Genomic DNA, 268958 nt, shown 5'->3' on the forward strand with positions numbered 1-268958 from the left:
CCGGTAAGCCCCTAGATTACCGCTTAGTTATCGATATAATAGGTGATCTCTCCTATTCCGGGGAGGCGGACCGCCGCGGCTAGTCCTCTAGCTACCCCGGTTACCTCTCCGTTAAAAACTACTATATTACGAATATATCCGCGACTAAAGGTGATTTCTTTTCCGCCACGCTATATCGAAAAGGCCTAGGTTATATTTTAGCCTCTTTATAACCCGTCTAAGAATACCAGGGTATACTCCGGGTCTAGCTTATCGACCCACCTATTAAAGGTCTCCGTGGCTTTCTCCTTAGTCCTATTATTAAACAGGATCTTATCCTAGTAGCTCCGTCCTATAAAACGGGGTCTTATTAGTTAGTGTTATAGCGGTCTTATATATACTAGTTCTTTTATCCGTAGTACTCTTAAGCGCCGCGTCGGGGCCTTAGTCCGTCTCGTATCCCCTTAAGTGATCGAGGAGATAGCTTATACCACCGGGTAGTCCTTCTTAAGTCCTATAATCCGGGTTACGTACCTTTACCGTAGGTACTCCGCGTAGTCTTTTACCGTAGGGATTCCTGATTCCCGGTATAAGGCTAGCACCGGGACCGTCTTCTAGGCTAGGAGCACGGTTCTGATTATAGTTATCTATACTCGGGTTATTACCTTAGTTTTAGGTAGGTATCCGGATAGCGACCGGCACTACTTCTTATAGATAATATCATAGCGGCCCTAGGCTAGAGCCCGGGGTCCCTCTTACTAGATCTTCGCCGTATAGTGGGTAATAGTTAGGATATATACTAGTATAGCTTATCGTAGTAGAGCTAGGTTTAGGCCGGGGGTGGCTCCGGCGAGGCCCCGTATATAGTTAGCGACCTTAAGTCCCTTCCTCGCCTATATTTCTATATAGTCTTAGAAGTTAAGGCGTCTATCTATATATATACCGAGCTATCTAATCGGGGCTAGTAGCTTCTATCCCTATAGGTTAATAGTGTAAGCGACCGTGACCTTATAGTTAAATAGGGGTAGTTTTATTATAAGGAACTAGGGGATCCTTTAGCGGGAGAAGAGTTAGGCTTCGGCTTTATTATAGTCTAGCTTAACCCCGTTATCTCTATACTATTAGAGTTACTATTATAGTATCTCTTTAATTATCGTTACCGTTATCTTAGTATCGGTATACGCTACGACGATATATATATTATTAGCGTATCCGAATCGGTTCTCCTTATTAAGTAAACGGTGTATTTCTACGATACTAAGTATATATCCGATCGGTAAGGCCGGGGAGCCTTATAGGAGGCCTACTAGGTTTAGTAGGGTATATTCTTCGGGGTAGGAGGCACCGAAGATTACTTTAGCACTTTATACTAAGGCGAAGCTCTCCTACTATTATATAGTCGGTATATCCTAGCCTTATTTATATAGCCTATAGATAAACTAACTATATAGTATAGTATCGAATACCCCTTTTATATCGTTAGTTACTACGATAACCTGCTTCCCTTATATAAGCCATAACTTAACCTTATATATTAGGATCGCTACTAGGTCGATTATAAACCGCCCTAGTAATACCCCGATATACTAAGGGTTTAGGATTCTAGCGTCTATCGCCCTATAGGCCATCCTTTTTACTATAATATGTTCTAGGCCTTTACCTAGTACGCTAAGTAGCTAGATCGGTCTATAACCGGCGATAAAGCTAGTATCCTTCCCTGGTTTATCGATTATTACCACGTCTTCTTTTTAGAAGGGTCGGGGGTAGTAGCTAGTCAGCCTGCACGCTTTAAAGAGTTCCGTGACCTCCTCCTCGATTTCGGGCTAAATTAATTAGAGTAGGGGGACGCTAGCGTTATTACTACCTAGGGTAGTGGTGTTAACCTTTACCGTATACCGTCTTACCTTATCCCTAAGGATAGGGCCGTCCTCCGGAATAGCCCTGACCGGTCCCTCTAAAGGGCGGTCCTATAGGTCTTCCAGGTCCGGGATATCTAGCCGACTAGCTAGTTTTATCTTACGGAGGAGTTCCCCCTTCTTAGTATCCTTAAAGTAGCCTAGACCGTCGTAAAAGATTAGGGGGGCGGCTATACCGTCTCCTATTTTATACTAGCCAACGATCTTATATAGTTTATTAGCGTTCTTAACGCCCCTAATCCTCTTATTCTAGTATTCCCTATTAACCCGTTTTATGGTTTTCTAAAAGGTATCCTATACTTCGGTATCGTCGGGGTCGTAACGTCTACGGTTAATCGCTGCCTTATAGGCTACTCTATATTCGTTATTCTACCACGGTTTCCTATTACTAGCTAGTCCGCGGTATTTCTTACCGAGCCATTAAAACGGGCTTACGATAATATCGACTAGGTGTTTAGCCTACCTATTAATCGATTCTAGGGTCCTTACCTAAGGGCGGTTAACTAGTTATAGGCTATCTACGACCTCCCTCCGGATCGCGGCTCGCTTATCTACTTCTTCGGGCAGTTTATAGCGGTCCGGTCTAATAACGGCGTTCTCCGGTATAATATATATAGTACCGATTTATCCTATTAGTGGGTAATAGCACGCCGGGGGGCCGGCCTCTACCTTTACTTTAATATCTATAAGTGGTGCCGTCGAAAATACTAGATCTATAAGGGTATATATGCCCCCCCGGCTATAGGTTACCTCTCCGGGGGTATTATATAGGCTTAGCCCGTGCTATTTTATCTACTTAGCGATCTTATTACCTTTACCGGTAACCTAGGAGACTCCCGGTTCCTAGTTATAGTGTCTTATATTAAAGTCCCCCCTAATCGTTATATTAGTAGGGGGCGTTTATCCGGAGGCTTTAAAGTCTTCCTATATATCGGCACTACCTATTATACCTTAGTAGATATTTAAGAAGCTTATACTATTTACCTTAACTAGGAGCAGGTCCCTAGATCCGGGTAATAGTGACTTTAGTTACTATAAGTGTAGGCTTGCCTTTATATATATAGTAACCCTGGGTTCCTCCCCGGGGTCGGGCTATATACGTATCGGTAAGTATTTTTTATAGCTAGGAAGGTTAGGCAGCGTCCTATTCCTAATATCTCCTTTTAGGGGTTCCTAGTATATTAGTATATTAAGGCGGGCCTTTTACGCTATCGCTAGTGCTACCCTAAGCAGCGCTCGGTTCTTATCTATATTCTATTAAACGTATATTAAAGCCGACCGGGTTATTCTGGCCCCCTGGTAGCCGTGCTAGCGTCTAGGCCGAGGATTTATCCTCCGGGGTTTTAGTCGTTACGGCTCCGGTAATAGGGTCTCCGGCCTCTTCGGCCAGGGCCTTCCGTAGCCACGCCTATATTAGCGTTAGTTTCTTATTCTACGCCGGAGTTAGGGTCTTATCGTCTTTTTTTACGGACTTCCTTTTAGGAGTTTATAGGGGGTATTAGGCCGGGTCCTTTTCGGGGGTCTCTAGGTCGTTAACGTTTATCTCGACGCTATTCTAGGTCTCCCCGCTATCGCTAGCGTTAGCGTTATTATCCCCTTTATTATTATTAACGTTAGCTTCGCTAGCGTCGGAGACGGCTTCCCCCTAGGCAGTATCGCTATCTCTAGGGGTATCGGCCTTATCCATAGAGGTTTAGGGTGATACATTAAGCTTCGCTTAGAGGGCGTTACCCTTTATGCGAATCTTACTAAGCTCCGCCTTAAAGGGGGAGGTGACTTCCCCGTTTACTCTCCTTAGTCGGGCCGGGTAATTTAGATTATTCGCTAAGTAGGGTCCGAAGCAGTTAATATATCGGATCTTATAGGTATAGTCTTTAGTAGTAAAGCTATACTCCCTATATTAGGCCTTCCTATTATAAGCGTGCCGGGAGTAAAAACCCTAGCACTTATCGTATTATACGATAAGGCGCTTATTATCCCGGGGCTTCGCGGTTATAGACGTCTTAAATAAGCGGAACCGATATTTCGGTTACGTTTAGAATAAGATAAACCAGTTTATAAGTCCGCTATAGTTTAGTTAGTTTTATCTCTAAACCCGTACCGGCTTAAGCCCGGTCCTCTATAAGGCTTTATCTTTTACTATATCCTCCGTAACCTTAAGGTTACCGATCTAGTCGATTACCTTATAGATTATATAAGTATACTAGACTTCCGCCCCTTATATACCTAGGGCGTTAGTTACGGTAATAATATTATCCCCTGCCTCTAGAATCTTCTATTTGGCTTAGGAGTTCCTTAGGTATAAGGCGACTCCGGTGCGGGTATAGTCGATCCGGATTATATCCTAGTCGTCCACCTTCCGGGTCTCTATAATAGTCCGCCTAATAATTATAAGTACTTTACGGCGTTCTAGTTCCGGGATAATCTAGGATAGGAACCGGAGAAAGACCCTAAGGTCTGCCTTCGGTTTTCCTCCTTATAGCTATTTCTCCGGGGGCTTCGTGGTGCCCCTTAGGGTTATATTCTTTTTACCTTTCTTAGCGACTATAGTCTATATCTAGGGGTTATCTTACTAGCTTAGTTCCGTTAGGGTACTAGGGGGTATACTAACGGACGTTAAGCTAGGGTTAGTCTAGCCGGCCGGCTTTATACTAGTTAGTAGTTTAGCGGGGGGGGCCGGGGCACCCTCCTTTATCCTTATATCGGCCAGGGTTCCTATAAGCAGGGTCGGGCCTTTAGTTCTAATTAGATCGATAAATTTATTACCGAGTCGGGTAGCTAGCGTTACGTCGGCTTCCTCGGATACCTTCGCTCTTTCGATTCCTCCCTTAACCGCCTAGATAAGGATATTAATAGTATATCCTTAACGCTATAGTATCTTTAGGGCTTCGTTTATAGTCTATTAGCACTATTTTCGGGCTTTATTCGCGAAAGTCTTATCTTATACCGTTATACCCTATAGGGGGGGTTAAATAGTTATAGTGGTGGTTAGTTACGTCCCGCTATTAGCTAGCGGCTTAGGCGCTTAGGCCTTCTTCTGTCTAGCTATTATAGGTCCGTAGGAAGATTTTTCGGTCTTTTCCTAGGGGGGGTAGCACCGTAGCGTCCTTCTAAGGCGTTTATAGTACGGCGTAGGTGTCGTAGAGTGGCGCGCGTGGTACCACTAAGAAGCGTGAATTAAGGGCTCTTAGCAGATACCCTTTTTCCCCCGTTTCTAGCGACTCCCCTAAACCTAAAGTCCAGGGTGATGCCTAGGAGTAGGGTGGCTATTAAGGATTTGGCTAGGGAATCACCTCCCGCACTAATAAAAGTGGGGGTGGTGGGCGGTAGATATAGGAAGGATGTTAGAAACCTGGTTATATGCCTGAGTATTAATATAAGGAGGGAGGTTATTATTATTTTTAGGCATATAGTTATTATTATAGTTATCTAAAGAAGAGTAAAGAAACTGATTCTCTAAGATATAAACGTCTCGAAACCAACCAGTCTTTTTAGTTACTGGGTTATAAACCTTATAGTTATAGTTATTAAAACCTATTAAAGCACCTCGAAGTGCTTTTGTATATAGTTTCTTTATATTCGGGTCGTTGTTTTTATAATAAATAATAGAACCCTAGACCCGTATATTATTAACATTAGGTTTCTGACCTTATAAAAGCTTAAAGGGACTCTTATATTTAAGAGCTGAATTAGGTGATCTGTTATATATATAAATAGCTAAGAGAACAGCTTCACCCCAAAGATAACGAGGCAGCCCTGAGTAGAAAAGAAAAGCTCGAACCTTTTTTATTATAGTTCTTATAACTCGTTTAACAGAGCCTTGAGCTTTATGAGTGTACGGTGGCTTTATATTATGCTTTACACCTACAAAGAGGCGTTAAAAAGAGGCGTTATTGAATTCTTTTCCACCGTCAGTATCTACTTCTTTAATAAAGAGGTGATATTTATTATTATTATTATTATTTTCCACCTGAGCTTTCCACTCTTTTATAGCTGTAACTACCGTCGTTTTAGACTTGTCTAAGAGCAGTTATGCCTACAGGAACCGGGTGGAACGGTCTAGTATAAACAAAATCCAACGCTTTTTATTATAAGAAAGAGGTTCGATCGGTCCGTAAAGATCTATATAAACCTTTTCTAAATAGGAAAAGTCTTTATATTTATTAACTGAATCTTTATTCGTAAGTGTAATTTATATTATTTCTTTATTAAGGTTTAACCAACCCCTTTCTTTATTTATTTAATTTCTTTAAAGCTTATTCTTTAAACCTCTAAAACCACTTTATTCTAGTTAAGTCTTAAGACTGTTCTTTAGGTAAAATACCTCTTTATAACAGTTTCTTTATGTTTTTTCTAGTATTTATTATATTTATTTTCTAAGACTTAACTCCCCTATACGATAATACCCGTGCTATAGCCTAGTATAGCCCGTTATAAAGCAGAGCCGTTATATAAAGAAAGAGGGGCTCTTTATTATTAAATAATAAGAGCCTTTTGTTTCTAGTAAGACCGCGAGCTTCACTATTAAGACAAGAGAGACTAATAATATTCGTGCCTATTTCCGGTATATAAAGGCACTCTTTTAAAAGCAGAAGCTTTCTAGTATCCCTGAATTTTATAACGCAGTCTCCTTCACCTTATATCTTTATTTCCTTTACCTGACCCCAACGAACAGTTCTCTCTTTAGAATTATAAGTAAAAAAGAGTCTTTTATTTATAATAATATCCGCCGTAGCCCCGCTATCTACACAGAAATTCTGATCTAATTTAATACTGTTTTCTGCTTATATTTTATGAATCTTTTCCACTAACTAATCTATATTAAGGTTAGTATTATTTATATCTTTATTCTTAGAAGAGATAATAAATACCTGATCCATATCCATTAAATCCTGTGTAAAAGGATTAGGACGGTCTGGAAGAGGAAACGGAGGAGGGAGGACGTCTTTAAAAATAACGCCGGCCTCTTCGTTTTTATTATCGTCTTCCTGTTCTTTTTCCTTTTCTTTTTCCTATAACTAATCTTATAGTTAATCCTGCGGTTAATTCTGTTAATCTATAATTATATTAACCGTAGCAGACTCGTCGTTCTCCTCCTCTAAAGACGTATCTAAGGCGTGCTATTCCTTTACCTTTAGTATAAGGTTTATTATACGTTTCTCTTTTCGAGAGAGACGCGTATTTCTACCTCCTTTCTTTTCCTTATCCTTTTAAGAGGACTAGGATTTATTTACCCTATTCTGGATATTTTTCCTTAATCCTAAATTATCCTTTATTACCTAGTTCTTAAGTGCCTTTTTAGGATAGAGAAAATAGCAGTTAGTCAGCGTATAGCCAGGCTTCTTATAGTTCTTATAGAATAAACTCTTAGTCTTCTTCCAGGGCTTCTTATTCTTCTATAACTTCGAACCTTATATAAGGAGGGTATTCGACGGCTAATCGACCTTTCTTAAAGTATCTATTAATTCCGCTATTAATTTATCTAGTATATAACTAGTAATATCGTGACGGAGAGCTTAAGTTATTTACCCTACTATAGATTCGTACCTCTTATCGAGACTATTAAGAATCCAGGTAAAGATCACCTTATTAGAAAAGGATATACCTCTTTAATTCAAGGTAAGTAGTCTCTTTTATATTTTATATAAATACGCCTCGAGATTAGGGAATTTAGAAGGCGAGAGGTTAAAGAAAGAAGTCAGGATGATATAGTCGGCCTGGAATCCCTTTACTTTATATAAATCCTTTAGTTTTTCCTATACTTTTAAAGCTTCGTTTATTCCTTAAACCTAGGTTAAGGGACCGTCTAAAAGAGCAGAGAGTATATCTACAGCTACCTTTAGAGACTCCTCCTTCTGCTTTATAGAAGGATTTACTAGAAGGGGCTTTATAACGTCTTCAATATATTTTCCTTTATAAGCGAAGTAAGCATGTATTCCTATAGTCTAGTTTTAATAGTCTATGCTGCCCTGGAGCTTCCGGACTGAAATTTCTTTGCCAGTCTCTTATTAAGCCATTTTTAAGCAGCAGAACGATATTTTTTTATTATTTATTTAGGTTAAAATTAACTAAGTTATTTAACGATTTATTTTTATTATTTTTATTTGTTTTCCTTTATTCCTTTTTCTTTATTATATTATCGATAAAGGATAGAAACAAAGAATACTAAGCCGAAGGTCTGATTCTGATTAGCCTAGCTTCGAAAAGTAGGTCTAAAAGTGGGTCTAAACGGTAAAGCTACTTATAGATCTCGCGGCGCGAAGAAAAGCGATACTCGTATAAAGCGAATAATAGGATTTCCACGGGCGGACTTTTTACTAAAAGCTTATATACCACGTTACGATATCCTGTTATTATAGGCAACGCGGTAGGTTAAGTGGCTTAACTATTATAGCTATTATTCGTGGAGCAGTTATAAGAGCTTTAAAGAGCTACTACGTTTAATCCACGTATTCGTTATTTTTCTTCTTTTTCAAAAAGTCCCTTTATAGATAAAGGAACAGTATATCCGATCGTGACAGAGAGTCTTATTCCGATCGTGTGGTTCTTCCAGAACAGGAATAAAGAGCTGGCCTCTTAGCACGACTCTTAGCGACCGTATTAGGAAGAATAAAGAGCTTTGAACCGTGGTATCGGAACGAACGGTTCAAATCGATTAGCTGTCTTCGGGAGATAAAGGGATTTTGTATAGTCGGAGATAAGGATCTGCGACCGGGGGAGGATAAAGGAATGGCCTGAAAAGGCAGGTGGCCTGAAAAGGCAGGGAGTCTTTTTGGTATTTCGAGTAGAATAATAGGGTAGAAAAGAGTAGATTTCCTTCTTTGCTAACCCGGGCTTATAACCTTTTAATAAATTAGGCTACGAGTAGTAGGCTGTACGCGCGGAAGAGAGGAATATTAAGCAAAAGCTGTTGAATTCGTAGACCCGTAGGATTACTGCTTATTTCACTTATATATAAAAACGTGTGTGTAAAGAACTGACTTTTTGGGATTTCTTCCTGGATCCGGGGCTGGCAAAAGACCCTAAAAGATTGGGTGGCGACTGTTACGTTAACAGCCTACGCGACGGTTATCACGCCACGTTATTTGCTTAAGTAATAACTAAGATATCGTATTTATGATACCTAGTATATTTATATTATTATTACTTATTATAAGTATAATATTAATAGATACTATAGCGTTAGACGTTTTCGAAGTAAAATACGGCCTAGCCGATATAAATAACGGGCCTTTATAAGACTATATTACGAGGAATACGCGAAGATAAGGAGACCCTGATATAAGGGGAGTATAACCTATAGTTATAAGTTAATTAAAGGGGGGGAATTTACTAGCCCCCTTACCGGTTTCTAAGGAGATAGATAGTGCCTCCGTAAAGGACTTTAATTAGCGGTATTACCGCCCAGACCCTCCTAGCTATTATTATTACTGCTACTAGTAGCAGGACCGCTACCTCCCTAGAGGGCGGCGAGGATACCCTCTAAGAGGCGCGTTATCGCTATACCCTATAAGTAAACCTCGCGGCGGAGGGCTATTACCTCGCGGCGGAGACCCTTACCGTTATTAATAGAGGCGGGAGCGGGGTTAGCGGCGGGGGCGGAGGCTGCCTCGGATAAAGAGGCGTAGTAGTCGTTATAAGCTAGTTTATAGGCCTCGCGGAGCTAGGCCCGAGTTAGTAGCGACCTAGAAAAGGATATAAAGGAAGAGAAGAAGACACTTATATCGTCGTTATCGGGGTTATCGCGTATAGCATAACCCGTATCGGCTAAGGGCTTAATAAAAGGTATAGCGGCGGCGGGGAGCTATAAAGGTTAGTTATAACGACCTCGCCTATAACTCGTAAGAAACTTATAGGGCGGCACGGGTAAGATCCTATAGTGTATTTATAGTATTTAGGCTTATTATAGGCCGCGCTAGGCCTGGATTAATTATAGTATATTTAGTTAAATCTTTAATTAATACTAGCTATACGGTCGGTATAAGGATAATAGAAAGCGTCGCGGAGGCGACCAGGGGGATAAGCTAGGCCACGTTAACGCTTAGAAGGCGTCACGGACTACCGGAGAGTTAGTAGGATCCTCGCGGCGAAGTACTAGGCCGTATCACGAACCTCCTTTTTAGCTAGACGCTTACCGGTATTTATTATAGTGGCGAGGGCCTCCTTAGCCACGCTCTTAACCGATTAACCACGTTTTTCGCTATTAAAGGCGGGGGGGGGGGGGGGGGGGCGCGATATCGTTAATGGCCGGCTGCTTTTTAACGGTGCCCTTTATAGGCGTGGCGGGCGCTATAGCAGAGAGGGGATATCTATACGCACTTTATTAGCTGCTATTTAGCCGGCTTAACGCGAGGGCTTATTAAGGGACTTATAATAGTTAGAGAGAAAAACGAAGATACGGATTACGAGATTAATAAAGTGACTATAAGTGCGGAACGACTACGCTAAGAGTTAGCAGAGAATAACACGGCCCTAGGCATAGAATAAGCGACGGAGCTTACTACTAAAATAAGGTTATAGGCTTATAAAGGAAGAATTAACTATAAATAAAAAACCGGGTAAAGCTACGCTTATACTATAATATCGAACTACGGAATATAATAAAAGCCTATAAAGCTATTTATTATAATAGTTTACGAATAAAGAAGAAGGAGTAACTAGGCGTTTTTAGATATAAAGGGTAAGCGCTCGGCGTAACGCGGAACGCTAGCGACTTAGGAGCGAATTCGCCGCGAACGCCGTGTAACACGAATATATCCGATATAAGGGAGGATACACGCCTCCCTCGCGACGCGTTCAGGAAATAACAGGTTCGGCGCTTAGTTATCCCGGCCCCGGGGGAGGGGCGGGAGGGGGGTAATATTACAGGTTAACCCCTTAAAAGTATAGTTCCGGTATAAGACCGGAACCGCTAATCAGCACGCAGAACAGACGCTTAGACCTCGCGCTGCCCTCACCGCGGATTCGTATAAACCTAGTAAATCCTACGCTCTTTATAGACCTTTTTCCTTTCCTTTCCTTAATTCTAGCTAATACAATTATTCGGCCTTACTTAGTGCGACTAACCTGTGACTAGCCGCTTATATCCTTTGCTCGCTTTTTTTCCTATTTCTTTCCTGTTTACCCTTTATTACCCTAATCACCCTATTCCACGCCCTTCCACTTATTATTTTATTTATTAGTTCCTTTTATTTATATTTTACTATTACTATTTTCTATTTATACACACTAACTAAGTAGATACAGTAAAGATATATCCACTAAATATATTTATTATTTATCTACCTCTCCTTTACCCGTTTACGCCGCGTACTAAAATAAAATATCCTAATTATACTAAGGTTACCCTAATTATAGTAATCACTACCCGAATCACCTATCTACATCTTACTCTGGCTCGCTCTTATAGTCACTATTACTAGGGCTATATACTTCCGACTTATACCGCTAAACCTAAGCCCTAAAGATAAAGGGGATATAATACCACTCTACTATCTCTTTTTAATCCCTCTTTATCGGGTTATTCTAAATAGTATAATACAACTTCTTAAGGTTGTCCTTATATTTATACGCTAATATAGGGACCTATACTATTATATAGTCCCACGGTTTAAGACCCCTTCCTTTATAAATATCGCGTATCTGCTAAGCACTTTTACGGTATAGAGTAACGGTGCTTACTATAAAGACGCCGTACTAAGGCGAAAGCCATAGACGTATCTTATCGTTATATACGGACTATAATAGTATTAGTAAGTCTTTAATATATAGATTAGAGTAACTAATACCTATATAGTCACTATCTAGCTATAAGACCTCCTGATTAGACTAATAGAACTGCTTCTAGAGTCCCTTATCGCGATACGTGTAAGCGGTCTTATAAAAATAATAGTTAGCGTAGTCCGGAAATTAATTATTACGTTAAAGCGATATGTACTTAAAGAAAGGATAAGTGATCTTATTATTAACCCGATTATTTATAGCCGACCACTATTCCTTATAGCACTAGCATAGCACCTTATTAATAACCCCGAACCCTTAGATAATCAAGGCTCTAACCGTATAAGCCCGGGTCACCGTCTTTATAATATACTCCCTCTAGGGACTAGTAAGGTCCTTAGCCACGAATATATAACGACGAAATAAAGATAAACTATTACTAGACCTTACCTTCTTAAATAGCTCCTATTCTATGTCTTTATTAGTAAGATTTAGTAGGCTATCCTATACCCGGCCTATAATAATAGCCTGAGAGTCACCTTAGATAACTTAGCCCACGAAATCCAGTTTAATATATAAAGCGCTACCCTTACTAGCCACTTCGTACTAAATAAAGTACGAGTTTACTTATATCTATAATATTAGCTTACCCTAATCAGGGTAATATAATAAAAAGCGTAAAAAGAACTTACTACTATATCTTAGACTATCGTAAAAACATTATACTTATTAACCATACCCGCGATAAGTCGTGTCTTATACCAGAAACACGGTATAGGATAGACTAACTCCTAATAAGCCACGGCTTTCTTACGCTTATAAAAGCTAAGGTTATTAAGCCCCGTGATTAGAGCTTTAGCGGATATATTAATAATCTTATTATTATTATTAATAATAAGAAGTTTATAGGAAAACACGATATTAAGTCGTAAGATAAGGTAAAGACGTAGAGCCTAAAAGATACGCCTCTGGCCGGCAGCCCCCTGCCTTATATCCCTTAATAATAGGTAATATAGCCTAGCGATTTATAGTTTTAGTAACTTAAGGAGGCGTAGTTAAATAAATACCCTATTTTAAGTTACTAAAAAGATTAGGCTTTAAGTATAATTTATAATCACCTTCCTTATATCGCTTTATTATATAATCGCGACTATAGGTATAATAGGAAAGGTATTATCTAATCTTTTTATCTAATTAGATCGGTTACACGGTAAGCCGACTTCCGTATTTAGATCCCGCGCCTAATTCACTAAGTTACCTTTATCCGAAAACCATAAATAGCATCAGGATTACTATTTCTTTAATAATCACGACCCTATTTAACTAGTAGCCGTAATAGAAACTCTGGTTAAAGCCAGACTCGTAAGGGAGGCACTGCCTAGAAATATTAGACGTTAATAGAGGATATATATCCCCTATCACTAGCTCTAGTTAACCCGTTTTCCCACTTTTCCTCTTTTTCCTTATATTATTAAGTTTATTTTCCTAACTTACCCCCGCTATCTATTTCTTTATTATCTACTGCCTCGCCGCCCTTATATATTTTCCTTATATCCGCTACCTGCACGTTACTATAATCAGGCTAATAGAGATATTCAGAATATCCGTATCCCCTACCTTTAACTATTAGGAGCCGGCTCCCGCCGGTCCTATCCTTACCGCTAATATCGTACCCGCTACTCGTGTCACTATTAATAAGACCACTCGCCCCCGTCGTATTAGTAACCCTAATAATAGCCGATAGGTGTTCCCCTAGTAAGGTCTACCGTATCGTTTATTTAATATCCCTGATAACGCTGCCCCCTTTATAGGTTTTCCTTAGTAGCCGGAAGATAATATACACGTAGTCTAACGCCTCCTTAAGAATACTATAAATAGCGAACTCGACGCTGCCACGATTAATATAATACTCCCTTATATCTCCATAATAAGTATATTCAGCGAGAGGTCCTAGGATACTTATCCTATAGTTTAGTTATTATTCAGGACGTATTACGGCCTAATAAATATAAGGTGGCTAAAGAAGGGCAGTCTAGAAGATATAATACGTGTAATATTTAAGCGTAAATAAGGGGATATCCGTCCTATAGCTTAGATTAATATTACACCTTACTAGGAGTTAAATAGCCGAACACCGATCTACTCTCCTTAACCGCTTAAGGCTATTAACCGTATTAAAAGAAGTCGCCTTATGCCTATTATTTATTACTTTAATAACCACTTTATTAGCCTAATTATAGATAAAGAGATATAGTGTATATATAGGTATAATAGAATTTAAAATACTAGTAATACTAAAGACCGCCTTTACGGTTATTTAAGTACGCTATAGGATAGTTATATAGTATTAATACACCTAATAAGGCCGTTTTTAGCCTTACCCGCCGTTTCTATATTATTCCCGGTCCTTATTAAACGGATAATTACTTATACGGCCTCTTTATCGTCGAGTAGATATAAACTATTATCTAAGAGGGCTACTTATTCCCTTAAAGCTCTAAGATTTATAGGTTCGTATAAGGACGCTATTACGGGAATAATAGTATAGCTTATACTTATTATATTAAGGAAGAGTGGCTATCTTATATTAGAGTAATCCTCGGTTTTGGTTATTAAAAGATACTGGCGGTCCTAGTGGTTCCTTAGTCCCCTCTACTACCTCCTCCTAAAAGCATAGGTTTTACTCCTATTAATAAGCCTATTATTAAGTCTAAGCCTGCTACCCCTGGTTCCTTTAACTAGGTTAAGAAGAAGACTTAAGCGCTAATTAGGAGCACTCCTAAGAAAGATACAGGTCTCCCGGTGCGTCCTAAGACGCCTAAGAATATCTCTAAGAAGCTATCGGCACCGATTACGCCTAAACAGGTCACGAAGAGTCCTAAGAAGACTCCTAAGTCCTCTAAGCCTTCTAAGTTCGCTAGCATTAACTTAAATAGTTATAAGATTATTTAGGCATCGCTAAAAAAAGTCTTAGTGTAGCCTAGGAAGATTAATATCTCTAAGGTAAATAGACTAAGGATATAAAGGAGTAAGATAAAGGTATTAAGATATCTTATAGTCACCTATTCTATAGACTATATAACCCTCGGCCTATAGACTCTTATATTAGCCCGATTAGACCTAGCTTATTCTCTTAAGATAACTAAGTCTATTTATATAATAGTGTCTACTACGCGACGCTTTACGACGCCGCTATTAATAGCTCCTTATATATACTACCTTTATAGGCGATCCCCTAGGAAGGATAGCTACGATATAATACTAGAATTAAGTAGGATAAGGATATAGTTACGGCTATTATAAAAAGAGCCTATACCGAGAAGGAGGACTATATAGTTAGCGGATAGACTCTCCGTAAGCGTAAATAAGTTTTAGAATAGTTCTACTAGATTATACTTAGCTTAATCAGGGTAACCTAATTATATTTAGAGTTATTATAGCTATAAGGATATAAGTAAGATAACTAGGGCCGATTATAAAGGGGTGGATCAGAGACTTAGTGCTATATTATTAGGATATCACGTAACGTTATAGGACGCGCGTATCTTTTTTTTATTTATCTTATATATTATATATATATAGCGACGCCACCTAGATATAGAGGATACTTATTATCCTATATAATTATTATCCTTTTAACCCTAAGTTTTACCACGTTTATTATATTCACTTCGTTTAAGCTACGTTACCCTGATTAGAGCAGTACGCACCTCTAGGAACCTTTTCTAAAGGTCTCCTTATTATATATGTTATTTTGGTTATATACACTTCGTGGTCTTAAGCACTCCTATCATTAAAGACTTATCCGAGATTATACTACCTAAGCTATTCTGTATAATAACGGCTTTGCCTTTCTTTAATACTAGCGGAACTAATTAATAAATATTATATATATATTCTAGTAACGACTATAGTATAGCGGGGACTAGATCGGGACGATATAGTAATAGATTAAGGATACACTGAGTGCCTTAAAAGGATTTTTTATTTTATTTTTATTCTTTTTTTTAAAAAAAAGAAATTAGTTAGCGGTAAGGCTAGCGAGGCTTAGCTATAGGTTATCGTCGAGTCCCTGTATAGAGGTATAGGCGGTAGGAGGAGGAGGAGGAGGAGGAGTCGGTATAGTAGGCGAGGGGGTATCTTTACTCTTATTTTTATTATTATTATTAGTTATAGTATTATCCTTAACTAGAATAAGGGTAACCTTTTTCTTAGCCTTACCCTTCTTCTAGGTAAATAACGGTCCCGGGGTAGGCGTGCTATAGACGCTATTACCGGCGCCTAGGTTAAGGAGTATTACCCTAGTATTACTATTTATAATAGGACCGGTAACCGATCCTATAACGGTAATACCGCCCTAAACCCCTAGGACCTTTTTTAGTAGATCCAGGATCTTTTTCTAGGCCTTTAAGGAGGCTAATATTTCCTTTAATAAGGCCGCGACCCGCTTTAGGGTATCTTATTTAGCGGCGGTAATCTCTTTATCGTCGCGCTACTCGGCCCGCGCGCCCTTACCGGAACCACGGGTAGTCTCGGCCTTATACTTACCGAGGCTAACCTTTAAGATTTACTAAGCTTAGAGCGTAGCTTCCTGCTATAGCTATTAGTATATAATTAGGCCCGGGATAAGATATACTTATAACATAGGCTTTATTAAACCTGCTAGGCTATACCTTAGCGGCCTCTAGGATATCCTATAAGACTTTAGCGGTAGCCTTACCTATTATTAGTAACTAGAAGATAGTTAGTATAAAACGGACCACGGAGCAGTTTATAGCGGAGGGAGTATAAGCCTATAGTAAGTTATAAACGATTACCGTTAACCTAGTAATAATAGTATTTAACTGATTTCTTTATAAGGTAAGTAAGTAAGGAGTTAAATAAAGGCTAATAATAGAATACGTATTAGTATTATAATGGTATAACTTATATAAGATAGTGCCTATATCCTTTAAATCTAAGTTAGCTAGGTAGCTAGTATATCGTAAGTATAGGGTATAAAGGCCCTCTCCTTTACCCGTGTCGATAAGCTTAGCTATACTAGGGGTGGCGGCGTTAGCGGCCAGGGCGTTAGCGGCGGCGGATTTCTTTTAACGCTTACTAGGAGTCCTAGCTATACTATTGCCGCTAGTAGCAGCGCGCTTTTTACTACTCTTAGGAGCTATAGTGAACGGATAACGCTATAATAGTGGTTAGCCTATACTCTAACTATACGTTAAACGATACAGGAAGAACTTATAATAAGGCGAAAATAATAAGGGCTATAATAAGAGAATAAGGCTAGAACGAAAAAGGATTAGAGTTAGTAAGGAGACGCGATATAGATTAATAAAGAGAATAAATTTATATTAAGCTATTATTAGTTAGTCTTAATTCTATCGCGGAGTAGCGGGTGATTATTTATAAAACTAATTATCTAATCTAATAAAGTGAATTAGAATAGGGTAAAAAAAGGAAAATAATAAAAATAGGATTATAGGAAAGTTAGAATAGGATATTAATAAGGTTAGGTAAGACTAATCTCCTGTTTCACTTATATAAAAGGAATAATAAAGGTAATACTATAACTAAAAAGAATAATTACCCTAGTATTATAATAAAGGCGGGCTAACCTTATTAAAGGTATTTAGGATAATAAAGTAATCGGTAAAGGATTATATTATAACTAGAATAGGGTTATTATAAAGGATAGTTTTCCGGAAAAGGTAATTAGAAGGAGGAATATAATAGGCAGATTAGGCTAGAGTTATAATAAAGTTATTAGGCGGATCGAGGGTAAGGAGGATATAAAGGCTTATTAGGTCGGAGGAAGACACGGGTATATTAGATTAGTATTAAGGTTTCCGGGACAGAAACTATAAAGACGGGGCGCCCTATTAGGTGCCGGACCTCCGGTACCTAAGTACCGGATAATAACGAGTCACGATAGGGTTCTAGACCGGGGCGGATTACGGATAACTCCGGAGTATCCTATCTAGGACCTAACTTAACGCTAGCTATAATATAATCGGTACCGGGGTATAAGTCGAGTTATCGCTATAAGCTAATAGATAGTAATTAATCGGGCAGAATAGACTTTAATCGGGCAGAATAGACTCTTATACTAGACTAAAGCTAGCTAGTATATATATAAAAAAGGATAGATAGCCGCCCTTAGGATAAGAAGGCTAGCGATTAATTTAACTCTTTAGCACCACCTACGTTTTAACTTAAGTATAATCACGTCCTAACCACTAAGTGCCTTATCATGATTATCTCTTTACTCTTCGCAATCACCTACTTAATATTAGCCGCGCGAGGTTATTCGTTAATATCTTTATATATACGGTTAAGGTAATTAAGGGAGTCTTCGGGGTTATATTAACTATCGGTTCCGCCTATAGCCTAGAAGGAGGCGATAATACGGCGGGGAGCTTTATCTAAGCAAGCGTTAATAAAATACTATTTCTTATAAGGGCTTTAGAAGAGATATTAATTAAGTAGAAGCTTTTCGCGAATCTTAGACGATTAGCTCGCGTACTCTAAGCGTTTACTATTAAACTTCTATAGTAGTAGAAGTGCTTTAGTTCTAAGGTTCAGGGTAGGTATTATATCAGGCGTGGGCGTTAGGGCGGGCGGCTAGGAGCTCTGTATAGTCTCCTTTAACGGTATAGCGAGGCGAGGCGTAGCTATACGTTATTAGTTTTATATTACTTATAGTAGCTAATTAATAGTATTCTGTTATTCTTAGATCTGGGTGGTTAGGGTTATAACCTAAGTCTATAAAGGGTTAATAATCTCCCTCCTCTACTCTATAGCCTTAGGCGACTCGCCCGCTAGGCGTGACGGAGCGCTAGGAGGTGGATCGAAGTAATAGTCTATCTCTATTAGCATAGTGTATGGGTTTCGCTAAGCTTTAGATATATAAGTGGCTGATTATAAGTTATTTATAAAGTAAGGCCGAATAATTAAATTATCTAAAGCTAAGGAGAAAAGAAGGAAAGGGGAAAACTCTATAGGTGCTTACGACCTAAATATAATATCACGGCGACCCGCTAGGAACGCGCTATGATTAGTCGGAAGATCCGGTGCTTTACCAGATTATCTCCACGGGGTTAACCCGTAATAGTAGCAGAGGGCGTTAGTATTAGTATTAGCGTTAGCGTTAGGGCAGGGCCCGGACTCGATATAGCGGCCTGACTGCTTACTGCTACTAGACGTTAGTCTACCTATAAATATAGTATAATTATCGTAGTAATTTACTTCTAAAGGAGTATTTTGCCCCTTGGCTATTATAGAAATAGTTAGCGTAAGCGCCTTATATAGTCTTTGAAAGGTCTTTAGGCGGCACGATATATCTAACCTAAAGGCCAAATTTCTTTATATAACGCTAGCAGCCGCTAGGGACCTTATTACTAATAAGCTGGACTAGGGTAGCAGGTATATTAGTTGTCTTTTTAGTATTAAAGACCCCTTTAGTCGCTTTATTAGCGATAAGATCCCGATATACTACTAGGTTAGCGAGACTTACGGTAGCGCTAGCGGTAGGGTAGGAGTAACCAGGCACTAGGTATTCCTTTACCCACTTAATAGCCACTACCTAATATTATTAGTATCTATTATATAATTATATAGTAATTATAGTTACTATATACGTTATTACTGCTATTGCTTAGGCTCTGGCTTAGGCTCTGGCTTAGGCTCTGGCTTAGGTTCGGGTTCGGGTTCGGGTTCGGGGTGCTTAAGGCAGCGTCGTTTATTACGATAATCTATTAAAATAATAGGCTCTAGCTGATATAAATATAAGCTAATTATAACATATAAGGCAGGGAGGCAATTTCATCGTCAGTATCCGATGGTAAGTCGTACGCGTCCACTATAATAAAGATAATAATAGTGATAATGATATTATTAATAGTAACGCTGCCTTCTTATTATGTATTACTTAGATAGGAATAGATTAGGCAGCCCGAAAATAATAATACCTAACCTCTGCCACTACCCTTATAAGTATAATCATAAGTCAGTTAGTATTACTTACGTCTGCCTACTCGTTAATATCTATATCCATATAAGACTCCTCCTAACTCTAATTAACCCGACCGTAAATAGTATTATCGTTATAGGTAATAAAGAGAGGCGAAGCCGTTACTATACAGAACGGCTTAGGCAGTGTGATCTCGGATAAGTCTTCGATAACAGGAATACTCAAGACCACGAAGTGTATATAACCAAAACAACACATATAATAAGGAGACCTTTAGAAAAGGTTCCTAGAGGTGCGCACTGCTCTGATCAGGGTAACGTAGCTTAAACGAAGTGAATATAATAAACGTGGTAAAACTTAGGGTTAAAAGGATAATAATTATATAGGATAATAGGCGTCCTCTGTGTCTAGGTGGCGTCGCCACGTATATATATAATATATAAGATAAATAAAAAAGCGCGCGTCTTATAACGTTACGTAACGTCCTAACGATATAGCACTAGGTCTCCGATCCACCCCTTTATAATCGGCCCTAGTTATCTTACTCACGTCCTCGTGGTTATAATAACTCTAAATATAATCAGGTTACCCTAATTAAGCTAAGTATAATCTAGTAAAACTATCCTAAAACTCACTTACGCTTACGGAGAGTCCGTCCGCCGACTATATAATCCTCCTTCTTAGTATATACTTACTCTGTAGTGGCTATAACTATATCCTCGTCCCACTTAATCCTAGCGTTATACCGTAACTATCCTTCCTAGGGAATCGCGTATAAAGGCGGTATATATAAAGAACTATTAACGGCGGTATCGTGAAGTATCGCCCGGTAGACACTATTATATAAATAAACCTAATTATCTTAAGAGAATAAGCTGGGTCTAATCGGACTAACACGAGAGTCTATAGGGCGAGGATTATATAGTCTATAGAATAGATAACTACGAGATATCTCGACGCCCTTATCCTGCTCCTCTATATCCTTAACCTATTTACCTTAGATATTAATCTTCCTAGGCTATACTAAGACCTTCTTTAGCGATATCTAAATAATCTCGTAGCTATTTAAGTTAATACCAGCGAACTTAGAAGGCTTAGAGGACTTAGGAGTCTTTTTAGGACTCTTCGTGACCTTAGTGACCTTCTTAGGCGTGGCCGGTGCCGAAGGCTTTTTAGAGATATTTTTAGGCGTCTTAGGATATACCGGGATACTAGTATCTTTCTTAGGAGTGCTCCTAATTAGCGCCTAAGTCTTTTTCTTAACCTAATTAGAGGAACCAGGGGTAGCAGGCTTAGACTTAATAACAGGCTTATTAATAGGAGTAAAACCTATGCTTTTAGGAGGTGGTGGTAGAGGGGACTAAGGGACTACTAGGACCGCTAGTGTCTTCTAATAGCTAAAACCGAGAATTACTCTAACACAGGATAGCTATTCTTCCTTAATATAATAAGCGTAAGCTGCACCGTTATTCGAGTAGCAGCGTCCTTATATAAACCGGTGAATCTTCGAGCTTTAAGGGAATAAGTAGCCCTCCTGGATAATAGCTCGTATCTACTTGATAAAAAAGAGGCCGTATAAGTAATTATCCGTTTAACGAGGACCGGGAATAATATAGAAACGGCGAGTAAGGCTAGAGACGGCCTTATTAGGTGTATTAATACTACGCAGCTAACCTATAGCGTACTTAAATAACCGTAAAAGGCGATCCTTAGTATTACTAGTATTCTAAATACTATTATACCCGTATATACACTATATCTCTTAATCTATAATTAGACTAATAAAATGGTTATCGAAATAGTAAATAATAGGGATAAAGCGATTTCTTTTAATATAGTTAATCGCCTTAAGCGGCTAAGATAAGTAGACCGCCGTGCGGCTATTTAAGTCCTAGTAAGGCGTAACGCTAATCTATGCTAAGGGACGGGTATCCCCTTATCTACGCTTAAACATAGCACGTATTATATCCTCTAAACTGCCCCTTTCTAGCCATCTCTTATTTATCAGGTTATAGTATATCCTAAAGGACGATTATATTACCGGGTAAGTATCTCGTGGTCTTTTAGCGAACGTGCTTATTATAGGAATATAAGGTAGTATTATATTAACCGTGATAGCGTTAAGCTCGCTGTCTATAGTATTCTTAAGAAGACGTTAGACTGCGCGTATATTATCTTTAGGCTATTAGGGGAAATCTATAAAGGGGGCGGCGTTATCGGGAACGTTAAATAAACGATACGGCAGTCCTTATATAGGGAATACCTATCGGCTATTATTAGGGTCGCTAATACGACGGGGGCGTATAGTCTTATTAATAGTAACACGAGTAGCGGGAACGATATTAACGGTAAGGATAGGACCGGCGGGAGCCGGCTCCTAGTAGTTAAAGGTAGGGGAAGCAGATATTCTAAATATCTCTATTAGCATAATCACGGTAATATATAGGCGGAGGATATAGGGGAAAATATATAAGGGTAGCGGGGCGATAAATAGTAAAGAAATAGATAGCGGGGGTAAATTAAAAAAACGAACTTAACGATATAGGAAAAGAGAGGAAGAGAGGGGAAACGGGTTGATTAGAGCTAGTAATAGGGGATATATATCCTTTATCGACGTCTAATATTTCTAGGTAGTGCCTCCCTTACGAGACTGGCTTTAACCGGAGTTTCTATTATAGCTACTAGTTAAATAGGGTCGTGATTATTAAAGAAAGGGTAATCCTAATACTATTTATGGGTTTCGGATAAAAGTAACTTAGTAAATCAGGTATAGGATCTAAATACGGAAGTCGGCTTACTATGTAACCGATCTAATTAGATAAAAAGATCAGATAGTACCTTTTCTATTATACCTATAATCGCGACTATATAATAAAGCGATATAAGGAAGGTAATCGTGAATCACGCTTAAAGCCTAATCTTTTTAGTAACTTAAAATAGGCTATTTATTTAACTACGCCTCCTTAAGTCACTAAAACTATAAATCGCTAGGCCACGTTACCTATCGTCGAAGGATATAAGGCGGAGGGCTGCTAGCCAGAGGCGTATCTTTCGGGCTCTGCGTCTTTATATTATCTTACGACTTAACGTTATGTTTTCCTATAAACTTCCCTTTATTAATAACGATAATAAGATTATCGATATATCCGCCAAAGCTCTAATCACGGGGCTTAATAACCTTAACTCTTATAAGCGTAAGAAAGCTATAGCTTATTAAGAGTTAGTTCGTCCTATACCGTGTTTCTAGTCTAAGACACGACTTATCGTAAGTGCGGTTAATAAGTATAATGTTTTTATAACGGTCTAAGATATAGTAATAAGTTCTCTTTACGCTTCTTATCGTATTACCCTGATTAGGGTAAGCTAATATTATAAATATAGATAAACTTATATTTTATTTAGTATAAAATAGCTAGTAAAGGTGGTGTATCGTATATTAAGCTAGACTTCGTGGGCTAGGTTATCTAAGGTGACTCTAAGGCTGCTATTATAGGCCGGGTATAGGATAGCCTACTAAATCTTACTAATAGAGACGTGGAATAGGAACTATTTAAGAAAGTAAGGTCTAGTAATAGCTATTCTTTATTTTATCGCCGTGTATTTATAGCTAAGGACCTTACTGGTTTATAAAGGGAGTATATTATAAAGACGGTAACCCGGGCTTATATAGTTAGAGCCCTGATTATCTAAGGGTTCGGGGTTATTAATAAGGTGCCGTGCTAGTGCTATAAGGAACGGTGGTCGGCTATAAGCGATCGGGTTAATAATAAGATCACTTATCCTTTCTTCGAGTATATATCGCTTTAACGTAATAATCGATTTCCGGACTACGCTAACTACTATTTTCACGAGATAGCTTATACGTATCGCGATAACGGGCTTCGGAAGCAGTTCTATTAGTCTAATTAGGAGGTCTTATAGCCGGATAATAACTATACAGGTATTAGTCATTCTAATCTATATACTAAAGACTTACTAGTACTGCCGTAGTCCGTATATAACGATAAGATACGTCCACGGCTATCGCCTTAATACGGCGTCTTCGTAGTAAGCACTATTACTCTATACCGTGAAAGTGCTTAGTAGATACGCGACGTTTATAGAGGAAGGGGTCTTAAACCGTGGGACTATATAATAGCATAGGTCCCTATATTAGCGTATAAATATAAGGACGATCTCGAGAAGTTCTGTTATACTATTTAGAATAACCCGATAAAGAGGGATCGAGAAGAGACGGTAGAGTAGTATTATATCCCCTTTATCTTTAGGGCTTAGGTTTAGCGGTATAAGTCGGAAGTGTATAGCCCTAGTAATAGTGACTATAAGAGTAAGCCGGAGTAAGATACGGATAGGTGGTTCGGTAGTAATTACTATAATTAGGGTAACCTTAATATAATTAGGATATTTTATTTCGGTACGCAGCGTAAACGGGTAAAGGAAAGGTAAATAAATAATAAATATATTTAGTGGATATATCTTTACGGTATCCACTTAGTTAGTACATATAAACAGAAAATAGTGATAATAAAATATAAATAAAAGGAACTTAATAAATAAAGTGATAAATAGAAGGGCGTGGAATAGGGTGATTAGGGCAATAAAGGGTAAATAGGAGAAAAATAGGTAAAAGAGCGAGTTAAGGAGTCCTGAAAGTGGTGTTTTTATTTTAGGGGGTAATAGTTGGTTTTCGATAATAAGTAGATAGCGGTGCCTTATATATCCTTAGCCCTAATACTATATATAAGACTCTTATTAAGTATAGTATTACTATAATTAGGTTAACTAGGTAGGAAGTAATAATAAGGAATAAAGTATAAGGTTTTAGTATAGTTCTTATACTTACTTAGGTTAAAGTCAGGATCTCTAGGGATATAGACTTCGACTCTTCTTAATTATATCGCTTTCCGGAGCTCCGCTTCTAACCTTTTATAATATTCGCCTAGTATATCCCGAAGTCTCGCTAACTATTATAGGAGTACGTTAACGGTCTAATTAGGGGAATTAGCGTTATCTTAACGCTTATTATCCTCGGCCCTAGTATCTTTATTAATAGATTCACCTAGGAGGAGGGGTGCTTTAACTAGCTCTTTATCGATAAGGACGCCGCGGGCAGGGTACGTAATTATTAGTTCTTTAGCATAGTCCCTTTCTAGTATCGTCTAGTCCTCCGGCTCCTAGTATCCGTCTTTATCCTAGATGAATTTCTTAAGGCGGTTAGCGGTAAAAGTGACGCCCTAGAGCTCTTCCCCTAATAAAGTCGATAACCTAAAGGTCTTATTATCCTGATTAGACGATATAATACGAAATAGGCTATTCTAGCGGTAGTCCAGCTTCTTATCGCGGCTTATATTAATAGCTAGCTTAGTGTCGTGTATAAGGACGAGGTCGCTAACTCGGAGTCTTTACTTACGCAGGGTCCTAACTCTTAAACGGTTAATAGAGTCCGTCTTCTACTACTATTACTTATTAATTATATTAGTAGTAGTCCTCCGGTCGGCTTCTAACTAAGCGAAGGCCCTTAGGCGTAGTAATATCTCTTCCTTAGGGGTCTTAACGCGGCCCTAGTCGAGCACTCTCTAAGTAAGGCAGGTCGTCTTTATAGGCGTGATAGCCTCGTAGCTATAAAGGAGGTAAAAGGGGGTCCTCCTAGTAGATACTCGGATAGTTATATAGTCCGCGAAAAGGACTATAGGCAGGATCTTATATAATATACCGCGGTAAATCTTCTACTAGATAGCTAGCGTATAGGCGATAGGCTTATATCCTACCTTATTTAGACTATTAGCGCGGGGGTAGTAGGCAGAGATAACCTTCCGCTTTATTAGGTACGCCCGATTTAGCTCGATTATACTACCCTTATTCTTAGGACCTCCGTCTACGATAATATACTAGTATAGCCCGTGCCGGCAGATAACGTCTTCCTATAAGAATATCGCGACGGCTCGCGATATATTCTTCTATAGTAAACAGGCTTTAACCTATCCCGTAATTATATATTAAGCTTTTACTAAATAGTACCTGTTAAGATACTAGATATTAAGACTTACCTATATAAAGGGGAGGGCTTATTAAGGTAGTTAAGTAGCGATTAGGGGATCCTTATATGCTTTGCCTTAGCGGCTCTAATACTCGGCGTATACTTTAATAACCTCCTTAGTCTACTTATAGATCCTATCCTAAGTATATAAGGGGGCGAGCTTTTAGTACGTCCTATCCCTTATATAATAGCCTAACTCGTTATAGGCCTTCCTAATTAGAGTAACCTAAGTCTCTTTATTATTAATCCACCTCTTAGGAGTCGAATCTTTCTTAGTGACTCTTATCTATAATAGACCGTCCTTTATAAAAACACGGGTTAATCGATCTCTAACGCGGCGGGCGTCACGGGGGTCTATTCTAGAGGGTATCCGTAGGCTTGTTAAATATAAGGCCACTTATTAAGAGAACTGGCTCTAGGTAACGTCCGGGTCTAAAATATCCTCGGCTAGGGTAGGGTTATTAAACCTCTTATCCGTATCTACGAGGAAGATTCGGCTATTAATAAAGTCGTTAATATCTCCCTTTATAGCGTTATTAGCCTAATTAGACGGAGTAGCAGGTATCCTCGAAAGTCTATTAACCGTAGTATTCTTAGTTCCCTTAATATACTTAACCTTAAAGTCAAAGAGTCGGATCCAGGTAATCCACTAAGTAATAAGTGCGCCGGGCAGGTCTATAGCAGAACCACTAAGCTAGGATACTAAGGCTTAAGTATCTATTTTTAGTATAAAACGGACTCTATAAAGATAGTTACGGAGTCGGCGAAGCACCTTTAATACTCCCCTTAGCTTTAGCTTACCGGTATTATAGACCTTCTTTACCGGGTTTTATCTACCGCTTTCATACTAGGCGATAGCTCTCTTCTTATCGATATACTAGCCTAAGATTCCGCCCTAGCCCTTAATATATATATTAATAATAATATAGATAATACTAGCCCCTTTATTATACTTAATAGTAATTAGAACTAATATAGAGGTTAGGGTAACCTTAAGAGTATCTATTATGTATTACTAAGGCTCGCTTTATAAGAAGACGGAAGTCTTTGTTAGTAGGTCTATTAGCGGCCCCGCGATAATAGCGAAGCAGTAGATCTAGATATAGTAAAAGGTGGTAAGACTAAGAAAAGAACGGACTTCGGAAATAGTCCGGTATTTCTGCTACTTAGTTAACTTAGCCACCTTAGCCTGCTTAGGGGAACGGCTATCGGTTCCGTATATATAGCCTATAATAGTAGCTGCTTTCTAATATTATTAGCTTTTAACGCTAGCTATAATACCTCTAGTAAGCTCTATATTAAAAAGGACTCTATCGATATTACTAATATACTCGGCTATATAGCGGCGAATTCCAGGCCTAATTAGGGTATTATTATAGGTGGTGGTCGGCCCTTTAACCGCGATATCGTTAATAAAGGGTTAATAGTATTAGGGAATAAGGTCGTAGAGGATACGGGTTATAGTATATATAAACTAGGCCACTAAGTTAGTCGCCCCTTATAGAAGGGTATATATCCTAAAGAGTCCTAAAACCGTGGCGAAGGTCGTTAAGTCCCTCGATTCCTTATTAAGGGTAACCTAGTCGTAGCCGGAGAAGAAATCCAGGAGGGAAACTATCTTATATATACCAAAGTCCTTAGAAAACTTATCGGCCCTAGGCGGGATAAAGGCATCGCGTAGGGTAATAGCATTAATCTTAGTAGTAGAGTTAATAAGGCGTATATTACCGTCTTTCTTCTTTATAAGGAACCAGGGGTTTCGGTAGGCCGCGTGGCTTTCCTTAATAACCCCCTTATCCTTCCTATCCTTAATTATCTTAACGATAATAGACTCTAGGGCTCTAGGGATTAGGATCCCTTTCGCCTACTATGCCTTATACGGAACCACCTTAATCTTCTATAGCGGGGCGACTCTAGGGTCGAGTCTCCTATACTTTTACTAATCCTACGCGAGGGCAGCTTCGCGGTTTAGAAGGGTCTTCGTTAAGAGCTCCTTTTCTATAGGTAATAGATAGTCGGTAGAGTCTAAGATATCTTTAAGTCGCTTTTCCGTGAGTCTCGAGTAAGGGGTAATCTTAGAGAACTTTAGGGTAATTAGGCTAATAAAACGGTTATCTTCCTTTTCCTATATATCCTCGGGGATTTTCGCTAAGATCTTCTGCTTTTAAAGGGGATCGCCTTCGGGGACGGATTTATTAGATAGCGTATCGTTTATAGGGTGAATCTTAAGGGCTTTCGGCTTATATATAGTATAGATAGCCTAATTAGGCTTATAGTATACTTCCTTAATTAGGTCTTAGTGCTTTCTCCTTTTCGCGGTCTATAGCTTCTTTATAGCTATTATAGCGGCGCTAGTAATACGCGTATCTTCGGCCTTTAAAGCCGATAACGGTAATAACTAGTAAGACTTCCACGCTTCCGACTTAAGATTAGTATAAGTGATTTAGTACGAATTAGGCTAATTAAGGTAACTATAATAAGGATTTATAAAAAAATATAGTAGCGGAGGGAGAAAACGGTGTTTATAGTGTTATTAGGCTTCCTTATCGTATTTCCTATACCCTTAGCCCTAATTCCGTGGTATCGCCCTTAAGGCTATATATACCCTTAGTAAAAGTGGCTTAATCTCCTTAGAGAATACGAAGGCTACTAAAAACGCTGCGTCGGTATCCCTGATTATATATTAGATTTTATTACCCTCCTCTAGAATATCTAAAGAGTAATAGTTAGCCTTTTCCTTAACGGATAGCGAGGTAGCGGCCCTAGGCTAATAGGTAGGGTCGCTATCCTAGAGCTAATATTAATTAGCCTGATTAGACTGATCTTTATTAATCCGATGCCTTTTATTAGCCTCGTAGTTTGGCTAGCTTTAGTTCCTTAGTATCTCCTTAATCTACTCGCGATAGGCGATAGGCATAAGAATACGGGCGTTACTAAGCGTAAAGTCGGTATCGATCTAACTATCCCGGAAAGAAAAGGACGCTTTTATCTCCTGGATCTATAGTATACTAAGTAGTATATCGGGCCCTAGACCGGGGAGGACTTAGAAGTTAAAAACGCTACTCTGCTCGCTAACCTATAAACGCTCCTTAAGGTACCCTGTATACGGTTATCCTTCTCGGTTATTAATACCCTTAATCCGGATCTCGGTCTAGCTAATACGATATTCTAAACCGAAGCGTTTTACGGTATCTATAAAGATAGTATTAAAGGTAGCCCCTATATCGATAATAGCCTTAATAAAAACGTTAGGGTTATATATTAGGGTACCCTTATAAGTAAGCCTATACTTTAAGACTATATATTAGGTAATAACTAAAGGGTTATCGGTTTTAGGGATGGCTTCCCTTTCGATGATAATAAGGGTATTCGAGTTAGCGTCGTTAGGTCGGGTAAATAAGACGGTGTACCCCTTAGACGAAGGCGGGGGAGGAGGTATACTAGGGGGACCTTATTTATTAAGGAAGAAGGCTTTATTAGCGGTTAGGCGAACGATCTCACGCTAAGGCTAACCAGTCTTAGCGGCGCGTATCCTCTTATTATTTCTTAGTCTTATATCTAGGTCGTTAATAAGGTGATACTATAAGGGAACTTTAATCCGGAGATCCCTGATTTACCTATCTAGGTCTTTCCGTGCTTACTTTAGGTCGTAAGGGTTATCCGCGGAGGCGCTGGCCTTATATTTACCTTTATCGATAGCCTTAGGTTATTATTAGCCGGGCTATATCGGCGCTTTATCTATCTCCACTTCTTTATTAATAACCTCGGTTATAATTAGGGTCAGGACCCGGTAGCTAGGACCAGGGTTTAACGTCTTTAGGCGCTATTTAATAACCTGATTAGGGAAACGGACGACCTTAGGAGTAGGTTTAACGATCCTCTTACTCCTAGTCGTGTATAGAGGCTAAAAGGGGGGCTATTCTTTCTAAGTGTCCTTTAACGCGGTATAAATATCCGCCTACTAATAATCGGATATAATAGACACAAAATTAACGCTAGTGCTTATTACGGGAGCCTTAGCCTTCGCTTCTTCCTCCTTTAGCCTAGTATAATATTCTAACGTTACTTATATAACGTCTTTTATCTTAACAGGGAGGCTTCCGGAGTTAGTGCTAATATAGTGGGCTTTAGCTAGGTCTTTATACTTCCCTTAAAGGCGCGTGCTAAGCTAGTAGAGGACGGACCGCCGGTGCGGCTAGTCTTACTGCTTAAGGTATATATCCTAGGGGCAGGGCTACTACTCGTTATTCTAGTCTAAGGCGAGGTAGTCGGGATAGCAGAACCGGACCAGGTACTAAGTCTTATTTAGCTATAGTATCGCGTACTGCTTATAGCGGTAACGCTCCTATCTATAATAAGAGTAACGGGGGGGTTAGTTATTAATAGGGTAGTATTATAACGGGCCGCCGGAACGGGGGTAAGAGTTCCTATTCCTATACCGCGGTGGCCCTTGCCCGTACTATATATCGTCCTTATATATACCGATATTAGTCTGATTAGGGGTAATATAATAAGCTACCGGAGCGGTATCCTGCCTCTCTAAAGTAGACTGCTTTAGGGCGGCGTAGAACGGGGTCTTTAGGTAGGGGTCGGCAGCCAGGATCGTATTAACCTTATCGGCTCCTACTCGGCGCGAGAGGGCTATAACTTAGGGGACCGTGTTTTTAATAACGCCCGCACTATTATAGACTATAGAGATAGCGCACTTCTCTAAAAGCTCCGTTAACTTATCTATATTACTCCTTATCTATACGGCCGGTTTAGGCACTATAATAGGCCTCCGTAAGATAGTTAGCGTATATATTATCGGGTTAGCCTAATTAGGCTAAGGCGTAACTATTAGTATTGGTTTAGCGGTTAGCGTAGGAGTAGGAGTATCTATAATACTCGTTACTTCGTTAATAGGCCGCCCGTCGGCTACCTAAACGTCTTCTGCCTACTCCTTTAATATATCTAATAGGTTATAATACCTGCGTAGTCGGTTCTTTAGGTTAATAAACTTATACTTTATCCGGTTAGTAAGCTATATATTAATATCCCTATATAAGATAGCGAGGAAGATATTATAAAGCTCGTGGTCTTCGATAAAGGTGCCGCCGACCCTATCTACTCTCGACTTTTAAACTATAACGCTTATTAATAGCTACTTAACTTACTAGACTATCTTAACTTTCTTATACTTATAAGTAAGTTATAACTAGTATACTTAGTCGGATAGGTCGAGCTACTAGTCGGGATCTAGGTAAGAGTATTTGTTAGTAAGCCGCTACTTTAAATACTTTTATTAGCCGCCGGATACTTTAACTAATCGGATTATTTTATTAACCGTAGGACGGATACTAGGCTCCGTGAATAGGCTAACGTAAAAGATCTTATCGGCCTCGCTAAGGCGGTTAAGCTTAGCATAGTCTTTATAGTCCCTAAGGAAGTTAGATAGGGCCCTTTTATTAAAATAAGGGGCTCCCGCGGCGAAGGGGTTTAGGGGCGCGCGAGACGTGATAGTAGCTTAAGTCTTCTTATTATTATATAGGCTAATATACTAGTGGATAGCTATAAGTATCTCTAAGGTAAGGCTTGCCTTAAAGTTCTTAAGGACGTTATCGGAAGACGCGATATCCGGGGTAGGTGTATGAGCCTACTAAGGAGCGCTCGGCCTAGGGGAAACAGGGGGAATAAGGGAAATAGGGGGAGCGGGGGGAGCTAGCCCGCCGCTAGGGTTCGGGTTACCCTACCTAGGCGAAAGGGAAGCCGATACGGCTTTATAGCCGGATACCGGGACGCCCTAACTATAAGAGATAGTCGTTAATAGGCCGATACCGGGGTCTACGTCCCCTTACCTAAGTAAGGCGGTTATAAAAGGAGGGTTAGCCGTAAAAGCGGCGTTACCCTAATTAGGCATAACCGTGGTCGCTAGAGTCAGGATAGCCGCGTATATACTATTATCGTTAGGCTTAAAGTCGCTATAGACTATAACCGTAGGGGGAGGGTCGTGATAGTTAGTCTATTACGAAGCCGTTATATTATTAAAAGGGGGGGGTTAATCTATTATAATAATAGGTTAAGGCAGATTAGGGGAATCAGGGTCTTTAAGAAAGAAAGGGTTAAGAAATAAGAAGTAGTCGTGTATTAAGTCTATAAGTCTAAGGATAATTCCACTTAGCGATAAGGGGTAGGAGGAGCCCTTTTCTTAGGGGCCCTAAAGGATATAATATAAGTATTCTCCGCTAAGGCTTAGGAGGGAACCTACCGTGGTTAGACTAACGGAGATACTTATAAGGAATAGGATAAGGTATCGCTAGCCGTTATAGGAGATTAGTTTAAGTTATATCCGGGATCTATTAATAGGTTTACCTAACCGCCGGGTCTATAAGGGCGCGGTATCTCGGGGCTCCTTAATAGGTTCTTCTAACCGTTAGGGCCTTATATAACTAGATTTTCTTAAAATTCTCGGGGCTAGGGACTTACCGCTATTCGTATAGGCCGTCGTTACCCTGATTATAATAAGGTTAACCCTACGCCTTTATTATTTCCTATTTAGAGGGTTATAGTAAAAGATTTTTTTATATCTAGGCTCTACGGCCCCTAATAGTCTATATCCGTAACTTTTCCTATTCCGGTAAAGGAGCGTGCCCTCCGTCTCTATATCTATACTATATCCGGAATCTATCTTATAGTTAATCTATTCTTTATTCTACTTATTATACCTTTTTCTTAACGGTTTTTCGCTTTTCTTCCTACCTTTACCTTATCGGCGGTAGGGGCCTGTCTCTCTGTCTATAGCTCTTATCTTATTTTTAGTAGGGAGGATCCGTCCCTATTTTCTAGTTATTAGGTTTTATTAAGGCTATATAGGGGGCAGGCTTCCTAGGCTATTATAATAATCTTAATACTAATTTTAAATATTAATACTTTATTTTAATCTTAGCCCCTTAGCCGTATACTTCCCTTCCTACTTCCGTAATTAACGTGCAGTTCGTTTAGGTAGGCCGGAACTCCCCTCGAGTACTTTCGGTTACCCTGATTAGACGATTAGGACTTCCTAGGCACCGAATAGATACGCCTCCGAGCACTAATTAAAGAGAGGCAAAGCCGTTACTATATAGAACGGCTTAGGTAGTATGATCTCGGATAAGTCTTCGATAACAGGAATACTTAAGACCACGAAGTGTATATAACCAAAATAACATATATAATAAGGAGACCTTTAGAAAAGGTTCCTAGAGGTGCGCACTGCTCTGATTAGGGTAACATAGCTTAAATAAAGTGAATATAATAAACGTGGCAAAACTTAGGGTTAAAAGGATAATGATTATATAGGATAATAGGCGTCCTCTGTGTCTGGGTGGCGTCGCCACGTATATATATAATATATAAGATAAATAAAAAAGCGCGCGTCTTATAACGTCACGTAACGTCCTAACGATATAGCACTGGGTCTCCGATCCACCCCTCTATAGTAAATAAATCATCATCTATATTAGACCAGTTTATATCTCTATCTTCGTTACCCGTCTTATTAGCTATAATACTAGGAAGGCCGTGTTACTTAGTTATATTAATAGGCTACGAAATACTATTATTAAAGCTAGCGAGCTTTTAAAGAAGAATCTCTTGCCTATACTCGGTGATATTAGGGGCATCCTAGCCTACACGACCTAGTATTAGTATAGTTATACTATTATTATATAACTTAATTATGTAGCTAACGATATAAATAGCGGCAGAGCCAGTTATATAAGTTCCTTTTAGCTTCGACTATAGGAGTCCTTTAACTGCCTTCCGAATCGTGGCGATATAATTACCGTTTAATGCTAGTCTCTTAAAGATAGCGCTAATATTATGGGTGCTATTCTTATAGTGCTTAATATCTAACGTATACGTGGCGTTAATATGCTTAAGGAGCAGATCGATGCTCTTATACTAGCTACTAGCCGTGATATAGCGGATTATACCGCCCTTTATACTGCGTTGCGGGTATAGTTATCGGTAACCTAAAGAAGCTATATAAAATAAAGTATCTTAGGCCTATAGTTACCGGATTTCCCGCCCTAGACTATAACTAGTAACTATAGAATAATATCCCTAAGAAGGCCGTAGTTACCGTTACGAATAGCCTCGTGTAGTAATAAGAGTAGTTTAATACTCTATATTAGCCGATAGTAACTCCTATACTCGACGTTAATAGATCCGTTAGGGCACTAAGCACTCTCGCTAGTTCACCTATCGATAATAAAGACCTTCTGCTATATACGATCCAGGATATTATTAAGCTTATTAGGAGTTTCTATTATAAGTCGTATTATTACTTCTCGGATAGTATCGATATACTACGGGCCGGTGGAAGGAATAAGGCTAATATTATATAAGTCTACGATAATATATGCTAGGACCCGGGCTATAAACCCGTGTAGAAGAGCTGGTAGAGCTTAATAGTATGTTATATCCTTTTTAATAATAGATTTAGACCTTTTAAAGAACTGGATGTCGGTAGATATAGTGGCGTTGGATTATATACGATAATCGCCGGTATCCTAGAATATCCTGAAAAGTATCTGGATATAGTTTAGTTCGATATAGAAGAATACTGGAATAGAAAGTATCCAGTCCTTCTTCTCCTATAGATCTAATGCCTTGATTTAAGACTATTTGATACGGCGAACAAATAAGGTGGTCTTCTAGTCACTATATAGAAGGACTATACGCTCTCCGGGTTCGAACTATAGCCTCTTCGTAAAGAGCTCTTTATATAAGTTATACGTGCCTTTAATAGTACCCTTATTCTCGAAGATAATACTAAGCTAGAGGTATAGACTATTTATATAGTCCACTGTAGTAACTACGAGATATATCGGTGGCTGTATATAAGTAAATTGCTTTAAGAGAGCTAGAGAGATAAAGTATCGAGACGCCCTATTAAGCGATAGCTTCCTACGGAGGAGTTTAAGCGCTATAGTCTTCGTGAAACGGCGTTAGAGGTTAAATTAGCGCTATATAATCGGCCCGTTTAGGCTCGGATAGCTTACTAAGAGCGAGGTGGTTAGGTTAACGAAGTGATCCTGCTTACCACCGGCAAGGTCTCTAACGCGGTTTATAAAGTTAAAGTTATTGTACACGATAATAGAGTTAGGGTTATAAGCTACACGCTTAATATCTTCCTATAAGATAAGACACGAACTATTAGTCTTTTACTATTAAGATATACCTAGGTAGACTTATATTATACCTTAGCCTACTAAGATATTATATTTAGTTTCTTATTTAGATAGGTATACGATATAAAGACTCCTAGTCTCGCTATAGAGTCGATAACACGTCGGGGAGTACCGTTAAATAGTATATATAAGCTAAGCACCTACCGTAGAAGTCGGTATGTTCTGCCCGTATATCCACGTAATAAGATACTAATAATAAGATAGATTAAAGCTCTGTCTATATCCCTCGAGGTATTATAAGTCCGCCGAATATCCTCCCTATTATCGTGTTAATTTAGGAGTAGCTAGGAGAGGTATCGAACTAAACGAGGAGCTGACGTAGTGAGTAACGGCTTAGCCTATTAGAGACGAGTATTAAGCCAGGAAGTATCGTAAACGGCACTAATAGTGGTCGCGTTATCGTCCTGATCGGTAAGAGGATTAAAGTTAGTAAAGGAGTTATTAGTTATTAGAGTATCCAGCTCTTTTCGTATAATCGTGGTATTATAGTAAGAATAAGCCTCTCCCTTATTATAGTTAACTTCCTGGAAGATAATAGATACTCTAGCTCGCTATAGGGTCTAATAGAAGGCCGCTATATTATTATCTCCGAGAGTATTTATAAGCTAACGAGCTTACCTTTAATCTTAAACCTAAGCCTTTAATAAGGTCTTAATAGAATATAAGCCGCCTATATAACTACGGCGATTTTATATAGAGTGCTAGGCGGCTCTAGTATCGGCGACTATTCCTTCCGGTATATTACTAGAGTTATTAATAATAGTATCGTCGCCGGAGGAATATTAATAGGAATTATCTTCCTGCACGTGGTCTTTTAGCGGCAGCTTACTAAACTAACTGGATCTAAGCTTACTAAGATCGCTAGAGAAAGAACTTAATATCGCGATAGAAATATATAGGTACTAAAAGATAGCTTAAATCGTTAATAGTCGATTACTGTAATTATAGGCAGATTGCTTATATTAAGGGCGAATTATTAGCGTTATCGTAAAAAGCTGCCTAGATATCTTGTATGAGTCACGGTTCCGTTTACGTTTAGCTCTTAGACCTCCTTATAGCTAGGTTTAGAATATAGTGATTATAGTGATATAATTAGCTAAAGCTCGTTAAACCTAGATTAAGTGGATCTATCTATATATAATTACACTATAAATATACCTTTATCGTGTAGTTATATAGATTTTTAGCTAATATCCCGCAGCCCTATAAGGAGGTCTGAGCTCGCTAAGATAAATACGGCTAAGATCTTGCTTATGCACGCGGTCGCGTATTCTTCCAAAAATGGATTGAGTGGACAGCAAATACCGAACAGGGGGCGTATAAATACCGGTACTCGCTTGAGGTAGACATGTCACATGACCGAACGTGTGACTTTGGGCGATGAAAGTAGTGAGTGTGGATTCTCGCAAATTTAGTATGCACACTGTATACTTAGGTAAAGCCAGATTGTACAGGTCCCACCTCGGCCGCCACTGCCCCGCCATCCCACCTTTAGTGTAGACTCGTGCCTTACGTTCAGTTCAGTTCAGTCTCTGTTCCCTCAACCGTCAACCCTCGAGAAAAAAAAAACGTTAAACCATCCAAGACCCGAGTCTGCAAGTTAGTCCTGCTTCATTCCCACCTTTGCAACGGCAGATAAACCGGGCTTGATTGGCGTTATATCTTCCCGCCCATCCAACTCCTCCCCATCCTCTCGGTTGTCCGCCGCATACCACCATGGCCGCCCCTACAGCTCCAGAGGCAGTCCCCTCGTCTGCCACGACCATCCGCATAGGCACGCGCAAGTCGAACCTCGCCATGAAGCAGACCCACATCGTCGTCGAGGGCCTGAAGCGCCTCCGTCCGGACTACAACTACGAGGTCCACAGCATGGCCACCCTCGGCGATAGGGACCAGAAGACGGCCCTCTACAAGTTTGGCGGCAAGGGCCTCTGGACCAACGAGCTCGAGGCCAAGCTCACAAACGGCGAGATCGATATCATCGTGCACTCCCTCAAGGACATGCCCACCGTCCTACCCGACGGCTGCGTCCTGGGCGCCGTCACCAACCGGGAAGACCCCCGCGACGTCATCGTCTTCAAGGCCGGCACCGAGGACAAGTACAAGACCATCGCCGACCTACCCGACGGCAGCGTCATCGGCACCAGCAGCGTCCGGCGCATGGCCCAGCTCAAGAGGAAGTACCCGGGCCTCAAGTACGAGGATACCCGGGGCAACCTCGAGACCCGCCTGCGCAAACTCGACGACCCGGACGGCCCTTACGACGCCATCATCCTCGCCGCCGCGGGGCTGCTGCGCATGGGCTACGACGCGCGTATAGGCCAGTACCTCGCCTCGGATAACGGAGGCATCCTGCACGCCGTGGGCCAGGGCGCCCTGGGCATCGAGGCTCGCGCGGGCGAGGAGCGCGTCCTGTCTCTGCTGGCAGGCCTGGAGGACCGCGCCACCCGGTTGGCCATCGAGGCCGAGCGGAGCCTCATGCGGACGCTGGAAGGCGGCTGTAGCGTGCCCATTGGCGTGGAGACCAGCTGGAACGAGGACGGCACCAAGCTGAAGTTCAAGGCGACTGTGGCGCACCCGAACGGGGTCGTGGCCGTGGACGGTGAGAGGTTGGAGGCGGTTGATACCCCCGAGGCGGCCATAGAACTGGGAAAGGAGTTGGCGCGGGAACTGGTCGAGAAGGGTGCGCAGCCCATCTTGGATGAGATTAATAAGGCCCGCGAGGAAAACCAGCCAGCTGCGCCTGAGGCTTCTTCCTGAGACCCTTCCGTCTCGACCTAGTTGTCGATGCCGGGGTCGGGTTTAGAATGGTGGACAACGGAATAGACGGCGATAAAATACCACGGCCTTGGGTTTGGCCTGCGATTTTCGAGAAAAGCATATGGCTCTGGGAAAATGGCTCGGAATTGCTTTGCATTGTTCCTATGTTTTACCTTTTTTTTTTTCTTATTATCTTCTTCCCTTTCCCCTTCTCCCCTCTTGTATTGTACATAGCCTGCCGTTGAAAGCCGAAACCCAGTGCAAACCCCGACGCCAACTCGTGCGGCTCTGGTTGAGATAGTCCGCTACATGTCCCTTGGCATGCGAGGCCCGAGGGCTATGAATAAGGAACCAGGTTGAACTCGTCACTTCATCCCACCATGCGCTCCCCGCTCTTCCACCGAGGAGAAGAACCTCGAAAAGAGAGAACACCATCGTTTCCATCGACCTGATATGTATGACCGACTTGAAGACCATGGCCACTTCACATCTAATCGTGCAGGGTAGCGGTAAACTCCTTGTACGCCTCGAGGTCAAGCAGCTCCTCAAACTCCTTGAGACCCTCCTCCTCAATCTCGACACGGGCAAGCCAGCCACCGCCAGCGGCATCGTCCTCGGGGACGCGGTTGATCTTGGCCGGCTTCTCCTCGAGCTCAATGTTGGTCTGGACGATGCGCAGGCTGACGGGGGCGTTGATGTCGGAGGCGCTCTTGACCGACTCGACGGCGCCGATCGAGTCGCCCTTGGCCACGCTGGCGCCTTCCTCGGGCAGCTCGACGTAGACGACGTCGCCCAGCGCCTCGGCCGCGTACTCGGAGATGCCAATCACGGCCGTCTTGTTGTCGGCGTGGAGGTCGATCCACTCGTGGTCCTTGGTGTATTTCCGAACCTCGGCTGAGATGCACGGTTAGCAAGAGGAAGAGGATTGGCGAATTGGCAAGGGGACTTGGGAGCCATTGGGAGGTAAAGGCATGGTGACGTACTGATGGGCGTCGCGGAGAAGCGTCGGTGCACGGGACGGTAGAAGACTGGCCGGGAGGTCGCCGCAACGGGCTTGGACAGGGTGGACAGGACAGAGGGGCGGGCAGCCCTGACACAACGAGCGATGGAAGCCATGGTAGAACTGGAAGAGGATAGAAATGAAAACGACCGGTTTCAATAAAAGGTGGACGGCTTGGACAGGGCTGTAAGTTCAATCGTGGTGTTGTGAGAGGGGAAGTTGTCGGAGCAAGATACGGGTACCAGAGGAATTGATGATGTTATCGGCCCATGTTCGCTGAGGCCATTGGCCAGACACCTAAAAGTGCCTGTGCCTTTGACATCTGATCCATTCGGAGGAATATATACCCGGAGGGTGGGTCCAAGCAGACGGCTTACCTTATAAAGACAGCCAAGAAGTAGACGGTCCTCATGTACAACGTATTGTGTATTGCGTGATGGGACTGGTTGGAACTAAACAATTCGTCGTTTGTCTTAGGAGAGTGATTTGAGCTGAAGGTTAGATAGAACACTTTGGTTCAGGCATATCTAACAGGAACATATCGATACTGCGATAGTTTAATCAAAGCCTGGGGAACGGCTCTTGGCTCCTTTACGATATGGATGACCTCATCGGGAAAACGAATGGAAAGGTCACAAGGCACAGGAAAGTCGCGTTATGATGAGGTGGTTAGCAGGACATGTACTTCGTATTCCTGTTAGCTGAATAATTCGCATCATTTGTGCGTCTACTAGGTACCTAGGTACTGTACGGACCGCCTCGCTGCACGCGGCCCCCTGCAGCAGGCGCTGTTTCTGGTTGCTTCAGGCGTCCAGTGCCTCGCTAAGCGCCTGATCTTCAGGGAACGATCCCCTGACTACCCACCCAGACTCACTAACGTCCTATCCTCATAACGCCATTCGACCAATCAACTCGGATTATTTGGCAATCCCCCTTTCCCGATGGCCCACAACCCACCACCCACTACCAACTTCACCCATCCGAATATCGCCGTCCACTTTCCCGTAATTGCATCCGACTGCTTGGTCACCACCGTCCATTCTCGTCGAGGCACTGGTTCGTGGTCCCCGCTCTTTTGCTCACCACATTCTCTTTTGAATCTCCATCCGCATCGTTCTTCCTCTCCGATACCCTGGACAACGCATCAGCTATTCGGTGTCCGACTCTCGACTCTCGACTCCCACGTCCTCCAGCGATTTCCGAATAGTAGACATTATCATCCTCCTTCGTCTGTCTTTTCCGTCTACACTTCCACGGCATCACTGGCAGGTTTCTTTGTGGAACCTTGCCCGCCAGACTCGGTCCACGTCACGAGTTGAGCTCGAGCTTTCCCGAGTCCCCAACCTACCTTCGATCATAGGCTACGAACCGGTAAGACATGCTCTTCCCATGCCCCATGGCCCATGGGTTGCCAGAATTCCCCTGGTATAGTTTTCCGAGACATCTATTTGCGCTGGATCTTCCCAGTGCCGGTGCTGGCTCCGAACACTGCCACTGCCACTGCACTGTCCGCCCTTACTCCCTGTCTGCACGCACACCCACATACTGCCTCCATACTTAGCACACCTCCACACTATCCTCACCAGGTATCGAGCGTTTACGCTTCCCAGCTGAACAACTCACCAGGCCCAGCAGAACGTTCCATCTTGCGCCGTACCCTCAATACGCTCCATGAACAACCATCGAGTCCACGAGCCTAGTAACCGAAACGCACACCGTGCCCCTGCCCTCGCTTTCTGACGCCGCTCTTTCGGTCATTCTCTCCTTTTTCTTTTGCCCTAGGGCCTTTCGACCTGTCGACCACCAACTGGTTCAAGCCGAATTCAACTTCCCTTTCCCAAGACACCACTGAAGCCAACCAAACCCGATACCCGTCACTTCGACATTCCATTATCCCGTCTTCGACCGATTGCCATCTTGCAAACCGCTCGACCTTGATATTCGTCCAACTTCACTGGTAGGGTCACCGGCCCGGTTTTACGACCAAGATGGAGAACGACCAAGTGCCACCGCAAGACGTCCATGACGACACCCTCGGCGGGATCGAGGGATCCCCTCACGTCGACTCCGGGTCACCCCCACACAACAACGGTTACCCTCACCATGAGAGGTATCACGGCCAAAGCCGGTCCCTCGACCAAGGCCTCGCCAACCAACCTAGACCAGAGGACGATGGCAATCCTGCGCCTCCTCCCGCCGATGAACAACGCTATGCCGACACTCCGCCCCTCGCGCACGCCGCACCCCCGACATCCGTCTCCCGGCCCCCTTCCGCTTTATCGGGCTCCGCGCAGCAGGCCTATAGCAGCGATCACGGCTCACGCAGCGCAGAGCCTTCCAACACCAGCACGAACACGAACACGAACAATAACGCTGGAGCCGCCGCAGCCCCGAACGGCCGCAACCACGTCGTGATCAAGGTCGGCATGGTGGGCGATGCGCAGATTGGCAAGACGAGTCTGATGGTCAAGTACGTCGAGGGCAGCTGGGACGAGGACTACATCCAGACCTTGGGAGTCAATTTCATGGAGAAGACAATCTCCATCCGCAACACGGAAATCACCTTTTCCATCTGGGACCTGGGTGGCCAGCGCGAGTTTGTCAACATGCTGCCGCTCGTCTGCAACGACGCCGTCGCCATCCTCTTCATGTTCGACCTCACGCGCAAGAGCACGCTCAACAGCATCAAGGAGTGGTACCGCCAGGGCCGCGGCTTCAACAAGACGGCCATCCCCATCCTCGTCGGCACAAAGTACGACCACTTTGTCAATTTTCCCAGGGAAGACCAAGAGGAGATTTCAAGTCAGGTATTTTACATTGTTTTCTTATGTCTTTCCAGTGGCTCGGGAGGAATACCATGCTGACACGCCAGGTCTCAGGCTCGCCGCTTCGCCAAAGCCATGCGGGCTGCCCTCATCTTTAGTAGCACAAGTCACAGCATCAACGTGCAAAAGGTTGCCCAGCCTCCCTGTCGTTTCTCTCGCTGTACCCTGCCATGCTAACGAGTTTCGTCTAGATCTTCAAGATTGTCCTCTCCAAAGCTTTCGATCTCAAGTGCACCATTCCGGAAATCGAGAATGTCGGCGAACCCCTCCTCCTTTACCAGTCATGCTGAAGAGTACTTGGACGACCACCCGTCTTGTTCACTACACATCGCATTCCCCATGCCACCCATCGTTACACCACACTTTAATGGATCACGACTCATCACGGCTTGACGATACCAACTTGGAAGATCTGTCATGGACCAAGTTGCCAGTTTCTTTGCCCCGACTCTCCCCATATGGTGATGTTCTGCCAACATGCAAAGGCATGATAGCACAGGGGGATGTTGAGACAAGGGGGCGCTACATCTCCGTACCAACCTGCACACCGTCGTGTTTATCCACGCTACCTAGATCATAGCCTCAAGGCTCTCGAGAAAGTTTGCCCCGAACATTCCCGCTGCGTCGCCTTTTTTTACCCTCCCATTTTCCCTTTTCTTTTCTTTTTCATTTGTCGACGACACAGCCACCCAACCAACCCCCGCGACTCCTCAGCTACACTACACCGGTATCATCAGTATGTGTCTTAACACCATTCACACTTGCCCTGCCAGCGGTCAACTACAGACCAGCTGCGTTTTTTACACCAAAGTCGTAAAAAAAGAAGAAAAAGAGAAAAAAAAACGAAAGAAATCCCACTTCCCCTTTCATATCTGTTTGTCCGAGTACCGGGTCCAATTAGGGACCTGTTCGGTGGAGGAGGCGAAAAGAGAGAACAAGACATGTCACGTCATATTGTGCCATGTCAAAACTGTTGACGGCTAGGATGCGATGGAGACCAAATGCCGTGGACCGTGAATGGATGGATGGAATGCTTTTACACGGCGGATATGGCGTTTTCGAGAATCAGACCAGATATACAGTGAAGGGGGGAAGGAAGCCCGTGGAACGGGCGACGGTAGTGTAATCTTGTCTATTTTGTTTCTTACCCGCGAGGTTTACGTGAGTAGGATGGAGAGAAGATGTAAGATGACGGGGCCGTAGCATGGCGCCCAGATATGAATTTGCCTGGGAGGCAGGTCAGGAGGAATGGGAACTATGAAATACTCTCAAAGCTACTCAATACAAACTAGTACTAATGGCAGCAGAATCCGACCCGACCCGACCACGGGAATCTGTACCGAGTCAACGATGGCATCCAGCGAACCATGACCCCGTCCGTATGCCTAGGCAGCCGCTCGAATCCCATTCATCGTCGGTACTTTCCACCTTTAGTCGACGATGCGCATCCTTATCCCCTATCGAGGTCTTGCTCAATGCCGGCGCTTCGCGCTTCACGTCGCTTTCTTGCTCACAAGACGACTCTGCTGTCTGCGAGGTTTCCTGGGAAGCCGGCAAGACTCTGGAGTATGGAGAACTTGCCGACGCCGGGAGTCATAAGGTATGAGCACGGGCAGGGATGGACGGGGTGGTGTTGTAGTTTGGCTGTTGCAGCTCCTCATGGGGTTCGGTGCTGGCTTCGGCATCCGGGTGGGTAGTCTCAGCAGGGGTCGAGATGGTCGTCTTAGGAGTTGTGCCGGGTGGGAGGTTTCGGTCGACGGTAGTGTTCACCGCTTCAGAGTGTCCGGCGCCGTCACAGACTTGTCGGTTCCCAGCCTCGTCCCCTTCCTTGCTCGATTCTGCATCTTTGTTCTCTTTTTTTGGCATTGTCGATTCGTCACTAAGTTTTCTCTGTACAGTCGACGGCGCTATGCTGTCTGTGCTCGGGTGTGGGGTCACAGGTCGCTCCTCCGGGACATGAGGCATGGTCTCCGACAAATACATCGCCTGGCCCAGGTATGGATGCGCGTCGGTATAATCAAACCCGTGCGCGATGGGTGTGCCTGGGCTTAAAACGGTCTCTCTGCGCAGGACCGCCGGAACGGTCATTGGAGGCTGCGGCACATATTGCCTGGGACGCTTCCTGGCCGCTTCTGCCCTTTCTACACGCCGTCTCTTGGTCTCACGGAGGAGGATGTACCTTTCGTTGTCATGGATGGCAGCACAAGGTACCAGACAGGCATTGAGCCAGTCGCATGAGGTCACTCTCAGGCCGTATCGAGCGGCGATTCTGCGTCGCTGGTTGTAGATGGGAAATGCACACAGACAGAGAGCTGAGGATTTCTGTCAGTCACATTCTGTCAACTCTCTTAGCCCGACAGGCCACGTACGCAGGGACGAAAAGCAGAGGAAGCAGCTGGAGCTACACGCCTCGGTGTGCAAGTCGAGGGCAGACTGTCCCTGCTCTAGCCGATTCAGGCGCTGCGCGGTATAGCCATGCACGACACAAGGGCAGAAAATGGCGTGTATGTTCAGTACATCGTGGCGGGCACCGCGAGAAATCCTCGGTCGAGTCGCGACTTGCGGAGGCCTAGGAGCCTGCGCCTTGCTGGTCTCGGCTTGGGATTCGTGGCGCTCCTCGATATGCCCCAACTGCTTGACATGCTCGGCTCTAGTTTGCGGATGATGTTTGCCAGTACGTCTTTGACTTGGGTGGCTAAAACTGAAGCTCCAGGATTCGCTCGGCGTGATAGAACGGTCGGTGCTGCTGGAGGCCGTACGTGCCGGGGGGATGACGAAGGGTTCATAGGCGTGGCCGGGAGGCTGGGGAGGGATGTAAAGACTGGGGTCCGGGGAGGGGTGGAGGGTCATATTGGGTTAATTGGCGATGCTCGATGAAATACGTAGGAAGAATGCTTATAATAAGAGGGATATAGCTGGCGCAGGCTGAGCCACAGCACAATGGTGATGATTAACTGGATATAAACGACTGACATTCGCTGCAGAACGTGTGAGCGAGTATGGGACAGGAAGTGAGTGCAGACTTGAAGGGGAGCCAGTCCTATGAGGCGGATATGCCCGGTAGGTATGTGGGATTGAAGACGTCGGGGAAGCCATGAAGGACGGCAAGAGAAGAAGGGGCGACCAGGTAGAAGAAGCCTAGATGACACCAAGACACCAGGCACGAGTCTGGGTCGTAGAGGTTCGAAACTGAATCGGTGGAATGTGATTGCCTACAGGCAGAACTGGGAAGGCTCTGGTCGCCATGTTCTCCAGATATCAGTCAGATTCCAAGGTCAGAGAATCGCTTTATAGACCAGTTGATAAAACGGATTATACACAGGATTCTCTTATTCGTGTGAGCTGTGAGGTTGTCACGAAGTAATCTCGTCCGTAGGTTTTTAGGAGCAGGATAAAGTACGAAGTACAGTACCTTGGTTACTAATCACAGCTCCTTATCGGATCGGAGCAGTACGAAGTACGAAGTATGAGGTACCTTCGTATTTGGACATCGTTGATGACGTCGCACGGACCATCTCTCGTCAGCCTTCCAGCGACTGCAGGCAGGCAGGTACGAATACGGTCCATCGGACCTACCCCACCACGTCTCAATGGTCGTCGTTGCTCTGGGCGCCCTCAACAAACGCACCTGGCTTCCCTCTCTCTCTCTTTCTCTCTTTTCCCCCATCTCATTTAAAGAGATCCAGTGCCGGAAAACCCGGTCAGTACGCCACATCTCTTCTCGGATCATCAATCATCTAAACCATCATCTCTCGTCCGACACAGAAACGAAGACCTTCCGCTACATGGTCTCGTCTGCTTAACCCGTCCCAGTATCTAATTCTCTTATTGCCCCGCGCCTCCTGATTCGACTCGTCTTTCTATTTCCCCTGCTTCAGGGCTTCATCCGTCTATTCCTACAAGGCTGATCGTCGACATGGCGTCGTCCACAGCCAACCCGACGCCGGGGTCGGTGATGCCGCTTCTCAGCAAGCTGTCCGAACCCGACCCTGACTACCGCTTCATGGCCCTTAATGACCTCATCGTCATCTTCGAGAGAGCCAAACCCGACTTTCTACATCACGATTATAATGTCGCCGCCCGCACCGTTGATAGCATCATCAAGACCCTGGACGACCAGAATGGGGAGGTTCAAAATCTCGCCGTCAAGTGGTTCGTCTTCTCTCTCTCTTCCCCCAGACACAAACGGAAGCCTGCTGACCATTCCATCTACACTCCAGTCTCGGACCCTTCGTTGCCAAGCTCCCTTCGGTCGTCATAGCCCCCATGTTAGATAAGCTTTCGTCGATGAAGCTTCGGAATTCCGTCGATGGCGCCGTCCCGTCCTTGGCCCTGCGCACTGCCATCATGTCCCTAGCCCGCCCGGTCCCCGGCGTCCCGCCTTCTCGCGATACCCAAGAGGCATATGCCGCCATCAGTCGCGTACTGATCCCACGACTACTCGGCCCCGGCGACAAGATACAACCCCCGCAGACCAAGGCCGCCCAGCCGCCCACAACCCAAGGTCTGCTGCAGAATGACAAGGACCTGAGCCCCGAGGCCGTCGACGTCCTCATCGAGGTCGTCAGGTCCTTCGGCACCATGCTCTCACCGCTCGAGGTCGAGGCCATGATGGACTCTGTCATGGACATTCTCGAGAGAGACCGCGGCTCGTCCGCCGTCAAGAAGCGCGCCGTCGTCGCCGTCTCCATCCTCGCCCCCCACTTATCCGACAATCTCCTCTCCCAGCTCACACAGGGCATGGTGAATGGCCTCTCCCGACCGGACATTCGTCCCGTGCCCCGCCGCCTCTACATCTCCATCATGGGGTCCGTCGCCAGGTCCATTCCTCACCGCTTCGGTCCGCACCTGCCCGCCCTGGTGCCGTTTATTTTCCAGGCCCTGGGCGAGGAAGAGCTGGCCAGGCATCTCGAAGATGTCAGCGGCGGGGAAGATATGGGCCTCGACTACAACGACGTGAGGGAAGCCTCTCTCATTGCCCTGGAAGCCTTCCTCTCCTCGTGCCCCACGGAAATGGAACCCTTTACCGACGACACCATCCAAGCCTGTCTCCGCTTCCTCAAGTACGACCCCAATCTGGCCACCAACGACGACGAGGAGGACGAGGACATGGAAGATGACGACGAAGTCGACTTTGGCGACGACGATGACGATATGGACTTTGCCGGCGATTTCGTCGACGACGACGACGACGCCAGCTGGAAGGTGCGCCGCTGTGCCGCCAAGGCACTCCAGACCCTGATCTCGACCAGAGCGCACGGCGAACTCCTGGATAGCGGCATTCTCTACGCCCGGACCGGCCCGGCCCTGGTCAAGAAGTTCGACGAGCGGGAAGAGAATGTGCGCCTCGAGGTCATCAGCTGCCTGTCCCTGCTCGTGCGCAAAACGGGCCAAGATCTCTACCCCAGTTCCTCCGATTGGGATCTCGAAGGCCAGGACGACGACGTGTCGTCGAACAAGTTGCCCGTCAGCCGAAAGCGCCGACGCCAGAGCAGCGTCGCCGAGCCGGGCGCCGTCTCCCCGACGCTGGAGAAGGCCCCGGCCACCGGTCCTCGCGCCGACCTGACCCGCCTGACCCCGAGCATCATCAAGGCGTCGCTGAAGCACCTGAAGGCCAAGGCCATCTCGACCAGACAGGCCATCTTCCACCTCCTCGACGACATTGTCAAGGTGCAACGCGGTGGCTTGGCCGACTATCTCAACGACCTCGTAGGCCCCATCATCGAGTCTGTCAAGTCGGCCGACGCGTCCGGGTTCGCAGCGTCCGTAGCCGCCAGCGGAGGTAACGCATCCGCCACGCCGAGCACCCTGCGCATGACGGCGCTGCGTCTCGTCAGCAGCATCGCCAAGACCCACCCGTGTAATATCCTGCAGCCTCACCTCCCCCAGATTGTGACGGCCGTGACGGCCGCTGTGAATGACCGGTATTACAAAATTTCGTGCGAGGCCATCAGGACCGTGGAGGAGATTGTGAAAAACATCACGCCGCCGCGGTCGCGGCTCGGCACGCAGAAGTTTAAGAGCGAACTGCAGAAGCTTTTCGACACGGTCGTCGAGAGGACCACCCAACCCCAGGCGGACACCGAAGTCCGCCAGCGGTCCATCTACGCACTCGGCGTCCTCGTGGCCCGGACCACCGCCGGCACCGAGGGTGGCGGCGAGTTGATATCGACGGAGAAGCGGAAGGCCGCCCTGGACCTCCTGCTCGACCGAATCAAGAACGAAACCACCCGACTCGCCGCCGTACGCGCGGTCGACAACGTGGCCCTGTTCTGCACGAGCGCCGACCACCTGGAGAGCGGGTGGATCCGGCAGGTCGCGCTGGAGCTCTCGACGCAGCTTAGAAAGTTCGACAGGCGAATCCGGACCTCGAGCGTCCAGGCGCTGAAACACCTACTGGCGTCCCCCGCGGCCAAGGGCAAAATCGATCCGGATACGATCCGGGCCGTCGTCGTCGCCGCCGATACGCTCATCAGCAGCCAGGACACCCACTCGCTGGCGCCGGCTCTGCTTATCCTAGCGCATCTGGTGGAGGAGAAGGCCGACCTCGTGGTGACGCCCAAGATGACCGAGGCGGTATGCGACCTCTTGAAGTCGCCGTTTGCCGGCATTGCTCTCGACCCGCTACTCACGCTCGTGACCAAAGTCGGCGAGAGCGGCGCCGGCCAGCCGTTGATGACGGCGCTCTTGCAGTCGGTGAGTGTCGAGGGGGACCCCGCCGTGGTCGGCAAGGTCATTGGCGCGCTCCTCGTGAGCAGCAGCGGATCGGCCGGCGTCACCCTGGACAGCTTCGTCACGGAGCTGCGAAACAGCGCCCAGAAGAAGGACGATGCCCGCGCCAGCCTGGCGCTGGCCGTGCTGGGAGAGGCCGGGCTGCGGCTGGGCGAGTCGTCGCCGCTCGAGCCCGACCTCTTCCTGGGCCAGTTCCACGACGAGCTGGACAAGGTCTCCATCGCGGCGGCGGTGGCCCTCGGGCGGGCCGGATTGGGCAACGCGTCCCGGTACCTGCCGGTGATTCTCGAGACGATGAACAAGGGGGGCAACACGCAGTACTTGCTCATCCAGTCCCTCAAGGAGATGCTGCAGCATGTTTCGACGCATTCGATCGACCTGTCGCAGTTTGCGGAGCCTCTCTGGTCAGAACTCCTGGTGGCGTCCAAAGACCCGGAAAACACGGTGGCGTGTGCCGAGTGCGTGGGACGGCTTGTCATTGTCGACCCCAAGACGTACATGCCCGAGTTGAAGGTCTGTCTTTCTCTTCTTTTCGTCCCTTCTTTTGTCCTTTGACTGACTTGTCAGCGCAGTTCCTTCTGAAGCACGGTGATGCTGCCATCCGCGGCATGGCGGTGCAGGCGGTCCGATACACGCTCCCCGACAGCGACGACGGGTTCGACGCGATGCTCAAGGATACGCTCCTCGAGATGCTTTTGACCATGCTGACCGATTCGGAGATGGACAACCGACGGCTGGCCATGTCGACGCTCAACTCGGCTGCACACAACAAGCCGGACCTGATCCTGCCCCACCTCAGCCAGCTCATGCCCATCGTCCTGGCCGAGTCTAAGATTAAGCCGGAGCTGGTCCGCGAGGTGCAGATGGGGCCTTTTAAGCACAAGGTGGACGATGGCGTGGAGGTCCGCAAGGTGAGTTTCTTTTTTTTTTTTTTTTTCTTCTTTTGCCCGTTGAAAATATGTATGCTGACTCGAGCAGAGCGCATACGACATGCTGTACGCTCTCATGGACACGGCGTACTCGCGCATCAACAAAATGGAGCTATTCGACCGTGTAATCGCCGGACTTAAGGATGACAACGATATCAGGTCGCTGTGCAACCTGATGCTGTCGAAACTGGTGGTGATCGACCCGGACGAAACGACGCGGCGGCTCAACGCCATCGCCGAGGCGTACCGGGCGGTTTTGTCGACCAAGCTTAAGGAAGGGTCAGTCAAACAGGAAGTGCAGAAGCAGGAAGAGGCGAACCGGAGCGTGCTGCGGGTCTCGCTGAGGCTGGCGGACAGGCTGGTCAACAGCAGGTCGGGCAGCGGGACCCAGGCCGGCCACGCGAACCAGGGGCTGCAAGAGTGGAACGCGTACTGGGAGTGGGTGGTCAAGGATTACCAGCCGATGCTCAAGAAGCTCCGGGAAGAGAACGAGGTGAACCGGAAAGAGCGCCGTTAGGGAGAGTTGGACGATTCGGAAAATGAACCTTGGGCTGTGGGTGGCCCCGGAAAGAGACGGAGAGTTGGGGATTTTCGTATGGCGCCGAGGTGATAAGCAGGAGAATAGCGGGTTATTTTAGGCATCCTTAGGCTACGGCGAGAATGAATACGGCTGGCGTACGTTGTAGATATGGTGTAGTGGTCGGCGTGATGGTCGGGGTGGTGGTCGGCGTGGTAGATGGGCGACGCTCCTCATGGTATCACAGCATAAGCGGGCCGGCTTTGTAGGAGGCACTCCGGCTTGCTACTCGCCTCGTGTACATGACCATTGATAATATCGACAGGTACCTTAACGCGTATAGACGTGATAGTAAGTATAAGTAGGAGGTCAAGAATCCGCTCCTTGCTTATTATAAGTGACTGGTACTTCTGTCTTATCCGACGTACTTAGGTACGTACTACTAAGCTATCGTTATTAGTCAGCACCCGCAAGTCGGGACAGGGTCCGGGCTCTATTTCCATATCCTGTCACCGACATAACGGCTGCCTAATTAACGTCTGAGGAGTAGACGTTCACTCCTCCATCTGGAATTCGGTTGACCTCCTTTCTTTCTTTACCATCTCATCTCTATAAGACTGGTCCATTTTCTTAAAACAAATAAATTGCCTTTACTCTCCGACTATCGTCCCCTTGTCGCCACCGGAGACGACAATAGGATCCTTGAGATGTCAGCCCCCTTCAGTCCCGAGGGTTCACACCCGAAACCCAAAGCAAAGGAGGGCGCTCAAGATGCCACTCCCACATCCGGCCCTGCGACCCCGTCACCAGGTCTCCGTCTAGACGAGACACCAGACGCATTGTCCCTCCACAGCACCGGACTCCCTCCTCGCTACCCAGACGGCTTCTACGACGACCCCGGACGTGAAACAGATGACCTCCCGCCACTCTACACAGACGACCCGGACGCTTCCCCGGCGCCGGCCCCCCTCCTCCCGCCGGGTGCTGGGTCCCCCCTGGGCCCACATGCCGGGTACCTAGTGGGGCTTCACCGGCGCGACAAGTCCACGGGCCATGAATACTACATGGACCGACGCCTCGACACGGACCCCGCCTTTCTGCAGAAACACATTGAAATGTGCGCGCTGACGCCGCCGCGGCCGTTTGTACAGGTGCGGGGCACGCACAGCGAGACGGTGCGCAAGGGCGACAAGACGGAGAAGCGCGAGCACGTCGACTTTGACGTCCGTGTGGAGATGACGCCGTTTCTGTACTCGGATATCAATGCGCGGAAGTCGTGGAGGGAGGTTCGCGTGGCGGGGCAGCTGGAGAAGGTTCGCCGCGGTACCGTTTTCCCTGCGCGGGCGCCTGGGTTCGGCGGCGCGAGTGGACCGACGGTTGGGGCTGAGGAGGGAGCGCAGGGGTTGGCGGAGTGGTGTCATCGCTACTGCGCGAGCCACGCGGCGCTGAAGACGTTTCTCCTGCGGCGGGCGGTGGTGGGGTTCGATGAGGAGGCTGTGGCGGCCAAGCTGGAGGCGCTGATACGCAACACGGGGTATAGAGGCCACACGACGATTCGGTTCCCGGTCGAGGATGCGGCTGTCGAGGTGTACAACGAGTGTCGCACGAACCGGTGGCGTTTCGTGGCGTGGGTGCAGTGGCTGTGCTACCTGACGCTGCTATTCGTGTTTACCTGGCCGTGGCTCTTTTTCCGGACGAAGCGGTTCGAGGTGGTTGTGGCCGAGTGGCACTTTTCCCGGGTCGGAGGGGGCGGGCGGCGCGAGTTTGTCAGTGTTAGCGAGGATCAGTGGTATAACATGTGGGCAAGGGCTATTCGGAGCGCGGTGCTGGGGAGGAGGCAGGGTACGCTGGATCAGCAGGATTTGATTGCTGCCGAGGGGCGGCAGGGTCCGACTTTTGATGAGGCGGGTTCTGGGACGTTGGAGGGGGCGGGTGGTCTTGTGAGGGCTGGAGTGCATGCTATGAATGCTGTGAACCAGCATTTCGGGTGGGGAGGCGATAGCTGAGGTGGTGTGGTGTGTACTTGGTGCGTCTGCTTGCGACGGGATGCGACTGATTTGGTGTTCCTGGTTCTATCCGACTGGCATTATCCGTATGATTGTCTTGTTGATACCGACGAATGCGATGTACTTTGTATTCCTGGCGTTCACCTCGGTGAGGTTGCGCGAGGGTCCACTTCTCCACTCCCCCACTTTCCCCCACGTCAATGTACCCCATTTGTTGTACCTACCCCGCCACACCCCACCCCAACTGGGACCCTTTTCCCACATTTCCATCTCACTTCAGCCTCACTCTCTCACCTTACCCACCTCTCACTTCAATCATCGCCATACCACCACAAACACCAATTCTATAACAATGGAGGTCTCTAATCCCAAGAGAATCCTAGTCGTATCCGCGGAAGGTCAAGTCGAGCATCTAAGCCGGGTGATCAAAGGTTAGTTACTACTCGAAGCTCAGCACAACACATCCCCTTTCTCCATTTCATCTCATGCCCCCGTCAGCCTGCTAACAGCCTCACTACCCCAGACCTCACCGGCTCCCACCCAGAACCAACATCCTCCACCTCCGCCGGTCCCACCCTAGCCGGAACGACCCATCCCCTCCTCCTCAAGACGGCCTATTATACCGCCACCGTCCCCATCTGGCTCGACCTCATCCCCGACAATGACCCCGCAGACTGGGCCTCCGCCTTTCTCACCCCGGAAGCACGGGAGGTCCTCGGCGTGCTAGGCGGCGTGGCCGTCGTTTTCCCCGTCTCCACTCCAGCAACGACGGACGCCGCGGATCCGAGCCGTGAAGACCAGAACGACGGGAAAGACGGCAGCAGTGCCCGCCATCTCATCCGCGAAGTGGGACGCGTCGTCCGCGAAGGCCTGGGCGGCTGGGAGTGGGACGGTGTAGGGCTGGCCATTGGTGTCGGCGGGGGGGCCGACGTGGATCACGAGAAGATTGCCGATGCGTGGGAGGACGTATGTGGCGAGGCTGGGTTGGAGTTTGTCCTCGTGCGAGGTCAGGAGAGGGACCAAGGGCGGAATGAGTTTGGAGGTGAGTGTCTCTTTCCTTTTCTCTTTTCTTCCGTTTCTCTCGTCTTTCGGTTTCTCTCTTTTTCCCTGGCCAGACTAACCCAGACCTTAGAAAAGATGGGCATCCCCCGCGTCCTCGAGGCACTAGAGTCAAACGACTGGGCCCACGACCCATCAACGGCAGACATGGAAGACGACCCACACGAGGACCCCGAGGAGGCAAAGACAAAACCAAGACACGCGGCCGACGACGACGACGACGAATTCAACCTCGAAAACCTCGACTTTGCCTTTGACGCGGCCGATTTCGAAGGCCTGAAAAAAGCCATCTGGGGCCTGGACTCGGAAACCGACGGCAACGATTCACCCGGTGGTAGCGGCGCTCCTACCGCCGGAAAGGGGGATGCCTCCGCTTCCAGTCCAAGAAACGGAAAGGACAAGGAAACGGGGCCACAAAAGGCAAAGGGTGACGAAGGAGAGGAGGAAATTTTCAACGAAGAACTCGAGGTGGAAAAGATCGAGGCCATGATGCGCAAGTTGCAGGCCGTCAGGGACATGAGCGCCGGTTTGCCCGAGGACCAGAAGAGGCGGATGGCTGCCAAGGCCGTGGCCGAGGTGATGAAGGATTTGTGATACCTGTCGTCGCGCTACACTTGCACTGTTTTGATGCGAGCAGGGAAACTGTCCTGGTATATTCTCTGCGAGTCAAGATCTACAAGTTTAGAGCGAGGGAGTTGGGACTTGGTCCACACCAACTGTTATATCTAACCCGGAGCTTGAGCGAACAATGCCATTACACACTTGCCAGCCGTTCAACGGAGAACACCTCATCCTCAGTTTGTTTGACCATCGCCGCGCCGAGAACATCCCACGCCAACCAATGACGACCTGTCATGGACAAGACACATGGCAACGTCAGCTTGAAACAACAAATTTCTTTATAGTAATCAGTTATCCTCGCCTCTAGCTGGCCGAGATCAAATGGCACTACTAGTATCTAAACAACCACCAAACACCAAACACCAAATGCCAACATTTACCTCCTACATCGCCAGCCCTACCCGGCCGTCACCCGTCGGCTTCGTCAACTCAATAAGACTCTCGTCCGTCGCATCCGTGCTGGGCGCCGCCCGCCGCGTCGTCACATGCGGAGACCCCTGCCGCATCCTCGACTTGTGCGCCTTGCCGAACCCCGCCTCGAACGGGTCGCTCCCGTCCTCCGGCACGACTTCCGGTACGACCTCGGGAAAGTCGAGCGACCGCCGCAGGCGCTGCTGCGACGTTCGCACAAGCGGCACGTCTTTATCCGCCGCCGCCGCCGCCGCCGTCCCACCGGGTCCTGTGATTTCGAAAACGACGCCAGCTTCCGCCACGGCGTCGTCCCCGTGGAAATCCCCCGACTCCGCACCCTTCCCGCCGGCTGCCCTTCGCTTGGCCGCCTTCCGCTCCTCCCTCTCTATGCGCTGCATCAGATCCACGTCGTTCGGCCAGTAGATACGACGGGCTGCGTTGACAAAGAGCTCCAGCACCAAGACGGCGCCGAGGGCCACAAGGCAGACGGTCCAAAAGTTGAGGGTGGCGCCAAAGTTGTCCATGAACGCGCGGCGAATCTGGTAAATCCGCAGCTCGTTCTCGAAGAGCCCAGAGATGGCGAGGTTCCACAGAAACCATCCCGTGATTGACAGGAATGCGCCCAAAAAGGCAATAATCGTCTTGTCGTGCATTTCGAGCATCCTGCAGAAGTCAGGGTCAGATACGGTGACATCGCCGGAAAAGGGTAGTAAAGACATACAAGAGCTTAACGTTGATGAAAATGACGCAGACGTTAAACGGCACCGTCCCCATGGCGTAGAGCGACGTGTCCTGGTCAAAGGGCAGCTTGTCGTACACACCCCAGGTGAGGTAGTAGATGATGAAGGACTCCGCGACGCCGAGCAGCGTCCAGCCGACGTACAGACGCACGTTGATGGCTCCGTTGCTGTGGCCGTACCTGTACAGCTCCGGGTTCTCGAGGAGCGTCTTGGGGCTGAGATCCTTCTCGAACCCACCGAGGAAGATGACGGGCAGCGACGTGAAGAGGGTGTTGAAGACGGTCAAGCTCCAATTCTCGTACAGCGACGTGCCCGAGTAGGCGTTGAACCGCTGGAAGTGCGCCTGCGGCAGGAAGAAGACCACCTCCTTCCAAAACGTCGCCAGGATGTACTTGCCCGTGCGGATGTAGTTGTAGCGGCCGTGGACAAAGAGCAGGCGCTGCAGGAAGCGGAACTGCGCGATCGAGTAATCCGAGATGCGGGCGGCCTGGAGACCCTCGCGCCCGGAGATGCCGACGCCCACGTGCGACGCCTGGATCATGCCAATGTCGTTGGCCCCGTCGCCGATGGCGAGGGTCAGCGAGTTGCGCACCTGGCGGCGGATGCGCTTCACCAGGTTGGCCTTTTGTGCCGGGGACGCACGGCAGCAGATGAGCGAGTCGACGCGGCTGGCAAGGTCGTAGAAGCGGCAGCTCAGGTGCTCGTCGCGGTCGATGATGCCGAGCGTGTGGCCGTCGACCACCACCACCATGTGAGGAAGCATGCCGCGGCCGACCTCGGAGAGGGTCGATGTGATGGTCTCCTCCAGGCGACCGGTGATGGAGTCCAGAATAACAATCTCCGAAAAGGGCTGGCACAGGCGGGCCGAGTGGGCAATGTTAATGGCCGTCTCGCGCTTGTCGCCGGTGAGCATCCAGACCTTGATCCCGGCGCGGCGCAGCTTGTCGATGGTGTCGGGCACGCCCTCTTGCAGCTTATCCTCGATGGCCGTGGCGCCCGCCAGGTCAAATTTCTCCTCGATGAGGTCGCCGGCCGCCTCCATCTTATCCTGACGGTTCTCGAGGCTCATGGATGCGTCCGAGTAGATCTTCCTCCACCGGGCGTACTCGTCCTCCTCCAGGTACCGGTAGCCGTACAAGAGCGTGCGTAAGCCGTCGCTGGCAAATTCGTCAATGTGCTGGAAACAGCGCTCGAACATGGCCCCTTCGTTCATGGCGGCCGCTTCGTCGACCAGACCATCCAACACGTCTTCGTGCGTTGACAGGGCCATGCTGACTCGGGGTGACGCGGCGTACGATGCGCGCGGGCTCTGCAGCGGGGACGGGGCGGTCAGGAGCCGCTCCGACTCCTTCCGCGCTTCGATCACCTCCTCCGGCCGGCTGGCCTGGCCCACATCGTCCAGCGCCGCCCAGGCTTTCCATGTTTCGGCGCCGGTGCCCCCGATGGTGGACATTCGTTTCTGGCCGTCCATGGACATGCGAAAGGCAGCGTCTTTGGCGCCGAACTGGCTGTGTCGTTTGGACATGGACGAGCGACCCATGGCCATGCTGCTCCGCGGGGTGCTCATACTTATGCGCTGCCTTTCCTGCTCGACGCTCCGGCGCTTGAGGGCCATGGCTTCGACGGCCGTGGCCTTTTGCATGGCGAGATGGGAGAGCTTGAGGCGCGGCAGGATGAAGCTGTCGGCGCCCTTGCAGAAGACGCAGATGCGGCCGTCGGGCATGCGGATGATGATGGACATGCGCTTCCTCTTGCTCGTAAACTCGATGACGTCCAGGACCTGATACGTCTCGCGGGTGGTGGAGCCATCCGAGTTGGGAAGTTGGAGGATGATCTGCTGGTTGGGCCGGTCGACGAGAACATAGCCGAGGTCCTTGGCTGCTTCGACCAGGGCCAGTTCGTCCGGGGAGGCGGCCTGGTATTCGATTTCACCCTTGGCACCTTCTTCGGGCAAGCATGTGTGGCACAGGGCGATGGAGAGGAGGAAGAACTTGGCCTTACGGGCGAAGGTGGTGTTGGGCCTCCGGCGCAGGTAGTCGAGGAGATCCTCCGTTTTGAGCTCGGGGTCACGTTCGGCTCGTCCGTTTTCGCTGGCGCCGCCAGCGTCCCATTGTGCGAGCGGCGACACGGGAGGTGCGGCCACGTTGTCATCGGGGGTGCCATTGTTCCTGCCCTTGTCCTTGTCCTTGTCCTTGCTCTTGCCCTTGTCTTTGCCCTTGCCCTTGCGCTTCTTGCGGGCCATGGCGATGAGCTTCTGCTTGGCCTCTTCGTCCCGCTCGACGTCCATGTCGTGCAGCCAGGCGGTGCCGGCGACGCTCATCTTGCGGAAGCGCATGACGTTCTCGGTCAGGGTGCCGGTCTTGTCGGAGAAGACGTAGTTGACCTGGCCGAGGTCCTCGAGGATGGTGGTGGTGTTGGCCACCATGGGGGTGTTGGTGACGGGGTCGTACATCTCTACGTCGCCCATGAGGTAGAACTGTATGACCTTGATAATCTCCAAGCTGATGTAGAGGGAGAGCGGGATGAGGGTGTTGAACATGATGATGTAGGCGATGAAGACCTCGCGGAAGGTGAGGGAGGTGCCGCCGAGGAACCACGACCCCTGCTCGACGGCGTCGCGGTGTAGGAAGTAGCCGCCGGTCAAGCCGCCGCTGATGCCGAGGAGGACGAAGACGAGCCAGACGATGCAGCCGTTGACGACGTATTGCATGGCGGGGGCCTTTGTGGTGACGTGCTTGTGGGCGTTCATGCGGATCTTGCATTCTTCGCCCGTGTTGACGACCAGGCCGATGGTCTCGGCGGTGTTGCGGACGGTGGAGCCGCGGTAGACGACGTTGGTGAGGGACAGCGGGACGGTCTCCCCCCCGGCGGTGAGGCGGGCGTCGTAGCGGTACAGGTCGACGTTGGGGTCCTCGGACACGACGACGGCGTCGGAGGCCTTGAGTCCGGCGGTGGTGCTGCACTGGGCGGCCAAGATGGGGGGCGCGCGCTTGGCTTTGAGGTTGGTCTCGCCGTCGAGGGCCATGGTTTCGATGTAGGCGACAGAGTTGGGGTTGGAGGCGTGCAGGACGACAATGTCGGCGGGGACGTTCTCGTCGCGGCGCAGGCGGACAATGTCGCCGACCTTGACGTCCTGCCACAGGATGGTGGACCATTCGCCATCGGCTCCGTCGCCGAGGTCATCCATGGCCAGTTCGGAGCCCTCGTTGGCGCCCTTGGGGCGCTTCTTCTTCTTGGCGCGGCGAAGGGCGTTCAGGTCCTCACCCAGGACCTGGACCTCGCTGCGGTTATCGGCCTTGTCGAGACGGTATCGGCGGTAATCGTCGTAGCCTTCCTTGGCCATGGACAGGGCGACGAAGGCCATGAGCGGGGCAAAGGTGGTCCATGTGCCGGTGGTGCTGAGCCCCGGGGTGAGCTGCATGATGGAGATGGCCAGGAAGTAGGCATTGCCGAGCTTGCTGAACTGGAAGAAGAGCTGTTTGGGTAAGAAGTCCCAGAGGGTGTAGCGACTGGAGCGGATGAGGTTGTCGACGTAAGGCTTGCGGGTGCGTTCGTCGATGAGAAGGTCGGAGCGCTTCCGGTTGGCGGATAGCGGTATGTGGCGACCGTCGGGGGACGGGGGTAAGGGTTTCTGGCGCAAGATGCCCTCGACAACCACCTTGCGGTACAAGTCGGCGACGCGGCCGAGAGCTTCGTCCCGGGCATCGAGCCATTGTATACGTCTGTTCTTCTTGGGGCCTCTCTCCTGTATGGAAGACTCTGCTTTGAGGTCGTCAAAGTCGACGGTGGTGGCGTTGGATATGGGAACGGGGGGGACGGTGCTTTGACTCGCGCGCTGCGTTTTGGATGTCGAGGCTATGTGATCGAGAGGGTAGGTTGGACGGGGCCCTGAATGGGTGGGCGAATGTTCATCTTCGGTCGAAGCCGTCGTTGGCTTCCTGGGTGACGGACGAGTCATGGTACATCCGGCCAAAGAAGGACAGGATGGTCGTGTTTAAGGGTTTGGGACAGCCCTGGGGCCGAACGGCAAAAAGAAGGAAGAATCCTTGTCCAGAGAATGCTTCTCCGTCTGATTGTTTTTTTGGTCCCTTGTTTTCTGTTGCTCGTCTAGTGTCTCGCTTCTTCACTCAACCTATGGCGTATGGGTTTCGGGTTCGATGATACGCGATAAAGCTATGCGAAGAGACGGGCGAGTTGACGTGGCTCTTCGTCTCCTTTGTTGGTATCAGCAAGTCGTAGCTGCCATTCTCTTGAGGTCGCAAGCGTCTTCCAGACGGTCGTCAGTGGTCGGAGGTCGATTGGCAAACGCGTCTCGCGTCACCGAGCAAGGAATTCGAGCGATTCGAGGACGTGTCGTCGTTAGACCGTACCAGTGTAATGGATGGGATAAATTAGGATCTCTGGCGGCGATGACCTATGTCGACGACAGACAGCGGAAAGCAAACGGCGGCGTGATCGACTGCCAGACTAATCGGTATCCTCGGTCCGCTTCGTTGCGTTGGCAGGGATGAAGAAGAGGCGAGGGAAAAAAAAGCAAGCAAGGGAGAGAGAGCGAGAAGAACGCCAAGTCGGACGGATTTGCTGCAACGGTTCCTTAAGCGAAAAGGACAAGTTTCAGTCGACAAAAACACGGTACGTAATCGAGCGAATGGAATATAAATCTAAAAGAAAGAATAATCGCAAGTGGTTTGAAGCTAGACAATGGCGAAAAGTAACGGAGAAGGGAAAAAAAGGAAACGAGGGAACGAGGACAAGGACGAGGGCGAGGGCGAGGGGACGGAGGGGGAGAAGACGAAGAGGCGGGCTTGCGTGTTTCCAAGACTCGGGTTAGGGACCAGGGTAGGGGCAAGTGCGACGGGCGACGCCTCCTGCCTCGAACCCCAAAACACTCAAACTGACAGCTGCGCCGTCGGTTGGTCCTGCCTTGTTTCTTCGGCGCCTTCTATGCGGGGGCACCAGCCCCATGGGCCATGGCGCGTACTTCGTACCTACGATATACGATCTGCTCGGTGTAGGTATTCCGAAGTACGATGTACCGAGTACTTCTGTCACGTCCAGTGTTCCCCAACCTACCTACCCCACGTATTTCCTAATACATAGCGGACAGTCAATACCTGGTGTACGTACTCAATGACGTTTGTATTTCTTCGTTTCTTCCTCCATTCTACGCTACGTGGTAGGTAGATATGCACTAGGATTCCTCTCGGGCGTCTAGGTAGTCTAGGTAATTATGTTTTTTTTTGTATATCCTTTTTCATTCACACCGAGACCTGAAAAAGTACGTAAATAGGCACGAATGAAAACCCGCCATCCTGCGCTAGTCCAAACTCCAAACAGCACAGCCACGATCTCTCCACACCCACACACCACCTCTGCTTTTAGCCATGTACAGAGTTCCAATGGATGTCTTGCAATGTACATAATCTACGCCATCGCCGTTACACCGCCAACGAATCAAAAATGACTGGAAATAATAAGTCCGTACGCAAATCAGCACCGCCCAAACCCCCGCCACCGACCCCCACGCAATCGCCCCGTACCTCAGCACCACCACCGCCCCGTCCATATCCTCCGTCATGTCGGTGAGGAAGAACGCGACCAGCACCGGCCAGCCACGGACCAGCAGCCGGCGCAGGTGTATAGCCAGCTGGCTGCGCGTCGCGGCCCAAAACGACCCGCCCCGCGCGACTTGACCGCGGCCATCGCGCGCTTGACCGCCGGCGCCATCTTGTACGCCGCGAACACCGACGTACATAGTCGTACAAGATCAGACCCATCTCGCGGAGCCGCATCGTATGCAACAGCGCCATGTTCGCTTTGGTCTGACATTCCATCACGTCCTCGCCGTGGTCTCCGGTGTCGGGTTTATCCATCCACGCCGTGGTCACGGCGAATTGCCGCTCCGTCCTGGTCCACGTTTCCGTCACGGCGCGCACGAGGTCTTTTGCCTTGTCGAATCGGCACCTCCCTCTTTCGCTTCTCGTGCCATTGCCGGCAATATCAATCACGCTGTATCTTCCGCCGGCTGTCCAGGAAGATAGATATATCGCTTTCTCCACGTCGTGAATGACGGGGACGCGTCAGGTCCCGTCGTCTCCTAGTCAGGCAGGTGTTTTCCCGCTTCCGCTTATGTAGTATTTCCCAATACATTGAACATAAATTCGTGCCGAGGGAGGCCCTTTCGTTCATCCTGGGGTATACCAAAGTCGAACCCTATCGGCTCCAGTGGGTCTCGACCGCCGGCGACCGCTCGTAGGATTCTTCTTGGACGGCTGATGATTCTGTCATCGTCTTGGTCAAGGGGTTGAGGGTATGTTCTAGAGCCAGAGACGCAAAGGTTTCAGCTCAGCTCATCGTCCCGTTGTATAGCTGGGCCTCTTTGGCATTCATATCCAAGGAGAGGAAGAGAGGCGACGGAATTTTCGAGCCAAATAAAGCGGCATGGCATGCATAATAGCGCTCGGAATCTTGTCGAGAAAGAAGTTTTGATAGGCCCGCTGTCATTGTGCCCATTTGGCTCGACGACAGACAGGCGACAGTCATGTCCAACATTACAGCGCACGTGTTTACGTTGTAAACCAACGGTCGTAGTCATCAATCTGAGGGTCAACTATAGACCCGCTGCTGCTGCCGCGTCTGTCCTAGGACTACCGGTCTTTCTACACTCGTTTCTACGCCCCTGCTCAGTCCTTGCTGTCCACTCACACCCTTTAGAAAAGTTACGCGTGGTCATGTATAATCCATCGCTGTATCGTCGACAATCACTCATCGCCACGAAGGTATACAATGGGAATACAATAACATTGAGTGAGAACCTAGGCCCCAGCGCCTCCTCTGTATACGGACAGAACACGAGGTCAGGTCGGGTCGAATAGTGCCTCTCGTATAAGCCGTTCGGCTCCCTCTTCACCGGCGCCTCCACCGGCGCCTCCTCTCCAGCGAGGCGCAAAGCCCTCGGCGTCCCAACCAGCTTGCCCGCTCCCTACTTGGTATTTCTCCTCTCACGCACCCATCTGTCCAACAAAAGGGAAATTCCAGACCAACGCCAAGGAAGATGTCCATAAGTTACCATGAAGATCTCCAACTTCAATATCGGAAAATCCACCAAGTCCCAAGCCACCCGGGCGAGGACCTTTTCTTCCCCCGTTATTTTGAATCTAACCCCTCCACGTATTTCAACTCTTGCTTTCTCCTCGTCTCCCAATTAAAAGCTAATCCCAGAACGCTGCCGAAAAAAAAGAAAAAAAAAGTCATCTATGGCTCATCAGCGGCGCAGCCAAGCACAAAGGAGAAGAGAGGGAAAAAAAAAAAAAAAAAAAAAAAAAAAGAGTCAAAAAGAAACGTCACACCCTGGGCGGCCACGCCAAACCACGACCCCTGAGCGGAAAACAAGAAAAAAAGAAAACAAAATAACCCGAACCAAAACATGTGCTGAGATGAATTGGTCGAGAAATATATTAGGCGTGGCGTAGGATCCGACGTAGAAACTCCCCCTATTCCATACTGACCGAGACAGGAAGTGATACACCTCTTGTCAGCCAGAATAGGCCGCGGAATGCATATAAACTATAAAAAGAGATATGTGGAATAAATGGCAAGCGAAAAAGAAATATGTCAGTATGCGGGAAAAGGGAATCGTGGAAGAAAAAAAACATATACGATCGCTTGTGCCAGACACGCATGATCGAAATCCGAAAAAGAGGTATCGTCATGCAGATTTCGTCGTGCCCACGGCAAGGGAAATAAAAAAAAGGCCGGGAAAGAGCTGGTGAAGGAGCTCTCGTCCAATAGTAGCCAACGCTCACTTTTATAAGGTGGCATGGTAAAGTGGCATGTCAGAGCTTCGACGCACAGGTAACGCCAGCTTCTGAGCACATGCGCGGCCTTTCATGAGTGTGCTGAGCCCTCTCCAAGCTCTTGTCTTTTTGGAGGGCTCTCTCGAATCCGTTTCGTCGCAATCAGTACAGGCTCGAGATAGTAGACACCGACTTTCGCTGCCACATGCACTACATCACTGTGCAGGATGCTGCTGCGCCATCTGGCTCAGCGGCTCGGGGGACAAGGAGGCGGCTTCGGCCTGATCAAACTGCACGAGTTGATTCATGTCCAATTCGGCCTGAGAGGTTTCGTGGTGGGAAGGCGAACCCGTGTGCATCGGGAGATTGATGCGGTGCTTCGAGTACATCTCGTTCAGGCTACCGCCGTCGTCCGACACGGCGCACGAGGTATCTCCGTGATGGCGGTACATGTCGGCCGAGGCCGGGCGTCCCATCATGGCGAGCGGCGGGGATTGATCAACAATCGAGGGTTCGCCGTGGGTCGCAAACGGGGAGACCGAGGGGACGGCCAGGTTGGCCGTATGGGGCATCGGTGAGGTGAAAGTGCCGCCGTAGGGCGTGTTGTAGCTGGACGCTGTCGGCAACGGGCTCGCTTCAGGGCCGTGGGGGAAGTAGCTGGGGCTGGCCGGAAACTCGGATGGAGACGCCGTCGTCGCCGACATGGGATACTGCCGCATGTCCAATCCGAACCCAGCTTGCGTATCTATTCTCAGGTTGGGCCCCAGGCCGCCGTTGGGCTGCTGCGGGATGGGGGCGTGGATGTTGGGATAGATGTTCGGGTGGTGGGGTTGCGGTGCCACATCGCCCGGCTGCTGGATATAGAAGGACGGCATCGGGGTCTGCAGCAGCGAAAAGTCGACGGCCATGGGCACGGATCGGCTGCGCTGCCTCTTGTGGCCAGGACCACGCATCCCCGGCTGCACGTTCCCAATGCCCCACGACTCCTGGAACATACCCACGTGCGGGTGGGCGAAATTGGGTTGCGACGAGGGCCGCGCCATGGGTGACACGGGAGCGGACACGGATAACGCGGCTTGCTGGTCGAAGTACGGATTCGGGTTGTTGCGGTTCATGAAGGCGTCGAGCGACACGAGCTTGGCGAGCTGACCGCTCAGGACCTTGGGGTTGCCGCCGAGGTGGTGGACCAGGCATCGGCTCGCCTGCTTGTCCTCGGTAAAATCGTCCACCTCGAAGAAGCCGCTGGCGGTCGGGGTCGAATCCATGAAAAAGTGCGGCGGGCGGTTCAGCTCAATGACGATGCCGCTCGGCTTGTTGGGATCCCCTTCCTGGTTCTCGAGGTAGATGTTCCTGATATAGGCGAACGGATACTCGATTTTGTAGCCAGCCTGTTCATTGTGGATGTAATAGGTCATGGTGCACTTGTCGGGAGAATAAAAGATGATCAGGTCCATGGTGCTCTGGGCCACGCGAGTCCATTTACCAATGTTGAGTGACCTGCTGCTCAAGTGGTGGATCACTATTCGTAGTCCCCATTAGCACCTCCGAACAACGCGGAGGGTTACGTGAAGACGTGAAGACTCACAAACTTTGCTGCTATTTTGCTCAACGCCAAGAAGCATATTGCTGGAGCCATAGGGGAAATGACCGTTGCGGCCGAGGAAATGGCTGCCAATACCCTTGCCAGACTCCATGGCTTTGATGGCGAGGTAATGCCGCATGGATTCCGGAATGCAGTCAAAGTCCTCGCCGGTTTCGAGGCTCTTCTTGGCCATGAGCTTGATCTTGGCGCGCCTGGCGGCTTGTCAGCAAGATCGGTTCGCGTGGTCACCAGGGCCGAACGAAAAAAAAAATGGAAAAAATGGATGGGAGGCGCACCTGTTTTGGAACCAAATCTGGACAGACCTCTCGGTCATGTCAATCTCCTCGGCGATGCGTTCCCGCACCTGGGCCGTGGGGGTGGGATTTTTATTAAACTCCAACTCCAACACGGTGAGCTGGTCCTGGGTCGCTCGTTGCCTCTTCTGGTTCTTCTGCTGCTGCGTGAGGGTGCTCTTCCGGGTCAGCCGCTTCGCTTGCATGGCGGAATTGTTGAAGCTGATGCTGCTGGTCGAGGAAGGGGAAGGCGTTTGGCTCATCTTGGTAGGTGCCAATGATTGCGGAGTCGGAACCGCGTCGATGGGATTGGAATTGGGAGTGAGAGCACCAGCAGCTGCCGGCGACTCGGCCGTGGCCTGCTCCATCTTCACTTTGGTATCTACTTCCGTAGCCGCCATGGTAGTCGTCGGGTACCGTAGAAGTAAGGTGAAGATTGGCTGGGCGGTGGATGTCGTGTCGTGTCGAGGTGTGTTGCGGAGTGCCTGCTCGAGGGTTCAATTCGATCAAAATCGAGTTCGCAAATACGCCGAGATGAGCACAGTGATGTATCGAACGAGTAACGTAAACGACCCGGAGGTCTATTACGGGCTGTTCAGGTTCCGTCCTTGTTGTCCTTTCGGGTCCTAATCAACCTCGTTCGCGTGCCTCCGACTCGTGGGCCCTTTGCTCCGGGGGGGAAGGCGATGGCGGAAAGAATTAGTGGGCTCGAGAGCGGACGAAGGCGATATACGGCTGAAAAGAGAATGATATTCGGATGCTTTACGCTAGGGAACGTCAGGAAAAAAGGGTATATTGGGTAAGGAGCGTGGTCCTGAATCCGTGTTGGATTAGGAGTTGTTGAGTCCAGGATATGGACGAGATGGATCGTGTCGTGGTTGACGAATGTGAACCAAGTCGAGTCGTGGATACTGGACTAGTGAAAAGGAATGGAATGGATACCCGAAAAGGAGTGACGGGCCCTAAAGATTGACAGAAGGATCAAGAGAAGGACTAGCAATAAAAGAATAATAACAATAAGGCAAAAGAAATGAGTGACTAGGAGAGAAGAGAGAGTGAGGAGTTTGTCGAGAACGACCCAAAGAGGGAGAATGGAACGGGAGACTCAAAATCCAGAGGAAGAGAAACGGAAGAGAACAAGAGGGAGAGAAAAGGGAGGGGAAAAAAAGAGGAAAGGGACCAGACAAGACGAGACTTCCAGCTGGGGGCGGGCTGGACAAACCGGGAAGGCAGGCATTGGTGGGAACCGCCTGCCATACCAAGTCAAGGTACCCCCTCCCGTCTGGGCCACTGAAAAGGACTGAAAAAGTACTTCCATGCGGCTAAAGCGAGGTACCTCAGGACTTGGAGGGTTCTGGTGGTCCAACGGTCCCCGATCCAGACACGAGGGACACCCACCCCGCAGCTTCTCAACTTTTAGCGGTGGCCTGACTGTACGGAGGAGTACTTCGTACGTACGTTATGCAGAGAGAGAGAGTCCAATGGAAAATGCAGCTTGACAGAACAATGCCCCACATTCATTTTTTTCATTGGACAGTTCACGCGGGTACCTTACAGCGGGCCTCCCCATCCCACGCCGTCTCGAAGTAGCGCCAGGGGAAAAAGAGTGAAGCGCATGTCCACAGAGCGTGTTTATACCAAGCATTCTCAAAATTCTGTCCTGCGCTCACCTGTGACCCGTACCACTGCGTTACCGTACTGCGTCATTTGGTATTCGAGAATCCGGCACTACACGGAAGACCGACCCTCGAAACGGTCAACTTGGACAAGCAGGTGGGGGCCAGAACGGGAGAAACCGACTCAAGCCAAAGAAAAAAGTGAAGCCATGCCTACATGCCATCAGGACGAATATGTAGGTACGGAGTCGGAAGACATTGGTGCGTTTTGAGAATTCGGCTGCAGGAACAATGGAGCCACGGAGGCCAGAATGCGGTGCCAATGGACCATTGGCACACACCTCTCGTACGACAGCAGTGTTGGCCTATGGGACGTATGGGATGGACGCCATTTCTGGACCCCTCGTCCCGTCTTTGTCTCTCCCGTCAACTGTCAACTTTTCTCGCGTGACGATGGGATCGACCTGGTATTTTTTCCCTATTAAGACCGCCATATCTGCATCTCACGCCAACTGCGATCAGTTTATCAGTTTCACCCATCGATTCTACTCCTTATTCAGCATTGAAAGAAGGAGATCCCAGGTGCATAGGGGCGGCAATCATCACCCCTTTTTCCGTCGCTTTTTTTTCTCCATTCTCCCAAGACCTCCACGTCCCGTGGAATTTTTGCTTCGGGCCAAAAATGTTCAATTGAATATTACAGAATGGAGCCCTAACTGCCGACAACGAAGACGGCAACGGTGGGCGTCTCACCGTTTTGGCCGCCAAGGCCCGTTGTATCACAGCTGACGCATAAACGGAAGTACAGCACACGTACCGTACCGTATGTACAATGTACAACGTACAGCGAGCGAGTACATACATACATATTACGGCATGCAGCACAATTCTCAGCTTCAATATGGATACCGTACTTTTGGTGCGACACCGGGACAGGGGTCGTCTGACAATGCGTTCAGCCCGACACCTAGCAGACCCATGACCTCCTTCGCATCCTTCTGGATGACCCAGGTCAAAGGCGTCGAGAGATATAAGGTCTTCCTCACCGTGCGGCACAGTCCGCTAGGTATTCTTCTGGTAAGTATTTACAGTACGTTGTATTTGGATGTTACAACGTATTCGTACCTACAGGTCACGTCATAACGCCATCCACCACCCCGTTCGCCTTCTCTTTTCTTCTTCTTCCCTCTTGGTACCTTTTAGCCCCAAGTCCGTCTTTCCCTTTTCCTCTGCCCGCTGTGGGACGCACAGTCCAGGTCCTACACGGCCCCTGGACCAATGGCGATCCCGTGAACCAACAATCCCTGTCTCCGCCGATTTGCATTTTTTTCCCCTTTATTTTGGGGGCATGCCACGAGGAAGACGCGTCTGTGGAGGACACGGAAACCCCTCTCGACCCCTCTCGACCGGCGCACCGAACCGATCCGGCCGCCGGGACACATCAAGCTGCTTACTTTTGGCTGGTCTACCCTACACTACAACGTACACACTTTTCTCCTTCACTCTTGCGTTCTCTAACTTTCACGGACGTGTCGAATTAAAGATATATACTCTGTCGGACAGATAATTCGCAATTTGCATGTCCAGTCCCGCTACCCCTGCAGCGACTTGCGATGATCCGGCAAGGAGGGTAAAGTGAAGAACGGGGAGGGTAAAAAAGAAGGAATGGCAAAGACAGGCCGTGTAGGCCAACAGTTGGATGGAATCTTTGCGAAGAGGTGGGTGGTGTCTAAAAACGGACTTGTCGGACACCTGATGGTAACAAGTCAACCATGGTTGCAGGAGGATTATCATGCGCCCGCTGGCGGCACTGTTCATCCGACGGGGTCTTTGCTAACCATTCTCCCCAATTGGCCAGCCAGTGACCCAGATATCCTCGTAGGGCGTTTCACCCCTTGCCCTTTTTTAGCCCCATGGGCCACGATGATCACGAGCCAAGCACCGCTTCCACCGGGGGCCGGAATCATGGATGGATTGAATTCTGTGTGCCACACTGGGCTCAATGTTCGACGATAGCGATAATTATTACTACCTTGGCGCCATGCCATGCCATGCCTTTGAGCCGCTCCACGGCCCGACGGACGTTGACCGCCAAACCATGGGAGGACTTCTCGGCTTTCTGTTGTTCGCGAGTACATACAGTACGTTGTAGGTACGTCAAAAGCCACTTCCACAGTAGTCCTTATTGGAAGGGCTGTCCACCATCCAGACGGAATGGAAGGACGATGGTGTAGTACGAATAGATCCCGACAGGACAGGCGTCCAGGCTTCTCTGATACCCTCGACATCTGTCTACGAGGTTCATTCATACTCAAAGTGACTTTCGTTCTGTCCTGGCGCAGAAGCGCATGCCGCGGCGTCCCAACACGAGAAAACGGCGCGCAAGCCGGCGCTAAAACCTACACCGACGAGACATGGCTTGTACAGGTACCCACATGTCTGTCTAGCGGTGCAGAGCCTCCGTCGGATTCTGGATCTCGCCGAGTTGTAACAGACCGCGAGACGCGATATATGGCAGTTGTCTTGGAGTATAGGATGAGGCATCAAGCTGCATTATAGAAAGGATGACAGGTCGAGGGTATAAGGCGCAGAATCCTCAATAAGCGCATTTCGTCCGTCTTGAGCGATGCCAAAGCTACGACTGCTTAGTACGTACGTACGTTGTACCTACAAAGTACGCCGAAATCGGTCAAATGGTCTTTTTCTTCTTGTTTCTTTTCCTTGGCACTTATGCGAAGCAGATAAATCTAGGCTATACCTAAAATGGCCCAGTCGCATTTTGGTAGCCCTCTTCTGGGTGGATTTCTCCACTTCCCCTGAACGGGTCTCGGACGAATGACGTAAACTCATCCGGCTTGGTGGGGTTCTTGCTACCGCTTCCCCCACGACCCAAGACACCGAAACCCTGATGTACATTCACCTCGGTATGCATACCTATGGATCCGGCCCCGAGGACCTTTATCGCCGCACTCCACCCCCTATTAGCAAGGCGTCTTGTGTGTCTAACACTCTTATAGTAGGATAGGAAGATGGCGTCTTTATCCGATTTCAAGGCTAACTATTGTGTCGTCTTACCCAAGCATTAACAAGTCGCACAACCCCAGCGATATCCCCGTCGAACAGTGTCGAAGAACTTCCGGCATCTGACCTGAAGCTCGTGGCTTGGGAAGAGCTGTAGACTTGTTTATGTGGCTCTGGAGACCGGCATGCTTTGGACCTCTGCATGAAGCATCCCAGTATCACCTTGGGCAAAACTGGGAAAGCTGATAATAGCGTAGCAACCAATAAAGCCAGAGAGTTTGTGTTGTCTTTTCCATAATCGATAGTATTCTCGCTCCTTCGACTTGCGGACTGTACGGCTGAGTTGACCTATCACTGTCTGGAATCCATAAAGGAGTAGACGAAACGATAGTTTCTTACTGCCTTAATGCTAGAATAAACAAAACGAATTGCAGTAAACTACGATTAAGCATTCGTACTATATATAGTCTCTACTACTCTATGACTGAGAGCCCTGTGAAAGTCTTGCAGTCTCTCGACTTATTGTCCTAGCCGGGCTAACTGGGCTTTTGATTAGTAGCCACTGGAACTCAACTTCTTTATATCCTGAACCTAATTAGAAGTAATTCGTATAAAGAAAATCATAGTTATAGAACAGAAATTCAATACAACTTGGACAAGGGAATCAATCTACTAAATAGTATTTCTTTGCGACGAAGTGAATATGTTTCTTATCCTTTAAGCTGCCCATAGGCCCTTAAGCTCTTAGCTAGTGTCTATAGTCGTCTAGCTTACAAAATAATCCAGTTTACGAAGTGAGCAATCCCTTCAGGTTCTTCTATCTTATGTACCTTAGCATTTGAAATACCGAATCCTGAAACAGTGGGAAGCTCTGAAAATCCGCGTCTACATCGATATCGTATTTACTTTCTCATGTCTTCGGTCTGTTAACAGCACTTACCGGCCCGACTCATCATAAGACTTACTAATATCAACCAAGTAATTCCAGATCTATCAAGGTAATACCTAGTTGGACTGTTATTATAGAAATGCTCGTTCAAGATACAGTCATGTTTCTACTATCAAACGTCCTCGGTGTGATTCTTAACCCTTGATTTGGGCTGCAATTTCCATCGACCATTAAAACGATACTATGGCTAAGACAACCTGAGACCACAGAGGACTATATAGCAACTCCAATACAATCATATAGCTTGGTGCAATCCAACTGAAACCCCAAGCTTCAAACTCAACGGCAAAGTCCCTCCTGAATTACCAGTTAAGCCTAAGATTACCTGTCAACTCATTACAATGACTTCGCATAGATAACACCGCGGCGACGAGACGTAAATACAATAGATCGTCCGTGGGCTGTAAAGTTGTAAGAACGCGCGCACATGGGAGGAAAGGCTGGACCACGGTTCGATAAAGACAGTACCAAGACGAAAGAGGACTCGGTGAAGAGCAAATCTACAAGTCACAGTCAGTCCGTCTCTGCTTCCGATCTACCCGGCCTCAGCCTCCAAGTCATAGGCAATGTCACGTCACCCCGTTCGTCTTCAGCCACGTCGAATCAATTGACTTTTAAAACACTAAACCAGCGTCCTTGTTGCGCCGTACCATGCATCTACCCTACCCAATCCCAAGGCAGCTGCGAGAAACGGCATGGTATAAACATAATGAAACCCCCAGTGTAAACACAGAAACAAGAGAAAAACAGCCATAGACTCCGTTTTCTCTGAGTTCGATACAATACTACTACAAAGCCGACTTTCCTTTGGCCCGCACGGGCTCACCCGGCTGCTGCGACGTCCGCCTTCCCTACTCGTCATCCACATCCACCAGCCGTCCCGCATCCCACTTCTGCTTCGCCGCCTTGGCGAGCGCGTCATAGTCACCGCTCGACTCGCACATGCCGCGGAAGTGGCCCTCCTCGTTGCGCATCAGTTCGTAGGGGTGTCCGTACTCCACCATGACGCCCTTGTCCAGCACCAGGACCTTGTCGTAATCGACAATGGTCTGCAGCCGGTGCGCGATGGTGATGATGGTGCTCGTCTGCTCGCGGATCGTCTCCTGGATCTTCGAATCCGTCGCGTGGTCGATCGACGCCGTCGCCTCGTCCATGACCAGGACAGACGGGTTCTTGAGGATGGCCCGCGCCAGGCACATGAGCTGTCGCTGGCCCTGCGAGAGGTTCGAGCCGGACTCGCTCACGGGCGTCGAGAGGTCAAGGAAGACGTTCCTGTTCGTTGCCGCGCCAGACCCCGTCGGGCTGGGAGCCCGATCCCCCTCATCTTCCAGCGTGCCGATCGCCGGGGGAGACGGCAGCATAGACGAAGCGGGCGTCTGCGGCCGAGTGGCCGACTCGTCGGGCCCGATCAGCTGGACCTTGCGCAGGGCTTCGAAGATCTGCTCGTCCGTGTACACGTGGAACGGATCGAGGTTGCTGCGGATCGTGCCCATGAACAGCGTAGGGTCCTGTGGCACGATGGTGACGGCCTCGCGGAGGTCCCGGAGGCCGATCAAGCCAATATCCACGTCGTCAATCAGAATCTTGCCCTCGACAGCCTCCAGGGCACGGAAGATGGCCAGTGTGAGAGAGCTCTTGCCCGCGCCGGTTCGACCCACGATACCCACCTTTTCCCTCGGGTTGATCTTGAAGCTCAGGTTACGGAGCACGGGCTCCAGCTCCTTCCGGTACGAGGTCGAGTAGTTGATGAACTCGATGGAGCCCTGCGCCGGCCAGTTCGCCGGTGGGCGGTTCTTCTCAACCACGGGCGCAGCCTCCTGCTCCACGTCGAGGTACTCCTTCACCCGCTCGACCGAGTTCATGTTCTGTTCGTTCAACGCGTACAGGCGGACCAGCCAGAGCACGTTGTCGGTGAAACCAATGGCGTAGCTCAGCGAGATACCGGCGGCGCCGGCATCGATCTTGCCCAGGCCCAGGATGACAAAGACACCAGCAAAAAACGACACCAGGTCGCCCAGCAGGTCGGTGCGGAACGACAGCCATCGGTTGCAGGCCCACAGGTAGATGAAGGGCCGGGCTTGCGTGTTGATCTTGGCCAGGTTCTCACGGATGAAGCGCCGTTCGGCACCGTAGGCCCGGATGGTGGTCATGCCCGACAGGGTCTCGCCGAACTGCTGGAACAGCGGGCTGCGTTGCACCGACTCGAGGCGCTTCAGGTCGCGCGAGGCCCGGATATAGAAGCTACCCACCAACCAGTAGGCCACCGTGATGAACACGCCGGCGATGAGGAACCCCGGCGTGATGATGGCAATCAGCACAACGGTGACGACGATGCCCAGAGCGCAGCTAATGACTCCGATGGCGATGGGCGCCACCTCCTGATCCACCGCCTCCAGGTCCTTGCTGAATCGGTTCATGATTTGGCCCAGGGGCGTGACGTCGAAGAACTTGAACTTGGCCCGAGATACAGACTCCATGAGGCGAGTGTGGATCTTTTTGGACGCAGTCAGAGAGCCGAAGAAGATCCAGAGATCGCGAATGAAAGCAGTGAGCGCTCCCGCCAGGCCAATAAAGGCAAGGCCGGTGAGGTAATAGGCGACGTTGACCTCGTTGACAGCTTGGATGCCAAAGCCGGTCGCGTTCCCGAGGAACCCGTAGTGGGCGAAATGGGCAAAGTACGTCGGCGTGATGGACTGGGTGCTGTAGCTGTGGGACGACGAGGTGAATTCGATGTGGTCGACTTCCTCGGTGACGTATTCGTTCGCCCACTGGCGGACCCAGACGTTGGTGGCCACGCCGGAGAGCTGCTGCAGGGTGAACACGATGGCGGCGACGATCCAGAACCACCACGGTCCCATGGCGCCAATGTACATCCTCATGATGGGCCACTTGACGGCACCCTCGGCCTTGTGCTCTACCACGGCATCGGTCGGTTGCTTCTTCTTCTTCTTCTTCGCTTCCTCGGCCGCAGCGCCGTTGGCGTGGTGTCCGTTTTCGTCACCCGGATTCACAATTGTCTCGGAGCCGTTTTCGCCGACGCTAGAGGGGACACGGGACGGCATACGAGAGCCGACGGCGGTGCTGGGGCGCGACCGCTGCAAGTCCTCGCCGAGCTTGCCCGAGGCGATGACGTCGGCGGTGGGGCCCTGCACCGAAACGCGGCCGTTGTCCATGACGACGACGTAGTGAGACGAGGGGACGGCGAGCTGGATGTTGTGCGTCACCAGGATGCAGGTCCTGCCAATCATGAGGGGACCCCGGATGGCATTGTGGAAGATCCAGTGGGCCGTGTGCGAGTCGACGGCGCTCAGGCAGTCGTCGAGGAGGAGATGCTGCGAGTTGGAGTAGAGGGCGCGGGCCAGGGAGATGCGCTGCTTCTGACCTCCCGAGAGGGTGATTCCCTTCTCGCCGACGAGGGTCTCGTCGCCGTGGTCGAGGATCTCGAAATCGCGCTCCAAGGCACAGGCCACAATGACGTTCTTATACCTGTCCTCATCCATCTCGGCGGAGAAGAGAATGTTTTCCTTGATGGTGGCGTTCACCAGCCAAGCGGACTGGGCCACGTAGGCGATGGTGTTGGCCAGGCCCGTCTCGGGATCCGGGCGCACGTCTTCGCGGCTGCGACCGCCGGGACAGTATACCCTGCCTTCCAGGCGGGTCATTTCGCCGAGGAGCGCCATGAGCATCGAGGTCTTGCCAGAGCCGGTGGGGCCGGAGATGACGTTGAGATGGCCAATCTTGAAGTCGACGTTGATGTCGAGCAGCCGGAAGGCCAACGAGCCGTCGTCGGCGACAGTATCCCTACCGCCCCAGATGAAGGTGGCATCCCGGAGGCCGATGACGTGGTTCCCGTTCTCGTCAATGTTGTCGAGGCCCAGCTGCTCGTACTTTTCCGTCTCGTCCTCCATGAAGAACTCCTCGACACGGTCGAGGGACACCTTGGTCTCCTGCACGCGGGCGAACATGTCGCCGAACTGGTCCAGGGGGATGCGAAGGAGCATGAAGAGCGAAATGGCGGTAAAGGCGACGGACGGGTACAGGGGCTTTTTCTGGATGACGGTGTAGACGAAGAAGGAGAAGAAGGTGATGACGACGGGCACCGAGTTCCAGACGGCGACGGCGCAGGACCAGACCAGGAAGCGGGAGCGCAGGGCGCGCAGCTCGACGAGGCGCTTGTCGTCGACGATGCGGCCGAACCTCTCCTCCCAGGCGAAGTACTTGATGATGCGGATGTTGTTGAGGATCTCGTTGGTCACGTTGATGCGCTTGTCGGTAGCGGCCAAGATCTTCTTGGAGGTGATGGTGAAGCCGCGGGCGAAACCGTAGTTGATGGGCAGGAGGAAGGCCATGACGATGAGACCGGGAATGGCGCTGACGCCCATGACGCGCCATAGCAGAACGACGCAGAGGATGAGCTGGGTGGGTGCGCAGGCGAACAGGAAGTGGAGGTAGGAGGTACTTTCGGCGATCTTGAAGCTGTCGACGGACATGAGATTGATGATGGTACCGAGGTTGACCTGCTCGTCGTTCTTCTCGGGAACGAGGGCGGTGGAGGACTCGGCGGTGGTCGCGGCGGCGGCGGCGTCGGCGTCGGCGTCGGGGGAGCCGGTGGATTGGTCATCGTCTTGCTTTAGGCCTAGCTTTTGCTTGATCGAGTCGACAATGCCGCCTCCCTTTCCGTCGCCGTCCTTCTTCTTATTCTTCTTGGCCGAACTGTCGGCGCCGAGCACGGTGTCCTTTCCGGCGGCGGCCTTGCGGCGAAGCGCTTTGGCGTAAATCTCGCCGACAATGATGGCGCGGATGCGGATACAAATCTTGCGGCCGATCCAGAGAGACATGCCGTCTCCAAAGGAGCGGACGAGGTCGAGGATGGGAAGCAGAATGACGTACAGCCAGATGACGTTGATGGGGGCATTGTCGGGCTGCTCGACGTACTCGAGAATGGCCTTGAGCAGCAGGGTCGGGGCGAAAGCGAAGACGGCACCAATGATGGCCAGGGCGCACTGCAGGATCAGGTCCTTCTTGAAGTACTTGAGCAGGTGAATGGCGAGGGAGGTGGTGCGCTTGAGGGTCCGGTAGTCGGCGAGCACGGCGGCGGCCTTGTCCTTGGGGAGGAGGTTCCAGACGGCCTTCATTTCAAAGGTCTCCTTGTAGCCCCGCCAGACGATGGGGTCAACCCAAGAGAAGGTGGCCAGGGAGAGCAGCGAGGCGAGGGGTTCGCGCGAGGGCTCGATGCCGTCCTCCCACTCCAGCAGGACGGTCTTGTTGCCCTTGCGGGTGGTGATGGCCATGCCGAAGAGCAGGGAGATGAGGGCGAACTCGACGATGACCAGGACCTGGGCGGTGCGGGAGCTCGGGTGGATGATGACGGAGCGGAAGATGGCGACGGTGTAGAGCCACTGGCAGCCGTAGATGGTGGCGGTATGGAACCAGAGACGGGGGAGGCGCCACTTTGTGTTTCCCAGGACAAGACGAAGGGTGGCTAGGGCAGCGACGTAGAGCCAAACGACCAGGCCCGCGATGGCGGGCAGCTCGCCGCGTTGGCCATAGCCGTCGGTAAGCAGAGCAATGATGTGGACGGCAACCAGACCGGCAATGGCGAGCTTTTCAACGACCATGGACAAGCTCTGGCCCTGGGGGCTATCGGCCTGGACGACGGATACGACGGAGCCACGAGTGGTTGTCTTGACGAGGGACAGGCGGCCGGCACCGCCGGGGTTCATGGTTAGGGGCTCATCGTCGTCGTCTAGTAGTTCCTCTTGTTCCTCGGGAGGAACATCGGTGTGTGCGGCAGCGGTATTCTCCTGGGCATGTAGGTGATCGGGGTCGGTGGGTATTGATTGGTAGCCGTCCTTGCGGCGGAGTCGGGCGGCGGCGCGGGGTGCGTTGTGGAAGACGAGGACGAGGAGCGATATGGCGATGGTGATGAGGGGAAATAGAACCTGGAGGTAGCTAAGGAAGGGAATGCCAATGTCAGCAGCAGCGTATTGAATGGGCAGACCAGGTGGATCAACAACGGACAATTTTACAAGGGAATAATTGAAGGGGCATCACGTACTCTTGCTGAAAGCAGCGGGACAAGTCATCGACCCGCCATATCGGCCCCTCGCAACGGGCGAAGCCCATGTTAAGGCGAGATTGAAACCTTCCGGAGTCGGGGAGTTGGGAATACCGAGGCCTTGTTATGTGCCCAGTGCTTGATCCGAACGAGCTGGCAGTCTGCGGTCAAGAGAGCGTAGCGTATCGAGCTTGGTCGATGCAATTGAGAGGTGTCTAGAGATGGACTTGCTCCGAAGTGCAGCTAGACTAGGTGCCTGGGACGAGTGAGGCCGGCCTCGAGATGTCTAAGATTCCAATAAAAGAGAAACACAATAGACGAGGCGGTTCACGGCGCGTGGGCAAAAAGAGGGCAAAAAGAGAAGCCAAAGTTGAGGATACACGTCGCGGTCCTCACGTATTCGCGATGGTGCTAAACCACGCTGGAGGCGAGGGAGAGACGGATAGAATGGCCGGAGGGGAGGAGCTGAGTAGCTCTAGAATCCATGGAGGTTTACGCCTTCGACATGAAGTGAATTGGGATAATATGATGGGATAGAGACGAAGAGAAGGTGAGGGGAGGGATGAAGTGATGGGAGGAGAGAAGAGGAAAAGAAAAAAAAAAAAAGCAGGAACTTCCCAGACTCGAGGCTACTCGTGGTAAAATGAAAATACATTACGGTATCCGTACATGTACATTTTAGTCACCACGTACCCCACTTGTAGCCCATCATACTGGGCACTGGGTGGATTGAATTGCCGGGCAGGTGGCTTGGCATGAAGTACATTGGAGTACTTTGGGGAGGGTTTTCCCGCTGCAGAACCCAAAGAACGAGCAGACGACTGTAATCAGATTGGCATGCTGACGCCATTTCGGCCGGTTTGCCCACAGCAGCACAGTGCGTGGAGAATCCCCGACTATTAGCCCCAATTTGCCCCACCAAAGAGTCACGAACATGTTGGTCTGTGCGGCTGTTCTTTCCCCGAGTGGAGTACATGCCTCTGCGCGTAGTATGCAGTCGACAACCGCGTCGGCAAGCCCAGGTACGGTCCTCATGTATTCGTAGTGTACATACGTTGTACTTCGTACTGCTACCAGTGATGGAAGACGAGATACTTACAACGTAGGTAGGTAGGTACTCCTCCACCACTTTCTGTCGTGATCTGATTAACAACTGCTGTTTATCAAATGCTATTCCAAGGATGCGGTAGGTAGATCGGCACGAGGTTGGTATGAACATCATGGAAAAGACAATAGCAATCCAAGCGTGTCTCTTCAACTCCACTGGACACACCTCGTCCCACTCGTCGCGCGTCCCATTTCCATTCCTCAAGCTCCCTCCCTTGATACAATCTTTCCTACCTGTCCTCGAGTTGTACGTGTACCGCGTCAGATTTACTCCGTCCATCTCATGCGGCTCGTGTCCATCATTGAGGACCCCTTGCATCTTCTCAATACATTGTGTTTGACGGCTCATGACTGCGGCTTCTACCTGCAGGTCGGTTCTTCTCCGTCCATCCTGCTTATACGAAGTCCGCTTACATGCTTACCCGCCTTTCCTTATTTTCTCCTTTACTGCCGAGTTGAATACAGACAAACACCAGAAACCTGTTGCTATTTTAATCATGGGCTGCCCAACTCTGGCAAGTTGAGCACACGACCAGTCGTCCGGACGTATATCCTCGCTGTACGTTATGTAGGGCCTATCGATTCCCCTGTCGATGATACCTGATCCTACTCGGCTCCGACCGATTCGTTGCCTTGACCCAACCGGAGCCTTGGGTTATTATGACGAGCCGGTTTCCGTTGATTATTTACCCCACGCCCTATTCTGTGACCGCTGTCCTCCCAGTGATCCTCCCTCCACTCCGCTTCTTCGCCATCTTCCAGATCTAATACTCCTCCAACAAGGGAACATGACCGTAAGTTATTCAACTATCATAGCCATATGCTTCTCGAGTTATCCCTCTTCTCCCTTTGCTTGCTGCATTGGGAAATCTGCTCTTAACGAACTTACCAACTGTGCCCATGACGATGGATCTATGTCTCACCTCAAAGACATCCTTTCCATCCCAGACCAGGGTCTCGAGGAGCAGAACCGTTCTTTATAGACCTGAGGTCCCAACTGACTGACTTGAATAGCCCACGTTTGATCCCTGGAATGCCACTTCAACTCTCAACTCTTCATTCCTGCTTATCCGAGCTAGTGGCCTATGTACTCTGTTTCACTCCCACTTCGCCATGCTTCCAAAGCCACCGTGTTCTCTAAGCCTGCGGTTTACCTCTCCTACATGCCGCGCTGTCTCCCTCGTTTGTCACGGCCCAGGTCCCATTCTACAGACCAGGATTCCATGTCCCTTTCTAACTCATCTCGTACACAATGGGGAAGTAAAATGGGATAAAACTGTGTTTGTTTACAGATTTACATACGCATCACGACCGCAGTCCACAGTGGGACGATGGATGGCGTCTTCCCCTACCAGATTCAGACTCGTCTGCTCGTAGCACCACACCTATATCGTCCCCACCCGGAGGCTTGATCTCGCGCACCGCATGGCGCAAAAGAGTAGTTCGCCTACACTATGACCCCGACGCCCCGCTCCAACTCGCTCATTTCTCCACACGAGAAACGAGCTGAACAAAAAAAAAAGGAATAACGAGATCTTGATCTTGCATAATCGGGTACTTTTCTCTTTCCTACATGATACACGAGGGGAGGCTGCTGGCAGGAGTAGAAAAATAAAACTCGGCAGCGGCCAGAGGTTCGCGATGGACAAACAGAGAAGACTCCTCATAAAAGCTGAGAAGTTGGGTCGTATCGGAAACGCCGGGTTATCTCAAGACAATCTTTTAACCCATGACCATACCCTTCATGCTGGCCATATCGCCCTCCTTGGCTGCAATCTCAAAGTAACCGTAGATGATGCTAAAGTAGCGTGTTAGCAAGGGAGCGGTGGACAGGTTGAACTGTTTTCTTGTTGTCTTGGCTTTGGGATCAAGAGAACTTACGTAACGGCAAGCAGGGTACCGGTGCCAGAGCCCAGAGCACCCATCAGGTCGCTGGCGACAGAGAGGGCGCCAATGCAGGCACCGCCAAAGGCGGCAGCCGTGGGGATGACGCGCTTGAGCTCCTTGTACATGCTCTGGTCACGGTGTCCGGCCATAACGAGACCCTGGTCCTTGAGCTGCTTGGCGACATCGCGGGGGCTGGAGCCCGAGACCTCGATCCACGTCTTGGAGAAGATGGCACAGGCAGTCAGCATGTAGGTGATGTACACGACGGTGTGGATGGGGTCGATCAGCGCGTCCTTCATGTTCAGAGGCGGGGACATGTAGTAGGCGAGACCCGAAACGGCGGCCAGCTGCGAGGTGCCCTCCTTGGCCTCCCAGACACCAAAGAGGCGCACCAGGAGGTTGTCGGAGAAGCGAGAGTACAGCATCTGGCTGATGAGGAAGACGTTGGACGACAGGGCCGACTGCAGCATGATGGGCATGTTGGAGGTGTAGAACAGGCGGACCGGGTACGAGCCGCGAGCACCGCGCTGGCGGGACGACTTGACGGGGATCTCGACGCGGAAGCCCTGGAGGTAGATGACGGCGGCGAAGATGGTGATGGTGGCGAGCAGGTTCATAATGTTGGGGAGGTTCTGTCGGTAAAAGGCCTCCTGGAGCGCGCGCTGCTTGTTGTTCCAGGTGAGGAGCAGGTGGAAGAGCGCAATGACGGCACCCTCAAACTCGGGCCCGCGGCCGGTGTTGATGGTGGTCGGGGAAAAGGCCTTCCACATGATCGACTCGCAAATGTTGGTGGCGATGAAGAGCGAGATGCCCGACCCGAGGCCGTAGCCCTTCTGAAGGAGCTCGTCGAGGAGAATGACAATCATGCCGGCCACGACGAGCTGGAGGATCAGGAGGAAGACGATGCCGGCGCCGAGGTCCGAGGGGGGACCGTATTGACCGGAGAAGACGTAGACGGTGGCAGTGCCGGCCGAGAGGACAAAGGCCAGGAGCTTCTGGGCCGTCTGGTAGAGCTCACGGTCGGACTTGAGGTCGAGGTTCACGTCGATGACGTGGGTGCCGGCGAGGAGCTGGAAGACCATGCCGGACGAGATGATGGGTGTGATGCCGAGCTCCATGAGCGTGCCGCGGTTACTGGCCATGACCATGCGCAGCCAGAAGAGCGGATCCGAGTTGTCGGAAGAAACGATGCCGTAGAGGGGCATCTGGCTCATGACGAGGAACACGAGCAGCGTCAAGGCCGTCCACATCAACTTTTGGTTGAAGGGGATCTTGGTTTCCGGCTGCTGAACCTCGGGGAGGAACGGCACGAACGGCTTGACGAGGTCAAGGAAGCGTACTGGTGGGAGACGCGTTAGCTGACTTGCGACTGGAGGCATCGCATCATGTACGCCCATCTGCGCCAATCCGCGTCTGCAAGCATGCAGGAGCTTTGGAATGACAACAGAGCGTAGCACACGACGATGGGACACAGGCCGCGGTGGGCAGGAGTAGAAGCAAACTCACGGGAGCTCATGGTGGCGGTTGTGTGATGACGAGATTAAAAACAACGGTCCAAGGTGCTCAGAGAGCCGAGGAAAAGAAAGAAAAGAAGACGAATGCTCTGAGCAACAATGGCCCAGGCTATTCAGACGTAACTTGAATGGGTGAAAAGAAGGGGGAAAGGAGGGGATATTAAGAGGAGGGAGACGAGGGAGAGAGCTTGGAGAAAGGAGGTCGAGGAGCGAAGGCTGCGATCTGGCTTCAAAATCCCCAAATTGTCAATGTGTCCAGAGGTCGGGGTGGAGCAGCAGCACGTGACTAGCCTAACTCCCAGGCCAATTACTTATCTCATTGGTTTGTCTGTTGAGGTGGAATCTTTGAGAAGCATTAGGTAATATAGACGCCCCACATCACTCCGCATTGTTCTGCGATGCGCTGTTTAAGTACTTCCGTAGATAAGGTACGTAGGTACTCAACGAAAACCTCATGAATCGGCCGGCCGCTCGTCATCTTCTGCATCGCGAGTTGACATACATCTCACAGGTCTCGAGGAATGCCTCCATGGTCTAATCTTCGGCGTAGATCCTTTCATCACAATGCACCTGCAGCTAGCATTATCCGAACAATGGCGACCAAGAACCCTCCTCCCCGAGAGCCCCTAGTCTTCGTCCTCGGCTCGACGGGCACGGGCAAGTCCGAGGTGCGTCTCCCTCCACCCCGTCACACCGAAATCCGCCCCCTATGCGGCGTCGCTCTGCAGACAGCTAGCTGAAGAGTCGTTTCCCAGCTCGCCGTAGAGCTAGCGACCAGGTTCAACGGCGAGGTAATCAACTCGGACGCCATGCAGCTCTACAAAGGTCTCCCCATCATCACCAACAAGATCACCCCCGCCGAACGCCGCGGCGTACCGCACCACCTCTTGGACCACATAGGCCTCGACGATCCCCCCTGGGTGGTCGACGACTTCAAGCGCGCAGCTACCCAAGTCATCCGCGACATACGCTCCCGCGGCCGCCTCCCCATCCTCGTCGGCGGGACACACTACTACACCAACGCCCTCCTATTCGACCAAGTCCTCGTGGAGGGCGAAAAGGAGGAACCCTCCTCGTCCTTCCCCATCCTCTCCGAACCCACCGACGTCATCCTCGCCAAGCTTCGCCAAGTCGACCCCGTCATGGCCGCCCGCTGGCACCCCAACGACCGCCGCAAGATCTCCCGCTCCCTCGAAATCTTCCTCAAATACGGCCGTCCCGCCTCGGAGATTTACGCCGAGCAGAAGCGCCGCAGGGAAACAGAAGACGGCGGGGACGTCTCGCCCTGGCAGAACCTACTGTTCTGGGTCCACACCGAGCCCGAAACCCTGAAACCCCGCCTCGACGGCCGCGTCGACAAGATGCTCGCCGCCGGCCTCCTCGACGAGACGCGCCAAATGTTCGAGCACGTCCGTCGCAACGAAGCCGCGGGGCAACCCGTCGATTTCACCCGGGGGATATGGCAATCCATCGGCTTCAAGGAACTCGAACCCTACCTCCGCGCTTCCTCCTCCTCCTCTCCTCCCGCCGACCCCACCGCCCTCGCATCTCTCCAGTCCTCCGGCCTCGAAGCCGTCAAGGTCTCCACGCGACAGTACGCGAAATACCAAACCCGCTGGATCCGCACCAAGGTGGTCCCCCTCCTGCAGGACCACCCGGGCGCCATGTCCCGCCTCTTCGTCCTCGACACCACCGACACATCGCGCTGGGCCGAACAGGTCGCCGACCCGGCCGCATCCATCACGCGGAGCTTCCTAGCCGGCGACCCCCTGCCGGAACCCGCGTCGGTTTCCCCCGCCGCGCGGTCCGTGCTCGAGGCCGTGGTGGCCGCCGCGTCGCCCGCGCAGCAAAACGCGCCGTGCCAGCGCACGTGCGAGCTGTGCGGCGTTACGTGCGTCACGGAGGATTCGTGGGAGAAGCACCTGAAGAGTCGGCGGCATGGCGTCATTGCGCGGCGGGTGAGGAGGAGGGCGCTCGTGCCGGTGGAGACGTCCGGTGAACAAGGGGGCGAGGAGAAGACGGAGGTTTCGGAACGGCGAAAAGCGCAGAGAAATGGGGATAGATCGCCAACCCCGGACATGGATCTGGGTTCAATAGATTTCACGTCGCCTGGCTGAATCAAGCATGAACCAATCCTCATGAGACCCGGTTGTTGAGTGAGCGGTTTCCTTCCATCTCGCTTTCAAGGTCAGGTGGGAGCTGGAGCGAGAGAATTCTTGACTTTTTGTCAACCCATAATATGCCAAAGTATTGTACATCGGGGAAATCAGGCAGCCCCTTTTCCAGACCCCCATCTATCGTGAAACCGAGCAGCGTATTGTGGATGTTTTCTTGGGAGGCCAAACGATGAAATCCGCCTGTGCAGCTGGGAGAGGACGTCCCGGTCTATACCCAGCCGAGCGCCTGAACAAAACCTCATTCTATCCTCCATGTTTTGATAGTCCCTCCAAACGACCGACGAAGATCCAACAACCCATTTTTGCACCCATACGCCGACGTATCGTCAAATTCCGAGAACACTCACTCCGTACGCATGTGCCGTTCTACTCCGCGAATCACCTGATTTACTCCTTTACCGTGCCCCTCGTCTGTCGTTATATACCCGCCCTCACCACGTCGAATGGGATGTCGGCGCTCCAAAGTTCCCCAACCCGCCAAACGCCAAGAACCCCGACGTCGCTTGCTGGTTGGCAGTCTGTCCCGATACCTGGTCCAGCGCGGAGCTCATGTCCGGCCACAGATCCCAGTCCGCGGGCGACGGGTCGAAGAAGCCGTTCAGGAAATCCATCTGCGTGTCTGGCGGGGGCGCACCGCCGCCGTTATGCGTGGGGACCACGTTCTCCGGCTGCGCCGTGCCAGTCCGACTGCTGAGAGTCGCCGCCAGCTCGGGCGGCAGGTGCGGCAGGACCTGCTGCAGCTTGGTGACGCACTGGGGTGTTTCGCACGGGCCGCCCATTTGGGCGAGGGCCTGCTCGCGGGCGGGCCAGGTCTTGAGGATGAGGGCGGCGAGCTGGAGGTGGGGTTTCTGGGTCATGGTGAGCAGTTCCTCGTGGTACTCGTAGGTCTTGTCGAAGAGGCGCCAGGCGCGGTCGGCCAAGCCGCCGGTCGGGGGCCGCTTGTGGAGCATGGTTGCGAGGTAGATGATGATGTCGAGCTGGCTGTGCATGGCGAAGAACCAGCGGTAGTTGCGGTCGTTGACCATGTCTGCGTAGGCCAGGTTGCTCTCCTCGCTGCAGAGGAAGATGCGGAAGATGTTGTCGTGGATGTTCTTGACTTCGGTGCCCCATTCGGGAATCTGGCGCATGGGGGTGATCATGCTGCGGAGCTTGGCGATGATGCCCGGACGGATGCAACTGGCAGCGACGTGAATGGGGCCTGCCGATGTGTCGAGGTACCGTTTCTCAATGTCGATGAGTCGAGCCTCGAGCGTATCTATCACGGCGTTCTGCGCTGTGAGGATTTCGATGGCGGCAGCGTATTCCGGGCTATTGGGGTCGGCGCCTTGGGTGTGGAAGATGGCCTCTTCCGTGTCGAACATGCGGTTGCGAGATATGAAGCGACCAATCTCGCAGAAAATGATGCAGAAGATCATTTCGGTCGGGCCCTCGCGGGGCTGGATCGGCTCGGTCGACCCGCGGAAAAGGTTCGAGTCGTCAATGTTGGTGGGGATTTCCGTGTCCCAACCCCACGGCAACAGCGTGTCTGCGAAGCCCGAAGTGACGGCGTGTTTGCAGTCCAGCATGATAATCTGCCACCAGACTCTCCTCCTCATCTCCGTTTCGAAGGGTGGCAGATTTAATCTTTTGCCGTCGCGGTGAAGTCCCATTTTGTAGGCGATACGGATCAAGACTCCGCTCAGCACCCACGCTGCATGGCGATCGTAGCGTCCTTGAAGCGAGAGCTGCATGAGCTGTTAGCAGTCGGCCAGAGAGGTAAAAAGAAAAGGAAGAGAAGAACGAAAAAAGAGGAAAAGAAAAAAAGAGGAAAAGAAAAAAAGAGGAAAAGAAAAGAAAAAAAAAACAGCGACGTGGATTCTCAACATACTAGGTAGAGCACTAAAGCCTGCAAGGTCACCATGTCATAGTGCTTCATGAAATTCACCCGGGTCAGGGCAGACTTGAGACCGGCGGTGAAGGTCTTGAGGGCTTCTTCCTTGGGCGTATCGAGCATCTGCCTGCACTCGGCATCGGATAGCGACACGGTACAGATGAGGTATATGGCGAATAGTAGGCATTGGGTGTTATTGGGGACGTTGCGATGGTTGGCGGCGGCTTCGATGACGAGAGGCTGAAGGGACGGAACGTGGACCAGCTTGGTGAGGGGGTTGATCCTCTCGAGGAAGACCTGCCACAGGCGGAAGACCTGAACGGGGGAGGGAGCGACGTCTTCGAGTTCGATGGCGGAGAAATCGTTGAGGAGGAGATCGACATTGTCATCCGGGGTGACGGCACTGGAGCTCAGGGGGCTCTGTTCCTCGACGGCCTCGGCGTCCACTATGGCACGCATGGCTTGGAGCTGCGAGAAGCATTTGTTAGAAACAAACAACCGAACGAGGGGGGAAGGGAGATGATTTACATTCTCGTGAATGGTACGCCACACGATGCTGTCGACAAAGGTAACACTCCCGTCCTGGACTACGAGCTTGCCGGGACGTTTCAGGCTCCCCGAGGGGTCTTCGTCGTGGTGGGATGCCGAGGGAGTTTGCATGCCGGTGCAAGCGGAGGAGTGCGGGGTGGGCACATTAGAGGATAGGGTGGTCTGGGGATTTTGGGGGCTGGGAGCAACGGGGTGAAGGCCGGGTAGATTGGCGAGAGGAACGGAGGCGGACGATGACGGGAGGGTGTAGGCGGCGGGAGCGGCGGTCGAAGCGACGGTCGAGGCGACGGAGGGGGCGTTAGGTGAATCGGCGTGGTTGCTCGGAAGAGGAGGGAGCGGGCCGGCCGAGGCATACTGTTTCAACAGGGCTTCGCAGCGGGCGAGCCTCTCCTGGAGGTCCTGGTTCGGGCGCCTTCTCTTTCGAACGGGGGCCGGGGTTGATGGCGTACAAGGGACGTTGGCCTGGGACGAGAGGGGGCCGGTTAGCGATGTGGCGTCGCAGGGCGGGCGGCGGCAACGCCACCACATTTGACTGTGCTAGGCAACTCACCTTGATACAGTTGGAGCAGGGCATGTTCCTGTCGCATTTGATCTTTCGATGCTGGCAGAGGACGCATGCCAATATCCTGGGGGGTTTGACATGTGGCTGTTGTTGCGTTTGTTGCGGTTGCTGTGGCTGCTGCGGCTGTCGCTGCGGTATTTGCTGGCCGGGCAATTGGCCAACGGCTGAAGGTTTAGGGCTCATGATTGGGAGCGTGGCGACGGTGGCGGGGACATCGCCAGAACGTCAAGCGGCGGGTTTACGATTGCTGGCCGGGGCGAAGGATGCGACGGCGGGTTGGTCAGCCGGCAGTCGGATGGACGAGCTCGATCTCCAATGTTTCTTTAATCGACTTGTAGAGTATTCGGCGATGAACTGGAATAGGAAAGAGAAGGGAGAAGCAAAAAGTGCTGCCGAGTCGAGGATGATGTGGGAGGGCAAGAGAATGCGAAGCGGCGTGGAATTGTGGCGAACCGAAAATACCGGGAGAGGTCCAGTCCGGTGAGATGTTAGACCCGTCTCGTGAGAATTACTGACTAATGTGTCCCCTGTTAGTCTCTTGCCAATTACGTTGAATTGGTTCTGGGTTTCTGTGTTTCTGGGTTTCTAGGGTTTCAACAAAGAGAAGCACAACGATTCACTATATGTGGGACAATTGGCTGCTGCCTGGACGATGACAGCAAGGAAATGAGGGACACGTAAGATGGCGGACTTCTGAGGTGTGAAAGAAAGGAAGGAAGAAAAAGACAGGACAGGGCCGGGAGACGAATACCGAATTGGATATCCCGGGCAATCAATCACCTACCTATCGCGATCAATAATGCCACCCAACAATGTGGCTATGCAAATCGAAGTCGACTATTGAACAATGCGAGGGCGCATCCAACAGGCGAAGCAAGACGATCCGAATCCTCCCGCGGAGAGCCCAAGTTGCGAGATAGGCAACAGGGCACAGGGGTGGGGGAAGAAACCCCAGCGATAATCAATCAGGCCGGCGGAGGCGGAGGTAACAAAGGCCGACGGGCGCCAATTCGAGCTCGCCTCTAAGTTACTCGCTGTAGCAAAAGTCGAGCGGCTTCTTGGCAGCAGGTCGTCGGTTCCTTGGGGATGTACGAATGGTGAAGGTGCGTGAGTTGGGAGAATAGTAGGACCAGAGGATGCCGTATAACGGTACCCTGCCAAGCCTTACTAATCAGAAAGCGGTGTCCGTCTCCACTTATACATACAACGTAGATCGGAGAAATATACGATGCAGGCCTGGCTGACGATACCCATCTTGATACTGATAAGGGCCTGTTCGTACTTATTTGTAGTTGGTATTTACGAGGCATGCATGAGTTGTTCAGAGGGAATACGACTTGTTTTCATGACTTGAAACGGACAACTTGGTATCCGCAGGCGGTCAAAGTGCAAAGGAACGCATGTGGTAGGTGTACGTTGTATGTGTTGTACTTCGTACGTTGTACAACGTACTCAGTAATCCATACCTAGATTCACTTCCACCAATCATAACATTGTATGCATCGTACCTTCGTACTCGTATATATTCGCATTCGGCTTGAGACCGAGTCGGAGCACGCAATTGTCTGCCTCCGGGTCGGTCATTCGGGCCACAGATGCCGATCCTGGTGACCCGGGAGAATTTCACCATCTTCTTTGCAAGAGGGAGTCCATTCGTTTTGTATGAATAATTTAATTCAACAGAGAAAAGAACAACACATTCAGTCTGAGCATCTTTACATGTAAACACGACACCGCTTTCTCTAGACGGTCGTCGTAGCCTTGATGACCGTTGGAATGCCTCTACAAGCCATTATCCGTTCGTCATGTCTTCATCGCCTGTCAACCTCCAGCCAGCTGAAGCCTTGCTGTTTTTCGAACCAAACGACCAACCGGATCTCCCTCCAGCTGGAGAACATGACGGCACCCTTCCTCTGCCACGAGCATCGCGTCCGCCGTTCTCTCTTCGAACCGGCTTCCTTTCTTCTGGCCTATTCTCTGCCGTCCCGGCTTAGAGCAAACGCCGTCTGCGGCCCATTCCCGCCATAATTCTCCGTCAGTATACCTCCACTGCCGTGACCGCTCCGCCGCAAACTCCGCAAAATCTCCGCAGACCTCGACGACAACTTCGTCCAGCGGTGCTCCCTCGGCCTAACCACGTAAGAAGGTCGGGGTCGGTGACCACCGCTGACCACCCACCCACTGACTACATGCGTGTCCCACGACAGCTCGCGCTCGAGTCACACGTCCGTGGACCGTCGGTGCCGACAAGAATAATTGATATTTCCGGCCATCTACACCTCGCTTACCTTGGATGGCTTTGACAGTGAGCTCAACTGTCGGTAGGTATACAGGTAACAGGGCAGCAGAGTCGGGGCACGGGGCTGATAACTGCCTCAATGAGAACTTGGAAGCATTCCGTAGTGGATTCTTGCCTTGACCGACCTTTGTTTTACCATCTTGACCACGAAGTCGATTTCAGTACCGGCGTTGTGTTAGGTATGCATTATAAAGTGAAAGACTTTGGTTCTGTAGGTTTATACCATAGCTGCAACTCGATGTCTCTCCAAGAACTCACCTGAGAAGGGCAGCCACATCATCAACGCATATATCACATTTCTCAGCACCAAATGATAGTCCGTGTCGATAAACCTGGATTTCCATTCCAATCTACCACCTCTCAAGTCTGTCCTATCACGTCAGCCAGCAGACAAAGGGACAAGAACACTCACCTCATCCCACCACAGGAGGAATTTCTCTTGGTCCCAAGCCAAACATCCACTTTAATACCCATTATACCGAGGATCCCTCCCGACAAACGCAGGCTGAAAAGTCTGAGCCGGCCGAATAGGCCTCGGATGATGCAACTGAGTCTGTGGCGCCGTCGCGGCCCGTCCCAACGGCGAAGAGACAACGCCGCCAGGTCGAGCCGTATGCTGGGACGGAATGTGAGCCGGCGCCGCTGGATGCATCTCGAAATCGATGACGGTGCTGTCGTCGTCGTCGTCGTCTTCGTTGTTACCTTGATTGCGGCGCCGTCGGCTGCGCCGGTTGTTATTGTTGCGCCGGTTGCGGCTTCCAGAGCCACTTCGGCTGCGGCTCCGGCGAGGTCTCTTTTCGGTGTTCATCATCTTGTAGCCGCAGGATATAATGTAACATGCGAAGATGATGCCATTCAACGTCAATAGGACTATGAAGCCTATGCGGAACTGCTCGCAGTCCATGGACCGCCGTGCGAGAGGGGCCATCTGAATCGGATACTCTTTGTGTTCCTGGGTTGTGTTAGCAGTTGGAAGGGAGCGGAGCGACGCACCGAAATACTCTGGTTGACTGAGATATCTCTCTGAGACTTCTCAATTTGTATATCTGACTTTGGTTGTTGTTGTTTTGGTGATGCTGGACGGAAAGACGAGAAGGAAGACAGGCTGGACATGGTGATCTTATAGCCATCTGCTCAAGGGGACCACCCGAAATAGAGAAACAACCCATTGTCAGCCTAAACCAAAGACATTGCCATCTCAAAATATATCCTTTGAGTGAAAACAATGAACATGGCATAAAGAACAGCCCCTTGAACCCAAGACGAGGGGACTGTCCTGTGTCGGTGTACCTGTTCCGAGGCCCGGTGTATCGGTGTGCAGAGACATCACTACAGTTCACCGAGCAATGCCCCTGAACCGTCGCCTCTCACGGCAGGTGCGTAATGTTAAGAATGCTCAACCACAGCAACCGCGCGCACTTTCCTTATGGTCCTGCCCTTTCAAAATAATCTCTCCAAGCCCAGGCAGTCGACTTCAAAAACTCCTCCCTTTCTACTCTTTGACCATCCTATCCTTTACCAAACATCCGTCTCAGAATTAGATCTCCCCTTTATCATCTTACAAAGGATCTTCGCGCACGATATAGGAGGCTTGTCATTATGCCCGTCCTATCCACTCTCAGTGGCACCGGGGCGCGCGTGACATCTATTCCCAGTATTATCACGTTTACCAACCTTCCCATCCCGTCGCCCACATCGTCTGGTATCCAGGCATCCCCAACCCTCATCCTCTCTTTGGCCGTCTCTTCCGACGCCACAAGCCCACCTGAAAATGGCGAGTCTGAGTCCTCTCCCAATTTCATCGCCGCATACATAGTGCTCTTTACCATCCCCGCCATCTTCATTACCATTGCAGTCATAGTGCACATCCGGGAGCGGCGCGCCGAAAAGGCCTACAATCCCGACGTCGAGCTGGCCGAGTTCCGCCCGCACTGGTTCCCCTGGCTCAGCGCCGTTCGCGAGACCGAAGGCCAGTTCCCGGGCCAAGGCCAGGTGGACACCAGGGCCCCATCCCCCAACCGCCGCCGCCCTGCCGCCGAAACCGGAAGATGGAAGTGGAAAGTCAAAGACAAAGGTAAGCAGGCAGAACAGCCCGATACCTCCTCCCCCCTGCCACCAAACCGACCTAGCAATATTAGATGGACTAATCCTCTGGATATCGTCGGCACAGTCAACTCCGACACAACCTACCGCGGCCCGCCCGAAACCGCCGAGGAATGGCAAGAGTTCCTTCGCAGGGGAAACCCCTGGGTCGACAACACGAGGCCAAGAGCCCAGACGCAGCCCGCCACCACACCCAAAAAAATAGGCGAGTCGTCCAGGTCGCGCACCCGTTCCGAGCCGCCGACATTCTCCGTGCCGCTCCCGCCGACCAAGTTCAAGAACCGCGCCCCGTCCGAGCCAAACGCCTACGCCCACCTTCAGCTCGCCCTGCCCCCGCGCCCGTCGACGCCGCAGTCGTCCCGACGGCCCCCGCGCCAATCCAAGTCGTCGTCGTCGCCGTCGCTGCACGACCGGTCCGCCAAGTCGGCGGTCACGTCGCCATCTCGCGCGCAGTCGGCTGGCGAAAAGTCGACTGGGAATCGCAAGCGCCGGCACCGCGCCAAGTTGGCCCCCGTCCCGCCCAACACGCCCACCACGCCTAGAGCCGCTTCTCCCGGCCCTGGTGGCGAACAAGGCCCCCGCGAGCAGTTGTTACAGGGCATCACGATTCCATATAAACTTGTTCTCGTCGTCGGGTCGGAAAATGAGGACCGTGATGAGAACGACCAAGTCGCGCAGAAGACGCGTGATAGGAAAGGTAAGGGCAAGGAGGTTGCGGCCCTCTAAAGGCTTTGACAGGTCTAGAGGAGGCTTGAGTGGCATAAGCCCATGTCGTGAATAAAAAGGGGAAATAGGCCGCCATGGATGGGTCACGAGTCGGGAGGCGGAAAATGTGGTGGTCTTTGACTGCGAGAGTGGGATCTTGATCTGTTGATGCATGCCCTTGAGAGTCACCAAGATAGAGCCCGCAAAAAGGGATGAGCCGTTGTAATTCTTTGGTCGCGCTGTTTTCGCGGATCATGGTCGACGGATGCAAGCGAATTCAGGGTGGCTGGCTAGGCCAAAGCCTGCGTGTATGTTAGGAAAGAGTTCCTGGTAAAGGGACTGAGGCTGATGAGCTGTTGGGTTGATGTTAGCAGTCGTGTCGCTGGCATGGAGCATTGGCCAACAAGTCACAGGGTAGTAGCTAAGAGATATGTATCCCAGTAGCAAGCAAAATCTCGAGAAGAACGAAAAAGTGGCCAACGAGAAATAGAGACCCATCACGGCAAGTCTTTGATTGCTGTTGGTCTCATAGACCTCTTCCTGGTTTCCCCTTCCCCCTTCCCTCGCGACTATACAGGAAATTCAGGAAACCCTACGGCTTCAGTCTCTAGTTGATGCGCCGGTGCCTTGGCCAGGGCTCTGTGCGGCGGCGTGTGTGTAATACTCCCAAGGTCCAAGCGTGCGGTACCCTGCGAAATTGTTCCCAGATCAGGGCAACTAGCGCCCGGTTCGTCGCGATGCCCAATGCGATGCCTCTTACCGTGATTACTCCCAGTAGTGTCCCGAAATAGCGTGAGGACAGCTGTATTGAATCGGCCTGCCGTCGGCCTTGTCTTTGCACCTAGGTTCCGTCCGTAAACTCCCATCGCCCGCCGTGTTCCCAGACGCCGCAAAACGCCAAGTGCTAAAAAAATACACCCAAAGATCTGCCTTGTTCGCTCTCGGTGATGCTGGGCTTGGTACCACAAGTATATGGAGCACAGCAATAAAATACTAAGGCGGAGAGAATTGTATACGACGAGAAGGATTCGAATCAGATCGAGTCCGCTGCGCGAATAGAATGTAGCGCATGTGGTGGATAGCCCAAGCCGAGGGCCGAGTAATATTATCGATTATCCGCGTGTACGACAGGGCGAGGTGAGTGATGCGTGCATGACCAGGTTGCGACGTGGCCACCTAGTCCTTGTCACCCCAGATAGGGGCGTTGAGTGATTTGCTGACGCCGAAGCCGACACCGACAGCGACGCCGACGATAAAAAGGATGATGAGAACCTTGGCGATGATGCGGTTACGCTTGCTGAGATTGGCGAAGAAGTTGCAGGCATAGCGGCTCCGCTTGGCCGTCTTGGCCTTCTGCTTCCAGTGCTTCTTGCCAGGCCAGACCGTCGGGCAGTCTGGCTTATCGAGGGCCGCCGACTTGCGACGGCCATAGGGTTCCGAGGTAGTGGAGACCATGGCTTCGATGTCGGTGTCGAAAGGGTTTTCGGCGTGATGAAACGGTGTGGTGGACAGGCTGCTGTTGCGGCGCAATTCCAAGGTCTTTTCGGGGCTCTCGTCAAAGGACATGGCCATGGTGGCGGGCTTGGGAGCCGCAAGAAGATGGTTCATCTCTTGGGCCGGCGGAGGAGTCCCCCTTCCTTCTGTAGCCATAGTCGCCATCGGTAGGGACAGGGTCGATCACCAGACAGGAGGAACAGAGTGTGGATAGAAGGTAAGAATACAGCGGGGAGGGGCAGAGGCGTTGGGATTGGACCGAGATAAATGGAAGTGAGGAGTCGAGTGTTGGAATGTTTGGTGACCCAAAGCGGCAATGAGGCTGAGGTTGACGAAACCCGTTTTCTACAATCTCTCGTGGGGCGCGACCCTGAACGGACCGAAAAGTGTAGCGAAAACAGTGAGAATGTCGTAGGACTGCAGCCAAAAGAAGCGAGTTAGCTTGATATGTCTCGGAACCGAACTTTACGAGAAAAGAACACGGGGAAAATCGGTGGTAAGACGGCGATCTGCTAGGCGAACTGAGTGCGATTTAACGCAAGAGGGCCAAGGGGTAATGGGCCATTAAGCGACGGTGTGCGTCGTATAGGAACAAGGTTGAGTTAGACAAGATGGATAGGAATGCACGAAGCAAGTGTCGGATCTATGTCAGACCTTTGTCGACGCTATCGCGATAGATTACGCAAGTCAGGCGCGATGTCGAGAGGTGACGGCTTCAGTGACGACTTGGCGTCAGCGCGGGAGGCGGGAGGACGTCAGATTATGCCACTCGAAATTGATGGAACCAGCCCACGAATGGCAAAAGACAAGGGACAACAAGAAGCGGCCGAAAAGGCGTCCGTCCACAGGTCAGATGATGGCGTCTGGCGGCGACGAAGATTGGTATATTATTATGTCGTGCGTGATTCCAAGGCGAGAAGATTGCGAAGTAGATAAAATAGGGGCGTGGACTCGTTCCGTTTCGATGTAAGCGGACGCGGTGTTAACGAGCTGCGGAAGATGGACTCTCGGTGATGGCGAAGAGTTAATGAAGAGAAGTTGAGGCTTAGCGATCTGCCCAGCCAGGAAGACGAGGGGGTAAATTGACCCGCGCTGGGTGGTGCAGTTGCGAGGTGATCGTGTCAAATGCAAACCACACACGGGCAAGGCTGGGAGAAGAAAAGATGGGGAGAAAAGGTTAAGGACGAAGGGAAGGGGAAGGGGGGAAAGGAAAGGGGAGCAGATGAAGAGGAATACATTATAGGCAAAAGGGGACCGAGACGGGAGAACAGGGGAAGGGGGGACCCAGCCGGTGACGATGCGATGGGAGTACGGACCTCCGTGCCACAAAGTACCCAGTACAACGTATTATGTTGTAATTACTGTTACATATGTACATACTTCAAAAGGTAGGGCCAAGGAAAGAAAATGCCCATGTTCATGCCCGGTCCCGCCTCATCTTGTCCCTTTTCAGTCCGTTCAGGTCTAGCTGGTCGCCCCCTGCCGCTTTTCTCCTGAAATTGCGCTGGATCTGGATCTGTGTCCGTGGCAGGGCTGGTTCAAGGCACAGGTGGAGATGCTGCTTAAGCTTAAAAGTACCTATGCGGGTACAAGGTACAGCACAGTACAACGTACAGCGTACACTACCTAGGTAGGTAGTGTACAACGTACTTCGTAGTACTTCATAGACCTAGGCTGCCTTTCTCGCCCACCGAGCTTGGCGACCCTCGACAACGAAATTTGCGCTAGCAATTGAGATGGCGCGAAGCTCTGCCTCTCATCACGGTATCGAGGGGATAATTCACCTGGTGAAGTTGTATATAGTTGTACATAGCAGGACGGACGGTGGGGAGCTGTCAGGGGCACGATGCAAGGTGCAGGAAGAACCGACCTCTGATTGGCTTTGTACAACTGGAGGCTAAGTTGGGTCGATCTGGTCTAGCTTTGTACCCACCCAAGGTACCGTTGCGTTACTCGGTACCTAGGTAGACATAAATTGTTCCGCAACACTTGGCTCGGCGACTTCCTTTATGATAGGTAACAGCTCCCGGCTATTATTGGTTTTATGGTCTTTCTGGAAAAAACCAGCCATAGAATGAACGCCGGCCCCCGGCGCTTCTTTCCGAAATCTGGCTTGTCCGATAATGACTAGGTGATATGCCGCTGATTGGATGTATATTATACATGGGTATGATTATCGCGCGCCAACTCCTGTATATACATATGTAATTCGCTAATAAAGACAGGTCTTTTCCCTTTTCCTCCTAATTAACCAGAGACTTCTTTTATAATATCAGGATGGACGGGTAAAGCTCTTCGCCCACTCCCTCCCTGGAAGAATACGACATGAATGCAGACTTTCTTAGGATAGCCGAGGACTGAAGCATGCATATCTGAACGACTTATGCAGGGCCCCGTCTCAACACGTTTACGTGACTTGTCCTGTCTTCAGCCTCTACTTTGAGGTAGGTACCACGTATTAATCGTGGCGCCCGGCACGACGCAACGTGGCGCCTGAAAAGCAGAGACCATTACTTTTGTACGTTGTACACTACAACGACGTACCCACTGCATACATGGCAGCTTGCGCTTGGTATTGATACTCGTTTCTCCGCTCTCCGCTCTCAGCTCTCAATTCCCCAATGCCCCCGCCCGTGCACGTGGCTGAAAACATGTGAGAAAGAAGGATGCCAATTCTCCAAAAGGTATCGCACTCGCCACACCAACACTGGGCTGCTGAGATAGGGGTCTGCGGGTTGCCGCCGAACTCGGTGCCAACTCGGGCCAGTTCCTACTTGAGGTTGCATCCGTTTTCCCTCCACTCAAATAGCCCAAGCCTCATAGGAACTCCGTCCAATGGAAACACCTCTGTGAGGCGAAAACCCACACGGGCCAGGAAGATACTCGATTTTCATCCACCATACAAACCAGAAGTACAACGTACAAGGCCAACACCGCGTCACATAGAGGAGAAATTCAATTGAGACGAAGAAAACGGAACCGTTCTTTGCTCGACTCGTTTTCCCCCACAAGACCACTACACCGTGCCGTCTCTCTACCTAGCTCCGCTTTGCACTGCCTGTCTAACCCCTGATTTCTGGTGGTGGACGATAGTGGTGGACGGCATCTTGCCATGTCACGAGTTGCTCAGCACTTGTTATCGCTAGCAGAGGACCACCAATGACAGGATTCCTAACCAGGTAGCGGTGTTTTTACCCCTCTAACTTCTCTCTTCAAGTTACTAGTCTCTTTTGGAGAAGGTGGTGATGGATAGTTGTCCACCATGCCGCATGCCATGGCGGGGATGTTGCCCGACGAGCTACCAATTGCTACATTACAAACCAAGTCGGTGCTATTAGACTGAGTCGCTGTACAACGTACCTACATACATACCTACGTTGGTGATCGGAAGCTGCCGCTATTGATCATGGCCGTCTCTCCCCAGTGTGGGGGTGCAGCCCAAACATCTGGGCCACCCCTCCTTCTCCGGATCCAGCTTGCATACAACGTACAACGTATCAGCGCGCCTCACCCCGAATTTCAGTTTCTACCTGGACTATGTGTTAATAAACAGGAAGGATATTGTCGGCTCTATCGCCATAATTCCTCCAAAGAAAATTGATATTCAGGCACAGCGAACATAGTCCATAGTGCCCCTTGTAGGATGAGACGGCCTTGTGGCTGTTTTACCTTGCACTAAGATATCAGGCCAAGAGCGTTCGCAGTGCATAATCAATACGTGTCTTTGTTTAGCAACGGCTGAGCAATGGGCACATTCCTCGCACAGGATCATGCTCTCTTCTTTGCGCCATTCCAAGCTCGGTACCTGGAAGTCCAGACGACCTATTATCCCTGGAAACGATCCAAACATCCCGTTATGCATTGTTCTGTTCGTTCTGCCACCAGCCTGCCACGACGAGGGAGCCCAAACCACAATTTGGTGACGAGACGGGCTTCTGAGCTTGCCGCGACCGCCACCATACAGAAGACGTGGCCTCCACTACATCTCGGACAGCCGTTGCCATGCGGGAGTCTGGATCGTGAGTCCCGACACTCTACCTCGCGGATACGCCTGTCCTTCGTTATTGCTATCAGAATTCGCCAGACGCCGCCCGGGGAACGGCGCGCTCCGGAGCTGCGTATGCTAGCCAGCCACTCCATTATGAGAGACGCCAAATAGCTCGCTGACGCTCAACCTCTGCCCCGACATTGGCCCCATCGTATGGCTCTGCGCTTGCGCAGCCCCTCCCACCGCCTGCACCTGCCCATGTTGTTGAACTTGCGTAGCACCCGGCTCCCCGGCGGCAGCCTCTTCATGACCTGTGCGCACCAGCCGGATAGTTTCCTGCACCATCACGGCGTTGGCCATCCGCGTCTCGTTGTTGTCGGCGTGGATCCATACGCCGACAACGCGGCCGTCGTCGGAGGCCTGATCGTCCCCGCTTGCCCCTTGCGTTGCGTGGCGGTGGCTGTCGTCGCTATTGGGTTCCATGTTGAAGATGTAGATCTCGTCCATGACCTCGAAGTGGCCGACGCTGCCGAGGTCCAGGATCATGTTCTCTAGTCCCCTGCGGTTGAGGACAAAGATGCAGGCGCCGGGTGGTGTCGGGGCCGTGGGGTCGGCTGAGGGGTGGCCGGGCTGCAACAGGCAGAGAAAGTAGGTGCCTTCGATACCGGCGCGTTCCCAGGAGGAGGTGGAGGGGTTGAAGGAGTAGACGACGGCGTTGGCGGCGATGCTGAGGATGGAGTGGATGGACGGTAGGTAACGTTGGAGGACGGAGAGGTTGAGTTCAGTGTTTGTGCGATTAATCAAGGCGGGATTTGGTGGTGGGAGCTGGCTCTGCCGGTTATCGAGGAGGTGTTGTTGATGGGTGGCATCCGAATCATAGTCGGAGATTTGACCTTGGCGGTACGAGTTGGAGGGCTGGCGCCCGTGGGTTCGCTTGCGCGGTGTTGGGCCGCCCATTGCAGTGTCCCAGAACTACCCTATCCTGTTATTTGTGCGATGATGCGGGCGAGGAAAAGTAAAATCGAGTGCCGCGACTGCTGATGGAGCTGCGATGTGTTTAATCCAGCAACGTCGGCGCACCTGTGGTACGGCCTTAGCTATCTGGTTTTGCTGAGGTCGATATTGGCCGAAGCGGAAAGTTCTTGATAAAAAGTCGCCTGTCTATATATTCAAGTCAAGACGTGGTCGCAGCGAATCGTGTCCAAGGTTGGGGTGAGTCTCGATGTTTGTCGAACGTTGCACAGTTGAAGGAAGACGTACCTATACGGCGTGGTGCGCGTCACAGTTGAGGAGTCAGAGCTTCAGCCACAGACGAGTGGCGTCCAAATCCTTATCTCTTATCGTCATCTTCTACCCCTCCATCATGTACCAGCAGTGTACCAGCGTGATCAAACTCAGCCCCACATACGTATACCGTGACTCGGCCACTTCTCTGCCCGCATTCGTCACTTGATCTCGAGGTCCCCAGACTTCTATTCCCACTCTCGTTTCTCCCTTTGCTCCCTTTCCTAAACTTGTCGATCAATTTCCATCTTCCCTAACGTTACTATATTCACCTCCTTGGCCCCGTTACCTTCGATATACTTCGTACGCGCTTCTATTCGGTGTTTCCACTCCCTCGTTTGCGTTCCCTATTACATCGTTGACCAAACATCGCGCCGCTCTCTCAGCGCGCCAACAGCCATGCCACAGGCGATGCCTGATTGACCAACAATCGGAAAGCATCGCAATCGCTGCTTTCCCCTGGCTACGAACGGTTATCAACGTAGGCTGCCGCGCCAGGTCGACACATCATGACTGACACCGACGCATCCCGGCCCGATAGCTCGGCCGCGACAGCCTCGGACCCTGCCGATCTCGCCTCCACTCCGGTTTCCCTCGCTCGCGCTGTCTATGCTCGTCGGTCCGAATATGTGCGGCCCCACCGAATTCGCATCAAGGTGGGCTCCTGGAACGTTGGCGCCGGCCCAGGGACGGACAAGGATCTTGCCAGCTGGTTCGTCGACGGGCAGGGCGTGGATAAGCGCCTGGCCGCTCTCGATATCTCTCAAAACCACGCTCTCGAGAATGAGCATCATGGCTCAGGCAGCGCCTCCGAAGACGACGGCAGCGGAGTTAGACTGATAGGGGGGGACAAGATTGGGCTTTACGTTCTGGGCCTGCAAGAGATTATCGACCTCAACAGAGCCCGGGAGGCCGTGAACCGCGTGTACTACGACTCCGGGCCGATGAACAAGTGGAAGGAGGCGTTGGAGCAGGCCATGCCCCCCGGCTACAAGCTCATCACGGCCGAGCAAATGTCGGGCCTGCTCCTACTCATATACGCCTCCCCGGAAGTAGCAACAACCATCACCGACGTGAGCAGCGTACAAGTGGGAACGGGTTTGTTTGGATACCTGGGAAATAAAGGGGCAGTGTCGACGCGCATCCTGCTCGGCGAGACCACGCGCATGGTCTTCGTCAACTCTCACCTCGCTAGCGGCGCTGAACAGGTCTACCTCGACCGGAGACTCTGGGATTATGGCCAGATCCTATCGCGAACGCAGTTTGCGCCCATACGGTTTCCCGGCATGTCAGAATCGGAATGCCCATCGGAAAAGATTGGCGACGAGGACTTTGCGTTTTGGATGGGCGATCTCAACTTTCGTCTCGACGGACTTCCCGGCGATGATATCCGCCGAATCCTTATGCTTCACTCCCGGGGAGAATATGATCTGACGAAGAAGCAGGCGAGTTTGGGCGACGAGGAGGTCTTTGTTGTCCAGACGGGCGACAGCGACGATGATGACGAGTCTACGGTGGCATCGTCGACGTCTCGAGGTAACTTTGTCGACGAGTCTGATAGCTCCCTGCCGGACCCAGACGATTTCTTGCCCGACCCGAGTGACGATCCCGGATCGCTGCAGGCCACGTTAGATTCGCTGCTGCCTCATGACCAGCTGGGGCAAGTCATCAAGCAGAGGAAGGCCTTTCACGAGGGCTGGCGGGAAGGTCCCATCACATTCCTCCCGTCTTATAAGTATGATATTGGTACCGTGAGCCTTTTCGATTCAAGCGAGAAGAAACGTGCGCCAAGCTGGTGCGACCGCATTCTCTACCGGACGAGGAGGGACCGGGAGGACTACGAGCAGAAAATACGAGAAGAGGAGGCCGCCAAGATGAAGGATGCCGAGATGAAAGCGCGCGGCATGGAGGACGCAGCCGATGACGACGATATCTTGTTCAGCTATGATCCAGAGGAAGACGCCGACACGGAAGGGCAACAGCTAGCCAAGAAGGCGCCCAGTTTCGAATATGACGACTACAATGAGGATGATGACGGCCATGACGGGGCAGAAGAAGGGGGAGAAGAAGGGGAAGTCGTCACCAAAGAAGGATTCAAGGATCGGATTCAACTCGACATATATACCTCCCATCAGCGGATAACATCATCGGACCATAAACCCATACTATCTATTTTCACGCTCGACTATCATGCGGCGGTGCCTGAACTCAAGGCGAAGATCCATGCCGAAGTAGCCAAGGAACTCGACCGCGCCGAAAACGAAGGTCGACCGCTGATTACCGTCGTGGTGGATTCCCAGGACGGAAACGGCAAGGAGCCGCCGGGTCGAGCGGCCGATCAAGGCGAACCTATCGACTTTGGGGGCATCAACTACATGAGAAAGCATACGACATACCTGACGATAGCCAACACTGGCCAAGTACCGGCCAAGTTTGGGTTTGTTGAAACGCCGTCTGTTGTCGATAGCGACAGCTCAAGCCTGCCACAATGGCTCAACGCCTCGTTCCGGCGGCGGGGATCCGACGGGGACGGCACGCAGGAGCCGGCCGACCTCGAAGATGAGGTCACATTAGAACCCGGCGAGACGTTGACCGCCGTTCTCGAGGTGATGGTGGACGATCTCTCTCACGTCCGAGCACTGAATGACGGCCGGGCGAAACTCGAGGACATCCTCGTGCTCCGTGTCCGAGACGGTCGCGACCACTTCATTCCCGTACGGGCGACGTGGCTGCCCACGTGTTTCGGTCGGTCCATCGAAGAACTGATCCGGGTCCCGAGCGGCAGCGGCGGTATCCGGGCGTTTGCACAGGAGCGGACCCCTCAAGGCGGCGCCATCCCGTACGACCTTGAAGTCCACAGCGCCGCCCCGAAAGAGCTATTCAAACTCACAGAACTGCTCGAATCCCTGACGACTCGTGTCCTGGCGGACGCGAGTATGCTCGACGAAGAGGTCATTCCGGCCGATAAGCCCGGCTGGCCGCTGGACGAATCCGCCTGGATGTTCAGGGACGAGGAAGCTCGCCGCGCGCAGATCTCATCCCTCATTGAGGCGCTGGACACCGACCAACCGCTCGCCGAGTCGCTCCCGCTCGACAGCCCGTCGTCGCACCGCCTCGAAGTCGTCTCGGAAGTGCTCCTCCTTTTCCTCCGCGGTCTCACCGACGGTATCATCACCGCGCCACTCTGGGCCAAGATGGACGTCGCGCTGCCCCAATTATCGGCACCGGCGTCGCACCCCCTCCGCTTGACGGAAGCGGAAGCGGAAGACGACAAGGAAGCGATCCTGGACATTCTTTCGGCGGCGCCGAACCACAACATCGCCTTTGTCTTTCTCTCCGCCGCACTGGCCAAGGTCGTCGAGGACCTGTCCCCGCTGTCGAGAGCGGACGTCCAGGCGTTGACCTCCCCGCCGTCGCCGGGGAAGAGGATGAGTGCTCTGCATGGTCTGGGGTTCCGTCGCAATGGCGGTGGCGGCGGCGGCAGCAGCAGCAGCAGTAGCAGCAGCTTGGCCGTGGCCGAGGCGGCGCTGGAGAGACGGCGGGCGAAGGAGAGACGGTTTGCGGAGATTGTGGGGAGGGTGGCGTGCCGGGTCGGATTACCGGAGAAGGAGAAGGAGCGGAGAGCTGTCGAGGAGAAGATGAGCTGTGTCGTGCAGATATTTTTGAGGAAGCCTCTGGGTGGTTCGTGAAGTGTGCACAGATTCAGGCGGTCGTTTTGGTTGGATGTGCGTGTGCCGTGATGAATAGACGGCGATCGCAACTTTTAGGCGTCAGTGATGGCCTGTATGATATACCATGATCGTTTCAAACATTGTTTAGTTGGTTGAGGTGTTTTCTTTTTGGCTCTTTTCCCAATATTTTTGAGTATTTTACCGTTGTGTCTGTCAAGCCGATCAACATGGGAAAGGAACGGTGGGAAGAGATGGGCCAAGGTGGAAGAGGCCGGGGGGGGGGGAGGGAGGTTGGCTTGTCGCTATTCGTAAAGTGCCTAGTGTGCTTCTTCCGCGCCATTTACCGCTGTGGCGTCACGGGAGTGGGATGGGCCTTTTGCTCTCCAAGTCCCAACTGCTGGTTGGAGAATCTCGAATTGAGTCGAGAGAATGCAGTCAGCTATGTCTTCTCTTCTCCGGGGAAAGTCGACGTAGATCTCAAGATCAACAAGTCTTTCTGGCGAGGCCATCCTCGTGGAGGTACTGCAAGTTCGCCTGCTACTCGACAGCATGTACCAGGAACTCCACCAAAAGCTGGTTTGCCCTATTTCTTTTCCGTTGCAGATACTTTGCACAGAGGACACAGTTCATCTAGGTATACTTGCCAAAGATGAACGAACTCTCGCGTACGAATTCCAATCAAACCCCCCTTCAGAGCCGACCCCGGAGTTGGCTCGGACCACCCTCCATCAACCCCTGTCCCCCCACCCGCCTGGTTCGGCGGGGACATGCCGTGATTGATCTGCGGAAAGGGATTTGGCGGCTCGGCTCTTTCCGTGGCCATCACAAGTCTCCTTAACTTGTTACTTCGCCTCTCCAGAGCAGAGTCGCCGAAATATGCTGGATTAACATTCCCAACTTGACTGTATTACAAAAACAACAGGGACCTTAATGGGAATTGCCAGGTCACGGCGGTCAGCAGCAAAAGACGACTCGAGACTCGGCAGGCCATGCAAAGTCCGCCTCAGGGGCCATCCTTACTTCAACGCGATCCCTCGAAGCCTCGCGAAGCAAAGCCAATCAAACAGCGAATGACCTGACTTGGCAAATCCGTCGATCCCCAAGGGCACCAGTCAGTCCCACCCACCTGTCAACTGATGCAATCCAACGACCAATCGCCAAACAGCAGACATCTGAGCGCCGAGAACACGGGTGGGTGAGCTTGAGATTTGTCCCATCCCGAATATAGGGATATCTTGTACCGTTCTTTCCATCCCAAAATCCGTGACACGGTCAAGTATTGTCTTTTCTTTTATATGTTTCTATTTCCTGTTTAGCTTGTTGCATTTTGTGCTACTTTTGACAGCATTACTCAATGTCTTCTCAGTACACACACGTTGTAGGCGCAACGATGATCCTTCACCAAGCCATGCACGTCGCACGCCACGCGACTAGGACCCTGGTCCTGATGCATAAGTGTACGTGATATAGAGAGGAACCCCATACTATGCATCGTGTCACCCTTCATATCCCAGTTCGCATGGAATACTATCTGCAGATGTGCATTCTCGGGTACCGTCTCGCGTGACTCGACTGGATGAACACTACTTAGACCACATCATCGCCCACTCCCGCTCAAGGCTCGGACCGTTGAGCAGCTCGAGGGGGGGTTTACAACGGACACTCTTGCGTGTCTTACTTCCCCCCACCCGCAGCCCCTCATGCATCTTCTCCGCGAGTCCCTGCACCATCAATGATCATCTCCAAACGATGGGGCAGAAGTATGGTTTCCTGATCCCGGATACCTACGTCCTGGAGATCCCCAATGAGGATGACATGAACACGTCCAGTATCTTTTGGGGCTTGTCCCTGGGAATCGCCCTCTTCACTGCCGGCAAAGCAGGAAAGCAAACCATACGGTCATGGACTCGGTCACGGCGTCTCACGGCGTACATTTTCATGATCTGGGCCGTGTGGTGGAGCAGTATGGTTCTGGGTGTCCTAGCATGGACTTTCCAGAGACAGTACGTCCCTCCAAGGTATATACGCCCCATGGCCATGTTTATTCATCTGTTTCCTCAATTCTTCCACGTCTTGGTATTCTCGATCCCATGCTTACCTTGCCATCCGACTACACAGCTTCGGGTTCTACTTTTGCGTCGGTATGAACGTCAACGTCCCATCTCCTCCTCTTCTGCACTCACTTGCCCTTCTCCGGCTAACTCGAAATAGCCCTCTTTTGGTCATTGCAGATCCAATTCCTTCTGCAGATCATCATCAACCGTCTGGGACTGTTACTGGTTGTACGTGGCCGAGCCACTCGGCTGAAATGGATTGTCTTCCTCATTATCCTCGCCATCAACATCAGCGTCTTCATCATCTGGATGCCTGCTCGCTTGCAGATCAACGAAACCTGGTACCGTCTCAACGAAATCTGGGATCGATGCGAAAAGGCCATATTTGCACTGGTTGATGGTTTCTTGAACTTCTATTTCATCCATCTTGTCCGTTCACACCTCATCAAGAACGGCCTGACCAAGTACTACCGCCTGTATTACACAAACTTGGTGCTCATCTTCGTGTCCTTGTCCCTGGATGTAAGTTGGCGGGTCATCAGAGGAAATGACGTTTTTCTTTTTCGATTATTGCTGACGCACTTCGTTGAGGTCGTACTCATTGGCCTCATGTCACTTTCGAGTAGCTTGGTGTAAGTCACTTGAGAAGTCCTCAACCACCCTGTTGCTTTGTAAACCAGGAGAGTAAGAAGAGACCCGTTCTCCTGACATGGCACGCAGGTACCTTTCCTTCCATCCAGTGTGTTACCTCCTGAAGCTCCAAATCGAGATGGAGATGGCCGAACTCATCAGAAAGCTTGTAAAATCGTCAAGCGCGGATGCAATCGGAGGCATATACTACAAAGAGGCGACGACGGGACCCGGGTCCGCGTCTGCTGGGCCTGCGGCGGACCCGAACATCATGTTCAAGGCCCAGGGGGGCGAATTCGGCGTAGAGATACAGGAAATGAGAGGCGACCTGGAACACGGCATCCAAAGGACGGTCAAGACATGAGAGTTGCGGCCTCGTCCGCCCGTAGATGGGGCCATCACGGGGAGCGCGAGAGTTTTGGCGGGGTCTTGGTCTGGGCGTCTGGGTGTTCAGTGATTACGCCAATATGGCAGCCGGGTCCAGCGAGGGCGTTCGTTCTGGCTTTTGTGGTTTTGGGTTTCACGGAGTGGCGGACTGGCGAAAGACGTTTTGAAAAGCGAATGGATCTCTATCAAGTTTCCTTGATGATTGCACGAACTACCTACCTAGATACAATCTCGAGTTATGCTTTCTGATTCCCCGTCGATAGTGTTTGAACGACAAGATCGAGCATGATTGTTCCGATGTTATCAGTGCCTCGGCCTTGTAATACGGCGGAGACGCACCCAAAATCCAGGCACGAGGGGCCCTCCAAGCCAGACACAAGCTCACGCTCGACGATGTTGTCGAGGGTGGGAGAATGGATCAAGAGCGTGTCATGATTATCACTCTACACACTTTGCCTGCGATGATTATGTAAGCCGTCCCACCTACGGGAATCTCGCAATTGATACGTGGCCTAATTTTGATGGGTCGGTCCACCCCGCTCACCGTCACGCGCTCTTATCTTATCTCCTCCTTCGACGCCATTTCTGGTACCTACCTACTCACCTTCCTATGACCAACCACAGAACTTGAAGCTATTTCAACACCCGCAACTCCGAACCATACTACCGCCGGCACGATGGGCGACGATCGACCCTGCGGCTCTGGGATTCCGCGGCAAATCTTTGCCTCGAAAGAGCAAGGCCACGAAGCTCTCATCGCACACGCTTATTCCAACGGCTACAGCCTAACCAAGCACCAACAGTATCCCCGAGGCGGAGACCCGACCCGCGTCACCTATCGTTGCGCGAAAGGGAGGTCGTACACACAACGGGAAACGCAGACCCACGAATCGAAACGTCGGAGAACCGCATCACAAATGACCGGCTGTCCCTTCAAGCTTAACCTGCGCCGACGCGACAGCGGCTGGGTTGTTGAATACATCATCCAACACGGGGGCCGGCCATTAGTCGCCCATAACCATGGCTGGATCCAAGCGAGCGCGTTCCCCAAGTTTCGAACCCAGGGAATAGCAGCCTACAAGGACGAGATTGTCTCAATGCGGAATAGCGGCATGCGACCGCGCGAGATTATGACAAGGCTCCGGAATCCGGAATCACCAGACCGACAACCCATAGCGGTGACGACGTACGATATCATGAACTTGCTTGCGCGGTATTGCCGTGACGAGCTTGGCGGAAAGACTCCGGTACAGTGGAAGAAGGGCAAGCCTCGTGGCAGAAGTGCGGCTAGAAAACAGCCTGGGCAAGTGGAGGGGGCCCATAATGTAGAGGGCGAAGCGGAGGGGGTCAGTGTCGACAATACCAACCCTGCCGACCCTGTCGACCCTGCCAATCCAGCCGACCGCGCTGACCCTGCCGACCCTGCGATTCCTTCCGACCCTGCTGTCCCTGCCGACCCGGCCAACCCCGCCAACAACGCTCGGGAGAAAGAGTCCAAACAAGACGCAATAATGAAGGATGCAGAGGGTGCGCCAGAGATACCCCGTGAGGATGACGTACATATAGACGATGGCGGCGGCTATGCTGCCGGCCCAACAGAGGCCATTGATGTGCGTAGCAAGTGAAGCCTTTCTTTTTTATATAGTTGATCTGAAAAGACGAACTAAAGAACAGGAGGGGGCGCAGCCTTCGACTGGGAGGATATAGTGTAAGACACCAGCTCCAGATAAGAGCAGCCCATGAGGAGGCCGCGAGAAGGGGCCGAAGGGGCTGTGGATTTCAGTGAAACCAAACCAGGCGCACAGTATACACCTTGTTCTATCAGACGAGTCGGGTTGCAGGTGATAGTTGGTTCCGCGGGCACATTAAAGCCGCCAGCTTCGATGGCCTGGAGGAAAAAAAGGCATCGGCGGAGCCAATAATATTCATCGGGTGAAGAGCGTTAGCGGATTAATCAAGATTCATAGTAAAACGACAAATGGCATCAAAGTTATTGCCACTCCTCGGCGGAAACGAATCAAACGACGACGGCTCCTCGGGCTCAATAAAGTCAGACAGGGGGAGAAAGGTCTAGCAGTGCTAGGAGACTGAACCAATGAACTCTGTCTTTCGTTGTGGGCTTGATTGAACTAGAGGATGGATAATGCTGCTTCCGCTTCCGCCAATGGAGGGGCCCTTTCGACTGGAGCCAGAACCCGGAGTTCTTGGTGCTGTAGTTTGAGATGCGGCGACGGTACTGGCGTGTGGTAACTGTCAAGCTGTTCTGGTTGCAGCGCGACTTGAACTCACTAGAACCCGTAGCGTCTGCCAAAATACTCGCAATAGACGGTTCCAAGGAGGCAGGAATCCGTATTTTGACGTGACGAATGGACAAACAGCTTACTGGTTTTATAGCAGCAATGTGGTCGGAATTTCCTGTGCCATATTCTGGGCGCACGTCAGTTACTCACGTGGCTCTCGGGGCTTCGGTGGGGAGTTGGATGCTTGGCCGTTTATATTAGGGCTTGGTATGTCAACTGTATTGTTCCCGGACATGCCCGTCTCGTAACGCATCGCAGTGCCTCCTTTTCAACAAAGTTCAGCATGTCCGTGAAGTGAAGGCCGACTTCGCTGGAAGAGACTCGAGGTCGAATTATCCGAAGTGAGCCAAGATGCGGTGCACGGCATGGCCGCGGGGTACACCCGCAGCAGCTCGATATCTACTTTTACTTGGCCCGAAACACACCGAGCCAATCTGCATTACCTCGGCTCAGGAGAGCATGTACGACTAATCATTAATTATTAATCCCCGTTTGGATATTTTCTAGATGCCCCTACCCGTATTCCATTTTCTGCATTTCCCTAATTGCCCATTGTGTGAAACGGTGAATGATCTACCCCGGTTTGCCATCACGCTGTTCCGCTGGTACAGGCCACTTTCATACCAGGAACAGCTATTGGAAGAGATACCAATAATAGAGTGTACGACAACATTTCAGCAGATTGGTTTCATGGCGACTATCCATTCCGTCTCAATGTTGAGTGGACACACTTCCGTCTCTCCCCTCAGGAGCTCGAGGTAGAGAAGCCGAGGTAACTTTGGACTCAGCAGGATGAGACATGAAGCTTACTACTAACCCACTGTCTCACATGGTAATATTGATGTCGGATTGACCATGATTACTATTCAGGCCAGGAACCCGGCTCTTTCCAAATTATCAGTGGTCGAGCCATGAACACAACTACCAGTTCTCCAAGACGGCCGGACGCAACTACTACGCTAGGACAATGTAATACCGAGGCCCAGCTTACCCCGCATTGCCCCCTAGCCTTGTCGTTGCTTCGTTTGTGCTCGTGATGGCAGTCTGCAGAGTCTACCAGAGGGATGGTGTTTTACTGTTGAAGTTGGAGGGCATCCTCGCAGTCAAGACCCGAATTGGGAATTGTTCGCGACAAAAAGCAATAAGCTAACGCGCAATGGTGGAAGAATAAGACTCGTGGTTGCTCGACGACGGTGAGGAAACTGGAAACTGATGCGCGCGAGTCTAGGTACAAAGCTGGTGTACGGAGTAATTAAGAAACAACACTAGGCCGCTTTGGGGGAATTTTGCGATGGCCCCTCGACTAGCGTGTTTCTTTCGTGCCTGCACCCCGCATCTCAGCCACCCCCACAGCATGTACCCCACAATCCCCATACTATCGTTACCGGCACTTATGGGCGCTTGGCATCTGGGGATCTGCCCCAGTTCCGGGGCGTAAACCCTTCGTTCTGAGTGTGTTTGACGGCCTAATTGGGACAATGTTGCGAAACAACCACGTTCCTCCTTCCGCACTCTGCTAGCTCGACTCGCAACACTCAGTCCTACGGCGGAGCCTCACAGTACAGCATCAATCAAACGCCTTTGCCTCACCTTTGACATCCCAAGGAGGCCCAAGTCTTTACCCTTCTCAGCATTAGATGTCGAATGTCTTTGCGGGGAAAGATGCTCAGACCATTCAATTCGCAGGGATTGCGAGCCTCGGCATGGGCAGGGATGCATGTCAAGACACGCGACTCCACGACCACTTTGGCTGAATGTCCCCAACCTTCGCTGGACCACGATAGAGTCCCTAATGTTCGAAAAACTATATGAAGTCGAGCGATCGTCGCCGTTGAACCTCAACTGCTGGGACCTTCAGCTCCAGCTCCATCGTCCAGTCTCACACATCGTTCGAATCCAATCGTCCAGTCTGCCGGCAGCTTTCGACCTCTTCGTTTCTCTAAGCCAAGTTTCACAGCATCACTTCACTTCTCTCGCAAAAATGAAGATCACCACCGCTCTCGTCTTCCTCGCCAGCACTCTGGTTGCTGGTCTCCCGGTTGCCCCGGAGGGAAACACCGCTGCCGTTGCCCGTTCTGACGAGGCCTTTGCCCTCGAGGCCCGCCAGAGCACCACCCGCGACGATCTCGAGAATGGCAGCTCCTCTAACTGCCCAGAGGCCATCCTGATCTTCGCTCGCGGCTCCACCGAGCCTGGCAACATGGTAAGGCCCAAACGGACCCCTTCCAGCCTAGTGCGGCTCCATGCAAATTCCGGGAGTTTGGTGCTAACTTGACAACAGGGCATGACGGCCGGTCCCGCCCTTGCCAGGGCCATGGAGCGCGAGTTCCGCAACATCTGGATCCAGGGCGTCGGTGGCCCTTACACCGCCGACTTGGCCCCGAATTTCCTCCGCAAGGGCACCAACCAGCAGTCCATCGATGAGGCCAAGAGGCTCTTCACCATGGCCCACACCAAGTGCCCCAACACTCCTGTCGTAACGGCCGGATACAGGTACGTTTTCATTTTTTTTCCCCCTTTCTTCTTTCCTCTCTTCGAAGACCCGTCGCTTTCTGGTGTCGCCCTCCATGTGCTGACCAACGCAAAACAGCCAGGGTACCGCCGTCGTTGGCAACGCCCTCACCGAGCTCAAGAACACCCCCATCCAGGACCAGGTCGTCGGCGCCGCCCTCTTTGGATACACCAAGAACCTCCAGAACCTGGGCCGTATCCCCGACTACCCCAGGCTTCAGACTGAGGTCTACTGCCAGATCACCGATGCCGTCTGCAATGGCACCCTCTTCATTCTGCCCGCCCACTTCCTCTACCTTGACGACGCTTCTATCTCTGCTCCCCGCTTCCTTACTCGCCGGATCAATCGCGCCTAAGCGGACTACTGCCCCTGCGCTGGGACGTGCCCGCCCCTAGGGAGCGTCCACGTTCCAGCAGCTGATGGGGCCGTTGTTCCCCACGACAGGGAAAAACCTGGGGTATCCCTCTCGTTCTTACATTCTTCGGTTCATCCTTTCCGTGCGTGGCTACGTTTTGCTCCGCGATGTTTAGCCTCGACCTTTTCTGTCTCTCGGTGACGGAAAGAGGTGCATTCAGTTGCGGCTTTGGGATGAATTCTGAGCCTCTATGAGACTATGACAATAACGACTCGTCGGTATTCCCGACTTATTGGACTCTGTGAGCATTTTCTGTATCTAGTTCTCTTCACCCTGCACATACAATCTACCTGGTACATATCATGCATACTGAGTAAAGTGCTTCATCTTCCCTTTGGCATTGTGAGTTGGTTGAGTTAGGAACATGAGCCCAACGTAACTATGAATGTGCACGGAGTAAGAGGAGAGATATGGCCCCGTCTCATGGCAAGGGTATTGAAGTTCTTATACTCGACGAAGAAAGACCGGAAATGGGAGCCGGTACAAGTAGTGAACCTCGACAGAATTCCAATTAATGGAAAGACGGCTGAGGGTATAAGGCCTTTCGGGTACCTGTAACTCTCGCCTTTGGATTCTTGTCTCTCCTGGGGAAGCTGATAGGATCTTGGTTGCAAATAAGGAACGATGATTTTTGGTCGAGGTTGAAGATACCGTGTGGTAAAAAAAAAGAAAAAAAAAAAAGGGGTAAATCTCTGGGTATCTTTTTGCTGTGGGAAATAATTACAATATATGCCATCTGCATGGATTACCTAATACTTCGTATGGCATGGCATCATCGACAGACAAATCGGGAGGGGCTGATACAGTGGCGGTGCTAGCGCCACAGCTGTAAGGGAGCTTTTCTGGAGCTACTACTTCCGTCAAGTCCTTTTCTGCCTCGGCCTCACCTTCCCACACCTCTCCAGCTTCCCAGCTCTACAGTAGTTGAAGCTTTCTCACTCGGCCAACACCAGCTTTTAGGAGCGCCGGTTCCCTACCACGATGAATCTCGTCTAGATCTCCGAACAAAGAACCAAAAGCATTCGCTTCCGCGATGCTGCTGCCATGCAAATCACCACTGCGAGCTGGCTTCGGCCACTTCGCATGGGCTCCAGTTCGACTAGCCAGATCGACGTCAATGTCCCCGTTTCTACGACTCTATTCCACAACCCCAAGTCCTCCTGGGGCCGCAGAGATACGAGATGTGGCCAATCTCCCCCCGCGGATCACTCCCAAGTATAGCGAACCGCCGAAAACCACTTCGGGTCTGCTCTCTCTTCAATGGCCGATGCCCCCGCGGAACATCCTCCTCATGCCCAAGCTCAGATCGCCCCAAGTCATCCGGTCGACGATTGACTTTGCCAAACATCTACAGAGCACATACCCCGGCTTGAACCTCGTATTCGAGCCGCGGGTCGCCCAAATGGTCCACGAAGGCGTCACCTTCCCCATCTACACCTGCGATCCCTCTCTCTTCCCCGACAAAATCGACATGATCACGACACTCGGCGGCGACGGCACTATCCTCCGTGCGGCCAGCCACTTCAGCGTGTACTCATCCGTACCACCCATACTGGCCTTCAACTTTGGCACCATCGGGTTCTTGGCCGAGTGGAAGTTTGAGGAATACAAGCGAGCCTGGAGGGAGGCGTACATGTCGGGAAGCGGAGTGCCCGTCCGAGACCTGCTCAACCCGCATACGCGGGTCGCGTCGGGTGAGAAGGCGGACGAGCCGGCCCACAACGCGGCATCCGGTTGGGACAATGCACCGGGCAAGAGCATGGGCCTAAGCCGTGCCGCCAAGATCCTGCTTCGCCACCGGTTGAAAGTCGGTGTGTACGATCCCAACGGGGACAGCATAGACGGCCGGCTTTCTCCGACCACCAGCCCGGGGGATGCGATGACACCGGGCCGCAAGGACGTAGCGCCTTCGATCCACGCCCTGAACGAGATTCTCATCCACCGCGGTCCGAATCCCCACCTCGCCATCATCGACATATACCTGAACAACCGATTCCTCACCGAGGCGGTGGCCGACGGCATCCTCCTCAGCAGCCCGACGGGCTCGACGGCGTACAGCCTCAGCGCCGGCGGCTCCATTGTCCACCCGCTGGTCAAGTCCCTCCTGATCACGCCCATCTGCCCGCGGAGCCTCAGCTTCCGGCCGCTCGTGCTCCCTCTCAGCACCAAAGTGACGCTCCGGGTCAGCAACAAGAACCGCGACAGCGAGCTCGAGGTCAGCATCGACGGGAAGATCAGCACGAGCGTGCCGGTCGGGACCGAGATTCGCGTCGAAGGCGAGAACGTGGGCGAGACGAGCGACGGCAGCTGGAGCGGCGGTGTGCCCTGCGTCATCTGCGGACCCGGCAAGGGGGATTCGACAGACTTTGACGACGATGGCTGGGTCGGGGGCCTCAATGGCCTTTTGATGTTTAATTACCCGATTGGGAGGGGACAATGAGTGAAGAATGATACCCGTGGCCCTTTTTAGTTTCCTTTTCGCCCTTCGTTTTGAGAACCCTTGTTTTTATCACGACACAGCATCATTGAATGGTGTGGACTACATCTGGGAGCAGCCTGGTGGGCACACATGCTGCAATGTCATTTTCACCTATGTACAACGGCGTTATCAGATGGCAACCTCTGGACTGCTGGCGGATTCATGGATCAGCTGTAACGGAGAGGCGGAAAAATCTATAATTGATATCGCATCCTTAGATGCATCCCTCAGTCTCTGCTTACTCGACCCAGATCACGGCGCTCAGTCCGTTTTCCTCGTCAAGGGTACCCGCCTGGCCGACACGAACCGAAGCCACGAGATCCCCGAGCAGTCCCGTGGTCGCATTCCTCTCGATGATGGCGACAGTCGCGCTCGTCTGGCCGCCGACGGCGACGAGATCACCGGCAGCATTAATCTGCATGGTGCGCGGGAAGAACGAGTGGGCCGAGGTGGCCTCGATGAAGTCGAGCTCGACGTTGCCGTCGTCGGAAATACCAATCTGGAAGGTGGCGAGCGAGTCCTCCTGCTGGCCGAACGAGCGGTCGCGCCTGTTGGACACGTACACGAACCCGTCGCGCTCCTGGATGGCGGCGGCCTTGGCGCCCTGGGGCGCCTGCACGTTCTCGGGGAAGGTGGAGATGGTCTGGGTCAGGGCCAGGGAGGGGCAGGCGCCCGAGTAGTCGACATTCCAGACGCCGACGGAGTTGCTGAGCTCGTTGAGGACGAAGATGGCGCTGGGGGCGTTGCAGTCGTTATAGAAGACGAGGTGGCGCGGTCCGTCGCCCGGGTTGGTGGCCGTGGCGGGGCATTCGGTCAGGAGGCCGGTGGCCGAGTCGATGGCGTAGGCGCGGATCTGGTCGTCGCCGAGGTCGGCGGAGAAGAGGAAGCGTCCTGTCGGGTCCGGGACGACCATGTGGGGGTGGGGTGCATCCTGGCGAGGGTTGGACTTGGGTCCGGACAGTCGGAAGGTGAATTCCTGTAGGGCTCTGGAGGAGGATGTCAGGGGGAGCTGGAATGTCGAGATTTTGGAGGAGCCGCTGTACGGAGAGGGGTCGGTCAGCGGATATGTAACCATGGGACTTGGGCGAAAATGAAAGGGGTAGGGGGAAACGAACTAGTGAGCCAAGGCGAGGAAGCTGCGCCCATCGTTTCCGCCGTAGAGGGTGCTGTGCACCTCCGCTCCCGATGTCACAGTCTGGCCATCGTTGTTCTGTGTCAAGCTGCCGTCGGCGGCAACGGTGAAGGTGGTCACGCCGTTGGGGGGGAACCAGTTGGCCTCATCCACAACGTAGAGGGTGTTGGATTGGCTGTCAAAGTCCAGCCATGCGGGCCAGAAGTTGCCGGACCGAGTCTGGGAAGTGATGGACAAGTCATTGTTATCGGACAGGGTGAGGCTGTAGAGGTTCCCGGTGAAGTGGGAAGCGATTAGCTGGCTCGCACCGAGGACGGTGGTGGCATGGAGCAGCCCCGCCGCCAACAGGGAGTATTTGCTGGGCATGGTGTACGATGAGTTGTTTTCAGCTTCAGCTCTTGGAATTCTCACGACAACAGGACGCCCGTAGGAACTCTCGATCAAGCTCCCAGAGCGTGGCTCGCCCTGGGCATTATATCATGTTCTTGGCTGCTCCGCCCCAACTGCCGACGATAAGACAGGGTTAATATGGCACCCGGCAAGGGGATCCCCCCGCCGTGGTCAAATCGGTCTCCGCCTCGTCCCGAATAGGCAAGTGTCGGAGGACAAGGCCGTGGGGTAGCATACAACCGAGCGCTTTCTTGGCCAGTGCGAGGCACGATTTCGGGTAATTGTCGATCAAACGAGCTAAGAAGGGAGGGGGATTCATCCGACAGTCCCTGTTTCCAATATATATGCGATGATTATGTGGAGGGCTATGCGTGGTGTACCGTTGTAAAACTGGGAATGCAACCATTGTCGCCTTTACCTTGTGACACTGAGGGCTTTATGCGCCGGGCTGTACCATGTCTTTGACCCGACTGGAGCGGTTGAATTCGCTCGCGCGGGTTGTCAGCTTTACCCTTGGGGTCCAAACGTCGCTGGCACGACGCCCCAGATTGTTGGTGGTTTGATAGGGCGGGCATTCGTTTGCTTTGCTGGCTGCAAATCAAGGGCCAATACAATATTATCCAGCGCAGAGTCGCATCGCAAAAGGAAAACGTCGGCCCGATGTGACGTACGCCATATAATAGGTAGTCTGTACACTATAACAGACATACCTACAACGTACATAGGTAGTCTATAGGCAGGCTCGTCAATTGACACTGGAACTCTGCACCCTGGCAACATCTTCCGGTGGGCCTCTTCCGCAATCAGGGTCTTTCGGGACAGACGTCATCGGTTCAGACATGTTGAGTGGTTTAGGCCCATTGGTGGAATTCACAGGACAGGTGTGAATATGGTTGTGTCAGTGTGCATTTGCCATCTCAAATCATCAGAGACTAGTTGCTGTGGTCTTTTGGTGATATTCTGCATTCACCAATGTAAATACTGTACACGCGATGTATGCCATCCACACGCTTCAGTGTCTGTACCTAAGTTGTGTTCTTCTGATATGGACAGCTGTATTTTCTCACAGAAGACCTGAAATCATATTCAGATTCAACCAAACTGGCCTGTGTCGTGAACGTCTAACCCAGGCCAACGAGATTATTATATCAACCTGCAGCCCGTAAATTATAGAACGTAAATACAAGGACTCGTGTCGTCGAGTGTGAAGCGGAGGGAATAATATTCCATTGTATGAAGCTGCAGAGGAGTAGAGTAACGTTAAGTCGCAGAACAGTCGGGAATCTACATCTCTTCTTTACGTACAGGAACTATGGATATGATGGAAAACGAAGACAGGAAAAAATACAAAAAAGGTAGATTATAAAGTCATAGACCTACATGACAACTGGAGTTTCTTCCTATGCCGAATTTATTAACATCTTTATTCACTGCCTATGCCTCGAGTCTAAAAACGATGACACCGAAGGATACCTACTTCTTCCAGTCCTTAAAGGATACGCCTTCAATATAAGGCCTTCACCTATAATAATACAAGCAAATATTTGTTATTTTCTGTCCCAAAACAGCCTCTTCGACTGGCAGCTTCCGAATCACCTCCCTTGCTTTACAGCAGTTATTCATCGTTGTCGAATTCGCCTCACGATGTCTATCTTGCCCATCTCGAAGCACAACAATAGGAGATTATCTATAAAGAAAAGACCGGCTACTTTCCACGGCACTTTGTTCGGAAACAAGAAGCCAATGAATACAAAGAAATATTCAACAAAACAAACAGGCTCGCAAGGGATTTCCTTATGATTCAACATATGAAGCCCTTGTATGAAGCGTATCTTTCAAGGACTAGTAAAAGAAGTTGCTCCTCTTCATTATCGTTTTCATGGACTTTTAGATGGTGAACAAAAGGATGAATAAAGATCTCGTAATAAAATTCGGTGTGGAAAGAAATGGCCTGTCCGTCCCCCGGGCTCATAACCTGCAAGCATCTGAATTAGGTTTATCGGCCAGGGCTGCATGATTACAGTATACCTTATCCCCATCAATGACCATTTCGTCGAGTTGCCAAAAGACATGTCGGGTACATGAAGAGAGGCGACTGGCAATGCTACGAAATTGATTCTAACGTAAACTTTTTTTTTCTTTCGTTTGTACTTTTCACAACGCGTGCTTGTAGCGCAAGAAGCCTCACATCATGGATGCCTGCTTCTCGAGTTTTGGAGCTAGTTCCCTGCGGTGATAGCCACTGATAAGCCAAGTTCCAATGGATTCTAATGATTGAAGGTTAAGTTTCGTCGGGATCTTCGCGGGGCCACTATATCAACGATTATAACAGCCACTTTCGCCAAATGCGTAACGGATATCATTTGATCGGACATGTAGGCGACGGCATTAGTGAAAAACTTGGACATCCATAGCGACACAAATTCAAATGCTAAATCTACACCAAACCAAGTTACGAACAGCCTTATTAGAACGGTGGCACGTGTGAAATCGACAACTTGGTCACGTGACCACCCCACTAAGCCTGATTGGACAGGCGGTAAGCGGCAAAAGTCCCGTTTGGCACACCTCGGTCGGGGCCCCCCGTGTCTGGCGGGGTAGTATGGGAACCCCCACGGGTCCGGGGTTATTTTGCCTCTTTCTGCGTGCTGCAACGATTCTCGATCCTTCCAACCCCGTCGTCCCCAACATTCAGTAGCGCGCGCGTCCACCCCTGCCCTCTTCCAACCTACGGCGATCAACAAGGATACGACTCATGACGATACAAGACCACGGCGAACACGCTGCTGCAGCCGCCGCCCCCGCCGCCCACGAGGGCACGCCGTCGTACAACGGCCCCTCGGCCGAGTCGAGAGGATGCGCCGACACAACTCCGCGCTCCCTGTACGAGGTGGCCCGGGACTTGAGGGACAAGATTGATTCTTTCCTAGCAGAGGAGCCGGCGACACCTCTCCTCCGAGCTGTTCAGTCACGGTTGCGCGTCTCCATGGCCGTTACTGAGGAGGCACTGGAGCGATATAAGTTTGTTCCTCGTCCCGTCCCCCTTTTGCCTTCTGGACGACCATAAAGACACTAAAACATTTGCATCGCAAGACTGGAACAGCTTTCTTTATCATATAACGGCGGGAAAGACTGTACGTGCCTTGGGTCTCCCCACCCTCCCAACCAGAGAAGGCCCCCCGTTGTTTCCTGTGCTGCCGACGGACCGAATAGCTTACACCGGAAATCCAAGGCCTCGTACTCCTCATCGTCATCCTCGCCTGCCTTGCCCGCCGCTTCCCCGCGCCGAGCCGACCAGCTTCCAATGCGGCCCCCCCGGACCCATCCCCTGACTCCACGCCCTTTCCGGAAAAGGTCCAAACCGTCTACATCGTCTCCCAGCACCCCTTTGCCGAAGTCGACGACTTTGTCGAATCGTCCGCCGCCGAATATCACCTCGACATCAACCGATATACCTTACCCATGAAGCAGGGGCTACAGGCCTACCTGGCCGACCGGCCGAGCATACAGGCCATCTTTGTGGGAACACGGAGGACAGACCCGCACGGGGAGAATCTAAAACACTTTGACCCGACGGACCGGGGATGGCCTCCATTTATGCGGATTCACCCAGTCATTGACTGGCACTATGGTACGTCGTCTTGTTGAAGAGCATATCATTCACATAGGGCTACGATATTGCGTCTACCCCGGACTTTTCCTTCGCATCCGAGGACTTTGGCTGCCACTATGATTAAACCCATCCCGGCTAACCCTGACAAACTTGAACAGTGGAAATTTGGGCGGTAAGTCTCGCTATCATGGGAGAGGGCAAAAAGGGACGACAAACCGAGTCCGAGTACTGACGAGATTCCTAGTTTATTCGGCATCTGGGCGTTTCGTATTGTCCTCTGTACGACCAGGTGAGTCTCCAAGTCCCACGGGGTGAAAACGATGAAGAGTACATTAACGGTCCGAAAGGGCTATACGAGTCTAGGGGGAAAGCGCGATACCCATCCGAACCCCCAGCTAAAGAAAGAAGGGGCGAACGGAAAGGAATTCCGCCCCGCGTACGAGTTGACGGACGACGACGAAGAACGCCTGGGCCGGGATAGATAATCGTTCATAGAGGGCGAGTCGCCCTCCCAGCCAGTCGCAGTGCTTGCTTGCCCATGAGAAGTGGAGGAACATATATGATACGAATTTGGTTGAGCATATATCTAGGCATGTCGTCGACTCTTGTCTCTGTCGCGACGATTATAGAAAGCGCCCCAGGGAATAGCATTCTTAGAGGAGGGAATGACGATTTGGTTTATACGAATATACCCCTGGTCCCCCTGGATCGCCTCGCGCTGGGGATGCGGGAGGTCAGATGCTGGCAAAAGACAGAGAGGTACCACTGTACTTTCAGTTGCAATGGTGTCTTAGGGCAGGTATGTACGTACCTATTGTCAGTTACAGCGATGAAATACAAGCCAGCTTCACATTGTGCATAAAGTATCACGAGGGACAAGTACACTACTCCAGTTTGCCGTGAAACAACTAGTCGAGGAGTCTTTACATAATATCCAAAGGCTCTTTGATGTGACGTCAGACCTATGATTAGGTCAATTACAAAATTTAAAGTCTTGTTTTGTTTTTCTTACTTTCTACTCTTCCAGCTTCCGAGTCTGGACTTGACCACACCCATTGTGGCTCAGGACTGGGCGTATGGAATACGACGTTAGGTCAAGTTACCATGTCTTCATTTCTACTTGCTACAAAAAAAGACGGAAAACAAAGGGTATCATCAATAACCGCCTCGCCAAATCAACGCCAAATCAACGCCACAATCACACAACACCGCACCCATGCATGCCCCATCATGACCTGCCCAGAAAACGCATAAGCCCCTTGGCCTTCGCCCCGAGACACTCAACCGAGACATTGACCCTGCAGCCGTTACCCTCTTGCCCGTTGGTGTCCACTGCCCCTGGAATCACCTCGAGCTTTGCAGCCGTCTGAACCCCGGGGATCGTCTCGGTGGTTACACGTGCAACCTCCACGACGGGTTCTACCCAGGGGACCGCCTCAGCCGGTGCAGTCGTCTGAACCCAGGGGGTCGCCTCGGTGATTGCAGGTGCAACCTCCTTGACTGGTTCTACCCAGGGGACCACCTCGGCCTGTGCAGTGACAGTCGCCTGTGCTCCGGGGATCGCCTCAGAGATTACAATGTCCTCGACCGTTTTTGCCCAAGAGCCCGCCTCGGCCTGTGCAGTCGCCTGACTCGCCCAAGTCGCCTCTACCGTCGGGGCTACCGTCGGGACCGCCTCGGTGACTGTAATCTCCCTGAGCCTTTCTACCCAGGAGACCGTCACAGTCTTTGTAGTCGTCTCGGGTCCCGGGGTAGGCTCCGTGGTTTTAGCCTCGGGCGTCTTGGTCGACTTTGGAGCGTCAGTCGTTTTAGGCTCGGGAGTTTCAGTCGACTCTGGAGCGTCAGTCTCTTCGGGCTCCTTCGTCTTCTTGGGCTTCTTGGTCTTCCGGCGCCTCGCAACGTTCTCGTCGATGTAGGGGTCAAAGTCGGGAATAGTACCGCCGAGAGCATCCCTCAGGGTATCGCCAAACTTGTCGCCCAGCCGGGGCCCCACCTTTCCCTTCCACGTCGCCATCATGATGCTCCGCAGCTTGTTGTCGGGCCACCTGTCCCAGCTGATGAGAGGGCTGCGGTACCATTCGCCAAAGTGGTTCTCCACCTGGTGCACGTCTTTGGCCATGGCGTAACGGAAGCAGTGGGTGGAGATGGAGTACTTGTGGTACACGATCAACGGGTGCGTGTCGTTCAGCAGGAAGAAATCATGGTTCTTCGCGTCCTCGTACTTGTGGCGGCACGAGGGTGCGACTCGCAGCACCCGGCCGTCCAAGACGAAGACGACGACGTTCTCCCAATCGTGCAAGTGGCCGCCTGCGAAGCTGCCCATGGCGGCCTGGTCCTTTTCAAAGTAGTACTCGTACCTAAGCAAACCAAGACAAGTCTCTCGTCAGTCTTGGACGCTTCTTTCCGTTTTGCAAGCCCTTTGTGAAAAGAATGGGAGGCCCGGGAAGGATGGCGAGGGGAAAGGGAAACTGACAAGATGGCACATATGCCATTGTTGCATCGGCGCCGCGAGTACACGTTGCTGTTCTCCAGCTGCTGGCGCCAACGACAATCACCCGTGATGCTGCCGGTAGCCTGCTCTCCCGGGTTGGGCCTTCCATTCGGGTCAATCGCGGCCGTGTTATAGCAGCTGTCGGTGTCAAAGTCGAGGAGCGGCTGGAACCTCAGGTCCATCTCGTCGGCGCTTTCGGGGAGGGCCTGAAGGATGTTGCGCTTCACGTGGTTGACAGGCATGGCCTGGACGGCCATCAGGGCTCCGAGGAGCGCAAAAGTGGTGTAGAGAGTGGCGTACATGGTGGCAGCCAACTTGTCCTTGTTTCGTCACTGGAGATGAGGGTAAAGATGAGAGGTGGAGATGAGAGAAGAAGACGAGACGACAAGATGACAGGGAAGTTGACGAGCAGTGTAGATGACAAGGAAGAAAGAAAGTGAAAAGAAAAATCGGAGATGGTCGTGGAGGCCCCTTATTTAAACCCTTTTTTGGGCCTCGGTATTCGCCCAGGCGCAGCATCCGGATCACGACAGAGTTACTGTGACTACCGCAGTTGGAGCCTATTTTCGAGTCACATAAGGAAAGTTTGAGCGTGATAGGACCAAGCTGCGGCGAAATTAGCTTCGAGAGCCAATATCCTGGATGCGACTTCCAAGCCACGCAAGATATCGTTCAGTCCTCAGAGGCAAGCACGATATATCTATTCATTCAAAAGAGAAAGAGGCTTGCGTCCACACTCGTGTCAAGCCGTGAAATTGAAGCTGGGAGATCTGTGGCGTCCGCCGACAGGGCGACGCCTCCTTCCAAATATACTGCCCGGGTTTCGACAATGGTCGAGGCGTCCGAGACAGTACAGCCCTGTCGGTTAATAAAGTTTTTTGAAATCTTCCCACAGGCAGAAATAAGATTACAGCAGTCATAGTACAGAAGAATATTGAAACGAAGAACGAGGCTCAGAAAGTGTGTGAAACGACACAGAAGGAAGACCCATTCCTTAACCTAGACCTTGAAGTTCAGGGACAACTGACAGGCCGGACTTTCATATTGTCAAGCTCAAGTTCCAGCCACAGGCATGTGGCAGTGGCAAAAGGTCAAGCAGAGCGAGAGATAATCGAAAGTCGTGTGCTTTCATGACACTGCCCCTGTGATGTGACTGGCAGTATTCGTCTTCCTCAATAAGAATTCTCCCGCTTCTCCCATTCCGGAGCAGGAGAGAGTTGAATCTCGCCAAAGCCCGTCTCCGTGACCATCGACACTTCCCATTCCATCTCCTCAAGCTTCGCCCCGCCCTCTTCCATAGCCCATAGCGCGATGCCAATATGATTCGTTCCGTGGTGGTTCAGAATACCCTCGGGAACAGGGAACCGCGACTGAGGGCCAATATGTGGAATCAGCCGCCCATACTGGTAGCCATTGATGTAAATCAGCACGCGGTACTTGCCGCCCGTGGTATTCCTGCCAAACTCGACAGCCAGGGGGATATCGTAACCCTTGGGAAGATCGAGTTCAAACTTTGCAGAGTAGAACGCCACGCCGGGTGCACCAATGCCATCGGTGGGGTCCGCGTCCACCCAGCCCAGCTCGTCGTCCCAGGTCGGCGGCGCGGGGAGGTGATACCCCTGTCGCTCAGCAAAGAGCCCTCCTTCGTTGAGCGGCCCGCGGACGCGGTCGGCGTAGCGCTCTCCGCCCAGGTTACCCGTCAGCTTCCACCGGACGTCCTCCTGGTCGTGGCCCGCGAGGTCAAAGTCGATGATACCGCGGGGCTGCTTGAGGTTATCTTCGCCGACCACATAGTTGCCGTTCAGTCCCATGCTGTCGAGGAGCACCGTGATAACGTGGCTGCTTCCTTCTTTGAGATCGGGCGGGAGATCGACCAGGATGGAGCCGCTGGCAAGATTAGCCTCGCCGGTCCACGACCCGAGGAATATGTCATCGAGCCAAACAGAGAAGCCGAATGCTTGGCCCCCTTGCAGGGCGAGGTTCAGCGTCGTCTCGGCTCCGTTGGCGACAAAGTGGCCCCGGAAGAGGACCGAGCCGGTATGGTAGCCGTAATCCCCGGCGTAGAGCGACACGGGCGTGCGAATCGGATGCATATCGTTAGGGCTAGTGCGCAGATCGGCCGTCGTCCAGAGGGAGTCATCATAATCGGCCCGCACCTCGGGGAGAGAGTCGATTCTCTTCCAGGCGAGCTGACTGAACGAGGGGAGAGAGAACTCGGGGACAGAGAAGTCGACGGTGGCCGTCACAACGCCGGTGACTGGATTCTGCTCGAAATCGAGGGAGCGGTTGTTGAAGGTGAGGCGCTCGAGATCTGACGGGGCACCGCCAACAATCTCGATGGGAGTGGTGGCATTGACGTCTCCTACCAAGTGGACATTGTTGCCGTTGACATTGCCAGTCCGCAGCAGGTAGCCCGCTTTGACGATGAGGTCTGAGGTTCCGTAGTCGGAGCCCGCCCCGGTGGGCGGGACCCAAAAGTTGTAGGCTTCATTACGGGCTGGTGGGCGTCAGATGAATACTCGTGACCAGGCAGGCGGATAACAGAACAATACCCAGGACCCAGCGGGGTTCAAGGGCCGGTGGGAGGCTTGCACTTACCCAGGAGATAGATATAGAGACTGCCATGGACTCGGACAACTTTTCGACTCTCCGTGACGTCCCAGGCAACGATGGTGTAACCGTCTCCATCCTCAAACTGGACGTCAGAGCCTTCGATAATTCTGTTGCCATTGCATCTGCTGCCTTTCCCGTCGATAGCAATTTCATGGTGCTCTCCAAGCCCGCCGTACAGCACAAGCACTGTCTTGTCGTCATATCTCTTCCTGCAAGGCATGTTAGCTCAGTCCATGTCGGCCATTACCCATATTTCCCATATGCCAGCTCGAGGGAGAAGAAAACTGTCTGGAGAGCTTACCAGGTAAAGACCTCGGCAGATGAGTAGATCAGCATCATGTCGCCAACCGGATAGTCACTGACGTGAATCTTGGAGTCACGACGAGTCAGATACAAGCTGCCGCCTAGTTGAGGGATGGTGATCTCCCCATGCTTGACCGTCTTGACAGCGAGTTGATACGCGGCTGTGTCGGTAGAGTCGGGTTTCGTGTGCCTTTTGCATCACCGGCAATATTAGAAAAGCTTGTTGGAGAAACCGCAATGCGACTCACCTAGAGATGTAAAACCTTGTCGTGTTGGTGATTGCCGGAGTGACCGTAACGGCCTCATTATCGGTAAAGTCGAGGGACGCGTTGAACCGGTGTGCTTCAAGGTAAGCAGGAGACACGTGGAAAAAGTTGGCCTGTAATTTGACCTCGCTGTACTTCTCACGCCAAACCTGGCGCTCTTCGGTAATCTGCGCACCGTAGTCGTACGACGTAAATCCTTCAGCGTGGCCCAGGTTGCCCCAGTTTGTTCCTCCAAAGGCCTTACTCGTTAGACAGGGTCGAGCATACATGCATGTATCAAGGAGAGAAGGTCGTAGGGGGTGCATACCATGTAAATGTTAAACAGGGTAACGCCAGCAGCATAGTTGTTCTTGTAAAACACGCGCTCAAACTCCATGTTGAGAAGGGCCGCGCATTTCTCGAACCCGGCCCCGCCCCAATGCTGGAAGCCTCCTCCTTGGAACTGTCATGCTCAGGACTCAGCGGGAATGCTTCCCAGGCTAATGTGCTGTGAGGGGGGGAAGTAAGGGAAACTGAATCCATTATTTGGGGACACACCTCGGGAATGGCATAAGGGGTATCAGGGGCCAACTCGTTATTGATGGCCAGCCAATCAGTCGGAAGGCTGTCTTCGGGCCAAACTTCCGGGTTCTCGCAGTCGAAGCCGAGAGGGTAGCCGTCGTGGCCGTAAATGTCAACGCTAGCCTCCGTGTGGGCGGTGATGTAGCCATACATGTGGGCTTCGTTATTGACATAGGGGACGACGATGCCGGCTTGGCGGTACTGGGCGTCGACGGCTGCCCAGTACTCGTATTCGGGCATCGGAACATGGCTGAGGGCGTGCTGGTACTCATTCTCCGGCTGGAACAGAAGAACGGGCCCGCCATTTGTGATCTGGGCTTTGGCGATGATCTTGCCAATCTCCTGCGTGTAACTTTTGCGGGGTCTTAGTGCTAGCCGACAGGAGAGGAAAGCGAGAGCGCGTACAGTTCCGTGGCATTCAGGTAATCCTCGTTGCTTGTTCTCAGGGGACCGGGAACTCGAGTCAGCCAACCGGGGAAACCGCCTCCAGCCACCTCGGCGTTGATATACGGACCAGGGCGCTATGATACGTCTCGGTTAGCAACCCTTTTTCTCATGTTTTTGATCGGGACGGATACAGGCATCAGGTGAAAGGGTTGCACCTTACCGCCCAGACGTAGAGGCCAGCCTGTGCTGCAGCTTCGAAGAAGGGTTCCAGGGCGAAGATGCCGTCCGCACGAAACTCGCCTCGCTCTCCTTCGATGAGATGCCAGTTGATGTAGATGGACACGCAGTTGTACCCGGAGGCCTTGATTTTCTGGAGGATATCTAGCCAGAGGCTGGGAACGGGCAGTCTACGTGAAGCGATGGGCGTTAGGTTCCTCTTCTTCCGTCCTCACTTTCTCTTGGTGTCTCATACCTGAAGGGATGGATCTCGCCACTAAAGACCATCAGTCTTTCGCCGTTGAGGAAAAGACTGTGGTCGTCCCAAGTGACCTATGGACATACCAGACCTCGGATTAGTCCAATAGATCTTTGGATATACTTCTCCTTCTTTGTTCTTTCTAAATTTGCGTCGAGCCATAGGCAGGAAGACTACTCACCATATCCTGCTGCCTACTCTGGACTCTTGTGACGTCCTGGCCTGCAACTCCAGCACTGACAGCTGAAGCCAATGCCAGGCCGAGGGACAGGATCGGAAGAGCCGCCGGGAACAACATGATGGGGTTTCTCGTACTTTCCAGGAGACCTTTCTGTGTTGATATTGATTCCTTACGCGATTCCAGATGCCGAGGAGCGCAAACAGAAACCGAGCTCGCTGAAAAACTCACATCTCCCTTCCTGGGGGAGGATTCAGGGAACGCGCTTCTCCATATACGGCATACCCCTCTGTGTCCATTCCACCGTTCGGGCGAAGAAAAAAGCGAGCATCACTTCGCTTCGGTCCTCGCAGTCATTTCATAATCACGTCCTTTCCCCGGGACCCCGGTTCTCCCGTTGGACCTCCAGGTCGAGATGGAGACGGAGGCGGCATTCCCACAAGCTTACTGGTCCGGCACTAAGTTCCCTGTTGCCGATGGGCATTGGCGGGACACGGGCTCGGGACTCGGGAGTAGTGGGAGCGACTAGTGGCGGCAGTGGTCGGTGTTTGCTTGCATACGATGTCGGATAGAAAAGATGGCACATCTTCATGTCGGTAGTATCCGTAGTTAACTTTGTGGGAAGGCGGGGAAGCAAACATTATTAGTCCCCCAATATTGTCGGGTTATATCAACTCCGGTTTCCGTTCCACGGACCACCTAGATATCCCGATGTAACATCTCTAGAAACTCCTCGTCGCATTATGGGTTCGCCATAAACTACAGAGGCATCAGCAACAAAACAAATATTAGCATATATATTATTATAATGAATTTCACCATTACCGCTTAGTCGTACTAAGGTCAATCGCCTCCAACGCAACAGCTGGAAAGCCTTTCAACGGATGGTGTCGCCCATCGGTACGGGCTGGTGGTCGGCAATTAGTTTGGCCGCGTGATCGCAGTACTTCGTAGTCATCATGCGCTGCGCCCGCATTGCCGTCGCGCCCCTAGCCAGCGTCCTTTTTCTTCGTTGTATTAGTGCTTGGCCTGCTCCGTCGGACCATTCCATCTCCTTGGCTCCAAATATTATGAACATATTAGGTAGTCACTGCATAGGCGGTGGACGCGCTGAACCATTATTTGCTCCTTCGCTGTCTTTATCTCCCAAGGCAGGATGGGGTGGGTACAAGGGACGAACTCAGTCATCACTGTCATCGCTGTCATCCACAATGATTCGGCGTTTGGCCGTCCTGCGAGATCGAGACATCACAGGGAGGTCATCCTCCACATCTTCATCGGCACCGTTGGCCTTTTCCATGTTCTCGTCGTCTCCATCGCTGTCGTCCATAATGACTCGGCGGCTGGCCAGCTGTCGAGTCCGTGACGCGGCGGGGACCCTATTCTTGGAACCGCCGTCTTCCGAGTCGTCGTCTTCTGAATGGCTGTCGCTGTCGTCCGCATCATCCATCGTGTCGTCGCTTTCGTCGCTACTCTGAAGCGGCGAGAAGCCTCGGAAGTGGTCGTTATGATGGCCCCCGGACGTAAGGTCGATGATGGGGATGTACCCGTCGACCTCGCTCGACTCGCTGTCGTCGTCGGTCTCGGGTTCAGCGATGCTAGCGTCGTCGATGCCCTCGCTCTCGTATTCATCGTGTTCATCAAAATATTCGTACATTTCCATCTGGTCGGAATCCATCTCCATCATGTCGGGATCAACCTCCAACGTCTCGCCCGGCCACCCATTAACGTCATCGGGAATCGAATCGTCCGAGGCATCGGAACCCGACTCTCCAGTGCTGCTCCAGTCACTTTCCTGGGAGAGTTCCCCGCCAGCCAGCACAATGTCAGCCCGACGCTTCACCTTCTCCTCCCGACTAGGGTCAGTAAAGTATATCATGGGCAGCTGCTGGATGCGGCGCAAAATTTCGACGCGAGACCTTCCGCCCTCATCTGCCAGTAGCTCTTGTTTGTTCCTTATAATTCTCGCTATCGTGCTGTCGCCCATGGTACCTTGGCGCAACGGCTCGCAAAGTCCTTCCAACCTGCAGGAAGTGTCGGGCTTATGCCACCGGTAAATGTTAAAGTTGGTCTCCCCATAATCCCCTTCCTCTATCGGAATCTCAAGGCGCTCAGCGTGGTCAGACACAGCCCACACTGACGCAGAGCTGGAAACAGCGTTGCCATCAATAGGAGTGTAGAACGTCTTGAGTTCGGGGAAGCATAGTAGAAAGTGTTGGTGGAGGAGGTAAGGACCGCCGGAAGGACCGAGTGAGTACCCATTCCTGTGGAAGGTGTCGATGTCCACCGCCAGATGGACAATCTGATCGGAAAAGCCCAGGAGGATGGTAGCAGCGTCCGGGACAGACATAAAATCGTCAGCCAATGGGTGGACGTTGAGGTGGACGATATCCGTCTCCTTGTTGAAAGGAACAGAGATATCCATATCGCCGTCCCAAATATCGAGGGTATTGGGAAACCTCCTCAGGGCTAAAGCGCGGCTCTCGTGGTGCGTGGCCATCATGAGACGGACCAACTTTGTGGTCTCGAGCAGGGAAAAAGTCGCATCAACGGCCCATCCCGCTCGTTCCTCGGAAGAGTTCGCCCAGAACATTAGTATGCGAGGTCCCGGCGCCAGATCTGGGCAGAGAAAGGACCAGATGTGGCGGCGCAACTCAATGGGTAGTTTGTTGAATTGGTGGAATTGTGCGTTTGTTTCAATGCTCGAGCTGGACGCCGCGTCGGAATCATCGCTTTCATCGTCTTCGTCAGCAGCCTCCAGATCAAAGAATCCTGACTCTTCAGCGACGTCATTGTCTTCCTCCTCCGAAGAGGAATCATCGGAAAGGTCGATCCTGACCGGGCGTCGCGCCGTCATGGCTTTTCAACAGGAGGCTGGTCGTCCCAGTTGCGAGGGTTAGTGGAATAGGCTCCCTTTGTTGTACGTGTTTGCGATAACAGAAGAAGAGCTGCCAACGATACCTGGAGATGCACCACACGAGACGAGACGAGCGAAAAGGGAGGATAGAGGGAGAAATGTTGATACGCACGGGTGCTGAAGGAAGGGACGCGATCAGCCTGCCCCACTTTCCAGATACCAAGCTACAACGTAAGGTGCCTAGTATAGGTACAAGACAGTGACACTACCAGCCCCACATCCTCTAAGATGTCAGCCACACCAAGAAAAAGACAAGCCACAAGCCACGGCGGCGGTTGAAAACGGCACGCTCTCATTTGTTCCTTTTTTTGTACCCTCCCTCAACAACTATCCAAAACCTCGCTCAGCCTAGAGCTCATCATCACATAGCTTGCAGAAAACCATTCACATTGGCGCCAACGAGTTACAGCTTTTATGTTTTAACACGTATGCCGTGCCTCCCGTCATTACCGCCGCCGGTTACTCAAACTGCCACCAGTCAAAGTTGAACAGATAATCGTCGCCCTCGCCCCTGAAGACGAAGAACAAATCGCTGATTCCTTCCGCTCCATCAACAGCGCAGTCGACGGTAGTCCACGACTCCCAGCCACCGGTGCCAGGGACCTCGCAAGTACCGACAAGTGTGCCGTCCCGGCAGCCGAGGCGCAGCTCGATGAAGCCTCCATCATTCGCCGACGCGACGCTTGCAGTAAAGGTCGAAGCGCCCTCGCCAAAATCGACCCCCTTGACCTTGATGTAGTCGCCATCGTTGATGGAGTAGACATGAATGACGGCGTCGCTGGGGGCCTGCGTCTCGACACCCTCTGACCAGCAGCTCGTCTCGGCCTCCTGGCGCACGTAAGGGTCGAGCGCCTCGATCTGCTCCGGGCCCTCCAAGGTCATGGGGATGAGCGGGATCGAGCCATCTTCGCCGTATTGGAAGCTCTCGACGGCAACAGAGCGGGCAAAGCTGCCGCCTCCGGGGAGCTTGTCGTTGTGGTAGAAGAAGTACGGCTGGCCCTTGTACTCGATCACGCCGGGGTGGTTGGTGGCGCTCACGCCCTCGGTGTGCATGACGATGCCGCCGTAGGTCCAGGGCCCGACGGCGGTCGGGGCGGTCGAGTACTGGATGTTTTCGGGGCAGCAGTTGGCCGCGTAGACATTGTAGTACGTGTCGCCGCGCTTGTAGACCCAGGGTCCCTCCTCGTACTGGGTCGGCCGGTCGGGGTTCCCCTCGCGCAGGCCGAAGCCCTCAGGGGTGAGGGGGATCTGGACAATGTCGCCGCTGTACGATATCATGTCTTCGTTCAGCTTCACGTACCACAGGTTGGGATTGCCCCAGTACAGGTAGGCCTGATCATCGTCGTCGATGAATACGCCTGGGTCGAACTCCCCGTTGACGAGGAGCGGCCCGCCGATGGCATCGACGTAGGGACCCGTGATGGTGTCGCTCACGGCCACACCGATTGACATTCGGCCGCTGAGGTCCTCGACGACCGGGACGTAGAAATAGAAGCGCCCGTGACGCTCAATGGCCTGTCCAGCCCATGCATCTTGGCGGGCCCAAGAGAATGTCTCCAGGCTGGCGGGTGAGCCGTGATACTGCCAGTTGGCCATATCCGAGGACGAGTAGAGCTGCCAACGGCGCATGTCATAGTAGTCGGCGCCATCCTCATCCTGGCCGGTGAAAAGATAGATGCGGTCTTGGTAGATCATAGGAGCTGGGTCGGTCGTGTAGATCGACTGTACGATAGGGTTGTCGGCTTTGGCCACACCCGCACCGGCCAGTAGCTGGCCGAGTGACAAAAAGGCGTGTGCCATGGGTAGTGACCTGAAGGCATTCATAACGGTATTTGTCTTGGCTGGTTGAGTATCGAGGCAAGTATATAAATCTACACCAAACCCGGCCCATTGAAAATAGGCTATCAGACAGTTCGAAGGGGTTCACTAAATACTCGAGTGCCCGGACGACTCCCTGCTGCCGGCTATGGGTGGTCACGGTGGCTCTTCCAAGAATCATGTCAACGGCCCCAGAAAGGTAGCGGTGCATCTTTCACCAGTACACTATCAGTTTAGTGTCGATCATAGTATGGATATCCGTACTGCACGCAGAGGTCACTGTGTGGTTGGTCAGGTTATCCGCTCCAGTTAGAGCGGATCTTACTCGGTGAGATCGGCGCCTGCAAGGTATCACCGCAGCTTTTGCAGGCTCTGGAACATGATATATCTGCCAGGAGGCACGTCGGCGAAATACAATAAACTCCAGCTCTGGTTCCTCCTGCAGCTGGAGAACACCGAAAGATAATAAGAGGGTCAATAACGGCACCGTCCTATTGGTTTGCGTTCATGCTACAAAATGACGGAATAAAACCACATTGGGCCGCTTCAATTCAGAGGGACATGGCATGGCGTACCATCAAATGGCAGGGCAGTTGTATTGATAGATACATCGAGTCTTTCAAAGGATTGTCAATTGAGGGGCGACTCGCGAGTCACGAAACACACGACCTTGGTACACACACATATTCTCTACATGAATGTCCTCATGTATGGGGTTGGGCGATTTGGAAGAGTTGTTGCTGGACGTGGTGATGGCGTGCTGATAGTACCACGGCCCATCAACGGTCTTCGGTGCATCATGGTACGTACCACCCTCCGGCCGGCCGGGGCCGGAGTGGGTCTGGACCGTCTGGGTAGCTTATAATCCGACCCCGCAGGAACGGCGATGGCCAGCACCGACCGCCCCTGGAAAAGGGGTAGGAAATACTAGTGTAAGGCGAGGAGTTCCGGCATAACACATTGGGTCATGACGCGAAGCCGTTGCACTCCGACCGGATTAGTTGCCGATCCAGGACCGGATCTAACACCCAAGGTCGTAAATGGTCAAAATCAACTCCATTTCAATTGCATTTTCACAGCCAGTCAGTCGTCAACCACATTGGCTAACACATGGAGAGAATATTGTTTGGGTAATGGCCTCAAGGCCAGACCTCAGATTGCACATGTTTTCTTGTCTAGGAAAACATCTAGCTATGTACAGAGATATTCTTCATGCTCGTTCACATATACATCTTTAACAACGAACATTTCTCGCCCTTCAGGACATGTAGTCCTTTACAGGCACTGGGAGTACCAGGGGTTCTGCTGCTGGCAAGTGCCCTGCGAGCAGCAGGTCGGGCCGCTCCATCCCTGACCACCGCACTGTCCCCACATGGCCGCGCAGTTGCCGCCGGAAGGAGGGGGGTTGGTAGGAGGAGGGTTGGTGGGAGGAGGGTTGGAGGGGGGCGGGTTGGTGGGAGGAGGAGAAGTGGGAGGGGGGCTGCCGCCGCCCGACTGGATATCGGAGTGGGCGTTGACGGTGAGCATCTGGGCGTACGAATCGAACCAGGCACCGGCCTGGGGAGCACCCTGCATGCCGCACTGTCCGTCGGACTCGCCACCGGGCTTGATCCAGAGGATAGCATCGACGTTGGGGTTGTTGGTGTTGGTGGTGAAGGGCTGGCCGAAGCCGGCCTCGACGTTGCACCACTCTCCGCCCGTCTGGCGGGCACCGTCGAGGGCGACACGTCCCTGGTCGACGATGAAGTTGGTGGGCAGACCACGCTGGGACAGGGCGCCGGCGAGGGAAGTGGCGTATCTGGACTCATCGGGCGAGGGGCTGCCGTCGGTCCAAGGAGGTGGGTTGTTGGTCGAGTAGTGGTTGTAGTTGGACACGTTGGTGGCGTAACCGCGGATGCGGTGGGTTGCCGCCGGCCTTTTGCATGATCATGCCGACCTCGTTGGCAGCTGTACAACGTTTGTTAGACTTTCTCGACAAAGAAAAAACCAATGGGCATCAAGACGTACTGGCAACAAGGTTATCCGGCCATCCAAGCCAGCCACCGTGGGACACGTCCAGGTAGAGGTGGATGTTGCTGGCCTGCAGCTGCTGGATGGCATAGGCAATGCCGTCCTGCTGGGGCAGGCGAGCGTTGGCGCAGAAGGGGAAGTTCTGGTTGGTGACCATGTTGCCGAGCGCATCGGGCTCGACGACGACGGCGAAGTGCAGGTCCGAAGCCGCCTTCAGCTTCTGGGCGAAGGGGTCCACGTATTCCGACTTGTACCGGTTCAGGCCGTTCTGGTTCAGCGACAGCTCACCGGCCGACTCGCCGGCGCTGCAGTCGCGGTCGGGCAAGTTGTAGAGGACCAGACCGACAATCTGCTCGCCCTCGCCGCGGGCCTTGGCGGCACGGGCGTTCTGGATGGCCTCGTCGATGCGCTGGAGCAGGAAGATGTTGGCGATCCAGACAAAGGTGCCGACATTGTTCTGGACGTATTGCACCTTGCCGGCGTTGTTGTGGTCGCCGCGGGAGAGGAAGGCCTCGCGCGTCTGCTCCAGGGACTCGCTATAGTTGGGGTTGACGTAGAGCGAACGGCCCTGGAAAGGGTTGCCCGACTGGCGCGGCTGCAGCTCGGGAATGACCGAGGCGGCGCCCGAGGCCACGAGGCCGGCGAGGATGGCGAGCGAAGAGCGCATCTTTGTTCTTGTGTTTCTGTGTGCTGCGACGAGGTGATCAACTGAAGATCGTAGAGGAACCCGGGACTTGGCACGACGATCGCAAAAGTCGTAACCAGGTTTCCATGATCAGCGAAGCCTTTGGCACCTTTTATGTGAATTCCCTTTCGCTGCCAAGCATTTTGTCGCCTTCTGGATTAATCTCTCAAGGGGGCGGCAATGGGGCTGACCGGGGGACGGGTCGGATGGGACTCCATGAGTCCGTGTCCCCTGTCAACCTGCATTCTCCAGTTCCCGGTTACCAGAAGCCTCATGACCTCGCGTCTCGTCACTCCATATGAAGGACGTGCGCCCCTGCTTGGAGCATTGCCTATTACGGCACTCATCTCGGAGACTATCGCATCGGGATAGACTTCAAGCCAAAGGGCCGAGAAACCTCCTAAGGTGTTAGACTCAACTTGGAACAGTGGTAACTGCCGGCATGCTGGGGGATGACGAGGTCCCATGTCGTGGGGCAGAAGCGGAGGGGCTTCTACCCCTTTTAGCCGGGATTGGAGCCACAATTCGGAGTCTCAGATCCGGTTGCTTGTTTAGGAAGTGCAACGCGGGGCTGTGTACGTTGTAGTCCAGGACATTAACGGATCAGGTCTGGTTTCACCTGTTCCCGGTGTCGTGTTAGAAGACAAATGAAGTACGCGAAGGTGAAAACGTGTGTCTTTACCAAAGCAGTAAATTATGTACGCTGCCGCAATGTGTATCTCTATGGAAAAGGCAGGGGATGCATTGAATTAAGGTACTGCACCATTCGAAAGCCAAGGCCAAAACGGTCGTGAATAGTCGGAGGCTGGATCCCGGTCCCAGGTACGAAGGGCTGATGGTGTCTGACATGTCGCCTTAAACTTGCCGTGATTGTCGTAAATATTTCTTCAAAAAGTACGGGGTAACAGGACTCCGGGGTAAAGGCGCCTCCCGCTTTAGTCGCCGGAGGCTCGGAGCCGGCAACCCGGGACTTGGTCCGATGGCGCTTAATGAAAGCCTGGATGTCTCGGAACACGAGGTTGCACTGCGACGCGACGCTGCGTTCATGACGCTATTTGGATGCATAGACGTCCATTCCAGATGTCCTGTGGCGATGGAGCAACGATCATGCCTACTAATTCATCTTTGTCATCGTAGTGGGGGGACAGAATCTCAGGAGCATAACCTGGGGTATGCCATGACATGGTAGTAGACACCAAGCGCCTAACCACTCATAGAATTGGCGACTTGTCGCTCCTCTTGGCACTCGCTTACACGCTTATAAGAAGGAAATGGCAGACACGCAACAAAAACAAAAGAACGAGTACATTTGTTCGTCAAACGACAGCGTAGGCCGACACATAGCTCACGCTGAAGTCGTCCGGCTCCTCGACCAGGTTGCTGCGGTCGTATCGGATGAACTTGAACCTGCACTCGTCCCCGCCCGCCCCTCGCTCTGCGGCCAGGGCCTCCAAAGCGGCCATCATGACCCCGATCGGATGGCGTCCACATACGGTGTTTTTGGTGGCGGCCAGGTTGTCGTAGAATTGTTCGTACTTGCCCGACTTGATGGCTTCGATGGCCATGTCGTCCAGCATCTTGATGGTCTCGTGGATGGGTTTGCCGTCGGGCACGGAGCGATGCGAGAGCTGGCGCATGCTGCTGCCCGGCCTGGCGTCCGGGCTGTAGGGCCTGTAGCTGAAGTGGTCTCCCCAGTGACAAAAGTCGGAGCTGACGATGAAGGCGTTGGACGGGTCGCGGAGGTAAGGCAGCAGCCAGGATCCGACCTCGCGCTCTCCCGTTTTGTTGTTGTCCCCCACCAGAATAGGCACGACGGTGGGGAACTTGTCGGGCGAGCCGAAGGCCTTGAGGAGTGATACCCAAAGGAACGGCAGGTGCAGCTCGAGCGAGTGCTCTTTGTTGTCGTTGGACGAAGGCATGTCGGGGATCGCATGGTCTCTTCTCAGCTGCTCGGTGACCTCTTCGTCCACCGCTAGATTTCCCCATGGGGTCCCATATTTCTTAAAGGCCGTCACGGCGCAGCCGCGGAGATAAAAAGTGTGGGAGGGTCCGAGAAGGAAGACACGCTTCGCTTGGCTAAGATCGAGGGCCTTGTACGCCCAGGCCGCCGTCGGGCCGGAGTAGCTGTAGCCAGCATGACTGCAAGTTTGTAACCACAGCCCCTAGTCAGCACTGGATGCAACTGCAGGTAGCCCAGCTCTGTACGTTGTATCTGGAGACTGAAACCTGGGAAATTTGGAGCTTACGGTGCAATAATCACCCTGGCCCGGGGAATCGGAACACCAGAGCCGTCGATTTGATTAGGTACGTCTTCAAGAAACTCCTCCAGTTGATCCGCGAGCTTGTTTGCATCGCCGGAATACCAGGAGCCTTGCTTGCCGGGTTTTCGGACCTCGCTGGACGACATGACGGGCAGGTGACAGGCAATTAAAAATGGATAGTGACTAAACGTGACAAGTATGTTTGATGGAGGTTTTGAGTCGAGGTCTGATGAAGAATAGTGAAGAGAAGATGATTGATTGAGGAGGGGTAAATGGAGAAGACGACGCCAGTGTTAGCTCAGCAGCCAGGCCCCGCATAAGCTAGAGGAAGCTTCCCCGGTACGTACGATGACGCCAGATGGTCTCTTATCGGCGTTATCGCCCCACTATTTGCAGTTGGAATAAGCTTGGCCTAAACGGTTGGTACCTAGGTACTTTACGAAGTACCACTTTGTGCTTGAGTACCTAAAAAAAAAAGAAAATCAAAAAGGAAAATTGGGCTTACGCGAGTGATGCCATTGAACCCATTGGCAATCATCGTCAACCTGTTACTTCGTACGTTCGAGGACCCTCAACCCGACCTCGACTCGGCTGACCTGGACTCGGCGGCCCATGGCAGCTCGAATGTTGCGACGCTGCTGTGCATGTCGAGGGCTCCTATCCAGAGCATCAAATCCTCCACAACGGCTTCTGTCACCATTATTTCACCAGCCATGGCAGCCCCCAACGGCCTCGTCGGCGCGTCACACCCGTCGCCCTTACTCGTCGAAGAAGTCCAAGGCGGTATCCCCTGAGCAGCTATCGAACGAGTTTAAGGATCTCCGTCAGTACACAGAAACACCACACAACTCTATCCAGACCCAAGCCGGCCCCTCCCTTCTTTTTCCCGGGCCAAAATCCCAGATAAAAGCTAACCAAGTCCCCCCACCAAACAGTCTTCTTCCCCAAAATGTCACCGAGAGAGCGCTGGAAACCGGGCGAGACGGAAGTAATCGTATACGGCTTCATAGGGAAGATTAGAAAAGTCTCCAAGGACCTGGTGTTCGCCAACCTCGAACTGAACAATGGCGAGTACCATGGACAGGTTTGCGCCAAGGGCGCCGACCTAGCAGACGCCCTGCGCAAGGTGCAACCATATAGCGCCGTCCTGGCCACCGGAACCATGACGGACGCATCGTCCCCCGCCCGGTTCGACATGGAAATCTCGTCCATCCGCTACCTCAACCCGTTCCCCAAGGACATCATCGTGTCCTCCGATGCCGTGTTCCCCGCCGAGTCGCGCCATTTGCAGCTCCGGTTCCACGAGCGGCTCAGAGAGGCGCTGCGGTTCCGCGCCTTCCTGAAGGAGTCGCTGGGCCAGACGATGAACGGGCTGGGGTACCTGCACGTCGAGACGCCGACGCTTTTCAAGTCGACGTCGGAGGGCGCGCGCGAGTTCCTCGTCCCGACCCGCCGCGCCGGCTACGCCTACGCGCTGCCGCAGAGTCCGCAGCAGTACAAGCAGGTGTTGATGGCGTCCGGTCTGGGGGGTTACTACCAGTTTGCGCGGTGCTACCGCGACGAGGACCACCGTGCCGACAGGCAGCCCGAGTTTACGCAGATGGATCTCGAAAAGTCTTTCGCCACGGGAGAGACCATCATGGAGGACGTGGAGAAGGTTGTGCAGCGCGCGTGGGACGCCATGAGGGACGAATACGTCTTGAAGGACGATGGTACCTCGTTTATCCCGGTTAAGAGGGCGTCACAGCAACAATCTCTGGATGGCAGCTCGTCTACTGCTAACCCCAGCAACATTTCCGAATACCCGCACATCTCCACGCCTTTTCCGAGGATGAAATACGACGACTGCATGACCTTGTATGGCTCCGACAAGCCGGACCTCCGCATCCCCAACACGATCCTACGGGTAGACGAGAAACTGAGCGCCGATTTCGTCGGCATGATATCGCACCTGGAGTCGCCGGTCGTGGAAGCATGGAAGTTCAGCCTACACGAAGACGTCGACCGGCGGGAAGCGCAGACCTTCCTCCGGGGATTCATGGAGAACCTGCACAAGAGCTTCCACCAGAACCCCGACGGAGCGCCGCAAGCTCTGGTGTACGATTCGAGCAAGCCGCTGCAGGGGTTCTCCGCTCTCGGTCCGGAGGGCCTTGGCGCCCTCCAAGAAGCAGCCACCCCGGAATCGGGTCTCGCGGAGCTGCAGGACGGCGACATGGTTGTATTCCAAGCGCGGCAGAAGCGACCGCATCAGGGCGGGTCGACCAAGCTCGGCGAGTTCCGCGTGGCGCTCTACCACGCGGCCATCGAGGCCGGGCTGCTCGAGAGAGACAACAGCTTCCGGTTCCTCTGGGTGACCGACTTTCCCATGTTCACGCCCGACGAGGAAGTCGACGTGGGACAGGGGGGGTCGTCGGGGTTCTCGGCGACGCACCACCCTTTCACGGCGCCGCTGGGTCCCGAGGACGTGGACCTGCTCCTCGCCGACCCCCTCAAGGCGCGGGGGGACCACTACGATCTCGTGCTCAACGGCGTGGAGCTCGGGGGTGGCAGCCGGCGTATCCACGTGGCGAAGATGCAGGAGTACGTGCTGCGCGACATCCTGGGGCTGGACAAGGTCAAGATGGCCGAGTTTTCGCACCTGCTCAAGGCGCTGCGGGCGGGGTGTCCGCCGCACGCCGGGTTTGCCCTGGGCTTTGACCGGTTCGTGGCCGTGCTCGGCGGCGCCAGCTCGGTGCGGGACGTGATTGCGTTTCCCAAGAACAACAAGGGCGTGGATGAGTTTGCTGGTGGTCCGGGCCGCATTTCGGATGAGGCTCTGGAGACTTATCACCTTCAGCTGAAGAAACGGAAGTAGAAGATGCTTCGTCGGCGGTGCTGTACACTGTACTCTATAATGTTGTACGATGGATGTGTATATATACCATGTACTATTCGATAATCAAGAAGATGTTCGATATGATAAGGAGACTAATCCCGAGTTGAATAGTTGAATTACAAAAGGCGGAAGGTATTGTACATCAACCTTGCACAAAGAAGACCAAACCTCGTATATACCGAGAAACAGACGATCCCCCGAAACTGTCGCCATTCCATTCCACCGACTCGCCACCGCCAACCCATACAGTCAAAGCAGAGCCAACACAAAAAGGCATACACCGATTGCATCGTATCAAGGTCTCACTTCTCAGGCTTCTTCCACTGCCCGGCCTTCTCAACCCCCTCGCCGGCCGCGTTGGCGGCGCTCTCCACGCCCGTGCCGAGGCTTCCAACGGCGTCGCCGACGGGTTGGCCCGCCGACCCGGTGACGCTGGTGACGGTGTCGCCCACCCCGCGGGTGGCGGCGCCCGCGACGTTTCCGACTGTGCGGGAGACGCCGCCGACCGTGTTACCGACTGTCGAAGTGGCCAGCTTGGCGGCGCCAGTCACGCCCGTGTCGGATTGTTCTTGCTTCTTGTCGGCCATGGTGGTATGTGTTTTGTTTTTGTTTCTTTATGTAACTCTTTGACGTCTTGTTTCCTGTTGTGTTCGTACAAGTAGTGGCAGTGGTACGGTACGTCAAGCAGGTGGATTGTGATGATTGTTCTCAAGGTTGGACTTTTGGGGGGTGTCAGAGAGACAATGGACAAAGAGGGGGATCAGAACAAAGGATGGCAAAGAAGTCTTAAGTAGGACGGCCCTTGAGTGTCGTCACCAGAGACCTATCCGTACGGGCGTCCATGTGCCGGGCGAAGAGACCCGGGGAAATGGACAGCAAAACTGACGTCATCCGATTCAAAAGTCACCGAGCTCAAACATCATCTATCCTGTTACAGCGTAATGTAGACCCCTTCTCTTGCATCATTTGCGTGCAGTTGCGACTCTCTGGATGGTTCTAAGAAACTCAAAAAGGCGGAGTCGCGGTAGACTGGGGTGGCAGTGGTTCTCGTGATGGTCCGCCGACGATCGGAACAAGCAAGATTAGATTAGCCCGCCAAGATGGTACTTACCATATAGGACGACTTACCAAAGTCTATGCTCAACAGCAGCAGCTACCGTCTCCGATCGTATAGTGGCTAGTATGCCAGCTTGTCACGCTGGAGACCGGGGTTCAATTCCCCGTCGGAGAGATTCTTTTTTTCCCATTCCTTTTTCTTTTTCCTCTTTTTTATTCTTATTTCTGTCATTTCTTTTTTTTTTTCTTTTTTTTTTCTTTTCCCACTTACGTCAGCTTCGGACTACCGCCTATTTGACTTCTTCGTTCGTCTCCATCACCATGTTTGATTGTCTCCATCCGATCTAAAAGCTGCGTTTCCTTTCTCAAATCCTCTACTCAATCCCGAGCAAGCAAGTGACAATGACAATACCATCGCCTCCCCTTGCCAGCACATCCAAGACGTTCCGTGCCGCCCCAACTGTCTGTGGTATGCGCCCTAGAAATGGCCTTCATCCATGGAATCGCGCTTGGATCCGTAGGAACCCATACCCGACCCGTGACTCTTTCCACGCATGTGGAAAATAGCCCCCGGGCGCTTAGTAGGGTAGTTGCGGGCATCCTGAGAGAGCCTCCCTACCCTGTGTCTTCGTGCCTGGCTCGCCTGGGACGGCGGTCGGGTCTCAGCCTGCGCCCTGCGGAGAGCTTCGGCCGCCCGCTCGATTTCCTCAAACTGCTCTCGGAACGCCGGCTGCAAGTGGGAAGGCAAGTCGGGCGCAACATCGAGACAATCGCCCACTTCCTCCAACTGTTCTCGGAAGGACGGTTCGCCAACTTGGTCGTGCAGCTTGACGTCGCCGGCGCCGTCGCCCGTGCCGTTCTGACCGGTCGATGCACCGTTCGCCAGGTCCTCTCTCTTGATGCGCTGCTGATGCCAAAGTGTGGAATCCATGCCCCGGCTGCTGTCGCAGTCCATGACTTCGCCGTACTGGCTCTTTCCGGGCGAGTTGACTGGCTTGCCCTGGTTACCCGAGGCCGCCGTGTCGAGCCAGGCTTTGAGCCTATGGTCCTCGAACCCGCCCATCACCCAGTTGTCCGTGGGGTCCTTGATGCCGCCGGGGGTTCTGGCTTTGAAGTTGTGGCCGCCGCCGGAGATTGCGGACAGGGCGGCTGCGGACAGGGGGGTCCAGGTCACGCCCTGCGGTGCGCTGGCTGGGGGGGATCGCGTCTTCTGGTAGAGGTGTCAACATGACCCGGGAGGTCTGGAGAGAGCGAGTCTGATTCTTACCAGACAGTTCTTGGGGGTTTCCATAATCTCGCCGGTTTTTCGGTGCGAATCCTCTTGGTTTTATCCGAATTTGCCCAACGGGGTCAGGGATCGTTTTCTTCAGGAAGTTGAAGAAGAATCGTTCGTGATGTCTACTGGCGTATCTTCCTCGGATGAGATGGGAAGGCGGAGGCATGTGTTGCTCTTGCCTTTCAGGATACGAATGTATGCCGCCTGCCCATCCATCTGCCTCGTGACTTGCAAGTCAAAAGCGGAAGGACATCAGCAGAAAAAGGGGAAGGAAAGGAGGTGCCTGCCCAGGTAACCGCAGCACTTCACGCCTGTCATGCTTTTCATTCACCTCATTCCCCAGACCTCCGAGGGGAACGATCAACAACCGAGCACAAGCATCTGACAAGCCCGGTCATATGTGTAGATATGGATCTTTTTTGGTACGTCGGGGCCTAACGTCTATTGCATTTGTCCTGCTGCTTCGTCCTCCCTCTACTCATGCTTCTCAACTCAGCAACCAGCGTGGCATGCCACAGCTCCCGTCACCTTGTCCCTCATCCAGCACATTTTGCTGCGTGGTTCTTACTTGCTGCTGCCGTTGCTGCCACTGTTGAAGGACTCTCTGACGTTGCCACTGGGATCAGTGTACCTCGAGTATCCCCGGCCATCGTCGTAGTATGTGCTGTTGTCCCTGTTTTGGTAATACCAGGACCCGTCCCTGGCGTGCCCAAAGCAAACGATTTCAGCCGAGTTCCCCCAAGCGGCCCAAGGGGTAGGCGAAGACAAGACCCGAAAAGAAGGACCGTTCACTCACCGGTTCGAGTAGTGGTATGGATTGGGGTTGGCGTAGCTGGGGTTGTAGTCCTGGACCCGGTACCTGTTGCCCTGTTTTTTGCCTCTGGCATCAGTGACGTTCATCTTGCTCGTATCGCACGTCGGTGCTGAGGGAGGGATGATATAAGGGCAGGGGAACGGACATCATTGTTCACGCCGGAGCTCGTGTAAGTGTTGCCATTCTTGTCGGCCATGGTGCAAGTCGTGCGAGATGAAGGGAGAGAGTGTACTTTCCGGTCAGTATTGCTCGAGCCGTACAATGCGATGTTGCCAGAATAGAGACGGACGACAGAAGAAGTATTTGGGAGGAGTCACGGGAGATGGCTCTCATTTACGTCGTCCGGTAGCACAGCTTGGCGCGTCCCACATCACGACAGATGGAGTAAGGTCATGATGGAGCTAAAGCAATGAGGCTGGTCAGCGAGATTAAGAATGCCCATACTAACCAGCTCGGGCTTATCTGCCCGGGCATCGTAGCAATGCACAGTCCCTTGCTTGTTGGGGGGCTTGTTGGGGTGTCGTGTCACTTCCGTTTGTCCCTGTGTGTTGGATGAATGCATGGAACCGTCTGGTCAGATGCCAATGCTTCTCTGTTCGATGTCTATCTATGGACCATCCAACCTGACTGGCTGATTCAAGTCCAAAACTTGGACGTCGCTTCACACAGGTTGGTTCGAGATGCGTCTCTGGCCACTCTCGTCTTCTTCCTCCTCCTCTCTTTCTCTATATATACGATGCATACAATGCACAATATGCTTGGACATCATAGACAGGATGCAAGTCATTCCTTCTTCTCGTCCAACTCGGCCTGGACGCTCGGATCGTACATTTCGGTAATGTACTTCTCGGCATCGAGCGCAGCCTGGCATCCCGAACCCGCACTGGTAATCGCCTGCCTGTACCGCTTGTCCTGCACGTCGCCAGCGGCAAACACGCCCTCAATGTTGGTGAGCGGCGTCCCCGGCTTGGTGATGATGTACCCCTCATCGTCCGTCTCGACCTGGCCCTTGACGAGCGCCGTGGCGGGATCGTGACCAATAGCGTAGAAGAGCCCGTTGGCGTCGATGGTCTCCTCCTCGCCCGTGACGGTGTCCGCCACAACGAGGTGGCTCATGAGCCCGCTGTCGTCGCCCTTGGCCTCCCTGGCCGCCGTGTTGTACCGCACCGTCACCTTGGGGTGCGCCAGGAGCCGCCGGGCCATGATGGCGCTGGCGCGGAGCACGTTGCGCCGCACGAGCACCGTGACGTGGCTGCCGTACTTGGTCAGGAACAGGGCCTCCTCCGCCGCCGAGTCGCCGCCGCCCACCACCACGAGCGGCTTGTTGCGGAAGATGGGCACGGCGCCGTCGCACACGGCGCACGCCGAGATGCCGCTCTGCCAGTACTTGTCCTCGCCGGGGATGCCCAGTCGTCGCGCCGACGCGCCCGTCGCCAGGATGATGGCGTCTGCTGTGTGGGTCTCGTCCGGCGACCACTCGAGCGAGTACTTGAACGGCCGGGCGGAGAGGTCCAGCTTGGCCACCGTTTCCGTGATGATCTCCGTGCCGAAGCGGAGGGACTGCTGGCGCATCTTGTCCATGAGCTCCTGGCCCATGATGCCGTCGGGGAAACCGGGGTAGTTCTCGACATCGGTCGTCGTCGTTAGCTGGCCGCCGGCCGCGATGCCGTTGGCGAGAAAGCCTTCGTATAGGACCGCTGTTGGGGGCCAAGGGGGCCAGAGTCAACCCTCTGATCTGTCATGTAAAATGCCGCAGTGGAAGACCAAAGGGGAAGCGATGGGTTAAAGATGAAGCAGAAGTAAATAAGAAGGAAGAAGGAAAGAAACCGGCCACACTTACGCTTTAGTTCCGCACGAGACAGGTAGACAGCGGCGGTATGGGCAGCGGGCCCGGAGCCGATAACTGTTCATCCCACTCATGTCAGTCACCAGTCACCCATGACCCCTCCTTACTCGACAACTTCGCGCGACAGCATAGGTAGGATCGACATAATCACGTACTGACAACCTTGCTATGCATCTTTCTTGCGCTCGCACCCAATTCTATAGGTTTTGTCGCCGTGTTCTTCTGAAGAGTGGTCGCTGCAGCCGCCAGGGACAGTCCGCCCACGCTTGAACGTAGGGTCCGACGGATCGTCGACGAAAACAGCTTCGCGGGTTTTTTTCGCGGCGTCGCCCACGGCCTAATGTGCCTGTGGGTAGGATCGGGCGAGGGATGGAAGGGAGAAGGAAGGAAAAAAGAGGAGCTAATCGGCGTTTTGTTTGGTGTGTTGAGAAAACTATTCGTAAGAGGTCCCTGCGCCGTGTCCTAGTTATCGAAGAAATGCGAGGATCGGGGTTCAAGACAAAGTCGGTTTTGTACCCTCAATCTCATTTGCCCCGCGTCGGAATTTGATGGTGGGGGAAATGTCGCCATACCTTGGCGCCATTCCTTGGTTTAATAAGCGAGCAGCTAGTGATTACTGATTACTCATACCATGATTAGAAACGGGCGCCCTAGAAATAGGAGGTTCACCGGGTAGAGTCGGTACAGTGGTATGTACAGTAACTTGACTTAAGTGTCGAGCCGATGTACCTACCAACGCCCACCTACAACGTGGTGTTGAAAGTAGTACATCGGCTCGACAGTTTTGTCTCGTCACTGTATCTGGTACGTCGCGGGAAAGGGGGTTCTAATCATCACAAGACCCTCAGACCTCTGCCAGACCCTTCACCGAGAGCCATCCTCACCACTATCCCTCTTCCCGAACCGCACCCCGAATCCACCCAAGTCCCGTCTAAAGAACTTGCCAAAGTTCTTCAGGTTCTCATTCATCGCCTTCTCCGCCTGCTGTCCGACGCCCGCCGCCCCCGCCGCCGCCCCGCTCTTCTCCGATCCGGCCCCGCCCTGCCCCAGGTCCCTCGCCGCGCTCAGCAGCTTCTCGCCCAGGCTGGACGCGTCGAATTTGCCCTGCAGCCCCGTCATCGCACCGGCCCCGCTACCCGCCGCCGACGATAGCGCCGAACCGGCCGCGTTCATCGACGCACCCCCCATGCTATTGGGCCCGACTCCGACCCCGCCGACGCTCGCGAGACCCTGGCCGCTCAGCAGCGGGGTGAGGAGCGGGCTGCTCTGCGCCAGCTTCCCCTCGTGCGCGTTGCTGTCGCGGTGGACCATGAAGAGCTCCATCAGGTGGGATTGGTCCTGCCTCCGGACGCCCTTGAGTTCGAGTATCTTCCTGAAATTGGTGTCGGACCGGTCCGCGATGTGGATCAGGTAGGCTTGTACCAGACCTTCTGGCGGCGACGGGCGTACCTGAAGCGTCTTGAGGAGGGGGTCGATCCGGTTCATCGTCTGCGTCACTCGTCTGACATATCCAGCCGGCGGTGGCTGCGGTTGCGGTTGCGGCGTCGCCGATGCCTTGTTGTGGTACGATAGCAAGTTCTCAAAGGCCTTGGTCATGACGTACTTGTCAAGAAGCATCTGAACGAGTCCGTTAGGTCTTCGTTTGGAATAGAATAGTAGTGGCAATGAAAGGATACATACCTGCTCGGCAGCGACTTCAGAGATGGGCTTGCACTGGACAATAGTAGACATGTAGGCCGTCGCCAGATGATCCACCAGGTTGTCGCAAAACGCCCGCGCATACTGCGGCTTGCCCAGTGTCGTCAACACCTCCTCGGCCTTTCCGTTGACCGCCTTGAGGAGCTCCCCGACGTACGAGCTCTGATCGCCGACGCTCTCCATCGTGGCCCAGTTGGTGTTCCGCATCTCCCTCCACGGGCCGTCGCATTGCCTCTCCACCATGCGCACAAGCGCCAACACGGCGGCGCTGGCCACGCCCAGGAAGGCGTCTGCTTGTGAGGAGAGGTCGATCTTCTCCTTGAACTCGGCATCGATCCTCCTTTTGATGTTTTCCTCCAGCTGGTTGGCGTTGATGGACCAGAAATCGGCCGTGTTCAGTACCATGATGGTATCCTGCAGCGACGGGCCCTGGGCGCCGCCCCTCTGCAGGAAAAACAAAAGAACCTGCTGCGCGTATTCGTCCAGGTACTTGGCCAGCGTCTTGGCGAGGTCGAAGAGCCTGTCGCCCGTGGACAACTTGGCGCATTGGGACAGCGTGCGCTTGTAGAAATGGAAGAGCTCAATGGCCGAGGAGATGACGGCGTTGGGAGAAAACTCCTCGTCCTCGGGGATCAGCCGGGCCTGGTTTCGGTATTGGGGGATCATGCTCGCCAGCTGCTTGTCCTGGTTCTCGATCCACAGGCTGAGATACGGCACGAACGCCGCGGAGATGGATCCGTGAAAGTGGGACGTCCGGTCGTCGGCAGAGCTCAGCGTGTCGATGCTGGCCCGCACCTCGTTGGCGAAGCGCCTCTCCAGGCCGTGCTCAAAGTCGAGCGTCTCCTGGAGACAGCTGAGCAGCAGGTTCACGTCGAGCTTGGCGCCGTCGGTCCGCCGCATGCTCCTCTCCAGGATCCCCTTGTAGTCCTCCCTCGTGCCGTCGCAAAAGGCCACCGCGAGCATCTCGCTGACCTTCCAGTGCGCGGGGAAGATGACGGCGTGCTCGTCCTCGTGCGTCTTGAGCGTGCGCCTGAACCACGCGTACCTCCTCCCGATATTGTCCAGGTTGCCGGCCTCGTCGTTTCCGCGGAACAGCTGCCGGTACTCGCGCAGCTCGGTGTTGACGTACCAGGTCGTGAGCCGGGACCGCGCCGTATCCCCCAGCGCGTCCATGACGAGGCACGCCTCGACCAGCATGCCCCGCCGGGCGGCCACCTCTCCCTTGGCGAAGGCCATCTCAAAGTCCTCGCACACCTGCTCCAGCAGGACGCGCTGCAGATCGGCGACCCCTCTGCTCAGGGCGGCGATCTGGTCGATGCCGCGGTAGCTGTTGAAGTGCTTCATCAGCTGCAGCACGGCCTGGAGGAGACTGGCGCACTCGCGGTACTGGCGCGTCTTGGCCAGTCCGCGGAGCTGCTCGTAGGCCGTCGTGAGCATCTGGAGCCGCTTGAGGGCCGTCATGCTCAGCGTCAGATTCCGCTTGGTGCCGTCGAGGCGCTTGATGTCGGCCGTCATGGAGGTGATGTTCTGCTCGGTCTCAATGGCACGCGACCGCACCGTTTCGATCTTGCGGAATAGCTGGGCGAGCTCGGCCTGGGCCGACCGCATCCGCTCCAGGCTCGAGTTGGCGCCGTACGCCTGGTTGATCTCGAGCTCGGTGATTTCGGAAGAGACGTCATCCTTGTGGTCGCGAAGGGTCTGCGAAACCCGGCTGATGGACGAGACGGTCGATGGGTGGGAGAAGAGGAGGTTCAAATGGTCGATCGGATCGTAGTCCACTGCCCACCCCAACAAATGTTAATAGGGACGGAGCTTTGCAAATCTCTGGTTGGAAAAATGGCTGGGTTTGGGCAACGGCAAGGGGAGAGAGCAACCTGCATCGAGTGAAGTTGGTTCATCTAGTAATATTGTGCCCATATTCACGGACATGAATCCATACGGACCGTTATTTGGTGCTTGCGATTATGCGTTGTTCAGTCGTCTGCAGACAGTCGTCTCCAGGTTCGAGTCCAATGTTGGAGGTGAGTCTGTCGAGTATTACGTACCGTACCCCCTGACAGGTATCCACTTCCCGGCAATGCTCTATCGTCACGTGTTGATAACAAACCGACAACCATTACCTAAGGTACCTTTAGACCTTACTGGGGATCAACGTAATTACGGCCCCACCCCAACTGGCCCACGAATACGACGCCCAGCTTACGAATACGCAACACATCTCGCAATCTCTTCACTTCTGGACATTGGTTGCGAATCCTTCAGGCCGAACATCACCTGAACGAAAATTATTCACCACAATGATTCACGCATACATCGACCGCCGAGTTCCGCTGAGTCCAATCCAACGGGCCTCTCCCGGAGCTACACTCCGAGATCAAACCGTTAGGCCGCGATTGGTCGATTGGCCTGTGGAACGGAAAACGGAGCATCACCTCCGGCCGCAAAGGCGTACGGAACGGGTCGATTTTCTCCCTCCACGGTCCAGCTAGGGACTCATCTGAACACGATGGTGATCCAAGGATGAATCGACTGAGTAGAATCGACTGGGCGAAAACGCGCGTGGGAGAGCTGACTGAGAGTGGCAGACACCCCGACTGGCGGGGAATTTGGACTGCGGGACCTGGTCAAAGGGGTTGATGAGGGCGCGGCATTTCTTCTGTATCGCATTATAACAGCTGGTGCAGAAGAACCTTGAGCAAGCGCCTAGCTGGTTTCAATCGGACACGCGAACTGGTGATATCCCGAATGGGTGGATCACGTATTGCAGAGAGATCTCTCCCCTGTTTCCCCAACCTCCCATTTTATTTTCATTTTTCTCTCGAACGGCGGTTGATTGCACTTCCATTTGATGGATATATCCAGTTTTCCTTTTCCCCGTCCATTATCCATGCCCCATGTACTCGATATTGATCTATCATTTATCACAATGCAAGAACCCTTGGCACATGCTCGTCATGTTTTGCCCTTTTTTCCTCTTCTTTCCTTGTTTCTCCTGCAGCTGATAAACCGCATATCCATGATTCCATGTGCAAAGTCCCGACAGGGGACATAAACGGAGAAGGCGTGAAAAACGGAATGCAGGTATAAGGAAGGCATTCCCCGTAGACATCAAGCGCAGATAGCCACAATCTGACAGTCATGTCCTTTTGTGACCTTGTTTGGTCTCCGCCCTCCCGATGGTTGTCGACACGACACGGGCTATTCTAGCGCTCGGCGTGGTCTCTCCGTCGCCGACAAGGCCTGAAGGGCAAGGTCCATAATGCCGTTGACAAACCGATGGTAGGAGGAAGTCGTATCAATGAGGTCGGTCTCCTATTGCGACGACCAACCAGAGCTCGATGGTTCGCTCAAGAGCTGTGGAGGGCTTGAAAGCCGGCGGCCACCAAGCTTCGCGAGCCCTTCCCGTCGGCTGGCCCATTCCAGTAGAACAGTCCCTGCAACGGCATCTCAGTCAGGTCGCTCCGTGTCCTCTTTTCTCCACGCCTTCCTGGACCATCCTACTTACCCCTAATCCTTGCTGCTTGCAGAATTGGGCCTTCGTCTTCACCGTGTCGGGGTTGTCGTACGTCACGAAGCCTCCGTTGGGTCCAACGCACTGGGCTGCAATCGCGTTCTTGTCTACAGATTCCTTGGCCCCGTTCAGGGGTAGGTTCTTGTACTCGAACGTGCCCGTCGTCTCGTCTCCGCCTGCTCCTTTGAACTTTTGCCCAGGGCCGGTTGCGCCGAGGAAGCTGCGTCCGTAGAGTGGGATCCCGAGCAGTATCTTCATCGGCGGAAACCCTTGCGATAGGATGTATTGCACGGCATTGGCGCCAGACTCCTCGTCCCTCTGCAAGGCGTAGAGCTGGGAATGGTGGCCGCTTTTCGGCGTCCAGGGGCCGAAGAAGTCATAGGCCATGAGATTGATGTAGTCGAGGTACTCGGCACTGCTCTGCAGCGGGATGTACTGCAGGATGCCCCTATTGGCGGGAAGAGCCGCGGTCAGGAGGTACTGGTCCTCTGGGAGATGAATCCGCACCGTGGCTAGGAGGGATAAGAAATCCTGGCCCTGTTGCGGGACACATGGAAATTCCCAGACGACTTCAGGAAGAGGAGGGGGAACAAGAGGAGAAAGGAGGCCTGCGTCAGCTACCGTCCGCCCGATGAACAGCGACCGTGGACTCTCCTCGACTCACTCACTGTCAATGCCATCCAGCCCGGATGCCTCCACCAGGCCTTTCGCGGAGCGAGCAAAATTGTCACGGCACAGCGTATTTCCAGCTACGAGAGGGAAGACGGCCGACGATCTCCCACCGCCGATGGACAAAACAACCTGTAAGTGCGGGTGCTTCTGCTTGAGGTGCATGAGTGACCCTAAGCCGCCCTGTACGCCGTCGACTGGAGCGCCCGCATCGGCCCACTCGTCGCTCAGCTGCCTCGAGAGTCAACTTTGGCTGTACATACTCGGTACTCCTCCTTTTCTCACCCTGCGCAGGAAGGGCTCACAAAAACACCACCGTCCGGCGATACGTCCGCAAAGGCGTAGTAGACGTGGTTGGTGAATCCATAATTCAACGCGCCCGGAGTGTCGCCCTGGTATATCCGTTCGTTTGGGAAATAGATGGCGTTGGTATACGCCAGCTTCGAGATGCTTTTGCCTCGGCGCGTTCTGCGAGAGGATGACGAGGAGCTCATGCTGTTGTCGGTCGGCGTCTCATCTGTCGCTCAGATGACGGCAGGATCGAAGAGGAGCGATGTGAAGTGCCTCGAGTTGGGCCAGATAATACGACAAGCAGGTGGAACGGAGGCATGTTCCCCCGTCCGACCGTAGAAGGAGTCAAGTCGGGCAGCAAGCGAATCCAGGAGGGAAGAGAAGGACAAGATCGTCCGCCGTGCCATTAGGAAATAGCAGGCCGTCGGGCTATATGCGCCGACCAGGAAAAAGTGTGAGGGTGAGTAGTATACCTAGCGGTATGGGGCAGACTGTGACCTCTGGCTACCCGGGCATCGTGGTGGAGAACGCTCAGTATCGAAATTACCAAAATTACAGAGGGTCCAGGATGCCACGATGCTAGGACGCCACGGACGCATGACATAGTTTGGGACAGGGGTGCAATGGGGAGCGGGGCTCCGAAATAGGTAAGGATATGGGACAGGGTATGGATGAAACTCGCCAATCTGCCCGAGGAGGCGAGAAGACGCTTAGGCGCGAGGAAGCGCAGCCGTGGGTAGAGGGGGGACATTGAAGATACAATACCTTCTGCTTCGTTTGGTTAGTTGACTCCGTCTCTTTCCCGACAATCTTGCCGCCAGTTTCTCATATATATGTGCCAATTACCTTGGCGGGGTGGTTGGCGATTTGGCGAAGTCGCATGAGGGACGGGATGGAGCCCCTGAGGGATCTTGGGCCGAGGGTACTTTTGGCACTCCGATCCAGGGTATCCTTCGGGTTCTAGGGACCTCGATGAGTACGCTGTAAGAGGATCAAATACAAACGTCGGTGACCGATTTTGTGCCGGAAGCTTCTGACTTCAAGCGCTGTGCTTGGCAACTGCGGCGAATAGAGGGACGGGAAACAATGAGGCAAGGATCAGGTCGCGACCCATGATCGGATTCGGCCCCCTGGGTCGTGTGAGGCCACGGCCACATTGCGACCAGCTGGTGGTGATTGACGGAATCCCGATTCTGTCATCTAGCTTCTAAACAGAAGGCCGATGTCAGGACAAACTGCACAAAAAGTCACGAGAAGTTTCAAGGGAACTGATGGCCAGGAAAAAGTGTGTTCAGGACGCCCGTGTTGGAACGAGAGAACCGGGCCGGGATGCCGGAAGTTCGGCAACCAGTGTTGAGGAACGGGATGAATTTCAAAGTGAAACTTGAGTCAACCTCGGTTCCTTTGTTCCTCTGGCAAACGACACGAGCTGCCAATTTCGGACCACAAAAGTCGAATATACGGGTGGCAGCCATGTGGGCAGTGATTTGCTGATTTGCGGCTCCGGCGATGTTGCTGTTGGCCAGGGCTCCAGGCTTCTAGAAGCGTAGTGGAAAGAGGGGTGCCACGAGGTTTTCCCACCATTTATTCGTATGGCGGTCAGCACATAGTAATCCCTGCTACCAGCGGCCATTCGCACTAAGAGTCTTGTCTTGAGTTCTCAGAAACACTGGCCGGTTACGACCTCGACAGTGAATGGAGATCCCTCTGTCAGGTCCGTCATAGTGGTTTCCGGGCCTTGCTTAGCTCGGCGACAGTCCAGGTCAGGGTGTGGGAATGACAAGTGGAGCGGGTGCAAACCAGTTGTATTATGACTCTTGTTGACTCTTGTCCATACCGCCGACCTCTCGACTTTGAGGTTGGGTGGACGACGAGCGGTGTGTTGCGTTGAGGGGGGGCAGCCAAGACACGTACAAGGTAGATCGAGGGAGGGTCGGTCTCTTCGCTAACTGCCGACAAAGGAGCGACAACATACTGTAGGCTCTTGCAAAGAGGCCGCCGGATAGCAAGAAAGAGCGGCGGCTTGGCTTCCCATTGTGATCCACAGTGTAGTTTGAGAAGACGACGGGGTTAGTGGTGGAGACGCCCCTCGCTCGCCCTGCATGCCACGTTGGCAAGCGCCGCCCATGTCCCCGGCCCTCCGTCTTGAACAGTCATAAGTCGATGGCTTAGGTAGGATAGAGAGGGGCCGATCCGATGACTTGGGGTTGGTGAGGTCGACCGATGCGGCGACCGTGAGATGGGTGCCCAATGGCGTGGAAGACGTCGTCGGCTGGGAGTCTCCCTCCGCGTGTAGATGAGTGGATAGGGCTAGCGTGAGTTTCCGAGACACTTGATCCCGAGCCAAGTCGGTCTCCCTTGGAGGGCGCGGCAGTTTCAAAGCTGGCCGCTGGGGTTTGGGGGTGCAGTCAAAACGAAGGGTCAAGGAAGATCACGGAAAGGGTCGGGGCTTTATTGCTCACGGAGGTAGGTCATAGGTACCTTGGTGAGCAACCAAGTACAAAGTTCCGCAAAAGTCCTCGCACCTTGATGGAAAGTCTCCGAAACTTCTTGGGACGCCTTGAGGTAAGGTCAAAGGAACCTCGCAAGCCGCAGGGCCGAGTAGACCTGTACAAACCAAGGTACGTTGTACTGTAGGAAACCATTACCAGACGGCCACTTACAAGTTACGAAGTACATGTGCAGAGTCCAAGTCGATGTCAAGACCTAACGTATGCCTACTAGCCCGTGTTGGAAGTAAAGTACAGAATACTTGGCGAGAACGTAGGCAGTCGCTAGGTAGGTATTCACGGAATCTCGTCTGCCGGCGCTGCTATTTACATTAGGTTCCGCAAAACTAGAATGCCCCAAGTCCTGATGACGCCAGTCCGTCCGCGATTTGTATTTTCGTCCGACTCTAAGGGTCGCCCTGGTCAGACCAAGCAGACCCTTCTATACAACGTACAACGTACATATTCTGAAAGGTCCTCTTATTATTGGTGGTTGTGGGTTGAGGATGATTTAGAAATAGATTTGTAATAGCTAGACAACTTTAACACGGCTATCAGGCACTATACGACTGTCGTTAATGTTTTATTCCGTTGTGTACACCGCAATAAGTCCCAATAGTATTACCCCTCTCTACGCGAGTACGAAATATAAACTGTCAATTATATACCTTACCGGGAGTCGGTGGATATTAGTTGTCCTTGGATGGTAGTCTATCCTTGCTCGGTTTATATCGGCAAGATGTGTGGCTATCCTTGGATAGAGAGCTATCCTTAGAAATAACACTATCCTAACTTTAACCTAGGAGGTGCATAGCCAATAAGAAGCAAGCATGGTCAAGACATATTACTGGTGCAATTTTTATATAGAAATATATGAATACGATGTAATTATACTTTATATCTATGCCTGTACTAGGGCTCCCCTCCTAAACTACTATACTAAGTCTACCTACTGCTATAGAAGAGGTCCTGCTGCTATGGAAGAGGTTAGCTTAATAGGACTGCTTGATGGGACTCTGTAGATAGGACTCTGCTTACCTCTGTTATCGTGGAAAAAGTCTGCCTTAGAAGAGGTCTACCGTGGAAGAGGTTAGCTTGATAGGACTGCTGGATAGGACTCTGCTTACCTCTATTATCGTGGAAGAGGTCCTGCTGCTATGGAAGAGGTCCTGCTGCTATGGAAGAGGTCCTGCTGCTATGGAAGAGGTTAGCTTATGGACTGCTTAATAGGACTGCTGGATAGGACTCTGCTTACCTCTGTTATCATGGAAGAGGTCCTGCTGCTATAGAAGAGGTCCGCTATGGAAGAGGTCCTGCTGCTATGGAAGAGGTCTGCTATGGAAGAGGTTAGCTTGATAGGACTGCTTAATAGGACTGCTTGATAGGACTGCTTGATGGGACTCTGTGATAGGACTCTGTGGATAGGACTCTGCTATAGAGGGGTGGATCGGAGACCCAGTGCTATGTCGTTAGGATATCACGTGACGTTATAGGACACGCGCATCTTTTTTTTCATTTATCTTGTATATTATATATACGTGGCGACGCCACCCAGACACAGAGGATACCGATCATCCTATATAATTATTATCCTTTTAACCCTAAGTTTTACCATATTTATTATATTCACTTCGTTTAAGCTACGTTGCCCTAATCAGAGCAGCACGCACTCCTAGGAACCTTTTCTAAAGGTCTCCTTATTATATATATTATTTTGGTTATATACACTTTATAGTCTTAAGCACTCCTGTTATCGAAGACTTATCCGAGATTATACTACCCGAGCCGTTCTATATAGTAACGGCTTCGCCTTTCTTTAATTAGTGCTCGGAGGCGGATCTATTCGGTGCCTAGGGAGTCCTAATCCTCTAATCAGGGTAACCGAAAGCACTTAAGGGGAGTTCCGGCCTACCTAAACGAACTATACGTTAATTACGGAAATAAAAAGGGAAGTATATAGCTAAAAGGCCAAGATTAAAAATAAAGTATTAATATTTAAAATTAGAATAGAGATTACGATAACAGCCTAGGAAACCTGCCCCCCTAAGTGGCCTTAATAAAACCTAATAACCAGAAAATAGGGACGGATCCTCCCCACTAAAAACAAAATAAGAGCCACGGATAGAGAGATAGGCCCCCACCGCTAATAAGGTAAAGGTGGACGGAAAAGCAAGAGATAGCTAAGAAAAAGGTACGATAAATAGAATAAAGAATAGATTAACTATAAAACAGATTCCGGATATAGTATAGATATAGACACGGAGGGCGCGCTCCCTTACCGGAATAGGAAAAGCTACGGATATAAACTATTAGGGGCTATAAAGCTTAGATATAAAAAAATCTTTTACTATAACCTATTAAGTACAAAACGACGATAGTATAGGGTTAACCTTACTATAATCAGGGTAATAAAGGCCTATACGAACAGCGGTAAGTCCCTAACCCCGAGAATTTTAAGAAAATCTAGTTATATAAGGCCCCGACGGTTAGAAGAACCTATTAAGGAGCCCCGAGATACCGCGCCCTTATAGACCCGGCGGTTAAATAAACCTACTAATAGATCCCGGATATAACTTAAACTAATCTCCTATAATAGCTAGCGATACCTTATCCTATTCCTTATAGGTATCTCCGTTAGTCTAACTATAATAAGTTCCCTCCTAAGCCTTAGCGGTAAATACTTATATTATATCCTTTAAGGCCCCTAAGAAAAGGGCTCCTCCTACCCCCTATCGCTAAGTAGAATTATCCTTAGACTTATAGACTTAATACACGATTACTTCTCGTTTCTTAACCCTTTCTTTCTTAAAGACCCAGATTCCCCTAATCTACCTAAACTAATAACTATAATAGATTAACCCCCCCCTTTTAATAATATAACGGCCTTATAATAAACCGATTATCGCGACCCCCCCCCTACGGTTATAGTCTATAGCGACTCTAAGCCTAATAATAACAGCACGTACGCGGCTATCCCGACCCTAGCGACCACGGTTACGCCTAATTAGGGTAACGCCGCTCCTACAGCTAACCCTCCTCTCCCGACCGCCTCGCTTAGGCAAGGGGATATAAACCCCGGTATCGGCCTATTAATAACTATCTCTTACGGTTAGGGCGCCCCGGTATCCGGCTATAGAGCTATATCGGCTTCCCCTTCGCCTAATCAGGGTAACCCGAATCCTAGCGGCGGGCTAGTTACCCCCGTCCCCCCCGTTTCCCCCGGACCAAGCGCTCCCTAGTAGGCCCACGCTCCTAGTATAAAGGTCGCGCCCCCTAATAACATCCTAAAGAACTTTAAGGCGAACCTTACTATAAAGACACTCGCGGCTATCCACTAGTATATTAGCCTATATAACGATAAAAGGGATAAAGCTACTATTACGTCTCGCGCGCCCCTAAACCCCTTTACTAAGGGAGCCCCTCGCTTTAACAGGACGGCCCTATCCACCTTCCTTAGGGATTATTAAGACTACGCTAAGCTTAACCGCCTTAGCGAGGCCGATAAAATCTCCTATATTAGCCTATTCACGGAGGCTAATATCTATCCTACGGTTAATAAGATAATCCGACTAGTCGAAGTATCCGGCGGCCGATAAAAGAACCTAAAATAGCGGCTTATTAATAAATACTCCTACCTAGACCCTAACTAGCAGCTCGACCTATCCGATAAAGTACGCTAACTACGACTTACTTATAAGCATAAAAAGGTTAAGATAGTCTAATAAGTTAAACGGCTATTAACGAGCGTTACGGTATAGAAGTTAAAAGCTAACGAAGTTAGTGGCACCTTCGTCGAGGACTATAAGCTTTATAATATCTTCCTCGCTATCCTATACTAAGATATTAATATATAGCTCGTAAATCGGATAAAGTATAAGTTCGTTAACCTAAAGAACCGGCTACGCAGGTATTATAACCTATCGGATATACTAAAAGAGTGGGCAGAAGATATCTAGGTAGCCGATAGGCGGCCTATTAATAAAGTAATAAATATTATAGATATTCCTACTCCTACGCTAACCACTAAACCGATACTAGTTATTACGCCTCGGCCTAATTAGGCTAACCCGATAACGTATACGCCGATTATTTTACGGAGGCCTACTATAGTGCCTAAGCTAGCTATATAGATAAGGAGCGATATAGATAAGTTAACGGAGCTTTTAAAAAAATACGCTATCTCTATGGTTTATAACGGTGCGGGCGTTATTAGGAACGCGGTTCCCTAAGTTATAGCCCTCTCGCGTCGAGTAGGAGCCGATAAGGTTAACACGATCCTCGCTACTAACCCTTACCTAAAGACCCCGTTCTACGCCGCCGTAAAGTAATCCATTTCGGAAAAGCAGGATACCGCTCCGGTAGCTTATTATATTACCCCTAATTAGACTAATATCGGTATATATAAGGATGATATATAGTACGGGTAAGGGCCACCGCGGTATAGGAACAGGACTTCCTACCCCTATTCCGGCGGCCCGTTATAATACTACCCTATTAATAAACTACCCCTATATTACTTTTATTATAGACAGGAGCATCACCGCCGCGAGTAGTATATAGTACTATAGCTAAACAAGACCCAGTACCTAGTCAGGTTCAGGTATCCCGACTACCTCGCCTTAGACTAGAATAACGAGTAATAGCCCTACCCCTAGGATATATACCTTAAATAGTAAAACTAGCCGTACCGGCGGTCTATCCTTTACTAGCTTAGCACGCGCCTTTAAGGGAAGTATAAAGACCTAGCTAAAGCCTACTATATTAGCACTGATTCTAGAAGCCTCCCTGTTAAGATAAAAGACGTTATAAGAGTAACGTTAGAATATTATACCAGGCTAAAGGAGGAAGAAGCGAAGGCTAAGGCTCCCGTAGTAAGCTCTAGCGTTAATTTTATATCCATTATATCCGATTATTAATAGGCGGATATCTATACCGCGTTAAAGGATACTCGGAAAGAGCAGCCCCCCTTATAATCTCTTTATACGACTAGGAGCAGGAGAGTCGTTAAAGCCACTCCTAAAGCCATCCATTTCCTTAATCAGGTTATTAAATAACCCCCGCAGAAGTTAAACCCTAGTCTAGGCTACCGGGTCCCGACTCTACTTATAGCGGAGACCGTCGATAAAGAAGTGGATATAGATAAAGCGCCGATATAGTATAAGTAATAGTAACTAAAAACTATTAGTAAACGTAAGCCTAGCTACTCCGCGGATTAGCTTTACGATATAAAGCAAGCTCGATTAGATCTAGACAGGTAAATCAGGGACCTCCGTATAAAGGTTCCTGTCTAGTACCACTTTCTTACTAACCCGGATATAAAGCTAAGAAATAATAAAAGGATACACGCCGCCGAGACTAGTTAACCGCAGCGCGAGATCGTTTATCTAACCGCTAATAAAGCCTTTTTCCTTAATAGATAAGGTCCCCCTAGTATACCCCCTCCTCTACCTTCGTTAAAGGGATACACCGTCTTATTCGCCCGACCGGATAATACTAACTTAAGTACCCTTACTATCGTAGAGAGAGAGGCAGTCCCTAAAACTAATAACCCCCTAGTTATTACCCGGTATATAGTCTTAAAGTATAGGCTTACTCGAAAGGGTACTATAACGTATAACCCTAATGTTTTTATTAAGGCTATTATCGATACAGGGGCCACCTTTAATACTATTTCTATAGCCACCGTTAAACGCTTCGGTTTAGAATATCGTATTAGCTAGACCGAGATCAGAATTAAAGGCGTTAATAACCAGGAGGGGTAACCGTGTACTAGATACCTCGAGGAACGTTTATAGGTCGGCGAGTAAAGCGGCGTTTTTAACTTCTAAGTCCTCCCCGGTCCAGGGCCCGATATACTACTTAGTATACCGTGGATCCAGGAGACTAGAGCGTCCTTTTCTTTCCGGGATAGGTGGATTAATACCGACTTCACGCTTAGTAACGCCCGTATTCTTATACCTATCGCCTACCGCGAATAGATTAAGGAGATACCGAGGAACTAGAGCTAGCCAAACTACGAGGCTAATAAGAGGCGTCGGATCGATAAAGATCGGTCTAATCAGGCTAATTAATATTAGCTCCAGGATAGTAACCCTACCTATTAGCCTAGGGCCGCTACCTCGCCACCTATTAAGGAAAAGGCTAACTATTACCCTTCGGACGTTCTAAAGGAGGGCGATAAGATTTAATACACGATTAGGGACGCCGACGCGGCGTCTCTAATAGCCTTCGTGTTCTCTAAGGAGATTAAGCCACTTTTACTAAGGGTATACGTGGCCTCGGGGGCGATACCACGGAATTAGGGCTAAGGGTATAGGAAATATAATAAGGAAGCCCGATAACACCATAAACACCGTTTTCTTCCACCACCACTATATTTTTCTATAAATCCTTATCGCAGTTACCCTAATCAGCCTAATTCATACTAAATCACTTATACTAATTTTAAGTCGGAAGCATAGAAGTCTTACTAATCGTTAGCGTTATCGGCTCTAAGGGCCGAAGACGCGCGTATTACTAGCGCTATAGTAGTGGCTATAAGGAAGCTATAGACCCCGAAAAGAAAAAAGCACCAGGACCTAATTAAGGAAGTATATCATAAGCCTAATTAGGCTATCTACACTATATATAAGCCGAAAGCCCTTAAGATTTACCCTATAAATAACACGCTATCCGATAATTCCGTCCCCGAAGGCGACCCCCTCTAAAAGCAGAAGATCTTAGCGGAAATCCCCGAGGATATATAGGAGCGAGCAGACGACCGTTTCGTTAGCCTAATCACCCTAAAGTTCTCTAAGATTACCCCTAGCTCAAGACTCATAGAAAAGCGACTTAAAAATATCTTAGACTCTACCGGCTATCTACTACCTATAGAAAAGGAGCTCTTAATAAAGACCCTCCTAAACCGCGAAGCTACCTTTACGTGGGATTAGTAAGAGTGCGGGAGACTCGACCCTAGAGTCGCCCCGCTATAAAAGATTAAGGTGGTTCCGTATAAGGTATAGTAGGCGAAAAGGATCCCGATTCCTAAAGCCCTAGAGTCTATTATCATTAAGATAATTAAGGATAGGAAGGATAAGGGGGTTATTAAGGAAAGCCACGCGGCCTACCGAAACCCCTAGTTCCTTATAAAGAAAAAAGACGGTAATATACGCCTTATTAACTCTACCACTAAGATTAATACTATTACCCTACGCGATACCTTTATTCCGCCTAGGGCTAACGAGTTTTCCGAGGACTTCGGTATATATAAGATAGTTTCCTTTCTGGATTTCTTCTCCGGCTATAATTAGGTCACCCTTAATAAGGAATTAAGGGACTTAACGATCTTCGTTATAGTTTTAGGACTCTTTAGAATATACACCCTTTTATAAGGGGTAACTAACTTAGTGGCCTAATTTATACGTGCTATAACCCGTATCCTCTATAACCTTATTCCCTAATACTACCGACCCTTTATTAACGATATCGCGGTTAAAGGGCCGACTATTACCTACGACGATACCCTGATTAGACCTAGAATTCGCCGCTATATAGCCGAGTATATTAGTAATATCGATAAAGTCCTTCTTAACGTGGAGCTCGCTAAAGGCATTATAGCTAGCGCTAAAAGCTAATAGTATTAGAAAGCGGCTATTATTATAGGCTACGTGTACGGCACTAATAGCTATTCCCCTAAGTAGGCTAAGGTAGCTAAGTTAACTAAGTGGCAGAAGTATCGGACTATTTCTAAAGTCCGTTCTTTTCTTAGTCTCGCTACCTTCTACCGTATCTGGATTTACCGTTTCGCTATTATCGCGGGGCCGCTAATAGACCTATTAAAGAAGAGTTCTACTTTCCTATAAAATAAACCTTAATAATACGCTATAGATACTCTTAAGGTTACCCTAACCTCTATACCGGTCCTGATTATTATCGAGTATAGTAAAGGGGCTGGTATTATTTATATTATTATCGATATATATATTAAGGGCTAGGGCGGAATCTTAGGCTAGTATATCGACGGAAAGAGAGCTATTGCCCGGTATAAAAGCGGTAGATAGAACCCGGCGGAGAAGGTCTACGACGCTAGTAAGCTAGAACTAAGGGGAGTATTAAAGGTGTTTCGCCGACTCCGTAACTATCTTTATAGAGTCCGCTTTATACTAAAAATAGATACTTAAGCCTTAGTGTCCTAGCTTAGTGGCTTTACTACGGACCTGCTTAGCGTATTTATTACTTAGTGGATTACCTAGATCCGACTCTTCGACTTCGAGGTTAAGTATATAAAGGGAACTAAGAACACTATAGCCGATAGACTTTTAAGGATACCTGCTACTCTATCTAATTAGGCTAACGACGCTACGGAGGGAGATATTAATGACTTTATTAACGGCCGAATCTTCCTTATAGATACGGATAAAAGGTTTAATAACCCCACCCTAGCCGAAGACGTTTTAGACCCGGACATTACTTAGAGCCAGTTCTCTCGATAAATAGCCTTATATTTAATAAGCCTGCGGATACCCTCTAGGATAGACCCTCGTAACGCCCGCCGTGTTAAAGATCGATCTACCCGTGTTTTCGTAAAGGACGGTCTACTATAGACGAGAGTCACTAAAAAAGATTCGACTCCTAAAAGGTAGATTAATAATAAAAAGACTTAGGTTACCCTAATTAGGAAAGCCTATAATAAATCAGGCTATTATATGAAGGATAGGACGTACTAGAAGCTTACCCCCTTATATACCTAGAACGGTATCTATAAGTAGACTAAGGAGGTTATCGAAGTATACGCCGAGTATTAAAGCCGCTAAGGCAAAGTATACGAGGATCCCCTAATCGCTACTTAACTGCCTTAATAAGCCCTCCCCTTTATATAGGTAAGTCTCGATATCTAGTATCTTAGTAGCTATTATTTAGTGGAGGCTCGATATATATTCACGGGATAGGTCGAAGCCCGTCTATTATAAAAGAATATATCGCGAGCCGTCGCGATATTCCTATAGGAAGACGTTATTTGCTGGTATAGGCTATACTAGTATATTATCGTGGATAGAGGACCTAAGAATAAGGGCAGCGTGATTAAGCTAAATCGGGTATACCTAATAAAGCGTAAGGTTATCTCTACCTATTACCCCCACGCTAATAGCCTAAACGAGGTAGGGTATAAGCCTATCGCCTACGCGCTTACTATTTAGTAGAAGATTTACCGCGGTACGTTATATAAAATCCTGCCTATAGTCCTTTTCGTAGACCGTATAACTATCCGAGTATCTACCGGGAGGACCCCCTTTTACCTCCTCTATGGTTATAAGGCTATCACGCCTATTAAGACGACTTGCCTTACTTAGAGAGTGCTCGACTAAGGCCGCGTTAAGACCCCCGAGGAAGAGATATTACTGCGCCTAAGGGCCTTCGCCTAGTTAAAAGCCGACCGGAGGACTACTACCGATATAGTTAATAAGTAATGGTAGTAGAAGACGGACTCTATTAACCGTTTAAGAGTCAGGACCCTGCGTAAGTAAAGACTCTGAGTCGGAGACCTTATCCTTATGCATAACACTAAGCTAGCTATCGATATAAGCCGCGATAAGAAGCTAGACTACCGCTAGAATAGCCTATTTCGTATTGTATCCTTTAATCAGGATAATAAGACCTTTAGGTTATCGACTTTATTAGGGGAAAAGCTCTAGGGCGTTACTTTTACCGCTAACCGCCTTAAGAAATTTATCTAGGACGAAGATGGATACTAGGAGCCGGAGGACTAGACGATACTAGAAAGGGACTACGCCAGGGAACTAATAATTATATATCCTGCCCGCGGTGTCCCTATTAATAAAGAGCTAGTTAAAGCACCCCTCCTCCTAAGTGAATCCACTAATAAAGATACTAGGGCCGAGGATAATAAGCGTTAAGATAACGCAGGTTCCCCTAATTAGACCGTTAACGTACTCCTGCGACGGTTAGCGAGACTCCGAGATATACTAAGCGAGTATTATAAGAGGTTAGAAGCGGAGCTCCGGAAAGCGATATAGTCGGGAAGAGTTAAAGTCTATATCCCTAGAGATCCTGACTTTAACCTAAGTAAGTATAAGGACTATACTAGGACCCTATACTTTATCCCCTACTATTACTTCCTACCTAGTTAACCTAATCGTGGTAATACTACACTTAATAGGAGTCTTATATACAGTATTAGGGCCAAGGATATATAAGGCACCGCTATCTGCTTATCGTTAAAAACCAACCACTACCCCCTAAAACGAAAACACCACTTTTAGGACTCCTCTACTCACTCTTTTTCCTATTTCTTTCCTATTTACCCTTTATTACCCTAATCACCCTATTACACGCCCTTCTACTTATTATTTTATTTATTAGTTCTTTTTATTTATATTTTATTATCACTATTTTCTATTTATATACACTAACTAAGTAGACACCGTAAAGATATATCCACTAAACATATTTATTATTTATCTACCTTTCCTCTACCCGTTTACGCCGCGCACCGAAATAAAAATATCCTAATCACACTAAGGTTACCCTGATTATAGTAATCACTATCCGAATCACCTATCTATATCTTACTCCGGCTTACTTTTATAGTCGCTATTACTAGGGCCGTACACTTCCGACTTATACCGCTAAACCTAAGCCCTAGAGATAAAGGGAATATAATACTACTCCACCGTCTCTTCTCGATCCCTCTTCGTCGGGTTATTCTGAATAATATAATAGAACTTCTCGAGATCGTCCTTATATTTATACGCTAATATAGGGACCTATGCTATTATATAGTCCCACGGTTTAAGACCCCTTCCTTTATAAACGTCGCGTATCTGCTAAGCACTTTTATAGTATAGAGTAATAGTGCTTACCACGAAAACGCCGTATCGAGGCGATAGCCGCGGACGCATCTTATTATTATAAACGGATTATAGCAGCACTAGTAAGTCCTTAGTATATAGATTAGAGTGACTAACACCTATATAGTCACTGTCTAGCTATATATTAGGTACCGGACTACCGGTTCCCCTGGTACCGAGTAGCCACGAGTTACGATATAGGTCTAGGCTAGCGGACGAGTTACGGAAGACGTTGGAGCGTCCGGTTAGGAGCCTGACTAGTAGGTGGTTATATCGCGGGCCGACTTAGGGCACGAGTCGGGTTATTATACGAGTCACGGGACGGTAGTTATTACGGCTAATAGGATCCCGAGCTAGTCCGGACCTAGATAGCGTATATAAAAGAGATAGATAGCCGCCCTTAGAATAAGGAGGCTAGCGATTAATCTAACTCTTTAGCACCCCCCTACTTAACTTATGTGCGATCACGTCCTAGCCACTAAGTACTCTTGTCTTAACTATCTTTTTACTCTTCGCGATCACCTACTTAATATATTAATCGCTTTAACCCTTTAAGGGCGCGAGGACCGTTAAGAAGTTAAGATAAGATATCTAACCCTATTAACGAATAGGTGTTTAATACTACCGAGTAACTCGAATAAGTCTATCCGGATACTAGTCTACCCGCACCCACTACTAAGGTACCTTCGGGCTAGTAATAGGAGCCGGACCTATCGTCTAAGCATAGTATATCCGATATCTAATAGAACTCTAAACCCGTCCGGGCCTATAACGGATTACCTAGGGAAGAGCGCCTAATAACTGTATACTCGATACTAGCCCCCTTGGTCTCTTCGGCCTCTATATTCTATAAGCCGCTCTTTTTTCGGCCCCCTTATAACCGGAACCCTAAACCCCGGCCCCCTTATAATTAAGTCCCGGGAGATTAGCTAATATATAAGTAACTAAAAGAACGCCTACGTTATATAGAAGAACTAGAGAAGAAGCGAAAACTCGAACGACTACTTAAGCTCGAAGCTCGGACTTTAAACTAACTTAATAATAACTAGTACCTGATTAGCGGTGCCGTTAAACGTTTCGCTAGCAGAGAGGCGGTCCTAGTCCCTGTTAACTAGTATATAAGAGGCCCCGGAATATAGACTAATTAGGCTAAGGTTAATTACCCTCTCCTAAAGTAGGATAGGATATCTTAGGCTAAGTATCGGACCTTTATCTAGGAGATAAAGGAGCGCTTTATAATCGACCCTTATAGCTTCCCGACTAACGCTACTAAGAACTACTTTATTATCTCCTGCTTGCCCTATTATCTTAAGGAATAGTAGCAGAATAAGGTCCGTTATAAGTATAATAGTGAATTAGCGCGGGTCTTGTGGCCGGCTTTAAAAGCCTGGCTTAGTTAATAGGTTAATAACCGAGATACCCGTCTATAAGAGGTTGCTATTCAGATTATATCCGAGTAGGAGTCCTCTTAGAAACCTAATAAAACCTTTTAATAATTTATCCGTAAATAGGAGACCCTGGAATCCGAGCTGCCGGAGGAACTGCCCGAGTTTTAGCGTATTTAGATAGTCCTGACTAGAGTCTACTTAGCGACCTATGACTATGTTATTACGTAGGGAGTCCTATATGTATACGGAAAGCTCGTACCCTTATACCGAAAGGCTAAAGCCCTAACGTAACCCTTAAAGAGTTATTTCGGGGGCAGGTATTAACCACGGTATAGCCAGCGATACTAGTATAATAATTATAACTAAAATAACCGTTAGGGATAAGCGGGACCCCCTACTAGCTAGTCCTAGGCTATAGCATAACCCTAAGGCCCTCTTAACCTAGTATCGGGATATAGCGAATCTAATACTTACTTCCCCTTTACTCGTCTACCTATTAAGAATATTACCTATTTTAACTACTAATAACGGGGCTACTACGCGAGCACTTATAATAACCCTCGCGTTAAGCGATAGGCCCTAAGATAAAATCCGAATAAATAGCCCGTGGCCGGTACGCGTTTAGTATTAGGCCGTGTTATAGTTAAGGAACGATAGGAACCTTCCCCGCCTAAGGAGGGAAAGGCCCCTATAAAACCTATAGAGGCCTGCGTTAGTCTCCGTAATAGCGGGGGTTAGGTTATTATCCCGGCGCGCTTAGATAGCGGCGCTAACGGTAATATAATGGATCGGTCCCTAGTCGGCCTAGACTAGGTCGTTATAGGACCCTGATTAAAGGTAGGATAGCTATTTAAGGGTATAATAATAAATACCTACGGAATAGTATCGAGAATTATTAAGATAAAAGACTATTAGGGCTATATAAAGATTTAATAAAACGAGTTCTATATTATAAACCTTGATTAGTCCGGACCTAAAATTATCCTAGGCTTACCCTAGTTAACTTAAGTTAATCCTAATATCGACTAGGTTTAGAAGATATAGACTTACCCTATTATACGCGGTGACCTAGAGCTAGTTATATCACGGCGGTAGATAAGATAAGTAAGAGGCGACGCGTAGTAGGTGTTAATACTAAAGCTGCTAGAGGAGGCCTCCTTTCGTTTAGGCTAAATAAGCCTATAATAAGACCCGGATTAAGGGGAGCATGACCCCTTAGATAAAGAACCCCCGGATAAAGATTCCTCCGCTACCCCTTTCTCCTTACCTAACTAATATAAGGACTTTACTAACGTATTTAATACTAAGGAAGCGGGCCGGCTACCCGCCTATTAACGTTAGGACCACGCTATTAATATAAAAAAGGGGAAAATACCACCGTTTAGGCTAATTTACCCCCTCGCGATATAAAAGCTTAAAGTATTCCGGTAATATATTAAGGACGCTCTTACTAAGGGCTAGATTAGGCTATCTAGTAGTCCGGCGGGAGCCCCTATTCTATTTATTCTAAAGAAAGGCGGTAAGCTTCGCCTATATATCGACTATCGTGGGCTTAATAAGGTAACGGTTAAGGACCGTACCCCCCTTCCCTTAATTCACGAGATCTTAGACAGGCTATCTGCCGCTAACTACTATACTAAGCTTAACCTAAAAGATACCTACCACCGGCTCTATATCCGGGTAGGTGACGAATAGAAGACGGCTTTCCGCACGAAATACGGACACTTTAAATACCTAGTAATACCGTTCGGGCTTACTAATACCCCTGTAAGTTTCTAACGCTATATTAATTAGGCCCTATCTAGCCTTATAGACACTATCTATATAGTATACCTTAATAATATCCTAATTTATAGTCGGGACCTGGATAAGTACCGGGTATACGTAAAGCAGGTCCTATAATAACTACGCGAATAGTCCCTTTATACTAACCCCGAGAAGTATAAATTTAAGATCCGCGAGGTTAAGTTCCTTGGGTTTATATATAGTCCCGATAAAGTCTATATAGATCCCCTGCGTGTCGAAGCTATCCGTGACTAGGAAGAGCCTAATACTATTAAGAAGATTTAAGTTTTTACCGGGTTTACCGGATTTTATAGGAGATTTATTAAGAATTACTTAAAGGTGGCCGCGCCGTTAATAGACCTAACTAAGGGGGGGAACCCCGGGATTATTGCTTTCGGTTTAGAGGCAAAGGTAGCGTTCGCCGAGATAAAGAGGTTATTTATAGAGGCACCTATTCTCCGGCACTTTAACCCTAAGTTACTAATACGTATTAAGCCCGATACGTTAGCGTTTATAATCGGCGTAGTTATTAGCTAGCTCGAAGATAGAATATAGCGCCTTATCGCTTTTATGTCCCGGAAGCTATATAGACCCGAACTAAACTATAGTATACCTAATTCTAAATTAATAGCGATTATTAAGTCGTTCCGTACCTAAAGGCACTATATTACCTATAGCTAGACTCCCGTGTTAGTCCTAACCGACCACCTAAATTATCGATATTTAATAGATAAGCCGAAGTTAAAGGCCTAGCACGCGCGCTGGCTTAAAGAAATTACTGCCTATAATTTCGAAATTAAGCACCGGCCCGGGTTATTAAACCCCGCCGATAACCTCTCGCGGAAGCCGTAGTATACCCCTAATAAGTTAGAAGTTACCTTTAACCGAGCTAAGGCTATAGAAGAGTTTTTAAGAAAGTTTATCTTAGGATTAATTACCCTAGGAGCGGTCGTTAATCCTGACTCGCCTATATTATATAAAGAAATTATCGAGGTGTAGGCCGAAGACCCGTTTTATATAAATTAGCGTGAAGCCACCGATAACCGATAGAGGCCTAGCCCCTAGTCCCGAGATAAGTAAGGAGTTTTATATTTCCGAGGGAAGATTTTTATTCCTGACTATTATAGTCTACGCTAAAAGGTTTTATAAGTTTTCTATAATAGCCTAACTGCTAGGCACCACGGGGTTAAGAGGACCGTTTATCGGATCTCTGGTTATTACTTCTAGAACCACCTATTAAAGGATATTCGGGAGTTTATCCCTAGCTGCTTAGTATACTAGCGTACTAAGCCTAGGTAGTATAAGCTATACGGTAATTTAGTAAGTCTTCCTATTCCCGAATATCCCTTTTCGGAGATTTTAATTGATTTTATTACCGGCCTGCTGCCTATAATAGGGGCCGGTTATAAAAAGAATGCTATCCTGGTAATGGTTTATCGCCTAACTAAGTACTCGATCTATATCCCTATAAGTAGTAGCCTAACGGCGCCCGGCCTAGCGGACACGTTATAGATATATATCTTTTATAGGTTCGGCCTCCTAGATAGTATCGTATCGGATAAAGGAGCCCTTTTTACTAGTCGCTTCTGGATAGCGCTTTATCGGCACCTCGGCACTAATCGCCGCCTATCTACTGTATAGTACCTATAGATGGACGGGTAAACGGAACGATAGAATCAGAACCTAGAATACTACCTTTATGCTTACTGTATATTATAGCAGGACGACTAAGTAGATAAGTTAGGACTCGCTAAGTTTATATATAATATAGTATAGTATTCGGCTATTAAAAGGAGCCCCGTAAAGGCTCTAATAGGCTATAACCCGAGGGGGCCCGATAAAGTAAAGTTACCCTAAGCTAAAGAGATCCGCTCCGTAGAGGCGGACCGATATGCTGCTTAGCTTATAGCCGATTATAAGACCCTAGCTAAATTAATTTAGAGAGCTTAAGCGATATATAAACATTACTATAACCGCGGATAGACGATATAGTAGTTTTAAGTCGGAGACTATGTCCTGCTCTCCACGAAGAACCTAAAATAATATCGGCTATCCTATAAACTAAGCGATAAGTATATCGGACCCTATAAGATTATAGGAATAGTGGGTAGCCACGGACTAGCGTATAGGCTTAAGCTGCCTACCGGTATAAAGATTTATAATATTTTCCCTATCTCCTTACTCGAACTATAAAAGTTACGCGACGGCTAGCTACCGGCTTTATAGGAGGTCGCGATAAAACTATAAGAAAATAAATACAAAGTAGAAGCTATTATTGCTTATCGCTACTAAGGTAAACGGCGCGAATATCTTATTAAGTAGGTAGGCTAGGGCTATAAAGATAATACCTAGGAACCTATAAGGAATATACTAATAGGGCTAATCGATAAATACTTTATACACGTTCTAGCGACGACTATGGTATAGCGGGGACTAGATCGGGACGAGATAATAGTGGATTAAGGATACACGGAGTGCCTTAAAAGGATTTTTTATTAAAAAAAAAAAAAAAAAAAAAAAAAAAAAAGAAAAGGAATAAAATTCCCTTCCTAAAAAAAAAAAAAAAAAAAAAAAAAAAAAAAAAAAAAAAAGGAAATTAGTTAGTAACGAGGCCGGCGAGACTTAGCTATAGGTTATCGTTAAGTTCCTGCGCCGTCGTATTAGCGGTAAGGGGAGGAGGAGGAGGAGGAGTAGTAGGTAAGGGGGTATCTCCGCCCTTATCTTTATCGTCGTTATTAGTCGTGGTGTTATCCTTAACTAGAATAGGGGTGGCCTTCTTCTTAGCCTTACCCTTTTTCTAGGCAGATAACGGTCCCGGGGTGGGCGTACTATAAATACCGTTACCGGCGTCTAGGTTAGGGAGCACTACCCCGGCGTTACTATCTACGATAGGACCGGTAACTAACCCCGTGGTGGTAATACCGCCCTAAACCCCTAGGAACTTTTTTAAAAGATCCGGGATCTTTTTCTAGGCCTTTAGGGAGGCCGATATCTCCTTTAATAAGGCTACGACCCGCTTAAGGGTATTTTGTTTAGCGGTAGTAATCTCTTTATTATCGCGCTGCTTGGCCCGTATACCCTTACCGGATCCACGGGTAGTCTCGGCCTTATACTTACCGATACTAACCTTTAAAATTTACTAAGCCTAAAGCGTAGCTTCCTATTAGGGCTATTAGTATATAATTAAACGTGGAATAAGGTATACTTATAAGACGGGCTTAATTAAACCCGCTAGGTCGTGTTTTAGCGGCGTCTAGAATATCCTATAAGACTTTAGCGGCGGCCTTACCTATTATCGGTAACTAAATAACTATTAGTAAGGAATAGACTATAAAGCGGTCTATAATAGAGGGAGTATAAGCCTATATCGAGGTATAAACGATTACCGTTAACCTAGTAGTAATAATATTTCGCTGATTTTTCTAAGAAGGTAAGTAAGTAAGGAGTTAAATACGGGCTAATAATAGGATACGTACTAGCGCTATATCGGTATAACTTATACGAGATAGTGCCCCCCTCCTTTAGATCTAAGTCGGCTAGGTGGCCGGCGTACCGTAAGTATAGAGTATAAAGGCCCTCGCCTTCGCTTATATCGATAAGTCTAGCGGTAAGCGGTATATTAGCGTTAGCGGCCAGGGTATTAGCGGCGGCGGACTTCTTCTAACGTTTACTAGGAGTCCTAGCTATACTATTACTATTAGTAGCGGCGCGCTTTTTATTACTCTTAGGAGCTATAATAATCGGACGATACTAAGATAGCGGTTAGCTTATATTCTAACTACGCGTTAAACGATAAGGGGGGAACTTATAATAGTACGAGATAGAGATAGCTATAATAAAAGAATAAGACTAGGACTAAAATAAGATCGGGGTTAGTAATAAGACACGTAGTAGGATAGGCGGAGGAATAAATTATATAAAGCTATCGTTAACTAGTCTTAACTCTATTACGGGGTAGCGCGGGATTACTTATAAAGCTAGTAATCTGATTTAACGAAGTTAATTAGAATAGGGTAAAAAGAGGAAAATAATAAGAATAGGATTATAGGAAAAACAGAATAGGATATCTATAAGGTTAGGTAGGACTAATCTTTTATCCTACTTATACGGAAGGAATAATAAAGGTAACCCTATAAAGGGAAGGAATAACTACCCTAATATTATAATAAAGGTAGTCGTAGGCTAGCCTCGCTAAAAGGACTTAGGATATAATTAGGATAATAAAGCGATCCGCGAAGGACTATATCGTAACCAGAATAGGACTATTATAAAGAACGGATTATTATAAAAAACGATATTCCGGAAAAGGTAATTAGGAGACGCGATGGATAGGCTAGGATCACGGAGGGACTATTAGTTAATTAGAGGACGGAGGAGAATAAAGGAGGATAACGGGATAGTATTAGGCTTCCGGGATAGAAGCCATGGAGAGGGGGCGCCCTGTTAGGTGCCGGACTGCCGGTTCCCCCGGTGCCGAGTAGCTACGAGTCACGATATAGGTCTAGGCTAGCGGACGAGTCACGGAAGACGTTGGAGTGTCTGGTTAGGAGCCTGACTAGTAGGTGGTCACGTCGCGGGCCGACTTAGGGTATAAGTCGGGTTATTATACGAGTTACGGGACGGTAGTTATTACGGCTAATAGGATCCCGAGCTAGTCCGGACCTGGATAGCGTATATAAAAGAGATAGATAGCCGCCCTTAGAATAAGGAGGCTAGCGATTAATCTAACTCTTTAGCACCCCCCTACTTAACTTATATACGATCACGTCCTGGCCACTAAGTACTCTTGTCTTAACTATCTCTTTACTCTTCGTGATCACCTACTTAACACTATAAGACCTCCTGATTAGACTAATAGAACTGCTTTCGGAGCTTATTATTATAATATGTGTAAGCTATCTTATAAAAATAGCAGTTAGCGTAGTCCGGAAATCGATTATTACGCTAAAGCGACACGTACTCGAAAAAAGGATAAGTGATCTTATTATTAACCCGATCACTTATAGCTAACCACCGCTCCTTATAATACTAGCATGGTACCTTATTAATAACCCCGAACCCTTAGATAATCAGGGCTCTAACCGTATAAGCTCGGGTCACTGTCTTTATAATATACTCCCTCTAGGGACCAGCGAGGTCCTTAGCCACGAATACACGGCGATAAAATAGAGAAGAACTATTACTAAACCTTACCTTCTTAAATAGCTCCTATTCCACGTCTTTATTAGTAAGATTTAGCAGGCTATCCTATACCCGGCCTACGATAGCAGCCTTAGAGTCACCTTAGATAACTTAGCCTACGAAATCCAGTTCGACGTATAACGCGCTACCCTTACTAGCCACTTCGTACTAAATAAAGTACGAGTTTGCCTATATTTATAATATTAGCTTACCCTAATTAGGGTAATACGATAAAAAAGCGTAAAGAGAACTTATTATTATATTTTAGACCGTCGTAAAAATATTATACTTATTAACCGTATTTACGATAAGTCGTGTCTTAGGCTAGAAGCACGGTATAGGATAGACTAACTCTTAATAAGCTATGGCTTTTTTACGCTTATAAGAGCTAAGGTTATTAAGCCCTATAATCAGAGCTTTAGCGGATATATCGATAATCTTATTATTATTATTAATAAGAAGTTCGAAGGAGACACGATATCGAATTATATAATAATATAAAGACGCAGAACCCGAAAGATACGCCTCTAGCCGGCAGCCCTCCGCCTTATATCCCTCGACGATAGGTAATATAGCCTAGCGATTTATAGTTTTAGTGACTTAAGGAGGCGTAGTTAAATAAATAGCCTATTTTAAGTTACTAAAAAAGATCGGGCTTTAAGCGTGATTCACGGTTACCTTCCTTATATCGCTTTATTATATAGTTACGATTATAGGTATAATAAAAAAGGTACTATCTAATCTTTTCGTCTAATTAGATCGGTTATACGGTAAGCCGACTTCCGTATTTAAATCCCGCGCCTAATTCACTAAGTTACCTTTATCCGAAAACTATAAATAGTATTAGGATTACCCTTTCTTTAATAATTATAACCCCTATTTAACTAGCAGCTATAATAGAAACCCTAGTTAAAGCCAGTCTTATAAGGGAGGCACTGCCTAGAAATATTAGACGTCGATAAAGGATATATATCCCCTATTACCACCTTTAGTTAACCCGTTTTCCCTCTTTTCCTCTCTTTTCCTATATTATTAAGTTCGTTTTTCTAACTTACCCCCGCTAGCTATTTCTTTACTACTTATTACTCCGCTATCCTTATATATTTCCCCTATATCCTTTACCTACACGTTACCGTGATTAGGTTAATAAAGATATTAAGAATATCTATATCCCTTACTAACTACTAGGAGCCGGCTCCCGCCGGTCCCGTCCTTACCGCTAATATTATGCCTATTACCCGCGTTACTATCGATAAGACTATACGCCCCCGCCGTATTAGTAACCCTAACGATAGCAGATAGGTGTTCCCCTAGTAAGGCCTACCGCACCGTTTATTTAACGTCCCCGATAATACTACCCCCTTTATAGGTTTCCCCTAGTAGCCTAAAGATAATATACGCGTAGTCTAGCGCCTCCTTAAGAATACTATGGACAGCGAGCTTAACGCTACCACGATTAATATAATACTCCCTTACGTCCCTATAGTAAGTATATTTAGTAAGAGGTCCTAGGACGCTTACCCTATAGTTTAGTTATTATTCAGGATATATTACGACCTAATAAATAAAAGGTGGCTAGAGAAGGGTAGTCTAGAAGATATAATACGCGCGATGTTTAAGTATAGATAAGGGGATAGCCGTCCCGCGGCTTAGATTAATATTACCCCTTATTAGGAATTAAATAGTCGAACGCCTATCTACTCCCCTTAGCCGCTTAAGGTAATTAACCGTATTAAGAGAAGTCGCCTTATCCCTATTATTTATTACTTTAATAACCACTTTGTTAGTCTAATTATAGATTAAGAGATATAGTATATATATAGGTATAATAGTATTTAGAATACCAGTAATACTAAAGATCGCCTTTTACGATTATTTAAGTATATTATAGGTTAGCTGTATAGTATTAATACACCTAATAAGGCTATCTCTAGTCTTACACGCCGTTTTTATATTATTCCTAGCCCTTATTAGACTAATAATTACTTATATAGCCTCTTCGTTATTAAGTAGATATAAGCGGTTATCTAAGAGGGCTATTTATTCCCTTAAAGCTTTAAGATTTACCGGTTCGTATAAGGACGTTACTATAAGAATAATAGTATAGCTTATACTCGTTATATTAAGGAAAAGTGGCTATCTTATATTAAAGCGATCCTCGGTTTTAGTTATTAAAAGACACTAGCGGTCCTAGTGATTCCTTAATCCCCTTAGCCACCTCCTCCTAAGAGTATAGGTTTTACCCCTATTAATAAACCTATTATTAAGTCTAAGCCCGTTATCCCTAGTTCCTCTGATTAGGCTAAGAAGAAGACTTAGGCGCTATTTAGGAGCACTCCTAAGAAAGATACTGGTATTCCGGTGCGTCCTAAGACGCCTAAGAATATCTCCTAGAAGCCTTTAGCACCGGTCACGCCTAAAAAGGTTATTAAGGTCACGAAGAGTCCTAAGAAGACTCCTAAGTCCTCTAAACCTTCTAAGTTCGCTAGTATTAACTTAAATAGTTATAAGATTATTTAGATATCGCTAAAGAAAGTCTTAGTATAGCCTAGGAAAATTAATATCCAGGGTAAATGGATTAAGGATATAGAGGAGTAAGATAAGGGTATCGAGATATCTTATAGTTACCTATTCTATAAACTATATAATCCTCGCCCTATAAACTCTCGCGTTAGCCCGATTAGGCCTAGCTTATTCTCCCGGGACGACTAGGTTCACTTATATAATAGTGTTTACCGTGCGATACTTTATAACGCTACCGTTAATAATTCTTTATATATACCGCCTTTATACGCGATTCCCTAGGAAGGATAGTTACGATATAATACTAGGATTAAGTGGGACGAGGATATAGTTATAGCCGCTACGGAGCGAGTATATACCGAGAAGGAGGATTATATAGTTAGCGGACGGACTCTTTATAAGCGTAAGTGAGTTTTAGAATAGTTCTGCTAGATTATACTTAGCTTAATTAGGGTAACCTGATTATATCTAGAGTTATTATAGCCACGAGGACGTGAGTAAGATAACTAGGGCCGATTATAGAGGGGTGGATCGGAGACCTAGTGCTATATCGTTAGGATATCACGTAACGTTATAGGACACGCGTATCTTTTTTTTTATTTATCTTATATATTATATATATATAGCGACGCCACCTAGACACAGAGGATACCGATTATCCTATATAATTATTATCCTTTTAACCCTAAGTTTTGCTACGTTTATTATATTCACTTCGTTTAAGCTACGTTGCCCTGATTAGAGCAGCGCGCACTCCTAGGAACCTTTTCTGAAGGTCTCCTTATTATGTGTGTTGTTTTGGTTATGTGCACTTCGTGGTCTTAAGCACTCCTGTTATCGAAGACTTATCCGAGATCACACTGCCCGAGCCGTTCTACATAGTGACGGCTTCGCCTTTCTTCACTGCCTACCTCTGTTATCGTGGAAGAGGTCCTGTTGCTATAGAAGAGGTGCTGCTGCTATGGAAGAGGTCTGCTATGGAAGAGGTTAGCGTGATAGGACTCTGTGGATAGGACTCTGCTTACCTCTGTTATCGTGGAAGAGGTCCTGCTGCTGTGGAAGAGGTCCTGCTGCTATGGAAGAGGTCCTGCTGCTATGGAAGAGGTCCTGCTGCTATGGAAGAGGTCTGCTGCAGTTATTATAGAAAAGGAAGAAGACCTAACTGTAGATGGATCTATAGGAAAAAAAGAAGATAGAAAAAGATCTATAAAGTACGTACGTTATACGTTATACGCTGCTGCCCCTGCCTTCTGACGATAGCTTTATTTAGAAGGACCTACCCGGATAGGTATATCGTAGAAGTATTCAATTTATATAGACCAATAAAATCATAGTAAAGTGGAATCCTACCCGGATAGGTATATCGCAGAAGTATTGAATTTTTATGGACTAATAAAATCACAGTAAAGTGGAATTTGCGTACTTCCTATTAGTTAATAACCAAGGACTGTTCTGTTCTAAAGGATAGCACCTGTAACAAGGATAGTAGGGCTTTTCCAAGGATAAGCAGTGGTTTCAAGGACAACTCTTTTCCGTATTTTCCCACTAAGGTACACTAGAAACACTCTCAACTATCCAAGCTAATGTACCGTGGGTTTCGTAAAAGCTCATTATAATACAGTAGGCGGCAGATATTATCTCCCCTCTGCTTTTTCCAAGTAAGTGATATACTGCTCTACCTTTTGCTACTAACATATCCGTAACATTCCTTACTGAGCGCCCTGGTATCTAGGGCCCAAGAATGAGAGTATAAGGAGGGGGAGACGGCAAGAAAACTGCGCATGTCATTGTGCAGACTTGGCGGGGTTAAACCCCCACTTGCCAATACAGGGATGATGACCCTGACGATCTGACAATTTCTCGGCAGCTCCTGACATTTCTTACTTATTCAGCCGCATTTCGGAGGTACAGTGGCTGCGTAAAAGCTCCGATAAAGTCCAGTCGAAACAACTACGTTGCAGGGAGTTCCCGAGTCCGTATACCCAGAATCTCGAAGCATGACGGCTGCTGTCGTCGGAACTATTCCTAGTGGGCCAGTAACCACACGGATAGGCTACTCCCTCACATCCACGGTGCCAGAATAAGAAGGGGTTGGGAATTGAGAGAGACGAGACGGGTTATGAAAAGTGCCCTGCATCCATCCATCTGCCTGTCCGGCCTTTATCACGGGGTTAGACTTCCGATTATATTTGTCTGGAAATTGACTGGCGGGCCAACGTACCAACTTTGCAAGCGGCTCGGCTGGGATTGTGCATCGATAATTACCTACGGCCCAAATCGGGGACATTTCCAAGATCGTACTAGGTATTGCCAGTAAGCATGTGACGATGGTGGAGTTAGGGCCCGTTCAACAATTTACTGTTCGTGCCTGTTGCCAAAACATGCCCTAGCCCATGTCGGCGCCCATGACCGATGGTAGTGTTCAGTAGCCATCGAGGTGAAGCGTCGAGTGCCAGGCGTCTCGTCTCTACGCTGGACAGAAGCACACACTGACCTGACCTGGCGCTTGACAATAGGCAAGATCTCATAGCACAAGTCGTCTTATGTTATATCCTTCGCGCTAGGACAGAACATCCCCGTTCGCAAGGATGGTCATTCATCGCGTTTCTTAAGGATTCCGCAGAGAACAGTCGCCCGACCCGATGCAGTACCGACGTGGCTGGGACGGATAGCCGAGTGCTTTCCCTGGTGTCTCGTACCGTTGATCCCTCGATCGCCTGAAGCCAGTCAGCAAATCCTTACGAGTTTTTTTTTTTTTTTTTTTTTTTTTTTTTTTTTTTTTTTTTTTTTTTTTTTGAAAACCACAGTAAATGATCCTCGGGGTGTTCACATAAGACCCGTGGCTCGTAAATCGTTAGGATTAATAATACAGAAATCTCCGATACGCCGTTGCCAATTGTGGCTGGAACACCAAACTAACATGTGGCAAAGCACAAGCCTATCAATCATGACTAATCAAGCCGTTATCATCGCGATCCTTTCAGACTTCTTGCCCTGCAACGCATTGCCAACCCAGGCTTCGTCCATCCATTCGCTTTACAGCCAGTCGCGAAAATCAATTTCACCTCAGGAGCTGCGTTATACCACTAGACACGGAGCTACAAAGAGGAAGCGTGCATTACAGCGTATCGAGGCCATTGTGGGCCAGACGTGCTGGTCCCTGGAGCGCAGATCGCACTCGCTTGACATTACCTCTTCGCCATACCAGCCTGAGCTCATATACGTATAACCCTACCCAAGTCCAACCTGACGCGAACGATACTACCGAATTAACTCAAACCGCTATCCCTCCATCTACGTGTCACATATACCCCGCGCAATTTCTCCGAGAAACAGACCGAATCATCGAACAATGGCGACCACCTCCCAACGCCCCGAGACGACCCAGATCCTGAACCACTCACAACCACCTCGGTCCTTCCCCTTCACCGCCTTCCTCCGCCAGACCCACCGCCACTCCCTCCTCCCTTCGACCTACGGCGACGGAAACACAACGACAGCAGCAAACGGCACGTCGGGCTATGACAACACAACGGGGGGAGGCGGCCGCGGCCCCTCGCTAGTCTGCAAGCACTGGCTCCGCGGCCTCTGCAAAAAGGGCGAGCACTGCGAGTTCCTCCACGAGTACAACCTCCGCAAGATGCCCGAGTGCAACTTCTTCACCCGCAACGGCTACTGCTCCAACGGCGAGGAGTGCCTCTACCTCCACATCGACCCGCAGTCCAAGCTCCCGCCCTGCCCGCACTACGACCAGGGCTTCTGCCCCCTCGGCCCCCGCTGCGCCAAGAAGCACGTCCGCCGGACCCTCTGCCTCTTCTACCTCGCCGGCTTCTGCCCCGACGGCCCCGCCTGCAAGGCCGGCGCGCACCCGCGCTGGCGCACCGATCTCGACCGCCCCCGCGCCAAGTCCGAGGTCGCTCGCGAGGAGGGCGAGATTGCGAGGGACGACGATCCCGTGGGCCGCGGCGGCTTTGACGGTATGTCGAGGGATGGCAGGGACAGGGATGATCGCGGTCATGGCGATAGGAGGTTTGGCGCCGGTGGCCGGGGAGGAGGCAAATGGAGGGATCGTGGCGGCGGTAGGAGGTTCCGCGGTCGTGGCCATTGAGGGGCCGTGGCGGCGAGGAAAGCGAGTCGAGAACACGGAGTGCGAATCGATATATATACCATGTTGTCCTGCAATGAGCCGTCTGGCGGCCAGGACACATATTTGCATTGTTTTACAGGACGACGGAGCGAAGATTTATGAAGTAAGATACTGTAGGGCGTCACAGTTGTCTTAATACCCAATTTTCATGTATCCATGATCCATTCTATTTCATTATCCAACCTATTTTAAGATTGCTATCCGAGAGTCGTGATATTGTGTCCCTAACACCAAAATCAAATGACTTGGAGGGCCCAGCGAACAGGACATTCCCAGGGGCAAACAGCCACTCCCATCTTGCATGCCAATTTGGTAGCTTCAAAAATACAATTATACATGGTGCCGGGCTCTGCCCGGCACTGCAAGACGCCAAGGCTCTCCTCACGTCTGCTTCCACACGTTGCTCTCCTCATCCTGCGGGACAGCAACAAACTCGTGGCTCTCTCCAATCTCGCTCCCCTCGCGGGAGTTGTCGTACGAGCTCGTCTGCCAAGCCGACAGCTCGTCGACGCGCCGGATGCCCATCATCCACGCCACCAGGCCGCGGGGCACCCACCGGCCGACGAAGCTGTAGATGCCGGCGCCCAAGCCGAGCCGCACCGTCCCGCTGGTGATGGTCCCGTCCATGACGTCGAACACGGCGGCGTGGAGCTCGCGCAGCGAGGTCCCCTTGAGCCCGCGGATGCGACCGGCCGAGATGGCCGAGGTGTTCTGCGTGACGAAATTGCGACCGTACGCGTGGCGGGCGTTGTCCGGCCACATGAGCGTCTCGGTGGCATCAGCGTCGATGCCGGGGCCTGCGATGCTCTTCTGGTACGGCGACGATAGTGACGACGATGCGTGGGGTTGTCTCGACGAGGTGAAGCCTGTAAAGTCAAAGGTCCCCAGCTGCATGTGGGTGACGGGGATGGAGAGCGGTCGAAGCTCGGACGTCAGGACCTCGGTGAATGCGGAAAGCGCGGAGCAGACGGTCGCTTCGGGGGCGTGGAACGGCGGGTTGATGGAGGAGATGATGGAAGGCGTGAGGACCATGACTTTCGGGGGGTACCACTTCTCGCCGATGGGGGTGAGGCGGGCCGTGAGGAGGGGGAGGAAGGCTTGGATGGTGAGGATGGGGTGGAGGAGATGCGTGTTGAAGAGGTCGGCAAAGCTAGAAGGCGGGATGGTGGCGATGGGCGAGGTCTGGTAGTGGAGAGACGGGATGAGGATGACCGACTTGAGCGTGAGAAGGTTGGGCTTCGTCTTCGGCGCAGGAGCTTGTGGAGATTGTAGGTAGTTGGCAAATTGTTCGATGGCTATGCCGGCTCTAGGAGGCTGTTGCGGATGGAGGTCAGTCGGATATAAGTCTAAAGGAGAAGAGAAGAAAAAAAAGGGTGTTGAGAGGGGTAAGGACTCACGTTGGTGACATCTATGGTCAGCGGCCGGATATCTGGCCTGGCCATACTGTGAACCATGGACTCGTCTTCGGCAACATTACAGACGACAAAGACGATAAACCCCCTCCTCTCCATATCCAACGCCAGCGACCGGGTCAGCGGGAGCGTCGGGGACCCGGCGATGACGACCACCTCGAGGCGGCCACCATTGCGAGCGCGCTTGGCCCTCCGGGTCTTTCGCCGTAGTCTGCTGCTCCTGTAGCTCCGGTAGAGAACGATACCAAAGACGGCCACGGCGGCGCCCGTCAGGACCTTGTGGCGGGAGACCCAGTCGCGCACGCGTTCGTAGCGGGTCAGGGCGATGACCTCGATGGGGATCTCGCGGCGAGGAGGCGACGGACGGGCATATTCGGGCAGCCACTTGGCGGATGCGAGGGTGTCGCGGACGGCGATGGCGGCTTTATCGACTTGTGCGTTGATCTGGTCGGCTACGTCGTCCGAGTACCGGCGGATATGATCGGGGACGGACGAGAGCTAGAGGTTTGAATCAGATTAGTTGGTTTGGTTCCCTCGATCGGCAGCTTGGAGGCTGAGGTTTGGGTTTGGCTTGTTCGGGTAGCTGAGTAGCTGAATCAAGCCAGGCCACCATCGCTTGTGACTTTCGGGTAGGTGCTTACCAAGTCCAGGAACTGTTGGTCGTCGGCAGACATGGTGCCGGTAAAATATAGACAACTACAATGTTGGAGATGTTATGGGATGTGCGGGTTCAGGGGACGGTTGAAAAAAGAGAATAAAATAAAATATGGAAATAAAATAAAACGCTTGGACTTTGGACGATTGGCTGAATGACGTGGGTGAACACGGAACGCGCCCATAAAGTGTTGTGCAAGTACACAGTCTAGAAAAGTATCGCGGACTGTGGTGCGCTCAGACCACGTCCAGTCGTAGTACTTCGTATATTTCTTCAGATATTGCCGTCGCTCATCGAGGTCTCCTCTGGATTCAACTCCCATTAGGTATTCTCTTACGAATAATACCCTCTCTATTCTGCTACCGCTACATCTTTTGCAGCTAAGAAAAGACAGAACCCTCTCCGTGCTCTTCGACGTCAATACGAAAGATGGACAAGTGCGGCATATGAAGGGAAACCCCAGCAGACTGCGACAGGAAACCCGGTTTTGTCAAAAGACTATTATTATATTTATTAATTACGCTGGTGCTGCGTCGCAGCTAAATGGCAGATTGAAACGAAGACCCTCCTCAGCTTGTCCCTTCAGTAATCACGCTCTCGCGCCCTTTTCTACTTTCTGTCCAGACAGTGCTTCTCGTCATGCGCTGAGTCTAAAACAATTGCTTCTTCCGCTCGCCTCGCCTACCGATAGGTTCAGGCAGCTTGATGGATCGTGTGCGTGTGCGTGGGCATTACTGAGGACGCTTATGTTTGCGTTTGTTTCCCTGAAGTCTGGGGGCGCAGCTGACGGACCGTGCCCTGGGCGTTGCATGGTCCTGGTCACTTGCAGGTGCTGCAGTCGGATGGTTTCGACCAGCGCAGACGAGTTGATCGATCGATAGGTCCGCCACACTCGTGACGTGCGTAGGCTCCTCAAGGTGCGAAAGATCCTCAAGGGCATCTCTGAGTTCGTCCAACGACACGTCGGGATCCGCCGAACCCCAGACAACGCCAGGGCCGCCCCGCGCCTCCATTTGCTGAATCCATTCCTCATTCTCAGAGTCATCGAGGTGCCACGGAAGTGTGTCGCGCGAGTAAAGCCGTTCCTGGACTTCGTCGGGCACAAAGTCCGCAGGCTCCGTGTACGGTGGGAAAGGCTCGGTTCTGATATCGTCCGAGCATTGACCGGCCGACGGGGGCCTTGAGGGACGGAAGTTCCCTTGTGTCGGGGACTGGCCGACCGATGGACTCGGGGTATTAGAGGGAGTGTATGAGGCTTCTTCAGCTTGGTCGGGCGACTGGGGGTCCAGGGGTCTCCAGATGACCTCCGGCATGCCTGGTGTTTCAGTCGACCCAGACTCCTCGGTTTCTGCTGGCCCGTCGGGCTCTAGGCCCGGGCCTCCCCGTGCCGGTCCACGGGTACGCGCGGGATTCGGCATGGTGTCAGCTCGTCTGCCTGTGACGAGTTATTAGCGGACAGTCTCACATAGTTTTTCCTTCTCTCTATTACCAGTGTTTTGGACCTCTGCCTTGCTCTCGCCCTACTGAGTTGCTGCGTCCCGTATGAGGGGCATTGACTTGGCCCGCATTGTTCTCTGGGTCACTGGTTGCGAGGAGAGAAAAGTTCGGTGGCTTCTCTGGCTTCTGTGTAAGTCCAAGGAGGCTTCGATAGAGGGCACGGTGTCCTCGGTCTGTCGTCAGCCACTTACGCCTTCACAGTTGCTGTTCTTCCTATGGCGAAGAAGAATCCACCGCCACAAGCTGGGAAAAGGACTAATGGTTGGTGAGGATCTATGGGTAAAGACTCACTATAATGCCAGGGACTTGGTTATAGACTATAGTGAGAAGCTCGTAGTATCTGTATGATGGGTAGAACTGATAGCAACGGCTGTCTGTGGTATAGCAATGGATCAAATGAATAAAACGAGTGGTGTGTCTGGCTGATACGCACGTATGGATGGCGGAATGTGTAAGTCGGAGTGATGAGAGACCAGGTCTGAACTGACTAGATCATCTCTTTTGTGTCGCGGCATCACGGGACTCTTTTGTCACAGAGACTTGTCGAGGGTTGTCGGGCCTACGAAGTAGGCAGAAGCAGCTGGAAGGGCCGCATGACCGAGCAGGAGATGGTCTAAGCCGGGCCTCGCTCACAACTTCCTCGCCAGACACTTCATGCCTCACCACCATGACCATCGTCACAAACAACCCCCAAGGCCATCACAGCCTTCCTTCCTACTTACCCAACAACCTCCCTCCCCTACCTTGATCCACAGCCAACAAAACTCCTTTCCCATGGGCCTTCCCCTTGGCTTTCGTCGGTCGCCACTACCTCTCAACCTTCTCGACCTCCTACCACGGACCCGCCGCCTCTCCATTCTCAATTGCAAACTCATGTCCGGTGACATCCGTCGTAGCATCAATACAATACCATTGATTTGAGTCAATAAATTAATAATTCTGCCATGTGCCCTCGCTCGATTTGAAATACACTGAACCCAATAAAGACCAAAGCTCATCAGTCGATGTCCAGAAGCTTATACTTGTCGTCTCCCAGAGCATCCTCTACCCTCTTCATGATGGACAAGACCTTCTCCTCCTCCAGACGACGTCCGACGACCTGTACACCCACAGGCAAGCCATGCATGGCCGTGGCATCGTACAACTTGTACGCCCCCTGAGCGACTCCATTTAGCTTGCGAATATTAAAGTCTTTCGGAAGCTGGTCTAACGCCTTATCGACGTGTGTCACCGGGAGAACGCCGGCGGTGTAGTCGAGCTTTTCCCAATGTTTGTCAGTATGAAACGTTTACCAAGGCGGCGAAAAGCGACGGGGGAAAAGAAAAGGGGGCGCAGGGAAAAGACGGCGGGCCCACAAGAAGCACAAAGACCTACAAGATTAAACAAAAACGTATAGCCACAGCTGCTCACCGCGTCCTTCATCCCACCATGAGGAACAGCAGGCGTGGCATTAGGCGGCGTAATCATACAGTCCACTCCGGCCGTCTCCCACCAGTCGAACCAGTCTGACCGGAAAGCCTCGCGCCGGGCCACGAGCTTCCAGTTCTCAAACGCGCTCTGCGGCCTCCAATCGCGCACCAAGCCGGCCCACACGTCGTCTCGCCGCACATACTTGACCCACAGGTAGTACAGGTACCGCAGTGGTCCCGGCACGCGCATGAGGAACTCCATCTGCGCCGCGCCGGGATCGTTCCACTCTCCCGCCTGAAAGAAGGACCTGAACATCTGGCAGCCGTCCGCATTGAGGGCCAGCGACGCGACCCGTAGCCCCTCGTACGGTGAAGGCGGGTCGACCTCCACCACCTCGTGGCCCTGCCTGCGAAGCGCAGCCTCGACCATCTCGAGGGCACGCCGACACGCGGGGCTAGGGTCGACGACGCCGTCGGAGCGCAAGACGCCTACTCGAAGCCGCTCCTTGGCCATGTACTCCGCCTCGACATCGGCGCGCCACGCCAGCGGATGGACGGTGTAGTCGTACTTCCACGGCCGCATCTCGATGACGGCGCGCGTGAAGTAGGTCAGGTCGTCCAGCGTCCGCGCCATGGGGCTGTACACCGACGGCACGCCTTCCTGGCCGGGCATGCTGGTGCGGAAGCCGACCTTGGGCCACCGTCCCGTGGAGCAGCGCAGCGCGTAGCAGCCCGCGAAATGGGCGGGAACACGCACGCTGCCCGCGACGTCGGAGCCGATGCCGATGCGCCCGCCCATGGCCAGGAGTGCCGACTCGCCCCCCGTTGAGCCGCCGGGAGTGTACTTTTCGTTGTGTGGATTGGTAGAGCGACCCCAGACGTCATTGGCCGACTCGAAGGAGAGTAGAGTGATGGGCAGGTTGGTCTTGACGTATGGAACCGCGCCGGCATCCTTGAGCAGACGGACCACTGGGCCGTCCTGGTCTGTCTTGTTCCCGACTAGCCTTGAAAAGCCGACGGTGGTGTCATAGTCGGCCACGACGATGGTATCCTTCAGTGACACGGGGATGCCGGCAAGGGGACCCTTGAGATTGATCGATCCATCAGTCAGCCATGTCTCGGCAGAGGAAATCATGACTTCGGTGAGGCAGTTGGTCTTTTCGTGGGCTTTTATGGCGACCTTGCCATATGTCTTGAGGATATCAAGGGGCTGGAGAGATCCCTTGTGGACGTCGTCTACGAGCTCCCCGATGGGCCTTTGGACCATCTCACGATCCAGTAGGGAAAAGGGGCCATGATAGGTGGTGAGTGCACCGATTCTCTGGGCCCTTTCCGATTGTTTGGATTGACTGCCATGGTGTTAGTGAGGCTGAACGAACCAGGGCTGTCCACTATTAGCTGGGAGGCTGAGGGCAGAAGAGTTCTCAGGACAGACCAGTCTCGGCGATGCTGGAGATGACCGAATGGGAATACCATGGCGCTCGTTTCCTTTCAGGTACTGGCACGAATTTATTGGACGAACGAAAACAGAGCAACAGTGATGCATTTGTTGTTGAGGCCGAGAATAAGAGGCGGAATCGACCAAGTCTAGATAATGTAAGAGCGACGGGTGCAAGAGAGAGTGTGAGTCCTCCTGAGCCGAAGGGAGGAGGCCGGGTGTAACCCACTCTATGCGGGGCCCCGCATTCTTATCACCCGCCCTGGCCCGTGAATACCCGCTCTCAGCAGGGCGGTGAGTGCCCTGAAACTCGGTAAGCTCGGTGAACTTTGGGCCGATGGCTTCCTGTATTGTACATCCCCTACATCCTCGAAGACCTTACTCAGGCTGAGCCAAATATATACATTAGTCTTCTTTCATAACGACCTACACCGTCGGCGGTCTCCTCTCATTCCGATAGTGGTCGGCAATCAAGAAAGCCAGCTCCAAGGCTTGCTTTTCGTTCAACCGCGGATCGCAGAAACTCGTGTAGTTGGTCGACAAGTCACACTCGGCCAGGTTTTCACTGCCTCCCAGACACTCCGTGACCGCGTCGCCCGTGAGCTCCAAGTGCACGCCTCCCAGGTAGCTGCCCTGCTCCTTGTGGATCCGTAGCGTCTCCTGCAGCTCCTCAAAGATGTCCTTGAACTTGCGCGTCTTGATTCCGCTGTCCGTCGAAAGCGTGTTCCCGTGCATCGGGTCGCACTGCCACACCACGCACTGCCGGTACTCGCTGTCCTCCACGGCGCGGATGTGTCCCGGCAGAAGGGACCGCACCTTGCCGGCGCCGTAGCGCGTGATGAGCGTGATCTTGCCCGGCTCGCGGTCCGGGTTGAGCGTCCGCAGCAGCGCCAACAAGTCGTCGGTGGGCGTGGTGGGGCCGACCTTGACGCCGATGGGGTTGGCGACGCCGCGGAAAAACTCGACATGCGCGCCGTCGATCTGTCTCGTGCGGTCGCCGATCCACAGAAAATGGGCGGACGTGTTGTAGTATTCCTTCTTCGTCGCAGGGCTCTGGCCGCTAAAGTTCGCGCTGGATTCGGGCGGAGGGGGCGGCGTCTCGAGCAGCCGGGTAAGGGCCTGCTCGTACTCGAGGAGTAGCCCTTCGTGGCTGGTGAAGAGGTCGACCGTATCGAGCTTGTCGCTCCTGTCGGCGCCAATCGTGTGCAGGAATCGCAACATGTCTGTCAGCGACAAAACGGCTTCGGAGTATTTGCGCTTCAGTTCTGGATCCCGGACGTGGCCTAGGCCCCAGTCGAGTGGCCTGTGAAGATCGGCGATGCCCGAGCCGAGCGCCGCTCTGACGTAGTTGAGGGTGGCTGAAGAGTAATGGTAGGCCCTGTTCTCAGTAGTTGTACAGTTAGCACCCAAAGGCATCCGAGCAGAGCAGCTTTCTGCACCGGGGAAACACCAACTTGACAAGTCTCTGTGGGTCAATCTCCCGCTCATCGACATCGAACCCATTCAGGATGTCGCCTCGGAAGGACGGAACCTCCTTGCCGTCGACAATCTCGGTCGGGCTGGACCTGGGTTTCGCGTACTGGCCCGCCATGCGGCCGATGCGCACGACTCTCTTGTCGGCGCCCCAGATGAGGACCAAGCTCATCTGCAGGAGCAGCTTGATCTTGGACTCAATGGTGCTCTGCTCGCAGTAGGAAAAGAGCTCGGCGCAGTCGCCTCCCTGGAGCAGAAAGGCCTCTCCCTTGGCACAATCCCGAAGATGCTGCTTCAATGTTACAATCTCCTTGGGATGGACAATGGGCGGCAGCCTGGAGAGCTCCTCGACCGACTTTCTGAGGAGGGCTTCATCGGGGTAGCTCGGGGCCTGTTTGATGGGCTTCGAGCGCCACGAGTCTGGTGACCAGTCTGAATGCGCCGTCGTCATGGTCGCGACTCGTAGAACTTGGCTTTTCCTAAGAGACGAAATCGGGAACTCGGGGTGTTGAGTTGACGCCCAATTTGAACTTGGAGACTACGTGTTCAGTTACCGGGTATGAGTTTGAGTCTACTTGTACCGAGTTGAAAGAAGAGGCGAAAGGAATGACTCATCGCATCACCAGTTGATCGCTGGTGCGGCAAGTACAAGGAACACGTTGATATTGACCTGAATATCGTCTTCTCTTCTTTTGGGAGGGAACTCCTTTGTCCCTTTCCGCTTTTATATTTGTTTCAGGCCTGTCTCGGCATTATTCGTAGCACCGGCATCTCTAGTCGTGGACTCGTGGGACCGACGGGTTACCACTTGTCTCTCCCCTCCCAGTCTCGGTTACCGGTGGGACAAAGTCCAAAAGCGGTGTCTCCCGGCAGAATAGCGGGGAAAGTTGACGAACTCACCGAAATCTGTCTCGATGCCAGACGGTTGGGACCTCTTACGAACGATCAAACGCGACCAATTCAGCAGAAATACCCCATTTCTCTCCTCCATAACTCGAATCAATCAAACTAGACGCCACCTTAATCGACCATGTCCGAGAAGCAACCCCCTACCATCGTCGAAGGCGCCACGACAGGCGACGTCGAGGACGAAGTCCCTTCCACAGCCGCCAAGTCCGCCGAAGACCGCAAGGCTGCCTCGGCACTCGCCTCTCTCGAAGGCGGCGATGACGCTGCAGGAAAACAAGACGTGGACGCCGAAGCGGCCAAGAAAGCCCTAGGTAGCCTCGGTTCGGCGGACGCACCCGGCGGCGACAAGAAGACAACGCAGCTCCCTGTTCGGAACATTAAAGTCGATTCGAGTGATGTTGCGCTGCTGGTTAGTTTTGCCCGACGGGTAGCCAGTCGCCCACTTTTCTATCTGGCTACCCGTGGTGTATCCCCCTCCCTCTCCGTTCCCTTTCTTTCATTTTCCCTTCCCCCGCGCGACAAAGCATAAGACAGGGAAATGCGGGACGGGTTGCTAACGGGCAGTGTGCATCACAGGTTGGGGAACTAGAGGTTACGAAGCCCAAGGCGACAGAATTATTGAAGGCCAATGAAGGAGACGCGGTCAAGGCTATGCGGGCGTTTATTAGCGCCTGAATGCGACGCACACGGAAACGATTAATGACAACTTTATATAAACACAATGGAAATCGTGGCCACCAAAAGAGGTAGGCTTGCGATGGCGTATAGCGATTTTAACCTGGGCGGCCCATTCACAACATCATTATACTTTGGACGTTTTCTCATGATGCATTATGGCAGCTAGATATACCCGGTTTTCCATGCCGTCTTTAATTGAACTCATGCACCGCGTGGCTGGCCTCGTCAGAGTCCTGTTGCATCCCTGACGCGCGCAGCCTCCGACGCACCTTTGGATGACACGACATATTGAGGTAGGTCGAGTTATTCCGAGTGCATGCCATCCCCTGACCCAGGCTCTCTGATTCCTTTGGCAACATATAAACATTGTGAAGGCATGGAAACCTTGGCCGTTGTTATGCGTCCTCAATAACAGGAACCGGCTTCTCGTGGAGATGGTCACGCATTTCCGGGCGTCTTCACGACCACTCGTATACGGATTTGACCGTAACCCAAGCCGCCGAAGCAAGCACAACCGATTCGTGGAAGTATGTGACAGTATGCGTCTTCAGTCGTATACCGACGTCGAGTATAATGTTGTCAAAGATAAATAGAGCATCTGCTCGGGTTTACCACCAGCTCATTCCAGCGTCCCGATCAGGTTTCGTTTGGCTGTACTTTGGATGCAGTAGGTACGCGAATACTTCGTTCGCGATCACCGACGGAGGCCAGGGAATCGGTTAGCAGTTTCTCCGTTCGACGGAGTGACCCCGCGAGAGGTGGGGTGGGTACAATATGTGTCATATGACTAAATGGGTTATGTAAATATAGTTATACCGATACGGCTACGCAGCTCGGAATTTGGTCTCCGAGCTCTTGGGCTATTAGCTACTAGAGCAGGTGTGGCTTGTGGATAAAATAGGCTACTGGACGGGGATTCCTATTAGTTATAGATAGCCGAGGTATAGCCTATATATAGCTTAGCCTCCTACGAGCCTAAGGTATAGAATTAAGGTAATCTATTATATCTTTATAGCTCGGTTCGGTCGATTATAGCTTCTTATTATAGTTATAAGCCCGGGTAGTAGCAGTATACTAATAACTTCCACTGCTCGTAAAGACTATTCCGAGTTATAATTCCTTTATCTTTTTTTTATATCTATTTTATCCCCTATCCACTTCTATTATATATTACCTATTCCCCTGCACCTGCACTTCGCTTACTTTTCTGTTTTTAAGCACTATAGCCTATACCCTGGAGATCGACTACGCGGTTAACGCTTCGGATATAACTAAGCTTATATACTCGAACTATTAGATCGACTAGTACTCTACGGTTAGAGGCCGGCTTGTACGCTGGAAATATAGTATATAATCGATCCGGATAAGCCTAATTAGTCCACCGATATCCTGCTAAAGCTTAACCCTATTTTAGAGTACTAGATACACGAACGCCTTATAGTCCGTAGCGGCGAGACCGTTACGCTATTATCCGATAATAAGGTTAAAGCAGCTCTGCTTAGGGCGCTATAGTCCTCGGATTTAAAGAGAAAGGAATACTAACCCCTTATTAAGAAGCTTAAAACGATTCTATCTCTAATCCGGAAGACTACTAACGCTACCGGCTTCGAGATAGCTATCTTTAAAGCTATCTCGGTAACGTAGGCAAAGCCGCTTATATCTATAGTCCGCGAAGATCGCTATATTATTCGCTAACTGCTTAAAGCTCTTAAGGACGCCTACGCACCTAGCAAGCTCGTTATCCTATCGACTATCTAGAACGACTACTAATCTATTCTACGCGACGCCTAACACGGAAATACTAAGCCGGAGGCTTAGTATAAAGCTTAGATCCGTTAATTATCGCGCGCTAGAAACTATAGATAGAAGGAGGTAGACGAGATTTTAGTAATCCACGAGTTTATACTAGCTATATATCGCTTTACACCCTAGTAGTCCTCTGCTAAGCTACTCGAATTAGGCGATTATCGTAGGAAAAATATCTAGCCTAAGATTCTTAACTACGGCTAGTCCTTTATCGATTTTATCTATAACTCGAAGATAAACGCCTATAGCGGCTTAGTAGTATATACTATACTCGGCGGCTATTCCGACTAACCGAAGGATAGCGGTTAAGGGGGTCGATAGTACTACGAATACCCTTATTAGCGCTCTTATCGCTAAAAGCCCTTATATTATAACTATTTAAAATACGCGCTTACTAATAGTAGCGTAAGTGCGAAGGTTAAGCTAGATAAGGCCTGGTGCGATAAGATCTAAGCAGAATACTAGAAGTTATATTAGAAGCCTCTCCGCGAAAACCTAGTAAAGTTAGGCTAGACTATTAGAGCGGATTCGTTAAAAAGCAGTAGCTCTCCCGCCTATCCAGGTTATATCGTCGCGGTTACTCTTAATCCCGATATAATCTAAGGAGAGTATTAAGCTACGTAGATTTTTATTACTATAACGCCTAGCTTATATCCGTTCTCGAAGAGCACCTTACTTAATAACTACGGAGCTACCTATCTAGTAAACTCGCTTAACCTCCTCGAACCCGGTATATTCGTTCCGTTTAACGGCGAATATATTAAGGCCGGCACGACTTTCTTTCCGATCTTAGGCCACGGTACCTAAGTGCTTCGAGGGATTTTTAACGGCGCTAAAGGAGCTCCGAAGGTGGATTTAACGCTAAAGAAGGTAGCTATTATTAAGGGTTTTTACACGAATATAGTCTTAGAGGCTCTACTACGAAAGGTTAGGATTTAGGTCTAAGGCTATAATTACTCCCTACGCTACGGGATACCTAAAGAGAGCCAGATTTTATTAAAGATAAGCCGTCGATATAACCTTACCTTCCTCGAATATAAGCCCCTTTCTTTATACTTCTTTTCTTCCTATTCAGGCCCTAAAAGCTAGGGGGTGATTCTGATCCGTATAGACCCTATCTAGCTGCTTATAGTAGTAGCTTACCGACTAAGGCCACGCTTTTATCTCTTTTATAACCCTCTATATCCCCGTATCGATATTAAGAATCTATGGTATCTTAGGGTAGGTTATCTCGGGCTAGAGGCGCTCCGCGCGCTGGTCAGGAACGCCCGAAACGTGTAGATTTCTGGAACTAAGCGGTATAACTATAAGACTTACCGGATAACCTACTAAACTTAGGTTATCTTACGCCGGAAATTAAAGAATCGCTTACTACGCCCCTTTTAGCGCGTCCTATAGGATATTAGAGACTTTCCGAGCGGCTATAACGGTAATAAGTAGGCTATCTTCCTTAGGGATAAATATAGCGGGTAGACCTTTATTATAACGTTACCTTATAAGATAGTAAATAAGGTATTCCGCGTTCTTTTTAGCTTTAAGAGGTGGGTTAAGAGATAGTTCTAGGTAACGATTTATAAACTACGCTCCGATAACGAACCTAGCCTACTATCTCTAGGTAAAAAGTCGTGTTATAGGTATTAGAGCGGAGTAAAGGGTATTATAGAGGGGTGGATCGGAGACCCAGTGCTATATCGTTAGGATGTTATATGACGTTATAAGACGCGCGCTTTTTCATTTATCTTATATATTATATATACGTGGCGACGCCACCTAGACACAGAGGATACTTATTATCCTATATAATCATTATCCTTTCGACCCTAAGTTTTTGCCACGTTTATTATATTCACTTTGCTTAAGCTATATTACCCTAATCAGAGCAGTATACACCTCTAGGAGCTTCTTTTAAAGGTCTCCTTATTATATATATTATTTTAGTTATATACACTTTATGGTCTTAAGCACTCCTATTATTAAAGACTTATCCGAGATTATACTACCTAAGCCGTTCTGTATAGTAACGGCTTCGCCTTTCTTTAATTAGTGCTCGGAGGCGGATCTATTCGGTGCCTAGGAAGTCCTAATCGTCTAATCAGGGTAACTAAAAGCATTTAAGGGGAGTTCCGGCCTACCTAAATAAACTATACGTTAATTACGGAAGTAGGAAGGGAAGTATACGGCTAAGGGGCCGAGATTAAAATAAAGCATTAATATTTAAAATTAGTATTAAGATTATAATAATAGCCTAAGAAACCTGCCCCTTATATAGCCTTAATAAAAACCCAGTAACTAGAAAACGGGGACGGACCCTCCCCACTAAAAACAAGATAAGAGCTATAGACGGAAAGATAGGCCCCCACCGCCGATAAGGTAAAGGTAGGAAGAAAAATAAAAGATAGTTAAGAAAAAGGTATAATAAATAAAACAAAGAATAGATTAACTATAAGACAGATTCCGGATATAGTATAGATATAGATATAGAGGGCGCGCTCCCTTACCGAAATAGGAAAAGCTACGGATATAGACTATTAGGGGCCGTAGAGCCTAGACATAAAAAAATCCTTTACTATAACCCTTTAAATATAAAACGATAAAGGCGTAGGGTTAACCTTACTATAATTAGGGTAATAAAGGCCTATATAAACGGCGGTAAATCCCTAGCCCTAAGAATTTTAAGAAAATCTAGTTATATAAGGCCCCGATAATTAGAAGAACCTATTAAGGAGCCCCGAGATACCGCGCCCTTATAAACCCGGCGGTTAGGTAAACCTGCTAGTAGATCCCGGATACAGCTTAAACTAATCTCCTATAACGGCTAGTAATACCTTATCCTATTCCTTATAGGTATCTCCGTTAGTCTAACTATAATAGGTTCCCTCCTAAGCCTTAGCGGAGAGTACTTATATTATATCCTTTAGGGCCCCTAAGAAAAGGGTTCCTCCTACCCCCTATCGCTAAGTGGAATTATCCTTAGACTTATAGACTTAATACACGACTACTTCTTATTTCTTAACCCTTTCTTTCTTAAAGACCCTAATTCCCCTAATCTACCTAAACCTATTACTATAATAGATTAACCCCCCCCTTTTAATAATATAACGGCTTTATAGTAGACCGACTATTATAACCCTCCCCCTATAGTTATAGTCTATAGCGACTCTAAGCCTAATAATAATAGCACGCACACGGCTATCCTAACCCTAGCGACCACGGTTACGCCTAATCAGGGTAACGCCGCTCCTATAGCTAACCCTCCTTTTACGACCGCCTCGCTTAGGTAAGGGGACGTAGACCCCGGTATCGGCCTATCGACGACTATCGCTTACGGTCAGGGCGCCCCGGCGTCCGGCTATAAAGCCGTATCGGCCTCCCCTTCGCCTAGTTAGGGTAACCCAACCCTTATCGGCGGGCTAGCTCCCCCCGCTCCCCCTATTTCCCCTATTCCCCCCGTTTCCCCCGGACTAAGCGCTCCCTAGCAGGCCCACGCTCCTAGTATAGAGGTCGCGCCCCCTAATAATATCCTAAAGAACTTTAAGGCGAGCCTTATTATAAAGACGCTCGCGGCTATCCACTAGTATATTAGCCTATACGATGATAAGAAGACTCGAGCTATTATCACGTCTCGCGCGCCCCTAAACCCCTTTACCGCGGGAGCCCCTCGTTTTAGTAAAAGGGCCCTATCTAACTTCCTTAAAGACTACGAAGACTATAATAAGCTTAACCGCCTTAGCAAGGCCGATAAGATCTCCTATATTAGCTTATTCACGGAGCCTAGTATCTATCCTACGGTTAATAAGATAATCCGACTAGTTAAAGTATTTAGCGGCTAATAAAAGCACTTAAAGTAGCGGCTTATTAACGAATACTCTTACTTAGATCCCGACTAGTAGCTCGACCTATCCGACTAAGTATGCTAGTTACGACTTATTTATAAGTATAAAAAGGTTAAAACCGTCTAATAGGTTAAGTAGCTATTAATAAGCGTTACGGTTTAGAAGTCGAGAGTAGATAAGGTCGGCGGTACCTTTATCGAAGACCATAAGCTTTACGATATCTTCCTCGCTATCTTATATAAAGATATTAATATATAGCTCGCTAATAGGATAAAGTATAAGTTCGTTAACCTAAAGGACTAACTACGTAGGTATTATGATCTATCGGATATATTAAAAGAGTAGGCAGAAGACGTCTAGGTAGCCGATAGGCGGCCTATTAATAAAGTAGTAAGTATTATAGATATTCCTACCCTTACGCTAACCACTAAACCGATACTAGCCGTTACGCCTTGGCCTAATTAGGCTAACCTAATAATATATACGCCGACTATCTTATAGAGGCCCACTATAGTGCCTAAACCGGCTATATAGATAAAAAGCGATATAGATAAATTAACGGAGCTTTTAAAGAAGTGCGCTATCTTTATAGTCTATAACGGTACGGGCGTTATTAGGAACGCGGTCCCCTAAGTTATAGCCCTCTCGCGCCGAGTAGGAGCCGATAAGGTTAACGCGATCCTAGCTACCGACCCCTACCTAAAGACCCCGTTCTACGCCGCCCTAAAGTAGTCCACTTCGGAGAGGCAGGACGCCGCTCCGGTAGCTTATTATATTACCCCTAATCAGACTAATATCGGTATATATAAGGACGATATATAGTATAGGTAAGGGCCACCGCGGTATAGGAATAGGAATTCTTACCCCTATTCCGGCGGTCTATTATAATACCACCCTATTAATAACTAACCCCCCCGTTACTTTTATTATAGATAGGAGTATTACTGCTATAAGTAATACGCGGTACTATAGCTAGATAAAACCTAGCACCTAGTTAGGTTCCGCTACCCCGACTACCTCGCCTTAGACTAGAATAATAAGTAGCAGCCCTACCCCTAGGATATATACCTTAAGCAGTAAGACTAGCCGTACCGGCGGTCCGTCCTTTACTAGCTTAGTACGCGCCTTTAAGGGAAGTATAAAGACCTAGCTAAAGCCTACTATATTAGCACTAACTCCGGAAGCCTCCCTATTAAGATAAAAGACGTTATAAGAGTAACGTTAGAATATTATACTAGGCTAAAGGAGGAAAAAGCGAAGGCTAAGGCTCCCGTAGTAAGCACTAGCGTTAATTTCGTATTTATTATATCCGATTATTAGTAGGCGGATATCTATACCGCGTTAAAGGATACTCGGAAAAAGCAGCCCCCCGCGTAGCCTCTATACACGACTAGGAGTAGGAGGATTATTAAACCCACTCCTAAGGTCGTCTATTTCCCTAATCAGGTTATTAAATAACGCCTATAGAAGTTAAACCCTGGTCCTAGCTACCGGGTGCCGACCCCGATTATAGCTAAGGTCGTTAATAAAGAAATAAAGATAAATAAAGCGCCGATATAGCCCGACTAGTAATAACCTAAGGCCGTCGATAAAGGTAAAGGCAAGGCTAGTGCCTCCGCGGATAACCCTTATAACCTAGAATAAGCATAGAAAGACCTAGATAGGCAAATCAGGGATCTCCGGATTAAAGTTCCTTGATAGTATTACCTTATTAGCGACCCAGATATAAAGCTAAGAAATAATAAAAGAATACGCGCCGCCGAGACTAGTTAGCCTTAGCGTAAGATTATTCGCCTAACCGCTAATAAAGCCTTCTTCCTTAATAAACGAGGTCCCCCTAATATACCTCCTCCCCCGCCTTTATCTAAGGGGTATACTATCTTATTTACCCGACCTAATAACACTAACTCGAATACCCTTACTATTATCGAAAGGGAGGCCGTCCCTAAAACCGATAACCCTCTAGTTATTACCCGATATATAGTCTTAAAGTGCAGGCTTACTCGTAAGGGTGCCTTAATATATAACCCCGACGTTTTTATTAAGGCTATAATCGATATAAGGGCCACCTTTAATACTATCTTTATAGACACTATAAAACGCTTTGGTTTAGAATATCGTATTAGCTAGACTAAGATCCGAATTAAGGGTATTAATAACTAGGAGGGGTAACCGTATACTAAATACCTTAAGGAGCGTTTATAGGTTAGCGAGTAGAGTAGCGTTTTTAACTTCTAAGTTCTCCCCGGTCTAGGGCCTAATATACTACTTAGTATACCATAGATCTAGGAGACTAAAGTATCGTTTTCTTTCCGGGATAATTAGATCGATACCGACTTTACGCTTAGTAACGCCCGTATTCTTATACCTATCGCCTATCACGAGTAGATTAAGGAGATACTAAGGAACTAAAGCTAGCCGAACTATAAGGCTAATAAAAGGCGCCGGATTAATAAGGATCGGTCTAATTAGGCTAATCACTATTAGCTCTAGGATAGCGACCCTACCTATTAGCCTAGGGCCGCTACCTCGCTATCCATTAAGGAAAAGGCTAACTATTACCCTTTAGATATTCTAAAGGAGGGCGATAAGATTTAATACACGATTAGGGACGCCGACGTAGCGTCTTTAGTGGCCTTCGTGTTCTCTAAGGAGATTAAGCCACTTTTACTAAGGGTATGCGTGGCCTTAAGGGCGATACTATAGAATTAGGGCTAAGGGTATAGGAAATACGATAAGGAAGCCCGATAATATTATAAACACCGTTTTTTTCCTTTACTACTATATTTTTCTATAAGTCCTTATTATAGTTACCCTAATTAGCCTAATTTATACTAAATCACTTATACTAATTTTAAGTCGGAAGCGTGGAAGTCTTACTAGTTATTAGCGTTATCGGCTCTAAGGGCTAAAGACGCGCGTATTACTAGCGCCGCTATAGTGGCCGTAAAGAAGCTATAAACCACGAAAAGGAAAAAGCACTAGGACCTAATCGAGGAGGTATACCACGGGCCTAATCAGGCTATCTATACTATATATAAGCCGAAAGCCCTTAAGATTCACCCTATTAACGACGCGCTGTCTAATAGTTCCGTCCCTAAAGGCGACCCCCTCTAGAAGCAGAAGATCTTAGCGGAAATCCCCGAAGATATATAGGAATAGGAAGATAACCGTTTTATTAGCCTAATCACCCTAAAGTTCTCTAAGATTACCCCTCGCTTAAGACTTACGGAAAAGCGACTTAAAGATATCTTAGACTCTACCGACTATCTACTACCTATAAAAAAGGAGCTCTTAACGAAGACCCTCCTAAACCACGAAGCTACCCTTGCGTAGGATTAGTAGGAATATAGGAGGCTTAACCCTAGAGTCGCCCTGCCGTAGAAGATTAAGGTGGTTCCGTATAAGGCATAGTAGGCGAAAGGGATCCCTATCCCGAGAGCCCTAAAGTCTATTATCGTTAAGATAATTAAGGATAGGAAGGATAAAGGGGTTATTAAGGAAAGCCACGCGGCTTACTATAACCCCTAGTTCCTTATAAAAAAGAAAGACGGTAATATACGCCTTATTAACTCTACTACTAAGATTAACGCTATTACCCTATAAAATACCTTTATCCCGCCTAGGGCTAACGAGTTTTCTAAGGACTTTGGTATATATAAGATAGTTTCCCTTCTGGATTTCTTCTCCGGCTACGACCAGGTTACCCTCGATAAGGAATTAAGGGACTTAACGACCTTCGCCACGGTTTTAGGACTTTTTAGGATATACACCCTTCCGTAAAGGGCGACTAACTTAGTGGCCTAATTTATATATACTATAACCCGTATCCTATACGACCTTATTCCCTAGTACTATCGACCCTTTATTAATAATATCACGGTTAAAGGGCCGACCATTACCTATAACGATACCCTAATTAGGCCTAGAATTCGCCGCTACATGGCTAAGCATATTAGTAATATCGACAGAGTCCTTTTTAATATAGAGCTCGCTAAAGGCACTATAGCTAGCGCTAAAAGCTAATAGTATTAGAAAACGGCCACTATTATAGGCTACGTGTATAGAACCGATAATTATTCCCCTAAGCAGGCTAAGGTGGCTAAGTTAACTAAATAGTAGAAATACCGGACTATTTCCAAAGTCCGTTCTTTTCTTAGTCTCGCCACCTTTTACCGTATCTAGATCTACCGCTTCGCTATTATCGCGGGGCTATTAATAGACCTACTAAAAAAGACTTCCGTCTTCCTATAAAGCGAGCCTTAGTAATACGCTATAGATACTCTTAAGGTTACCCTAACCTCTATACTAGTTCTAATCACTATTAAGTATAGTAAAGGGGCCGGTATTATCTATATGATTATCGACGTATATATTAAGGGCTAGGGCGGGATCTTAGGCTAGTATATCGATAAGAAAAGAGCTATTACCCGGTATAAAAGCGGTAGATAGAACCCGGTAAAAAAGGTCTACGATACCGGTAAGCTAGAGCTAAGGGGAGTATTAAAGGTGCTCCGCCGACTTCGTAACTATCTTTATAAAGTCCGCTTTATACTAAAAACAGATACTTAAGCCTTAGTATCCTAGCTTAGTGGTTCTACCACGGACCTACCCGGCGCACTTATCACTTAGTAGATTACCTAGATCCGACTCTTTAACTTTAAGGTTAAGTATATTAAGGGAACTAAGAACACTACGGCTAACGGACTTTCGAGGATACCTACCACTCCGTCTAATCAGGCTAATAACGCTATAAAAGGAGATATTAACGACTTTATTAATAGCTAAATCTTCCTTATAGATACGGATAAGAGGTTTAATAACCCCACCCTAGCCGAAAACGTTTTAGACCCGGATATCACCTAGAGCCAGTTCTCTTAATAAGTAGCCTCGTATTTAATAAGCCTACGGATACCCTCTAGAATAGACCCTCGTAACGCCCGCCGTATCCGAGATCGGTTAACCCGTGTTTTTATAAAGGATAGTCTACTATAGATAAGGGTTACTAAAAAAGATTCGACTCCTAAGAGGTGGATTAACGATAAAGAGACTTAGGTTACCCTAATCAGGAAGGCCCACGATAAGTCAGGCTATCGTATAAGGGACGGGACGTACTAAAAGCTCGCCCCCTTATACACTTAGGACGGGATCTATAAGCAGACTAAGGAGGTTATTAAAGTATACGCAGAGTATTAGAGCCGCTAAGGCAAAGCACGCGAGGATCCCTTAATCGCTACTTAATTACCTTAATAAGCCCTCCCCTTTATATAGGTAAGTCTTAATATCCAGTATCTTAACGGGTATTACTTAGTAAAGGCTCGATATATATTCACGGGATAAGTTAAAGCCCGTTTACTACGGAAAAATATATCGCGAGCCGTTACGATATTCTTATAGGAAGACGTTATCTGCCGGCACGGGCTATACTAGTATATTATTATAGACGGAGGTCCTAAGAATAAGGGCAGTATAATCAAGCTAAATCGGGCGTACCTAATAAAGCGGAAGGTTATCTCTGCCTACTACCCCCGCGCTAATAGTCTAAATAAGGTAGGATATAAGCCTATCGCCCACACGCTAGTTATCTAATAGAAGATTTACCGCGGTACGTTATATAAGATCCTGCCTATAGTCCTTTTCGCGGACTATATAACTATCCGAGTATCTACTAAGAGGACCCCCTTTTACCTCCTTTATAGCTATAAGGCTATCACGCCTATAAAGACGACCTGCCTTACTTAGAGAGTGCTTGACTAGGGCCGCGTTAAGACCCCTAAGGAAGAGATATTACTACGCCTAAGGGCCTTCGCCTAGTTAAAAGCCGACTAGAGGACTACTACCGATATAATTAATAAGCAATGGTAGCAGAAGACGGACTCTATTAACCGTTTAAGAGTCAGGACCCTGCGTAAGCAAAGACTCCGAGTCGGCGACCTTATCCTTATACATAACACCAAGCTAGCTATCGATATAAGCCGCGATAAGAAGCTAGACTACCGCTAAAATAGCCTATTTCGTATTATATCGTCTAATCAGGATAATAAGACCTTTAGGTTATCGACTTTGTTAGGGGAAAAGCTCTAGGGCGTTACTTTTACCGCTAACCGCCTTAAGAAATTTATCTAGGATAAAGACGGATACTAGGAGCCGGAGGACTAGATAATACTAGAAAGGGACTACGCTAAAGAACTAATAATTACGTACCCTACCCGCGGTATCCTTATTAATAAAAAGCTAGTTAAAGCACCCCTCCTCTTAGGTAAATCCACTAATAAAGATATTAGGGCTAAGGATAATAAGCGTTAAGATAACGCTGGTTCCCCTAATTAGACCGTTAACGCACTCCTATAACGGTTAGCGAGACTTTAGGATATACTAGGCGAGTATTATAAGAGGTTAGAAGCGGAACTCCGGAAAGCGATATAGTCAGGAAAAGTCGAAGTCTATATCCCTAGAAATCCTAACTTTAACCTAAGTAAGTATAAGGACTATACTAGGACCTTATACTTTATCCCCTACTATTACTTCCTACCTAGTTAACCTAATCGTGGTAATACTACACTTAATAGGAGTCTTACGTATAGTATTAGGGCTAAGGATATATAAGGCACCGCTATCTACTCTTCGTCGAAAACCAACCACCACCCCCTAAAACAAAAATACTACCTTTAGGACTCCTTTACTCGCTCTTTTTCCTATTTCTTTCCTATTTACCCTTTATTACCCTAATTACCCTATTCCACGCCCTTCCACTTATTATTTTATTTATTAGTTCCTTTTATTTATATTTTACTATTACTATTTTCTATTTATACGCACTAACTAAGTGGATACCGTAAAGATATATCCACTAAATATATTTATTATTTATCTATATTTCCTTTACCTGTTTACGCCGCGTATTAAAATAAAAATATCCTAATTATACTAAGGTTACCCTGATTATAGCAATCATTACCCGAATCACCTATCTATATCTTACTCCGGCTTACTCTTATAATCGCTATTACTAGGGCTATACACTTCCGACTTATACCGCTAAACCTAAGCCCTAGAGATAAAGGGAATATAATACCACTCTACTATCTCTTCTTGATCCCTTTTCGTCGGGTTATTCTAAATAGTATAACAGAACTTCTTAAGATTATCCTTATATTTATACGCTAACACAGGGACCTATACTATTATATAGTCCCACGGTTTAAGACCCCTTCCTCTATAAATATCGCGTATCTACTAAGCACTTTTATAGTATAGAGTAATAATGCTTACCATAAAGACGCCGTATCGAGGCGATAGCCGTGGACGTATCTTATTGTCGTATACGGACTATAGCAGCACTAATAAGTCCTTAGCACACGGATTAGTATAACTAACACCTATATAGTTATTATCTAGCTATAAAACCTCCTAATTAGACTAATAGAACCGCTTTCGGAGCTTATTATTATAATACGTGTAAGCTATCTCGTAAAAATAGCAGTTAGTATAGTCCGGAAATCGATTATTACGTTAAAGCGACACATACTTAAAGAAAGGATAAGTGATCTTATTATTAACCCGATTACTTATAGCCGACCACCGTTCCTTATAATACTAGCACGGTACCTTATTAATAACCCCGAACCCTTAGATAATTAGGGCTCTAACCGTATAAGCCCGGGTCACCGTCTTTATAATATACTCCCTTTATAGACTAGTAAGGTCCTTAGCCACGAATACACGGCGGCGAAATAAAGATAAACTATTACTAAACCTTACCTTCTTAAACAGCTCCTGCTCCACGTCTCTATTAGCAAGATTTAGCAGGCTATCCTATACCCGGCCTATAATAGCAGCCTTAGAGTCGCCCTGGATAACCTAGCCTATAAAGTCCAGCTCGATATACGATACACCACCTTTACTAGCCACTTCGTACTAAATAAAATACGAGTTTACCTGTATCTATAATATCAGCTTACCCTAATCAGGGTAATATAATAAAAAGCGTAAAAAAAACTTACCACTATATCTTAGACTATCGTAAAAACATTATACTTATTAACCGCACCCGCGATAAGTCGTGTCTTAGACCAGAAACACGGTATAGGATAAACTAACTCTTAATAAACCACGGCTTTCTTACGCTTATAAGAGCTAAGGTTATTAAGCCCCGTGATCAGAGCTTTGGCGGATATATCGATAATCTTATTACTATTATTAAAGAGAAGCTTATAGGAAACACGATATCGAATCGTACGATAATATAAAGACGCAGAGCCCGAAAGGTACGCCTCTAGCCGGCAGCCCTCCGCCTTATATCCCTCGACGATAGGTAACGTGGCCCAGCGATTTATAGTTTAGTGACTTAAGGAGGCGTAGTTAAATAAATAGCCTATTTTAAGTTACTAAAAAGATTAGGCTTTAAGCGTGATTCACGATTACCTTCCTTATATCGCTTTATTATATAGTCGCGACTATAGGTATAATAAAAAAGGTGCTATCTAATCTTTTCATCTAATCAGATCGGTTATACGGTAAGCCGACTTCCGTATTTAGATCCCGCGCCTAATTCACTAAGTTACCTTTATCCGAAAACCATAAATAGTATTAGGATTACCCTTTCTTTAATAATCACGACCCTATTTAACTAGTAGCCGTAATAAGAACTCCGGTTAAAGCTAGTCTTATAAAGGAGGCACTGCTTAGAAATATCAGATATCGATAAAGGATATATATCCCCTATTACTAGCTCTAGTTAACCCGTTTTCCCTCTCTTCCTCTCTTTTCCTATATCGTTAAGTTTATTTTTCTAACTTACCCCCGCTATCTATTTCTTTACTATCTACTACCTCGCCGCCCTTATATATTTTTCCCTGTATCCGCCACCTACACGTTACCGTAATCAGGCCAATAAAGATATTCAGAATATCTATATCCCCCACCTTTAACTACTAAGAGCCGGCTCCTGCCGGTCCTATCCTCACCGCTAATATTATTCCCGCTACCCGTGTTACTATTAATAAGACTATACGCCCCCGCCGTATTAATAACCCTAATAATAGCCGATAGGTATTCCCTATATAAGGACTGCCGTACCGTTTATTTAATATCCCCGATAACGCTGCCCCCTTTATAGGTTTTCCCTAGTAGCCGGAAGATAATATATATATAGTCTAACGCCTCCTTAAGAATACTATAAATAGCGAGCTTAATACTATCACGGTTAATATAATACTGCCTTATATTCCTATAATAAGTATATTCGCCGAGAGGCCACGGGATACTTACCCGGTAGTTTAGTCGTCTTTTAGGATATATTATAACCTAATAAATAAAAGATAGTTAAAGCGGGGCAGTCTAGAAGATATAATACGCGCTATATTTAAGCGTAGATAAGGGGATACCCGTCCCGTAGTATAGATTAGTGTTACGCCTTACTAGGAGTTAAATAGCTATACGGCGGTCTACTTATCTTAGCCGCTAAAGGTAATTAACCGTATTAAGAGAAGTCGCTTTATCCCTATTATTTATCACTTTAAGAATCACTTTGTTAGTCTAATTATAGATTAAGAGATATAATGTATATATAGGTATAATAGTATTTAGAATACCAGTAATACTAAGGACCGCCTCTTACGGTTATTTAAGTACGCTATAGGATAGTTACATAGCATTAATACACCTAATAAGGCCGTCTCTAGCCTTACCCGCCGTTTCTATATTATTCCTAGTCCTCGCTAGATAGATAATTACTTATACGGCCTCTTTGTTATTAAATAGATATAAGCTATTATCCAAAAGGGCTACTTATTCCCTTAAAGCTCTAAGATTCACCGGTTCGTATAAGGACGTTACTACGGAAATAATAGCGTAGCTTATACTCGTTATATTAAAGAAGAGTAGCTATCCTATATTAAAGTAATTCTCGGTTTCGGTTATTAGAAGACACTAGCGGTCCCGGTAGTCCCTTAGTCCCCTCTACCACCACCTCCTAAAAGCATAGGTTTTACCCCTATTAATAAACCTATTATTAAGTCTAAGCCCGCTACCCCTAGTTCCTCTAATCAGGCTAAGAAGAAGACTTAGGCCCTAGTTACGAGTACTCCTAAGTTATAGGAGCCTAAAAAAGATACTAATGTCCCGGTGCGTCCTAAAACACCTAAGGTTATCTCTAAGAAGCCCTTAGCACTAAGCACGCCTAAAAAGATCGCTAAGGTTATAAAGAGTCCTAAGAAGACTCCTAAGTCCTCTAAATCTTCTAAGTTTACTAGTATTAACCTAAATAGCTATAAGATTATTCAGATATCGCTAAAGAAGGTCTTAGTATAGCCCAGGAAGATTAATATCTAAGGCAAATAGGTTAAGGATATAGAGGAGCAGGATAAGGGCGTTAAGATATCTTATAGTTATCTATTCTATAGACTATATAATCCTCGCCCTATAGACTCTCGTGTTAGTCCGATTAGACCTAGCTTATTCTTTTAAGATAATTAGGTTTATTTATATAATAGTATTTACCGGGTAATACTTTATAATACCGCCGTTAATAGTTCCTTATATATACCGCCTTTACGCGCGATTCCCTAGGAAGGATAGTTACGGCATAACGCTAGGATTAAGTAGGATAAGGATATAGTTACGGCCACTATAAAGCGAGTATATACCGAGAAAGAGGATTATATAGTTAGTGGACGGACTCTTTATAAGCGTAAATAAGTTTTAGGATAGTTTTACTAGATTATACTTAGCTTAATCAGGGTAACCTAATTATATTTAGAGTTATTATAGCTATAAGGGCATAAGCAAGATAACTAGGGCTGATTATAGAGGGGTGGATCGGAGACCCAGTACTATATTATTAGGACGTCACGTAACGTTATAAGACGCGCGCTTTTTTATTTATCTTATACATTATATATACGTAGCGACGCCACCTAGACATAGAGGATACTTATTATCCTATATAATTATTATCCTTTCGACCCTAAGTTTTTACCACGTTTATTATATTCACTTCGTTTAAGCTACGTTACCCTAATCAGAGCAGCACACACCTCCAGGAGCTTCTTTTAAAGGTCTCCTTATTATATATATTATTTTAGTTATATGCACTTCGTGGTCTTAAGCACTCCTGTTATCGAAGACTTATCCGAGATCACACTACCTAAGCCGTTCTGCACAGTGACGGCTTCGCCTTTCTTCAGTATTAACCTAGAAACGACCCCCCCTTATACTCACGAACCGAATAGCGGTATCGAATGCCTTATTAAGGAGATTACGGATAAAATAAACGCTATACTTAATAGCGCTAGTCTCCTAATAAAGATATAGCCGGAAGCGTTAAAAGTAGTAGTATACCTATATAATATAAGCCTATTATAGCGGCTTAAGTGGAAATCCCTAGTCGAATTCCTTTATAACTGGTTTAGGTATAAGGCTCTAATTCCGATTAAAGAGTATACTATAACAAGATAATCGCAGACCCATCGGCATACAGTCGGACCGATAGCCGCGCACGGACTACCGATCCGAACCTATCTCTGTGCGTACGTTAAGGGATCAGTTTAATCCCTTAAGTTAAAGTCTTAGTTTAAAGTTAGCGCTTAGTTAACGAATATACTACGATTACTCTACGGTACTAAGCTATCGAGCCTTTTCTATGATATCTTTTCCTTGACTAAAGTCTACGGACTTTCCTTTCGTTATAATTCTTTAACTTCTATACCTTTAAGGTAGTTAGGCCGAAGATGCTACCGAGAAGGACTCGAGGAATAAGCGTCCCCCCGGGGGGAGCTAGCGAAGCGGACGCCGGGTAGCCGCCCGCTATACTAAGGTTAATAACGATAATAGCCGAATAGGAACCGTCGGATAAAAATAAGGGGTTAACGGATACGCCGGTTACGCTTAGTCCCGAAGATAGTGGTTCGTAGGCCGATCAGCGATCTATCGCTGGCCCCTCGATATCGACGTAAAAGGCGTTAATTACGATATTTTTATAATATCTCTAGTAATAAAACGAGATTAATCGAGTAATTATAGAGAAGCTCGCTAAACGACTAGCGCCCCGGCGCGATTATAAAAAACCGCTAGTATATAATTATAAGCTAATTAGAGAGTTATTTATGGTTATAGAAATCGACGATTAGTTAGTAGCGATTAAGGCTAGGAACTAGTTTAATCCTAGTACCCTAGTACTATAGTAGATCGAATAGGCTTTAACGAAGCTCGAATATGCCTTCTAGATATCCTAGAGGTATTATACCCGGAAGATCACTAACCCGAATTAAAACGACTTTACGGCGTTTATTCGGCGAGAGCACTTATCCCGGGATATATAACGGTACTATTACTATAAGGAACTTTATAAGCTACGAATAACCGGCGATATAACGCCGATAAAGCTATTTAAACGGTAGGATAACCTATATAGGCTATTAGGCTAGGAGATAAGCGGAAGCGAAGAGTATACTTACGACTATTTTAGTCGGCTACCCCTATATATTAAGGATAAGATACGGGAGCGGAAAACCGAATTAGACGAGGCGGTAACGCTAGCTTAAAAGGCGTAGCTATTCTAGGATATAAGCCCTATTAAGAAGGCGAGTAGTAAGCGATCGGATACCGGTTATAAAAGGACCCTATCGAACTTCTAGTGTTTAGACGGTCGCTTAAGTCGGGTAAGCACCCTAGCGACTAGTCGGCGTATGCCTACCGAGCCAGGTAAGACGGACTCGAAGGGGGCGCCCTTAACGGGTTAAAAGGTATCGGGCTTAGGTCTAGAGCCTTTATAAGCGTAGCCTAGTACGTGTGCCTTTATAGGCGAGTGCTATAACTATAGTAAAAAGGGTTACTATTCTAAGGACTGCTATAGTAATAAGGAATAACGGATAACCGATAACGGGGCGGCGAAGGCTCGTGCCTGTGTTAGTAATATACACGCTATACGTAATAACCTTAATAACGATATTCGGGTTAGAGAACTCTATTTATCGGGAAATAAGTCGGTGTAGGTAACAAGGGGGCCGGACCTATACCCGATAACTAGCCGGCGATTATAGTTAACGAGGTGGCGAGATTTATAGTGATAATAATCTGTTACGGAAAGGAGATCGAGTTTAGCGTGGATTTAGATACCTATACGTAGGTAGATATTATTAGCCCGGCGTTAGTAGAACGCCTAAGGTTAAAACCGCTCTTAGAGGTCGAGACTCCGGAGATCGAAGGCTTCGATGGTAGCCTAGCGAGGGTTCGCGGAGCGTACGGCTTAGCTTTCTATTTACTAAACGTAGAAGGGCGGCTACGCCTATTAAAAAGGGTTTTCCTGTGTACGGATCGACCTAAGGGTACCGGATAATTACTATTCTTAAATAATAGTATAGGTTAGGAAGGTATTATAATTAATACGGCCCGCCGAACGTTTGTCTACGGGCCGATCTTAATTATAGACCCCGAGCTATAGGCTTATAAGGTTATCGAAAAGCGAGTAAAGGCGTATATTATATATATCGCTACCGCTATTACTATCGTACCAGGGATACCTGTTACACACATCCACTAGCTTAGTCACACACACTCTCTTTAGTCAGCGGGACCTTCATAGATATTAGTCTATGGTCCTATAGAGCTCTGCGAGCTCACACTTACATAATATATCTTCACTTCTTTGAATTCTCTTTATACACGTCTATAACACACAGATACGGGAAATCCGTATAGTAAATGGTAGTAACTGAATTATTATAATTGTTCGCTCTATACTATACCCTAACCCCCTTTTTCCTTGTTTCCGCGACATAAATCAATCCTATAGCTACTATTCGAATTCGTTTCCTATAGCTACCCCGCCATAAATTCCACTAATAGCTAATCACCTATCTACAGTATATAACCGTAGACGTATTATCTCCACACCTATACCAGAGCTCGCCTTTAAGTAACCAGTAAGGACGCCTATAGCCGTTATAAAACGGCTTACCTCGACGCGTTACTATATATTCATAGGACCAGTTTACCTATTTTCCCTATTTTCCCTATTTTCCCTATTTTACCCCTCTATTCTTATTCCTAGTCTCTTTATAACCTTATTTTTAGGTGATTACGTTATCCACTTATAATTACACCTTCCTATCTTTTACACCTATTATCACCTACTATATTTAATTATATAAGCTATAAAATACTAAGCCATAAACTTAAACCTCTATCACTTTTTCCACCCCGCTATAAACCTATATCACTAGCACCTCTGCTATAAATAAAACCATTAATAACTGCCAAGAGAGAATTATTCTATATCTATAAATTTCTTTAAGCATACCCAGAGTAGGCTATATAACAGAATTTACTAGACGGAGCTATCGCTATTATTAGATAAGAGGGAATAGCTCTGTATAATAGAGTAGTAAGGGAACACCGAGACGTAATCCGTATAGCTAGATATAATAATAGAGCCCCCGATATAGATAACGGACCGACCTTCCTAGTATAGTAGGAGATAGATAATTAGGTAGTAAAAGTAACTCTCGCCGCCGTGCTAAGGCACTTAAATATTAGCAGAAGTTAGAATAGTAGCAGGACTTACTCCCGTAATAATAGTTAGAACCTATTATAGAGTATATAGGTAGGTAGACGAGTAATTGAACGATATAGCCGATAGCTATTAATCGATAATAGACTATAAACCGTTAATAATCAATTAACGTCCTTAAATATTAACGCCCTACGTCGACCTCTATTCGAAGTGTTATACACATAGTAGCCGGTAAGCTAAGTTCTACTAGTATAAACTCTATAGATACTAGAGGATAGCCAACCACCCCTATATATATCTCGAGAACCCTTTATAGCCCCGGAATAACTAGCCCCGGAGTAACCACCACGCTAACTAGCCATAGATACTAATAGTCAGATATAAGCCTCTAGTTCGGGCACCCAGAGTCAGGGCAGCTAATAATAGTATTAAGACTAGTAGCAGTAAGCGGCTCCCTAGTTAAACCCATAGCTACCTATAGTTATATTTACCCCTAAATAGTTCTAATATATAATAAGTTTTTTTGCTAATAGAACTCCGGTCACCGACGGCGGAGGCACCGGAGGCGCCGGACTAAGCAACGCTAATAATAGCGATACGTAGAATAATAGCGGCCCTTAGGTTTTCCGTTATAAACTAACTATAATCGGATTCTTTAGCCCTCCTAAGCACGTATCGCTAACCTTTATCCTATAGTTAGTCTCCGGAGATAAAGTTCTCTGGCACGACGTTAAGCTCTTTATCGAAAACGTTAAGGAATAGGCGACTACCCCCGATATAGTAGAAGAGGCTTATATTAACTTACACGCGCTGTTTATAGGCGAGGCCGCCTTATAGTGGCTGACTAGCCTTATAGCTATATAGCGTAGCGAGGTACGCCGTTCTCTGGACGGATAGTATATAGCTTTTCGCCGATATTAGTAAATTAACCCGGAGACCGTAGCGGTAAAGATAATAGATTTACGGTTTATAGCTAGGGATATTATCGACGGTAAAGCCTTTACTAAATAGGCGAACCACCTCGCCTGTCTATATAAAGCCTCGGGAATTAGCCCCTGTACTAATCTTAATATATAGCAGGAAATTTAGAATAGAATTAACCTATCACTCCGAGAAATCTATGCCCGACCCGATATAAACAGGTATCTAGACGAATTTATCCGATAAATCGAAGATTAGATCGCTAACCGATAACTCTCGCTAAGGCACTAACTCTAGTATAGTATATTCCGTGCAGATTAACTAGGACTATTATCGGTATAATGGATCGCACCTTATACTAACGTTACTGTACCCTACGCTAACGTTCCCGTATAGATAATGCCAGATAATCACCTAATCGTATACACGGTAGACGTGGTCCCCGTAGACGATATAAATAAGATAGGCGAATATATAAACTAGGGATACTAGGGCGGAAGCTTTAATAAAGGACGATTTAATAATAGCGGAAATTGTTTTAGTAATTATAGCGGATTCGGAAGAGGCTGACCGTAAGGAAACGACTTTAGTAATCGCGATAGACCCTTCTAAAGTCGCCGAGGCAATAATAGCCGCGGTAACCGTGGCTATAAAGGTCGCTAGTTTCGTAGAGGCGGATACTGGTTCCGCGAGGAACGTCGCCTATACTAGCGACGTATACGATAATAGGTGAAAAGCAGCGGTAATCGTGACTACTAAGTGGTGTATATAGCGGAGGATAACCCTAGCAGAGATACCGACGAAGAAGACTTACGTGAAAAGGGCTATATTCTTATCGATAAAATTCTTAGCGAGGGCGAGGAGACTTATATTTACGAGATTAGCGAGGAGGACTTAGCTAACGGCGAAATTAACGTTTATTATTCTTATTTTATAGGCTAAGCCGGCCGATCTTATATAAGTAACCGATAAATATATAAATGTAAGTTAGGAGAATAAACCTTAGTATATTAACGATAGACCTTATAGACTCCCGCCTTACCGTAATCGCCGAAGCCACTAATATACTAGTATAGAAAATACGACGCCTACTTCCTTAGTAATATATAGCTTTTTCGACACGTATTTTTAAATACCTGTATAGAGCCGAAGCTAAAGGGATAGGGCCCTTATAAAGCTCTTATTATCCTAGCGGTAACTAAGCTAACCACGCTAGAGGATCCAGAAACGCTGTCCGGGCCTACGGAATCTTATATAGGCGACCTAATAATAGTACGACTAACCGAACTAGCGATCTGCACGGAAGACCTTATATAAATATAATCCACCGATATATAGTATAGATCCGAAGCTATATATATAGAGCCTACCGATAAGGAGGTAGAGCCGATGATAGCCGATATAAAGCCACTAAGACCACCTAAGCCTGATAAACTTAGCTACCACTTCGTATTTAAGCTATATAAAATTATTAACGTATAGGCGTTAGTAAAACCCGGATTTAAGCGATACACACACTATAAGATAGTAATTAAATTTATACCCGACGGCGAGACCACGGAAGTCTATATAGACTCCGGATATACCTTAATTCTAGTCGATAGAAACTAGCTAATAAAATATAGGAAGAACGTCTAATACGGAATAGCTATAGACCCGAAGCCGATAAAGGGATTTACGGGGATAATCTAAGTGTAGGAGGTCGCTATTTTCGACTTCTATATCGGCGGCTATATCTAAGATACCCTGGTTATAGGTCACTTTATAATTATAGGCTAGGTAATCGACGACCTAGAACTAAATATACTACTCGGAGGAACCTTCCTAAAGACCTTTGGCGTCGATATCCTGTATTCTTCCGGCACCCTAAGGATAGCAGGATATTATAGTATACGGATCCTAATTATCGGGTATCGTAGAAAGCCTATAGGCAGACACTAACGCCGAGTTATAATAGCGTAGACTACCGTGGTGCCGCTATATATAGCTATATTCGTGCCTATACGGTATATAAACTTACTTAAGAACCACGAATTTCACTTTAATCCGGACCCGAAATATAATATAATACGATATATCTACGATATAGACACCCCTAAGGTGGTGTATTATATAAACGACTCGGATAAACTAAAAGTCCTGCGTAGAAATAAAAGAATAGGCTAATTAATGGATTTATAGGACGACGAAGAAGTTAAAGAGGTTAACTAGGCGAACGCTTATATACTAATAGCTATAGAAGAGTATAAAGAGTTCGAGGACTCCGAATTAATACGCCGATTACTAAGAGCCACCCCCGAGGAACTCTAGAAGATTATAATAGACGACACGATAAAGAATAGCAGATACGATAAACCCAGAGCGGATAGAGAGAAGCATAGCGATATAAAGACGGAATAGCCGGAAGACATACCCGAAATCGTGACGAAAGACGGCGTGTATATATATACGATAGACTTACCGAAGGCTCGGGAAATCGTTAAGTTATTAGAATCTTTTAATATATAGCGCGATAAAGGAATTATACCTTTGCCCCCTAATAAACGGATATAAGTCGATCTAATCGACGGATAGTAGAAGATAAACTTATACTCGAGGCCCTTTTAACTTAGCGGAGAAGATCGTGACCTACTTAATAATAAGTTTAATAGGCAATATAAAGTCGGACGTATAATATAGCAGAAATTACCGACCCCTTTCGCTTTCCTAGTATTTATAGTGTGGCGTATAGCACGGAAGCTAAAAAAAGGTAGAGTGGTCGTGGATCTACGGAAGCTTAACGTAGCCGTTCTGCTAGACGTATACCCGATTCTATTATAGGACGAGATTATCTAGTGTCTATAGGGTAAGAAGTGGTTTAGCGCTTTCGACGCTAGCTTATTTTTCTATTAGCTGCCTATAAAGGAAGAGTATAGGGAGAGGATAATAATCGTGTCCCCTAGAGGATTAGAACGCCCGGAAGTGGTACTAATAGGTTTCCGAAACTTACCGCCGTTTATATAACGATTTATAGACTAGAGACTATTTAAGTATCGCTACTTCTACAGGGCGTATATTAACGATATTATTATCTTCTTAGACACCTTCGAGGAATATATAGTATACCTCCGGACTATACTAAAGCTATTCGAAGATATCCGGCTAGCACTATCTCTAGTAAAGTCCTTCTACGCATATAATTCGGTTTAATTACTTGGTTTTAAGGTGGACGGCTTAGGTCTATATACTATATCCGATTAAATCGAAGCACTACGGTAGATTAAAATACCCGAAAAGCTTAGCGACCTAGAGATATACGTTAGTAAAGTAGGATTTTTACGGCGATTTATCCCGTGGTTCCGAGTTAAGGTCGAGCCTTTATAGCGATAGAAGACGACTATACTTAACGACGTAAAAGAGGCCGGATAGATTACCGTATACGCACCTAAGCACTTAAGACAGAAATAGATAGGTAAGTTAACTTATAAACCTATAGATATTAAACGATAGGCTTTTAAGATTATATAGAAGTAAGTTATAGAAGAAATAAGGTTATATTATTATATCCCCGATAAAACTACTTTCTTAAATCTAGACGCTAGTATAAACGGTTTAGGAGTGTTCCTCTTTTATCTAGCGAAGCCGTGGGACGGCGGTAAAATCCTAGTTAATGCTATTTAGCCGATACTTTTCCTCTTAAGAAAGCTAATAGTAGCGGAATCGCGATATAAAGCGATAGAGCTAGAGATCTACGCCCTGGTCTAGGCCTGTAAAATACTCCGAATACGCCTATAATCCTGCCACGAGCCTATAATAGTTCTTACCGATTATTAAGTAACTAAGGGAATCGTCGGATAAATATCCCTAAAGACGATAGACGTTAATAAACTAAATCCACGCCTAATAGCGGCGTCCACTTTTCTTAGTTAATTTCGCCTAGATATCCGCTATATTCCGGGATAATAGAACGTAGTATTAGACGTATTATCTTAACTACCGACGGTAAACGACAAGGATTCTAAGGCACTAATAGGAACTAAGAAAGCGAAAGGAATAGACGAGAAGAAATAGGCCCACGATAGCGAGTTAGACGATATATAGAACGAGTATAATAAGGTATTAGCAGTATATATAGCTATCTCGGACCTAAGGCTGCTAATAGACGTAGACGAACACTCCTTAACTTACGTGGCAGTGGACTATATAATACTAGATGACTTAAAGAGGGAGTTCTAATAAGCATACTAAGAGGATCCGAAATATAAAGCTATAATCGACGAAATTAACGCTAGATAAACTAATAGACGGACTTCTAGTGGCAGACTAATAAGACCTCTGCTAACCCGACTTAAGAACGGACTATTATATACGGTCGGAGAAGCTAATAAACTAAGGTTAGTGGTGCCCCGTAAACTTATTAAAAAAGTCCTATAGATAGTGTATGATAATAATCACTATTTTAGCGAAAAACGAATAATACACGCCCTGGATAACTTTAGCTTTAAAAGTAAAGTACGTGCTATAGCGGAGTAAACGATATATTACCTAGTATACCTAGAAAATACTATAAATCGATAGAAACCGCTTAGAGAACTATAACCGATTCTACCGCTAGCGATGCTATTTTCCGTAATCACGATCGACTTTATAGTTAGCTTACTACCCACGGAATACCGATAACTATTCTAAAAGATTAAGGGTAAGTTAATAAATAGACTCGATACTATGCTTATAGTCACCTATAAGACTAGCAAAAAGACGATCTTTATCCCCGGATATTCTATATACACCGTAAAGGATTAGGTAGAGCTACTACTCTGGATGCTATAGCTAACGGACTAGGGCCTGCCCACGAGGATTATATCCGATAAGGACCCGAAATTCGTGTCGGAATTCTAGCGCGAGTTATTTAAAGCGTTAGGAGTGCTGCTAGTAATCTTGACGGCATAGCACGTATAAACCAACGGATTATCCGAATAGAAAAACTAGTCTATAGAAATTATCCTAAGATATCATACCTCTATTAGCGATATTCTATAGCTAGATATTATTCTAGCGGTGCAGCACGCTTTAAATTAAGTATACACCGAAACGCTTAATACCTCCCTAAACGAATTCCTTCTTAGATTCCGTTTATAGATAGTTATAGACCTAATAGTCGGTATAGGCGCTCCGTAAGCCTATAATAGGGAATAGACCGAGTATATTAGGCAGCTATATTATTAAGAGGCGGAGTACCTAGTAACGATCGCTATAGCCGATATAAAATAACGGTACGATATAACGCGATATCCGTATACCTTCGAAGTGGGCGATTCCGTATATCTTTATCTGCACTAAGGATATAAGCTTCTAGGATAAGCTTATAATTCGAGAAAGTGGTCGTAATAAAGGGTCGGACCTTTCCGAGTAATTAGAGTAATTAATCCGCTTATATACGAGTTAGATTTCCCTTAGTCGTGGCGAGTTTATAGGGTAGTATTAATCGTATAGCTGGTACTAGCGCTAACGGGGGATCCGTTTAGTAGAGAATGAATAAAGCTAGGACCTATAGTGGTGGACGGAGATAATAGTAAATAGAGATCCTATAAAATTAAGAAGCTATAGAGACGGCGAGTAATAAAAATCAGGGGACGATTATAAACGGAATACCTAGTAAAATAAAAAGGCTGGCCGGTATAGTACGATAAATAGTATCTATAATAGCTATTAATAGAGAACGTAAGCGATATAGTCTACGATTTCGAGAGACGGAACCTAATCATTATAGCGGAGTTAGTAGGTTAAACGATAAGCGACGATAAGATAAAGGAAAGAATAATTAGCGCTAGCAGATAAAGAAATCAGAGGTATATTAAACTAGTGCTCCTACACGGGCGATATAGGGACGACGAAGAATATTATAAGATAAGCCCTAACGACGATAACTAATAAAGGGGATACCTCTCCCTACGTTCGCTCCCCCTTTTTCCCCTATTTTCTATTTAACCCCTTTTTTTTTCCCTTATTTTCTTACCCCTTTCTTATCTTTAGCCCTACTCCCTTATATAAACAGAAGTTAAGGAACGACTTATATAAGCGTAAACGCAGTTATATCCCTTATAAGAAGACCTATTTAAACGGAGAAAGAACGCGAAACGACTAGCCGCTTCCGGAAAAGGAGGCGTAATTAGATATCCCTTACGTTATATTCTATTCTTACTTAAACCTCCTAAGCTTCCGAATAGAATAAAAAGATATAATCGCCTAGCCTAGCGATTTTAAGTAATAGATAGATAATTCTTTCTAACCCTCTCTACGTCTAGCCGATTCTCACTTTATCTGCTCTCGTAGAAAATAATAATCAAGATCCCTCCTCCACGCCGACGGACACCGACACGCAAATATCTATCCTTCCCCTACGTTTAACCACTTCTTTATTATAGCGAAGAAAGGCAAGGACCCCGTTCCTAATCCGTAGGAATAACGCTTTATCCGTAATAAGGTAAAGGAGAGTATTAAGCTGCTTAGAAAGATATCTAAATATCTATATAAATATTATCGATTATATAAATAGTATCACGATATCCTACTATTTCTATTAGCAGAGTGGAGACGTAATAACTAGGAAAGGAAGGCCACCACGACCTTTTATACTAGCTAGATAGTTATAAGCGGCAGTAATAGAAAGAAAACCGAAAACTTTAACGATTTCGTCCTTAAGAATAACCTGAGCCTATACCTGCCGGAGGCATAGCACGTAGTATACTGTATTTAGATGAACGGTGCGAAACGATAGATTAATAACTGGCAGGATATATAGGATACGGTAAATAAACGAATATAAGACGACGATTACCTGCTTAATAACGAAAACGCCTTATAGTTATTCGAGAGAGCTTTAATCGATACCGAGACGTTTAGATACTAGGAGGACCCGAGCTTTATCACTAACACGTAGGATAATAACTCTATCGGAGACGATAGACGGTGGAATATGGATTATATAAACTTTACTATATCCGATAATGATATCTGCGTATACAGCGATAACGAATTTAGCCTATACGATAATAATAACGCTAATAAGCTAGATAATATAGTCACCATGGCCGGCTAGTAAACGGATCCTTATTAGCAATAAATCAACACCCTATAGCCGAGCGTAGCACTATAGATAACCGCTAGTATAACCCTATAGCCGGCCGCTATTTTAGCTTTATAGCCCCTCGCTAATATAGCCGTATAGTAGCTAACGGCTAACCTAACTTAAGTATAGCTAACTAGTAACGATAATCGAGTAAAGTAAATGTTTATAGACTAGCGATTCGCTATCGCGGGGGCGGAAGGAGCTATTAACTAGTATACTATAGCTAAAGTGGACCACTTATTAGGATCTATATTCTTTAACTATACCGACCTAGTAGTCCGGCTTAGGAATAAGCTAGTAGCCGAAAAATCCTCTATTAAATACTATATTATCGCTTTGGCACTTAGAGATAAGGGAACGATCAGACTAGACTAGCCGAATATAATAAACCGAGAAATTATTATCGACTAAATCACGTAATAGCGGCGAAAAGGCGAAAATAATAGATAGCGGAAAAGGTTAGCTTCCCCTAGTAACCTATAGGAATTTATAGACGCGAATCCCCGGAAGAAAAAGAAAACCGTTAACGGCCCTAACGCTATAGCCGCTCCCCTAGCGTAGATAATAACCGTCCCTTAAACGTAGACGACCACCTAGACGATATAGTTAACGATAAATTTTATAATAAAAGACGAACTAAACGCTACGGATATAAGATCGAATAACTATATTAAACGCCTTAAGAGGATAATCGATGATAGGGATAAGGCTTTTAACGATAAATTTAACCGATAAGCGGTCGATTTTCAGAAGAAACTCGACTAAAGAGCAGATATCACGTATAAAGGATAGGACCGACACCACGTTCGAATTAACTAGCTAGAGGGCGATAGTTAACGATAGTAGACGGAACTATAGCAGATTAATAAGAAGGTCGAAGATAATTAGGCAGTTATAGAGGTAAGTATCAGGGCACTTAAAGCGTAGATCACGATAATATAAAAGGAAATCGCCTAATTAAAAAAAGCTTCGAAGACCTCGAAATAGCCGAAATCAGCTTATCTAAAATCGGCCTAACCGACCATATCTTAGCAGCCGCTATAAGCGCCACGACTAAAGTCGGTAAAGCTAAAAGTTTTATAGCAGCAGCCTTCGTCCTCGTAGCCGTAACCCTAGCAGTAATAGCCAGCGTCTTCGTAATAACCAGCTTCTTCGATATCGCGATAGAACTCGTAATTAACGGATTAGCTAGAGGATTCCGATTAATATCGGCAGACCGCGATACAGGAAAAGGATAAGCGTCGAAAAGGGATATAAGAGATCAGAATTTCGGTTATTTGCTTAGAACAGGATAAGACATTTATTTGGCTTTTACTTTACTTTAATACAGAAAACGATATATATAAGGAAATATAAAGGAGAGGAGTGTGGGGTGGTAATCGGGACGATTACTTTTACGGCGGAGGGCACTTATTATATATATCCACTAGCTTAGTCACACACACTCTCTTTAGTCAGCAGGACCTTCACAGATATTAGTCTATGGTCCCACAGAGCTCTACGAGCTCACACTTATATAATATATCTTTATTTCTTTAAATTCTCTTTATACACGTCTATAACACATAGATACGGGAAATCCGCATAGTAATACCGGATATAACTATTCTATTTATAGATAACGATAAGGTGATATACGGACTAGTCGTTAAACTATTACCGGAAATCGCTAACTATTAGGATATATTTTCGGAGCAGGCTATAAAGGAGCCACCCTTATTAAAGGACGCCGAATACACGATTAACTTATAAGACGGGAAGGAACCGCTATTCGGGCCGTTATATCCCCTATCTCGAGCTTAGCTAGAGGAGCTAAAGAAGTATATCGCTGAAGGGATAACGAGTAGTCGTATCTAACGGTTAACGAGCCTTATAGGCTCGCTAGTGCTATTCGTGCCTAAAAAGGATAGTAGTTTATGACTCTATATTAATTATTAAGGATTAAACGCTATAACGATTAAGAATAGGTACCCCCTACCCCTAGTCGGCGAGCTATTAGATAGGCTTGCTAGGGTAAAGTACTTTTCTAAGGTAGATATCCGAGATACCTATTATAGGATCCGGATTAAAAAAAAGGACCGCTAGAAGATAGCGTTTAGAACACGATACGGCCACTATAAGTACGCGGTTATGCTATTCGGGCTAATAAATACTCCGGCTACCTTCTAGGCGTATATTTACTAAGCGCTTGCTGGTTTACTAGATATATATTATATCGCTTACCTAGATAATATCCTTATATATTCCATGTTAAGGGAATAGTATATAAAGAACCTAAAAAAGGTTTTAGATCGGCTTTATAGGGCCTAGCTATACGCGAAACTATTAAAATACGAATTTTACTATGACTAAGTGGATTTCCTAGGGTTTATAGTAACCCGCGAGGGTATTATAATAGACCCGGAACGTGTATATACGGTCGCCGAGTAGCCGGCGCCCGGGTTATTTTATAATATCTAAGTTTTCCTCGGTTTTACTAATTTTTATAGGAGGTTTATCGAGGGATACTCTAGAGTCACCACGCTATTAACTACGCTACTAAAAGGCAGTTAGGCGGGTAAAAAAAAAGGACCTTTTAAGTTCCCGGATAACGCTAAGCGGGCGTTTAAATTACTAAAAATCGCCTTCGGGTTAGCGACTATTCTACGGTACTAGAACCTAGTGCTGGATATAAGGGTTAAGACGGACGCCTTAAATAAGACTATTTCCGGGATCCTGAGTTAGAAGTATAAGACTAGATAGCGACCGGTCGCCCATTTCTCGCGGAAGCTTTTTAAAACGGAGTAATGATAGGGTATAGGATAGCAGGAGCTATTAGCTATAGTAGAGAGCCTTGAGTATTAGCGCTATTATCTTAAAGGCACGGGATAGGCGTTTATAGTGCTAACGGACTATTAGGCGCTTAAGGGTATACTAAACGCGCCGGCGCGGGACCTTCGCGGAAGGCTTGCTAGATAGGTATACCGATTATTGTTATTTGACTTCGAGGTTTAACACTGCCCGGGTAAAATAAACCCGGTAGATAGCCTATCGAGATGGCCGGATTATATAGTGGATAAGACGCTGTACGATAACGTGCTTCCTACCTTATCGTAAAGATTACGACTAGTTAGCGACCTCCTAATAAGCGTTCGCTAACGGATTATAAGTATTTATTTTACCCTAATAAGTAACGCGGTAAAGGTCGTATACGTTTAAGCTGCTCGGGTAACGCTACCCGAATATAGGCCTAGTAAATATAAGCGGGTATAGACTTTATAGGAGGGGGCCCTGCCTAGCTTAAGAAAATACGAGGACAGAAAAGGGCTATGACCCTTATATCCTATCGACGGTACCCGGCGTGTTATTATCGTTATTATTACCCGCTCCCGAATACGAGATAAAGGGTATAGGGCGACTGCTTAGCGAAGGGTCGCCGATAAGATATCGCCGACGCCTAAGGCTAATAAGGCTAGGGTTATTATAATACCGGATTAGTATATCCCACGTTCTATAGCCTAAGAGCTAGCTAGGAACGAAACGGTAGGTCGGCGTACTATTAGCGAGGAACTAGAAGATCTGGTTAGAGGGCTATAGACTATTAACCCGGGTTATATATCCTTAATTAAGAATATTCGCCGAGGGACCGGAAAGAGAGCGGGGTACTCTCTTGGAGATAAGGACGTGCTACTATTTAAGGGACGGTTAGTACTGCCTATATAGGGCGCCCTAAGGGCGGAGGTCCTATAATAGTACCACGATAACCCTAGAGCCGGGCATGTAGGAGCGAATAAAACGCTTAAGCTGATTTTAAGAAAGTTTTACTGGGTGGACTTAGCGGCGGACGTTCGCGATTACGTCGCCGTATATTTGGCGTGTTAAGGGGTATAGGTGCCGCGATATAAGCCGTACGGTCAGCTATAGACGCTACCGTTACCCACGTATCCGTTCTAAGAGATTAGTATGGATTTTATTACGGGTCTACTATCTATAAAAGGGGTAGACGGGTAAATGTACGACGCTATCTTAGTAATCGTCGACCGGTATACGAAGTACGCTCTGTTTATTCCTACGCGGAAGGACCTAATAGCACCCTAGCTAGCGGCGCTGCTATATAGGGAAATTAAGTGCCGATTCGGTAGCCTAGAGGGTATAGTAATAGACTAGGATAAGCTATTTACTAATTAGTTTTAGATAAAGTTCTGCCGTGAGCGGGCGAACGCTTAGCGACTATCCACCGTATACTACCCGTAGACGGATAGTTAGATAGAATAAACGTATTAGTTCCTGATTAAGTACTTATAAACGATTGCTAGTAACGCGACGATGTAGTGGCCTGTTTAGTTATTAAAAGCTAGGTTCGTCTATAATAATAGTAAGCACTCCTTACTTAGTATCTCGTTATATAAAGCGTTATACGGGTACTATCTATATATAGTGGAATATATTTAACCTAGGGATAATACCCGGGTATAGGGCGTCCGAGAATATATTAAGAAGCTAGCGGAAGTTCGGCGAAAGGTCCGCGAATACTAGGCGCGTGCCACGGAGCACTAGGCTTAGCACTATAATAAGCGCTACTAACTATAGTAGTATAAGGTAGGCGACGTTATTAGACTATCTATAAAGAACTTCCGATTCCGGTAAGGGTTAAAGCTAGCACCGCGATATATTCGGGTATAGGTAACTAAGAGGATCGGCGAGTAAGCGTATAGGGTTCGCCTTCCTATATAGTATATAAGGATACACGATATATTCCCGGTATCCTTATTAAAGCCGTAGAAAGACCGAGTAGCCGTAGAGTTATCGGCGAAGGATCTCCTGCTCCTAGAGGAGGAGTAAGATAAATAGGAGGTAAAAGATATTATTAGTTATAAAGAAAAATAAGGGAAAACGTTCTATCTTATAAAGTAGGTAGGCTAGCCGGTAGAATATAATACCTAGGAACTAAAAGACTACCTAGAAAACGCTTTAGGGATCCGGAAAAGGTACTAGAAGTATAAAAAGTATATATATAAAAAGTAGGATAACTACGAGATAGTATAAGGCGCCGAAGGGTTATCGGATATAAAAATAAGAACTTAATTATAGGTTATAATAACCTTTTTCCTTAACGATAACTAAATAAAATAGGGTTAAGCCCTAATTAATCCTAAAATTATAAAACTATCCGTATAAAGTTTAACGCTATTTTAGGCGATTATTACCGGCAGTGGCTCGGCGAATAAAAAAAAAATTTTAGTTACTAAAACTAAAAAAGTCGGTCTTATTACCGATAGCGGCGGCTACGATATCGTTATTATTAGCGGGGGCTAGCTAGGCGGCAGGGGTATAATAGCGGGGCGTGCGAATACGCTAATAAAGGATATCGTCCTTATCTAATAAAGTAAACGCTAGCGGCGTGTACGCGGTATTACTAGTAGGAGCCGGGGCGTTAGTGGCCGATAAGGCGGCGGAAGCCCGATAATAAGCAGGATAACGGGGGTAAGCCGTAGCGGGATAAGGAATAGGTTCGATAGCCTTATTAGAACTATCGCTAAATGGATTATTATTATTATCGACGGAGGCATAACTATAACGAGTAGCCGCTAAGCGACTAGTAAAACGATAAGCCAGAGCAGGGCGTCGGGGATTATTAACGGCTACTAAGAGGTTAGCGAGCCTATCTAAAGACGGAAACGCCTTAAGGCCTTAAAGGCGATCCTTATAATCGAATAGGCGGTAACCGTTCGTCGCTAAGTCCTTAATAAAAAAAATAAGCGACTTAACGTCGTAGAGGTTACCCTTATAAGGCGGGCGGGTTTAATCTAATAACGCCGACGCTTCGGCGTTATTAATACGACTAAGATGGTGTATAAAGTTAACCGTTATTATAGAGCGTAAGGATAAGATTTTATTTAGAACTAGTATTTAAGACTACTAATCGTTAGGAATAGGTAGCCGAGCGGTCGGCGATTAAACTTATATCCTTAGCAGTGAGCTTTTTCTTACCACGGTCTATAACTACGCGGAACTATTTATAGGCCTTAGAGATACGCTTATAAAAGCGACGCCGGGCTATCGGCGTTAAATTATTATCTATTATATAAATACGCTTACTGCTATTTTATAGTAACTAAGCAGCACCTAGTATAAAATCGGGGATCTAATAACTAATTAGTATAGAAAAACGCCGAAGAGTTAGCGAACCTATAGCGATATATTACTAATAACCCCGGGTATAGGTAACGTAGCGACTAGCCCCCGTGCCGTCGCCGGCCTTATCGAAATAGTTAATACTAATATATAAATCTAGCTAAGAAATATAAAATAAACAGGGAGCCTTATCCCTAATAACTAATTCCTACCCGTTATCGGTATTATATTATAGCTCGCGAAGAGCTATAGTAACTTATAAATTAACCGACGATATAATAGCGATTAGTCGGCGTGATGATATTAATGTTATTAATAGTAATAGAATTAAGATAGGTAAACTAATAATCGGCGAACGGTCGGCGATTATAATAATAGAAGATGGTTATAGGAAGAAAAGTAGGAGCTATAAGGGAAATTATATAAGGAACTATATACTCGCCGCTAAACGGTTACCTAAGGCTAGGTATATTATCCGCGAAAGGTTAGATAACTATAGGCAATAATAATAAGTATCGCGGAGTTTCTATAGTAATATTCGGATAAATCACGAGGTATATAGTCGGCGATAGAATACTAAAGAGGTAAATAAAAGGAGCGGCTACTCTTTTTCCCTAGGGGTTTTTAATAAGGGCTTACGTGGAACTAGATAGAGATAATTAATCGCGATGAACGCGTAATTAGAGGCATCACGATAATATAAGTCTGCGGGACTAGACTTATTAGGGGGGGGGGGGGGTAGTGTAACGAGATGATCGCAGACCTATCGGCATGTAGTCGGACCGATGGCCGCGCACGGACCACCGATCCGAACCTATCTCTATGCGTACGTTAAGGGATTAGTTTAATCCCTTAAGTTAAAGTCTTGGTTTAAAGTTAGCGCTTGGTTAACGAATATACTGTGATTACTCTGCGGTACTAAGCTATCGAGCCTTTTCTATGATATCTTTTCCTTGACTAAAGTCTACGGACTTTCCTTTCGTTATATATACTACTAACCTACGCCCGGATTAAAGCGGCGTCCATGCCTACGGGTACCGCGTATATCCTTTAATCCGCGATAGGGAGGCAGGAAAAGATAAAAGGAGATTTAAGGTTAGCCCTAGGGCTTATATCGGGTATCTTATAGGCTACGTAGCTTATAATATCTACCGGATTTAGGTTCCGCTACTAGATAAGGTGATTTCTATATATAATATAAGTTTTAATAAGCAGATCTTCTATAAGTAAGCTATAGAAAGCTCGGGGGCGCTGCCTATAAGGGAGACTTCTAAGTAGATCGTGTAAATAAAGGAGGAAGACTTATTAAATAATTATTAGATCTTATAAGTGGACCCTTTTAGTATTTCCGAGTCCTATTCTACGAGCTTAGGGGTGGTAGACACGTATATATAGGCAGCTCTATCCGGAAAATAAAGCGACTTAGCTACTATTAAAAGCAGTATATTAATATCTATTACCTAGTATACACCGACCCAGTTTAGTCTTTAGACACCTTGACCTTCCCCGGAACCAGCGCACTTCTAAGAAGTCGAAAGTAGCTTATTTATAGCTACGGAGATCGGTTCTAACCGATCCGAGGTCCTAATCCTATAAGCTCCTACGGTCCCGGCGCCGTACACGTTAGACCTAGGCCTTTCTCCCGAACCTTATCCGGACTATTACGACCCGGAACTAGCTCCCGAACCGACTTTAGAGCTAGACTTATAGGTTTACGGGCCTTATTTCTGTTACGGGCTAACCCCGTGGAGATAATCCGGTAAAGCACCGGATCTTCCGACTAATTATAGTATACTCCTAGTGGGTCGCCGCGATATTATATTTAGGTCGTAGGCACCTATAGAGTTTTCCCCTTTCCTTCTTTTCTCCTTAGCTTTAGATAATTTAATTATTCGGCCTTACTCTATAAATAACTCGTGACTAGCCGCTTATATATCTAAAGCTAAGCGAAACCTATACGCTACGCTAATAAAGATAGACTATTACTTTAATCCACCTCCCGGCACTCCGTCACGCCTAGCGGGCGAGTCGCCTAAGGCTACGGAGTAAAGGAGGGAGATTATTAACCCTTTATAGACTTAAGTCGCGACCTTAACCACCTAGATCTAAGAATAACAGAACGCTATTAACTAGCTATTATAGGCGATATAAAACTAATAATATGTAACCACGCCTTATCTCGCTATACTATTAAAAAAGACTATATAGGGCCCTTAGCCGCCCGTTACTACGCCTATACCCGATATAACGCCTATTCCGAACCTTAGGACTAAAGCACTTCCACTACCCTAGAAGTTTAACGGTAAACGCTCCGAGTACGCGAGCTAGTCGTCTAAGATTTATAAAAAGCTCCTACTCGATTAATATCTTTTCCAGAACGCTTATAAGAAGTGGTATTTTATTAACGCCTACTTAGATAAAGCTCCCCGCCGCGTTATCGCCTCCTTTTAGGCTATAGGCGGAACCGATAGTTAATACGACCCCGAAGACTTCCTTAATTACCTTAACTATATATATAAAGACGTTAACGAATAACCCCGCGCGGCTAACGCCCTAAGAACGTTACGCTAGCGTAAAGACTAAGTGTTCGGAAGCTTTATACCCGGTTTCGAATAATAGCTCGCTATCGCTAGGGGAGGTTAATAGGATAATACTACGAAGATTATATTCCTAGAGGGAGCTTTTAGTAATCGCCTCCGCGCCGCCCTTATTACCGCGAAACTACTAAATAACTACCACGCTTAGGTAACCGAAGTATAAAGCATCGCTTAGAGACTTAAAGCCCTCGCTATAAGGCTATGGTTCGGCTAAGCGCTACGTAATAGTAATAATAATAGTCACGCTTATAATTATAACGGCGATATAAAGATAGGAGGAGTTAATTAAGTATAGACTAAGAAGAAAGAGATAAGAGAGTGCTATAACTACGGAAAAAAAGGATACCTCGCTAGAAGATACCGCTTAAAGAAAAAAGACGCCGAGGATTATAAAGAGAACCGCGTAGCGAAGGTCTTAGTAGCCTCGGATAATAAGACGATCTATATAGGAGTTATGGATAACGATAAAGACTCGGAAAAAGAATAGCTTTAGTACGAAAACGGGTATTAAAGCCTATTATAAAAGAATAAAGGGATTAGAAAGAGTTTATATTATAGTCGCGTAGTAGTTATTTAGCTCTTATATAAGCGCGGATTAATAAAAAGTTAATTACCGCTTTTATAGATACTAGATATAACTATTATATAGCTATAAGTAAATATCTTATAAAGTCCCTCCGCCTCCTATTAGTCGATAAGATTAAAAGACCCCTTTTAGGGTTCTCCGATACTATAGGGTCTATAAAGAGTTCCGGTATCGCTATATACGATCTCGAGATCGGTGGATATATATAACGACTATTCGCTTATATAATACTAGGATTAGATTATAATATATTCCTAGGGAAACTATAGATAGAATATAACGATATTACTTATTACGCGAAGAGATATCGCCTTTACCACGGAGTAGCCCGGATAGATATCCGACTCTAAGGCAAAGAAGAACCCGATAATATTAGAGCTATCCGTGGAGCTTAAGTAGTAACCGGGTCGGTGTTCGCCGGTATTATATAGCGATTATAAAGGAGATAACGGTTTAGTAAAAAGGAACTCACGCTCTACGCCGTTAATATTAAGGATATCGATAAGGCCCTCTAAGGCAAGTCCTTAGTCGACCCCCGGAAGTATATCCTAGAAAAGATATTATAACGATTTCCGGACCTATTCTCCGACTTATAAATAAACCGCCTTCCCCCTTATCGACCTAGGGTTAACTATAAAGTGAACCTTATATAAGGGCCCGATAGTAAGGAGCCAGAATTACCCTAGGGCCCTCTTTATAATATATCTAGAGAGGAACTCTTAGTCCTACGGAAAACCCTTACCGACCTTATCGATAAGGAGTTTATACGAGCTAGTAGCTCCGCCGCTAAAGCTCTAGTTCTATTTATAAAGAAGCTAGGAGGAGGGTTATAATTCTATTACGATTACCGTGCCTTAAATACGATTACCTAAAAAGACCGCTATCCTCTCCTACTAATCACGGAGATACTCCTAAACCTAGAGCGAGCTAAGTGGTTCACGAAGCTTAATATAGTTACTACGTTTTATAAGATCCGAATAGCCGCTAGCCACGAAGTAAAGATAGCGTTCCGAACTTAATTCGGCTTATTTAAATAGTTAGTATACCCCTTTAGACTTAGTAGCGCCCCCGTATCCTTTTAACGATATATTAATAAGACGTTATAACGCTACCTTAACGACTTTATTACCGTATATATTAATAATATCCTGATTTACTTAAGCGGATCCCTCCGCGATTACGAGAAAAAGGTTAACCTAGTACTATAATCGCTAAGCGACGCAGGATTAACGCTTAACCTAGTAAAGTACGAGTTTAGCGTAAAGACTATAAAGTACTTAGGGTTTATAGTTACCGCCGGCCAGGGCGTTTTATATAACCCTAATAAACTAAAAGCGATCCGAGAGTAGGAAGCCCCGACCTTAGTAAAAGGAGTCCGAAGCTTCCTAGGCTTTATAAACTACTACCGTATATTCGTGGAGAACTTCGCCTATATCACGTCCGCCCTAATAAGACTAATAAAGAAGGATCGAGTATTCTCCTAGGGTCCTAATAAATAAGCGGCCTTCGAAGAGGTTAAGAAGAGGTTCTAGGAGGAACCGATCCTACGATAATAGGTCTTAAGTAATAAGACCTTTATAGAAACCGACTACTTAGGATTCGTACTAGGAGGTGTATTAGTTTAAGAAGACGAATAAGGATATCGTTACGTAGTCGCCTACTACTCGAGGCGACTTATAGGAGCCGAGTATAATTACCCTATCTATAATAAGGAGATATTAGCGATTATAAGTTATATAATATATTAAAGAGCCGAGCTCCTAAGTTATAGTCGCTTTATAATCCTATCCGACTATAAGGCCCTAGAATACTTTATAATAAAGAAGATACTTAATAAAAGATAAAGCCGATAGGCCGGCGAGCTTATTTAGTTTAACTTTATACTAGAATACCGTAAGGGTACCGATAACTATACCGCCGACGCTCTCTCGCGAAGAGAATAAGACGAACCGAAGGACTTCTTTAATAAACGGGAATAGGCGCGATATATATAGTTAATCCCTAAGACCTTAATTCCCCTAAAGATCCGCCTCCTTCGCGAATACCCACGAGTATTCGAAGCTAATAACGAATTATAACGGCTATAGGACGCCACGGCAGAAGAAGATAACTAGTATCGCTAAGCTATATAAGCCGTATCTAAAGGCGATCGATAGTTTTCCCCCTTATTAGGTCTCTAAGCCTAGATTACCGAATACAGGATTACCTTATAAGGACTACTAATATTCCGAGATCGCCTATAGGTACTAGGAGCCTAAGAAGGGAGCACGTTACGAACACGAGTAATCTAATCTATACACGACTCTACGATTAGAGGTTACCCGGGATAAGATAATATAATTACCCTCGTAGCGAGACGCTTCTTTTAGCCGGGAATAAACTAAGATATACGTAAGTTTATACGTAACTATAACGTTTATAACTAAAGCTATACGTGGCGGAACGCTTAATAAGGACTCTTAAAACCACTCCTAATTCCCGAATAAATAAGGAGCGACCTGTTAATAGACTTTATAACGGATCTGCCCCCCGCTAGGGAGAAAAAGTATAGATACTTATAGGTTATAACCGATTAACTTATAAAGGCTATTACCCTTAAAGCGATAGACTCTATAAAGGCGGAAGCTTATACCGAACGATTCCTATACTATTACTTTTAGTTCCACGGTATACCTCGCTTAATCGTAAGTAATAAAGGTTTTAACTAGACGAGTCGCTTTTAGCGATACTTTTATAAATTAGCTAAAATTAAATAACGATTAAGCACTACGTATTACCCCTAGACTAATAAAGCCACCGAATAAATAAACTAAGAAGTATAGGCGTACCTCTAAGCCTTTATCTACTACGCCTAAGATAATTAGGATAGGTTACTACCCGCCGCCTAATTAGCGTTAAATAACTAAGAGAGCTTTACTACTAAGATAAGCCCGTTCTTCCTTAAATACGGATACTATATCGACCCGATCTAGATCTATAAGGAACTAAGCAGCGATACTCGGGAGTTTATAGCCTATAACCTACTTCGCCGTCTCTAAGAAGCTATAAAGTTCGCCTAAGCCTTAATAGCGGCCACGTAGCTATAATAGGAAGAGTCGGCGAATAAGCGTTATATCCCCGCCGAACGCCTTTATAAAGGCGACCTTATATAGCTCTCGCTCACGAACTACTCTACCCTAAGACCGTTATATAAGTTAAGCTAGCTATACTAGAAGTATAGGGTTATTAAGGTTATTAACCCGTATATTATAGAACTAAATATGCCTTTAAACGTATACCCGAGGTTTTATATAGACCTCCTACGATATACAAGCAAAGACCCGCTTCCTAGTTAAATTCTATACGACCCCTAACCCGGACTAATTCGTAACGGCCTCGAAGAAGACGAATAGACGGTAAAGGAAATCTTATACGCTAAGAATAAGAGGGTAGGCAGGGGCGTAAGGAGAGAGGCGTTAGTAAAGTAAGAAGGATACGCCTAGATATCTTAGGAACCGATAAAGTCCCTATAAGAATTAACCGCCCTAGACTATTATAAAGAGAAGTATAGCCCGATTAAAGTTAATAACGGACTACGCGAACGGTATAAGAAGAAAAAGAGTTATAGGAAAGGCAGTAAGGGTTAAGTAAAGGTTAGGATAACGGTAAAGCCGTCCACGTTAATTAAGTCAGGGCGGATAAGCCCCGCCCCTAGTTACCGGGTTTAGGTATTAAGATTAATATCGTTACGAGTATCCTTATAACCGTTAACGCTTTTAGCGATAACAGGAGATAATATAAACACCGTGACCTTGGCCTACCTATCCTTCTTTTTTCCCTTAAAGGACTCGATATCCTTTATCTCGATATAAATAACCCCTATAACGTTCTTAACTACCTATAAGAACCGGTTAAGCCGGCATAGGCCTTCCACCCCCGTAAAGGTAATCGTTATACTAGGAATAGGTATAACGATAATAGGAGGCGCCGCGATAAGTATAGGTCCACCTATTATAATATAGGAGTCCCTATAGGGGGGGAAGGCGGTGGCTTATACCGATAAGCGAGGCTTACCGGTACCCGAGTTAACGGGTATCGAGATAGGCTTATCCTCCTATAAAGTACTAAAGGTCTCTTTTAAAACCCCGGACGCCTTTTAGAAGGCTAAATAAGCCGCTATAAGCGCCTCTATCGCCTTAGGGCTATAAAAGGGGTTATTGTTAACCACCTTCGCCGCCTCTAAGAGTGCTGCTAATAGACTAGTTATCCTAGGTAAAGGAGGAACGTACCTATAACCGCCCTTTAAGTAATTATAGCACTTAGGATCGGGTATCCTCGCTCCGGGTCCTAACTAGTCGCGGTAGCGCCGCCTATCCTAGCCGTTTATAATAGCCTTTACGTAAAAGTAGTAGAAGACTGAACGGGTCCCTCTAGGAGGATATTTTATTCCACGAGCGCGCTTCGCGGGGCTCTTAACCACTATAGAAGCTTCGCCCGCGGAACGCTTACCCTTAGCCTTAGCGGCTCGGGCTAGCTAGGCGCGGCGGTCTATAGCCGAGGCAGGAGAAGTGATTTCCTTACTAGCCGGGGCGGGAGTAGGTGCCTCCTCGCCGGCATTATTATTATTATTATTATTAGCCCCCTATATTATATATATAAGTTAGTAAACGTCGCGCGAAGCTCTTAGGAAGAACGGGAAACGTACCTTAAGGGCCGGAGATAATCCTAAAAACTTAAATATCTTCTAGAGAGAGAGATAAGGGGTTAGAATGATAAAACGGTGTGCGAAAGGGTAGTAGGCGATAGAAAATATATTACTAATAGTAAAGGATATTATTAAAAAAGAGAAGAAAAAACGGGATAACGGAGGTAATAGTAAAGTTAGTATTATTAATAAACGAGTTATATGGTCAGGGAAGGTACGTATATCGGTTCCTTATATAAAAGGAACAATCCTATAACCTATCTATAAATAATAATAATAGCCGTATATAACACGTTAATTAATTATATAACTATAAAGGCCTACCTCGAGCGCTCTTTAACGAATAAAGAGGTTATTTAGGATTAAAAAGCCACTAAGGGTTATTATTTAATTAATAAAAAGGCGTTATTCGATTAAATAATAACGCTCCACGAACCTATACCGAAGATTAACGACTCACCGAGGGGGGAGGGGGGTAATATTATAGGCTAACCCCGTGGAGATAATCCGGTAAAGCACCGGATCTTCCGACCAATCATAGTATACTCCTAGTAGGTCGCCGCGATATTATATTTAGGTCGTAGGCACCTACAGAGTTTTCCCCTTTCCTTCTTTTCTCCTTAGCTTTAGATAATTCAATTATTCGGCCTCACTCTATAAACAACTCGTAACTAGCCGCTTATAATTTCCTTAATAAGGTAGTATCTAAGCTAAGTTAGGGACGGGAGGAGCGCCCGACCCCGACCCCTTTATCTAAGTTAATTGCCTTTACGGCTCCGACGTCCTTATCTATAGTAAAACGGCGGGCGGCACCTTAGCCGCCGCTAAGCGATCCCCCGCGTAGAAGTTCTAGAATAGCGTAGATAAAGGCTAAGGGTAAAGCTAAGAGGATAAATCCACGGACTTACACGATAAAACTAAATAAGGATCTAGTCCTCGCGGGATAATAGCACTTTTTTACCTTTTTAATGCCTAATTAGCTCGGAGAGGAAATCATAGCTAATCCCGCTAGCGTTCTAATACTTTATTTAGTGTTTTTAGCGGCTACTAAGGGTAAATAGGTAAAGACTTTTTTATTTTCGTTAAAGCCTAAAAGCGATAACCCTATATATCGCGATAACCTTAAGCCTCCGCCGAGGTATTAGAGAGACCTTTATTTATATCCTATAGGCTTATAATTTAAGGAAGCAGCTTATCGGGAGGTGAATAAGCTACTCGAAAAGAAGATATAGCGCGAGATCCCACGGAATAAGGCTAATACGAGGCTAATTCCCCTAATATGGGTGTTTATGTACGTTTTCGATAAGGAGGGTATTTTAGAGCGATATAAATCGCGCCTTATTATTCGAGGAGACCTATAGGTAAGCTCCACGATTAAGGGCACCTATACTGCCACGCTCGTTTCTTATTCTTTCCGTGTAGTAATAGCCTTTATAGTATAGTTCGATCTGGAAATTAAGTAGTTCGATGTTATTAACGCTTTTATTAACGCCGAAAAAAGTAAAAACGGCGAGCCTATTATCTATTAGTTACCGGATAGCTTTAAGAAGCCTAAGACTAGCTTAGAGCTCGATAAAGCCTTATACGGCCTGCGCGATTCCCTTTTTCTATAGTATAACGACCTTACTATAACGCTTAAATCTATTAGTTTAGTTTATAGTAAGGAGGAGCCGTGCCTATTCTTTTTAGAAGCTCGCGATGCCTTCGTGGTATTCTTTATAAACGATATTCTATTCCTTTATTATCGGGACCGCCTATATATAGCTCTTAAAGCTATTAAGGGATTAAAAAATAAATACGAGCTTTTTAAGAAGGGGGACGTAGAGTGGTGTCTAGGTATACGTATTATCCGAGACCGACCTAACCGAAAGATCTTCCTATCGTATAAGTCCTATATCGAAAAGATCGTAGCTTATTTTAACTAGGTAGATCGGAATATATATCCTAGTATACTAATCCCTGCCACTAAGCTTATAAAGCGCGAGGATAAGGCGATACTATAGGAGATTAAAGCTTTTTAGGAAAAGGTCGGCTCCCTGCTTTATATAGCAGTAATACTACGGCTAAACGTCGCGTTTACTACTTCCTTGCTCTTTAGGTTCCTAACTAACCCGTCGAAAGAGTATTAAGACGCCGTGGAATAAGCGATCCGTTACTTATATATAACGCGGGACTTAATAATCTAGTACGGCACGGATTCGAGCTGCGTAACGTAGGCTATAGTGATTATAAGCGACGTATCCTTCGCTAACGACCTTAAAACCCGGCGTTCCTTATAAGGCTATCTTATTAGTTTATTCGGCGGTTTAGTGGTTTAGAAAGCCTTAAGATAATCGACTATTATGATATCTTTAACGGAGGCTAAGCTGCTCGCTTTATAGGAAACTACGAAAAAGACTATAAGCTTAAAACGGCTATTTATAGAAATACGGTTTAACCCCGGGACTCCCTAGGAGATAGCCTGCGATAACTGCTAGACGATTCGACTTATAGTGGAAGAGCGCGCCCGAATTAAGACCAGGCTTCGTCACGTTAATATTCAGAGCTTATAGATACGTTAAGAGTATAAGAAGGGAGCTTTTTAAATCGTCTACTTACTAACCGCCGAGATACCGGTAGACGGGCTCACGAAGGCCCTTAGTCGTTAAAAGTTCGAGTAATTTAAAGTATATCTTAACCTAGTTAGCGGGCGATAATTAGGAATTTAGAGTAGCGTAGTAATAAGTAGGAATTTATCGGCTAAAGCCGGAACGGATAGCTAAACTACTCTAATAATACTTAAATAATAATATCACTACCTCCTTTAATAGTAATAATATTGCCCTTAGGGGCACCGATAATACTATTAGCCTTAATAGCCGCCGACTCCTCTCCTCTAGCTTAATTCTGCTTATTCTAAGTAAAGGGGGTAGCACTACGAGCCGAGGCCTTACCCTTAACTCCGACCCGGCCCTCGCGAGCCTTATCGACTATAATAAAAATGTCTTTAATAGCCGTTATTAAATAGTGTTTAATCCTTTCCTTAGGATTAGCGCTAGCGGCGGTAGCCGTATTAGCTCCTAGAGTAGCGGGAGCCTAGTAGACTGGCTTAAAAACCTAAGGATACTTAAGATCCTTTAATATATCGTCTAGAAGACGAAGGCCGCGGCGGAGCCGCTTAATAAGCTACTCGAAAACGTTAGAATATAGCTTAATAGTAATTAATAGGAAGAGTTTAAGACTTATTTCTTAGTTACCCGTATTATTAGGCGTTTCGACTAACTCTTTCTCCGTAATAATAGTATAAAAAGCTATAGGAGCTATAACCGAGGTACTATAGGCGTTAATGTTAACGAAGCTTAGTTTAGATAAATCAGAGCTTACTAGGGGAGGCACTTATGCCTATTAGAAAAACACTTATAGCACCTCTTCGTGATATTATAGGTGGTGATATAGCGGTTAAACTTACTACGGCCGGCGATCCAGCCTTTAACGTAACCCGTATAGGGGATCTCGAACTCCTCCCCTATAAACCCGGGAGGCGGGTTTTTAGTAGAAAAACGCTCCTTAGGAGCTTTAGCGGCGCTGCTACTAGCCTTAGGGGTAGCGGTGGTATCGTCGGCGGTATCGGCGGCGGCGGTGGTAGCGGTATCTTTAGTAGCTTTACGAGTATTCTTTTATAGCTTAATTAGTAAAAGTATTTATCTCTCCGACTAACGATTAACTTACTTTAGCGGGCTTAGTAACCCGGCCGGTCTTTATAGCACCCTTTTTAGCAGGGGCAGCCTTTTTAGCGGCGATATTGTTTTTTTTAGGGGCCTACTCCTATTAGCACTTCTATAGCTTACCTAGACGTTTTTAAGCTTAGCTTACTATAGTAAGAAAACGAAAAAGGAAAATAAGAGCTAGGGAAATAAAAATAAAGAAAAAGTCGTCGAAAATCTTTAAAATCGTTAACGAGAAGGTTATTTAACTAAAAGAACTTAATTTTAGCCGCCGGGCTACTAAAATTATATATAGCGAGGTGCCCTCTAACTTCTAGCTTATATTACTCTTAGGTTACTATTATAGGCTGCCTGTTTGCTTTATTCTAACTATCCCTTTCTATTTCTTTTATATTGTTTTTATATCTCTTTTAAACCTGTTTTCCTTTATGGTTTTCTATTAAACGGCTCTTTAAAGCTATTTTAACTATAGTTTAATTCCAGCCTAGGCGTATTCCGAGTGTTTTTTAATAAATAGCTCGAAATAGGGGGTGTGTTATATAACTAAATGGGTTATATAAATATAGTTATACCGATACGGCTACGTAGCTCGGAATTTAGTCTCCGAGCTCTTAGGCTATTAGCCACTAGAGTAGGTGTGGCTTATGGATAAAACAGGCTACTGGACGGGGATTCCTATTAGTTATAGATAGCCGAGGCACAGCCTATATATAGCTTAGCCTCCTACGAGCCTAAGGTGTGGAATCAAGGCAATCTATTATATCTCTATAGCTCGGTTCGGTCGATCACAGCTTCTTATCATAATATGCGTCCAGGTACTGAGTACATATGCTGGTGGCTGGGACGCCTTACTGAATCGGGATAGACCGAGACGTACCCCGTTCGTTGACGAGTTGAGGGGTTCAACGGAAAAAAGACCCAGCGAAGAGTTGCCGACTGTGGAAGATCCATACGAATAAAGTGGTACAATGGCTCGGTGTGGCCACGGAGCCGTTCAGGGCATGAAGCATGAACGGCCAGAGAACTGAGTCCACCTCAGTGGTACAATGAGAAGAGAAAAAGTGACATTTTCGTTACAGTTAGAGCCCAAATTGAGGAAGATGGGTGGTCGCACGCGCCTGTGGCGTTCACTGAGTTCAATGCCAACCGCACACGCGATGCGCTGCTGTGGTCGACTGTGTCCCCCCGACTGACCTCTACGACCCCCATGAAATCAAAGAATTCATAGACATCCTGGCCAGTCTCATACTCTGCGGGTCATTTAGTTTTGGGGATACCTATCTTCGCCGACTTTCCGAGTTAAATCGCGCAGAGACCCTGGGCGTTACGCGTGGGGGTGAGGTTGCGATGGACCGAGGCCAAGCATGGCATGTGTTTTGCGTAGCTCCTCAATCTTGAGAACGCAGGGAGAATAGGGGTTGAGACGTCGAGTTTCGGTGAGGTGAGGTCGTCGGAGTTATTAACTTGGGTATACGGACTCGCAAATTTGAGAACAGGACGGTATGGCGTGTAACGTGGACCTCACCTCGCACTCCTGTTCCCTCCTGTTCCCCCTCTCCTCTTTGGGCAATTGGGCAATATGAGTTTGACTCAGATCTCAAGGTGGGCGGCCTCAGATGCACGGATTGGCGGCCAGACGCTATCCAGGTGCGTTGTGAGGGGGAAGAGGCATATGGTGGAATCCGAAGCAAGAGGGCAGCGCTGTGATATTAGAAGCGGCTACGTATCCTTCGAGGTTTCATGACTGCGAGTTTGCAAAACCATGCTGCATTGACCGAAACGACGTCAAGTCGTCTCGAGTTGAGATTCTACCGTCAACAGGCAAGTCAAGCGCTGGGTTATCGGATTCTGGGAGCTGGATCACATCAACCGCCATGGCGAGGGAAATGAGGGGTGAGGAGGGTTTGTCTCGTCGGCTCCAAACCCCCACCCGGCCGACCGACGTCGGTCACTGAGCGACCTCGTCACTGGACAGACACCGTGACACCAGCACTGCTGGACTTCGTTTTGGACATGTCTTTGGACAATTACCTGTATTAGGTAATTACATGACGAAGAACCTAACCGTTATAAACCCGGAGGTACGGAAAAAACGGTATGTTCTCGGTGGGTAGCCTCGAGACGACCCCTTGTCCCTCCCACCGGTGACCCCTTTCCTTCTCTTCTCGGTGTCATCCCGCGCCCCCTCGCAGCTGCCCGGACCTCACATCCGCATCACCCGCATCTGGCCCCTGGTCCCCCACCTTTTCGACTGCAGTCTGTCGTTTTTATTTCCTGGTGCCGGGTCAAGCGCCGTGCTCGTAGCTGTATGTACCAAGAGAACACCAGACATGGCATAACGTGTACCTACATTGTATAGCTACTCACCGTAACTCCCGCGATTTTCCCGGTATCCATCCGATCTCTTTGACTTTCACCACCTTGACCGACTCGACTTCACCCGCAAGCGAACAGAGGTCGTAGCAGTGAGGTTTGGTTTCTTACCCACTTCACCGAGCAGCGGGTCTTCTTATCCCCTCCTCCTGTACTGGGCAGTACAAAGTACCAAGTAGTTCTCCCACACATACAAAGTTCTTCTTACCGGCACCATCCACACCGAGGGACTAGCTTTGCAGCTGATATAAATTAGAAAGTGATGTATATAAGAGTAGGCAAGAGGATAGTAGCAACTGCTTGGAGAAAAACGCACCCACCGACGGTGTACGTTGTACGTTATAAATCTTAAGAGTACAGGTACTTTAAAAGGGCGAAAAGGAACCATTGTACTTCGTACCTGTATTCGTAGAGTGATGATATCGAGATCTATGCGTCTGTGGGTTGCTCAATCCCACCTTGAGTCACGTCACCGCCGTCTCACATTGGTCAACACCTTCCTGGTGAGTCGGTCAACAAGTCTCCCCTCTCTCGATCGAATCCGATAAACCTACCTATGGAGTACCGTACCTAGTGAATAAACAGACTATGGCCCACCAGTTCCTGCCTCCACATCACCCAGAGCGTGATCAGACTAACTGTGACGCGCCTAGGGTAATTTCTGGCTGGACTCCACGTTTTGGCCCCACGTTCCCTGCTCGGTGCGCAGTCTCCGGTTCTCGGTGACCCGCCGTATATCCCGCTTCCCGACTTTGGAGTCTCGCGCTCTCTCTCTTTTTTTTTTTTTTTTTTTTTCCTCCTCCTCTCTCATTTACCGTTGGACCTTGGTTCCTACGGAAACTTTGGCGCCTAAGAGACCCGGTGACCTACTTCCTTATTCGTGCACTTTCATTCCCCTCCTCGGCTTCCCAATCACCTTTAGATTCATCCCTCCCACTTTTTCTCCTCCTTTTTCTCGTCACTCTTGTCTGTCTGGTAATTGTTTACTTCACCTTACTACACCTTTCACCTCCCGCCTTGACCTCACCTCCCGTCACCTCATCACGCCACTACGCGACACGGTATGCGACACAGCATTGGCACGTTAATGAGAGAGTACAGCACAGCCTATACCTCGCCTTGACTTTGTCCTTTCTTATATCCTATCCTTGCTGTAGGACGTGAGAAAGGGGGTTTGGGAATGCGAAAAGAAACAAAACTTTTTTAAAAAGAAAATCAACCATCCAAGGCGGTGCCGTTCGTGTCGCGCATCTCATTGTCCGCTCAATCTGTCCGGCCACCCCTCTTTCTGTCGCTGTACTTTTGCACCCCCCTCTGCTCCGCGGTCGGTGAACCTCGGTGGGGCCCCGAGGTTAAAAGCATAGCGAGGGTACAGCGGGGAATTGGCGCACCATTCACCATTATTTACTGAGCTGTACTTGACTCTCCCCTTGTTGATAATGGGCCATCGAGTGCCTCTCTGACAAGCATGCATCCGGCTCCCAATCTACTCGAGGCACCTCCTAAAACAAGCTCGTCTGATGAGGCCAACAACAACCGTGCCGGCTCCGTCTCGCACCAACAACCCTCACCGAGTCCGCAACAGTCTCACAGCCAGCTGCCACAGCAGCAACAGAAACCGCAACAACAACAGCCGCAGTCGCAGCAGCAGCAGCAGCAGCAGCAGCACCAACAACAGCAGCACCAACAACAACAGCAGCACCAACAACAGCAGCACCAACAACAGCAGCACCAGCAACAGCAGCACCAGCAACAGCAACAGCAGCATCAACAACACCAACAACACCATCACCACCACCCCCAAAGCCAATCGCCGCGACCGCCGTCCGTCGCATCGGTCGACCAGACCATGTCGCCTCAGCTCCCGGCCACCGGCTTGCCCGTTCACCAGTCGACCTCGCCGCCAATGAGAAAGGATACCAATTCGTCCATTTCCACGCAGGCCACCATGGTCACCACGGCCTCTGCTGCTACCAATGTGTCCACGGAAACAAACAACACATCGTATAGTGCCGACACCTCTCCTAACTTGACATCCATTTTCCATGTGAAGGATGGGACCGACGTCTCTAACCGGGTTCGCGCGAGCAGGAGGCGAACCGGTCCTTTGTCGCAGCAGCAAAGAGAAAAGGCCGCTCTCATCAGGAAGCTCGGCGCCTGCGGCGACTGTCGCCGCCGGAGAGTTGCTGTATGTCTCAACTGCCTCCTTTTTTTCCCTTCCTCTTTTTTTCCCCTTGTTTCTTCTCCTTCTCGTCTTCCCTCCCTCCCTCCACTAACTTGCAATCGCATCGTCAAGTGCCACCCTAGCCATCACAACATGACGTGGGAAGACGCCGTCAAAAAGTATCACAGATCCCACAGCCCTTCCATTCAGGACCTCGCGCCGCTCTCCGCACAGCGACCCCTAAGCCCGTCCCAAGGGTTGAGTAACCACAAGTCCATGTTCGCCCAGGATCCGCACGAGATGGATATCGACCATCCCGTCGGCCAGCCGGGCCAGGCACGACTCAGCGAGACGCGCATCCGGACCCCCCTGCCCTCGGGCCCCAGGCTGGACAAGCCCACGGTCCTGCCCGGCATAGAAAGCCTGAAGAACGACCTGCAGACCAACGTTTCGAGTATCCTGTCCAACCCATATCGCAGCCGGTACTCGAGTGCCCAGGTGCTGCTGCTCTACTGGCAGGACGACCACGATCCTCATGTCGATGCTGCTGTCAAGGAACTGGCCGAGGTCTTTGACCAGTACTACCGTTATACGTTTGAAATCCACACGATTCCTTCGGCGTCGGAAAACTGCAAGAATCCGTGGAGATGGTTGTCGCGCAAGATTACCGACTTTTCCGAAGATCGCGACCAGCGTGATGTACTTAAGATTGTCTACTACAACGGGCATTCGTTTTTAGACGGCCACCGGGAGATGGTCCTTGCTAGGTATGTTGGCTGAAAGAGGACGGTTTTTTTCTATTATTTCCCACTTCTTACTGACAAATGAAATAGCGCAAGGGACAGGGAAAAGGCGGAAACCATCCGATGGAGCGGGATCCAACAGGTCCTTGAGCAAGCTTGCGGGGATACCCTCATCATCATGGACGCCGCATATTACCCCTCGGCCAAAATGGTTCGCGAACAGGGTGTGCTCGAACTGATCTCGGCGGCCATCTCCGAGGAACATTTCAACGAGTTGGAACGCTGCATCTTCACCAAGGTGCTGACGGATCAGCTCAAGACGCGCGCGTCGCAACGGTTCATGAACCCCTTCTCGGCGGCCGAACTGCACTCGAAGCTCCTCTCGAGCTATCCCACGCTTATCCACGACCGATATCCCGAAAAGGAGACCATCACCAGCTTTCCGTCCCCGCTGCACATGCAGATGACGGGCAATGCGCGGCTGCCTTCCATTCTCCTTGCGCCTACCAATATCAGCCCTCTCCGGACGAGCTTGCCGTTCGGGACAGAGGGTCAACAGCTTAGTATGTTGTTTCGCCTCGGCGACGAACCGATTGATATCGAAGCGTGGACCGAATGGCTGCGCATGATGCCTGATGGTGTCAAGGACGTGAGAGTGGAGGGCCCCTTTCGAGCAGGCCGATAAGATGACTTTGATTTGGTGTTGAAGCGCACAGGGGAATATATATTTCGCCTTTTCTTTTTTTGATTCATTTTTTTTTTTTCCTTTTTCCCTCTCTCTCTCTCGCTTGATTCCCTAGCTGCTTGTCTTTCGACCTAGGGCTATTCCCAGGGAGGATACACTCAGCGTTTGGCTCTTCAGATGACGGATGCATGGTTCCGAGCGTTCCGGGGGCGGGGGGTTTCCTGTCTGTCTGCATAAGTGCGTTTGTGCGGCAGTTGTGGCCGATGGCCGGTCTCACATGCGGGCTGCATTTGATGGAGCTTGGTGGCCGCGGGTCCTTCTTTTTTTTCGCATGATGTTCTCACGACGTCCGTTACGACTTTTCTAGACGATAATGATGACGGCGCAAGAAAGTCATCGGTTTTTATGACATGGGGTTTTTATGGTGAGCGTGGTGATTCGATGGGCATGGGAAGAGGGCGTGTGTTTTTGCCGGTGAAAAGGGGGAGGAGGCTACGGCAGCAGCGGATTTCAGGACGCTGATGGCACATATACGAATGTCTTCACGACAAGCTCGGGTTTGTCGAGTGTATATGGATTCTGCTGCCCATTCTACTTTGATTCCCCCTATTGTCTAGGGGGGACAGTCGATGGGGACGGACACAGAAATACAATGAAAATGAAAATACAAATAACAATTAAAATTAACATTAAAATAAGAACAAGATACCATAATCCCCATCTCGCACGCTCGTTCAATTTACAAAGCCAGCATCAACATGGCAACACCCAGTGGCACGCCCCATACCCAGGAACTACACCGCCCCGCCAGGCCAACAGCTGCATTCTCCTCTGTGCCGAAATCGGGCCCGATGATGTAGGTGGGGTCGTAATCGCGCACGGCGGCGCTGTCGGTGGTGCCATTCCAGCAGTAGCGGTGGAAGCAGCGGGCACAGGCGTCCGGGGCGGACAGGTTGGCCTTCCACCAGGAGCGGCTGAGGACGGCGCAGGCGACGCAGACGGGCCACTCGTGGTCCAGGGTGTTGTTGCCGCGGGTGGCCGAGTTGAAGCCGTTGCGGATGATGGCGTCGCGCTGGTCGAGCGGGTAGGAGGGTTGGAAGGTGGAGACGTTGCTCATGGCGGTGTACGGGGCGTTGGGGACGTAGACGATGAGCGGGGGCACGACAAAGTCGTCGTTGTTGTCGTCGTCGTCGACGTCGTCGTTGCCGCCGTACCCGCTCGAGGTAAAGTTGGCGGGGTCGCAGCCGAAAAAGGTGGGACGGCGGCTGAGGCCCAGGTGGAGGAAGGTCTCGGCGTCCGGGACGGCGGGGAAGAGGGTGCCGTTTCCTATGTCGGTGGCGACGCGGTCGTAGGTGGCGCGGAGGGCGGTGCCGTTGGGCCAGCTGTTGTGGGTGTCGGCGGAGGAGTCGACGGCGAAGATGACGTCGAGGGCGCGGAAGGGCTGGATGAGCGGGTGCAGGGGGATGTTTTGCAGGTCCTCGCCGCCGTCGACGAGGCTCAGCTGGCGGCTGTCGGCGTTGGGGGAGCGGCCGGTGGGGTCCCAGTGGTAGAAGGGGTTGGGCTCGTACTGGGCAATGTCGTTTTCGTTGCGGTCCAGGCGGCGGAGGATGGACTCGATGGCGTCGACGACGAAGGAGGGGATGGGGGTGTCCTCGCCTGCGGCGGTGATGTTTTGCAGGATGATCTGGTTGAAGAGGGAGGAGGAGGTGCCCATGACGAAGCCGATTTGGTCGAAACCGCGGACGCAGTCGTCGGCGTTGTCGTTGTTGTCGCCGCCGCCGCCGCCGCCGCCGCCCACGGTGCCGGCGGTAAAGTTGGAGGCGAGCCAGCGCAGCGGGGCGAAGCCGTAGGTGGTGGGGTCCCAGGAGCCGAGCTCGAAAGGGTTGAACTCGTAGACGGTGGCGTTGAGGGAGATGATGCGCTCGCCGGGGGCGCGGCCGTTGGCGACGAGGATGGGGAAGGGGGACTCGGCGTCGCGGAAGTGGGGCGAGTCGGTGATGGAGGAGAAGGTGTAGGCGGGCCCGCCGTCGGTGGCGTTGACGAGCTGGTAGGAGAGGGCGCGGCCCCAGTAGTCGGTGATGGAGGTGTCCCAGCCGGCGGTCTTGGCGGCGACCTGGTCGTGGATGGAGCGCCAGTAGTCGATGGTGTTGAGGAGGCCGATGCCCGAGTCCTTGGGCCCGCGGAGGATGGAGCGGTCGAAGCGCCAGAGGGGGGAGTGGTCGACGCCGCGCTGGAGGGCGGGGACGGTGGAGAAGTTGTTGGCGAAGACGGAGCCGACGAGCCAGCCGCCGCCGGAGAGGCCGGCGATGTAGGAGGCGGACTGGAGGAGGCCGGCGACGGCGGTGGCGTTTTGGGCCGAGTCGCGGTTGCGGTTGTCGGCGGCGGTGAGGAAGCCGGCGGCGTTCATGAGGGCGCGGTAGCCGCCGCCGGAGAAGGCGAGGCCGATGTTGGGGAGGAGGGCGGAGTTGTTGTTTTCGTCGCGGAGGCCGTCGATGTAGGCTGCGGCGTCAAAGTCGGGGATGGCGGCGCGGACGAGCAGGTCGCGCAGGGGCTCGAGGGTGTTGTTGCGGCGGCGGCGGAGCCACGAGGCTTCATTTTCGGAGAGGCGGTCGGCGAGGCGGATGGAGGGGGGGACCCGGGGGCAGTCGACGATTTCGGGGGCGTAGCCGCCGCTGGGGGAATCGGGGAGGGCGCGGGGGATCAGGGCGGCGGCGGTCGGGTCGGCGGGGTGGGCGGCGGTCCATGCCAGGCCGCCCAGGAATAGGAACGAAAATTTGGTCATTCTGATTGCCCGTCTTTTGTGTACCAATGGAACCAGCGCCGAATTGGGTTCTTGAGAAAAAGAAAAAAAAGAAAAAAAAAAAGAGACCCGGAGTAGCGACAGGACGAGAAGATGGATTGGATTGGCGAAGAAAACGACGAAACCTGACAGAAAGTGTCAAGTGTCAAGAAGCAAAGGGATACGAAAATAAGTCCCCCGTCTGTTCAAGATGCGACGGTTATATTAAAAGCGAAGGGAGAGGAATGACAGGCAAAGAAATATCTTGGGCGAGGCGAGGCAAAGCGAGGTGAGGTGAGGGAGGCAATTCCCTACGAATCACCATATACACGTCGTCCCTAGAGGAAAGAAGAAGGAATAAAAAATAAAGGAGATGTTGACGAGTAGAAAGAAATCCAAGACTTGAAACCCGATGATCGTCCCTTGTCCCCACGCACTCTTGGCTTGCAGTGCCCAGTCTTCGTGTTCAGGCCCGGGCCTTCGTCGTCGGCGTCTGGCGATTACGAGTCAGGGGCGCAGTCGGGCGGGAATTATGAATTGATTAATGTGAGCTATCCTCTTCCACTTGTAGTGTACGTGTCAAAGCTGACGAAACGGACGAAAACGGACGAAAATGTTCTTCACATGCATCTGACGGCGATGCGACAACGACCATCTGCATCGCATGAGAGTCGACGGACAGCACTGTAGTGACGGCTTTAAATACCATGTCCTTGTACTGTCCTTGTACTGTCCTAATATGTCCCTGACATGACCTCTGGCCATGCGAATCCTCCAACCTCCAACCACTGCATTGCCCAGGTGGTCGGAATGAAGGAGATGGTGATGCTCTCGTTGGTGGACAGGGCGGTCCGTCTCCACTGACGTCAAGCCACACGGTGCGGTACATGTGGCTTTGTACTTACGATTACATCATCCAGGTCACGCGAAACTTCGGGTGGGGCGAATCACGGGAACCGCGTGTTGGCCCGGCAACGGTAAACAACGTCCAAGCTCCAACAACGCTGCATTCACATTTCAGGCTCCTCCTCTCGGTTCATTCACAACCTCTTGCATCTTGTCAACCATCACCCATCACCACCATACATATGGTCTCGTTGCTTTACTAACCCAGCAGTACAGTGCAGCATAGCCTCATTTCTTTGCCAATTCCCGTTGAGCACCTTCTTTTCCATCTCTTCACATTGCAGCCCATACTGCAACCGCATTCCGTCCCACCTTCCTTGCCTCAAACTCAATGAAAATGGATCCTCAGTCTCCTCCCAAGCGCATGACCCGAGCTCGGGCTGCCGCAAAGGCAAGCGAGACCGGGTCCTCCAGCACCTCTCGCACCACCACAGCAGCTTCCAGAGCCAAGGCCAAGGCTGCTGTTGCCCCGACCGCCCCAGTCAGCAACAAGAGGAAAACCCGCTCAGACGACAACGAAGTCGAGCCACAAACCAAAGGACGACAGAGACAACAGTCGAGGGAAGAAGAACACAGCGAAGCACCCCAGAAACCAGAGCCCGCCACACGTGTTACGAGGGCAACTCGACTCCGTCCTAGGACAAACCCAGAGTCTTCCTCGTCATCATCATCGACAGCAAAGACAACAACAACAACTTCAACAAAAACAACTACAACTTCCGGCCCCGCTAGAGCCACCCGCGCCAGGGCTGCCACTCGTACCACTGCCACCGAAGCTCCCCAGCCGCCCAAGCCCGTTACTCGAAGCCGGCCCAAGAGAAACCCCGTGCTGCAAGACGGGCCCCAACCCACCACCACAGAACCCCTCAGGAAGACAACCCGCTCTCGTACCGCCGTCTCGGCAGCAACATCCGCCGCTACCATGCCCGCCACGACCACCAGGGTCAAAAAGAAGGTCACCTTTGACGCCCCCGAAAAGGAAAACGTCGACCCCGACGCCGCCAAGAAGGCTCCCACGGCCACTGGGCTCCGAGCTCGCCCGGTCCGCAAACCCCCCGTACCAAGAGTTGCTCGTGGCACGACCAAGGCCGGGCCCACCTCCAACTCGGCCCCGTCGAAGGAAGCCAAAGCACCTCTGAGCCCTAAGAAGGTCACACAGGTGCCGTACTCGCGCGACGACTCGGAAGACGAACTTACTGCCGTGGAAAAGAGCGGCCCCGTCAGGTCCATGGTCAAGGATCCGCTCAAACCTCCTGCCAGCGCCCTCTCTTCGTTCAGGAAGCCCAATCTCCGACGGGAGCAGCCCGAGCCAGCATCATCCGAGGAACCCCGGTCCGTCGAGGAGACCGAGGGCGACGACGGCGACGAGCCTCCGTCTCGAGACGCCCTGGCCAGCCCCGCTCGTCGCCCTCCGACCTCTCCGCCCAAGGACTCCATCAGGTCGCCGGCCAAACGCGCCGAGGGGCTCACGCTTCCCAAACCGTCTTCCGCTTCGGCCGCCAATCCTACCGCCGATGGCCATGCCACGCCCTTCAAGACGTCTCTCCTCAACACCCCGGCCAGGCGGCCCCAGTCGGCCATCAAAGTCTTTAGCTTGAACCTGCCCTCCGCCAGCCGCAACAACGTCGCCGAGGAGACCATGTCGGCCCAAAAGGTTTCGCTCCTGAAATCCCCGGCCAAGCGGCCCCATGTGCCCATCCTGGCTCGCCCGTCTCCGACACCGGAAGAACCTGCCGAGGAGAGCGTGCCAGCACCCGTCGTCGCCCAACCGTCTGTCGAGACCCTGGAAACTTCGCCCACGCTGGAGTCTCCCTCGGACAAGCCAAGCGTCATGACATCTTCCGAAAAACTCATGATCGAGGAGCACGACGACGAAGCCATGGATCAACTTGCCGATAAACTGGAGCTCCAACTACCTCTCACCCTCCAGTTTCCCGGCAGGCTATCCGCCGTTCTCCCTCGCCATGCCGACCCGGCCTTGCGTGATAGACCAGCCATCCTGCACGAGCAACTTGTCGACCAGCCCCAGACTCCCCACCAGGATCCGTCCTCCGTCGACGACCTTGACCCCATGATGGTGGACGAGGCGGACTTGCCATCGAACACGACTGCCGATCCTGCACCGGCCGCCGTGCCGTCCCACTCGCCCCCAAAGGGTGCCTTTGGCCTACGGGAAAGGGACATGGACCCCTACCACGACCTGGATTCGGAGCCGGAAAACGACGACACCACCTGCAACCTGCAAATAAACCATCTGGCTGCAGCAACCCCTGCCGCCAGGACCTCTCGACCCAGTCTGGCGCCGCCTCATATGTCCGCCGCCGGCTTCACCCCGCTTGCCCAACAACTCGGCGCCTGGTCTGCGTCCAGTCCCACCAAGACAGCCGCGCCATCTGTTCCCAGGGCCGCTGGGATCGAAAGCCTCTCTCACGCCGTGCCGTCTCCCATGAAGAGCACCTTCTTTGAGGACGAGATGACCGTCCGCGCCGAGTCAGAGGTCCACGAGTCCTTGACTGCCGAGGCTGACGGGCCTGACGAGGACTTTATGGATGACGGTGACGTCGAAGACCCCGAGTTTGACGACATTATGGTGACCGAGGAGGACATTGACCTCGCCGCCGAGGCGGATCAGATGTCCCTCCTGGAACCCGAACAGCCGTACCAGGCCACGACCAGGAGCTTCGACGACTCTCTTTCCGACGCGAGCCAGGAGTATGGCGATGAGAACGAGATGCCCGTCGACCCTGCCCTGGCCCGTGCAAGTCCTCGGCCGGCCCTTGCCGTCCCCCCCAAGACCCCCATGCGCACCCTCCGCCGGGAGTTCCATACCGTGTCCAAAGTCCCGCTCAAGCCCGCCGACGAGTCGACCCCGCGCCCCAAGAGGAGGCGCGCCGCCAGCATTTCGCGTCTGCCGGTCAGCCGCCCGACGCAGGGACTCGCGAGGAGCGCCACCGTCATCTCGTACACCCCGACCAAGAAGGACAAGATGGACAACGGGCAGGGAGAACCTGGATCCGGGAGGCGGGGGACGTCGACACCGGTAACGCCGACCAAGTCGGGGTCGGCGTTGTCCGTTATGGAAACGCCGGGACGCACACCGCGCCCGGACCTCAACCCGTCGCTCCTCGGCGGCGCCGTCGTGTTTGTCGACGTGTACACCAGCGAGGGAGCCGATGCCAGCTGTGTCTTTGTCGACCTCCTCAGCCAGATGGGCGCTCGCTGCGTCAAGGACTGGGCCTGGAACCCCGACGGCGCCGACGGTTCCGATAAGGTTGGCATCACCCACGTCGTCTACAAGGACGGCAGCAAGCGCACGCTGGAGAAGGTCCGTGAGGCGAGGGGCGTTGTCCAGTGTGTTGGCGTCACTTGGGTTCTTGAGTACGTTTTGTCTTTCCTCTTCTTTCTCATTCGCTTTCCTTGATACTAACAAATCTCTTTAGCTGCGAGAGGGAGAACAAGTGGCTCGATGAAGAGCCCTACTCCATCGACACGTCCCTGACGCCTCGCCGAGGGGGTCGTCGCCGCCAAACCATGGAGCCGAAAGCCCTGGCCAAGTTGAACGGCATGCTGGCGTCCAGCTCCCCCGCCAACGGCCGCCGTCGTCACACGCAGACGGCGCCCAACACGCCCATGAACCGGCGCGACAGCACGGAATGGATGGTCACGCCATGCGACCGGACCGGCGACGGCGACGGCGACGACGATGACGACTGGCAGGCCATGCTGACCCCCGTGCCCGTCACGCCGGCGCCGGACGCCCTGGCGCGGTACGCGGCGGAGCTGACGCCGGGGACGCCCACGACGGCGTTTGACTTTTACGACTCGCCGTCCAAGACGGACCTGCTGAGGACGTGCCCGCCCAAGACGAGCGCGTACCGCGAGATGGGCCGCGGCATCCTGGACAGGGAGAAGGACGAGAGCGTGGTGCTGAGGCTGATGGCGGCGCGCCGCAAGAGCCTGCAGTTTGCGCCCAAGATTAGCAGCCCGCTGGCCAGGGCTTGGTGAGCATTGTTACCGTTGAGGGACTGGCGTTTGGGATGGAACACCGTCTTGGTTGATGACTTGAGGCGTTGGATTATGGCGTTTTTGTTTTACGGCCAGGGTGTTTGTTTACGGCCAGGTTCAGGGTGGTATTCTCTGTAAGCTGTCCTCGTAGAGGAATGTCAACATGACTTGTGTTCTGGAAGTGTCCGAATATGTCCCAGACGGCCGTCGTGTTTGCCTCTGCGTCGGGCTTGCCACTCGATCATACGGCTGTCCACCTGTTGCCACTTGTTCACACCGGTACCCACATTGGCATGATTACTAAGCATGGTTGGAACATTCTCGGACATGTCGGAGACGACGAGATGGTCCGCGACCCGTCGTCTCGTCTTGCCTGACATGAATGACCCTTTTGTTTGCTCCGACGAGGCGAGACATCTTTGGTCGTCGAGGCTGACTTGAGGAGTCGTGGCTTGGTGTCTTTGTCGTTCTAGGCGTTTCTGTATCGCGGAACACGAACGCCTTGTCTCACGATATCTCCGTGTTCCGTGGGCGCCTTGGATTATCTGCGTTGTCTGCCGCTTCTCATGATATCTCTGCTGCCTTTTGATTCTGTCTAACCTTTTTACCCATCTGAGATTCCTTGTAATATTCCCATTTTTTTCTTAGTCGTTACTCGGGCTCGAGTCCCCGTTACACTTTGTTTCTTCCTTTCCTCTTTTCTTTCCTTCTTCTTTCTTCTTCCTTAATCCGTCTCACCAGGACAGCTTGCGAGTTGGATAAAATGAGGGAACACGACCCACTCATCCTCTCCTTTTCGCACCTAGCACACTTCCCGCGGGCATCGGAGGCCTTGCAGACACTCAAAAGGGTGGCTTCGTTGGTGAAGCCCATCATGCGGGCCAGGCAGTGGAAGGTCGGCGAGCTGGCCGAGTTTTTTCCCAACCAGTCTAACCTACTAGGTACGGATTTTTATCGTCATCAAATAACATATCAAACGACACAGACACGGGTATATACTGACTAGATTTGCTGACATGGCCCGCTTCTAGGACTCAACGTCAACCGCGGTGCAAAGATCCTGCTCCGTCTGCGGCACGCAGGCGACCGGAACCAGTTTCTACCCACGGAGCAGGTCATCGACACGATGCTGCACGAGCTTGCGCACATTGTCCACGGCCCGCACGACGACAAGTTCCGCGCCCTCTGGAACCAGCTGCGCGACGAACACGAGGGCCTCGTCCTAAAGGGCTACACGGGCGAAGGCTTCCTCTCGGCCGGTCGGCGGCTCGGCGGCAGTGCGCGGATCCCGATGCAGGAGGCGAGACGGCTGGCGCGGGCCGCGGCCGAGGAGCGATCGCGGCGGCAGAAAGCGGCGTGGGCGGCGGGATCCGGACGACGGCTGGGCGGCGCTGCGCCGCGGCCGGGCCAGGACATGCGGCGGACGATCGCGGCGGCGGCGGGGCGGCGAAAGACGACGCTGCAAGGGTGCGGGACTGCGGACGGAAGGCTCGGACAGGGCGATATCCGGCGGATCGAGGCCGAGGCGGCGCGCAACGGGTTCCGGACCAAGGCGGAGGAGGATAGGGCGAACGAGGCGGCGATTGCGCAGGCGCTGTGGGAGCTTGTACAGGAGGAGGAGAGGGAGAGGTATGGGAACTATTACGTGCATCCCAGCGCTGAGAGGCCTGAAGGCAGCGGAGGGGGGGCGGTGGTGCCAGGGCCGTCGTCGGCCGGGTCGGTGCAGCCGCAACCGCAACCAGAACAGCGAGGATGGACGTGCGGGATGTGTACCTTGCACAACCCCCCGACGTTCCTCTGCTGCGATGCGTGCGGTGCCGAGAAGGGGTCGACGGGGCGAGGTGCAGAGGAGACGCTTTGGACGCCTAACGAGGAGAAGCGGCGTCAGCAGGTCTCGAGGACAGGTCACACTCCCCCCATCACATCACCGCCGAGGACACCGCCGAGGCAGAAGGAGACGATCGACCTCACGGACAGTCCTCCACGTGCCGGGACGAAGCAGGCGGTGGCCGGGGACAGGAGCAGGAGAGACACACGGAACACGCGGACCAGGCGAGACGCGTCGCCGAGTACAGCGGCAGTGGCAGCGGCAGCGAGGCCTGCCAAGGAACCAGCGCTTTGGCAGTGCTCGTTCTGCGGGAGGTGTATGGAGAGGCAGTGGTGGACTTGTTCGGCGTGCGGGCTGATGAAAGACAATTCCCGGTGACCCAGGTGCTTAGTTTGGGTATGACGACATTGTCTGGTCCCCTAAGACTCGCCAAGCATGGGGACGTCGGGGTCTTTTCCGTCTTGGTGATCTTTAATGCTTATTATCCTGTTGGCTGTCTTAGCTTTGGGTCCAGCAACTCGAGTCGAGTCTCCCTTGTACTGTTGCGTACCTAGGTACCTACCTTATCTTGATTTGTTCTTCTCGACTCGGTATTTGTTGTACACTACACGTATTACCTCGTAGTCTGTCGCCGTGTGTACCTTTACATTACGTAACTTCGCATCTTGTAGCTACACTACAAGATACCTAGGTACGGACAGTCATGTAATTACCTAGGGTCTCGCCCACGTCCCCCTGTGGAGTGCTCGGGGCTCGCTCCTGTCGATCAAGGGTCTTCAGGGATCAAACCACTTATTCGTACTCCGTACTTTTCTCCCAATCACCTCTATTGCACGGAGTACTTATGCGTCCCGACTATTCGTACTTCTGTGACCTCATCCTGCTGCAGGGTACTTCGTACCTTGCACTGCCAACTTCCATGTTGTTATTCTCAGAAAATATAAAGGTATTGCCATTTGCTTTAGCCAGGCCAGAAAATTACTCGTTCAACCGTATAAAAGGCATGCCTGTCGCGTTGATTCATATCTGAGCACCCCATCTGCCGTACCAAGGTCCCTTATTTAGTACTTGACTCCTGACTGCGTTGTAATCGTAGTGCACTCCCGCCTTCCTCCCAAGTTCCTGATACTTGGCGGTGGGGCAACGTGACGTCACGCCACTGTGGGGTCCATTAAGCGGCATGAAAGGTACGTCACTGACGCAGCTGCTGCAAAATGAGCAAGGTACGAATGAGTACGACTGCCTTGGTGTGGTCCCTGGGCACTTTCGAAGATCTTTTGAAAGCTCTTTTCAACCTCGCCCACCTTTGTCACATCATCTCGGTAGATACGGCCACACCAGCATTATCACGGAGAGGCGTAGTGCACTAATATATCTGTACACTACCTATTCGTACGCTACTACGTTTTCATTTCTACCGCTGCCGCAGCTCTGCTCTGTTCCACTCGCTCCCTGTACGTACGCCCACCCGAGCTCTCGACAATCAATCACCAACCAATTCGTCAGGCCAGCCTCTAATAACCAACCACTGACGCAACGCCTCCAATGCTCGCCAGTGGCAATTGACCCCGTCAAATCTAGTTCACTTCAGTTCCCCGATCCCCGGGCCCCGGTACTTATACGGCGATCGAGGCTTTGGGAGACCTTGGGATCCTCAAGTAAACCCTCCCACTCCTCACCGACAGCAGGAAACGGCCAAGCCAAAAACCAAAACCCAAAAAAAAAAAAAAAAAAAAAAAAAAAAAAAAAAAAGTGGGTGTTATTCTATTAGTACATCCTGGCCGCCCTATGACGACATGACAGATTAATCATCAGAAGATGCCAACTGACGATACTTATCCTTCTTCCATGCCCACTCGTTTATCCTACCCTACTTCGTACTCAACTGTCTCTTACTCTATACTCACTCATCTCATTCATCCCTGTGATTCTCGTCAATCGTATCTTTATCCCACAACTCCCGTCGTCTGACCCTACGACTGGCACCAGTTCCGCTTGCGGTCATAGATCATCATCCTCATATCACTACAGGCTGGAACGCTAACCCCAAGAGACAGCAGAAGCCACGGATTCTCGTTGCATGCTACCGACTACAAAGAACCGAGTAGCATCGACAGCCAGAACCCCTTAAGTGCTACCTCCTCCTCCCCGATGGACTTGGTCCCTCGAGGAGGCTGTGGCTTCAGGCTAGCTCTTACTCCCCGACTCGCACAGGTTGGTCTGGACCGCGACCGAACCAAATCGTCACGCTATTCCTTCCCCGGTAATTGTGTAATAGACCATGCCCCGGTTGCGGGCCCAAGACATTTTCCCCCCTCCCTTCTAACATCCTCAGCGTTAAACCAAAAGACCAAATTCTGCTTTGCATATCCTCGCCTAATCTTCTAGCTGGATGGTGCGCGCGCGCGCCATCGCCATCGCCATCGCCACAGAAATCGTTTTCCTTCTTATGCCTGGTTCGATTTCGCCGAAATGCCTTCTCTCGACCCCGCGGATTGCGACGATCCTGCGCAACGACGGCGTCACTCCACAATCCAGCCATGCCCCGACGCAACACCACCGCTACCGCCGCCGCCGCTACCGCCGCAGTCCACCGCCCCCTCTTCATCCACTTCGCCGTCGAGAACGACCTCAACCCATCGCCATGCCGCCGACGACCCCCGCGAACCTCCCGCCATGACTCCCACCTCGTCCTCGACCGGGAGGAACCGCTTTGTACGCGAGAGAAAACTCGCCCACCTCCATGACGACGAACCGTATCAGTCGCCGAGTCCTTTTCGATTACCGATGCCCTACATCACTCCCGGACAGCTCGCCTTCTCCGCCATGCAATACCTGCCGGTCCCCCTCCTCGTTCTCAACAACTTGAAGACCGTAGTCCTCGCCAATGAAGCCATGGGCAGGATGCTGGGCATCGTCGACCCCAGCCCCGACCCCGCCGATCATAACACCCGTGCCCTCGACCAGCTGCGCGGCCAGTCGTTATCCCAAGTCGGCATCGACATGTTGCAGGACGGCTGTCCCGTGTGGATCACATGGGAATCCTTCCTCGACTCTCTGGTCTCGGAAGTGGGCTCCAGAGGGCAGTCCATGGATGCTGCCATGGATGATGAACCATGGCCTGGCGACATCACCCCCAAGGTGACAAATAATACCGCCTCTCTTCCGACCGACCAGAATCGGGAGTCGCCGCCTCCGCCGCAGCCAGCTGCGGCTGCGACTGCGACTTCTGCTGCTGCTCCTGGAGTGGTGAGGGATGCCGCTGTAGAGGTCGTGATCACCAAGAAGGACATGGCCAAGCCGGGGCCCGCTTCGCGCGGACTGTTGAATCAGCCGGACGTGCAGGTGTGTGCCAAGATGCTCGTCACCATATGGGAGATCGAGGGTCAGCAGGTCTACTTCACCCTCACCTTCACCAGTACAGAATCGCCGCCCTCCCCCCTGGCCAACTGCAAAAAGCACGTCGCCGGTCCCAATCTGCTCGAAGCGGCCGGCCGGAAATCCATATTCAACTCGAACCCGCCCTCCGTCAGCTCGAGCCACGAGTCCGGCTCGCCAGCCCTCCACGTGAGCCCCAGCGCCGTCTCGCTGTCATCCAACCCGTTCCCGCCCATGGGTCCACCCTCAACCGCCGCCCATGCGAGCACGCCCTCGATCCTGCAAAAGATGATTCTCATGAAGGACGCCCTGCTGGACAACACGCGCATTCCCATCGTCGCCATGTGGAAGGACGGCAGCGTCTCGTTCCCGAACCGCGCCGCTCGCTCCCTGCTGTCCGACGAGGCAGCCCTGGACAGCTCCGTCGACGGCTTCCAACTCGTTTCCGCCTGGGTCATGTGGGACGAACATTTCAACCGCCAGCTGGCCGTTCACGAGCTACCCATGTCCATCCTCCTCCAGACCCAGACTCCCTTCACCGGCGTGCGCGTCGGCATATATGACCGGACCGGCGCCAAGCTGCTGTTTGATGTCACGGGGGAAGCCATCCTCGACGACGCCACCGGCGAATTCCTGGCCGGCGTCGTCACCTTCCGGGACATCACCGACATGACCCAGGAGATCTCGGAAATCAAAAAGCAGGAGGAGGAGCGCTTCGAGCTCATTTGCGACACCATGCCCCAGCTCGTCTGGACTGCCACCCGGGACGGGCCGCTCGATTTCTACAACACGAGATGGTACCAGTTTACCGGCCTGACACCGGAGCAATCTCTTGGGTGGGGTTGGACCACCGTGGTCCATCCGGACGATGTGCAACAGGTCGCGACCCGCTGGAAGCGCTCCTTGGTCACGGGGGTGCCCCTCGAGGTCCAGTGCCGCTTTCGCAGCAAGGAGGGTGAGTTTCGTTGGATGCTGGGTCGCGCCCTGCCTCTCAGGAACAAGGCCACAGGCGAGGTCGAGAGGTGGTTCGGGACCTGTACCGACGTTCACGAAAGCATCGAGACCACCCTGGCCGCAAAGCGAACGAGGCAGCATTTGCTCAGCGTCATCGCCCACTCTCGCATCACCATCTTCACAGTCGACGTCAACCGCAACGTGACCATGCTCGAGGGCGCCCTCATGTGGGACGCCGTCAACGGCGGCTCCAGCGGCGGTAACACTACTGGTACCAGCAGCAGCGACGCCAGCGGCTATGTCGGCGAGAACATGTACAAGGTGTTCGGTCGCCTGGACCAGATGCCAACGGGGAAAGAGCCGACCTTCCTGCGGCCCATCGAGGGCATGCTCGACGGCCACCAGACGGAGGAGATGCTCGAGGAACATGCCCTGGGCGGCCGCTGGTGCCGGACACGATTCATCCCGATCCTTGGGAAATCGGGTACCGTGCAAGGGGGAGGGTGTGACACTAAGAAGACCCCGGTCGAAGGCGTCATTGGCATGATCATGGACGTCTCCGAGCTGAAGGAGAAACAGATGGTGCTGGAAGAAGAAGCCAAGGAGAAGAAACAGGCCATCGCCAACGAGGCGGCCGCGAAAGAAGCCAACAGGTTGAAGAGCCAGTTTCTCGCCAATGTAGGTTTCCCCCCTTTTTTCCTGTTAGTCGGTGGAACACCCAAAATTATCGCAGTAAACATTTTTTTTTTTAAAAAAAACCCTTGGCTAGCAAACGAAGCTGACGTTGAATGCCTCGACAGATGTCCCACGAGATTCGGACGCCCATCACAGGCGTCATTGGCATGGCCGAACTCCTACACGATATGAAACTAGATCCTGAGCAGCGCGACTACGTCGAGAACATCCAGAGGTCGGCCAACGCCCTACTCACCGTCATCAACGACATCCTGGACTTTTCCAAGGTGGAGTCGGGTCGACTCGATATCGAGGAGGTCCAGTTCTCGCTTTCCGTCATCGTAAAGGACGTGAGCAAGATGCTGAGCTTCGCCGCCCAACGCAAGAACCTGGCTTTCCAGTCGGACATTGCGAGCGACATCGCCAACGGCCTGGTCGTCATTGGGGACCCGGGCCGCGTTCGACAGATCATCACCAACCTCTTGACGAACAGCATCAAGTTCACCAACCAAGGCTATGTCAAATTTAGTGTGCAGAAAGAAAAAGAAGAGGCCGACTCGGTAGTAGTGGTCAAGTTTACCGTCGAGGACACGGGTATCGGGATTGACAATGCCGTCCGCGAGAAGCTCTTCAGGCCGTTCAGCCAAGGGGATGCATCGACTGCGAGGCGGTTCGGCGGCACCGGCCTCGGCTTGACAATCTGTAAGAACCTCCTGGACCTGATGAAAGGGAGGATCACGCTGGAGTCCCACGTCAACAAGGGGACGACGGCCACCTTCTGGATCCCATTTACCAAGGCTCGGGGCCCAGAACGAGAAGACGCTCTCGTTGAAATCGACGGCCTGCACGAGAGGTTCCAGTCGGCCATGAACATGTCATGCAGCAGCTCAGACTTTGACCACTCCGGTGGCACGCCTTCCTGGTCGTCTGACTTGGCGCCCGAGAAGCACTCGGCCCACGAGCGTCCGCGATCGTCCGAGACACCGCCGACCACGGAAAATAGCCATTCGCAGAACGGGCCGTCCAGGCTTCACGTGCTTGTTGTAGAGGATAAGTAAGTTGGACCCTGTAAAACAAGAAACAAACCCCATTTTGTTCTCTCCCCCGGATTGTAGCGATCGACAAAACGAAGTCTCACACCGTTGCCAGCGCAATTAATCAGAAAATCGCGACCCAAACCATCAAGAAACTGGGGTACGAGGTGTCTGCGGCGTGGGACGGGAAAGAAGCGCTCGAGTACTTGGCCGCGGCACAGCAGGGCAAGCGTCCCAAACCCGACATCATCCTGATGGATGTCCAGATGCCGGTGATCGACGGCTACAAATGTACCCACCTCCTGCGACGCCACGCCCCGTACAACAAGTACGTACAGGACGTCCCCATCGTTGCGATGACGGCGTCGGCGATTCAGGGGGATAGGGAGAAGTGCACAAAGGCGGGCATGGACGACTACCTTGCGAAACCCGTCAAGAGCAAGACGCTGGCGCGTATGCTCCTCCGTTGGAGCCAGGCGAAACGCCAAGGTCCCTTGCGCGGGGTCGCGGCGCCATACCCTCGGTCCTCGGAATGCTCTGATCATACGGAGCACTGCAGCAACGCCGACATTCCCAACGTGGGAATCGAAGATGAGCAAGCCACTTCTACTTCGTCTCCCGGGGACCCTGACGCCGCAGGGGAAAACTATCGGAAGGAGCGTGCTCGGACACCACCGGAGGCGCCGACAGGGACCAACCAAGCAGAGCAAGGGCCGTCCCCGCTCGACTTGTCGACGGCACCCAATAACATGCAGCCAGTCCGAAGGTCCGATACGGCCGAGATGGACCAGTACGCGCAGGACGATAAGCTCATCGACGCCGGCGGTGCTCCGGACGGGCCTTTACGCCGAGAGTCCTCGTTTGGACGACCGGCAGTCGCTGCGGATTGCTTGACCGAGGCGAACATGGAGAAGCACCAGATGGAGGACGAAGCGAATGAGCGTCGGAGGCAGCGGCACCCCGACAATCTTCATCCGAGGAGGAAGATGAAAGAGGCGTCTCCTTCCTCTAGCAACGATAGAATTGAGACGCGCACAGGGAGCACAGATTCTTCGAAACGACACTGAAAGCATGACGGCCTTTGAGAAAGACGGTGTTTCATTTGCATTTCCGGATTTTCTCTGTTGTTTCCCTGGTTGTCTTGTTCCAAAGACTTGTTTAGCTTGGGGGGATTCTATATGGGTATTACTTTGCGTACTGGTATGTTAAGAGACGGAAAGTCTAGACGGGATCTCACTGGTAGCGTTTCTATTAGCGTTGATATCATCATTAAAAGGGAGGCGTAGACACGGCGCTGAAGAGGACAATTCTATTTCTCTAGAGTGGAGTTGGAGAGACTTGCCGTGGCGCTGCAGTACATAAAGACTATGTTTTGAATCGCGGTACGAGCTGGGCACTTAAGGCAGGTCGAACTCGAGGTTCTCTGGCGTCTCGAAAGGCAGATGCGTAAGATTGTCCAGGTTAGGCGTTAGAAGGGGTGGAACAAGACGCGCCACAGCGCAAGTTCGAAGAATCAAGGGACCAAGTCTTTGCGGGGCCGTGTACACGCCAACCCCTGTTTAATTATGTGTGGTGTACTTGCGGATCCAAATAAACCAATAGTATCACGATAATGAACGGAGTAAGGTATAAGTAGATATATTAAGAGCAGGGATTTTTCTATATAAAATACAGGGGTTTGGATGTACTAAACCAGGGTAACTTAGTACCCTATTAATCCACCTTATAACTCCTTAACACACTAGAGTCGACGTGGCATTAAAGTAACTAATAGCTATAATAGCTTAATAGGAACTGCCTCCCACGTAGCGTATATAGTAGCTTTAAGAGTAAGGCTAGTAGGGCGTTCCTAATAGTTATTAGTTATCCAGCTTTTTATCCACGCCTATACGTTTTCGATTAGATTAAGGTTAGGGCTATAAGGTGGCTACTGGATCTAGAGGGTATCTGGCGCGCCGTTCTATAGTTCGCTGATCTTCTTTATAGTGTATTTTAATATATAAATACGAGCACTATCTTACTAAAGGACCCGATTCGGATCTTCTAGCCAAAATTAGTATAGAATTAAAAGGATCTTCTTATAGTACGATACACTATTTATAGTCTTCTATTCCTTCTTCTATATAAGTCCCGGCCCCTTATATATTCCTATAAAACAGCCCTAGAATATCCAGCTATATGCTCGTATCTTTAGACGTAGGAAATCCTCGGCGCGTTTATTCGGAAAGATCGTGACGTATTATTTTAGAGGCAGGCCTATAACCCAGGTCTTATCGGTCCAGATCCATCGATTCTAATCTTTAACGGTTAAGTAACCGTATTATTCGGTAAAAGTAAGACGCCTCTGGCGATTATAAGTATTTAGAGGAATCTTTATAGGCTATAGAACTCGTTTAGCACCTATCACGGCTAGCGTACTCTGGATAGCTTCGTCACTAAAGCTCTAGAGGAAAGGCAGAGATTACCGAAGCTTGCCTGGCAATAGGAATCTCTTAGATTTAGAAGGCGTATAGATTACCTATTACAGAGCCTCTTCGAGAGGCAGTGGAATTACTCGCCGGCGCCCTTTAAGATAGTGGCGAGGTTATAGGCGTTAAGTTCGAAGGGCCTATTAGACCTGCCTCGTAGTTAATCTAAGCAGCTTAGCGACTTTAGATTACGTCTTATTAGCTAGATAATATAGGTAGTCGATCCGTATCCGGTCCTCGTAGGTTATATACTTTACGGGAGATACGTAAGGACGCCTAGGCGTATTTTATATAGGAGGAGCCTCGGTTCTATTACTAGGAGAAGACCAGGGATAAGGCGATATAAATCGATACTACCGCTATTTATACGTTAGAAGATAACGAATAAATAAGTAGAAAGGAAGTAAGTAAAATACCTTACGGCGAGGTGTTTTTAGCTGCTTAAAAAACTGCTCGCGCTATTTTTAATATTCGTGGCGATATTCGCGGCGCCGTTACTTAACACGTGCCTCCTATACAGGGTCGTATACGTAGGGCTCGAAATAATTAGATTTATCCTCGCTTATATTCTTTTTATAAGACTGCTCGGGGAGAAGAGGGCTATTTTAGCTGGGATTTCCACTATTCGAACCCGATAATAACTAGGGTTTAGAATCGGTTCCAGGTTATTTATAAACGTAGTTACTGCTTCTACACGACCCTTAATTCTTTTTATATATCTTAGCATAGGCGTATATAAGCTATAGTAGCTTCCGAGCCATCGTATTAGTAGTCAAAAAGAACTAAGGAATATTTCTTATATATAGAGACTAAATCCATTTATATATAAAATAGCTATAAATTAATTCGAGATTAACCTTTAAATATCTAGTAATAGTGTTAAGGTTTTTGGATTATAGGTGCTATTAGTGTAGGTACGTTTCTCGAACCTTCTTGAATTTCCTAAAAGGGTAAACCGCGAATATATCTCTAACATAATAAAACAGGGGTTATATGGTAGAACTGCCGAGCTGACTAATCGTGCAGAGGAAGTATCGGAACTTGCAAAGTCACGAAGTACAACGTTGCGGAGACAGGTGATGGATGTCGGCACGTACGAATGTATCGCCAGCACCAAGAAAAGTGGAAAATAAATCAAGGTGGCAAGATTTGCAGGTACGTAAATTGGAAGCCTCGTTGTGAAAATGATATGTATATGGTATGTAGGTGGACAATGCACCCGCGGAAACGCCGTCCTCTCCATTTCGCCCTGGTGTCCTCGGCACCGATAATCGGCCATGAATGATATTCCACCGCCCTCGTTCTATCTGACGGGGCTCGATTTGCGCATGTACATGTACATGTATATGTACATGTCACATGGACCACTTTCGCTAAATGATGCGATACAAATGTATCCTTATCGACACAGAGTCGATTAAAGTGCGATAAAAAACGAGCAGAGACGCGGTAGATGGTTTAGAAATGTTCTTTCCAGAAGCGAAAGTTGACTTCCGGCACGGTGGCCATTTTGCAAGCCGCCTTGATATCGCGAGCTGAAAAGACCGTTAGCTATTGTCCATGGACGTTGGAGACGAGACAAAAAACTCACCGGCAGCGGAGGGACCGCAAAAGTACACACCCACGGTAGTGCGCATGCTCCCCTCGAGGCCGCTGAGGTAGGTCCGGTCGAGAATGCCGTCGCGCATGGTGGCGAGGAGGCGCTGGAAGTTGGGGCGGCCAAAGTTGGTGCGCGACTTGAGCTCGGTGAGCGGGTCGACCTGGCTGCCGACCGAGTTGAGGACGATGTTCTGGGTGGTGTCCATGTCGAGCTTCTGGGTGAGGTAGGTGTGGATCTTGAGGAACTCGATGCCGTTGCTGCCAGGCAGCTGGGCGGCCTCGTCCGACTGCAGCTCGAGGGACGACAGGAGCGTCTGGAACCACTCGAAGGAGCCCGTGTCCTTGCACACCCAGATGAACTCGACGCGGCGGAGGCGCGTGGGCGGGTTGGGCCCGTTGCGCAGGTGCCAGATGTTCTTGAGGATCGACGCCCAGGGGGTCACGCCGATGCCGGTGCCGATGAGCACGGCGATCTCGTTGTCGAAGACGTCTTCGGCCGGCGCGCCGTAGGGGCCGTCGATCCGGAGGCTGGGCATCTTCTGGCCGTTCTGGAGGGCCACCTCGTACATGCCCATGGGGTCGACGCCGTCGTAGAGCTTGGCCTGGGTGGGACCGGCGCCGACGGCGTCGCCGAGGGCGCGGGTGAAGTCGCCCACCTGGCGGACGTGGACCGAGACGTACGGGTCTTCGGGGCACGAGGTGATGGTGAATGGGTGCCATTGGTATTTCGAGATGGTGGGGACCTGCAGGAAAAGCCACTGGCCGGCCTTGTACTTGAACGAGGGCTTGTTGAATTGGATCTCCACGACGTCTAGTCCCGACGTATCAGTACAACAAGGGGTTTGAAAAAAGACGTCGAGGCAAAAACGACTGCACACTTACCGTAAGGGTGGCGAACGACACGGGTGATATTGGTCTCACGGCGAGCGCGAACCTCCCGATATAGCCGTTCGATGAGATAGAGGCCACCGGTCCAGAGCTCCCACCGCCAGCCCAGATAACCGATACAGTGCTCCCAGTACTCATCGCCAGCGAAGGGCGAGATGGGATCGGCGGTGTCGCGCACGAAGCAACCGACGGTGTGCGTGTAGAGGCCGAGGAAAAAAGGGATGAAGAGGTGGTGGGTGTACCAGAAGGTCTCGAACGACTGCTGGCGAATCTTCGCATGGGCGGTGGTGTACATCAGAAGCATGCAGAAGAGCATGATGTGACCGGTGATACCACCGGCCTGGGTGTAGTGAATCTGAACAGCCGTCTCGGGGCGAAGTTGAAGGCGTTCGACGTTGTAGAAGCTGGGCGGGTTAGCCGAGTGGCACGTACTAAACACACTAAAGAAGAGACAACAAGAAAAGGGGACTGGGAATAGCTGCTCACTTTACATAATGGGAGCCAGTGTGCAGAACGGTGAAAAAAAGAAGGGCGTAGGCCAGTTGCCTGTGGAACCAGATGTTCTCGTCCATGGGGATCCAGCGGATCTTGGGCCGGATCCATCGCATAATGGTGCGGCATACCGGCAACAGGATGAGCATGCAGTCGAAACTGAGCACCAAGCCCGCACCTCGCGAGATCCACACCGAGTACTGGAGCAAGTTGAGAGGCGCCAGCCTAGGGTCTGCCGCTTGCTTCCACCTGTACATTGGAACCGTACGTTAGAAGGGCGGCGGCCGCGTCGGTTGGACCGGGTTGCTGCTTACCATCCGTAGGCGAATACGCCCCAATGCAGGCCCCAGAAGATGATGTGAAAGATCAGCTTCCGGGCCGTGAACTGCTTCTTGATGAGGGGGATATTGACGAGCATGGTGAAAGTTGTGGGTCAAGGAATTAAATGAAGTGTCGACCTGCGACAGTATGCAGAGGGATCGATCGGCGGGCTGTTGCTGATCCGTCGTCGCTCGACAAGCGCTTCGTGAGGGTGTTGATGTCCTGCCGGGGGTGTGTGTGGCGGCGAGGCGACAATGGTCGAGAAGACGGTTCAGTCCCCGAGGGTGAAGACACCAGCCGTTCTTTTCCCTTGTTCACTTTCCTCCTCTTTCTCAATTGTCGTTCCTTGGCTGGATTACAAGAGTCGTAGGGAAGTGAAGAAACGAAGAAAGACGAATAAGATCAGCGGTATAACGAAGGCCCAACAGACGGTATTCCAGTCGATTCGTTTGATTGTAAAAGAGCGATCTGAACCAGCAGCTGAAAAGAACGGAATGAGACGTGATGGGAGGTTTTCGAGTCTCTAAAAAGAATAATTCGATAAAAAGCCCTTGGCCTCACCCGGACGCAACCAGAGGGAAAGAAAAGAAGAGAAGGGCGAAATGCAAAACGAAGTAACAAATGACGAGAGAAGAGGAAGGTTGAAGAGTAAAAAGTGAGATGGTCTGGGGCAGCAGAGCTAGAAGAGACCAGATGAAAAGGAACAAGGATGGAAGCGGGCAGGGGGAAGGGAAAGGGGGGTCCCCAGTCAGAATCGAGTCGAGGTCCGTGATCCGATAGAGTTGCAGAATATGGCGGAGGTGGTAAGGATATGGTAAGGATATAATGGGACGAGCTATCGACGAGTATAACGGGCTCGCTATTGACCTGGTCTGGCTGTAGCGAGACAGAGACGTCGAGGCCGAACGGGAGCGGATGGGGATACCAAGAGGGCTATGAAACCTCCGATTCTTGGTTCACACGCTAGCCTGGAAGATCAGACACAGACGACGAGGATAAGGCTGGATGGAGCCATTGATAGGGAGGAGTTTTGAGACGAGGATCGTCAGAGCGCTGCTTTGGCAGAGAACGGTAAACGAAGCGTACAACGTACCGTTCTCTGCGACGTTTCGGCCGGGACCAGGGGTAGGGAACCAGGCCTAAACCAAGAGACCAGACAAAGTCCGAGTGTCGATCGCAGAGAAAGCTGTCGAGGAACAGGAGGAAACGGTATGGAATGTGACTGAGAGGATGAGAGTATCCGTAGCTGCCAGACATTCGGGAACTATGCAGAACAGATATAATTAGATTCTGCAGAAAGACGAAAGAACGAAACAGAAAAAAAAGAAGAGACAAAAAGGTCTTTACCGCCGCTGAGGTGACGATGGTGCAAAGTGGCAGACACTCAAGAGTTCCCAAGAGGAGACGAGATGCCGAGACCAGAGCACGCCAGTTGAGTGGTCGAGCACCCAGGGACGGAATCGGACACTAGGCCAAGTTGGGGCTGGTCCCCGCCGTTTCGGGCGCTTAACCACGGGTGAAGTGGCTAGAGCCCCTCAAACCGTAGGCGAGCCACAAGTAAGTAGTCCAGTGGCTGGTGACCAAGCAGGACCACGGACAGCCTCGCCGAGAGGACTGGCGAATCGCGTGTAAGTATTGATCTGTACTATTCGACCTTAACCAATGCTTTCATTTGTGTACGTTGTACCATTTGTGGCTGCCATTGCGCCCAGCTGCAAGGTATTGAGGACGAGAAGGCCGCTTTTCGTGGCACGGCGGAATTCGTATGTACAACGTACAACGTACATACAGTAGGGGCCAAAAAGTATTTACACACCATTATGTACCGTGACTATATAAAATGTATGGCTGGGTACATCATCGTGTGTAAATACTTTTTGCCAGCCGCTGCCCGTCTACAAAACTCCCTGTGCGTTCCCTGCCTCCTGTCGCCCACTTTAGGTAGCTTGAAACACGGTCGCTAGGCCAGGCTAGTCTAGTGCAGGGCGACGGTTTGGGGTCTGCGTCAGGTGCACCCACTGATCCAAGGGCCTGGCAACCGTGCCTTGCCTTGAAACGTTTTCATGGCCCATGCGGGATCGGGTCGAGGGCAAGCCGAGCCCTTTTTTCATCATTGACATCATTTCTGGTTCGAACTCACGAATGCCTACAACCTACACGCAGCGTTTGACGTCAACGTGTTTATTAACCTACTCGGCCGGTTGAGCCGGGCAGCCTCCCCTGTCTACCATTGCATCTTCAGACGCTTTGTCGCATCAGTTTCGACATTCGCTGCTTCTCTGCCGCCTGTCATTTGATTTTTCAGTCTGGGGTATCTATCGTTGGCGAACCACCACCACGTCCATACCATAAAAGGGACTCTTGTCCTCCCGTCTTTCCAGGAGCGTGACGTTGTCAGGTCATGATTAGACTATATCATTTCTACCGCCGTCCTATTTCTCTGTCGTTTCTTTCTTTCCATCTTTTTTTTTTTGACCCTACCAGTGGGGTTAAAACTTCACCTTCGTGCCACAGTTCTTTCTCATGGGCTATCCAGATAGACGAGGTATTTCTCCAAGGACCGCGCAATCTTGGGCAAAGTCATCTTCGTGCAACTCGCACTGAGTAAGCCCGAGCTCAAGCCATGCAAAGTGCTGCCAACGATAGGCCAGCCGGAATGCGGGACGGCAATGGAATCATAGGTTGTGAGGCTTGCTTCATGGGCATTCCACTTGTACACTACAAGGTCCACTACAAAGTTCGGGGTAGGTTCCATTGCTGGCGTACCTGACCTGACTACGTACTTTCTGCCCCTTTGCCACTTTGTCCACATACAACGTAGTGTAGGTACCTCGTAGTGCGTACAAATCGACAATCCCGAGGCACGACGCTTGCTCTACACTAGTGCAAAGACTAGAACTGGCCAATGTTCCCGTCGAAAAGCCTAGATTCCCCCGCATCCAGAAAAGTCCCCAAGTCCCCATACGTATTTCATCATTCTACAGCGTATGTACTTACAAAGTACCTACCACAAGGTGGAGCATACCTTCTCTCACGTTGGCAGCGCGGGGTCCAATCAGTGGCGACGATAACGATAAGGCTCTACGGAATACTTCCCAGTCTCCCCTCACCCCAAGGTCCGGACCAAATCATCCCCCACCTCGACCTGCCGCTCGACGTACCATTTACCGACCTACTGAGTAACGCTTTATTGACATCTCTCTCCTTTCCCACTGGACCCCAAAGTCTCACTACCTTGCGTTAGAACCTAGACTGGTTTTCTTTATCTATATCCATCATCCGGGTATTGTTTGTTTGTCCTAGCGTCGTCGTTCATGTCCATGGCGTCGGAAACATCGGGGAAGAAGCTCTCGAGCCTTCCTGATGAGCTGGTGCTTAGGATTCTCTCGTGTGAGCCGTACGACCCCATACAACCCGCCAGAACTCCGTCTCTAACACAGATTCGCAGTCCTGGAGCCCCGTGATTTCCCCAAGATACTGCTTACCAGCCGAAAACTTCGCCAAATCGCACTGGACAACAATCATTGGAGGTTACGCGTTTTCGACGAATCGTCGTTTCTCGAATCCATTGAGCGTCGCCGCTACCTGGATGACCTGAACAACCGTCACCTGAGCACATTTTTCAGCGATGGCCTTCTCGATCAACACCTGTTGGACGGCCCGGCATCCGTCCGATTATCGCCAGAGGCACGGAAACAGCAGGACATGGCCAACTGGGACCCGACCTTCCCCGGCGAATCCGTCCTCTGGTACGACGAATACATCCAGCGCTATGCCCCGTCCAGGACAAACTGGTTTCAGCAGCCCAGGATACGAGACGGCGACGCCGAGGACCGGCTGGAAGTCCTCGGCCTCGCCCTCTACAACCCGCCGGGCGAACCGGATAGCATGTACGCCGTGTCCCCCTTGGACGACGGCTCGATATGCCTGTGGGACGTCAAGGGACGGCACCGCAGGAAGGGCGCCATGGTAGCCAAGAGCCAGCCGGGGATACTGCACATCGATGGGCCCGGCGCCGTCGGGCGATCCCGCAAGATCGACACGGGCGTCACCGAATCCATCACCGTCGACAGCTACAACAAGCGAGCGTATGTGGCCGTCCAGAGCCACCTTATGGAGGTGGATCTCGAGCGACTCGCCGTCGTGTCGGACCAGTCGTTCGAGTGGTCCATTGCCACCTTGTCGACCGCCCATCCGGACGTGCCCCTGACCGTCGGGACCACGCTCGGCATCCACATCTTCGACCATCGCGCCCGCGTGAACCCGACCCAGGACATCATCGACCAAATCTTCGACCCGGGCCCCCTGCCCAAGTACGCGGCCCTCTCGCAACCGCACCCTCTCAGCATCCTCCACCTACCGAAACTGGGCGACCCGGCGTCCGTCTCGAACGACATCTTCGTGGCCGGCCGCTTCAGCAACATCCTCCACTACGACCGTCGCTACATCCAGCCCAACGTCGGCAGCATCCAGGGGAGCTATCACTCGGGCGCGCGGCTCGCCTGCCTCGCGTCGCTCCCCGGTCCCTTTTCGCCGCTGGACAGCGAAGTGCGGCAGAGAGGCGAGCTGTCGGCCGAGCAGGTCCGGGCCTCCAAGGCCAAGGTGGGACAGACCTTGATAGCAGGAGGTGAATATAATAGTAAGGGCTCCCTCGAGCTGTATGGACTGTCCCCGTCGGACAAGCAGCAGCCACCAGGGTCAGGGTCAGGGTCAGGGTCGGGAGAGAGGTGGCTCAGCTCCAATTTTAAGAACCGGTACAACGCCGCCGAATCCAAAATCCTGTCCATTGCGTGCCATGGCACGCGCATCGCCCTCTCGGACGGCTCCGGCTACGTCAAGTGGTTCGAGCGCGACGGGTCCACCGAGGTCCGCCGCCACAGGATCGGCCACAGCGAGGTCATCACCCGGCCGTCCATCTTCTCGCACATGCCCGGCCTGGACGACCTGGCCCGCAAAATCCTCCCGACGGGCCACCCGGACGCCCGGGGCAACAGCAGGGCCAACGACAGCGACTTGCTGTTCTGGACGGGGGACAAGCTGGGGACCATCACGTTTGGCGAGGCGCCCGGTTTCCAGGCCGACGACTTTGAGGAAGAGGCGCCCATGACGGAGGAGGAGGCCTTGGTTGCGATGGAGGAGAGGAGCTATGGCGAGCGGATGAGGATGGCGCTGGAGCGGGAGGCGGATACGGTCCGGTTCGTCCGGGGTCTTGGGTTAGGGGTGCTCCCTTGAGCGAGTGCAGGACGGACCATTGTGCCCAGGAACTAGATAGTATAGCGATTTTCAGCTTTGACAGTACACAGCGAAGGGCATGGATAGCGTTTGTCAGCTTTGGCGATACAGGTTTGTACAGGTACTCGGCAGTACGAATACCAGACTTGAATAATAAGAGCGCTTGCTTACGTGGTGATGAGGCTGTGAGAATTCTTAGGTTGTCCCACTTATTCCCATGTGGCGCAGCAGGCTGGTGGCTGGCTAAACTTCGGCAAACCTTAGCGTTCAGGTACCAAGACGGACTCTCCGGAACCGGGCAGTGCTGCACTTGCCAATGGCCGACGAGGAGGCGCGTAATCATTAATCCTTAATCCTTTTGACAACCACAACCCCTGGGAAGGCATCAAACGTCATTTCTCATGACCGACCTGGCCTCGACGAGCCGAGCCACGAGCTGCCCCTGACCCTTACCCTCTTTCCGTCGAACCTCTGTTCCTCCATCTTCCATTTGCGACCTACCATTGCGATACAACCTGTATTGTCGCAATCTTCCGTTCCCTCTTCCTTCCCTCCTTTCCTCCTCCGTCCTCCCCCTCCCACCACCTCCCCGTCAGCCATCGAGACAAGCCCAGCATGGTGAGCTATTGACCCGTTTTCCCCGTCCATTCTCCGACGAATACAACAATCTTCAAGTCTTTCTTGGATGGTACTGACTGGAGACCGCGACGCAATCATTAGGGTATATCGAGGCGCCCCAAGGGTAGGGCGGCGAGGAACGCGCAGGCCGGCGCATCGGAAGGCGGTTCCACCGCTCGACCAAAAAAAGCCACCTACGAAGTCTCCAAGAAGAGAGAAATTGGCGTGTCCGACCTCACGTTGCTCAGTAAGGTGTCCAACGAGGCCATCAACGACAATCTCAAGAAACGATTCGAAGCCCGCGAAATCTACACATACATCGGCCATGTCTTGGTCTCCGTCAACCCCTTTCAGGACCTCGGCATCTACACCGACCAGGTCCTGGAGAGCTACAAGGGCAAGAACCGCCTCGAGATGCCGCCCCACGTCTTCGCCATCGCCGAGTCGTCCTACTACAACATGAAGGCCTACGCCGACAACCAGTGCGTCATCATCTCGGGCGAGTCGGGCGCGGGCAAGACGGAAGCCGCCAAGCGCATCATGCAGTACATCGCCAGCGTGTCGGGCAGCGGCACCGTCGGCGGCGAAATCGAGAAGATCAAGGACATGGTGCTGGCCACCAACCCGCTGCTCGAGTCGTTCGGCAACGCCAAGACGCTGCGCAACAACAACTCGTCCCGCTTCGGCAAGTACCTCCAGATCCACTTCAACGCCCAGGGCGAGCCCGTCGGCGCCGACATTATCAACTACCTGCTCGAAAAGTCGCGCGTCGTCGGCCAGATCACAAACGAGCGCAACTTCCACATCTTCTACCAGTTCACCAAGGGCGCCTCGGAGACCTACCGCCAGCAGTACGGCGTCCAGGGCCCCGAGACGTACGTCTACACGAGCCGGTCCAGATGCCTCGACGTCGACGGCATGGACGACCGGGCCGACTTCCAGGAGACCCTCGACGCCATGAAGATCATCGGCCTCAGCCAGGGCGAGCAGGACGAGATCTTCCGCATGCTGGCCGCCATCCTGTGGACCGGCAACATCCAGTTCCAGGAGGACCAGCACGGCTACGCCACCGTCGTCGACCAGTCCGTCGTCGACTTTCTCGCCTACCTGCTCGAGGTGACCCCCGAACAGCTGGTCAAGGCCATCACCATCCGCATCCTGACCCCGCGGAGCGGCGAGGTCATCGAGTCGCCCGCCAACCCGTCCCAGGCCGTCGCCACCCGGGACGCCCTGGCCAAGGCCATCTACAGCAACCTCTTCGACTGGATCGTCGCCCGCATCAACACGTCCCTCAAGGCCAAGCAGCCCACCAAGAACTCCATCGGCATCCTGGACATTTACGGCTTTGAGATTTTCGAAAAGAACAGCTTCGAGCAGCTCTGCATCAACTACGTCAACGAGAAGCTGCAGCAAATCTTCATCCAGCTGACCCTCAAGACCGAGCAGGAGGAGTACGCCCGCGAACAGATCAAGTGGACCCCGATCAAGTATTTCGACAACAAGATCGTCTGCGACCTCATCGAGTCGGTCCGGCCCCCCGGCATCCTCTCCGCCATGAAGGACGCCACCAAGACCGCCCACGCCGACCCCGCCGCCTGCGACCGGACCTTCCTGCAGAGCATCAACGGCATGTCCAGCCCGCACCTGACCGCCCGCCAGGGCAGCTTCATCATCAAGCACTACGCCGGCGACGTGAGCTACACCGTCGACGGCATCACCGACAAGAACAAGGACCAGCTGCTCAAGGGCCTGCTCGGCCTGTTCAAGGCCAGCGGCAACCGCTTCGTGCACGAGCTCTTCCCCCACCAGGTCGACCAGGACAACAGGAGGCAGCCGCCCTCGGCCGGTGACCGGATCCGCACCTCGGCCAACGCCCTCGTCGAGACGCTGATGAAGTGCCAGCCCTCGTACATCCGCACCATCAAGCCCAACGAGAACAAGTCCCCGACCGAGTACAACGTCCCCAACGTCCTGCACCAGATCAAATACCTCGGTCTGCAGGAGAACGTGCGCATCCGCCGCGCCGGCTTCGCCTACCGCCAGTCGTTTGAAAAATTCGTCGATCGCTTCTTCCTCCTGTCGCCCGCCACCTCCTACGCCGGCGAGTATACCTGGCAGGGATCGTACGAGGATGCCGTCAAGCAGATCCTCAAGGACACGAGCATACCCAAGGAGGAGTGGCAGATGGGCACGACCAAGGCCTTCATCAAGTCCCCCGAGACCCTGTTCGCCCTCGAGCACATGCGCGACCGCTACTGGCACAACATGGCCACCCGCATCCAGCGCATGTGGCGGGCCTACCTGGCCTACCGCGCCGAGTCGGCCACTCGCATCCAGCGGTTCTGGCGTAAGAAGAGGACCGGTGCCGAGTACCTGCAGCTGCGCGACCAGGGCCACCAGGTCCTCGCGGGCCGGAAGGAGAGGCGCCGCATGAGCTTGCTCGGGTCGAGGCGGTTCCTCGGCGACTACATGGGCATCAACGCGACGACCGGCCCCGGTGCCCACATACGAAGCGCCATCGGCCTCGCCCACAACGAGAGGGCCGTCTTCTCGTGCCGCGGCGAGATCCTGGAGGCCAAGTTTGGTCGCTCGAGCAAGCCCAGCCCGCGGACCATCATCGTCACCAACAGCAAGTTCTACATCGTGGCGCAGATGCTCGTCGGCGACAACGTGCAGATCACGGTGGAACGGGCCCTGCCGCTGGGCGCCATCAAAGCCATCGTCGCGTCGACGTGTCAGGACGACTGGTTCTCGCTGCTCGTCGGGTCGCCCCAGGAGGCGGACCCGCTGATGAACTGCGTGCTCAAGACGGAGATGTTCACCCAGATGCAGAGGGTGATGCCCGGCGGCTTCAACCTCCAGATCACCGACACGATCCAGTACGCCAAGAAGCCCGGCAAGATGCAGCAGGTCAAGGTGCTCAAGGACTCGCAGCAGCCCGTCGACTTTTACAAGAGCAGCACCATCCATACGCGGCCCGGCGAGCCGCCCAATTCCCGGTCGAGGCCAACGCCCAAGGGCAAGCCAGTGCCGCCACGGCCCATTACCCGCGGGAAGCTCATCAAGCCCGGAGGCCCCAACGGCAGGCCTTCCCGGATCCAACCGGCCCGGAAACCACAGCCGCGTCCCGTCCCAACAACCCCCAGCACGGCATCCACTACCGCCTCCGCCGTCTCTTCTTCTCGGCCCGTGCCACCCACTCCCCAGCCAGCTGCACAGCAGCAAGCCGCCAGCACGGCTGCTGCTACTGCTGCCCTCCCGTCCCACACGCGCAATTCGACGGGCGCCACGAGCGCCGCAGCCCGTCCGCCTCCTCCCGCGCCGCCTGCTCCTCCGGCCAAGGCCAAGATGAGGGCGAAAGTGCTCTACGACTTTGACGGGCAGAGGGAGAATGAGTTGTCCGTCCGGGCTGGCGAGGTGATTGAGATTGTGCAAAAGGAGAACAATGGTAAGATATATCCCTGCTCGACGAGTTCTGACCCCTCTACCTTCAAAAGAAGGAAAAATAGAAAAGAAAAGAAAAAAGTGACTGACTCGGTTTCGACACACAGGCTGGTGGCTGGGCAAGAACTCTTCAGGCCAAGCCTGGGTACCGGCAGCATACGTCGAGGAGATGGCGCCCGAGCCGACGCCGGTGCAGCGGGCACCGCCTCCACAACCGCCAAGGCGACCGGCGGCGGCGCGCAAACCTGTCGGACTGCAGGCGCAGCCGGCGCGCGATTCGGTGATCAGCAACGGGGCGAGCGGGTCGGATAACAGCCGCAGCACCACGCCGACGCCCAGCCTGGGTAACAGCTTGGCTGATGCGCTGTTGGCGCGGAAGAACGCCATGCAGCAGAGGGAGCAGGACGATGATTGGTAGACAAGGAGAAGAGAGGTGTTGGGGTTGGATCACTGCAAGATGATTTTCGTGCATGTTGCATGCGGGTTGGCCATTGGTTTTATTTTTCCTTCTTGTTCTTTTGTGAGCGGCCCGAGGGACTTGGACTTGACGAACGAGATGACCACGGCCGACCGCTGTCTTCTTTTTCTCGCATTTTTCTTTTCTCTTTTCTTTCGGCGCGAGAGGGCGGCAAGGCGCTGTGTTGTCGTCTGGCGCCATGGCTCCCTTCTCTCTTCATCGACCACAAGGCTTCAAGTCCCGTCTTTGGTTCAGTCGACGATGTGATGAGAAGTGGTGTAGGGTATTGATTGGCGACCCAGTCCTAGAATTTATGGCATCTGCGAGAGGGGTGTGAGATAAACGCGG

At 49.9% G+C, this 268958-nt stretch overlaps 60 protein-coding genes and 1 non-coding gene across 62 annotated transcripts; 28 read left to right on the forward strand and 33 right to left on the reverse strand.

The window, feature by feature from the left end:
• Positions 1 to 34605: 34605 nt before the first annotated feature.
• ACRALDRAFT_2107762 (uncharacterized protein) lies at positions 34606 to 34773 on the reverse strand (the record flags this gene model as incomplete). Its single annotated transcript, XM_071023344.1, has 1 exon — positions 34606 to 34773. A coding segment is annotated over one exon (168 nt), but the record flags the coding sequence as incomplete, so codon positions are not given.
• A 1773-nt stretch (positions 34774 to 36546) lies between these two features.
• On the forward strand, positions 36547 to 37590 carry ACRALDRAFT_2042736 (uncharacterized protein; the record flags this gene model as incomplete). The annotated part of the gene is made up of 1 exon (XM_071021281.1): positions 36547 to 37590. The coding sequence occupies one exon, from the start codon at positions 36547 to 36549 to the stop codon at positions 37588 to 37590; it is 1044 nt and encodes a 347-aa protein (XP_070873922.1).
• Positions 37591 to 38080: 490 nt separating this feature from the next.
• ACRALDRAFT_2106899 (uncharacterized protein) lies at positions 38081 to 38706 on the reverse strand (the record flags this gene model as incomplete). The annotated part of the gene is made up of 2 exons (XM_071023312.1): positions 38081 to 38484; positions 38574 to 38706. 2 exons carry the CDS (start codon positions 38704 to 38706, stop codon positions 38081 to 38083), a joined length of 537 nt encoding a protein of 178 aa, XP_070873923.1.
• A 294-nt stretch (positions 38707 to 39000) lies between these two features.
• ACRALDRAFT_1094337 (uncharacterized protein) lies at positions 39001 to 40551 on the forward strand (the record flags this gene model as incomplete). Its single annotated transcript, XM_071019718.1, has 9 exons — positions 39001 to 39023; positions 39158 to 39221; positions 39292 to 39311; positions 39373 to 39404; positions 39432 to 39582; positions 39641 to 39745; positions 39784 to 39961; positions 40006 to 40276; positions 40373 to 40551. 9 exons carry the CDS (start codon positions 39001 to 39003, stop codon positions 40549 to 40551), a joined length of 1023 nt encoding a protein of 340 aa, XP_070873924.1.
• Positions 40552 to 40578: 27 nt separating this feature from the next.
• ACRALDRAFT_2106322 (uncharacterized protein) lies at positions 40579 to 41705 on the forward strand (the record flags this gene model as incomplete). The annotated part of the gene is made up of 3 exons (XM_071023293.1): positions 40579 to 41397; positions 41470 to 41544; positions 41607 to 41705. The coding sequence occupies 3 exons, from the start codon at positions 40579 to 40581 to the stop codon at positions 41703 to 41705; spliced, it is 993 nt and encodes a 330-aa protein (XP_070873925.1).
• An 867-nt stretch (positions 41706 to 42572) lies between these two features.
• Positions 42573 to 44265, reverse strand: ACRALDRAFT_211594 (uncharacterized protein; the record flags this gene model as incomplete). The annotated part of the gene is made up of 4 exons (XM_071023735.1): positions 42573 to 42682; positions 42765 to 42991; positions 43040 to 43737; positions 43774 to 44265. 4 exons carry the CDS (start codon positions 44263 to 44265, stop codon positions 42573 to 42575), a joined length of 1527 nt encoding a protein of 508 aa, XP_070873926.1.
• An 810-nt stretch (positions 44266 to 45075) lies between these two features.
• On the forward strand, positions 45076 to 50046 carry ACRALDRAFT_1051386 (uncharacterized protein). The gene is made up of 4 exons (XM_071015689.1): positions 45076 to 45567; positions 45636 to 48660; positions 48720 to 49058; positions 49126 to 50046. The coding sequence occupies exons 1-4, from the start codon at positions 45332 to 45334 to the stop codon at positions 49591 to 49593; spliced, it is 4068 nt and encodes a 1355-aa protein (XP_070873927.1). The 5' UTR covers positions 45076 to 45331; the 3' UTR covers positions 49594 to 50046.
• Positions 50047 to 50209: 163 nt separating this feature from the next.
• On the forward strand, positions 50210 to 51798 carry ACRALDRAFT_1064666 (uncharacterized protein). Its single transcript, XM_071017020.1, has one exon. The coding sequence runs from the start codon at positions 50301 to 50303 to the stop codon at positions 51597 to 51599; it is 1299 nt and encodes a 432-aa protein (XP_070873928.1). The 5' UTR covers positions 50210 to 50300; the 3' UTR covers positions 51600 to 51798.
• A 153-nt stretch (positions 51799 to 51951) lies between these two features.
• Positions 51952 to 53252, forward strand: ACRALDRAFT_2107868 (uncharacterized protein; the record flags this gene model as incomplete). Its single annotated transcript, XM_071023350.1, has 4 exons — positions 51952 to 52030; positions 52123 to 52641; positions 52732 to 53037; positions 53095 to 53252. 4 exons carry the CDS (start codon positions 51952 to 51954, stop codon positions 53250 to 53252), a joined length of 1062 nt encoding a protein of 353 aa, XP_070873929.1.
• An 821-nt stretch (positions 53253 to 54073) lies between these two features.
• Positions 54074 to 58097, reverse strand: ACRALDRAFT_2064824 (uncharacterized protein; the record flags this gene model as incomplete). Its single annotated transcript, XM_071022051.1, has 3 exons — positions 54074 to 54353; positions 54412 to 55809; positions 55936 to 58097. Coding segments are annotated over 3 exons (3840 nt in total), but the record flags the coding sequence as incomplete, so codon positions are not given.
• Positions 58098 to 61761: 3664 nt separating this feature from the next.
• On the reverse strand, positions 61762 to 64504 carry ACRALDRAFT_1077101 (uncharacterized protein; the record flags this gene model as incomplete). Its single annotated transcript, XM_071018594.1, has 3 exons — positions 61762 to 63745; positions 63812 to 64020; positions 64105 to 64504. Coding segments are annotated over 3 exons (1913 nt in total), but the record flags the coding sequence as incomplete, so codon positions are not given.
• Positions 64505 to 66008: 1504 nt separating this feature from the next.
• Positions 66009 to 68340, forward strand: ACRALDRAFT_211599 (uncharacterized protein; the record flags this gene model as incomplete). Its single annotated transcript, XM_071023737.1, has 14 exons — positions 66009 to 66401; positions 66449 to 66530; positions 66565 to 66774; positions 66849 to 66926; positions 66969 to 67248; positions 67305 to 67352; positions 67413 to 67439; positions 67484 to 67578; positions 67627 to 67721; positions 67780 to 67858; positions 67910 to 68033; positions 68060 to 68138; positions 68165 to 68234; positions 68303 to 68340. 14 exons carry the CDS (start codon positions 66009 to 66011, stop codon positions 68338 to 68340), a joined length of 1698 nt encoding a protein of 565 aa, XP_070873932.1.
• A 1864-nt stretch (positions 68341 to 70204) lies between these two features.
• ACRALDRAFT_1043623 (uncharacterized protein) lies at positions 70205 to 76313 on the reverse strand. Its single transcript, XM_071015314.1, has 2 exons — positions 75746 to 76313; positions 70205 to 75639 (listed from the first exon to the last, which is right to left on the reverse strand). The coding sequence occupies exons 1-2, from the start codon at positions 75811 to 75813 to the stop codon at positions 70539 to 70541; spliced, it is 5169 nt and encodes a 1722-aa protein (XP_070873933.1). The 5' UTR covers positions 75814 to 76313; the 3' UTR covers positions 70205 to 70538.
• A 1533-nt stretch (positions 76314 to 77846) lies between these two features.
• Positions 77847 to 80433, reverse strand: ACRALDRAFT_1043626 (uncharacterized protein). Its single transcript, XM_071015315.1, has 3 exons — positions 80246 to 80433; positions 78734 to 80078; positions 77847 to 78650 (listed from the first exon to the last, which is right to left on the reverse strand). The coding sequence occupies exons 1-3, from the start codon at positions 80253 to 80255 to the stop codon at positions 78575 to 78577; spliced, it is 1431 nt and encodes a 476-aa protein (XP_070873934.1). The 5' UTR covers positions 80256 to 80433; the 3' UTR covers positions 77847 to 78574.
• Positions 80434 to 80876: 443 nt separating this feature from the next.
• Positions 80877 to 82193, forward strand: ACRALDRAFT_1020016 (uncharacterized protein; the record flags this gene model as incomplete). Its single annotated transcript, XM_071014744.1, has 3 exons — positions 80877 to 80921; positions 81009 to 82061; positions 82101 to 82193. Coding segments are annotated over 3 exons (1191 nt in total), but the record flags the coding sequence as incomplete, so codon positions are not given.
• A 668-nt stretch (positions 82194 to 82861) lies between these two features.
• Positions 82862 to 85486, reverse strand: ACRALDRAFT_1011066 (uncharacterized protein; the record flags this gene model as incomplete). The annotated part of the gene is made up of 4 exons (XM_071014718.1): positions 82862 to 84154; positions 84298 to 84768; positions 84829 to 85311; positions 85400 to 85486. Coding segments are annotated over 4 exons (2334 nt in total), but the record flags the coding sequence as incomplete, so codon positions are not given.
• A 2687-nt stretch (positions 85487 to 88173) lies between these two features.
• ACRALDRAFT_2028147 (uncharacterized protein) lies at positions 88174 to 88823 on the reverse strand (the record flags this gene model as incomplete). The annotated part of the gene is made up of 2 exons (XM_071020515.1): positions 88174 to 88662; positions 88704 to 88823. The coding sequence occupies 2 exons, from the start codon at positions 88821 to 88823 to the stop codon at positions 88174 to 88176; spliced, it is 609 nt and encodes a 202-aa protein (XP_070873937.1).
• A 486-nt stretch (positions 88824 to 89309) lies between these two features.
• ACRALDRAFT_2028148 (uncharacterized protein) lies at positions 89310 to 90539 on the forward strand (the record flags this gene model as incomplete). The annotated part of the gene is made up of 2 exons (XM_071020516.1): positions 89310 to 89784; positions 89881 to 90539. The coding sequence occupies 2 exons, from the start codon at positions 89310 to 89312 to the stop codon at positions 90537 to 90539; spliced, it is 1134 nt and encodes a 377-aa protein (XP_070873938.1).
• Positions 90540 to 91694: 1155 nt separating this feature from the next.
• On the reverse strand, positions 91695 to 92090 carry ACRALDRAFT_2028149 (uncharacterized protein; the record flags this gene model as incomplete). The annotated part of the gene is made up of 1 exon (XM_071020517.1): positions 91695 to 92090. The coding sequence occupies one exon, from the start codon at positions 92088 to 92090 to the stop codon at positions 91695 to 91697; it is 396 nt and encodes a 131-aa protein (XP_070873939.1).
• A 1329-nt stretch (positions 92091 to 93419) lies between these two features.
• ACRALDRAFT_2020290 (uncharacterized protein) lies at positions 93420 to 96035 on the forward strand (the record flags this gene model as incomplete). The annotated part of the gene is made up of 19 exons (XM_071020007.1): positions 93420 to 93464; positions 93544 to 93622; positions 93708 to 93865; positions 93934 to 94028; positions 94086 to 94127; positions 94363 to 94407; positions 94444 to 94460; positions 94514 to 94530; positions 94575 to 94645; positions 94671 to 94696; positions 94733 to 94791; positions 94822 to 95035; positions 95106 to 95147; positions 95266 to 95392; positions 95437 to 95551; positions 95655 to 95715; positions 95745 to 95880; positions 95912 to 95931; positions 95953 to 96035. 19 exons carry the CDS (start codon positions 93420 to 93422, stop codon positions 96033 to 96035), a joined length of 1452 nt encoding a protein of 483 aa, XP_070873940.1.
• ACRALDRAFT_1064676 (uncharacterized protein) lies at positions 95491 to 97235 on the reverse strand. The gene has a single exon (XM_071017021.1). It carries the CDS (start codon positions 96955 to 96957, stop codon positions 96136 to 96138), a length of 822 nt encoding a protein of 273 aa, XP_070873941.1. The 5' UTR covers positions 96958 to 97235; the 3' UTR covers positions 95491 to 96135.
• A 268-nt stretch (positions 97236 to 97503) lies between these two features.
• Positions 97504 to 101145, forward strand: ACRALDRAFT_1064677 (uncharacterized protein). Its single transcript, XM_071017022.1, has one exon. The coding sequence runs from the start codon at positions 97794 to 97796 to the stop codon at positions 100971 to 100973; it is 3180 nt and encodes a 1059-aa protein (XP_070873942.1). The 5' UTR covers positions 97504 to 97793; the 3' UTR covers positions 100974 to 101145.
• A 1574-nt stretch (positions 101146 to 102719) lies between these two features.
• Positions 102720 to 103823, forward strand: ACRALDRAFT_2092163 (uncharacterized protein; the record flags this gene model as incomplete). Its single annotated transcript, XM_071022585.1, has 5 exons — positions 102720 to 102973; positions 103074 to 103096; positions 103167 to 103531; positions 103601 to 103641; positions 103730 to 103823. Coding segments are annotated over 5 exons (777 nt in total), but the record flags the coding sequence as incomplete, so codon positions are not given.
• Positions 103824 to 104655: 832 nt separating this feature from the next.
• On the forward strand, positions 104656 to 105885 carry ACRALDRAFT_1064678 (uncharacterized protein). The gene has a single exon (XM_071017023.1). The coding sequence runs from the start codon at positions 104704 to 104706 to the stop codon at positions 105649 to 105651; it is 948 nt and encodes a 315-aa protein (XP_070873944.1). The 5' UTR covers positions 104656 to 104703; the 3' UTR covers positions 105652 to 105885.
• A 2298-nt stretch (positions 105886 to 108183) lies between these two features.
• ACRALDRAFT_1077109 (carbohydrate esterase family 5 protein) lies at positions 108184 to 109912 on the forward strand. The gene is made up of 3 exons (XM_071018595.1): positions 108184 to 108529; positions 108608 to 108819; positions 108917 to 109912. Exons 1-3 carry the CDS (start codon positions 108308 to 108310, stop codon positions 109191 to 109193), a joined length of 711 nt encoding a protein of 236 aa, XP_070873945.1. The 5' UTR covers positions 108184 to 108307; the 3' UTR covers positions 109194 to 109912.
• Positions 109913 to 110370: 458 nt separating this feature from the next.
• Positions 110371 to 111693, forward strand: ACRALDRAFT_1057676 (uncharacterized protein; the record flags this gene model as incomplete). Its single annotated transcript, XM_071015920.1, has 1 exon — positions 110371 to 111693. One exon carries the CDS (start codon positions 110371 to 110373, stop codon positions 111691 to 111693), a length of 1323 nt encoding a protein of 440 aa, XP_070873946.1.
• A 277-nt stretch (positions 111694 to 111970) lies between these two features.
• Positions 111971 to 113230, reverse strand: ACRALDRAFT_2028155 (uncharacterized protein; the record flags this gene model as incomplete). Its single annotated transcript, XM_071020518.1, has 2 exons — positions 111971 to 112769; positions 112848 to 113230. 2 exons carry the CDS (start codon positions 113228 to 113230, stop codon positions 111971 to 111973), a joined length of 1182 nt encoding a protein of 393 aa, XP_070873947.1.
• An 894-nt stretch (positions 113231 to 114124) lies between these two features.
• On the reverse strand, positions 114125 to 115945 carry ACRALDRAFT_211610 (uncharacterized protein; the record flags this gene model as incomplete). Its single annotated transcript, XM_071023740.1, has 12 exons — positions 114125 to 114186; positions 114225 to 114279; positions 114322 to 114360; positions 114408 to 114443; positions 114529 to 114564; positions 114821 to 114915; positions 115061 to 115221; positions 115301 to 115349; positions 115406 to 115496; positions 115591 to 115691; positions 115737 to 115751; positions 115789 to 115945. The coding sequence occupies 12 exons, from the start codon at positions 115943 to 115945 to the stop codon at positions 114125 to 114127; spliced, it is 897 nt and encodes a 298-aa protein (XP_070873948.1).
• Positions 115862 to 117737, forward strand: ACRALDRAFT_1077112 (uncharacterized protein). Its single transcript, XM_071018596.1, has 6 exons — positions 115862 to 116275; positions 116348 to 116388; positions 116487 to 116885; positions 117026 to 117039; positions 117112 to 117156; positions 117215 to 117737. Exons 1-6 carry the CDS (start codon positions 116010 to 116012, stop codon positions 117350 to 117352), a joined length of 903 nt encoding a protein of 300 aa, XP_070873949.1. The 5' UTR covers positions 115862 to 116009; the 3' UTR covers positions 117353 to 117737.
• Positions 117738 to 118095: 358 nt separating this feature from the next.
• ACRALDRAFT_1071536 (uncharacterized protein) lies at positions 118096 to 119660 on the reverse strand (the record flags this gene model as incomplete). The annotated part of the gene is made up of 2 exons (XM_071017872.1): positions 118096 to 119224; positions 119341 to 119660. 2 exons carry the CDS (start codon positions 119658 to 119660, stop codon positions 118096 to 118098), a joined length of 1449 nt encoding a protein of 482 aa, XP_070873950.1.
• Positions 119661 to 119708: 48 nt separating this feature from the next.
• Positions 119709 to 120506, forward strand: ACRALDRAFT_211613 (uncharacterized protein; the record flags this gene model as incomplete). Its single annotated transcript, XM_071023742.1, has 5 exons — positions 119709 to 119794; positions 119869 to 119898; positions 119944 to 120218; positions 120254 to 120320; positions 120389 to 120506. The coding sequence occupies 5 exons, from the start codon at positions 119709 to 119711 to the stop codon at positions 120504 to 120506; spliced, it is 576 nt and encodes a 191-aa protein (XP_070873951.1).
• A 24-nt stretch (positions 120507 to 120530) lies between these two features.
• Positions 120531 to 124261, reverse strand: ACRALDRAFT_2042754 (glycoside hydrolase family 35 protein; the record flags this gene model as incomplete). Its single annotated transcript, XM_071021282.1, has 10 exons — positions 120531 to 121855; positions 121957 to 122180; positions 122273 to 122464; positions 122523 to 122779; positions 122848 to 122982; positions 123078 to 123453; positions 123507 to 123622; positions 123709 to 123895; positions 123961 to 124037; positions 124145 to 124261. The coding sequence occupies 10 exons, from the start codon at positions 124259 to 124261 to the stop codon at positions 120531 to 120533; spliced, it is 3006 nt and encodes a 1001-aa protein (XP_070873952.1).
• Positions 124262 to 125321: 1060 nt separating this feature from the next.
• ACRALDRAFT_1071538 (uncharacterized protein) lies at positions 125322 to 126998 on the reverse strand (the record flags this gene model as incomplete). The annotated part of the gene is made up of 1 exon (XM_071017873.1): positions 125322 to 126998. The coding sequence occupies one exon, from the start codon at positions 126996 to 126998 to the stop codon at positions 125322 to 125324; it is 1677 nt and encodes a 558-aa protein (XP_070873953.1).
• Positions 126999 to 127375: 377 nt separating this feature from the next.
• On the reverse strand, positions 127376 to 128917 carry ACRALDRAFT_2123970 (carbohydrate-binding module family 6 protein). Its single transcript, XM_071023870.1, has one exon. It carries the CDS (start codon positions 128880 to 128882, stop codon positions 127518 to 127520), a length of 1365 nt encoding a protein of 454 aa, XP_070873954.1. The 5' UTR covers positions 128883 to 128917; the 3' UTR covers positions 127376 to 127517.
• A 1013-nt stretch (positions 128918 to 129930) lies between these two features.
• ACRALDRAFT_1082542 (carbohydrate-binding module family 1 protein) lies at positions 129931 to 131743 on the reverse strand. Its single transcript, XM_071019323.1, has 2 exons — positions 130880 to 131743; positions 129931 to 130791 (listed from the first exon to the last, which is right to left on the reverse strand). Exons 1-2 carry the CDS (start codon positions 131551 to 131553, stop codon positions 130152 to 130154), a joined length of 1314 nt encoding a protein of 437 aa, XP_070873955.1. The 5' UTR covers positions 131554 to 131743; the 3' UTR covers positions 129931 to 130151.
• Positions 131744 to 132213: 470 nt separating this feature from the next.
• Positions 132214 to 134089, reverse strand: ACRALDRAFT_1077117 (uncharacterized protein). Its single transcript, XM_071018597.1, has 2 exons — positions 133818 to 134089; positions 132214 to 133710 (listed from the first exon to the last, which is right to left on the reverse strand). The coding sequence occupies exons 1-2, from the start codon at positions 133976 to 133978 to the stop codon at positions 132888 to 132890; spliced, it is 984 nt and encodes a 327-aa protein (XP_070873956.1). The 5' UTR covers positions 133979 to 134089; the 3' UTR covers positions 132214 to 132887.
• Positions 134090 to 134344: 255 nt separating this feature from the next.
• Positions 134345 to 134739, forward strand: ACRALDRAFT_2020300 (uncharacterized protein; the record flags this gene model as incomplete). Its single annotated transcript, XM_071020008.1, has 3 exons — positions 134345 to 134524; positions 134553 to 134659; positions 134691 to 134739. The coding sequence occupies 3 exons, from the start codon at positions 134345 to 134347 to the stop codon at positions 134737 to 134739; spliced, it is 336 nt and encodes a 111-aa protein (XP_070873957.1).
• A 255-nt stretch (positions 134740 to 134994) lies between these two features.
• Positions 134995 to 136686, forward strand: ACRALDRAFT_2106918 (uncharacterized protein; the record flags this gene model as incomplete). Its single annotated transcript, XM_071023314.1, has 1 exon — positions 134995 to 136686. The coding sequence occupies one exon, from the start codon at positions 134995 to 134997 to the stop codon at positions 136684 to 136686; it is 1692 nt and encodes a 563-aa protein (XP_070873958.1).
• Positions 136687 to 137009: 323 nt separating this feature from the next.
• On the reverse strand, positions 137010 to 139054 carry ACRALDRAFT_211618 (uncharacterized protein; the record flags this gene model as incomplete). Of its 2 annotated transcripts, XM_071023743.1 has the most annotated exons (12): positions 137010 to 137319; positions 137364 to 137426; positions 137475 to 137508; positions 137541 to 137588; positions 137643 to 137663; positions 137713 to 137736; positions 137815 to 137841; positions 137905 to 137941; positions 138063 to 138107; positions 138165 to 138241; positions 138316 to 138973; positions 139031 to 139054. In XM_071023743.1, the coding sequence occupies 12 exons, from the start codon at positions 139052 to 139054 to the stop codon at positions 137010 to 137012; spliced, it is 1368 nt and encodes a 455-aa protein (XP_070873959.1). The 2 variants fall into 2 exon arrangements, with proteins under 2 accessions (XP_070873959.1, XP_070873960.1); XM_071023744.1 differs by lacking the exons at positions 137010 to 137319; positions 137364 to 137426; positions 137475 to 137508; ... (5 more) ...; positions 138063 to 138107; positions 138165 to 138241 and having other exon boundaries at positions 138242 to 138973.
• Positions 137867 to 137938, forward strand: ACRALDRAFT_t182. The gene has a single exon. It is a non-coding gene; the product is annotated as a tRNA-Asp (tRNA).
• Positions 139055 to 139651: 597 nt separating the features above from the next.
• ACRALDRAFT_2070328 (uncharacterized protein) lies at positions 139652 to 139909 on the reverse strand (the record flags this gene model as incomplete). Its single annotated transcript, XM_071022154.1, has 2 exons — positions 139652 to 139739; positions 139836 to 139909. Coding segments are annotated over 2 exons (162 nt in total), but the record flags the coding sequence as incomplete, so codon positions are not given.
• A 497-nt stretch (positions 139910 to 140406) lies between these two features.
• Positions 140407 to 142217, reverse strand: ACRALDRAFT_1043644 (uncharacterized protein). Its single transcript, XM_071015316.1, has 3 exons — positions 141855 to 142217; positions 141694 to 141756; positions 140407 to 141550 (listed from the first exon to the last, which is right to left on the reverse strand). The coding sequence occupies exons 1-3, from the start codon at positions 141871 to 141873 to the stop codon at positions 140637 to 140639; spliced, it is 996 nt and encodes a 331-aa protein (XP_070873962.1). The 5' UTR covers positions 141874 to 142217; the 3' UTR covers positions 140407 to 140636.
• Positions 142218 to 142318: 101 nt separating this feature from the next.
• Positions 142319 to 145314, reverse strand: ACRALDRAFT_1077120 (uncharacterized protein; the record flags this gene model as incomplete). Its single annotated transcript, XM_071018598.1, has 3 exons — positions 142319 to 143316; positions 143455 to 145175; positions 145272 to 145314. The coding sequence occupies 3 exons, from the start codon at positions 145312 to 145314 to the stop codon at positions 142564 to 142566; spliced, it is 2517 nt and encodes an 838-aa protein (XP_070873963.1). The 3' UTR covers positions 142319 to 142563.
• A 1430-nt stretch (positions 145315 to 146744) lies between these two features.
• On the reverse strand, positions 146745 to 148071 carry ACRALDRAFT_2042763 (glycoside hydrolase family 18 protein; the record flags this gene model as incomplete). The annotated part of the gene is made up of 4 exons (XM_071021283.1): positions 146745 to 146831; positions 146903 to 147477; positions 147577 to 147808; positions 147883 to 148071. 4 exons carry the CDS (start codon positions 148069 to 148071, stop codon positions 146745 to 146747), a joined length of 1083 nt encoding a protein of 360 aa, XP_070873964.1.
• Positions 148072 to 148778: 707 nt separating this feature from the next.
• On the reverse strand, positions 148779 to 150408 carry ACRALDRAFT_1077122 (uncharacterized protein). Its single transcript, XM_071018599.1, has 2 exons — positions 149844 to 150408; positions 148779 to 149075 (listed from the first exon to the last, which is right to left on the reverse strand). Exons 1-2 carry the CDS (start codon positions 149994 to 149996, stop codon positions 148908 to 148910), a joined length of 321 nt encoding a protein of 106 aa, XP_070873965.1. The 5' UTR covers positions 149997 to 150408; the 3' UTR covers positions 148779 to 148907.
• Positions 150409 to 173973: 23565 nt separating this feature from the next.
• Positions 173974 to 175769, reverse strand: ACRALDRAFT_1094356 (uncharacterized protein). Its single transcript, XM_071019719.1, has 9 exons — positions 175179 to 175769; positions 175071 to 175118; positions 174970 to 174999; positions 174890 to 174900; positions 174713 to 174801; positions 174579 to 174607; positions 174444 to 174551; positions 174306 to 174384; positions 173974 to 174242 (listed from the first exon to the last, which is right to left on the reverse strand). The coding sequence occupies exons 1-9, from the start codon at positions 175301 to 175303 to the stop codon at positions 174138 to 174140; spliced, it is 624 nt and encodes a 207-aa protein (XP_070873966.1). The 5' UTR covers positions 175304 to 175769; the 3' UTR covers positions 173974 to 174137.
• On the forward strand, positions 175097 to 176024 carry ACRALDRAFT_1043651 (uncharacterized protein; the record flags this gene model as incomplete). The annotated part of the gene is made up of 1 exon (XM_071015317.1): positions 175097 to 176024. A coding segment is annotated over exon 1 (588 nt), but the record flags the coding sequence as incomplete, so codon positions are not given.
• On the reverse strand, positions 175878 to 178378 carry ACRALDRAFT_1082547 (uncharacterized protein). The gene is made up of 3 exons (XM_071019324.1): positions 178285 to 178378; positions 177629 to 178141; positions 175878 to 177545 (listed from the first exon to the last, which is right to left on the reverse strand). The coding sequence occupies exons 1-3, from the start codon at positions 178315 to 178317 to the stop codon at positions 176613 to 176615; spliced, it is 1479 nt and encodes a 492-aa protein (XP_070873968.1). The 5' UTR covers positions 178318 to 178378; the 3' UTR covers positions 175878 to 176612.
• Positions 178379 to 179029: 651 nt separating this feature from the next.
• Positions 179030 to 179716, reverse strand: ACRALDRAFT_1071547 (uncharacterized protein; the record flags this gene model as incomplete). Its single annotated transcript, XM_071017874.1, has 1 exon — positions 179030 to 179716. One exon carries the CDS (start codon positions 179714 to 179716, stop codon positions 179030 to 179032), a length of 687 nt encoding a protein of 228 aa, XP_070873969.1.
• A 1076-nt stretch (positions 179717 to 180792) lies between these two features.
• On the reverse strand, positions 180793 to 182680 carry ACRALDRAFT_2042768 (uncharacterized protein; the record flags this gene model as incomplete). The annotated part of the gene is made up of 3 exons (XM_071021284.1): positions 180793 to 181053; positions 181170 to 182553; positions 182640 to 182680. The coding sequence occupies 3 exons, from the start codon at positions 182678 to 182680 to the stop codon at positions 180793 to 180795; spliced, it is 1686 nt and encodes a 561-aa protein (XP_070873970.1).
• A 388-nt stretch (positions 182681 to 183068) lies between these two features.
• On the reverse strand, positions 183069 to 184566 carry ACRALDRAFT_1035054 (uncharacterized protein; the record flags this gene model as incomplete). Its single annotated transcript, XM_071014984.1, has 2 exons — positions 183069 to 184020; positions 184097 to 184566. 2 exons carry the CDS (start codon positions 184564 to 184566, stop codon positions 183069 to 183071), a joined length of 1422 nt encoding a protein of 473 aa, XP_070873971.1.
• A 476-nt stretch (positions 184567 to 185042) lies between these two features.
• Positions 185043 to 186023, forward strand: ACRALDRAFT_1082549 (uncharacterized protein). The gene is made up of 2 exons (XM_071019325.1): positions 185043 to 185433; positions 185601 to 186023. Exons 1-2 carry the CDS (start codon positions 185146 to 185148, stop codon positions 185697 to 185699), a joined length of 387 nt encoding a protein of 128 aa, XP_070873972.1. The 5' UTR covers positions 185043 to 185145; the 3' UTR covers positions 185700 to 186023.
• A 46329-nt stretch (positions 186024 to 232352) lies between these two features.
• ACRALDRAFT_211626 (uncharacterized protein) lies at positions 232353 to 234132 on the reverse strand (the record flags this gene model as incomplete). Its single annotated transcript, XM_071023746.1, has 16 exons — positions 232353 to 232385; positions 232445 to 232503; positions 232535 to 232601; positions 232634 to 232732; positions 232762 to 232817; positions 232884 to 233044; positions 233088 to 233156; positions 233190 to 233206; positions 233313 to 233375; positions 233432 to 233483; positions 233520 to 233534; positions 233561 to 233567; positions 233662 to 233723; positions 233775 to 233864; positions 233935 to 234046; positions 234096 to 234132. 16 exons carry the CDS (start codon positions 234130 to 234132, stop codon positions 232353 to 232355), a joined length of 999 nt encoding a protein of 332 aa, XP_070873973.1.
• Positions 234133 to 235666: 1534 nt separating this feature from the next.
• On the forward strand, positions 235667 to 237523 carry ACRALDRAFT_2087770 (uncharacterized protein; the record flags this gene model as incomplete). Its single annotated transcript, XM_071022496.1, has 3 exons — positions 235667 to 236128; positions 236237 to 236871; positions 236938 to 237523. Coding segments are annotated over 3 exons (1683 nt in total), but the record flags the coding sequence as incomplete, so codon positions are not given.
• A 748-nt stretch (positions 237524 to 238271) lies between these two features.
• On the reverse strand, positions 238272 to 240314 carry ACRALDRAFT_2107088 (uncharacterized protein; the record flags this gene model as incomplete). Its single annotated transcript, XM_071023323.1, has 1 exon — positions 238272 to 240314. One exon carries the CDS (start codon positions 240312 to 240314, stop codon positions 238272 to 238274), a length of 2043 nt encoding a protein of 680 aa, XP_070873975.1.
• Positions 240315 to 241344: 1030 nt separating this feature from the next.
• On the forward strand, positions 241345 to 245521 carry ACRALDRAFT_1077127 (uncharacterized protein). The gene is made up of 2 exons (XM_071018600.1): positions 241345 to 244595; positions 244658 to 245521. Exons 1-2 carry the CDS (start codon positions 241549 to 241551, stop codon positions 245220 to 245222), a joined length of 3612 nt encoding a protein of 1203 aa, XP_070873976.1. The 5' UTR covers positions 241345 to 241548; the 3' UTR covers positions 245223 to 245521.
• A 200-nt stretch (positions 245522 to 245721) lies between these two features.
• Positions 245722 to 247621, forward strand: ACRALDRAFT_1064698 (uncharacterized protein). Its single transcript, XM_071017024.1, has 2 exons — positions 245722 to 247087; positions 247259 to 247621. The coding sequence occupies exons 1-2, from the start codon at positions 246349 to 246351 to the stop codon at positions 247426 to 247428; spliced, it is 909 nt and encodes a 302-aa protein (XP_070873977.1). The 5' UTR covers positions 245722 to 246348; the 3' UTR covers positions 247429 to 247621.
• A 1294-nt stretch (positions 247622 to 248915) lies between these two features.
• On the forward strand, positions 248916 to 254816 carry ACRALDRAFT_1064700 (uncharacterized protein). Its single transcript, XM_071017025.1, has 3 exons — positions 248916 to 252060; positions 252183 to 253111; positions 253207 to 254816. Exons 1-3 carry the CDS (start codon positions 249523 to 249525, stop codon positions 254156 to 254158), a joined length of 4419 nt encoding a protein of 1472 aa, XP_070873978.1. The 5' UTR covers positions 248916 to 249522; the 3' UTR covers positions 254159 to 254816.
• Positions 254817 to 257017: 2201 nt separating this feature from the next.
• ACRALDRAFT_2108003 (uncharacterized protein) lies at positions 257018 to 258956 on the reverse strand (the record flags this gene model as incomplete). Its single annotated transcript, XM_071023356.1, has 5 exons — positions 257018 to 257094; positions 257151 to 257969; positions 258041 to 258450; positions 258533 to 258787; positions 258853 to 258956. The coding sequence occupies 5 exons, from the start codon at positions 258954 to 258956 to the stop codon at positions 257018 to 257020; spliced, it is 1665 nt and encodes a 554-aa protein (XP_070873979.1).
• A 3409-nt stretch (positions 258957 to 262365) lies between these two features.
• Positions 262366 to 264326, forward strand: ACRALDRAFT_2059738 (uncharacterized protein). Its single transcript, XM_071021896.1, has one exon. The coding sequence runs from the start codon at positions 262565 to 262567 to the stop codon at positions 264089 to 264091; it is 1527 nt and encodes a 508-aa protein (XP_070873980.1). The 5' UTR covers positions 262366 to 262564; the 3' UTR covers positions 264092 to 264326.
• Positions 264327 to 264706: 380 nt separating this feature from the next.
• Positions 264707 to 268571, forward strand: ACRALDRAFT_2042781 (uncharacterized protein; the record flags this gene model as incomplete). Its single annotated transcript, XM_071021285.1, has 3 exons — positions 264707 to 264709; positions 264812 to 268157; positions 268261 to 268571. 3 exons carry the CDS (start codon positions 264707 to 264709, stop codon positions 268569 to 268571), a joined length of 3660 nt encoding a protein of 1219 aa, XP_070873981.1.
• Between the last annotated feature and the right edge of the window lie 387 nt (positions 268572 to 268958).

The sequence above is a fragment of the Sodiomyces alcalophilus genome, assembly GCF_042370955.1.
Source record: "Sodiomyces alcalophilus JCM 7366 unplaced genomic scaffold ACRALscaffold_5, whole genome shotgun sequence".
NCBI classification, from domain to species: Eukaryota; Fungi; Ascomycota; class Sordariomycetes; order Glomerellales; family Plectosphaerellaceae; genus Sodiomyces; species Sodiomyces alcalophilus.

Coding starts and splice junctions, on each gene's coding strand:
- ACRALDRAFT_1043644 (XM_071015316.1), bottom strand. Junction 141,551..141,693: donor GTCTCGTGCGGAACTAAAGC/GTAAGTGTGGCC, acceptor GGCCCCCAACAG/CGGTCCTATACGAAGGCTTT.
- ACRALDRAFT_2123970 (XM_071023870.1), bottom strand. CDS start 128,882: ATGAATGCCTTCAGGTCACTACCCATGGCACACGCCTTTTTGTCACTC.
- ACRALDRAFT_1064700 (XM_071017025.1), top strand. CDS start 249,523: ATGCCTTCTCTCGACCCCGCGGATTGCGACGATCCTGCGCAACGACGG. Junction 252,061..252,182: donor AGAGCCAGTTTCTCGCCAAT/GTAGGTTTCCCC, acceptor ATGCCTCGACAG/ATGTCCCACGAGATTCGGAC. Junction 253,112..253,206: donor GTGCTTGTTGTAGAGGATAA/GTAAGTTGGACC, acceptor CACCGTTGCCAG/CGCAATTAATCAGAAAATCG.
- ACRALDRAFT_2059738 (XM_071021896.1), top strand. CDS start 262,565: ATGGCCAACTGGGACCCGACCTTCCCCGGCGAATCCGTCCTCTGGTAC.
- ACRALDRAFT_1077127 (XM_071018600.1), top strand. CDS start 241,549: ATGAAAATGGATCCTCAGTCTCCTCCCAAGCGCATGACCCGAGCTCGG. Junction 244,596..244,657: donor GGCGTCACTTGGGTTCTTGA/GTACGTTTTGTC, acceptor AAATCTCTTTAG/CTGCGAGAGGGAGAACAAGT.
- ACRALDRAFT_1043623 (XM_071015314.1), bottom strand. CDS start 75,813: ATGGGCTTCGCCCGTTGCGAGGGGCCGATATGGCGGGTCGATGACTTG. Junction 75,640..75,745: donor TCCCGCTGCTTTCAGCAAGA/GTACGTGATGCC, acceptor TCCCTTCCTTAG/CTACCTCCAGGTTCTATTTC.
- ACRALDRAFT_1064678 (XM_071017023.1), top strand. CDS start 104,704: ATGGGCGACGATCGACCCTGCGGCTCTGGGATTCCGCGGCAAATCTTT.
- ACRALDRAFT_1077112 (XM_071018596.1), top strand. CDS start 116,010: ATGACGATACAAGACCACGGCGAACACGCTGCTGCAGCCGCCGCCCCC. Junction 116,276..116,347: donor GAGGCACTGGAGCGATATAA/GTTTGTTCCTCG, acceptor TTGCATCGCAAG/ACTGGAACAGCTTTCTTTAT. Junction 117,157..117,214: donor ATTGTCCTCTGTACGACCAG/GTGAGTCTCCAA, acceptor ACGGTCCGAAAG/GGCTATACGAGTCTAGGGGG.
- ACRALDRAFT_1077117 (XM_071018597.1), bottom strand. CDS start 133,978: ATGTCGTCCAGCGAGGTCCGAAAACCCGGCAAGCAAGGCTCCTGGTAT. Junction 133,711..133,817: donor GCCAGGGTGATTATTGCACC/GTAAGCTCCAAA, acceptor ACAAACTTGCAG/TCATGCTGGCTACAGCTACT.
- ACRALDRAFT_1064677 (XM_071017022.1), top strand. CDS start 97,794: ATGACTGACACCGACGCATCCCGGCCCGATAGCTCGGCCGCGACAGCC.
- ACRALDRAFT_1082547 (XM_071019324.1), bottom strand. CDS start 178,317: ATGTCTGCCGACGACCAACAGTTCCTGGACTTG. Junction 178,142..178,284: donor ACCAACAGTTCCTGGACTTG/GTAAGCACCTAC, acceptor TCAAACCTCTAG/CTCTCGTCCGTCCCCGATCA. Junction 177,546..177,628: donor TGACCATAGATGTCACCAAC/GTGAGTCCTTAC, acceptor CATCCGCAACAG/CCTCCTAGAGCCGGCATAGC.
- ACRALDRAFT_1094356 (XM_071019719.1), bottom strand. CDS start 175,303: ATGAGCTCAGGCTGGTATGGCGAAGAGGTAATGTCAAGCGAGTGCGAT. Junction 175,119..175,178: donor CGCTTCCTCTTTGTAGCTCC/GTGTCTAGTGGT, acceptor CTGGCTGTAAAG/CGAATGGATGGACGAAGCCT. Junction 174,385..174,443: donor TTTGGCAACAGGCACGAACA/GTAAATTGTTGA, acceptor GGCAATACCTAG/TACGATCTTGGAAATGTCCC.
- ACRALDRAFT_1043626 (XM_071015315.1), bottom strand. Junction 78,651..78,733: donor GGTACCCTGCTTGCCGTTAC/GTAAGTTCTCTT, acceptor ACGCTACTTTAG/CATCATCTACGGTTACTTTG.
- ACRALDRAFT_1051386 (XM_071015689.1), top strand. CDS start 45,332: ATGGCGTCGTCCACAGCCAACCCGACGCCGGGGTCGGTGATGCCGCTT. Junction 48,661..48,719: donor CGTACATGCCCGAGTTGAAG/GTCTGTCTTTCT, acceptor TTGTCAGCGCAG/TTCCTTCTGAAGCACGGTGA. Junction 49,059..49,125: donor ATGGCGTGGAGGTCCGCAAG/GTGAGTTTCTTT, acceptor TGACTCGAGCAG/AGCGCATACGACATGCTGTA.
- ACRALDRAFT_1064666 (XM_071017020.1), top strand. CDS start 50,301: ATGTCAGCCCCCTTCAGTCCCGAGGGTTCACACCCGAAACCCAAAGCA.
- ACRALDRAFT_1064698 (XM_071017024.1), top strand. CDS start 246,349: ATGCTGCACGAGCTTGCGCACATTGTCCACGGCCCGCACGACGACAAG. Junction 247,088..247,258: donor AGAGGAGACGCTTTGGACGC/CTAACGAGGAGA, acceptor GGAGAGACACAC/GGAACACGCGGACCAGGCGA.
- ACRALDRAFT_1082549 (XM_071019325.1), top strand. CDS start 185,146: ATGTCCGAGAAGCAACCCCCTACCATCGTCGAAGGCGCCACGACAGGC. Junction 185,434..185,600: donor CGAGTGATGTTGCGCTGCTG/GTTAGTTTTGCC, acceptor TGTGCATCACAG/GTTGGGGAACTAGAGGTTAC.
- ACRALDRAFT_1082542 (XM_071019323.1), bottom strand. CDS start 131,553: ATGCGCTCTTCGCTCGCCATCCTCGCCGGCCTCGTGGCCTCGGGCGCC. Junction 130,792..130,879: donor GATAACCTTGTTGCCAGTAC/GTCTTGATGCCC, acceptor ATCATGCAAAAG/GCCGGCGGCAACCCACCGCA.
- ACRALDRAFT_1077109 (XM_071018595.1), top strand. CDS start 108,308: ATGAAGATCACCACCGCTCTCGTCTTCCTCGCCAGCACTCTGGTTGCT. Junction 108,530..108,607: donor CCACCGAGCCTGGCAACATG/GTAAGGCCCAAA, acceptor ACTTGACAACAG/GGCATGACGGCCGGTCCCGC. Junction 108,820..108,916: donor GTCGTAACGGCCGGATACAG/GTACGTTTTCAT, acceptor AACGCAAAACAG/CCAGGGTACCGCCGTCGTTG.
- ACRALDRAFT_1077122 (XM_071018599.1), bottom strand. CDS start 149,996: ATGGGCGGCGCTTGCCAACGTGGCATGCAGGGCGAGCGAGGGGCGTCT. Junction 149,076..149,843: donor CCTCTTTGCAAGAGCCTACA/GTATGTTGTCGC, acceptor CCTTCTGTTTAG/AAGCTAGATGACAGAATCGG.
- ACRALDRAFT_1064676 (XM_071017021.1), bottom strand. CDS start 96,957: ATGGGCGGCCCAACACCGCGCAAGCGAACCCACGGGCGCCAGCCCTCC.